General features: G+C 44.5%; 1 protein-coding gene and 1 non-coding gene across 2 annotated transcripts; both read left to right on the top strand.

The window, feature by feature from the left end:
- The first annotated feature begins 64233 nt into the window (after positions 1 to 64233).
- Positions 64234 to 217938, top strand: LOC124613673 (nucleolin-like). Its single transcript, XM_047142390.1, has 3 exons — positions 64234 to 64548; positions 119938 to 120232; positions 217793 to 217938. Exons 1-3 carry the CDS (start codon positions 64234 to 64236, stop codon positions 217936 to 217938), a joined length of 756 nt encoding a protein of 251 aa, XP_046998346.1.
- A 51150-nt stretch (positions 217939 to 269088) lies between these two features.
- On the top strand, positions 269089 to 269163 carry Trnas-cga. Its single transcript has one exon. It is a non-coding gene; the product is annotated as a tRNA-Ser (tRNA).
- Positions 269164 to 277184: the final 8021 nt, after the last annotated feature.

Raw genomic sequence — 277184 nt, 5'->3', positions numbered from 1 at the left:
TGGAAGACGGCCAAGGTCCTGATGTTCAGGAAGCCGGGGAAAGACCACAGCCTCCCACAAAATTACCTACCCATCAGCCTTCTGAGCTCGCTCAATAAGATTGTTGAGAAGGTGATTCTCAAACGCATCACTAGGCACTGCATAACAAATGACATCCTGAGACCGGAGCAATTCGGCTTCAGGAATCACCACTCCACAACACAACTCCTACGGGTCGTTGAACATATAACACATGGCTTCAACATAAACAAAGCTACAGGGGCAGTGTTCCTGGACATCGAAAAGGCTTTCGACCGTCTATGGCACAACGGCCTCATCCGCAAACTCAGCGACGCGGGATTCCCCGACGGGCTGCTGCGTCTAATACACTCATACCTCACAGACAGGAGTTTCAACACTGACGTGCAGGGAAAACAATCAACACGACAAGGTATACACGCGCGAGTACCCCAGGGAAGCATCCTAGGGCCCCTACTGTTTAACCTCTACATAAACGATCTCCCAACCACACACAACACAATGATGGCAATCTACGCGGATGACACAGCCATCCTCGCGCAAGATTGGAAACAATCAAACATTACGTCACGCCTACAGACTGCACTCAGAGTGGCCGAGCCTTGGTTGGAGAAATGGCGTGTTAGAGTAAACGTCGACAAGTGCGAAGCCGTTCTGTTCACTAGAAGACCGAAGCAACTGCGCAAACACCGCTACTGCAGACCAATAACTCTACATGCACGTCCAATACGTTTCCGCGAGAAAGTCAAATACCTCGGTGTCTGGCTGGACCGGAAATTACTCTGGGGAGACCACATACAACACATGACCAACCGAGCTAGCGCGAGGCTCGAACAGCTCTATCCTATGCTCAACAGGCGTAGCACACTGAACAGAAGGGTGTCGAGGTCCATGTACATGACACTTATCCGACCCCTGATGACGTACGCAGCTCCTGTCTGGGGATACGCTGCGCCTACACGCCTGCGCCGTCTGCAGCTCATACAAAACAAAGTACTCAAAATCATAAGCAATGCTCCACGATACACACGCATCGCGGACCTTCGCCGGGAATACCGACTTGAGACTCTCACGGAGGTAATCCACAAACTCACCACAAGACTATACAGAAACTCCAGACATTCGCAGAACCCGTTTATTCTGAATCTGGGGAACTACGACCACAACCATAGATGGAAACATAAAAGACCAAAAGACATACTTGTAAGGACATAACATCTATGGCCAAGCATACGCAAACATAACGGCACAGGCAAGCCCCTGTTAATCAGACGCCATTACTGGATATCCAACTGAAATACACTGTCGAATAACTGGCAGCACACAGGGAAGCCGTACCGTAAACTGCATGCAAACAAGCTCCACACATCCCCCACACAGTGAGATGATCTATGGCCGATCTCCCACTACTGATAACGATCTTGATTGTTCCAGGAATGTAGCAGCAGCAGCAACTGGGACACATCGCCATCGCTTGTCACGGTAATGATGCATGATGCCTGTACTAACAAATCCAACCTTGCATGAGCTATCGCAGTTAGTAAGCCACTACTGCTCTTACTACCCATCCCACTGTCGCAGAGGTTTTTTTCCCACGGCACGAGCCATGGCACTTTTTTTCCTCTGCTCTTCAAATCGCTACCCTCACTCGCGTTTCGTCCACTATCTATCACCTGATGGACCGTGTTAATGCGTAGCCTTACCCAGACGCACGGACAACATCACAGCCCAGCATCCTGTGATCCACTTACTAAACAACTAATATGTTTACGGAGGTGACAGGAGAACTTTTGGTTTGGTCACCACGTTGGTGCGGGCGTGGAGGGGCCCCATCTCTTATTATACCAACATCTACAATTCAAGCAGCAGCTGACGACATGTAAACTGCACTTTAACCTTCCGAATACAAATAAATTGAATGACTATGGAACAATGAAATAAAACCATGACAGTTAATCTGTCGAGTTATTTCTTAATCAGCTCCACATATCTTACATTCCGCTTCAAATTCATTTCTCCCTTTCTTAAAGCCGGATATTTGCAGGAAAGGACATCAGAAAATTTACACTTTCGTTTAGGCATAGACAAATATTTTACGTAACTCACTAGGTTAAAAATTACACTCTTCAAATCACACGTGCACTACAGGAAGCCAAGCCAATACAAAGTGAAGATACGAAACGAAAATTTTAAATAATCGATATTTGCATTCGCTTGTAAGTAGATCAACAATGACATCGACAATCCTGGTGCCATCTACTAACACCGCCTTCGTGCGTGTTTATCACGAAGGCTGTGACAATAGTTAAAGTAATTAAGAAATGAGCAGTAGAACGGGACGAATTGTAAATTTAACTGTATTACGCTCAACTTTGCGAAAAAGCCGGACACTGTGAAAATCCGCCCGGACCCCGCACAAAGAGCTAAAGGAGGACATGTCCGGATTAATCCGGACGTCTGCTCACCCTATCTATACCCTACACTTCGTCTAAACTAAGTATGTACGTACAGCGAGGGCAAAAAGTTCTCAGCACCAGGAATGAGCCGTACGACACAAACTAAAATTGGAAAGCGTGTTTCTACATCTGAAAGATGATGTCTATTCATGTTTTGCAGCAGCTGCATAAGAATAAGGCTAGTAGCGCCACTATGAGGATACAAATAAAATTTGCTTTAATTACACGCTGCAACGGTCTTGAGCGTTAGTTGCCTTTGAGATTGGACTCAGTGAGTCGATGCTAGTTAAGAACGCCTCCCAGGCGACGAAGACGTTATTACCCTCACTGTGTTTGAACGAGGTTGTGTAAGAGGGCTACGAGGAACTGAACGTCCCTTCTGTGATTTTGCAGGCAGACATAGCAGGAGTGCAGCCACTGCACATGATAGCTGGCAGCGATCGTCATAAGAATGTATGGTGACTAGGTGACCGGACTCTACGGCCACGTGGCATTACCGAGAAGGAGCATATCGTGTTCGGAGTACGGCGATGGCACGTCGTACTGCATCTGTAGCAGCAATTCGGGAAGCATTTGGCAACACAGTGACACAATGGCTGTTACAGAATTGGTTACTTCAATGACAGCTCCGAGCCAGATGCCCTGTAGCGAGCATTCCACTGACCGCAAACCATCGCCATTTGCGACTTCAGTCGTGTCAAACGAGAGCTCATTGCAGGACAGAGTGGAGGCCTGTTTTTTTTTTTTTTTTTTTTTTTTTTTTTTTTTTTTTTTTTTTTTTTTCTAAGGGAAGCAGTTTCTGCCCAGGTGCCAGTGATGGCTGTGTGTTGATTAGAGGGAGGCCAGTTGAGGACCTGCAATCAACCTGTCTCCGTGCTAGACACAATGGACCTACACTTGGGGTTACGGTCTCGGAATGCGATTCTTTAGGACAGAAGCAGCACTCTCGTGATTATCTCACGCACCCTGACTGTAAAGTTTTGTGTCAGTCTGGTGATCCGACCTGTTGTGCTGCCATTCGCGAATAGCATTCCATGAGGTGTTTTCCAACAGGATAACGCACTCCCACATACCGCTCTTGCAACGATCAACAGATGTATCTCCAGTTGAGCACATATGGGACATCATCGGACGACAACTCCAGAGTCATCCACAACAAGCATTAACCGTCCCTGTTGTGACCGAGCAACCGCAACAGGCATCCCACAAACTGACGTCTAGCACCTGTACAACACTGTGCAGACACGTTTGCATGCTTGTGTTCAACTTTCTGGCGGTTGCACTGGTTATTAATGTACCAGCATTTCATATTTGTAATGACTTATCTCACGCTTACATTAACCTGTGACATTCCTTTGTTAATCACTTACATATGTTACCTAGACATATATTCCTGAAATTTCATTATTCTACATTAATTACTTTTTTGTGTTTCGATTTTTTTCCGTCAGCGTATGTAACGTTGTACACTATTGTATTTCCGTTTGATATTTTTTTCTCAGTAACATACTGTACTGTGATTTCATAACAACGGTCTGATCGCTTGCTTGCTGCTAACGCGTCACTTCCTCGGTATATGAAGCTAGGGCGGACGAAGAAAAGGACTTGTCAGCAGACCGCACAATGCGAGCCCCACAACCCAGAGAGCTCTTTCTTTATTAACAGTGAATGTACCGGGTGATCAAAAAGTCAGTATAAATTTGAAAACCGAATAAATCACGGTTTAATGCAGATAGAGAGGTACAAATTGACACACATGCTTGAAATGACATGGGGTTTTATTAGAACCAAAAAAATACAAAAGTCCAAAAAATGTCCTACAGATGGCGCTTCATCTGATCAGAATAGCAATAATTAGCGTAACAAAGTAAGACAAAGCAAAGATCATGTTCTTTACAGGAAATGCTCAACATGCCCACCATAATTCCTCAACAATAGCTGTAGTCGAGGAATAATGTTGTGAACAGCACTGTAAAGCATGTCCGGAGTTATGGTGAGGCATTGGTGGTGGATGTTGTCTTTCAGCATCCCTAGAGATGTCGGTCGATCACGATACACTTGCGACTTCAAGTAACCCCAAAGCCAATAATCACACGGACTGAGGTCTGGGGACCTGGGAGGCCAAGCATGACGAAAGTGGCGGCTGAGCACACGATCATCACCAAACGACGCGCGCAAGAGATCTTTCGCGCGTCTAGCAATATGGGGTGGAGCGCCATCCTGAATTTTAGTTCTAATAATGTCATTCCAAGCATGTGTGTCAATTTTTACCTCTCTACCTACATTATTCCGTGGTTTATTAAGTTTTCAAATTTATGCTGACTTTTTGATCACCCGGTATTTTTTCTTTGTTTTTTTTTCCTTTCACTCCGTCATTTGCAATATGCCGCCGAAACGGAAACGAGCTCATAACGCTCTAACGCCAAAACAAAAGCAGCAAATTCTACGCACGGTCAACAGTGGAGAGCAAGCTAAAACACAGCTTGCAGAAAACTTTCAAATCCTGAAGCCTACTATCTCATCGATAATAAGCTGAGATATAAAGTAGAGATAACTCTGCCAAACTGTTCATTTAGTGTCAGCTGCAAGCCCATGAGGCCAGCCAAGGAGGATTCGCTGTTTTAATGGTTCCAACACATGTGCTTACAGCAAATTACGTTGTTCGACGCCACGCTTCAGGAAAAGGCCCGTGAAATCGCCCAGGGTTTGTGTGGCCTGAGGGTTAGAGTTTTCGAAAGAGACATAAAATAAGTGCTGTCTGTGTTTGTGGGGAGGCACATAGAAAAAGGGAAGATGCAAGTGAGTGGGAATTTCAGTCCCGGCTCTCTCATTTGTATCAGTCAAGAGAGGTGTTTAATATGGATAAAGCCGGCATTTTCTATAACTCTGTACCCGACGAAACACAATATATCAGGGGTGAAAAATGTTATGGAGGATAACGCCACGAGGAGAGGCTGACGGAGGTCTGTTCTAATCCAAATGGTTCTGGGAAGCTCAGATTATTAGTGACTGGAAAATATAAAATTCCATTTGTTTTAAAAATGTCAGCCTGTTCACTTTTCCATGCTACTACGAGAATAACAGTAAAGGTTGGGTGGCCATATCTCTCTTCTGTCACTAGCTCTTGAAAGTTCGACAATAAATGGCTGCGAAGAAGGTGAATAATTTGCACCTCAGTTCGATGACCTGAAACTTACGAACATCGACGATGTGTTCTTACCAGCTAACACCACGTGCCGTCTGCAACCATTGGATCAAGGAATAATAACCTCAATAAAGTGTTCATTACAGACGCCGACTTGTTAACGTTGACATCAGTGCAGTCGAAGCACAAAAAGCAGTCCCACAATGGAATGTACTGCAAACTATCCCCAATATACTGCTTGGGATTAAGTTAGAACAGACTCAGTAACAAAGTGTTGTAAGAAGGCCTGGACATCAACTGATAACCCCGCTGAAACTGAAGAGGAAACCGATGATCCAAAATCTGACACTCACAATGTGGATGCAACTTTAACTGATGCTGCTCCCCTACAGGCTTGCGCCTGGACGCATACAGAGAACATCTGTGCTACTGGAGAATCAATCATCAGTGCTGCCGATGATGCGGTAGAGAGTGAACGTACTTTAATGTCATCTTTTGAGGAGAAACATGAAGATATGACGCCGCCACTTCGCATTGTTTCTGCAGTCGCATTTGATGTTCTCGTGGGATTTGCTGCCGCTTCTGATGTCTCCATGGCATTTCAGGCTGCACTAGATGTTATATCTCCAGAGAGTGCCATAATGTTACCACCGAGACCGAAAATTAACCTTGATTTTTTTTTAATTTAATGTGTAGAAATAAGACGTGCAATCGATAAGAATTGTTGTAAACTAAAACAAGTGTTTTGATAATTTGTGCTGCAGTAAAGAAAATATTTCTTAAGATTATCGTTTGTTCTGTTACATGATGCCACTAATTCAATGGGTACAATATTGTTCCACAATATACATGTGACTGTATTGTTTGAAAAAAAAATGATGTAAGCATTTTGCTGTCTGTACATATACAGTACTTTCCCAATTAAGCAAATGCAAGAAATACTGTTTGTTGTACATATACAGGGTAGCTATTTTTTATTTTTTATTGATATCCATAACAACGGAAAAAGTGAACTCAAAAGTCGTATATTTTACAAAAACAACTCATTCATTCAAACATCGTTAAACCGATTTGGCATTTTTTGGATCCCTTGAAATTCGGCTAAACGAGTGTACACCGTCATTTTTCTGTCTAATGTAACATAAACGTGTTTCTTATCGTAATATGAAAGACCGCCGCGCGAAGTGATCACGTAAACAATGAAACTGGTTTGTGCGCTTTCTTTTCGTACCCTGCGAACACTAACATGGTATCAATAATTACATTCCAGAGGGCGACGACTTTAAATGCCACCACGTTCATGTTAGCCCGCGCTTTTCTGTAGGAAAACGATTTGTTGCTCTTCTACGTATAATACGTCGTTATCACAGTAGTGTACGCAGTACACTAGATATGAACATTTTAACACAGAAACGCAGTTAAAATAAATGTGAAACGGGCTTGTATTCGCGTACACTCAGTGATTTTGACGCTCAATAGTTGGTAGCGGCGGAGACGGCCGAAAACGGCCGACGTTGAACGAGCGCTCGGGCTGGGAAATGAAGCTCAGTCAGTCGTCCTGTGATCGCGGCGGAGTATTCCAGGCGGAACGGCGTTGTGGAGTGAGCGTAGAGCGTAGTGCGCGTCCCCGCGGTTGGCCAGTGGTGACTCGAGTGTTTGTGGTTGTGCTGATAGGGGTCCGCCGATTCGCCGGGCGGCTTCTGCACCGTCTGCCCTCCATCCGACGTCTCACCCGCGGTCTGCAGCAGCCACAGCGACGGCGCAGACGCCACACCTGCTGTCCCCTTAAGGTGAGTACGCTCAGCGTTGCTGTGCATCGCCTCAGGCGAATAAAACTGCCTCTCTTTTGTAGTCTGCAGGCGTGCCGCCGTGGGAACACTGTCCGAGGGATGTTGCGTACTCGCCGCAGGCTATTGATTCAACAGTGACCCTGCAACGAGGGAAAGCTCGTTTCAAAGTCGTCGACCTCGCGTTTAAAGCTAAACACCCATCATGCTCGTGCAGTTTTATGTATTTCGGTGCTGCTTTATCTTCACACGTGCTAGATAACATTTAATTAGCCACCGTAGTAGTTGACAGTTAATTTTTTCGTTTGTAAGACTAGTGTTCTTATAATGTAATGCATGCAGAATTCCACAGTCCGTCTGTCTATTTGTTTGTACACATTGGAGACAACTAAAAGCACCCCTTTCTGTGAAAATATCTTATATTTCTAATTTAAAACTATTTTGTGCTTTGGTGCAGGGCATCGGTACGTGTAGACACCGGACTTTGTTCAGGCGTCCAGATCAGTTTGTAAATACAGTGCCACAAGAAAAACCCGTGTAAAAAAGCTCACAGTAAAAGCTGAGAAGCGAAATATACCATAAGCAAGCAATAACGAGATCTGAAAAATCTACCCTTGGGTCGCGCAATGTTTTTGTTTACTTTTTGGTTGGAGCTGCTAGCTAGCTACTGGCCTTGCTATTTCAAGTGGTTTCGTGAAGAATCATTACAAATATGATTTAAGTTCGTCGTATAGAAGCTTTCCATAAATACCAATGAATAAAAATTAGTCATTTTTGCTAATGACGTAAATCTTATCATCGGTCTTAATAAGTATAGAGCAACACTAGTTGTAAAGGTATCACAAATTTAAAGAAGAAAATATTGAGTTAACTGTTGTCGATGTTATTATGAACTGTTACTGGTGTAATGAGCTACATAGAAAGGAAGGGACAAATATTTTTAGTTTCGCAGAGGAAGGTTACAGTTCTATTTAGAACTGCAGCACCTGGTTATTAGCACTATTTTACGGTTTTCTGTGGTCACTTAAGGTGGAAGGTAACATTTTTGTATTACAGTATTTTGTACTTAGGTACTAATATACACTATCAATTACAAGATGTTCAGTGACAAACCATTATCGGCTCTTAAGCGCAGCATTAAAGAGCTAACACATTTTCAGCTGCAGACACGAAGCAAAACGTAACCATTGATGATATTCGTTGCAAGAAATCTCTTGCATTTCAGGTAAAGAAACTGTACCGAAATTCGCTGTATTAGAAGTAAAGTAAAAAAATCAACATTAAATGTAAGAATTAGCGTTAAAAAGACATATAATCAGGTGTCTTAGACTATTCTTTTCTATTCGATTTTCTACAAGCTTGTCGCATACATAGAAAACGGCGTAAAAAGCAGCGCTATTATTATCTTTCACTGTCGTACATATTCATATGTATGTGGATAACATATACTAATATAGATAAAACGGGATTATGTTGAATAGCTTGTAAAATGGTTGTATCCGTAGCATTACCACATTTCGTACAAGGATTGTGTAACCAAGTCAACTGTCTTCACAATCGTCAGTCGTATGAAAGAACAGTTATTGTGAGTTTTGTGAAATGTATTTGGATGATGACAATTTTATCCAGGAAGTGTGGCTTGATCCCAAACGTGTCTGCTTTTAAAACCTAAAACATTACTGAAGCTCGTTCATCTTCCTAATTTCTGACCGCTGAAAGCTTCAGAGAGTTCAAAGTTTCCTTCTTTAGTACTGTATTTAACTGTCAAATTACGATTAGAGTACCAGAAGGAGTTGCGTTGGGATATAGAAACTGACAAGCAATAGCAAGCGTCTAGACTTCCAGTACTACTCTCTGTAATAACAGCCGCAGCGATTCCTCCGATAACTGATTTAACTAAAATGTAAGATGAATATATTACACGACTTTATTTTACACAGTTACTTCATACGTACAGATTATTAAATTGTCTCGTAAAGAGTAATGTCTCATCAAAAGAAAAGTACTATGAGTGACAAAACAGACAACTGCAGCCTAATCATACCTGGATATGAAAGGTTTTCAGAGAAACGTATTCTTCTTACGATTCGTTTCTCGGGGCTGGGCGTTACATTGATTACTCAGAGGAGCTATGAATTCTATTAAATGGTTGCTATTAAACCACAAACAATGTTGCCTGCAGGAACACAGTCATTAATTAAATTCTCAGAACCGTGGTTAAAGAAAACACGAGCTTGATATAAAGCACTGTGCGTATATTCTGCCGAGCAACGATGAAAAACGTTAAATACGTATTCAGGCGCATAAGGCGGCAAATCTTCGATGCAAAGAAATGTACTGAAAATTATAGGTGTGTGCTTCGCTAAGTATCGCTTACATCGATGGGAATGTTTTTCAGTATTACGTATGTAAATGTATATTCCACGTGACACTTCTTTCTGTGGAACGTCAGTGTTCTAATTCTTTTTTTCTTTTTTTTTTTTTTTTTTGCCGAGGTAGTCCTTCAAAAGCACATTTTGAAGTTTTCCATCTTTGATCATTTTCAAAGATATTCAGTTTATCAAATCTTGGACGACTGGCAAATTTTGGCCGTATGCGGATCATTCTCAAGCGCAGTATACAAAGAAACAAATCAAAGATACAAGTATAAGTTTGGCTTTTTGCATACAAGAATAATATTTTACAACGAACAGCCTAAAACTTAAAACTTTTCTTACAGGTGTTGATATGTTGTACAATTATCCTGTTAATAAACGGCACATAGACTATCCGAAAGCGAGCACACAACGCTTAAGCGTCAGAATTAAAACTAGAAAGCTTATTGCATGCAGTAATAGTCATCTTTATTACCAATTCCATGTCATAGGATACTATATGTGCTCGCTTTCGATGTCGACCACCAACTGTCACTCCTGTCTACGCGGGAAACAGTTACAGCAAAGGTACAGCAATTTGAACGTGTGTCCACAGACCGATACATGAGTAAGATACGTAACATAATGTATGTTATTATACGCATACGTTAATAATTTGCAAAGGCGTCAAATACATCTGCAATGTACGGTGAAATCCAGGAAAAGGGGGCAAGGAAGTCCTTATTAAATTTTGGACGTAAAAAACCTAGGAATACACTTCTCCAGACAGGACATCATTAGAAACATAACCTATGAGAACATAACTACATATATGTAACAAATAATGTGTACTTTAGCCGGAAAGCAACTTTCGTGACTGACGGTACCTTACATTCAGAGCTAAAATAGTTACTGTAGTACATGACTCGCCAGGTGACATATAAAGCCTTTTTTACGTAACAAAATACAAACGTAAACATATAAAACGCGAAAAGACTTAGCACAACAATGACAAGTTGAAAAGAAAAAAAAATGGTTTATTACAATTTCGACCATTTAATACGTGCCTATTGTAGCATACAATGTGCCAACAGCCTTGCTGCAGTGGTAACACCGATTCCCGTCACATAACCGAAATTAAGCGCTGTCGAGCTTGGCTGGCATTGGATGGGTCACCGTCCAGGTCTGCCGAGTGCTGTTGGGAAGCGGGATGCACTCAGCCCTTGTGAGGGCAATCTAGGAGCTAGTTGATTAAGAAGTAGCGGCACAGGTGGCGTAAACCGACAACAATTGGGATAGCAGTGTGCTGACTACGCGCTCCTCCAATCCGCATCCTGTGACGCCTACGGCCTGAGGATGATACGGCGGCCGGTCGGCATCGTTGGGCTTTAAGACCTGTTCGGACGCATATGTTCATTGTGTTACGTCTCTGACTCATGTATCGATCTATGGACCCATCCAAATTGCTGTATCTTTGTTGTAACCATTTCCCACGTTGACGGAAGTGACAGCTGGTGTTCGACAACGAAAGCGAGTGCATATAGTGTCCTATAACGCTGCATTAGTTATAAGGAAAAACAGCCACTCCACACAGTGAGCTTTCTGGTTTTAATTCTGAAGCCTGCACGTTATGTGCTGGCTTTCAGATCGGATATATCACCGTTTATTAACATGATACGATTTTGGACTGTTCGTTGTAAAATATTACTATTACTGGCACCACAGAGTAGAAAAAAATGTTAATTTTACTAAAAGATTGCAGGATTCTTTTCGAAAACATATTATCAAAATGTTCTGATCAGAGAATAAAATCGTAGGGTGCTGAACATAAGAATCAGAAAATCTTTAGGCGTAAAGTGGCATATCGTCCCATATTAAAAAAAAAAAAATTATGGAATGCTGCATGTTGTGGTAGGAAAAAAAGGAAGACAAAAGTACTTGAAATATGCCACGTTTTCCTTGCAGGACCCACTAGCAAGTAATAGATTGATTGTGATGATCCTGTGATCCTGCGCCCCTTGGAGAACTGCCGACAATATGCTACTCTACTCATATAAAATTGTATTTCTGCAGTTTTTTCTATGCAATTTCAGCAATTTTATAATCTTGTCAACAATTTTGACAAAAATGAAGCATTATCGAAAAATGTTACTTTAACGAACAAAATTTCTGAAAAAGTTGAAAGTAAAACTAGAATATATATTTTTGTTCACAAAAACGTATGTACGTTGGTTTAAAAGTATACCATAATAAAGAACAGAATAGGTGTTATTTGCTGCTCATAAATTATTAATTACATATGAAAGAAAAACGGTACTGATTAAGAGTTGAGAAAATATAATTTTCCTGGAATTGTGTTCTATTACAATTTTACCTTGCATTTCCTTGGTGTGAAGCAAACTCACTGATTGTATCAAGTTCAGCAACTGTGTCGGAAAGATAGCTAAATTTGACTGACTGCTTCACGAGTTCTTAACTTCAGTAGTTTTTTGTCATCTTCAGTTTGCTGAAACTGCTTACATAGGATGCTGCAATCACTAGCATTGTCATAAATATTCTAAAAGCTATTTCAGTGTTTTGGATCACAATATCTAAATGAGAATGTATGTCAGTGTCCATTTGCCCCTTCACCTGTAACTTAAAAATCAGCTTATTAGCTCCGCTGCATCACCATTTATTTTATATTTGGCACCAAAATTAGCTGCACGACTTCTTGCTCCTATTTCTCGTTTGCAACCATTATTGACGATGACAGTAACAAAATGATCTGACCGATGTAAGCAATAGCTTTATCAACACAAGACTGTATAACAAATCACCTCACCCTCTTCTAATTATACTCGATTAACACTAAAAAGCAGTATGAAACAGAAAGAGTACACAAGGGTGGTAGTAGGGTAGACGAATGATCGATTTCAGTTTATTGGGAGAATTCTAGGAAAGTGTAGCTCGTCTGTACAGGAGACCGCGTGTAGAACACTAGTGCAACCCATTCTTGACCACTGTTCGAATTTTTGGGATCCCCTCCAGGTCAGATTGAACGCAGACGTCCAAAACATCGAGAGGCGTGGTGCTAGATATGTTACAGGTAGATTACATTAGGACGCGAGTATTAGGAAGACACTTCGTGCCCTCAGATGAGACTCCTTGGAGACAGACAACGCTCTTTTCGCGAAACACTGTTGAGAAAATTTAGAGAACTGCCATTTGCAGCAGACTGCAGAACAGGTGTGCTGCTGCCAACATAAGTTTCGCGTAAGAACCAAGAAGATAGAGAAATATGGGCTCCTATCGAGGCACATACATAGTCGTTTTTCCCTCGATTCATTTGCAAGTAGAACGGGGAACGACAAGTAGTGGTGCAAGAAGTACATATGTAGATATAGAACAAATACGACGTCTATTCAAAATATTCCGGAACATTCGTAATTTTGCACCAGTGATGTGTTGGAGCGAAATGCGGTTGGCATCCCTGCAGACGCCTGTGTTTGCTGTGTAACTGCCAGAAGTTTCATTGTTGTATATCTGTTAGTTCCTGTTCCGTGTTGTATTGAGTAGAACGTTGTGTCGCACAGTTCGCGAATTTCGAGATGGCAGAGTTAAGAGGAGTAACGTGTCTGCATTTAATTTTGCATGAAACGCAAGAAGACCTTTACAGAGACACACCAAATGATGCAGAATGCCCACGGTGATGACTGCTTAAGCCGTACTCGGTGTTAAGAATAGTTCCCACGGTTTAAAAACGGCCGGTCGGGTGTTCAAGATGACCCTCGTTCAAGACGCCTTTCGACGTTTACCGACGACGCTAAATAGTGCGTGCCAGTCGAAGGCTGACTGTCCGAGAGATTGCAGAAGAATGTTACATTTCAGTTGGATCATGTCATGAAATCGTGATACAGCATCTTGGAATGCATCGTGTTGCTGCCAAGTTCATCCCACGGCTCACGAGCCAAGACAGAAAGACCTTCGCCTCGCAGTCTGTGAAGAGCGTTCGGATCACGCAAGTGGGATCGAGATTCCTTAAGAAAATCATAACTGGTGAGACGTGGGTCTACGGTTATGATGTTGAAACCAAAGTTCAGTCTTCACAATTGATCGGAAAAGTTTATGCAAGAAAAGCTCGTCAGGTCAGGTCAAATGTGAAAGCCATGCTGGTAGTTTTCTTTGACTTTGAAGGATTACTTCGTTATGAATTCGTGGCATATGTACAACCTCTTAACCGGTGATAACAATCAGGGCGTGTTGCGTCGCCTGCGAGAAAACCTGAGAAGGAAACGACCGGAAATGTTATTTCCAAAGTTGAAATCACCGTTAAAAGGAAGAAAATGTGCAACGATCGACGAGATAAAAGAAAATTTGCAGATAACGCTTCGCGCGATCCAGCAAGAGGCGTACCAAAACTGCTTCCGGAAGTGGAAACGGCGTCGGGAGCAGTATATCAATTGTCGAGGAGAGTATTTCGAAGGAGATGATGCACAATAAGTAAAAGATTAGCTTAGAAAGATTTTGTGGACAAAGTCCTGAAATTTTTTGAGCACACTTCGTATATTGTTTTAAAGATCGCCCGACCGTAGCCAGAATAAAATATTCGCACTGGCTGTTAAAATACTTCTATTAAAAAGTCACTACAAGTTTCTGACCAACAGATGCATCTTCAGGTTACTTGTACAAGAAATCAAACATTACAGAATTATAATGGATTGATAATGGATGTGTACTGCCATAAAGCGCCATATATCAGTGAGAACTGTGTACTCACACGTTTATCAAACAGGCAAGGCACGGCAAAATGATTGATTAGTGCCAAGCCCCATCGTTCATCGTCAAAATACACTCCTGGAAATTGAAATAAGAACACCGTGAATTCATTGTCCCAGGAAGGGGAAACTTTATTGACACATTCCTGGGGTCAGATACATTGCATGATCACACTGACAGAACCACAGGCACATAGACACAGGCAACAGAGCATGCACAATGTCGGCACTAGTACAGTGTATATCCACCTTTCGCAGCAATGCAGGCTGCTATTCTCCCATGGAGACGATCGTAGAGATGCTGGATGTAGTCCTGTGGAACGGCTTGCCATGCCATTTCCACCTGGCGCCTCAGTTGGACCAGCGTTCGTGCTGGACGTGCAGACCGCGTGAGACGACGCTTCATCCAGTCCCAAACATGCTCAATGGGGGACAGATCCGGAGATCTTGCTGGCCAGGGTAGTTGACTTACACCTTCTAGAGCACGTTGGGTGGCACGGGATACATGCGGACGTGCATTGTCCTGTTGGAACAGCAAGTTCCCTTGCCGGTCTAGGAATGGTAGAACGATGGGTTCGATGACGGTTTGGATGTACCGTGCACTATTCAGTGTCCCCTCGACGATCACCAGTGGTGTACGGCCAGTGTAGGAGATCGCTCCCCACACCATGATGCCGGGTGTTGGCCCTGTGTGCCTCGGTCGTATGCAGTCCTGATTGTGGCGCTCGCCTGCACGGCGCCAAACACGCATACGACCATCATTGGCACCAAGGCAGAAGCGACTCTCATCGCTGAAGACGACACGTCTCCATTCGTCCCTCCATTCACGCCTGTCGCGACACCACTGGAGGCGGGCTGCACGATGTTGGGGCGTGAGCGGAAGACGGCCTAACGGTGTGCGGGACCGTAGCCCAGCTTCATGGAGACGGTTGCGAATGGTCCTCGCCGATACCCCAGGAGCAACAGTGTTCCTAATTTGCTGGGAAGTGGCGGTGCGGTCCCCTACGGCACTGCGTAGGATCCTACGGTCTTGGCGTGCATCCGTGCGTCGCTGCGGTCCGGTCCCAGGTCGACGGGCACGTGCACCTTCCGCCGACCACTGGCGACAACATCGATGTACTGTGGAGACCTCACGCCCCACGTGTTGAGCAATTCGGCGGTACGTCCACCCGGCCTCCCGCATGCCCACTATACGCCCTCGCTCAAAGTCCGTCAACTGCACATCCGGTTCACGTCCACGCTGTCGCGGCATGCTACCAGTGTTAAAGACTGCGATGGAGCTCCGTATGCCACGGCAAACTGGCTGACACTGACGGCGGCGGTGCACAAATGCTGCGCAGCTAGCGCCATTCGACGGCCAACACCGCGGTTCCTGGTGTGTCCGCTGTGCCGTGCGTGTGATCATTGCTTGTACAGCCCTCTCGCAGTGTCCGGAGCAAGTATGGTGGGTCTGACACACCGGTGTCAATGTGTTCTTTTTTCCATTTCCAGGAGTGTAGATACAGTTAGCACACTAAAAGCGGTAGTCCACGATTATACTGATAGGGACCGTGGTGCACCAGTAAGTGACAGGAAACCGAATAAAGTTATTTAAATTTCTGTCTACCATATAATTATGCGAACCAGCAAAAAACTCAACTACGTCAGACTGGTACAACAGAGCTTGAATGTCATACCACGCCGTAGACAGTGCAAAATGTTCCAATGAGTCGGTGTTAGGAGGCATGCGTACATGGTGGCGCTAGCGCGAGTCTCGGACCGAAAAGACGCTGTCTGTGACGAGGAAGGTGGCGGTTGGCTTTACACTGCGTTTAACTCACGTACTAATATGCGTTACGTGGTCATTCCTTTTTAAAGACATTCGTAGTTCACAACGATAGAAACCTTTAAAATACAAGATAACATTTCCTTGAAAAGCCAATCCCCACCTCCCTTGTCACAGCGCCAGTTCGGTGCGAGACTCGCACCAGCGCGTCATCGCACACGTGTCTCCTTAGACCGACTCAGCAGCACAGTAGAAGCTGGTGCCGTACGTACTTCAATGCTCTCTAGGGCATGGTAAGACTTTCACATTGTGTTGTACGTATCAGACGAAGTTAAAACCCGTTAATGCGGTGTTTTTAGTTAGTTCGCATAATTATACGGCAGACAAATTTAAATAGGTTATCCAGCATCCTATCACGTATATGTGTTCCGCGGGCCCAATCAGTTTAAACATTGACTACCGCTTTTAGCGTGCTGTCGGTAGCTATCTTGACGTTGACCGATGGGGACTGGCTCTAAGCAATCACTTTGCCTCGCAATTACTGTTTAAAACCAGTCCTGTGAGTACACAGCTGTCACTAATATAGGGCACTTTATGGTAGTACATACTTATTCCCAAGCCACTGTAATTGGGTAATGTTTTAATTTCTAATACAGATCGTCTGAATATGCATCCCTATTGATGCGGACCTATAGTGACTTCTCCTAATAAAAGCATTTTAACAGTGCGGAAGACATTATTCAGCATGTAGAACAAGTGGACTTACACACATTCTAGGCATTCATCTTTTTTGACTGGGACATATTCTGCCAGAATTAAATTAAAGACAGTCTCACAATGTTCAAATGTGTGTGAAATCTTACGGGACTTAACTGCTAAGGTTATCAGTCCCTAAGCTTACACACTACTTAACCTAAATTACCCTAGCGACAAACACATACACCCATGCCCGAGGGAGGACTCGAACCTTGAAACGTCCCCTTTGAACAGTTATACATGACTGTGCTTAACCTGACACACAATATTTTGTTAGCGCAACGCAATCTGACTTTCAATAATCCCTACAAAAGAATGGCCCTGACTAACATTAAACTATACCTTTCACAAATCACTTACCTCACAAAAATCTTCGCTGCTCAAGCTACTGCAATACAGCGAGCGCCACTACTGCCAGCTAAATAAAAGATTCAAACTATGGAAGGAACTAACTACTGATAGGGATAGTTAGCAAATGAAAGTTGCAGATGTAAGAATATTTCCGAGGATAATGGCCTCCCCTTTTTTTTTGTTCTACCTGTGCCGCTGAAAAGGGCTCGCAATAATGGCTTTTTCTCCAGGCGTCTGACACAGCTGGGTGCCCGCGACGCATTACGTGCAGGTGGTCACTTAACTTTCGTACGGAAATATTTACGACAGCAGTTTCTGCTACCGTTGCAGTCTCATATAAAAATATTTCACAGGTCAAGAATTAGCGTTGCAAATCTGTAGAAACAAAATCCTATAAATATAAGTGTCCAAAAAAAATATTCGTCAGCATTGTCATACAGTCACACATTTCATAACTCTTAAAGTACGTTTCTTGGTTTCCAACATTCTTTTCATAAATCAGAGTCCCTAAACACTACTCATTATTCCTTACCTCATTATACATATACATATTCGTCGACACTTCTTCAATATTTCATCGTGAGAAATACGTAGCATAATAAACATTCCTCAACAACATAATACACATCGTCGTCGTAATAATAACATCATAAAACTTCAGTCAAATCTCAAAATCGTCGTAACTTCCTCCAATAATTTCTAAGCCTAAAAAGAATTCTCTGCTCATTTAAATAGTGTCATCTACCTCAAACGTACTTTAAAAATCATGATCTCATACCAAATACATCATTCAAAGCTCTCATAGTATCACAATGGTTCCGAAAAATATGAACAGTTTACAAAGTACAGACAAAATACAGTTTCATAAGTGTGAAGTTATCCAACTGTGTAATTGCGTAAACATGTGTCACTGACTAAGTAAAATAAATGTTTGTCTCTCTCAGTTAAATGATCAGATAGCTGTGTAATTTTGTGTTAGAGAAATACGGTACCGATGTGTAAAGTTGTATAAGCAAATACCATATTAGCTAGGGTTCCTTGTGGTTGCCAAACACATGGTACACAAAGTAGGCGTGTACCCCCCTGAGGATTAATGTAATTATACCCTCAGGTGTTACAGATTACACCAATGGAATGAAATATATCACGGAAAACTTTCTTTGTAATTCAAAAATCTTTAAAAATAAATGTTTTAAGTACAAAATTAATCACTCAAATACGTGTACTGTAGCGCTAAATGTGCGTCTTGTTGCAACATAATCTGTGTGGAAGTGTCGTAGTTATCGTCCTCCGAAAGCTAAGTTCTGCAGAAGTCAATGTACTTACCTCATAATACACAAAAGTGAAATGCTTTGCGTATAGATATCGTAGTTATTACGCTTATTGTTGTGATGAAGAAAGTACTGTACAGTAACGTATTGTTATGCCACGAAAAAGGCTGTCTCATTGTTGCTATACCACAAAAGTTACTACTAAAACATGTTTTTCTTCCTAGAAGAATTCAGAAAACTGTGCAGATATAAAACAGAAACACTGCAAAAGCAACATTGTAAATTTTCACTCATTAGTAGCGTCGTGATAAAACCGTGTAGTTGTCACATAAACTAACCACTGTGCCATCTGGTATCTCACTGAAAGTACTTTAAATCCAGAATATATTTTCAAGTAAACCAAAATGTTGCATTAAAATCTCATTAGCAGTACTGGTAAATGTTCTAAGTATGTAAGCCTTATAGTCGTTCCATAATCGTGCAACTAACAAGCAAGAATGTACACACACAATACCACTGTTACGTCTGTTCACAATAACAATGCATTCGTAATTTCTGTTTAAATAAGTTCTCTTGGTTCTGACTGGATATTTAACTTCAAACATTGTTGCATGTTAACAGATTCTAAGTCTGACAAGCATACTAGTAATGTAAAGTGAAAAGTTTTATGGCAATGACAAAGTTAAAAGGCAGATTATCTTTCAATAAACGGTTCTACATGTGAAATGTGGTGTAAACCTTTACTCTTCCTAGTACACAGAGTTTGAACTTGAATGCAATTATCATGCGATATACGTCGGTAAAGAATACTAAAATTTTTCTCCAGCCTAGCGTCTTACGTTATTTTTCGCTGAGCCAGCCGGCGCAGGTGGCTGCCTGCGGTGCGAGTCATTGTCTGCCTCTTTGTTGGCGCGCGCCGTTATTGGGATTAGGAGACCTAACTTCTACAAATTCGCCTTGCCGAGAGGGCCCAGCTCTGTTAGAATCCCGCCAGTTCTGATGAAATTCAGGTCTGTCGTTATAATTATATCGTCTGTCGTCATGTCGGTAGATACCATAATTTCTTTCTTGTTGGTCATGTGGTGGAGAATTTCTCCTGGAATCGTAACTGCGCGCTGAACTGTTGCGTCTGAAGTTATTCTGTCTCCCTTGATAATAATAGTTCTGATTACCATATTGTCTGTTTCTCTGATTGTCTCTGTGATAGTCATTACTACGGAAATGCGATCTTTCTCTGTAACTATTATTACTCTGCCAGTGGTTCTCATATAGGTGGTGTCTGTTTTGGTCACGATTTGCGTTGTAAGAATAGGCTTGTCGTGTCCAGTTATTGCTTCTGTCGTCACGAAATTGTGACGGATGTGACTTGTAGTGACTGTTTTCCTGTTTTCGCATCCTGCGACGGTCTGTGTCAATTTCCAGTTCTTGTAACAGTCCCTGAAATGCTTCAATGTCGTCTTTGCAACGTCCTGCTAAAATAATATGTCGTAAATGTTCAGGCAATTTGAGTAAGCAAATGCGGATGAGTTCTGAGGGGTTGTATGGGTTTGAAAGATATTGATTCTTATGCAACATGTCTTCAAAATATTTGACAAGACTGGAAAATTCAGATTGTTCAAAGTGTTTCATCATCATGATGCTATGTTTTACACGGTCTTGTGTAGCTTGAGACCAATATGCTGAGAGGAAGGCATGGTAAAACTCTCCTTCACTGTGACAATCGTGAATTACCGATCGCATTCTTACAGCTGGTTCATTCTCCAAGTAGCCACACATAAATTCTAACCTGTGCTCCAATGACCAGTTGGGAGGAAAACAATGAGAGAATTGATGGAGCCATGCTTGTGGATGAATGTCGTTGCCAGAATTCTTAAATGTTTTGAATTTACGTGTAGTAATGAACAGCTTATAGTCAAAATCGTCATGTCGGCGAGTCGCATATCGGTCATTGTTAGGTCGTGTCGGCCGTTCCATCTCAAAATTCGGTGCACATTGCCAATTTCTTTCATAACTTCCGAAATGCCCTGTGTTATTATTTTGCGGCTTTTCCGTGTTTCTAAGTCCCTCTTCCCGTGTTGGAGCGCGAGTGTCCTCTGAAATACGTAATTCTTGTTTTACCTGTGTCAGCTGATCTTGTACTTCCCGGATTTCTCTTTGGTGTTGTGTATTAATTTGATTCTGATTTTGTTTGAATTTTCTGATTTGTTCATACTCTTCTGTGTCATTAAAGACTATCGGTCTTGCGTCAATCAGATTATCATCTACCTTTGTAGATAAGTTAGTGACCTGATCCGAAAGTTCGGCTACTTTCTCCGATAGTGTACTTATTTCTTCAGTGTGTTTTTCTGAACCAAGTTTCAGAATATCTACTGTGTCCTTAAAGTTTTCCTGAGTTTTTGCAAGTTGCGTAACCGAATCGGTAGATGCAACTGAGTCAATTTTAGCCCACAAGGTCTCATGATTTTCATGAACAATGGTTTGCAGTTCTTTTATGGCTGCTTCGTGATTCTGTAATGCATTTTCATGCCGCGAAAAAATAGGTTGAAAACGCTCACAAATTTGTGTTTTTACGTCATTACAGACTTTTTGACATTTCGATTCAATGTTATGTAACTCAGTAGTTAAATCTTCACGTGTTTGTTCAAGCGTGGTGTGAAGATTTTGTTCCATTGCGTCTAACTGTTGCTGTGTTTGTCTCTGGTGTTGTTCCATTGTGTCTAACTTTTTAAGATTTTGTTCCACTGTGTCTAACTTTTTAAGATTTTGTCCCATTTGTCTCTGATTTTGTTCCATTTGTTGCATTAATTGCAATAATAATGTATTAGTGTCTGGAATCTGTTTCTCTACGCTTTTCGGCAGTGCATTTGCACCGGCAACATTCACATTTTGACAAGCAGAAAATGTGTCTTGACTTATTTGAGAAAACGGTGATGACCCAAAACCTGAATCTACAGTATTTGCGAAATTGTGTCCTGTCATTTCGGATTTCTGAGGCGAGCTGTTGCCGGCCGATCGATCGATAATGCTTCCCTGTTCACTACCTGTTTCACTGTCTACACCATTGTTTGCAGCCCGCTCCATTTCCCTATGCACAATTACCAAATTACTACTTTGAACATCAGTTAATTCATTACTCGGTGGCGCTAACACACTGCTTTCATTTTCACTGTCATTTCTCAGTTTACATTGGAGCCTAGTATTACGTTTTTCACACGCCATTATTGTCACAGTATTTCACACGACAACACAGAAACACACAATTTGAAGATCAAAAATAAGAGAACACATTAACATAGCACTGAAAATAATATCTAGTTAATTGCAGCTGCGAAATACTTGGTGCAAATCTACATGCATGCCACAACTGTTTTACTGTACAACAATGAAAGTCTGCAACTACAAAGGAGATTTTCTCTACAATTACGCGCTAGCAATAAACAAAATCTACACTAATTACACAAACTACAAGAAAAAATCAGAAGATTCCAGTGAGGTATCCTAGGCTAAGGGTCGACATATGAAACGTCCCCTTTGAACAGTTATACATGACTGTGCTTAACCTGACACACAATATTTTGTTAGCGCAACGCAATCTGACTTTCAATAATCCCTACAAAAGAATGGCCCTGACTAACATTAAACTATACCTTTCACAAATCACTTACCTCACAAAAATCTTCGCTGCTCAAGCTACTGCAATACAGCGAGCGCCCCTACTGCCAGCTAAATAAAAGATTCAAACTATGGAAGGCACTAACTACTGATAGGGATAGTTAGCAAATGAAAGATATTAATAGAGAACAAACAATGTATTTACCTTGATATCATCATATATAAATATAGCAGTTCATGACAAATTACAAATCTCCGCCATCTCTCTCCCCACATCCACCACTGCTGGCGGCTCACCTCCAACTGCGCAACGCTACGCGCTGTTCACATCCAGCTGCCTAACACTACAATGGCGAGAATTACAACAATGCAAAGCAGCCACAGACTGCACACAGCACAGCCAGTGATTTTCATATTGAGCGCTACGTAACGTTGCCAATAAGAAAACATAAACAGCCTACTTACAACCTCCGCCGGGACCAGCCGCACAGTCCATGACTGCAGCGCCTAAGACCGCTGGGCTAATCCCGCGCGGCAAAAACAGTTTCCATTCTCCTCTTCTGGCTACGGTTTTCGGACGTTTCCTTGGTTGTAAGGTAAATGAGGGGACTGAAAATCCCTTCTAAATGTTCCCAAATAGGACTCGCTGTGTCTCGCTGCCAGCTCGCATGGTATCTGGAGTAAAAGTACCGGATCCCATCACGCAAACAATTCGTTGTACTTAAAGAAGGAAAAAAAGGAGACCAATTTTCCAAACATATGTCTGTTGCTGGATTCTAAACGATCTCCTGATTTGGAACACTGTGGTGGCCGCAGCTGCGAAAAACAATACTCAGAGAATGATTTCAGTTTCATGGGAAACCACACGTGGAAAGAACAGTTCGCATCTACTTTACAAAAACTAGATGCAGTTGAGCATGTAGATGGAGTCTTCTTATAATTTCAAAAGCCGTTCGACATGCACATCATCGGACGATAACCAAAGTACGATCGTATGGAGTAAAGCAGTTATTAATAGAATTAACTGAATTGCGTTGGACATTGAATTTCCGACGGAAATGAAAATAATATCGGATATCGCCTAAGGATGCGTGGTAGGACTCCTAGAGTTCTCGCTTTACATAAACGATTTATTTGATAGGCTTGGCAGCACTTTGAGACTGCACGCTAATGATGCTGTTTTCTGCAGGAAGTTAGTCTTCGAAAGAGAGGTTAAACTTGTTAAGCAGTCGTAACATGGGTCGCGGCATTCGCCGTGCAGCGCGCTAACGTGAACTCCACCGTGCTGCTGGATGCTCAGAAAAGCCCCGGCTTGTGCATGCGATACGTGGGCCTCATCGTGGCATATGCGATCGCAGCGCGCTCCAACGGCAATTGTCGGCCATATCTGGCTCGCAGATCAGAGAATGTTTACCTCTGTTCGTAGTATACATAAATAAAAACTTCTATATTCATCAGCATGTTATAAGGCATAAAGGGAAGTTCCATATACAGTCAGTAAGAACGTTAGTTTGTTGACTGATAAGCCAAAACATTATGGCTACTGCCCACCGCGACGTTGGATGCAGCCTGGTGAGGTTGCAGGCACGTGACGGGGTAACAAAAGTATGTAAACGGAGCAGACACGGACGGGAGATCGCCCTAGCGAAGATATGGGCCGAAAAACCGGCCGGAGTGGTCGAGCAGTTCTAGGCGCTGCAGTCTGGAACCGCGCAACCGCTACGGTCGCAGGTTCGAATCTTGCCTCCGGCATGGATGTGTGTGATGTCCTTAGGTTAGTTAGGTTTAACTAGTTCTAAGTTCTAGGGGACTGACGACCTCAGAAGTCAAGTCCTATAGTGCTCAGAGCCATTTGAGGCAGAGGAATGCGTGTAGAGGAATTTGTTGTTGGCAGCTCTCTTTAAACGTGCACTAACGAAGCATAATATCCACAACAAAGAGTGAATCCGATTACAAAACCAGCCGTAAATTTCTGGATAATGTAGGGGCGATAGTGGAAAACAATATGAAATGAGAACACACAGTCTGTAGTGTGAAAGGGAAATTGAAGACAGATTTGTTGGAAGGGTTCTGGAAATGTACTGTGCAACTTTGAAGAAAATGCATACAACGCTGTAGAATGTCAATTCTGGCATTTTTCTCCAATGTATTGACTTATTGAGTAGACGTGGCAGCGTCACACAAATACAGATTCGCGGTGCTGGGATCGTTAACACGTCCGCACAACTTCTACGAAAGGGAAAAGGGGGTTCTGGGGAAACTTGAATGAGAATCGCTGAAAGCAAGGCGGCGTTCTTCTCACAAAATCCTGTTGGATAAATTTGAAGAATCGGTTTCGAGGAAGAATGTGCGACATTTATACACTACTGGCCATTAAAATTGCTACACCAAGAGTAAATGCAGATGAGAAACGGGTATTCATTGGAGAAATATATTATACTAGAACTGACATGTGATACATTTTCACGCAATTTTGGGTGCATAGATCCTGAGAAATCTGTACCCAGAACAACCACCTCTGGCCGTAATGACGGCCTTGATACGCCTGGGCATTGAGTCAAACAGAGCTTGCCCCCAGGGGCTCAGCATTCATTTGCTGGGTACGGGCTTGGCGACCCCGGGGTTCCTGAGCTGGGGACTGGTAAGCGCCACCTGTCCCCCGTCACCGTAAGCTCTGAGTACACTTCAGCGACCACCGTGCGGCGCGGCGGTGGAATGTTGTGTGTCTCAGGGAATGGGGATCTTGGCTTGGCTGCCCGGATCGCGAGGATGGAACAAACCTCTATAAAAAACCCCTCAATCTTCCGGTGTGCTCCGCGCCTATGAGATGCATGGCTGTTGAGGTGGAACAGTCGCAAGCGGGCAACCTCTGGGGCACCTGCCACACCCCAGTTGTATCGGGCTTACTCAGGCATGCGGGGCTCTGTCTGAGCGGACCTTTAGTTCCCTAGCTGCTCGTGGGATCGAGATGGAACCCTCGAACTTTTCTTTTCCTCCCGGCGGAAAGGGTGGGCCGCTGGTAGGTTCTAACACCCAATCTAACAAGAGGGCTCGTGTAGCCAGTCCTCCTGATTCAGGTACTAGTAACAGAATGCATTCTGCTTCTCAGAATGTGTTTCTCATAATTAAAAGAAAAGATGGGAGTTTTGAAAAGGTTTCGCCATTTTACATACAGAAGGGCTTAGAGGGTATTGCTGGCACGTTAAAGTCTGTAAAGCGCCTGCGCAATGGCACCTTGCTGGTTGAAACATCTAGCTTCCAGCAAGTCCAGAACCTTCAGAAGGCACACTTTCTTGGGGAGTTTGCGATAGAGACTGACTATCACAACACCTTGAACTACAGCAAGGGTGTTGTGACTTGCAGAGATCTCGTCGACATTCCCCAAGACGAACTGAAGTCTGAATGGTCCCGGGAAGGCATTGTGGACGTGCAACACGTTATGAAACGGGTGGATGGTGCTCTCATAAAAACTGACTCATTTATTCTTACATTTAACAGCACCAAATTGCCAGAGCATGTGAAGGCGGGTTTCCTACGTCTCAGTGTACGGCCTTATTACCCCAACCCCATGCGGTGTTTTAAATGCCAACACTTTGGCCACACTACTCTCGGCTGTAAAGGGGCAGCCACTTGTGGGAAATGTGGTAAAGCCGCTCATGAGGGAGTTGATTGCTCCTCTCCTCCCAAGTGTGTGAACTGCTCTGGGGATCACCCTGTGTGGAGTAGGGAATGCAGAGTTTTCCTTGAGGAACGGAAGATCCAGGAACTTAAAACCACTAAACGCATCCCGTATGGTGAGGCAAAGAAAATCTACAAGTCCATGCAGCCGCCCACGTTCGCTGCCTCCTTTTCTTCCGTTCTGAAACAGCCTGTCTTGAAAACCGATGCCGCTACCCAAACGGAGGTTGCTACTGTCAGCACTAGCACCTGCGTTTGTCAGTGTACATGTGCTGCTGCCATTCCTGTGAAGCCTGCTGCTCCCTCCCGGCCTTCTGACCAGGCTGTGGTAGCTGACATCATGGAACTTCCTGCCCCTTCCCGGGTCCAGTCTTGTGTACTGCCTAGTGCTGGTACACCCCCTACTGCTTCTGAGGCTTTGGCTCCACTGCCACCTCAGGCCAGAAAATCGAAGCCAAAGACAAAGGTGAAGACTCGCCCACTAAAGGAGACTGAAGTTCTACAGTCTGCTGATGTGGATGTCATTGTCTCTGACGTCTCTCTCGACTCCTCTTCTGAGGCGATGGAGGTAGATGTCAGACTGGGGCAATCGTCTCGCCCCAAAACTGAGCCTCCACCTGTTGTGGGCTCTCCTCCCCGACAGAAAGTGCGACTGAAGGTACTCCCGCCCTGATAGATGGCTCCCATTATTCAGTGGAACATGAATGGATTCCGGGCACATGTGGAGGAACTGCACCTCCTAGCGCAGCAACGCCCCCTGTGCTTGTGTTTACAGGAAACACATCTCAAACAATCTGATGCTCCTGTACTCAGGGGCTATAGGTTGTATCGCAAAGATGACCTGACTGGTGACAGGGCCAAAGGCGGAGTCGCCGTGTTTGTCGATAATGACCACCACTCCTCTGCTCTCCCCCTGGATACTGACCTGCAAGCAGTTGCAGTTGCAATTTATTCACCTCGGAGGCTTACCGTTTGCTCCCTTTATTTACCCCCTCTGGATGCAGTGAACTTAGAGGCTCTCACAAACCTTATCGACCAACTCCCCCGCCCCTTTCTCCTCCTGGGAGACTTCAATGCCCATCATGTCCTGTGGGGCTCCACTTCTCTTTGCGCTCGAGGTCGAATTTTGGAGGGCCTCCTAACATCTCAAGTGTTGTGCATCCTCAACACAGGTACTCCGACTCATTTCTCTACTGCTACAGGGTCATTCTCAGCCATTGACCTATCTTTCTGCTCTCCAACCCTCACTGACTCCGTTCACTGGGAGGTCATTGACGACCTACATTCCAGCGATCACTTCCCTATCCGCATTCATCTCCTGGATGGTGTATTGCTGGAGCAGCGGCCACCATCGTGGATGATTGGCAGGGCTAACTGGCCACTGTTCACTCGGTTGGCTGTCTTTGACCGCCACACCAGCGTACAGAAATGGGTGGATCACATCACGCTTGTGGTCCACCATGCTGCTGACCTGTCCATACCACAGTCTTCTGGCACTCTTAAGCGGCGCCTTGTGCCTTGGTGGACAGAAGAGTGCCGTTCAGCCATCCGTGACAGGCGTGCGGCTCTTCGCCGATTTAAATGCCGCCCCACAACGGTCAATCTTACCGCCTTTCGTATCGCGAGAGCCAGGGCACGCCGTGTCATTAAAGAGAGCAAGAAAAGGTCATGGCAGGAGTTTCTGGACTCCATCAACCGTTCCACTTGTTCCACAAAGGTATGGGAAGCCATCCGGAGGATTTCCGGTAAACGCAGCCGTTTACCAATAGCTGCAGTCCTGAACCAGGGATGCCTCCAAACGACACCCAGCGCCATAGCTCAGTCGCTGGCAGAGCATTTTGCACAAAGTACTGCCACTGCAACCCAGGATCCAGCGTTTCGTCGCTACCGTGCGACTGTCGAAAGAGCGACTTTGAACTTTCGGTCGAACGGTTCTGAGGCCTACAACTCCCCTTTCTCCCTGTGGGAACTTGAGTCGGCTCTTACTGAGACTTCTGACACTGCACCAGGTTACGACCGCATCCGGTACTCCATGCTTAGACATCTTCCAGCGGCGTCAAAGGAAATCCTCCTTGAATGTTTTAATCTCATATGGCACACGGGAGTGTTCCCAACCTCGTGGAGGGAGGCAATCCTCATCCCTCTCCTCAAACCAGGAAAGGACCGCACATGTCCCAGTAGTTATCGTAGTATCGCCTTGACAAGCTGTGTCGGAAAGACCCTGGAACGGATGGTTAACCGTCGTCTGGTCTGGCTGCTAGAGACCAGACAGCTCCTTAGCCGCTTTCAGTGTGGATTCCGAAAATTTCGATCCACAGTCGACAACCTGACCCTCCTCGAGGCGGCTATTCAGCAGGCTTTCCTCCGTCAGCATCACTGTATCGGTATCTTCTTTGATATCAGTAAGGCATATGATACTACTTGGAGACACTGTATTCTTGCACAACTGCATCAATGGGGCTTTCGTGGCCGCCTCCCTATTTTCATTCGGTCTTTCCTGTCTCAGCGGTTTTTTCGGACCCGCGTTGGTAACACACTGTCTGATCGCTTTGAGCAAGAGAACGGTGTCCCCCAGGGCAGTGTTTTAAGCGTTACCCTCTTTGCCATAGCCATCAACAGTATAACGTCTACAGTGCGGAGTCCTGTACAGTGCTCCTTGTTTGTGGACGACTTTGCTGTTTTCTGTTCCTCCTCTAGTGTTGCATCCGCGAGCCGTCAATTGCAACTAACGGTGCGGCGGTTAGAGGAGTGGGCTGCAAAGACGGGTTTTAGGTTTTCTGCCGATAAGTGTGTTTGTGTTCATTTTAATCGTTCTCGTCGTCTTTTTACGTTGCCTGCCTTGCATATGGGGGATACTGTCCTACAGTTTGGAGACACGGTGCGGTTTCTAGGCCTAATTTTTGACTCCAGGTTGTCATGGTTGCCACACCTACGTGACTTGAAAGCCAGAACGCTGAAGGCACTGAACATACTCAAGTGCCTCAGCCACAGGTCTTGGGGAGCGGACAGGGCGCGTCTCCTTCAGTTTTATCGAGCTTTCGTGCGCTCACGGCTGGACTATGGCTGCACAGTATATGGGTCAGCGAGGCCGTCTTATTTGCGGATCCTTGACGCTGTTCACCATGCTGGGATTCGACTGGCTACGGGTGCTTATCGGACCAGTCCCGTACCCAGCCTCTGTGCTGAGGCTGGCGAACCGCCACTTACCATCCGGCGGCAGCTCCTGCTGGTGCGCCAAGCTTGTAAGTTTCTTGCAGCTCCCAGCTCGCCTGCTCACCATCTTGTTGCCCATCCACCTCTGGATCGCCTTTTTTCCCGCCGTCCCCGGGCTACGTTGCCGTTTGGGATCAGAGTGCACCGTGTGCTTGAGTCCCTCGGTGTGGAGTCTGTACAACCCCAAATCCTGGGTTTTAACCGCCTGCCACCCTGGTTACTGAAGAGGCCACGTGTGATTTTAGATTTATTGCAGTACAAGAGAGATTGCACTCCTGCCACCGTTTTTAATGCAGCGTTTTCTGCTATTTTATCTGAGCACCACGACTATGTAGCTGTTTTTACGGATGGGTCGAAACAAGGGGATTCCGTGGGTTGCTCAGTTGTTTTTCCGGATCGTGTCCTCAAGGTCCGCCTGCCTCAGACTTTTACTGTCTTTGATGCAGAATTGTCTGCGATCTTGCGGGCACTGGAGCCGATGAGACTTTCTTCCTCTCTTAAATTTCTTGTCTGTTCCGATTCACTCAGTGCCCTTCAATCCTTGCACCGTTTGTATCCGGCGGATAAAGTAGTCCAGACCATCCAGGATGCCCTCCTCCGACTACAGCGACTAGGGAAGGTTGTAGCTTTCTGCTGGGTTCCGGGGCATGTCGGCATTGCTGGGAATGAACGGGCGGATCTCGCAGCCAAGGAGGCGTGTCTTGATCCACACGTATCTCAGTGTGCTATCCCGTTGCACGCACTCACCTCGCTGTTGAGCTCCAGAGTCATGTGTCGGTGGGAGGATGAGTGGCTGGAAGTGACTGACAATAAGCTCCGTCTAGTCAAGCCCACAACGCGTGTGTGGTGTACTTCCTTTCAGCCCCATCGACGGGACGAGGTTCTCCTCACTCGGCTTCGAATAGGCCACAGCCCTATGACGCATGGCTTCCTGCTCCGGCGAGAAGACCCTCCATTGTGTGGTGCTTGCGGCGTCCAGGTCACTGTGAGCCACATTTTACTGGATTGTGTTTTATTTTCTGACCAGCGGGCCTCGGCTGATTTGCCAGCGGACCTGCCAACTCTTTTAGGCAACACTCGGACGAATGTGGTTAAAGTTTTAAAGTTCTGTGCCTTGTCAAATGTTTTTACAAAGATTTTAGGGAGCGGATTTTAATTTTCTCACTGTGTGACAAGCTCGCCCATCTTTTCTGTAAGTGGCCAGCCAATGACACATTCCTGTGTCATTCTTGTTGCTCTGTTTTCCCTTCCCTTCGGTTATACTTTCTTATGTAGTCATTTCCCTCTCTTCCTGTTTTCTTTGCATGTGTTTTTCAGTTTTATTAGGTCTCTCCACATTCGTTCCTTTTAATGTGTGTCAGGGCGCTGATGACCTCGATGTTGAGCGCCCATAAACCCCAACACACACACACAAACAGAGCTTGGATGGCGTGTACAGGTACAGCTGCCCATGCAGCTTCAACACGATACCACAGTTCATCAAGAGTACTGACTGTCGTATTGTGACGAGCCAGTTGAATGAAGGGTAGAGCCACGGGTCGTAACACATCTGAAACGTAACGTCCACTGTTCGAAGTGCCGTCAATGCGAACAAGAGGTGACTGAGACGTGTAACAATGGCACCCCATACCATCACGCCAGGTGATAGCCACTATGGCGATGACGAATACACGCTTCCAATGTGCGTTCACCGCGATGTCGTCAAACACGGATGCGACCATCATGATGCTGTAAACAGAACCTGGATTCATCCGAAAAAATGACTTCTGCCATTCGTGCACCCAGGTTCGTCGTTGAGTGCATCATCGCAGGCGCTCCTGTCTGTGATGCAGCGTCAAGGGTAACCGCAGCCATGGTCTCCGAGCTGATAATCCACGCTACTGCAAACGTCGTCGAACTGTTCGTGCAGATGGTTGTTGTCTTGCAAACGTCCCCATCTGTTGACTCAGGGATCGAGACGTGGCTGCACGATCTGTTGCAACCATGCGGATAAGATGCCTGTCATCTCGACTGCTAGTGATAAGAGGCCGTTGGGATCCAGCAGGGTTCCGTATTACCCTTCTGAACCCACAGATTCCATGTTCTGCTAACAATCATTGGATCTCGACCAACGCGCGCAGCAATATCGCGATACGATAATCCGCAATCGCGATAGGCTACAATCCGACCTTTATGAAAGTCGCAAACGTGATGGTACGCATTTCTCCTCCTTACACGAGGCATCACAACAACGTTTCACCAGGGAATACCGGTCAACTGCTGTTTGTGTATGAGGAATCTGTTGGAAACTTTCCTCATGTTAGCACGTTGTAGGTGTCGCCACCGGCGCCAACCTTGTGTGAATGCTCTGAAAAGCTAATAATTTGCATATCACAGCATCTTCTTCCTGTCGATTAAATTTCGCGTCTGTAGCACGTCATCTTCGTGGTGTAGAAATTTTAATGGCCAGTAGTGTACTTACACTATCGTATATCTCACCGAGGATTATGAGAATAAGATACGAGATAGCAAGCGGCGAACCGAGCTGTTAGTCATTTTTGTATCACCTCATCCTCGATTGGAATATGACATGAAATCACTGACATCGGTAGCAATGCATGATGAAGGGTAAGAGGTGGAATCCACATTCCTACGAGGAGCGTTCAATAAGTAATACAACGCATTGTTCTATCGCCCAGTTTCTATTGTAAAAATGCGATGTTTGTTGTGGGACATTGTAGAATATTTCCGTTTCGGCCAGTGTAGTTTCAATGGCGTTCCCATAGCTGGCGGCGCCATACGTAACCTTCAAAATGGCGTCTTTAACGAAGGTGCTTTCCAAGCAGACACCCGTCATTTAGTTTCTCTTGGCGGAAAACCAGAACATTCCAGATATTCATAGGCGCCTGCAGAATGTCTAAGGAGACCTGGCAGTGAACTAACTGACGGTGAGTTGTTGGGCGAGGCGTCTGTAGTCATCGCAAGAAGGTCGCACAAACACGTCCGATCTCCCGTATTCCTGCCGCCTGTACACAGTTGTGACTCCTGTAACGTTGGAACGTGCGGACACTCTCATTCTATTTGAAGGAACTTCTCCTTCTCCATGACAACGAAAGGCCTCACACAATTCTGCGCAACTGAGCAGGTTACAAAACTTCATTGGACTGTTCTTCCTCATCCACCCTACAGCCCTGATCTCGCACCTTGTGGCTTCAAGCTGTCTGGCTCAATGAAGGATTCACTTTGCGGGAAGCAATACGTGGATGATTGGGAAGTTATTAATGGGGCAAGACGTAGGCTCCGACGTCGACCAGTAGAGTGGTACCATGGTGGCATACAGGCCCTCCCAGTAAGGATACTTAAGGCCATCGCCTTGAACGGAAATTATGTTGAAAAAAAGGGTTTTGTAGCCAAAAGAGTGGGGAATGGTACTGAGTACTGGAATCCTGAATGAAACGAACCTGTTTTCAGAATCTTATTGAACGTTCCTCGTAGAACCGGAAAGCTTTTGTCGCGGTGGCACACTTCAGAATCTACATCTACATGTATACTCTACTAGCCACCAAGCGGTGTGTGGCGGAGGGCACAATTCGCGCCAAAATCATATTTCACCCCCTCTGTTCCACTCGCGGATAGCGCGAGGGAAAAACGACCGTCTGAACGCCTCAGCACGAGCTCTAATTTCCCTTACCTTTGAATGGTGATCATTACGCGATTTGAAGCTTGGTGGTAATAATATATGCTCTATATCCTCAGTAAAGATCGGATTTCGGAATTTAGTGAGCTGCCCCTTCTGTTTAGCGCGCCGTCTATCTGCAAGTGTGTCCCACTTCAAACTTTCTATGAGATTTGTAACGCTCTCACGATGGCTAAATGTACCAGTCACGAATCTTGCCGCTATTCTTTGGAGCTTCTCAATCTCTTGAATCAGACCCAACTGGTTGGTTGGTTGGTTTTGGGGAAGGAGACCAGACAGCGTGGTCATCGGTCTCATCGGATTAGGGAAGGATTGGGAAGGAAGTCGGCCGTGCCCTTTCAGAGGAACCATCCCGGCATTTGCCTGGAGTGATTTAGGGAAATCACGGAAAACCTAAATCAGGATGGCCGGACGCGGGATTGAACCGTCGTCCTCCCGAATGCGAGTCCAGTGTCTAACCACTGCGCCACCCCGCTCGGTAGACCCAACTGGTAAGGGTCCCATACAGACGAATAATACTCAAAGACTGGACGAACTAACGCATTGAAAGCTCTTTCCTTTGCTGAAGGACTGCATCGCTTCAGGATTCTACCAATGAACTGCAATCTAGATTTCGCTTTAACCGTTACTTGTGTAATCTGATCATTCCATTTGAGATCATTTCGAATAGTCACATCCAGATACTTGACAGACATTTCCGCTTCCAAAGACTGGGCATTTATTTTGTACTCGTACATTAATGGAGACTTTCGCCTTGTTATACGCAGTAGGCTACACTTACTAATGTTGAGAGATAACTGCCAATCATTACACAACGTATTTATTTTCTGCAAATCCTCATTGATTCAGAATGTTAACGAAAGTCCGAGGATAAGCAATAGTGTCTCAGATTACTTTTTAACTAATAAAAACCTGTTTGTTGTCCTAGGCGGACAGTGTTCGTCGGAGACAAAGCTGTACTAAGGAGTGCTCAGGAAAGTGTGATATGCCCACTCTTGTTCTGTATACAGGGTGTCGCAGGAGGAGTGGTTAGTATTCAGGGATACGACAGGGACAATTGTTTGAAGTAAAACACTTCAAATGGACGTATGGTCTGTTCCGAATGGTTTCCGAGATAGAACACTCTTAAAATACACTGTTATTTGTTTTCTGTATTATTCAATGTATATATTCAAGTTTACACATGTGCAGCAGCTACATTACAACACGCGTACTACAGCGATGCGATTGAAGAAAAAAAAATATTTTCAACTCGCTGACATGTTCGTCGGGGATTAACACGCGCGGAGTGTCGCTGTGTGCTGGTAGTAGCAGTACTGCGCTGCAGTAACGTACAGGGTTGTTGAACATTAAGTTCAGAAAGAAAAATGATAACGTGGAAAAATACCTATTTCATTCAGTGTCCTGAAAACTGTGGTAAACTTTCTACGGTCAGCAATTCGAAGTGTCGGAAAGCGCCGACGATTCTCTTCGGCAGCAACAGGAGCACTGTCATCGCAGAAGCCGTAAACATACACCCATATCTGAATATTCATCATTGGTGTAGAAGTGAGGAATTTTAGCGAGCGCTTGTACAAACACACTTAAACGAAACTTCTCTCTGATATACTCTGAATCCTTCACACCCCTTTTCACTCACAGCTCTCCACAGACACAAAGCGACATGAAATGGAAGAACCTCAAAAGGTCTGTTATAAGGAAGGCGAATGGTCGTATTCTATTTATTCGGAGAATTCTAGGAAAGTATGGCTTATTTTTAAAGAAGATCGCGCATAGAATTCTAGTGTGACCCAGTCTTGAATACAGTTGGAGTGTCGGATTAAGGAAAGACATCAAAGCGATGCAGAGGCGTGCTGTTAGATATATTACCAGTAGGCTTTATCAGTTCTCGCGTGTTGAGGAAATGTTCCGTGAATCCCTGTAGGGAAGATGACGTTCTTTTCGCGAACAGTTTTGAGAAAGTTTATGCAAACATTTGTGTGGACTGCAAAACTGTTCCACTGCCATCAGCACACGTCTCGTGTCAGGACTGCGAAGAAAAAAATAAATAATTTCTCATATGGAACCGTACAGGCAGTTTTTTTCGTTCCATTTGTGAATGGAATAAGAAAGGGAATTACTAGCAGTGGTACAAGTTACTCTCAGAAATGCAGCATTTGTTGGTTTGCGAATTATATGGATGTAGATACAGGTTTTACATCTGCTTCCGGAGTGCACATGCAGAAGTAAATAACTTTCGACACCTGTTATTTCAGACCGAGGTTAGAACAATACTGATGGTCGCGCCGTTACGTATTGTGTGAGAACAATAATCAGACGATGAGAAGAGATAAGGACGCATGCGGGTAATTTTCTCTTACATCCGCAGTTGAATGGGAAAGGGGGCCATTAATAGTGGAACAAAGTACCCTGCCGTTAAACGTGCAATGGCTTGCGGATTATGTATGTAGACAGAAATCTATAAATTGCATTCTCTCCTAAGCTGTTTGTTCATTTAAACGACATGTTTAATTACATACGTGTTACGAAGCTTTTACGGAAATGTGAACAATATTCTCAACCAATTCACGACCACTGTTCCGCCACTGCGCCAAGCTTCCCGATTGCGTCTATCTCAGTAAGAACGCGCGCAACCTATTGCCATTCCTTGCAGCTGAATGTTATCGGAAGAGTGGTCATTATACAGTAAATCCACTACTGCAGCGTAATTCCTCATATCTACACTAGTGAAAAATATGTAGATATGGTTGTATGTTTATGGCATCTGCAGCGACATTGCTCCTGATCCTGTCAAAGAATATCGTAGGTGCTTTCCGACACGTCGAATTCCTCATCGTAGGGAGTTTACCAGAGTTTTCAGTACACTGAGTGAAAGAGGTATCCTCCAAGTTCCCATTTTTCCTTCTGGTCGTTTAGTTCACCAATCTGTGCAGGAGCGGCAACACACCGTTAGTGCAGCGTAGTAGTACCACAACCAGCACACAGCGACAGTCTGCTAGTATCATTGTGCCATTAACATGTCAATGAGTTAACAATACGTATTTTTCAATAAATACATTGTAATGTTTACTAACTGTTGCACATGTATAAAGTTGAATATACATTGAATAATATAGAAAATAGTGCCTTTTTTTAAAAAGTGATTTAACTAAACGGTGGATCATTGGCTCCATAGAAAAATCAGACACAAACCAAAGGCTCGGAGCTCAACTCGCGGCTTGCCCTAAGACTTGTTCTGTCATTTATCGCTCCTTTCATCTCTGATAATGATATGTCTATATGGACCATACCGAATTGCACCGTGGCTCCGAGTCCATGTTAAACAAGTGTAGGTCAAAAAGGGCAAAAGGCAGGCAAAAACATAGTGCCTTCATTAGGATTGTGGTTAGTAAAGTACTGTGACACTCACACCTACCTTTGGTGGTGTAAAAGAGACAAGAATTAAACACCAAATGCTTAAGGTGTTTTTGATTATTACTATACATTATCACGACTAGAATTTTATTATTATTATTATTATTATTTCTTTCCTTTCTCAGACGTCATGTCTGGTTAAAAATGGAAAGTGATGCGGACCTTGATCAAGCGTGACTTACTTTTAACTGTACGGTATATGTTACATTGCATTTAGGAACTTCCAGGTAATTGAACATGTATCAATAATTACAGATTTCTGTAGTTGTATAAATACGTTTGGATGTAACTGTATTGCGTTGATGTACTAGTGGATATTGCGTGGTATGACTCCTGTAGTTGATAGTGTAATTGGTATAATGTCAACTTTATCCTGATGCCACATGTCCTTGACTTCCTCAGACGTTGGATGTATTTTTCAGTTTTTTCTCCAGTTATCTTCTGGATATTTGTTGTATTGGGTATGGATATTTCGACTAGTTGTGTTAATTTCTTCTTTTTATTGGTGAGTATGATGTCAGGTTTGTTATGTGGCGTTGTTTTATCTGTTATAATGGTTCTGTTCCAGTATAATTTGTATTCATCATTCTCCAGTACCTTTTGTGGTGCATACTTGTATGTGGGAACGTGTTGTATTAGTTTATGTTGTATGGCAAGTTGTTGATGTATTAATTTTGGTACATTGTCATGTCTTCTGGTGTATTCTGTATTTGCTGGTATTGTACATCCGCTTGTGATGTGTCTACTGTTCTGTTTGTTGTTTGCAAAGTCTGCATTTATCTGTTGTGGTATTGGGATCTTTAATAATGTGCTTGCTGTAATATCTGGTGTTTATTGTTTGATCCTGTATTGCAATCATGAATCCTTCCGTCTCACTGTATATATTGCCTTTTCTTAGCCATGTGTTGGATGCGTCTTGATCGATGTGTGGCTGTGTTAGATGATACGGGCGCTTGCCATGTAGTGTTTTCTTTTTCCAATTTACTTTCTTCGTAGTTATATTATTATTATTATTATTATTATTTATCTTTCACTCTCGGTATCGTATAACCTGCCCGAGGCAGGATTCGAACCTGCAACCGTAGCGGTCGCGCGGTTCCAGACTGAAGCGCCTAGAACTACTCGGCCACACCGGCCAGCAGAAAGATAAGTGAATTTCGGAGAAACTTACTTCACCCAGTACATATGGACTTAAATGCCCGCCCCGGTAGCTGAGTAGCTTGCTGGCGCGGTAGCTTAGCGTGTTCGGGCGGAGGGTTAGCTGCCCTCTGTAATAAAAAAAAATGAGGTAATCGATCAACAACGAACTAAGGATGTCTTGCGACGTCCGCCCCGAGCAGATGCAACGAGCAAAAGCGAACAACACGAAAAAAAAAAGTGGTCAGCGTGACTGCCGTCCTACGGGCCCGGATTAGATTCCCGGCTGGGTCAGCGATTTTCTCCGCTCGGGAACTGGGTGTTGTGTTGTCTTCATCATTTCATCCCCATCCGGCGCGCAGTCGCCCAATTTGCCGCCGAATGTAATAGGACCTGCACCAAGGCGGCCGGACCTGCCCCGTAAGGGGCCTCCCGGCCAATGACGCCAAACGCTCATTTCTATTTCCATATGGACTTAAATAAAAGTTAATGATGATGCAGTCCTTTCCGCGAAAAACAGCATAACCATGCTGGCTTGGAACAAAGCAATCTTGAGAACTATAAAAAAAATGTATGACCAAACCAAGTGTGTCTCAAAAAGGATTAACTCAGCGTCGTCTAGAGATACATTGGAAACGGAAGCATCAGATTATCAAAACGAAATGCAACATGATTTAGACAGGAGGGTGGGAAACTTGGTAAATTGATCCTAAACAACAGAAAGTGTAAGTTCCTCTGTTACAAAAAAATTTCGTTAAACTTCGGTTACACGATGACACAAGTTTAAAGGTTGTAGGTTTCAGTTGAATCTACATCTGAAAACTTAGAGATCACAATGACAAATAAACGGGAACCGTCATGTAGAAAATGTTGTGCAGAAGGCGGACAAAAGACAGCGTTATCTGGCTACACTTCGCATGTAAAATGAGGTAATCGATCAACAACGAACTAAGGCTGTCTTGCGACGTCCGCCCCGAGCAGATGCAACGAGCAAAAGCGAACAACACGAAAAAAAAAAGTGGTCAGCGTGACTGCCGTCCTACGGGCCCGGATTAGATTCCCGGCTGGGTCAGCGATTTTCTCCGCTCGGGAACTGGGTGTTGTGTTGTCTTCATCATTTCATCCCCATCCGGCGCGCAGTCGCCCAATTTGCCGCCGAATGTAATAGGACCTGCACCAAGGCGGCCGGACCTGCCCCGTAAGGGGCCTCCCGGCCAATGACGCCAAACGCTCATTTCTATTTCCATATGGACTTAAATAAAAGTTAATGATGATGCAGTCCTTTCCGCGAAAAACAGCATAACCATGCTGGCTTGGAACAAAGCAATCTTGAGAACTATAAAAAAAATGTATGACCAAACCAAGTGTGTCTCAAAAAGGATTAACTCAGCGTCGTCTAGAGATACATTGGAAACGGAAGCATCAGATTATCAAAACGAAATGCAACATGATTTAGACAGGAGGGTGGGAAACTTGGTAAATTGATCCTAAACAACAGAAAGTGTAAGTTCCTCTGTTACAAAAAAATTTCGTTAAACTTCGGTTACACGATGACACAAGTTTAAAGGTTGTAGGTTTCAGTTGAATCTACATCTGAAAACTTAGAGATCACAATGACAAATAAACGGGAACCGTCATGTAGAAAATGTTGTGCAGAAGGCGGACAAAAGACAGCGTTATCTGGCTACACTTCGCATGTCCGCTCTCTTCTGCAATATTGCTGAGCTTTATGGGCTCCTTACCAGGTGTGACCGATAGAGGAAATCGGAAAAGTTTAGCTTGTTTTGTATTATGGCGAAATAGCGGGAGGGTGTCGCCGATGTGATAAGCGAGTTGTGTTGTCGATCATCAAAATAAATGACTGCAGTGGCTGTTTGGTTCAGAAATACTGTGTAATGTTCCTTCGGATACGCGTGCATGTCCGAAGGAACAAGCGCTGCGGCGACTACAGCTGTTGTGAAATATATGAAACGTATTCACAATTGTTAATATGGATATCCATCAGCTGTTTAATGCAATGACGTCAATGGAAATTTGTGCCGGATCGGGACTCGAAATCGGATTTCCCGTTTATCGCTAGCGCTCTCCTTACCACTAGGCTACCTGTGCAGGACTCAGAGCCAGAGCCAAACCTCCATATGTCGTCGAGTTGCAGACACGTGGTTGGTCCTATCACGCACAGCCTGAAATAAAAATACCAAAGAAGCGTCTACAAAATGTTAGTAACGAAATTTACGCTTGCTGTTACGCTGTGAAATAAGCATACGTGAAGATCGCGTTTAAAAGGGCATGTACATATACAATAATGAATAATAAGAAAATCTTTAAAAATAAAGTGATAGTGCGGCAGCAGATGAAAAATGAGAAATGCAAACATTATCTTCGATACACACTTGACGGCAGGCGCGGCAATGCAACGATAGGACCACACATCGAGAATTGCAGACATGTGGCTTCATTTAAACACACTGCAGTGAAATTGACCCCAGGGCTAAAGACGTGAAGCATTTGAAGCACTGGACTCGTCTCGTGGAACTCAGTTGCGTGCATGAATACGAGGGGCGTTTGAAAAGTTCGTGCAAAAATAAAAACTCCTTACGCGTTTGTGGTAAACCTTTTTATTTTTCGACATAGTCTCCTTTTAGACTTATACACTTTGTCCAACGCTGTTCTAATTTGTTGATCCCTTCCGAATAATATGGATTGTCCAAGTCTGCAAAATAGCTATTAGTTGCTGCAGTCACCTCCTCGTTTGAATAAAATCTTTGTCCCGCCAGCTATTTCGTCAAATTGGGGAACAAATGGTAGTCCGAGGGAGCCAAGTCTGGAGAATAGGAGGGATGTGAAACGAGTTGGAATTTTGTTTCCGTTAATTTTGCGACCACAACTGCTGAGGTGTGTGCTGGTGCATTGTCGTGATTTTTATTTTTTATTTTTTTTTCGCTGTGGGACTTAATTTCTGAGGTCATCAGTCCCCTAGAACTTAGAACTACTTAAACCTAACTAACCTAAGGACATCACACATATCCATGCCCGAGGCAGGATTCGAACCTGCGACCGTAGCAGTCGCGCGGTTCCAGACTGAAGCGCCTAGAACCACTCGGCCACCTCGGCCGGCTTGTCGTGATAGAAAAGGACTTTTTTGCGGTCCAGTCGCCGGCATTTTTCTTGCATCTCGGTTTTCAAACGGTCCAATAACGATGAATAATATTCACCTGTAATGGTTTTACCCTTTTTTCAGATAGTCGATGAGGATTATCCCTTGCGAATCCCAGAAGAGTCGCCATAACCTTTCCGGCCGAAGGAATGGTCTTCGCCTTTTTTGGTGCAGATTCCCCATTGGTAACCCATTGTTTAGATTGTTGTTTGGTCTCAGGAGTATAGTAATGTATCCATGTTTCAATCACAGTGACGAAACGACGCTTAAAGTCCTGCGGATTCTTCCTGAATAGCTGCAAACCATCCTTACAACACTTCACACGATTCCGCTTTTGGTCAAGCGTGAGCAAGCGCGGAACCCATCTTGCGGATAGCTTTCTCATATCCAAATGGTTATGCAAAATATTATGTACCCGTTCATTCGAGATTCCCACAGCACTAGCAATCTCACGCACCTTAACTCGTCTGTCATCCATCACCATATTATGGATTTTATCAACGATTTCTGGAGTCATAACCTCCACAGGGCGTCCAGAACGTTCAGCATATGGCCACTCCGAAATTTTTGGAACCAAGTATGAACTGTTGTAATCGAAGGAGCAGAGTCAACGCAATGTTTATCAAGCTTCTTTTTAGTCTCCTGAGGCGTTTTGTCTTTCATAAAGTATTGTTTAATCACCACACGAAATTCTTTTTCGTCTATTTTTGGACAATCACTCGACTTCCTTGATTCACACGAAAGCCAGACACAAAGAAATAGACCAATATGGCTGAAACCACGTGTGCGTTCTTTCCAAAGATGCTGCTAACCAAACATGACCTCGATACGCGCCGGTGGTGCCATCTCTCGGACTTTGCACAGACTTTTCAAACGCCCCTCATAATTATAAAATACAAATTTAAATAAAAGCTTTTGGTAGAAATTAAAAAGTAGCCTACTGAACTAGACATTCTGTGGAACAAATATATTAAAATACTAAAACATGATGGGGATATGCTATATAAAAATTAAAGAACAGCATTTCCATAGATCACCAATAGGATGCCCGCGTAGTAGCGCTTAATGGCCAGTGGTTCGGGCCTCAATAAAAATACAGTAAAAAGTAGGTAGCATAAACTATGTGAATCTAAATGCGTACAATAACTATATCAAATAAAATATAAATCTTTTTATGCAGCCAAAGACCAATTACGTAAACATATTAAAAATTTACATCATAGAGTCGAAATGATTCTGATATTTACCAGTCAGTTGATCATAAGAAGTTGATTTTTGGTCTTGCATTGTGTTTCAGAATTTCCAATTCTTCGAGAAGTTTAGCTTCTTACCTTTTTGAGCGTAATGTAAAATCTAAAGGTTGTCCACCGTAGGTGAATGGTACCCCATTGCTTTCAAATGATCAGCAAAAAACAGAATGCCGCTTTAACTGAAATTTTTTTGTTAGCAAGTATCGATTAAATGTAGGCTTGAAAATCCTGCCAGTTTGATTATTTAAAACATTTGACAAACGTTACACTGTAAATTATACATTCCGGAAGTGACATATTTATCCTTACGAAGCCACTCGTTGTCAATATAATAGCGAAAGTTATTCGTGTACTGAATTTTTTGAATAATTTAGCCTTTTCGTATGATACTCTTCCCAAAAACGGCGATCTAGCATAATTAAGATTAGGAGACGTAACATTTGTTAGCAAGTTGTTGTTGGTGTCTGGCAATTTCTTTTTATGTAGCTTATCCACAGTCAGTGGACTATATTCGTTACTGGCTGGAGGAATATCGTGAAAACGGTCGTACATCGGTGCGGATGACAGGACAACGCCTGGATGGTGGTATCACTGGTTATGGGCTTAGGAAAAATATCGAATAGAATTACGTTATGCACAAGTTGTTAGTGCAAGTCAAGATAATTGAGAATTTCCTCTCGATTCATAATTTCTTGCGTTAAACACATTATGGGCCGCAAAGTGTTGAATGCAGCAGTTAACATTGGAATGTCGGTGACAGGACCATTAAGACTATGAAAATATCGTCAACATAACAACGACAAAAAATGTATTTTCTTACATAGGCTAGAGTTTCCATTAAAATATTTGCAGTCTAAAAAGTTGACAAAGGTATCTGCAAGGCAAACTGTTAAGCAGTTTCTCAAACGAAATCGTCTTCTTGTGTATAAAATTGGTTATTGGAAGTGTAATAGTCAGTTGAAGTGAGCAATACAAGCAAAGTGACAGCATCTGTAATTTCATGTGTCATCAGGTGAGCGTAATTAAAGAAATTATCTGGATTGATTACAATAGTCTCTTTTAACGGAACTTTTGTGTAAAGATTTCCGATTCTGAGCGACAATAGGCAACAACGGGGTGGGAATACCTTGTCATTCAGAAATCGGGGAAGGTCGTTTCCTTTTGGAATGGAAAAGTTTTTTTCTTATACGTATGATTTGCGTAAAAGTTATTGTAGAAACTTGGAATATGGTTCGTCATGATTACCAATAATGTTGACTATTGGATGCATCGGCAGGATAACCCATAACACTGATTATTGGAAGGACAGAAAGTTCTTCTTTTTTGTGAGTCCTAAGACTTACGTTTTTAGGAAAGTATCATACAAATGGTCTAACTTCATCAAAAATTTGGGTACTCGAATAGTTTTCGCGACCGGAAAAAGAACTCAACACAATTATGTTCATAATGAGCAGCCTTATAAGGAAAAATACACCACTTCTAGAGTGTATGAATTAAAATGTAATTTTTGCAAATTCTTCAGTATTAATTTGCAGTTCATACCCTATAAATTGTGGCCAGAATCCACACCTGGCCGTGAAATGTCTTATAATTTAAAATCTGCTTCCAGGATCTCTGTCTTACCATTATACAATCAAACTAAAACCTTCCAATGTCTCCAGATCTCTTCCAGGATCTCTGTCTTACTATTATACAATCAAACTAAAACCTTCCAATGTCTCTAGATCTCTTCCACATATACAACCTTCTTTCATAATTCTCAAACCAAGTTGCGTTGATTATTATTATGCTCTGCCCAACATTCTATCAGGTAGCTTTCTGTTCCATTCCTTCCTTCAGCACATAACCTCAATCTGATCATCGTTGTGGTGCTGGTTAGCATAATAGCTTGAAACTATTGTGGATATTTGCTTTGTGTTTCCTATGCTGCTCACTAGAGCTTACCCGAAATCTTGTTTTCTTATACATTATGTGTTCCTGCTTTACCTGTATTTGATGTTATACTTACAACATTGCACTCACCTGATCCCCCTGTGTCTAACTTCAACCTTTCCCTTTTTAGATTTTGCAATTTATCTACTTCATTAAGAGATCCAGCTTACCGAGCACCGATTCGTAAAATGTCAATTTTGTTTCGGCTGATGACGAAATCTTCTGAGTAGTCTTCGCCCAAAGATCCGAATGGGAAACTATTTTACCTCCGAAATGTTTGATCAAAAGAGGATGCCGTCGTCATTTAACGAACAATAAAGTAGAGATTCATGTCTTTGGGCAAGTCCTCTGATGTCCAGTGAGGGTTTACCCTCTATACGTTACCTTGATAAACAAATAGACGACATAAACAACTTTCCACTAAGGTGACTAAAGTCATGGGATACCTCCCAACACCGTGTCGGACCTCCATTTTACCGGTGAAGTGCAGCAACTCGACAGGGCATTGACTCAACAAGTCGTTGCAGTATCCTGCTGAAATATTGAGCCATACTGCGTCTGTAGCCGTCCGTAACTGCGAAAGTGTTGTCGGTACAAGATTTTGTACATGTACTGCCTCTCGATTTTGGCCCATAGCTGTTAGATGGCATTCATATCAGGTGATCTGAGTGGCCAAATCTTTCGCTCGAATTGTCCAGACTCTTTTTCAAACCAACTGCTAACAACTGTGGCCCTGTGACACGGCGCATTGTCATCCATAAAAAACTCTATTGTTGTTTGGGCTGCAAATGACATCCATGTAGCCGAACAAAGCCACTTCCAGTCAGTGACCGATTCAGTTGGATCAGAGGACTCAGTCCAGTCCACGTAAACATTGCGCACACCATTACCAGCTTTCACAGTACCTTGTTCACAACTTGTGTCCATAGGTTCGTGGGGTCAGCGTCACACTCGAACCCTATCATTGGCTGTTACTAACTGAAATCGGGACTCAGATGACCTGGCCACAGTTATTTCAGTTAGGAGCCCACACAGAGGCATACCGACAATCTTTCTTTCCACCAACAATACGAGATTGGAATAGAAGGGAGAACCGATGGAGGTACTCAAGGTATCCTCCGCCACACACAGTCAGGTGGCTTGCGAGTATGGATGTAGATGTGGATGTCTAAGTGCCACCGGATACGGTCACGAGCCCGCCCAAGAGAGGCGCTGCAGGCGATGTCGTGATGTCAGCAAAGGTATTCGCCTCGGTCGTCTGCTGCCATAGCCCATGGGCGCCAGATTTCGCCGCACTGTCCTTTCGTCGAACGTACCACATTGATTTCTGCTGTTACTTCACGCAGTGTTGCTTGTCTGTTAGCACTGACAAATCTGCGCAAGCGCTGCTGATCTCAGTTGTTAAGTGGAGGCGTTGTTCGTGGTGAGAGGTAATCCGTGAAATTTGGTACTCTCGGCGCACTCTTGACGCCTTGGATCTCGAAATACTGAATCCTCTAACGATTTCCGAAATCGAGGGTCCCATACGTCTACCTTCAACTACCATCTCGCGTTCAAAGTCTGTTAATTCCCGTCGTCCGGCCATAATGACGTCATAAACCTTTTCCTCCATGAATCATCTGAGTACAAAGGACAGCACCACCAATGCACTGCTCTTTTATACCTTATGTACACTATTAAAATTGCTACACCACGAAGATGACGTGCTACAGACGCGAAATTTAACCAACAGATATGCAAATGATTAGCTTTTCAGAGCATTCACACAAGGTTGGCGCCGGTGGCGACACCTACAACGTGCTGACACGAGGAAAGTTTCCAACCGATTTCTCATACACAGGCAACAGCTGACAGGCGTTGCCTGGTGAAACATTGTTCTGATGCCTCGTGTGAGAAGGAGAAATGCGTACCATCACGTTTCCGACTTTCATAAAGGTCGAATTGTAGCCTATCGTGATTGCGGTTTATCCTATCGCGTTGGTCGAGATTCAATAACTGTTAGCAGAATATGGAATCGGTCGATTCAGGAGGGTAATATGGAACGCCGTGCTGGATCCCAACGGCCTCGTATCACTAGCAGTCGAGATGATAGGCATCTTATCCGCGTGGCTGTAACGGACCGTGCAGCCACGTCTCGATCGCTGAGTCAACAGATGGGGACATGACAATAACCATCTTCACGAACATTTCGACGACGTTTGCAGCAGTATGGACTATCAGCTCGGAGACCATGGCTGCGGTTACCCTTGACGCTGCATCACAGACAAGAGCGCCTGCGATGGTGTACTTAACGACGAACCTGGGTGCACGAATGGCAGAAGTCATTTTTTCGGATGAATTCAGGTTCTATTTAGAGCATCATGATGGTCGCATCCGTGTTTGGCGACATCGCGTAGAACGCACATTGGAAGCGTGTATTCGTCATCGCCATACTGGCGTATCACCCGGCGTGATGGTATGGGGTGCCATTGGTTACACGTCTCGGTCACCTCTTGTTCGCATTGACGGCACTTTGAACAGTGGACGTTATATTTCAAATCTGTTACGACCCGTGGCTCTACCCTTCATTCGATCCCTGCGAAACCCTTCATTTCAGCAGGATAATGCACGACCGCATGTTGCAGGTCCTGTACGGGCCTTTCTGGATACAGAAAATGTTCGACTGATGCTCTGGGCAGCACATTTTCCAGATCTCTCACCAATTAAAAACGTCTGCTCAGTGGTGGCCGAGCAACTGGCTCGTCACGATACGCCAGTCACTACTCTTGTTTAACTGTGGTATCGTGTTGAGGCTGCATGGGCAGCTGTGCCTGTAGACGCCATCCAAGCTCTGTTTGACTCGATGCCCAGGGGTATCAAGGCCGTTATTACGGCCAGAGGTGGTTGCACTGGGTACCGATTTCTCAGGACCTATGCACCCAAATTGCGTGTAAGTGTTTTCATATGTCAGTTCTAGTATAATATATTTCCCCAATGAATACCTGTTTATCATCTGTATTTCTTCTTGGTGTAGCAATTTTAATGGCCAGTAGTGTACGTGATACTGGCACCATCTTTATATCCGCATATCGCTGCCCCATGCAGTTTGTTGCCTCAGTATAAACGACCAGTGACCTTAGTCGCTCGAGAGCAGCACTACCGGATGCTAACTTCACTCTCGCAACAGAGACGGCAAACCCAACAAGTCTCGACCATCACGCACAGAATAGTGGAAACAGCAGCGAGTACACGAAGGTAAGAAATACCCCTCAGAACACAAAAAGGGAGAATGCTCAGAGGCCCGTGTTCGCGGTATAGTGATGGGGTGTATGTCGAATGTCCGAGGGCAAAGTCGGCGTTCCAGGACCGCAAAAATAATACGGCCAGGGCAGGGCGGCGCGGCTAACTCGATTCCTGGCAAGGGAGAGCTGCGTAGTGCGGCGTGGGCTACCATTTAACTCGATTTAAACCGATTAGGGGCCCGCGCGTCCAAGCGGTGGGGTTCCAGACCCACTATTGACAGAGGTGGGGCAGCCGACGCTGCGCGGCGTAACCCTTTTAGCGTGGGAGAACTCGCCCCAGGGGCCAGCGACAGCCGCAAAGTGTGCGGGCGGCGGCGACCTTGATCTCCAAGCTCTCTCTCTCTCTCTCTCTCTCTCTCTCTCTCTCTCTCTCTCTCTCTGCCTGCCTGTGTCTAATACGCAAACGGCTCGCTGATTTCTGCTACATGAGTAACTTCCGAGAAAACAAGGCCTCTTAGCCTATGTCAATCGGCCTAGGGAAGAGGAGATGGCACCTTCTTTTCCCCTACTCTCAAAAATAAACGATCTATCAGTATTAGTAATTGATCGCGCCTCTATTTCTTCGCGTTCACGACGGTAGGCAAAAGGATTGATGTATGGCCCGACGAAAAAATTACATATTTTCTGAAGGACAGTGCCTTAGCTAAGACATTAGTTTTGCACATTTAAATTCTGTATTCTTTTGATGTGACAACCTCCGTTCGCTCACCGCTCGTTTGACAAAATACTGTCACATTTTCTAACATTCTGCGTGGTGTCTGTTTGTTCTATATCGTGTCTCCCTACCACTTTCACGCAACGACGCTCTGAGCGTGTTTTTTAGGGAATTGACTAGTTTGAACCTGGGACCTGCTGCTGGTAAGGAGACGCCAGACCACACATGACATGTAGAATTCAGAAGAGTTCAGTGAGACTAGCGATGATAAAACCAAATACTTAATGATTTCAGCGTCAGCTCCACTGCATTCCCTGTAAAAGAATCTTAATACTAACTAAATTTAGTGGAAGGGGTTCAGTGCTTTCCTATTTTTAGTTAGCTGGTAAAATAACGTCGAAAAAGCAGTTAAGTTTACCATTGGAAATTTTATTCTACTCACAAAACATTGTTTATAAATTGCACTATTGATATGTTTTAATACAGGATGGTAAAAACCAACTGCGTTCAACAAAAATGTGAAAGAATATTCCCTGAATGGGTTTCCAAGTTCTACAATGGATCGAAGGATGACCTATGCCATATCACATCTATAATCTAGGTTTAAACTAAGTTTCACAAAAGAGAAAACTATCAAAATGGTCTACAGGGACCCTCAATTATCTTTAATTACTTATCTAACTTGTCGTAAATTACAGTGGCTGATGTGACTTCTCAATAACCATATAACAGAAAAATCATCGCGTTTCAGATTTTTACTTCAAGTGGCAAATGTGAACACCATGAGCTTTAATTGACGATCGACACTAGTGTTACGCAAAAAGGGGGTGTAACAGATGACACTTCCGCAGTTCTGAGTGAAGCTTTATGCGCTGTTATGCGGCATCGCATGCGTTCATTACCTTGTCGGTGTTCGTCAGGAGGCAGCGGGCAGCACAGCTCCGCTCACCTCGCCGTCTCGGAAGCAACTCTCTCCTAACTTCTCCTTACTACAATTTACCGAAATTGGTTTAAAAAAACTATCTGGCTGTGTTTTCATCTGACCAATGAGGGTCTCAGTGTTAACCTTAAGCTCCGCCTACAAAAATTCTGTCTATCCAATGAGAAACGTTATACTTTTCGTGGTGGGGCAATGTTTTTAAAGTTTGCAACGTAACAGAGACGCGAAAAAGTCTCACGCTAAAACTTGCAGCTGGTGTGGTCCTTTTAGTGTTATCGTAAGATCTATACTGTTCTTCCGGAGGGCTCTATCTTTTAACATGGGCTGGGGGGGGGGGGGGGGGGGTGGTCCTGACGTAACAGAGACGCGAAAAAGTCTCACGCTAAAACTTGCCGCTGGTGTGGTCCTTTTAGTGTTATCGTAAGATCTATACTGTTCTTCTGGAGGGCTCTATCTTTTAACATGGGCTGGGGGGGTGGTCCTGACGTAACAGAGACGCGAAAAAGTCTCACGCTAAAACTTGCCGCTGGTGTGGTCCTTTTAGTGTTATCGTAAGATCTATACTGTTCTTCTGGAGGGCACTAGCTTTTAACGTGTGGTCCTAGCGGTTAGCTGGAGACGTGGGTGTCCGTCCCTTATCGTAGGGCCTTCCAGCTTAACACGGTTCTGCTCTCGGCTTCTGTTCTCGTTTCTCCCCTCGGAACTGCGTCTGTCTCACGGTGGGAAGGTATGACATGCATTTAGGCATTCTTGTGTTAGTCTGTGGTATTCCATTTGTCTCACTCGTTACTCGTATTACTTTGGTTAATTTAATGTCACGATTTATTCGGAGCTATGTGACATACTACTGGATTTGCTTATCATGTCAGGGTTTTCATGGAAGGTGTTGGATTTGCCTGACACCTTACAATTTGAATAGCTGATAACGAGAAACTAATAATGCGTAAACAGCGCTTGAATCCAAACAGGATAGATCACGTTTGTATTTGTCGCGCAATATTTGTTTTACCTGTGGCATTATCGTACCTATGTACACGCACGCGCACTGCTGTTACGAATTAGCTTTGCGTAAACATCTAAATTGGTGTACTGTGGAAACGTGTTGAAGGGCTTGCAGATCGGTACTAGAACGGAAAGTGCGTCCACAATAATGTCCAGCAGTATGTAAGTTAAAACCGGTACAGAACTGATTAATGCAAATATGTCTCCTCATATTGTCTCGTGAAGTTGCTCGAAATTATAGAAAACGCAAGTTAGAAGAAAGCTTGCTTCTATAGCAATCCAAAAGCCTAAAACGTCCAGTTCCGGAGAGAATGCGACGGCTGCAGTAGCGTTCAAAAGGAAATGAAAACACGTTCCAAAGCGATTACGGCGCTGGTCCATCGGGGATCCAGCGGCCAACTTGAGATTTATCCATTCTGTAACCATCAGTAAACCCCCCCCATTCTTTAAAGAATCGATCTCCCATTTATAACAAGTTAAAGTGTCTCATTACGTTACAGATGAGTTAATATGCTACCGAAAAACGAGGCTGTTTCCACACCGGGTTGTTACGTGGACAAGCTACCCCGTAGTAACTTTATTTATATTACTTTGCCTCCATTAATTTTTTTTTTTGGTTTGAGTAAATTATTGTTTCAACTGTTACAGGTCATTAATAATCAAAAATGGTAAGAAGATACGAAAAAACCCCTGGGTCAAGACTATATGTCAACTTTAAAAAGTACCATATAGAAATGGCCACAGACGCCGTTAAGGAGGTGATATCAAGGAGGGCGCCTGCATAAAAAAAATCAATGTTCTCAGGCAAACGCTTGTAAGGAGGTTGTTTGGAAAGAATCATGGACCTGTCAGAGATAAGACGGTTTTGAGCAGAAATGAAGAAGCCATTATTGCAGAAACTCTTGGCACGGTGGCAAATTGGGCGGAAAGTAGTACCTGTCTTCAAAGAGAGTACCCTCAGTCCGGATTTCCTTGATTGATTCACAGCTCGAAACGACCCGTCCATTAGAACTGCTTCGATAATAAAGTAGTCCAGATAATCTGTCAGTTGTAATGACATTTCGAACTTCTTCAATAATGCTGAACTTGCTCTTCAGGAAGTGGAAACCACAAATCTCTACAATTATGATCAGACCAAAGTTACAGACGACACTGGACCCAGAAAGATTGTGGTTCCCAGGAACACGAAAAGGGTAGACAGGGTACAAGAGAGCTCTCTCCTCGCACTCCCCTCACAACTCTGCCAGTTAACACACTGTACATCTGCCTCCGATATGAGGATTCAGATGATGAAATTGTGGATGACAGTGATAAGGGCAAAGACTACATACCAGAGCTAAAATCAAGGAAAGAGATTCAATGTAGCTTGGAATTGCGAATAATGTTTCGTAGATATTAGTGCTTTGAGGATTTCTTAATATTATTATAAGTTTATGGAATTTTGTTCTAGTTTCAGTAATTTAATTATTTCGCATTAATGTTTTGTTTTTCAGTTAGTGTAACATTTGTGTATTATCACTTTCTTCTGATTTATTTCCAGTGTATTTTGTCGTTTTGTTATTTTTGTTTTTTCAGTACATGCAATGCTTAAAAAGTTGATTAAACAATTTCTGAGAATAATTAAAATAAGCCAAGGAGCATTTTTTTACATGCTTACGGGAGAACATGATCAGCCTCTTTTTCATGTGAAATAAAGCAAGGTGTTCAAGCAGCCCAAAACACAGGATTACTTGAAGTTACTTTAAGGAAGAAAAAGATCGCTTTTGTTCGATTCTTTGTTTCAATATTTTCAACTTTTGATACGAGCTAAGTCAGCGTAACAGTTAGGTCGGTACACAACATTAAAAAAAAATCTTCATGAAAGGAATCCTCAATAAAAAGAATTTAACGAGCCAGGTCAAAAAGCACACTTAAAAGGAGCCCAAGTAACCTCGTTTTACGGTAAATATTTTATTTTAAGAATGTAAGGGAGAGAAAGTTTAGAAAAGCTATGAAGTTATTTAGCTAGAAGTCACTAAATGCTATCATTTTCAAACACTCGATCAGTAAAGTCTGGGTAATTGGACACAGTCACTTACGCTGCCACAAGACAAACAAACAGTTTCTAACTGTAACACTTCTTTAATGTGTTAAACTTGTAACATAAGATTAGACATCATAGTAAATTTTTAAATTCGATCATTAATAACGCAAAATGGATATTTTTGTTGTCTCTGGAAGCCATTAGACAGTCAACCTAGAGCTGGTACCGTGTTCCAGGATACTCACTTAGTAAAAGAGATTACACTACTGTGTAACCATTGTATTACAGAAATTAACTATTAAATTACGTATTAATGCTAAACACTTGTTACGTCGTTCAAACAAGGTTTCGGACTTGCAGCCGGTCGTCGTTTGTTTCATGCCACGATATTTGGACTGGGCACCTGCCAGGCATCATTAGGGAGCCCTCATACAGTGGAATTCAACTGTTTAGCCATCCAGGAACAGAGCGGAATGCTGAAGAAGATCCCAGCAGAGCGATCTAAACATCGAGCACTGGAGAACTGTGAAGAGAAGTAAGATGTAGCCTAACAAGTCAAGAGTGACAACGCCTACGAAAACCCGTAGACACATTTTCTGAACAGTTCATATATCGTCCCAATTCCTGACTAGAACAGAGCTTTTTTCTTTACCAATTGACAATTGTCTGATTACGATGAAGATAGGATATCTTTTCGCCTGGCGTAGTCGAAGAATTTCATTTTTTTTACTTTACTACACACATTAACTTAATTTGAATATCAAGCTGACATGCAGTATTCGGCTTCAAAGAAGTCTTTACACTTGCGGAATACTGTGCCGTCACAAAATCCTTTCGACTGGGCCTTTTATCGCCAACAAATTCGTCAAAAGTGTATCAGGATTTATTAGGAGACTGCTGCTTGTATTTGACAGTTAATAAATGGACTGCTGAATTCAGACGTGATCCAGGTGAAGGTCGCCGCAAGCCTACAAGCACAGATGGAAACACCTGTGAAGTGGACAGCGTGGCACTGAACGATCGCCTTTAGACGCCTGTCTAACAGCTGTCGGCTTTGATGTGAGATGGAAGCGTTCGCTGTACACGGAAATTCAAGCATGAGACAGCCTTTGGTAACGTTCGAATTTCATAAGATATACATTATTAAAAAGGAACAAAATACTAGCTTACCGAGGATAGGGCCAGATTTATGATTGCATTCAAGACTCCATTCCGGAGCTTGTCATTCTTACCGGAACAAAATCGATAGATTTAAAGGTAATTTCTGGACTACTCCAAGGGAGTGTTCTAGTGCATTTGCAATATATACGAATGTAAAGGATAACGTCGGACGGTGTTCACAGACAATGCTATTATTTGCAGGCAGATTGCAACGATAGAAGACTGCAGCGAAGTATAGGAAGACGTGTTTGGGATCGATGATCGATACAGGTCTGGCAGATGATGCTGACCGTAAATAAATGTAACTCGTCCAATAAATCCACTGTTGTACGATTAAGCTATTGGCGATAAAAATCACTGTAAACATTAACTGCTGTAAGTTATCTTGGAGTAACCGTATTAACTCTAGTAAAAGCAGGTGGCAGCCAGAAATTCTTTGGATGAATCTTGCAGAAATGTAATTCATCCGTGAAACAAAGTAGAGCGAATCAGTCGTGGATCCTTACCACATTGGAGTAAGAGATAGAGGAGATCCAACCAAGAGCGGCACGATTCTTGGCGTGATCGTTTGATCGACGCGAGAGCGTTACGTATATATGCTCAACAAACTCCAGTGGCAGAATCTTCTTCAAGAGTGAGTGTGCATCACGGAGTGGTTTACTGTCGACATTGGAATAGAGTTCGTTTCAAGAAGACTCTAGTAGCATAGTATTTCCTCCCAAAAGAGACCGAGCGACGTGGCGCAGCAGTCAGCACACAAGACTCGCATTCGGGAGGACGGCGACGATTCAAACCCGCGTCCGGCCATCCTGATTTAGGTTTTCCGTGATTTCCCTAAATCTCTTCTGGCGAATGCCGGGATGGTTCCTTTCAAAGGGCGCGGCCGACTTCCTTACCCATCCTTCGCTAATACGATGGGAGCGATGACCTCGCTGTTTGATCCCCTCCCCCCAAATCAACCTCCCAGAAGACAGGGTGTTGAGAAATATGCATTGCGAGAAAATGAGAGAAGAGCTCAGGTGGAGGGCTACCCACAGTTTGTCTTCCCCCGCGCCGTTCGCGATTGGAGCAAGAGGGAATGGGGGGGGGGGGGGGGGGAGATAGTGTCAGTGGAAGTACTCACCGCCTCACACCGCCTCACACCGTAAGGTGACCCGCGGAATATGGGTACAGACATATAAAAAGGGGCAGTCAAACGAAAGCGAGGTAGATGTCTACGGAACTGTGGTTGTACGCAGGGCGCGCCCGTATGTAGCCAAGGTTGTTTCTAGTACCCTGCAGAAGTTCTAAGCCCTTACTCACCCTCCATACAGTCCTGACCTCTCCCCATGAGATTCTCGTACTTTTGGTACCATGAAGGAGGGAGGACGTCCGGAGTGGTCTATCTGTTTCGGCCGAAGAGACGCATGCCACGGTACATTCATGGTTCCGTAGGCAACAGCAGAAATTTTCCCATGAAGGCAATGACCATCTTGTCTCACTGTTGGATGTTGTCGTTGTGGTCTTCAGTCCAGAGACTGGTTTGAGGCAGCTCTCCATGCTACTCTATCCTGTGCAAGCTTCTTCATCCTCAGTACCTACTGCAGCCTACATCCTTCTGAATCTCCTTAGTGTATTCATCTCTTGGTCTCCCTCTACGATTTTTACCCTCCACGCTGCCCTCCAATACTAAACTGGTGATCCCTTGATGCCTCAGAACATGTCCTACCAACCGATCCCTTCTTCTAGTCAAGTTGTGCCACAAACTTCTCCCCAATCCTATTCAATACTTCCTCATTAGTTATGTGATCTACCCATCTAATCTTCACCATTCTTCTGTAGCACCACATTTCAAAAGCTTCTATTCTCTTCTTGTCCAAACTATTTATCGTCCATGTTTCACTTCCATACGTGGCTACACTCCATACAAATACTTTCAAAAATGACTTCCTGACACATCTATACTCGATGTTAACAAAGTTCCCTTCTTCAGAAACGCTTTCCTCGCCATTGCCACTCTACATTTTATATCCTCCCTACTTCGACCATCATCAGTTATTTTGCTCCCCAAATAGCAAAACTCCTTTACTACTTTAAGTGTCTCATTTCCTAATCTAATTCCCTCAGCATCACCCGACTTAATTCGACTACATTCCGTTATCCTCGTTTTGCGTTTGTTGATGTTCATCTTATATCCTCCTTTCAAGACACTGTCCATTCCGTTCAACTGCTCTTCCAAGTCCTTCGCTGTCTCTGACAGAATTACAATGTCATCGGCGAACCTCAAAGTTTTTATCTCGTCTCCATGGATTTTAATACCTACTCCGAAATTTTCTTTTGTTTCCTTTACTGCTTGCTCAAAATACAGATTGAGTAACATCGGGGATCGGCTACAACCCTGTCTCACTCCCTTCCCAACCACTGCTTCCCTTTCATGCCCCTCGACTCTTATAACTGCCACTGTGGGGTAAATGTATTAAAATTATGGCGATTACTTATGACATAATAAACATTTTACTTACTTCTTCCATCTGTCTCGTTTTCATTTGACTGCCCTTCATACCGGGTCTCTCTCCTGTGGTTCGTCAGGCGCATTTTCTCTGGTGTTGCGGCAGACGTTTGCAATTTCGTTTTTGCAACGTGTTACTGGAGTCAGCCGAAACAAATACCGCTCGTCACGTCTTTCAAGCGACGCCCAGCGTCTACGAAAAGCGTCGGGTTGTATCCCATTACAAACAAAACGATGTTTGAATCGGAATTGTACGTCCCTATTCGGCAGTACGCTACCACATTAGTCCAGTCCGTTATTCGTTTTATCGGTATGTATGAACAGGAACTGTGAGACACCAGTACTGCAGTAGCAACTGCGCAGCGTGTCTGCAGCTCGTGGTCTTGCGGTAGCGTTCTCGCTTCCCGCGCACGGGGTCCCGGGTTCGATTCCCGGAAGGGTCAGGGATTTTCTCTACCTCGAGATGACTGGGTGTTGTCTGTGTCTTTCATCATCATTAACTCGCAAGTCGCCGAAGGGGCGTCAGTTAAAAAGGACTTGCAATTTCGGCGGCCGAACACCCTGCATGGGGTCTCCCGGCCAATAATGCCGTACGATCATTTCATTTCTGCATGGCGGGAGCAGTCAGCGCCGGCCAGAGCGGTCCTGTCGCTGCTGGAGCTAATGGCTATTCCTCGTGTTTTACCATTCCTGTTAATATGCACTGATAAAACTATCGCACTAGATTAACTTGGGAGCGCTCTGTCGAATGGGGACGTACAGTTCCAAAAAATCGTTCATATGGCTCTGAGCACTATGGGACATAACATCTGGGGTCATCAGTCCCCTAGGCTTAGAACTACTGAAATCTAACTAACCTAAGGACATCACACACATTCATGACCGAGGCAGGATTCGAACCTGCGACCGCAGCAGCAGCGCGGTTCCAGACTGAAGCGCCTAGAACCGCACGGCCAATGCGGCCGGCCGTACAGTTCCACTCTCAATTTTGTTCGTACCTAGAAATAAACAAACGCTCTCCATCGAAGCTGGGCGTCGGATGAAAGACGTGAGAGCAGCATTTGTTTCGGCTGACTCTTGCTACTCTTTGCAATAACAAAATTGCAAACATCTGCCGAATCACCAGAGAATATACGCCTGACAACTCTTAGAACGCACACCCTGTATTTGTAGGTTTCCACCTAGGCGAGTGTCCTGAAACGAAAATGTAATCAAATTAGAGGCTGGAAACGGGTGGTATCGCAGCCAGAATGCGAGATCGACTTTCGCAGAATTTACGGCGCTACTGGACACCTGACCGCAAACGCCCTGTCTCTCTCTCTACCTCAGTACACAAATAACTGAAGATTTGGGGGATCAACCAACAAAAGACAGAGTAATAAAGGTCTAGTTTCCTGTGCATCTTGCATACTTTTTAATATTCTTCTGGGCGAAGCTCTGGTAGGGTTAAATTTCACAGGGGTCTGTGTTTCTTCCTTAGCTCCATCTTGTAAAACGAGCCAGTCTCAGAATTTGTTACACTTGGAGTCATCTGTTCACTCAAGAACGTAAAGCAAGCGATACTTTCAAGCCTTGCAGGGACTACGATCCATGAATCTACTACACGTGCAATATTTGTGATTTTTTTTTTTCTACACTTATGCTCATAAAATAAGGATAATTGCAGAATGTGGTGCCACACAACGTGATACTACACAAACCTGGCGCTAATAGCATATGCTCATAGGGTACACACACTACACAGATCTGAAAGTCCACGGTATTGGTGATAAGTTGAGAAAACCGTCCCGAAGCACATGTGCTAAAAAACGCAACTGTTTCCTGCGCGTGTACCCTGACATAAATGTGGGATATGATCACCATGCGCCGGCCGGAGTGGCCGTGCGGTTCTAGGCGCTACAGTCTGGAACCGCGAGACCGCTACGGTCGCAGGTTCGAATCCTGCCTCGGTCATGGATGTGTGTGTTGTCCTTAGGTTAGTTAGGTTTAAGTAGTTCTAAGTTCTAGGGGACTGATGACCTCAGAAGTTGAGTCCCATAGTTCTCAGAGCCATTTGAACCATTTTTTGATCACCATGCACACGTACACAGGCCGCACAACGGTTTGGCATTCTCTGGATCACGTTGTCGAGCAGCTGCTAGGGCATAGCCTCCCATTCTTGCACCAGTGCCTGTCGGAGCTCCTGAAGTGTCGTAGGGGTTTGAAGACGTGCAGCGATACGTCAACCGAGAGCATCCCAGACGTGCTCGATGGGGTTTAGATCTGGAGAACAGGCAGGCCACTCCACTCTCCTGATGTCTTCTTTTTCAAGGTATTCCTCTACGATGGCAGTTCGGTGGCGCCGTGCGCTATCATCCACCAGGAGGAAGGTGGGACCCATTGCACCCCTGAAAAGGCGGACATACTGGTGCAAAATGACGTACCGATACGCCTGACCTGTTACAGTTCCTCTGTCAAAGACATGCAAGGGTGTATGTGCACCAGTCATAATACCACCCCGCACCATCAAAACACGACATCCCTACAGGTCCCTTTCAAGGACATGAAGGGGTTGGTATCTGGTTCCGGTTCACGCCAGATGAAAACCCGGCGAGAATCACTGTTCAGACTATACCTGGACTCGTCCGTGAACATAACCTGGGACTACTCTTCCAATGACCATGTACTGTGTTCTTGACACCAGGTTTTATGGGCTCTCCTGTGCCTAGGTGTCAGTGTAATTTATTTTATTTTATTTATTGCCAAATTATAGACCTGTTACCTAATGTTTAAAACAGGTCGTACATCTCACAATTTTCGTTTTTCATCTTTTTACAGTTTTCTTTCCTTTTGTTTTATATACAACATTTACAAAGAATGATTCAAAATAACAATAATTTGAGGTTGAAACATAAATAAAATTTTGTTGTTTTTAAGAAGAATATAAAAAGGAGATAGGATAGATTAGATATTTGTTAGTACCATCACCGAGTGTAACTGACGGTGAATACCTCGGAATGGTTTCATCGAGCCGTTGACCGCCAGTCACACACACACACACACACACACACACACACACACACACACACACACACACACACACACACACACAAATGGTTATTAGTAGAGAAATGATGTTGCTTATCCTATTTATTACTAATCCTATGTATTAACTACTTTAGGTGCCCATCCATGTACAGCATTTGGTGTTTTCTTGGCTAGATTGCCAGTACTTTTGCTCATTTACTGTCACATCTCAGCTTCCTCCTCCTGTTCCTCCTCATTGTCACTATTTTCGTTGTCACTGTGGGTACCGCTGTTCATCCTCTGGAGATTGCTGTTACGCTGCACATAGGCATGTCTATAATGTCGTGTCCGCATATACTCTTCATGTGTTGTTTTTGAAATACTGTTTGTCAGTGCGTTTAATTGTGACCATTGTTCTTCGTCTCTTATTGCTGTGTATATATCTATGTCTGTATCTGTGTAATCTAAGAGTAGTGTATGTCTATTGTTCGCGTATTGCCCGCAGAAAAAGACAGTGTGTTCTGGGGAACCTTCTTCCCCGCATGTGCATGTAGGTGTCTGCCTCAGACTCATGCGGTTTAAGTGCGTGGGATAAGGTCCGTGTCCGGTTAAGAAATGTACCATACCGCGGCTGGGATCGATATCTCATTCTCAACCGCTCCCTTATGTCAGGAAGGAAGTCGTGCAGTCTACGTCCCTTGTCACTTACATCCCACTCACCTTGCCATGTGTCCAAACGCCAACTTTTAAGGTGACGTGTCGTCTCTATGGGCACACCGGTTATTGTGTGTACATTATCTAGTCTCCCCACCTTTAACCAGTACCTTGCAGCTCTATATTTGATCGTGATATCTATGGGGCATGTTCCGAGCACCACACACAGTGCATCCCCTGAGGTGGTACCGAAGGCTCCAGATAGCCTAAGTAGGACACTTCTCTGCCCTCGTCTGACGGATGCTTTGTTGGTGACCACGTTCAGTCTATGTGCCCACGTGCTAGCTGCAAAGCTGAGTACTGATTCGAAGAGCGCACAGTTGTATGTACGTATGACTGGTAGAGGTAGTCTGTACTGTTTTGAATTTAGCCTCAACAGTTTGTGGAGTATTTTTTCTGCTTTGTCTGTTGTTAGCCTTATGCGTTCGTGGAAATTCAATTTTTCATCTATGTGTACCCCAAGATAGCACGTAATGCGTGGTCGTTTGATGCTCGTGTCCCCAATTTTAACCGACGGATTCCTTTCGAGTGATCCTTCCAGTGAAGTGTATGTTGTTTTGTTTTCGGCTATCCTGAGTTTGTTGTTGTGACTCCACTGAGTAATTGTTTGTAGTATTCCACTGGCTTTCTCTTCGAACTGGGCTCTGTTGTTTGCAGTGACTACAACTAATAGGTCATCTGCGTATGCGACAATTCCGTCTGACCTGTCATCCCCATACAGAAGTTGTAGGAGGGGTTCGATTGTTATGTCCCAGAAGATGGGGCCGCAGATCGACCATTGAGGACAGCCTTTGGTAATTCTTTTAATTACTTTCCTGCTGTCCATCTGCCATTCGACTACTCGGTCTTTACAGTAGTCCAGAAAACTGTTGTACAGTGATTGCGGTACCTCCAGATGTCTTAGCCTCTGAAACAGTGCTGGCCACCAAAGATTATCAAATGCTCCGGCAATGTCAATCATTATTGCTATGACGTATTTCTGTTTTGTGGTGTTGACTATGTGCAGGGCCTGGTTGATGGCATCATCTATTGATCTGCCAGTACTGAAGCCGAACTGGTGTTGGCTCATACCCCTGAGAGCTCTGTGTGTTTGCAGGCGCTTACACAGTAGCTTCTCCTGAATCTTTGCTAGGGTGTTTATTAGGCATATTGGCCTGTAAGTCTTTGGATCTGAAGGATCCCTGTCCGCTGATTCCTTAATAATGACTGCTTTGGAGGTTTTCCATACTGTAGGTACCCTGCCTAACCGTAAGGCATCGTTCAGTAACGTTGTTAGGAACGGGGTGATCTGCGGTGCTAGTTTTTTCAGTGTTTCCGAGTGGATACCATCTGGTCCAGGTGCTTTTTTGTTTTTGAGCTCTGAGATTGCTAGCGCAACCTCTTCTTGCGCAAAAGGACAGGTGACAGTTGCAGTGTTGTATGGTGTGTGTAGGTTTTCTCTTAGTGTTGCATGATATTGTGTGTCTGTATCGATAACGTCGTCAGGGAGCAGTTTATACAGCAGAAACTCCGCTGTGTTCCTCCATCCCCTCGTCATCATGCCGTCATCCTGCCTTAGCGTTCCCAGAACTAGTGGGGTTTTTATCTTCTCTGTCAGTATTTTGTATGGTTCCCCCCATATATTTTGTTCTGTTTGTGTTGTTACAAATAGCTCCCATTGTTGTCTACGCGTGTTGTATAGGGTCCGTCTGTATAAGTCTTGTGCATGCCTATATGCTTCAAATCTTATTCGTCGGTCCCTATCTGCTATCGCTCTTTGATATAATTTTCGTTTGCGTCTTGTTTGAGTCTCGTAAGTTCGTTGGTCCATGGTACTGGTGAGCAATTTGTGTTCTTTGCTGTCGGTACTGAAGTGTTTTGTGCATGTTGTATTACCTGTATCGTTGGATAATTTCCGTTAATTTGTTCCAGTCCGCTTTGTGCAACAGCAAGTGTCTGGTGTGTGATTTGGTCATTGTGTTCTGAGTGTGAGTTAGTGTGTATGTTATGACATTATGATCACTACTGGTTATGTTGTCGTGTACAGTCCAGTTTGTTACGTATGCCATTGCTGTGTTATTTGCTAGCGTGAAGTCGATATTACTGCTCGTACCATCGAACCCTGCATATGTTGGTATAGGTCCTTCCGTATTCATTACATGTAATTGTGTTTCTTGTATTAGATGGGTGATTATGCGTCCTCTGTCATCTGTTCTGTCTGAGTTCCAGAGGGTCGATTAATGTCAGCACTTATCATTAATTTTTTGCCTCTGGCATACATTTCTAGGTCTCTGATGTAGTCTGCATACGGCTGTATTTGATGGCTGTATTGGGCGTACATGGATGCAATAACCCATGTGACGTTCCCGTTAGTTATCTCTATGGTAACCAAGTGTTGATTGCATAACTGTGTTACCTTAACTATGTTATAAGTTCTATTTAGAATTACTATTGCAGCCTTACAGTCATTGCTGCCTGTTATTGTGGTAGAGTGTTTTGGTAGACATATCAGTTGCCCGTTTCTATTATAAGGTTCTTGTAGGCACATGATGTCTGCCTGCAAGTCTTGTGCTATTTTAGGAATTTCCGCTCTGACTGTCGTACTGTTTTTTTTTTAATGTTGTAAGATATTCATTTTTTGTCAATGTGTTCTGGGTGTTTTACGTGTACAAAACATTTACTGCCAGTCTGTGAGTAATCGAAATATGTTCGTCCGTATGCTCTTACATGATCTAAATATATTTTGTCCAAGTCGAATGATTCTGACCTGCGCAGGCAGACCTGGAGCATGAGATCGAGCAGCGGCTCTGCTGATGTAGGAATATTTTCTGTCTTTAGGATGATTCTGTCTGTTTGCTCAGTTACTGGAAAACAAAGAGAATCTCCCTTTGGATGGTACAATCTAAGTAGCATCCGCTGTGCTGTCTGCAGTATCTCTTTTTTCTCTAGCCTACTTAAAAGTAAGTTAAGTTCTTAATTATCATAATTAGGTGCAGCTGGCTTGCTGTTGGTGCTGGTTTCTGTTGCGGTCTCTGAGGTGGTACTAGACTGATTGTGACTTGGTGTTGGTCGCTGATTGGGGGACATTTTAAGACCTCTTTGGGATGTCACACGGTTACTTTTCGTTTTGTCACATGCTTCTTCAATGCTGTTGGCCTTCACACGTTTTTCACTGACGTTGGTGGTGCTTGCTGGCGTAGTGTCGGCGATGGTGGTGATTTGTATGGGACTGACTGTATGTGTTATATTGTCTTTGTTTATGTTTGGAGTGGAGGTTGTTGCCAGACGCACGTTGACATCGTTGCAAATGTCACATGTCTCTCCCTCAGATTTGTCCTCATCTAATTGGTCTACTTTTATAAGTCTGGGTCCGGTAGTTTGAATTTTGTAATGGTTTGTGGCCTGAATGTTTCGATGTGTTTTGATTCAGGGACTGCGTGCCTGTCTGTTCCTTGTTCCTTTTTCCCGGGGTGAAGAGTGCCTTCCGAGACAAATTTGACTGGTTTCATGTACTGTTCACATTTACGTGTGTCGTAGGGTTTTCCATGTGATGATGATTCTGGTTTGTGTTCATCCTGTGTATGTGTGGTGTGATGTACTTCGGCTGGGAGAAATTGTGAGGGAGTATGTCGGTTTTGTTTGCACATTTTCTTGTGCACAATATATGTAAGCTCATCTTCCAACTCATCTATCCTCTGCATTAATGTTATTTGGAAGTTTATCCAGTGGTGTAATTGTCTTTTAATTTGCTTTGCCACCTCGTAGTGGATGGAACCACAGATTGTCATGTCATCTATATATTCTATCGTATTGATGCAGCTATCCTGTAACGTCGTTGAGTGTGTTAGGGGCGGATGGGTTCATTATCGACGTAATTCTCCGGCAGAAGATTCATTTGTCTTCTCCAGGAAATTGCTCTTTGGTAGCTTCTCTGTAATGTTGACGGTGATTTGTATTTGTGTGTTTTGGGTGATTGGCTTTGGGCGTTCGTGTTTCTTGCGTGTGTGCTGATTTTACCTGCCATAGTCAATACTGTCCAGGAGCCGGTCATGCAGCTCTTTATAGGTCTGACAATCACCTCCTTTTGTTTTATTGCAGACGCGGCCTCTGTATTTGCAGGGGATACAGACGCAAACCGCGGACCTGCACTCACTGCGCTTGTGTCCTTGGTTGCCGCACTTGGCACACGTGACGTCGGCTTTTCTGCAGGTTTTAGCCGTATGTCCTAGGTCGCAACACTTAAAACACTGGTTTACTACTGTATAGTGTTTCACAGAAAGTGATTCGAAGTCTATGTAGACTCTCTGTCTTCTTGTAAGGACTCTGTACAGGTGTGGGCTGACCTCCAGTATCTGGTGACTGAAACCCCTTCCCTTAGGCCCTGTTTTGAATCTTCTTTTGACCTCTCTGTCGAAGTCTTCTTTCGTGGTGTCACCGCTTAGATTCTGCTCGTAAAGGCTTTCTAGAAACTCTTCGTCGGTAAGTGTATCTGGCACGTGATATACTGCCACGAGTGGCTTGCGTTTTCGCGGTCCTTCACAGACAATGGTGTGCAGGTCTTTAGTCTTTTCTATTATTTTTCGACAGTCCTCCTGTGTTTCCGTTTCTACTATAACTGCAGTCTGTGTGGTTCTGATTGATTTTATATGTATATTCTCTTTCCTGGGATTTATATTCTTGGTGATGGTCTGTCGGACAGCTTTGGCGTCTTGATTTTCTGTCCATTTGATATAGAGGGTTGTGGCCTGTTTTGTTTTAGCCTGTTCTATTCTTCGAGCCTCTTTGGTTTTGGGCTCTATAGTTAAAGCGGCAGCATATGTCAGTGTCTGTGCTTGTTGTGTGACTTTATTAGTTTGTTCTCTAATTTGTTGCTGCAAGTCTTGGTTCGCTACACTCAATTCCCTATTTTCGTTCTCTAATTTCTTAACCTTCTCTTGCAAAGTTTGCATTTGTAAGTCTTTGACTGGATTCGAGGCTCTCTGTAGTTCTAGTCTTAGTCGCCTATTTTCATCGTTTAGGCAGGACAGTTTAGCTTCAAGGCTAGTTATTTCGAAAGCCAAGGGAAACACTTTGTCTCTAATGACGGTTAACAGAGCAGATGAAACATGCTTAGCTTTTAATTCTGCTCCTATTTAGCCCAATATTTTGTCTATGGCTGCTTTTTTTTTTTTGACTGGGGGACATAGGCACAAGTTCTTCCTCCTTGTGTTCCATACCGGGTGTGACGTTGATGGCTCTAGCTAGCGTCTTACCCCATGCTTTCCTTCTTCTTCCGTCGGCCTCTGGTGTGGTGGTGTCGCTGCTTCGTCGGCTGGAATCCAGGGCCAAAGGTAGGCAGGCGGTTGTTTACCAACAGCAGGGAGCACAGCTGGTGGCTGCTACTGCTGACGTCGACGGCGGGGCAGCCGATGGCCGCTGCCGACGCGTCGGATTCCGCTGCGGCTGGTGAGGTGTCGCAGTGCTGCCACGCGAGAACCGGCGCGGCTGACTGGCGAAACCGACACGCGCTCGGCCAGCGGGAGGGCGACGGCCTCTCCGTTGGCGCGTTGCACACGGCGAACGCACTAGAAGTACTTTAATCACTCTCTCTCTCTTTTATTTACAGTATTTAATAAGCAAACGATAACGGACTGTGTAAGATAACACTCCCGGTACACGATAATTAAAAATCAGTGTCCACAATCAAATTTTTAGCGAGAAAATCTGCATCTGAATGCGGTGCCACATCACACTGCAACCTACTCGGCCGCCATTATGTTGAGAAAAAGAAAAGTGTAATGCACCTTGCAGGTCTCCGGGCGAATAAACCATGTCTGTTTAGTCGTCTGTAGACTGTGTGCCTGGAGACAACTGTTCCAGTGACTGCCGTTATGTCCCAAGCAAGGCTACTGGCAATACTCCGTGGCCGTCTGCGGGCACTATTGGTGAGATATCGGTCTTCTTGTGGTGTTGTGCACTGTGGACATCCCGTGCTGTAGCTCCTGGACACGTTCACTGCCTGCTGCAATCGTTGCCATAATCTTGAGAGCACACTTCGTGGCACACGGAGGGCCCGTGCTACGACCTGCTGTGTTTGACCAGCCTCCAGTCGCCCTAGTATTCTACCCCTCATAACGTCATCAATATATGTTCTTTGAGCCAACACACAGTCACCATTAGCACGTCTGAGAATGTCTGCACACTTACTCGCTGCACCGTACTCTGACATGCACCAACACATCTGTGCGTACGTGGACTGCTGCCAGCGCCACCGTGCGACAACTGCAGGTCAAATGCACCGCTTGATCATACCCCGAGGTGATTTAAACCCGCAAACCGCCCACCAGAGCGTTGTTTCACCATGTATCACCATTATCCTTAATTTATGGGCATGAGTATAGATTAGTCTGATGAGGGACTAATAAAGCTGGACACTCGTTAACTAAGTAAATTAGTACTGCAGAACAACCACATTTCTGTGCATTTCATGTATAATTCGATGCTAGTTCGAAATATCAGTATATTTGCGAAGTACACTGATTAAAATGAATCGGCTTATTGCGGTTTGTGTCGCAAAATGTTACGTAAGCTTAAGTAGTAGGCGCTGAGAAGCATGAGTATCACAGTAAAAGGCTCTGCTGTACACGAAGGGGAGAGCTATGTAATACTTGTCACACAGTGCCAAGTAGAAAGTAACTTTGTGCCAATGAAACTGCCCATAAATGGACAACGTCACAGCATTAACTCTCGCATTACAGTAAAGATATTAATATCTGCACGGCCCTCGATGAAACGAAAATATAATGCAGTTGGTGTTGTACATGAGAGCTCAAAAATGTTCAAATATGTCTGAAATCTTATGGGACTCAACTGCTAGGGTCATCAGTCCCTAAGCTTACACACTACGTAACCTAAATTATCCTAAGGACAAACACACACATCCATGCCCGAGGCAGGATTCGAACCTGCGATCGTAGCGGTCACGCGGTTCCAGACTGAAGCGCCTAGAACCGCATGGCCACACCGGCCGGCTACATGTTTCATTGATCAATCTCACGGTGACCGTTATGAGATGAAACATAATCAAGCTTCTTTTTTTCCTAAGTTCAAGTCTGTTCATTGTCAGCCAGTATTCACAAAAAATTTAAGCGACGAAAGTATGGCTTATACAATAGGAAGGTAACGCGAAAGAATGCGTTTTATAGGCAGAACAGAAGATGCAACGGAACTAGTAGAGAGACTGCCCACACTACGATAATCCGTCTTTTGCTGGAGCGGGATGTTTACCATGTACGATGAAAGGCGCACATCAGAAAATTTAAAAGAAATACGGGAGAGAATGTTACGAATTTGATACGCGAGTTGGGGTGGCTGTCATTAAAACAAAAGCATTCTGCGTTGCGGCGAGATCGTTTCTCTAAATTTCAGTCACCAACTTTCTCATCCGAATGCGAGAATATTTTTTCGGCGTCCACCTACTCAGGGAGAAATCACCATCCTAATAAAATAAGAGAAATCGGAACTCGCACGAGGGTTGAACGGTGAAGAAAAAGCCAGAAAGAAGTTCCACGTACCCTTTGCCAAACACTTTAGTATGTATTCCAACAGTAGTCATGTAAATGCACACGTAGACCAGTCCTGGTGGTAACGTGAAATGTATTAGTATTACGGCTCAACTTCTCGTTTTAATGGCAAAACTGTAGACCAATCGCTCAAAAATGACGCACCACAAAGAATATATCCGAATGGGACGGAAATCGGCAGGTGCGATGTACATGTACAGACAAACAAATGATTACAGTTTCAGAAAATTTGGGCAAGAGGAAGAGCTACACAAGTTGATAACGCTTTGGTCACCACCTCTGGCCCGTACAAGCAGTTGTTCGGCTTGGCGTTAATTGATAGTTACGGGACGTCCTTCTGAGAGATGTGCCAAATTCTGTCCAACTGGCGAGTTAGATCGTCAAAATTCCAAGCTGTTTGGAGGGCTCTGCCCACGAACCTCCAAATGGTCTCAATTGGGCAGAGATCCGTTGCCGTTTCTGGGCAACGTAGGGTTTGACAAGCACCAAGACCTCCAGTAAAAACTCTTGCCGTGTGCTGAAACGTTAAGTCCGGGATGGCTTGCTATCAAGGGCAAAGAAACGGGGCGTTAGAATATCGTCGAAGTACCGCTCTGCAGTGAGGGTACCGCGTACAACAGCCAGATGGGCCCTCCTATCAAAAGAATGCTGTAGATAGCGGACGTTGCGACTACAGGTAACTTAATCAGTACCGATGAACTAACCAGAATCATCTTAAACAGTAACAAGCAATCAAAAAAAAAGCTCCAAATTAAAACCCAGGACCAAATTTGAGGTAACATTTGTGTTTGACAATCAGCACATGGGGGCTTCAGTAACAATATATGAACTGCCATATGTTTATCTCTTGTAGAGAACCAACGGCAATCCCCCATGCCCCCCCCCTCTCTCTCTCTCTCTCTCTCTCTCTCTCTCTCTCTCTCTCTCTCTCTCTCTCTCTCTCTCCCCCTCTCCCCTCTCCCCTCCCCCCTTCCCCCCCCCCCTTGTGTTTCCATCTCGGTGGTTTAATAAATCATTGGAACTTAAACTAGATACCGAAGTAAGAAAAAAAGAAAAGTCACATATAAAATTTCCTAAATACGCTGAGGCTACTACAGCTACTAGTTCTTGCAGAGGGGCTCACTGATCAAGGCTGAGCTAGGTTTAAAGTGCCATCGTAGCCAAGTGACAGGACTCTACAAAAACCACCCATTTTCTGTGCGACCTCACCTTTGTGAATCCTGCTTATCGGAGATCACGTCTGTCGGTATATTAACACTTTCAGAGCCTCTGGCTACAACAGAAATATGTTCTCTTAGTGTAAACCATAAGTACACATTTGAAAATGTTTAGTCTTTTCACCGTGCACAAATGCTGCCAGTTGTTGGGCATAACTATAAAAATATTAAAAAGTCAATGTTGCGTTGCGCAGCAGCTTATGACCGCCAGAATACAAGAAAGTGGTTTGTTAATTTAATTCCTCTCTGTTACTGAATATTATTATTCGTTGGTATGGACTCAACGGGTTGTTGGAAGTCTCCTGCAGAAATATTGAGCCACGGTCCCTCAGTAGCTGTTCATAATTGCGGAAGTGTTGCCGGTGCAGGATTTTGTGCGTGAACTGATGATCTCTTGATTATGTCCCATAAATGTTCGATGTGATTCACGTCGGACGATTTTGGTGGCCACATCATTCGTTCAAACTGTGCGGAATATTGTTCAAACCAGTCGTGAACCACTATGGCCCGGGGACATGGCACGTTGTCATCCATAAAAATACCATCAATGTTTGGCAGCATGAAGTCCATGAATGCCTGCAAATGGTCTCCAAGTAGCCGAACATAGTCAGTTCCAGTCAACGATCAGCTCAGATGAACCAGAGGACCAGTCCATTACCATTATGGAGCCGCCACCAAGTTGGACAGTGCCTTGTTAACAACTGGGATTTATGGCTTCGTGGGGCCTGCGCTATCATCAGCTCTTACCAACTGAAACCGGGACTCATCTGAGGTGGCCACGGTTATCCAGCCGTCTAGGGTCCAACCGATATGATCACGAGCCCAAGAGACGCGTTGCATAGGTATTCGCGTGAGTAGTCTGCTGCCGTTGCCCATTACCGCCAGGTTTCGGCGCGCTGCCCTAACGCATACGTTCGTCGTACGACCCACATTGATTCCTGCGGTAATTTCATGTAGTGTTGCTTGTCTTTTTAGCACTGACAACTCTACGCAAACGCTGCTGCTCTCTGTCAAGTAAAGGTCGTCGGCCACTACGTTGTCCGTGGTGAGAGGTATTGCCCGAAATTTGGTATTCTCATCACACTCCTGGCTCGAAATGCTGAATTCCGAAACGGAATGTCCGTTGCGTTTATCTTCAACTACCATATCGCGTTCAAAGTCTGATAATCCCTGTCGTGCAGCAACAGTGGCGTGAGTACAAATGACTGCTTCTCCAACGCACTGCCCTTTTACACCTTGTGTACGCAATAGCATCACCATCTGTATATGAGCATCTCACTATCACATAATTCATCAGCTCAGAGTAAGTACCCGTGTATTTTCTCATACACCCCCTCCCCCCCTCACCCTACAGCGACTTGTAAGAAAGAAACGTAGACGTCCCTCAGCTGCCACGCAACGTATAAAACTTGCCATTAATTAGCCCATGGATTAGCCAAAAAAGTCTAAGACCTTGACTTGGCATTAGCTTACAGCGAATGCTTTGCTCGCGTCTTTATTACGAAGCAACCTCCATGTGTTTTGAAAGCATTTCGACTATACAAATGTCGAAACTACCCACATTCGTAGAATGAGTGTGGACGTGAATCTCTCTGATCTCTGCTTGTGGCTCGGTAAACAGTGAAGCCTATCCTGTCAAATGCGTTTCTAAGAAAGTCCTGCAGGCAGTACACCATTGTGGAAGAGCTTGAGTCCCAGTACTTGGCACAAGACTTACGTCCTTGAATTAATTGAATGGGCGCAATTAGCTCCCATTAAACGAGAGTTAATAAGGGAAGGCATCCAAGAACGGCGACAGTCTGCGAAGATAATCGGCGAGTAACTGCGCGAATGTTGCGTAAGTGGCCCATTGAGTGCCATCAGAGGTAGTGAAACTCGCTCTCCTCGTGAAATTGGTTTAGTAGGTGAGTAGAAAAGTCCACATTAGACGTAAGGGAAGGAAGTGGACGTTTATTTCTTCGTCAAACTGGCAAAATGCAAGAGGCTAATTGTGCAGCATTTGCGACAGTGTAACCTATGAAATTTGAAAAAACCTGCACTTGAAGCGCTAAGAAAAATGTACACGCACGATTTGTTTTGCGTAAGGTGTTAAAGTACCGGCGCCCAGAAATGAAACATTAATGACCATGTAGATGGTTCTCATAAAATAACCAGATGGCAGTTATAAGAGTCAAAGGGCACGAAAGGGAAGGAGTGGTTGGGAAGGGAGTGAGACAGGGTTGTAGCCTCTCCCCGATGTTATTCAATCTGTATATTGAGCAAGCAGTAAAGGAAACAATGAATCGAAAGGTATTAAAATCCATGGAGAAGAAACAAAAACTTTGAGGTTCGCCGATGACATTGTAATTCTGTCAGAGACAGCAAAGGACTTGGAAGAGCAGTTGAACAGAATGGACAGTGTCTTGGAAGGAGGATATAACCAAAACGAGGATAATGGAGTGTAGTCGAATTAAGTCGGTTGCTGCTGAGGGAATTAGATTAGGAAATGAGACACTTAAAGTAGTAAAGGAGTTTTGCTATTTGGGGAGCAAAATAACTGATGATGGTCGAAGTAGAGAGGTTATGAAATGTAGACTGGCAATGGCAGGGAAAGCGTTTCTGAAGAGGAGAAATTTGTTAACATCGAGTATTGATTTAAGTGTCAGGAAGTCGTTTCTGAAAGTATTTGTATGGAAGTGAAACGTGGACGATAAATATTTTGGACAAAAAGAGAATAGAAGCCTTCGAAATGTGGTGCTACAGAAGAATGGTGAAGATTAGATGGGTAGATCACATATGTAATGAGGAGCTATTGAATAAAATTGGGGAGGAGTTTGTGGCACAACTTGACAAGAAGAAGGGACCGGTTGGTAGGGCATGTTCTGAGGCATCAGGGGATCACAAATTTAGTGTCGGAGGGCAGCGTGGAGGGTAAAAATCAAATCAGTCTCAGGACTGAAGACCACTACTACAACAACAACAAAATAAAACATGAAAATAAATGAGACCAATAAGATTTTTTTTAAGCAGATGGGTACTTTACCGGAAGGTATAAATTACAAATACGTTTTTACTAACTGGGACAATACTTAAAGCCGGCCGGAGTGGCCGAGCGGTTCTAGGCGCTTCAGTCTGGAACCACGCGTCCGATACGGTCGCAGGTTCGAATCCTGCCTCGGGCATGGATGCGTGTGATGTCCTTAGGTTAGTTAGGTTTAAGTAGTTCTAAGTTCTAGGGGACTGATGACCTCAGATGTTGAGTCCCATAGTGCTCAGAGCCATTTCAACAATACTTCAGACTCAATTCAGTGGTAGCTCGTAATTATGCAACCGCAACGGCTTGTTTTCAGGTGCCGGTTAATCGAAACTTTTCGCATCCACTGTAGTGTACGTTTGCTCGTTAAGTTTTCGCTGTTAAAAATGACAAATCTGTGTACAGGCAGTGAGAACCGCATTCGACGTGGCGTGGACTCAACAAGTCGTTGGAAGTCCGATGCAGAAATATTGAGCGAAGCCATAACTGCGAAATTGATGCCGATGCATGATTCAGTGCACAAAGTGAACTCCCTATTACGTCCTATGAATGTTCCACGGGATTCATATCGGACGATTTGGGTGGCCATATCATTCGCTCGAATTGTGCAGAAAGTTCTTGAAACCAATAGGGAACAGTTGTGGCCGACTGAAATGGCGCTTTACATCTATAAATATTCCATCGTTGTTTGGGAACATGAAGTCAATGATCTCCAAGAAGCCGAACGTAACCATTTACAGCCAATGATCCATGTTAACACAGCCCACACTATTATGGAGCCACCACCAATCTGCACAGCGCCTTTTTGACAACTGGGGTCCGTGGTTTCGTGGGGTCTGCGCCACACTCGATCAGTACCATCAGTTCTTACCAATTAAAATCGGGACTCATCTGACCAGGCCACGGTTTTTATTTGTCTGAGGTCTAACCGATGTGGTCACGAGCGCAGGAGACCAGCTGCAGGCGATATCGTGCCTTTAGCAAAGGCACTCGCGCCGGTCGTCTGCTGCCACAGCCTATGAATGCCATTTGCCTGCGTTGTCCTAACGGATACGTTCGTCTTACGTTCCTCATTGATTCGTGCTGTTATTTCACGCCGTGCTGCCTGTATGCTGATAACTCTACGCAAACGCCGCTGCTCTCAGTCGTTCAGGGAAGGACATCGGCTACTGTGTCGTCCATGGTGAGAGGTAATGCCTGAAATCTGGTATTCTTGGCACACCTTATACAGTGATGTCGTTATACTGAATTCCCTCACTATTTCTGGAATGGAATTCCCCATGCGTATAGCTCCAACTGACATTCCGCCTTCAGAGTTTGTTAATTCCTGTCGCGTTTCCGTAATCATAGTGGAAAACTTTCCACATGAATCACCCCAATACAGATGACAGCTCCGCCGATGCTGTTGTTTACTATCTTGCGTACACGATACTATTGCCGTCAGTATATTTGCATATCGCCAACCCATAACTTTTGTCAGCACAGTGTTACTTCTCTGGGATGAAGTTACAAGGCGATATGTTCACTGAAGTGAAAGAAATTTCTAAGTCAGTTTCATAAAGGACGCGTGGGACATCTGGTTTTCACGCCAGCCTTCACCTCTCCATGATGTGAAGATTCGCCAGGCATGTCACGTCATTCACACTGCACGCTGGACTGTGGGTCTCTTGTCCCAGTTAGATAACGACTTACACTAGGCCGTTGAACCAGACGAAATTATTATTTATGCTCAAATGGTTATGCCTGAGGACACCGCGGTCAGACAATAAAATGCACAAAATCAGACAGCACATCTCATTGTCAAGTGGAGTAACAATTGTCTCCTACACATATTTCACTGCTACACTCTACCAATGCTCAAAATTTAGTATTTATATTAAATAAGATCAACACCTACGTGATTACTCTGCTATTCACAATAAAGTACCTGGCAGAGGGTTCAATGAACCACCTTCAAGCTGTCTCTCTACCGTTCCACTCTCGAACGGCACGCGGGAAAAACGAGCACTTAAATTTTTCTCTGCGAGCCCTGATTTCTCTCTCTCTCTCTCTCTCTCTCTTTTTTATTTATTTATTATGATCATTTCTCCTTATGTAGCTGGGTGCCAACAGAATGTTTTCGCAATCGGAGGAGAAAACTGGTGATTGAAATTTCATGAGAAGATGGCGTCGCAGCGAAAAACACCATTGTTTTAATGATTGCCACTCCAATTCACGTATCATGTCTGTAACACTGTCTCCCCTATTTCGCAACAATACAAAACGAGCTGCCCTTCTTTGTAGTTTTTCGATGTCATTCGTCAGTCCCACCCGATGGGGATCCCGCACAGCAATACTCCAGAATAGGGCGGAAAAGCGTGGTGTAAGCAGTCACTCTAGTAGACCTGTTGCACCTTCAGAGTGTTTTGCCAATATTTAGCTGAATTTACAGCCTTCAGATTTGTGTGACTTACAGCGTAATCGAAATTTAGCTGATTTCTTTTAGTACTCGTGTGAATAACTTCGCACTTTTCTTTATTCAGGGACAAATGCCACTTTTCGCACCATACAGATATCTTATCTAAATCATTTTGCAAGTCGTTTTGATCATCTGATGACTTTACAAGACGGTAAATGACAGCATCATCTGCAAACAATCTAAGGCGGCTACTCAGATTGCCTCCTATTTCGTTAATATACATCAGGAACAATAGTGGGCCTGTAACACTTCCTTGGGGAACACCGGATATTACTTCTGTTTTGCTCGATGACTTTCCGTCTATTACTACGAACTGTGACCTTTCTGACAGAAATCACGAATCCAGTCGCACAACTGAGGCGATACTCCGTAGGCACGCAGTTTGGTTGCAAGACGCTTGTGACGAACGGTGTCGAAAGCGTTCTTGTTGTTAATGGCAATAAATCGATCTAATACGCATTTGTGTGCTAAATAAAGAATTGTGGAAGATTCCAGAGTTGTTCCTGGGGCGATGCATTTCCTACCCTGTGACAGCATCAAGATGCAAGGAATATAGTGATACACGAGTAGTCATCTCTACCCCAGATTCTTTGCAGAATTGAACTTCCATGTACAAAACAGCTTCAAACGGCTGACTACTTTACAAATGAGTTAATGTATTAAATATTGGACATCAAGCATGTAAGGGAGAAGGAGTTCAGAACAAGTTTACAATTATGTATGTAGTTCGGAAGTAACTAAGTGCTGTCATTCTCAAATACTGGGTTAATATAGCCTGGGTAATTCACGCGTCCTGAGTTGCGCTGCCTTAAGGGACACGCCATACACAGTTTCTAACTGTAATTAAATTACATGGAATATTGAAAATAAAGTTGTTGTTGACCCTGCAAGTGATTAGTTAGGCAAACTTCTGCTGGGGCCTAGCGCTACAAACCGGGTTCGCCGTTTAGTATCATAGTGAGACGGGGCAGTCAGCTGCCTTCTTTAATTAACTATAGCTCAGTTCCAGCGAAACCTCTGACTCAGCAGCGGACGTTGTACCAACAAACAGCGTGGGCGTTTGTACACAGTAAACGCTTTGTGCTTGCGTTCACAAATATCCTGAACAGTCTAACGTTTATATCCCGGTCGACAAGCGGTGTTTCATTTTTTATGCATTTCCTAAATTTCTGTAGACGATAACTGTTTATTACCGTAACGATATGTACATGTAAGTGTACTCAGTAAAGAGCTCCCTGTTCGATAAAGCTTTAAACAGAAACGCAATTCGTTACGTGAGCGAACCATCCTTTCTAAACCAACATGAAATCTATAAACACATGACTATTTTGCAATTCACACTTAAGTGTCTGGCAGAGGTTACTTCGAACCATCAGACTATTTCTCCATCGTCCAAATCTATAACAGCGAATGGGAAAAATAATACTTAAATCTCTCTGTGCGAGCTCTTGTATAACTTACTTTATTACAATGATGATTTCTTCCTGTGTAAGCTGGCGCCAATGAAATATTTTCGCATTCATTGGAGCTAGTTGGTGATCTAAATTTCGTGAAAGGATCTCGTCGTAACGAAAAGCGCCTTTGTTTTAATGACTGACACCCCAACTCGCTTATCATATCCGTAACACTCGCTCTCCTATTTCGCGTTTATACAAAAAGGGATACCCTTCTTTGCACTTTTCCGATGTCTTACGTTAGTCCTATGTGGTAAGGATCCCATACGGCACAGCAGTACTCCGGGAGAGAACAGACAAGCATGGTGTGGGCAGTCTCTTTAGTAGTTCTGTTGCAAGTTTTCTGACAGCAAAATGCACTTTAGTACGTCTTTTCCACAACATTATCTGTGTGATTGTTACAATTTAAGTTGTTCGAAATTGCAGTTCCAAGGTATTTACCTGAATTGAAGGTCTTTAGATTTATGTGAGTTATCGTGTAAATGAAAGTTAACCGATTTCTTTTAGTACTGATACGCATGACCTCACATTTCTCCTTCTTCAGAGACAACTGCCATTTTTTGATCCAATTACAAGTGTAATGTGCTGCGAATACATAGAAAGAAAGATCGTTTATCATTTAGCTACAATATACCAGGTCAGCAAATGGAAGCAGTTAATTCCATAAATTATCTGGCAGTAGGCATTAGGAGTGATTTAAAGTGGAATGATCATATAAAGTTGATCGTCGGTAAAGCGGATGCTAGACTGAGATTCATTGGAAGAATCCTATGGAAATGCAATCCGAAAACAAAGGAAGTAGGTTACAGTACACTTGTTCGCCAACTGCTTGAATATTGCTCATCAGTATGGGATCCGTACCAGATGGGGTTGATAGAAGAGATAGAGAAGATCCTTCGGAGAGCAGCGCGCTTCGTTACAGGATCATTTAGTAATCGCGAAAGCGTTACGGAGATGATAGATAAACTCCAGTGGAAGACTTTTCAGGAGAGACGCTCAGTAGCTCGGTACGGGCTTTTGTTGAAGTTTCGAGAAAATACCTTCAAAGAGGAGTCTAGCAGTATATTGCTCCCTCCTACGTATATCTCGCGTAGAGACCATGAGGATAAAACCAGAGAGATTAGAGCCCACACAGAGGCATACCGACAATCTTTCTTTCCACTAACAATACGAGACTGGAATAGAAGGGAGAGCCGATAGAGGTGCTCAAAGTACCCTCCGCCACACACCGTCAGGTGGCTTGCGAAGTATGGATGTAGATGTAGATCCAGATATCTTGTCTAAATCGTTTTTCAATTGGTTTTGATCATCTCAGTACTTTACGAGACAGTAAATGACAACAGTCATCTGCAAACAATGTATGAGGGCCACTTAGATTGTCTCCTAAATAGTTCATATAGATTAGGAACGTCAGTGGGGCTGTAACACTTCCTTGGGGAATGCCAGATAACCCATTTGTTTTACTTCATGACTTCCAGTCTTAAATCTGGATGTCTGTATGGCGGTCTGAAGCTCTGTACAGTCGACTGCGAGTCGAAGGCTTTAACGTCAACCAAAGCGCCACCTGGTCCCGCAAGTACGAGATGAAAGCTCTGCAACAATTTAACTCTGTGTTAAATATAAAAGTAGGCTTCCGCGGACATTGTCATAGTCAATAAAATTTTCTGGGTTTGCGACCGCATTGTCAATATGTAAAGCTACCGACGTTTCGGTCACTGTTGCAAGTGACCTCCTTCAGAGTGTTTCTGTTTACCCTGAGGAAGGTCACTTGCAACAGTGATCGAAGCGTCGGTAGTTTTACATATTGACAATGCGGTCACAAACCTAGGAAAATTTTATTGACTGTTAACCACGTGTCGTTTAAACATGTCTGTCCATTACTTTATGCAATTTCTCGGAACTTCTGCCTCCCTCTCCCCCCAAAACACACATACCTCTTCTAACACCTTCTAACCTCTGACATAATTCGGGCGAAATGGTCCGCGCCTGTCAAGGAGACTACCTGCAGCAGGAGCTCCCAAACTTAACTGACGAAACACGTTGAAAACCCTATTACTTTCATGGAAGACCTTGTTTACTTTGAAGGTTAATAAAATTTTTAGAAAATAAGAGAAACTTGTTTTAGACAGTGATTAATTTTAAATCATAACTAATAACACAGAAATCATAATATCAGGTTAAAAAACCGTGTCGTCAAAATATTTAACAAAACTCTGTGTTGTTAATAGTGTTCCGTGGAGCACTTACTGATTTCCCACGGGACATTATTTTCCTGCAGAACAGTTTGGTAAACACTGACCTACAGTACCACTTGTTTCTCGTTATTGTTCCAGAGGCAAAGTTTTCCGAGAAGTACTACGGAACCAACAGCTCAAAGGAATTCGTACGGTTGCTGAACGAGCTATCACTGGTCAGTGCAGTTCTTATAAAAGTTTGATATGGAGGCTCACAGAATATAATAGTGTTCTTGGAAAATGTTCACATAAAACATTAAAATCAGAGAACATTTCAGACAGACCGTATTATCAGATATCTCGGATAAAGACCGTAAGACAAAATAAGAGTGATAAGACTACATTTGAGGGGACAGTATATTCTTCCGTAGTCGCTCCATTTGCTAATTCAACAGGGCAGGAGGTTGGCTTTAAGAATCGGCCGCCTCGTAAAGTGTAGGTGTACAAAACTGCCGTGGAATCGCAAGATTGAGGTAGCAAAAAAAAAAAAATTGGTCACCTTCACCTCCAGAGCAGCGGTGAGAGCTACTGTTGCTTTGCCACTGCTGGACTGCTCTCTCGAGAGCTAAATTAACGTGCCCGCTGCAGGCCTCTAAATTTGTGTTTTCATCTCTTACCTGAAGTATACAACTGGAATTATGTCGTGATGCTCGCCAGATATTTCTCTCCTCCTTTTGCTCCCGAGATAATGGCTTTTTTCCCCTTGTAACAACTTCCACGTCGGAGTAAACAACATCGTACCTGCGACCGCAGGGCCGCAGAGGCTTAATAAACTTGGCGGTAACTTCGATGAGGTTCTCGGAAAGAATGCGTACTACAAGATAACGTGCCAACGTATTCTTGCAGAAACTAGAAGTTTTGTAGAATTCACTGATCACTCCGTCACTGTTTTGTAGAAGAAATTCATATTTATAAATGAAAAGTACAAAAATAAGACAATAACCGACTATCGGGGTAAGAATATATAGTATCACTGAACAACTTCCAGAGGAATATTACACACGGAGAGTGGGATGAGAAAACAATAATACATGCTAAAACAAGAAAATCGACGCATCATGAAGGAATTATCCGAATGGGATGGAAATCGGTAGACGTGACATACGCGTACAAGCAAACAAATGATAATTTCAGAAAAAAATTAGCAAGTCAATAATGCATTTGTTCACCTTTGGCCCTTCTGCAAGGAGTTATTCGGCTTGGCACTGTTTGATAGAACTGTTGGTTGTTCTCTTGAGGGACGTCGTGCCAAATTCTGTACGACTGGAGGCGATTGTCAAAATTACGAGCAGATTCGAGGGCACTGCCCATAATACTCCGAACGTTCTCAATTGGGGAGGGATCCCGCGACCTTGCTGGTCAACGGTTGGCAAGTTCGAAAACAAGCAGTAGAAACGATCGCTGTGCGTATGCGCGCACTGTCTTTCTGAAATGAAATGCAGCCCAGAGTCGTCTTCAGTGACGAGTTCTGCTTCTACACTACTGGCCATTAAAATTGCTACACCACGAAGATGATGTGCTATAGACGCGACATTTAACCACAGGAAGAAGATGCTGTGATATGCAAATGATTATCTTTCCAGAGAATTCACACAAGGTTGGCGCCTGTGGCGACACCTACAACGTGCTGACATGAGGAAAGTTTCCAACCGATTTCTCATACACACACAGCAGTTGACCGGCGTTGCCTGGTGAAACGATGCTGAGATGCCTCGTGTAAGGAGGAGAAATGCGTACCATCACGTTTCCAACTTTGGTAAAGGTCGGATTGTAGCCTATCGCGATTGCGGTTTATCGTATCGCGACATTGCTGCTCGCGTTGGTCGAGATCCAATGACTGTTACCAGAATATTGAATCGGTGGATTCAGGAGGGTAATACGGAGCGCCGTGCGGGATCCCAACGGCCTCGTATCACTAGCAGTCGAGATGACAGGCATCTTATCCGCATGGCTGTAACGGATCGTGCAGACACGTCTGGATCCCTGACTCAACAGATGGGGACGTTTGCAAGACAGCAACCATCTGCAGGAACAGTTCGACGACGTTTGCAGAAGCATGGGCTATCAGCTTGGAGACCATGGCTGCGGTTACCCTTGACGCTGCATCACAGACAGAACCGCCTGCGATGGTGTACTCAGCGACGAACCTGGGTGCACGAATAGCAAAAAGTCATTTTTTTCGAATGAATCCAGGTTCTGCTTACAGCATCATGATGGTCGCATGCGTGTTTGGCCACATCGCGGTGAACGCACATTGGAAGAATGTATTCGTGATCGCCATACTGGCGTATCACCCGGCGTGATGGTATGGGGTGCTATTGGTTTCACGTCTCGGTCACCTCTTGTTCGCATTGACGGCACTTTGAACAGTGGACGTTACATTTCAGTCGTGTTACGACCCGTGACTCTATCCTTCATTCGATCCCAGCAGAACCCTGCATTTCAGCAGGATAATGCACGACCGTAAGGCAGGTCCTGCACGGGCCTTTCTGGATACAGAAAATGTTCGACTGCTGCCCTGGCAAGCACATTCACCAGATCTCTCACCAATTGAAAACGTCTGGTCAATGGTGGCCAAGCAACTGGCTCGTCACAATACGCCAGTCACTACTCTTGATGAACTGTTTTATCGAGTTGATGCTGCATGGGCAGCTGTACATGTACACGCCATCAAAGCTCTGTTTGACTCAATGCCCAAGCGTATCAAGACCGTTATTACGGCTAGATGTGGTTGTTCTGGGTACTGCTTCCTCAGGATCTATGCACCCAAATTGCGTGAAAATGTAGTCACATGTCAGTTCTAATATATATTTATCCAATGAATACCCCTTATCATCTGCATTTCTTCTTGGTGTAGCAATTTTAATGGCCAGTAGTGTAAATGAGCCCCAATGGCGAGCGAAGACATCTCTGGAGACGACCCGGACGGCAGTGGGATACCAGCTTGACTGTCGCTCTCCATATGGCCGGACAGCTTAGGTGGTGGTCTGGGGTGCCATTTCTTTTCATAGAAGGACCCCGTCAGTTGTCATCCGCTGCACTCTTACAGCACAACGGTACGTGACGATATGCCACGTTCCGTTTTGTTGCTGTTCATGGCAGAGCCACCCTGAGCTTACATGTCAACAAGATGAATGCCCACCCGCACACTTCGAGAGTTTCTACTGCTTGTCTTGATGCTCGTGAAATCCTACCTTGGCCAGCAAGGTCGCCGAATCTCTCCCCAGTTTAGAACGTTTGGAGTATTATGGGCAGGGTCCTCCGATCATCTTGGGATTTTGACTTTCTAATGACAATCTAAGGCGCCAACTGGGCATAATTTGGCGCTGTATCCCTCTGGAAGTCATTCAACAACTCTAGTCAGTACCAAGCCGAATAACCGCTTGCATTGTGAAGCTCTTTCCCTTGAATAAATCATCGAATTTTTGTGAAATTGTAATCATGTGAAACTTCCTGGCAGATTAAAGCTGTGTGCCGAACCGAGACTCGAACTCGGGACCTTTGCCTTTGCGGGCAGGGTATGCAGGAGAGCTTCCGCGAAGTTTGGAAGGTAGGAGATGAGGTACTGGCGGAATTGAAGGTGTGAAGGCGGGGCATGAGTCGTGCTCAGTCGGTAGAGCTCTTGCCCGCGAAAGGCAAAGATCCAGAGTTCGAGTCTCGGTCCAGCACAGAGTTTTAATCCACCAGGAAGTTTCATATCAGCGCACACTCCGCTGCAGAGTGAAAATTTCGTTATTGTAATCATTTGTTTGTCTGTATATGTACATCACGTGTACCGATTTCCGTCAGATTCGGGTAATTCCTTCCTGGTGCGGCGTTTCCTTGTTGTCTTACTGTTAGTGTATATCGTACTCGCATTCAACCAAAAATGTTTTGTGTTCACATCGGATTATTGAAAGGTGTCAGTGTTTATGCTAATTTCCGTGCTTGATGTAGTACTTATTTTAAATCTTGGTGGACAGTCCTTTTCCAGTCTTGGGCTGCGATCGCAGTGGCACTGACATGGGCGCTTTTTCGACGGCAGACATCGACCGATCTTTCCTAATCAATACGTGCGTAGTCACACTGTAACCGTCCGAACGTACAGACTTCGGTCGACCGGTGAAATTCACATCAGTTTGGTTTCTTCGGTCAAATTGATCGACGCCCTTGTCACGCAAGAAATACTGACTGTCAGAAATTGATAAGCTTAGTCCTAGAGTGCATAATTTGTTCATGTGAGAAGGGTGACGTGTCATATGCTTGTAGTTACTGTAGTGGATAATTTTTGGGTTGTAGTACGTGAGTATTATGTGTCTACAAATTTTTGTCACTGTCGAAGGGTTGTTTTGTGCCTGTAGGCTGGTAGTTCTGTTACATGAGGTGGTTTGCGAATGAAGTGTGTTATATTTTCCTCATTTCACTGCTTTAGATGTTCATAGTATCTTATTCTAAACTTTATGCTTGTCTTTCGCACGTATGCTGAGTGACCTTCATTGAAGGGTAATTAACGTATGCCTGCACATTTTCATCTAAATACAGAAGAACTGAGTGTTTATATTCTTCCTTTTCGTGGTCGACACGAATCATGTCGAGTATATTCGTAAAATTTATCTGATTTAAAGCACTTGCCACTTTCCTTTCGAGACAGGTACAGGCCATTCACCTGCATCCGCTGTCTTTTTAATACCAAAATCCGGACTGCAGTATTATTCTCAAAGCTCAGTGCGTTGTGGTATCCATCCCACGCTAGGCGGTTAAAATCTATCGATTGTAACCAAACCACCTTGACGCCGCCAAAAACTGTCGCAGATGTTTCACACTGTCACCAGGCTGACGGCCGATAGAGAGCCTTTATAGGGAGAGAGTGGCCAATCGGCCCGTGGCCGCCATGTTTTTGCCAGATTGCGCGTGCGACGTGCAATTAGGTAGCAAGGCAAGCATAAAGCTAGCCACTTCACGAGAAAATTAAGGCATGACGCATGAGGCCAAAGCAGATCTTCTAGCTTAATACTCGGTACATGATAAAAACAAATGCCGTTCGTCTATGTTTATATAGGCCTAATAAATCTGTGAGCAAATGGAAGTAACGTGAAGCAGTGTGTATGTCTGCCGAATTTCAACAGCTGTAGTTTTTGATGCTGTATAAACATTGACAACTGATTAATAAGAAAAAGAAGTTTCATTTAATGTATCTCAGAGTACATGATATTATTTCAGACTTTTCCGTGCGGATATTTCTCGCTGAAATTGTAAACCCTTGTCTCTTTCTGCCCCAACATAATGCATTTTAAGTGTGTGTCGATCTTATAGCATTTTCTTATGCTAGCAAAACACGTTATTCTGTACACACTTTTAGGAACTCTGTACCACAGAAAATTGGAAAAATATCAATACTTAGGTACTCTACTGAAACAGCAGAAAGTAATTCAAAATATGTAACTGAATATCCACACGATAATTATAATTTACAGGAATGTGAGTAGCCAAGACTACAGAGCCAAGTGCGAGTCGCCAGTCGGAAGTACCTTAGACTTAGGGTTCCGTATACATGTTAAAACGCATCGTGTTACTGAGGAACCATTAAAAATCTAGAAAATAACGTTTAAACAAAACCTGGATTTAGCAGGATTCCAACTCACGACCTTCGGATTACAACGACCATCATACATCCATCTTCACTTCGGTTTTTGCACCCAACAGCGGAGCAACCAGGCATTCCTCTTGACTGTCCTTAATGATTTTGTAATTCATATTATTAGTGACACTCAGTAAATCACTTTAAATAAAAATTTTGCCTCTAAAATTGCTGTGAAGTTCTAAAAGTATCGTCATAGATCCGAGCAACAGAGTGACTGTATGGTAATTTACGTAAATAGAATCGACAGAGAACATGCAAAAGTCCTTCAATACCCACCGTATAACAACCTCTACATAATTGTACAATGGAATTGGCGTTCGAAGCTTCGAAGAGTACCAATAGTACAGAATCACACACAGTACATATCTATTTATACTCGTACCAAGTCAGCGTCAGTTTGGTAAAAACATGGCGTCCTCGGCTCCCAGCCAATCAGCGACGCTATCACCATTGGCCACACTCTCCCTCCATATAGGCTCTCAAACGGCCGATGTTACAGGGTGACCTCTGGCGGCGGCGTCTGACGACCGTTGTCAGTGCGACTGCGAACGCCAATGTCTATGTACACGTGGGTCGTAAAAACAATTAACAGCCGTTAACTGATGTGAAGCCACCATAAAACTGTTATTCAAGCAATATTGAGATCATTCAGCCCACATGTCAATCGTGCGATTATTGCCACAACATGTTTCGGGACAACATTATCCCATTTTCAAGTACTAAAAACAAGAAAACCACATAAAACATTCCTCCTCATACCAACAGACATACGAGGATTACAGACGTCCTGCGCTACAGCCTACCATAAAAAGTGTCATAGTTGTATAACAAGAAAGGGGTTGAATTGCTTTCAAGACGGACAACAAATTAGGACTGAGTCTGAGGCAGAAGATCGACACAGATGAGAACTGGATGAGGAAATGTGGAGTGTATGAAGTAAAATGTCAGAATTGTGAAGCGAGATATGTGGGACAGACGGGACGAATTTTAAAGTTAGATTTAAAGAGATAGAACGGCTCGTAAGCTGTCGAAAAGCGTCTCAAGAATGAGCAGCATTCGTTGGTGAATATAACGGAAAGCATGAGGGTGTTGCACGTTGAAGAAAAAGGTTGGTTGCTATCAAATATAGAGGAGGTAGAGATTTATTGTGCCTTGAAAGAAGAGTGCGTCAGCATTTTAAATGAGAGAACTGGAGTGTATAAGGGCACTTCTGATATTCTCCTTAAGAAGCAGCCACCAACATACGAGGTGTATGAAAAAAGAATCTTCCGATTTAAAAAAAAATCATAACTGTTATGTTATTTGAGACATGTGCGTGAACAACGCACCGCTGGAAAGAGCAAACTTTCGAGTTTTACGTGGTCCCCGCTATGTAGCAACAATGTCCGCCCACCTTAGTTCTAGCAACAATCGTGTCGGGACAACAGAAAGTGTTTTGTATTGTATTGCGCAGTGCTGGTCAGTATTAACTGTTCAGCGTGACTTTCGTACTAGGTGTGGTGTGGATCATCTTACAACACAGAGCATTACACAATGGCATGAACAGTTCCGAGAATCAGGTTGTTTGCGTAAAGGCAAATCGCTGGGCCGTCCCTGAGTTTGTGGCACAGACGTCCAACGCATTCTCAATTTTTTCACAGAGAGTCCGCAGAAATCCGTTCGCCGTGCAGCTCGACAGCTCAGCATGCCCCCGATGTCCATCTGGCGTGTGTTGCGTCGACGTTTACACAGGAAACCATACAAAATTCAGCTATTGCAAACTCTTCGTGAACGTGACAAACAACAAGGTGTGGAGTTCTGTAATTTCGTTCTTGACAAGATGGGAGGATCACAGTTTTCTTCCACGCTTAGTGTTTAGTGACCAGGCCACACTCCGTTTAAATGGATACATGGACCGTCATAACGTGAGAATATAGGATACGGAAAAATCACATGAAGTTGTACGACATGAGAGCCACTCTCCAAAATTTAGTGTGTTTTGTGCAGTTTCACGGGAAAAACTGTCCGGCCCACTTTTCTTGGCCGAGAACACTGTTACAAAAAATGGTTCAAATGGCTCTGAGCACTATGGGACTTAACATTTGTGGTCATCAGTCCCCTAGAACTTAGAACTACTTAAACCTAACTAACCTAAGGACATCACACACATCCATGCCCGAGGCAGGATTCGAACCTGCAACCGTAGTAGTCGCGCGGTTCCGGACTGAGCGCCTGAACCGCTAGACCACCGCGGCCGGCACACTGTTACAAGAAGCACATATTGATATGCTTGAGAACTTTCTTGTCCCACTGTTCGAGACTGATTAACGACTTCATTTACCAGCAGGATGGGATACCGCCATACTGGCATCTCGAAGTGCGGGAATTTTTAAATCGAAGGATTACTGAATGGTGGATTGCTTGCACTGGACCAAATGATTCAACCTTGCATTACTGGCCTCCAAGGTCACTGGACCCGACTATGTGATTATTTCTTGTGGGGTTTAAAAAAGAGTCTGTTTATGTGCTTCCGTTATCAACTACAATGAATGAACTCATACATCGTAAAACAGCAGCTGTGGAAGCTGTAACTCAAGACATGCTCGCTGCAGTGTGGGAACAATTTCAATACCGCAACGACATACGTCGTGCATCTCAAGGGGAGCATTTTGAATACCTTTGTAATTTTTTTAAATCAAGAACAAAATTCATTGTATGAGTTTATTGGTTTCAGAAATATAGACGTGCCAAATAGGAATATTGTTTCTGATACAACCTGTATTTACCTGCTGACACAGGGCTTACGCATGCCATTTACGTTCAGATTGCAGCGTAGAGGTAGTTTTAAGTTCGAATAGGCTCTCAAAGAATTTATGACAGACAGTAGTATGGACGGTGCTGGGCGTTAGGCTTTAAGTAAATATCAACATTGGCAACTGATGGCAGCGGCTTTCAGTTTGCAGTTGTACCTCGGGAACGGTGTACGCATCGGTTTGTGATGTTTTATGGTCAGAGTTGACAATGCACGTGTGCAGCTTGTTTCTAAGTTGTGACAACGCCTAAAGGCGTAACACATTTTTTAAAGTAGGTTATAGCTCAGGACCTCTGTAATCCTTATATGTCTGTTCGTATAAGGATTGTTTTATCTGGTTGTCTTGTTTTTAGCACTCGAAAACGGAATAATGTTGTCTCGAAACATGTTGTGACACTAATCACACGATTGACAAGTGCTTGAATAACAGTTTTATGGTGGCTTCACATCAGTTAATTACTGTTAATTGTTTTTACGACCCACGTGTACATAGACATTGACGTTAAATTGAGCGGCCGCCAGGTTGATGCTGCAGTTACAGCCTAAATGCCAGGCGCAAATTTAGACGCGCATAGCGTGTTTGGCGCGGCATACGACAGCGCGCATTTTCGTAAATTAACACTCACAAGTGGGAGCGCGCAAATGGGGACGCGACGCGATGGTGACGCGACACGCGTCTGCGCCGGGTCGCGTGGCGGTTTGGTTGCGACATAATTTCACGCGCGGGAGAAGTGAGACAGGGAGCGGGAGAAAAGTCATGCCATATGCTCCCTGCGGCCCCTCACAAATGGACTGTGGTAATATAGTCCCTCCGAAAACTATTGCCTTGCTGCTGAGCTTTGTCACCGAGTAGTAATTCGTTTTGCCCCAGTAAAGCTTCGATCTTTTTTCATAAGTGCGTTGTATTTTTCAGTTATTTATATCTGTATAGTTTTGCTGTATCGTTTCGTTGTTATTTTACTTTTGTCAGAGAAACGCACAGTTCAATGACTGGTGAGCCGTAAGCCACTAGGATTATATCTTCTGCCATGACAATGTCTTTAGATCGCAGAAAAGGGCAGACAGTGCATTGTGAGGACAGTGAAATAGAAAGGAATATTATAAAATAATGTGAACAGGAAGGAAGACTAAAAAAGTGAAGAATGTGGTCGGGGTCATTCCGAAAGTTTCAGTAGCCTGAAAAAGTGCGGTGATTTTATAGATTTCATTGGCCTTTCTGTATGGCTGACAAAGACAGGCCTACGTTCCTGACAATGGTTTTCGAACGACGTGAATTCTTACCCTCACAAGGCACTCCTGGCTAGCTTCCGCATCACTCAAATGGTTCAAATAGTTACAAGCACTTTGGGACTTAACATCTAAGGTCATCAGTCCCCTAGACTTAGAACTACTTAAACCTAACTAACCTAAGGACATCACACACATCCATGCCCGAGGCAAGATTCCAACCTGCCGACCGTAGCAGCAGCGCGGTTCCGGACTGAAGCGCCTAGAACCGCTCGTTCACAACGTCCGGCTCCCGCATCGCTATCACGCGTATTATTGTCAGCTGGTGTCCGTACTCCGACCATGGTGTTGTACTGTGGATCATTTCTTTACTTTTCTAAATAGTAACTTTTATTCGTGAATCGCTCATTGTAAGTCTGGCAAGCTGTAGGTGAATAACCGTCATTGTTATGTGCGCGTCACTCCGCTTGAATGGCATGCTCCTTATTTTTTCCATATGTTTCCACTCCAGTTGTTCAATGTTCACGATAGGTTACTGGGACTCTACCTAAACTGCAGCAAAATTGGCGATTTATTTTCGTGCCAGTTGTTTGTATTTCCTCAGTTGAAGAAGCATCATCGTTCATGAGTAACGTCTACAATTCTCTTGTTGACAGGTTTAAATGCTTCTTTTGGCAAAAAAACAGTATAATCTGCAAAAATTCACCTTGCAGTAGCTATTTCGGCAGAATCCTTTAAACAAGCAAATGGTGAGCAGAGAGGTCAATAACTTATGGGTCAGTTTTCAGTAAATTTCATGTTTATTTTCACTGCAGAAAATTCGCTTTTCACTAACTGTCGCTGACTCTTAAAAAATACAGTTCCGGATTCAATAAAACAAAATCAAAACTACAGCTTCTGGTATACCGTCGTAGATGAGGAAGTTCTATGTATTAACAATTTGGCAAAATACTCTCCACTTTGTGTGCTATCATTCGCTAAAATCCCGTTTCGATATCTCGACCGGTTTAGGAAATATGATCGATGTTACGAAAATTTCATTCTTTCGCGCATGCGATCGGGAATGAACGCGCTACCTACGATTCATTTTCTCGAGACTGAGGCAGATAGACCTCCTCCAGGGCCTAAAGAAAAATTCAGTTTGTTAGCTAGATTTCCTATGCAGCAACATACAGTGTATCCACAAACACAACATTATAGCGACCACTATTAGCGAGATGATGGACACATCACCATGAAGCTGACATATAAAGCAACAAGTAACATAAAAATAAAATTTTTTACCCAATAGTTTCTGTGAAATCGTTTGAGAAAGACAGCAGGATGCGAGCCTTATTCTTTCAGCACAGCGCACCATCAACCGCCACAGGCAAAGCATGACCCCTGCGGGCCAGCCTGTCGTAAGAGGCGACTAAAAGCTCACACGTTTCAGCCTTTATGTGATGGTCCCATGTAGGGTTTGACCTTCATTTTCCAAAAATTTCCCGAAGAGCGAGCCAATTGGAGAAGGGCGCCTTACATGGTACATCATGTTCATCATGTGCTGAGACCTATTGCATCCTTTGTCGAAGTGGATCTGCACTTCTGCTCATTCTCCAACTGTTGGGCGAGGTCACCCTCCTGGGTGAGTATTTTTCCATCAACTGTTAAATATCGTTTTCTGACTATGATAATGGACTTGTTTGCTTGGTTGCACCCTGTTGGTTGTAGGCCCCTGACCACACAGGGATCGCTCTGCTGATGCCTGCGTTAACTCCCTACGTATGCTGAGGAGTAGATGCCCGTCACCCTGGGGCATTGGGACTCCTGGCAATTGCCGTCCTGCCAGGTGGCCTCTGCTGCGGCTGGGTGGCGCCAGTGGGGAGGGCCCCTGGTCGGAGGGGGTGGCATCAGCGGATGACAAGCGATGAAGCGTAGTACATCATCTCTTGCTGGTGGTCAAACAGCAGCAGTTTCTAAGCGTTCAGTCTCAATTAAAAGCACAGAAGTACAACCCCAAAGTGTTCCCCTCCCTGGCCAACCCTGGGAGGAACGTCAGGCTAAGGATGGCAGCGGCTCTTATTCACCCCGGTACCTTGTATGTTCGAGAGCTGATAGGGAATATTTCGTGACGATGATGCTTCAGTTTTTTGTTGAGCATTTAGAGGACCAGTTCGAAGAGGTGGAGGGCTTGTCCAAAATGAGATCTGGGTCAGTCTTGATCAAAACAGCATCTTCTGCCCAGTCATGGGCGTTACTCGCTTGTGACAAGCTGGGGGTGTTTCTGTAGCCATCACGCCCCATAAGATCTTAAATATGGTCCAGGGTATCATATTTCAAGGGACCTTCTTTTGCAGTCTGACGATGAGCTACGCACCAGTTTAGAGCGGTGAGGTGTACATTTCGTTTGGCGTGTCCACTGGGGTCCGAGGGATAGTCAAGTTGCCACCGGTGCCTTCATCTTGGCTTTCGAGAGTGATACATACCCGAGAAGGTATGCTGCGATGTAAAGCCCTATATCCCTCGCCCAATGCGGTGCTTTATTTGCTGGATGTTCAGGCATATGTATTCCCGCTGTACTTCCAGCGTAACATATCGAGATCGCGGATGCTCATCACATCCCAATACTCCATGTGCCCCACCTCCTATGTGTGTCAACTGTGGAGAGCACAATTCGCCTTGCTCGCCTGACTACAGGATTCTCCAGAAAGAGAGGAAGATCATGGAGTACAATACCCTGGACAGACTGACCTACACTGAGGCTAAGAGAAAATTTGAACACCTGCATCCTGTGCATATGACATCGTCTTACGCCGCCGCTACAACAGTTCCGGCATGATCAGCTCTGCCAACCCAGGTCACCTCTCAGAGCCGGAAGACTACACCTGCCCCTTTGATGGTGGGGAAATTGCTCCTGCACGACCTACTTGGGGAGCAACACGCCCCCCCCCCCCCCAACCATTGGGGACATCCGTCCCCACTTCTAAGCCGGAGAAGTGTAAGCCTTCTTTGGCTTCTCTTACTAGGAAGTGGTCCCTTAGGTCACTCCCTTCCCAGGTTTCTTCTAGTGGGAAAGACGACACCCACCAGTGGCTGAAGAGCCCAAAAGCAGCTGGTCGTAGGGTTTCACGCTCATCCTGTCCTGGAGACTGAATCAGTGAAGTCCTCCCAGCCCCAGGAAAACACAAGAAGCAGGGAGAGAAATCCAAAAAGAAGATCCCCAAGACCAAGGGAATTGCGGAGGCACCCCCACAATCTCTACCTACAAGCTCTGCGTTTGCAGATGAGGTGGAGATTCTGGCATCTGCTGAGGACCTAGATCTCGCCAGACCCTCAGACACAGTGGATATAGCCTGCTCAGGCAATAAGTTGGTGGCAGCAAGTGACCCTGAGGCGCAAACTGCCTCACTTAATGTTCCATGGCTTCCAAGTCTCATGATGACGTCATCCTCCAGTGAAATTGCGGAGGTTTTTTCCACTGCCTGGCTGAGCTACGGCAACTGTTAAGCTTTACACCTGCTTTCTGCATTGCACTCCAGGAAACCTGGTTCCCAGCAATGCAGACCCCTGCCCTCCTCCGCTATAAAGGATATTAGAGGAACTGTAGCGACTATGATCCAGTGCCAGCTGGAGTTTGCGTTTATTTCCTAAACTCAGTCTGTAGTGAAACTGTGCCACTTCAAACCCCTCTTGAAGCTATGGCTCTCAGTATAAGGACGACACAGGAAATAACTGTTTGCAATGTATATCTTCCTCCAGATGGCGCAGTACTCCCGAATGTATTAGCTGCACTGATTGATCAACTCGCTAAACGTTTCCTGCTTTTGGGAGATTTTAACGCCCATAGCCCCCTGTGGAGTGGCACCGTGCTTACTGGCTGAGGCAGAGATGTCGATACTTTACTGTCTCAGTTCGATCTCTGCCTCCTAAATACTGAGGCCGCCTAACATTTCAGTGTGGCTCATAGTAGTTGTCGGCCATTGATTTATCAATTTGCAGCCCAGGACTTCTCCCATCTGTCCACTGGAGAGCTTATGACGACTTGTGTGGTAGTGACCACTTCCCCATCTTCCTGCCACTGCCTCGGCGTCAGGCACACTGACGCCTAGATGGGCTTTAAACAAGGTGGACTGGGAAACTTTCACTTTTGCTGTCACCGTTGAATCTCCCCCACACGGGAACATCGATGTGATAGTTGAGCAGGTGACTACAGCAATCCTTTCTGCGGCAGAAAACGCGATCCCTTGCTATTTAGGGTGCCCCAGGCGAAAGTCAGTACCTTGATGGTCTCCGGAAATCGCTGAAGCAATTAAGGAGCGTCGGCGAGCTCTGCAGCGGCATAAGCGTCACCCTTCCCTGGAGCACCTCATAGCCTTTAAACGGCTCCATGCCCGCGTCCGCCAACTTATCAAACGACGGAAGCTGGAGTGTTCGGAGAGATACGTCTCGACCATTGGGTGCCATACATCACCTTCCCAAACCAGGGCAAAGATCAAATGTGTTTTCGGGTACCAGACCCCAACAGGTGTTCCCGATGTTAACATAAATGGCGTGATATCTGTCGACGCAACCGCGATTGCCGAGCACTTTTCTGAGCACTATGCTCGAGCCTCTGCGTCGGAGAATTACCCCCCAGCCTTTCACACTCACGAACGGTGGCTGGAAGTAAAGTCCTCGCGTTCACTACACGCCATAGTGAATCTTATAACGCCCAGTTTACAGAGTGGGAGCTTCTCAGTGCCCTAGCACATTGCCCCACCACTGCTCCGGGGCCAGAGTGGATCCACATTCAGATGATTAAATATATCTCATCTGACTAAAAGTGATATCTCATCATCTTCAACCGGATCTGGTGCGATGGCATCTTTGCATCGCAATGGTGGGAGAGCACCATCATTCCGGTGCTCAAACCCGGTAAAAAGTCACTTGATGTGGATAGATATCGGCCCTTCAGCCTCACCAAGTTTTCTGTAAGCTGCTGGAATTTATGGTGTGTCGGCTGTTGGGTTGGGTCCTGGAGTTATGAGGCCTACAGGCTCCATGTCAGGGCGGCTTCCGCCAAGGGTCTCTCTACCACTGATAACCTTGTGTCCCTTGAGTCTGCCACATGAACAGCCTTTTCCAGACGCCAACACCCGGTTGCCGTCTTTTTTGATTTACGAAAAGTGTGTGACACGACCTGACGACATCATATCCTTGTCACATTATACGAGTGGGGTCTCAGAGGTCCGCTCCCGATTTTTATCCAAAATTTCCTGTCGCTTTGTACTTTTCGTATCAAAGTTGGTGCCTCCCATAGTTCCCCCCATATCCAGGAGGTTGGCGTCCCTTAGGACTCTGTTCTTAGGGGCCATTAATGGTCTAGCAGCAGCCGTAGGGCTGTCCATCTCACCATCTCTGTATGCAGACGACTTCTGCATTTCTTACTGCTCCACCAGTACTGGTATTGCTGAGCGGCACCTACAGGGAGCCATCCACAAGGCGCAGTCAAGGGCTCTAGCCCACGGTTTCCAGTTTTTGGCCTCAAAGTCTTGTGTTATGCACTTCTGTCGGCGTCGTACTGTTCATCTGGAACCACAACTTTACCTTAATGACTTTCTCACTAGTGGTGACATATCTATTCTTAGGACTGGTTTTCGACGCCCGATTGACTTGGCTTCATCACCTTCGTCAGCTTAACCGAAAGTTCTGGCAGCACCTCAATGCCGTCCGCTGCCTGAGCAACATCAACTGGGGTGCAGATTGCTGTACGCTGCTGCAACTCTACAGAGCCCTTGTTCAATCCCGCCTTGACTATGGGAGTCTGGTTTATGGTTCGGCGGCGCCCTCAGCGTTTCTTTTACTCGACCCAGAGCACTACTGTGGCGTTCGCCTAGCGACAGGAGCTTTTAGGACGAGTCCGGTGACCAGCGTCCCGGTGGAGGCCGGAGTCCCTCCATTGCAGGTTAGCGAGCGTTACGTTGCGCACGTTCGTAGTTCTCCTGCGCATCCGAAATACCGTCTCCTTTTCCCACCCACGGCAGTTCATCTGCCACATCGGCGGCCAAGATCAGGGCTTCCAATTGCAGTTCATGCCCGATCTTTCTGAACTGGACCCCTAGCCATTAACACCTTTACTTTAGGTCCATTCACGTACACCTCCATGGTGTACACCTAGGCCGCAGTTTCGCCTGGACCTTTCACATGGCCCTAAGGACTCTCCACTGCCACTTCCTGTAGATTCTTGACATGTATCGAGACTATGAAGTGGTTTACACCGATGGCTCGATGATCACGTTGCGTTCGCGGATGTCCATGAAGGACATTTTGAACAGCATTCCTTGCCTGATGGCTGCAGTGTTTTCACTGCCGAGCTGGTGGCTGTATCTCGTGCTCTTGAGAACATCCCGTCATGCTCTGGGGAATCGTTTCATCTGTGGACTGACTCCTTGAGCAGCATACAAGCTATCGACCTGTGCTACTCTCGTCATCCTTTGGTAGCGACCATCCAGGAATGCATCTATACCCTGCAACGGTCGAGTCGTTCAATGGTTCCAGAATGAGATTTTCACTCTGCAGCGGAGTGTGCGCTGATATGAAACTTCCTGGCAGATTAAAACTGTGTGCCCGACCGAGACTCGAACTCGGGACCTTTGCCTTTCGCGGGCAACTGCTCTTGCCCGCGAAAGGCAAAGGTCCCGAGTTGGAGTCTCGGTCGGGCACACAGTTTTAATCTGCCAGCAAGTTTCGTTCAATGGTGTTTGTCTGGACCCCAGGTCGGGTCGGACTTCCAGGCAACGAACTTGCCGACAGGCTGGCTAAACAGGCTACGCGGAAACCGCTTATGGAGATCGGCTTCTCTGCAACTGACCTGCGTTAAGTACTACACCGCAAGGTTTTGCGGCTTTGGGAGACGGAATGGCATAGCCTCAGTACGCACAACAAACTGCGTGCCATTAAGGAGACTACGAATGGGTGGAAAACCTCCACGGGGGCCTCTCGCAGTGACTCTGTAGTTCTGTGTCGGCTCCGCATTGGCCACGCTTGGGTGACATGCGGCTATCTCCTGCGCCGTTATGACCCACCTCAGTGTCAGCCCGGCTGACGGTGGCCCATATCTTGGTGAGCTGTCCTTCTTTGGCTGTCCTACGACGTAGTCTTCAGTTATCAGACTCGTTGCCATTTATTTTAGCTGACAACGCCTCCTTGGCTAATTCAGTTTTACGTTTTATACGTGACAGGGGTTTTTATCATTCTATATAAGTTTTAACGCATGTCCTTTGTCGCTTTGTGTTCTCCACTCTGATGCTTTTAGGCTGGATGTTTTAATGTTTCGCAGAGTGGTTGACTTTTCCTTTTTATTCTCGGCCAGTCACGGTCATCTGCTCTCTAGTTTTTATCCTTTGTACCTGTTTCTTGCTTCTCTCTGTGGTTTTCTTTTCCTGTTTTGTCCATAGTAGTGTTGGTTGCCCTTCTGTCGTTCTTCTGTTTCTTCCATTCTCCTGTTGTTGTACTTTACGTCTCCTTTCTCTTCTTCTTTCCCTTGTGTAATTATTTTACCGGGAACAAGGGACCGATGACCTCGCAGTTTGGTCCCTTCTCCCCTTCCTTTAAACGAATCAACCCAAGAATGTGTACGCATCTCAATATGAGCAGGACCAGCGCAGATCGTACGCGTCCCTCTGTTTTGTCACTTCACGCGTCTCAGTTGTGCCTAGCGTAATGCTCCAGTGGCATGGATCCCACTGACGGTCGAAGAGGACAGCGCAGCTGCAAGTTAAATGCCCCAGCAAGGCGATGTCGGAACCGCGATGCTGCAGTATATACGAAGCCCATGTGATTGTAGGTGAGTATACTCCATGGGGCGTAGTTCACGTCACACGGAAAGGAGTTCCTAATTCCAACGAGAAGGTGTATATAATGCAGTGCTCCGTTCCGATGTTAAACTTATTTTGAACAGAATCTAATCCCCTCTAGACTACCACAGCAGTCTCTTGCCCTCTCTCCAGATTCCAATCTGGATCGATGAATGTTCCGTCCGCAAACTGGCGTTTGCCCTTTCACTTCCCGCCAACAGGACATAAGACGTTCCGTTCCCGTTCAGTAACGTTTACGCCACTCGGGCGGCAGAAAGCGAGAGAGCTGCGACATCGTGTGGCGTCCCCCAGCTGATGTCGTGCGTGCCTCTCACTTCACCTCATTGCGCTCGCGAGCCGCCGGGCCCTCGAGCGTGAGTCGTACAACTCGGCGTGTAGTGGCCGCTGCAGCGCGGCAGGAAAACGGTGAGCTGCACGGAGAGGAGAATAGAACAGGGGGAGGAGAGGACAAGAGAACAGCGGAGCGGGACAAATGAAGGGGGCCCAGGGTCGGGCGGGTCCCATTTAACGAGGCGGGGCACGGCCGGCCCCTCAGGAGCGTTTCGCTAGGGAACACACAGCAGCAGCAGCAGCAGCAGCAGCAGACCGGGGCACACAAGAGACCGCAGTGTCTGGCAACAGCTGCACACAGGTTAGCGGCACCCGTTCTTTGTTTCCAGTCGGGAACCACCCTTAAGGCGCGAACACTCTAGGTCAACAAAGGCCAAAGAACGACAGCCAAATCGGAACCAGTGAAGCGGAAGGCCTTGGTTGTGGTTCGGTCTGCTGGCGGTAACATCAAAGCATTCGGGGTTGACTGGCCTTGGGACACCTCTGGTAGTGTGAACTCCGGGGCGAATGTTCGTTGTCTTCACCCGTAACTGGTGATGCTGGGTGTCAGATACCCAGCTAAATCTTTGAAGCCCCATTATTACCAGATTGTCGTGAGTACATCATTGTTAGTTCCTATACCTTCAAGTCAGTTTGTTGCAAGTCGGCCTGAAGCGCGGTACTCAACAGAGCGGTGAGTTGTTTGATTTTATACGCGATTTTTTAAAGTTACTGGGTATTTTTAACCCAACCTCACCAATTGCGGAACTTTTTTTGTAATATTCCCGTATTCTATTTTATAGGTAGTATGGCATCTAGCAGGTTTCCTGTGATAACTAATAACCCTGGATGCCGTTCTCATCAAAGCAGTGAGTTTATTTGATTCCTTATTACTAGAAACTGTGCTTATTGATAACCACGTTAGTCAGTGTGCTCCCTGCCGCCGTTGGATAAGCAGCTGAGCAGCAAGTCGTATACTCCTAGCTCACTCGTTTGTTACATAGTTCAATTCTTAATTTCTTTGCGTGTTTTTGGTACTTGCATTGTTTAATTCATAAATTTCGGGCGTATTATAGTATTTGAGAGTTGTAGCATCGCGTTTTAGTACCTGAATAGTGTAAATTCGCGTAGTCGTTTGTCTACTGTTTGTGTTTTGAACGGCCAGTGTCGGTTGGTCACAGTCAGTGTGCTCCCTGCCGCCGTTGGATAAGCAGCTGAGCAGCAAGTCGTATACTCCTAGCTCACTCATTTGTTACATAGTTTAATTCTTAATTTCTTTGCGTGTTTTTGGTACTTGCATTGTTTAATTCATAAATTTCGGGCGTATTATAGTATTTGAGAGTGTAGCATCGCGTTTTAGTACCAGAATAGTGTAATTTCGCTTAGTCTCCTTCCGCCGCCGAGCAGTGTCAGCAGTGCGCAAGTAGCAGCATTACTGCATTTACTAGGCAATCTTGTATTTTAATAACCGTTTAAATTTTGTCGATTTGTTTGCGCTTTCTGTAGATTAGTTCAGACGTTCTTTGCAAAACAGTTTTAGCATGAATAGGGACTGCAACTGCTGTGTTCGGATGCAGGCTGAGTTGGCATCCCTTCGCTCCCAGCTTCAGGCAGTGTTGGCTTCGGTCACACAGCTTGAGGCTGTCGCCAATGGGCATCACTGTGGGGGTCCGGATGGGGGTTTGTCGGGGACGGCCAGCTCGTCCCACGCATCCCCTGATCGGACTACGACTGTGGTTGCCCGGGATACTGCCCGCATTGAGGCTGATCCCTCACCTGTGGTAGAGTGGGAGGTCGTTTCAAGGTGTGGCAGGGGGCGAAAGACATTCCGGAGGGCTGAACGGAAAGCCTCTCCAGTTTGTCCGACGAACCGGTTTCAGGCTCTGTCTCAGGCTGATACTGATCTTCGGCCTGACATGGCTGCTTGTCCTGTTCCAGAGGTTGCCCCTCAGTCTGCAAGATCCGGGCAGTTGCAGAGGGTGGGCTTACTGGTAGTTGGGAGCTCCAACGTCAGGCGCGTAATGGGGCCCCTTAGGGAAATGGCAGCAAGAGAGGGGAAGAAAACCAATGTGCACTCCGTGTGCATACCGGGGGGAGTCATTCCAGATGTGGAAAGGGTCCTTCCGGATGCCATGAAGGGTACAGGGTGCACCCATCTGCAGGTGGTCGCTCATGTCGGCACCAATGATGTGTGTCGCTATGGATCGGAGGAAATCCTCTCTGGCTTCCGGCGGCTATCTGATTTGGTGAAGACTGCCAGTGTCGCTACCGGGATGAAAGCAGAGCTCACCATCTGCAGCATCGTCGACAGGACTGACTGCGGACCTTTGGTACAGAGCCGAGTGGAGGGTCTGAATCAGAGGCTGAGACGGTTCTGCGACCGTGTGGGCTGCAGATTCCTCGACTTGCGCCATAGGGTGGTGGGGTTTCGGGTTCCGCTGGGTAGGTCAGGAGTCCACTTCACGCAACATGCGGCTACACGGGTAGCAGGGGTTGTGTGGCGTGGGCTGGGCGGTTTTTTAGGTTAGATGGCCTTGGGCAAGTACAGAAAGGGCAACAGCCTCAACAGGTGCGGGGCAAATTCAGGACATGCGGGGACCAAGCAGCAATCGGTATTGTAATTGTCAACTGTCGAAGCTGCGTTGGTAAAGTACCGGAACTTCAAGCGCTGATAGAAAACACCGAAGCTGAAATCGTTATAGGTACAGAAAGCTTGCTTAAGCCAGAGATAAATTCTGCCGAAATTTTTACAAAGGTACAGACGGTGTTTAGAAAGGATAGATTGCATGCAACCGGTGGTGGAGTGTTCGTCGCTGTTAGTAGTAGTTTATCCTGTAGTGAAGTAGAAGTGGATAGTTCCTGTGAATTATTATGGGTGGAGGTTTCACTAAACAACCGAACTAGGTTAATAATTGGCTCCTTTTACCGACCTCCCGACTCAGCAGCATTAGTGGCAGAACAACTGAGAGAAAATTTGGAATACATTTCACATAAATTTTCTCAGTATGTTATAGTCTTAGGTGGAGATTTCAATTTACCAGATATAGACTGGGACACTCAGATGTTTAGGACGGGTGGTAGGGACAGAGCATCGAGTGACATTATACTGAGTGCACTATCCGAAAATTACCTCGAGCAATTAAACAGAGAACCGACTCGTGGAGATAACATCTTGGACCTACTGATAACAAACAGACCCGAACTTTTCGACTCTGTATGTACAGAACAGGGAATCAGTGATCATAAGGCCGTTGCAGCATCCCTGAATATGGAAGTTAATAGGAATATAAAAAAAGGGAGGAAGGTTTATCTGTTTAGCAAGAGTAATAGAAGGCAGATTTCAGACTACCTAACAGATCAAAACGAAAATTTCTGTTCCGACACTGACAATGTTGAGTGTTTATGGAAAAAGTTCAAGGCAATCGTAAAATGCGTTTTAGACAGGTACGTGCCGAGTAAAACTGTGAGGGACGGGAAAAACCCACCGCGGTACAACAACAAAGTTAGGAAACTACTGCGAAAGCAAAGAGAGCTCCACTCCAAGTTTAAACGCAGCCAAAACCTCTCAGACAAACAGAAGCTAAACGATGTCAGAGTTAGCGTAAGGAGGGCTATGCGTGAAGCGTTCATTGAATTCGAAAGTGAAATTCTATGTACCGACTTGACAGAAAATCCTAGGAAGTTCTGGTCTTACGTTAAATCAGTAAGTGGCTCGAAACAGCATATCCAGACACTACGGGATGATGATGGCATTGAAACAGAGGATGACACGCGTAAAGCTGAAATACTAAACACCTTTTTCCAAAGCTGTTTCACAGAGGAAGACCGCACTGCAGTTCCTTCTCTAAATCCTCGCACAAACGAAAAAATGGCTGACATCGAAATAAGTGTCCAAGGAATAGAAAAGCAACTCGAATCACTCAATAGAGGAAAGTCCACTGGACCTGACGGGATACCAATTCGATTCTACACAGAGTACGCGAAAGAACTTGCCCCTCTTCTAACAGCCGTGTACCGCAAGTCTCTAGAGGAACGGAGGGTTCCAAATGATTGGAAAAGAGCACAGATAGTCCCAGTCTTCAAGAAGGGTCGTCGAGCAGATGCGCAAAACTATAGACCTATATCTCTTACGTCGATCTCTTGTAGAATTTTAGAACATGTTTTTTGCTCGCGTATCATGTCATTTCTGGAAACCCAGAATCTACTATGTAGGAATCAACATGGATTCCGGAAACAGCGATCGTGTGAGACCCAACTCGCCTTATTTGTTCATGAGACCCAGAAAATATTAGATACAGGCTCCCAGGTAGATGCTATTTTTCTTGACTTCCGGAAGGCGTTCGCTACAGTTCCGCACTGTCGCCTGATAAAGTCAGAGCCTACGGAATATCAGACCAGCTGTGTGGCTGGATTGAAGAGTTCTTAGCAAACAGAACACAGCATGTTGTGATCAATGGAGAGACCTCTACAGACGTTAAAGTAACCTCTGGCGTGCCACAGGGGAGTGTTATGGGACAATTGCTTTTCACAATATATATAAATGACTTAGTAGATAGTGTCGGAAGTAGAAAATTGTAGCGAAATGCAGGAAGATCTGCAGCGGATAGGCACTTGGTGCAGGGAGTGGCAACTGACCCTTAACATAGACAAATGTAATGTATTGCGAATACATAGAAAGAAGGATCCTTTATTGTATGATTATATGATAGCGGAACAAACACTGGTAGCAGTTACTTCTGTAAAATATCTGGGAGTATGCGTGCGGAACGATTTGAAGTGGAATGATCATATAAAATTAATTGTTGGTAAGGCGGGTACCAGGTTGAGATTCATTGGGAGAATCCTTAGAAAATGTAGTCCATCAACAAAGGAGGTGGCTTACAAAACACTCGTTCGACCTATACTTGAGTATTGCTCATCAGTGTGGGATCCGTACCAGATCGGTCTGACGGAGGAGATAGAGAAGATCCAAAGAAGAGCGGCGCGTTTCGTCATAGGGTTATTTGGTAACCGTGATAGCGTTACGGAGATGTTTAATAAACTCAAGTGGCAGACTCTGCAAGAGAGGCGCTCTGCATCGCGGTGTAGCTTGCTCGCCAGGTTTCGAGAGGGTGCGTTTCTGGATGAGGTATCGAATATATTGCTTCCCCCTACTTATACCTCCCGAGGAGATCACGAATGTAAAATTAGAGAGATTAGAGCGCGCACGGAGGCTTTCAGACAGTCGTTCTTCCCGCGAACCATACGCGACTGGAACAGGAAAGGGAGGTAATGACAGTGGCACGTAAAGTGCCCTCCGCCACACACCGTTGGGTAGCTTGCGGAGTATCAATGTAGATGTAGATGTAGATGTAGATGTACCCTGTCTGGCCATTAGCCATATTTTTCACTCTAATGAACATCAGCCTAGTGAATGCCTATGTTATCTACCATGGATTCCCAGGGAATCCAGAGCTAACCAGATTGGAATACATAAAAAATCTTGCCGAGGAACTCGTAGACCCTCATCTCAATCGTCGACTTCAAAACGACCGTTTGCCCCTTGAATTGCAGCTAAACATCAGCAGAATTCACAAGATACCAGTTCCATGTGAAGCCAGGCGAGACTTGGGCAAACAAGTGAGGTATAAGAAGTGCCCACCAGGCTCTGACAGAAAAACGAAAAAGGTCTGTAACAGCTGCAACGTACCGCTTTGCGGAGCCTGCACGATTCCTGTATGCCGAGATTGCGTAGAGTAATGGCTTGCCAATTCTTCTGTGTGTAATAACTTGTCAAAAAATAATGTGCTTTTATAAAGGTTCATTGTTGTTTTATATTGTGATATTCATATTTGGTTTATTTGTTTATAAAAAATCTGCAGATATGTGTATTTCGTGACATGTAGCAAAATTTATTATGGATACTCTGAAATTTACTGTTTAAAGTACAATACTTGGCTGTTAAATTAAAAAGCGAAACCAGTCAGTAAAACGTACCGAGAGCGACTTGCGGCTGTGCGGAAAATTTCAACAATAGTTGTTTCCTTTGCCAACAATATGGAGAGAGCAATGAAGTTGATAGAGCTTTATCGTGAAGGGGAACATTTCTGGCCCCTTACGAACTGCGATTATAAAAACACAAATGGAAATGGTTAGAGCAGTTAGACAAAAATGTACTTGTCGTAAAAAAGAAAAAGGAGCCTGTACTCACATCTTTTCGCCGTGAACTACAAAACTAAACAGACGGATCTCGGGGTGATCATTATTCGTTCTGCTCCTCTTAAGAGGTGTCGTCTTTGGAAATTTTAGGGTCTACAAAATTCGATAACAATTTTAAATCAGTAGCACTCATTCGCGAAAAGAAGTATGAACATTCCAATTCAGCTACAAGACAGACATTAAGGGGCTCCGGAACGCCCTGTAGTTGCAATGTTAAAATAACGCTTATAAATTACATCTTTCCTCACAAAGTATTTGAGGTAGGAAGTTGAACTTTTTACAGATTATTTATTGGAATATGGGCTACAACTTAACACAGGGATTTTACAAAATTTTAGTTTAGTTATTAAAGATGATTTTTTTTCAATTGCAATGAAAATTCACAACATTTTTTTGCAATTTTTTATTTATATATTCAAAAATATACAGTTTTTTGGAAAAAGGCTGTGTTAAATTATGCAGAAGGTACTGTGTAACATTTTCTGAAAGTTTGAAACAAATATGTTTGGAAGATTCTTAGAAAACATGTAATTAGTATGAGAAAATAAAAGTTTTGGGAATCGAGCGACAAAGATTGGATTAACTTTTTAGTGCATTCCAGTCCATAGGATGGATTATCTTCATCCTCTGCAAACTCCTCCTCCAGCTTCCTCTTCTTCCTCCTCCTGTTTACTTTTGCTTGTATTTCTAGACTCTTCACAGCCCTGTCTGCAGCCCGAAGGCGTTCCTTGTCCAAAGCAAGCATCGCTCGTTGTCGTGTTCGTAGATTTTGCTACCATTTTCTTCAGTTGCAGTTACTGCAACACTGTTCCAAAAGGTGGTCATGTATGAACACTTATCACATTTCAGTTGTATTTCACTAGCGAGTCCTACGTGCTTTATTATGGAGAGTTCCAGACCAACTTCACTACAATGAATACATCTTACAAAGTTTGAAAAAAATCCTTTGAGAACCGACATATCAAATATTTCATTCACATCCGATTCGCCCATAAAACATTCATAGTTTTCACTCATTGAACTAAGCTTCTTATGTGAAGTATTTTCTTTCCCAATTTGACTGCTATGGGCAGGTGTACTTGAGAGGGTAGGTTCACTCACTTGGTTATCGTCTTTATTGTTTACAGTAATAACACATACCTTTGGCTTTCCAACATTTCTCCTTTTCTTAAAAGCCTTCAGAGGATTTTTAATAACTTTACTTTTACTCATTATTATACTTCAACAAAACAGAGACTCAAGAAACAGAATTAATTACGAATATTTTCGAGATAACGACAGAGTAAATAAACATGAAACAATCGACAATCACACCAGCGATATATATTGAACCATCACAGGTTAGCCACAACACATACTTTATCTCACATCACTAAAATGTACCTGATGAACACGGACGTTAATAATAACACCATTTGACAGCAGTTTAACAGCGCCACAGTGGGTCACGCCCATGTAGAACACATTTCAAAAAAAATGTAAAAATAGTTGTAGTCTTCGGAATTGAATAAATTATATGTCTATTTAAAGGTAATAGTCTGCAGATTCAGAAAACGCAAAAAAGTAAAAATTGAACTTTTCATGATTTTGAGCCTTTCCGGAGCCCCTTAATCTGGTCCCCCCACACTGCTCCTTAATTTCTGAGAGGGAGGTTGTCCTCCAGCGTCGTTCCTTCATCTTCTGTTGGTAATGATCAGCGTTTTTCACTAAAATGCAGCACAAGCAGTGACTGCTAACTCCACTGCTACCCTCATTATATCGGCCGATGAAGTAGTAATGAAAACTCTACATTACAACAATAACAAAACGGGAGCAACGTTGGCAAGTTATCAGAGCCAGCTCCGATTGCGCATTGGCGAATCCCTTGGCCCCAAGCTCTTCATTAGGTAAGCATGAGAAGCCGAACACCAATGCACTGGCGACAAATGTTCGGCCAAATCTAGTGTCTGTCATTCATTGGCCTTCCTTGGTCTAGTGTGTACGCGCCTTTAGCTGAACTGAGCTGTAGGTGGGCAGCCGAGCAGTAAGATCCGGGGGCGGAGCTTACCCGTGTCTACACGAGAGCAACTTGGATGAGCTACTCGTACTATTCATATAAGAAAGAAGTATTGTGTCTGTCGGTTAACAAGGTGGCCGAACTCTCTAGAACACATGAAACTCTATAGAAGGATTAAAACTTAAATTTATTTATTTACAATATATTCGACGTTAAGAATACGTTAACTGTCTATCCTTGAGTCTCTCTCCAATCTCTGTTCCACAAATACAGGATTACAATACTGCCAGCAGCGCGGAGTGGTCGCGTGGTTTGAGGCGCAATGTAACGGATTGCGCGGCCCCTCCCGCCGGAGGTTCGAGTCCTCCCTCGGGCATGGGTGTATGTGTGTGTTGTTCGTAGCATAAGTTAAAGTAGTGTGTAAGTTTAAGAACTGATGACCTCAGCAGCTTGGTCCCTTAGGAATTCACACACATTTGAAGATTTTGAACAATACTGGCTAGCAGTAAGAGTAGCAAGAGCGTCGCGGTAAGTTCGTAAAGGTCTTATTACGCTGCTTCTCGTAAGTTCTATGTGTTAGGACGATAGTCTTATTATAATGTGAAGATAATCTGAGGCGGAACTTTGGGTGTGGCGGCTTAAAAAGGAGCGCAGACCAATCACAATTGCTGGGTGTGGGCTGATGCGAATTCTGCGTCCTCTGTGTGTAGCGCCAGATGGCGGCGTGTAGAGAACCTTCTCTAGCAGCGGATCGCGGCGTCCACTTTAAATGTTTCTTCTGCAGAGATGAGAGCAGATTGTTACGCGCAAAGTGAGGCCGACGAAGACACCGTCGACACCGCAAAAGGTATGAAGCAGCTGAATGTTCACAGAGATAGTGGAATCTTTTAGGCGAAACATTGTCAGTCGATGCGGCGCGAAGTCGAGTAATGGTTGTAGCTTGTGTTTTCCGAGGTTATAGCGGGTGCTCAAATGAAAAGGCACAAAACGTCGTTAACAACCAAACAGGTTGACATTTGCATATGCCGCTTTGGAATAACTTAGTGAGATATCTGGAGACGCTAATGTAGTAACGTCATCTCTCCCCAAAAATTCAAAGCTGTGCCCCCAGCAGGAAAGGTACTTACCGTGTTCTTCGACGTCCGTTACTCATCAAATTTCTCGAGCACTGAAAAACCGTTAACGTTGATGTTTACTGTGAGACTATTAGTCTACGCAAGTCCACCAAGAAGAAAAGGCCTGGGCTTCTCACGGAGGCAGTGATTTTGCTCCGCGGTGACGCTCTTCCACACGTCTTCAAGGACACACAAAGTGTGATGGTAAGGGCCAAGTTGAAGTTGGAACAGCTTCAGCATCCACCCTACAGCTCGGACATGTCCCCCCCCCCCCTCCCCCCCGTCCCCAAGGGAACGCTTCATTTCGGACGATGAACTGAAGGACACAGTGGAGGACTTGCTCCCGTCATATCGACAGAAATTCTGAGAACGGGGAATCCTTCGGCTCGTGAAACATGGGACTGGTTCTGAATAAAGATTTCAATTATACCCACAGTTCAGTTTCGTACCTTTTCTTTCGAACACCCATCATAATAGCAATACGTCTGTCCAGTGTACTGTGATGTGGAAGCCACCACCGCGGAAATAATTCAGTATAAAATCGTAGTCTTGCTCTTCCACTTCATTCAGTGAACCCATACATGAAATGCATAGCGGCCAACTCTTCACCAGTAAACCAACTAGTACTGCTGTGTAAAACCATTAAGGTACAACTAACGTTGGCGTAAAAACATACAGGAGACATAATAGAGTACTGTGCGAGATTGAGGCCGAAGAGAAAAGTGGGCGTTGGTATGGAACATACCTCTCGTCCGTGCGTCAGAGCAAGTAACATTCGAGGCCACGACCCGAATACTCTTGGAGACGTGTGACGCGCTAGGCAAGTTACGCTTTGCAGATGTATGTGGAAACTTTTATTGGCGGACTCAGATTAAATCCATGCCTTGCTGCACTATCAATCAAGCTAAACATGAGTCGCCAGCTTCGCGTTGATGCACGAGACAGAGTTAAAGTTCTAGTATTCCAAAGCCAATATTTATAAACTCTGTAGCAATCGAACCAGTTTCATTAAGATACCGAAACATGACCACTGCACTGGAACACGTTCACCACTTATGATTCGGACATAGTCTCCAACTCTTTCGTAATACCTCCCGTCGATACTTCCCACATAACAAAAAAACAGTTGGTCAATAAGGGAAATGTCATACGAAAACGTCACCCTCAAATTTCGAAGGAAGCAAACATGGTTTATTGGCGTCTGCTAGACCTGACCCTATCTGGTGTGTACTCTAAAACACAGTCGTCAGCTAGCAGTGGTTGACAACATGGGGGAAGTTACCCCTGAGGAGTAATGAAATTTTGTAAGACGTAAAAAAAAGGTTCAGTAGTCTTTGGGTCTCGAAACTGAACTGTTTTCAAAAGATCGGTATTATCATCACTATTTCGTAAAATCGTAATACGATTAAATACTTACCAATATTATATTTTTTTGTTTTAAATACTAGCATTAACGCGTGAGACAATGTGGTGGAAGTTACATTTTGTGAAACGAATGTATAAACAACATCTTGGCTCTGAACACTATGGGACTCAACTGCTGAGGTCATTAGTCCCCTAGAACTTAGAACTAGTTAAACCTAAGAACATCACACACATCCATGCCCGAGGCAGGATTCGAACCTGCGACCGTAGTGGTCTCGCGGTTCCAGACTGCAGCGCCAGAACAGCGCGGCCACTTCGGCCGGCATAAACAACATCTTCCTTGTTCCTTATTTAGTCAACCTAATGCACATATACTTTGTATCAACCAACTGCGACAGTAAAATTAATGCATATATACTTAAATGTCTCCTGAAAATGCCTTCTACGAGTTATATATAGTTCCCACAATGGACGAGAAACTGCTTCATTATTCACTTCGCTACAATGAACGATCTAATTGAGATCACAACACAGTTGCCATTACGTAATGGCTGCTACTTTGTTCTGCGGCAGTCGTCAAACGCGAAGCAAAGGCAGCTTAATGTCTTCCAGTTCCTACCATTTCAGAGGTAAGAAGTTCAGGAATCTAGTGGTACACAAGCGGTGAGTATAATCTATATCCTTCGATTTGGTTTTTCCTAGATGGGTTTCCAAGATGCGAGAAAGCAAATGTCACTAGGGAGAGGAATGGTGCAGAGGAAGCACGTCTTGTAATAAGTATCTTCCATCAACGTGGATAATTAGCTTCCTTTTCTGCATAGGAGTTGTACGTAGCACTCAAGATGCTCCGAGAATTAAGCGGTTAGAATTAAGCGGTACCAATTGCCTCATTGACTCACTATTTTGTGTTTTAACTTGACAAAATTAAATATTATCTATATTCTATCATCAAAAAAACTTAAAGCGTTCAAAGAAAATTGTTTTTAATTCAAAATGGTTCAAATGGCTCTAAGCACTATGGGACTTAACATCTGACGTCATCAGTCCCCTGGAACTTGCATATGGAGGCCACGACGTTTGGAACGCGGATTTACTGTAAACTTCGTACACTCGTAGTACTCCATGAGGACAACAAAATGTGTAAGCAGTAGCGCCTACTTCTCAAGCGTTACTGAGAAAATCGCAAGATAATTTCGGTCATCAAATATATATATCTGTGCGTTGCCATTTTAACCACGAAGCGGCTGCAGTCGAGTGGTCCCGGCACGGTAGCTCAGCGTGTTCGGTCAGAGGGTTAGCTGTCCTCTGTAACAAAAAAAACTGAGTTAATCGATCAACAACGAACTTAAACGGATGTCTTACGACGTCCGCCCCGAGCAGATTCAACAAACAAAAGCGAACAAAATGAGATTTCAAAAAAAAAAAAAAAAAAAAAAAAAAATGCGTGTTCGGTCAGAGCGTTAGTTCCCCTTTCTAATAACAAAAACTGAGCGAACGGATGAACGAACAAACTGAACGGGTGCCATCGAACGTCCGCCCTGAACAAATTCAGCGAACAATACAGAACAATTAAAAAAAAAAAAGTGGTTGGCGTTCAAGCCGCTGGATCGCTGGATCGAGTTCCGTTCGTCAGTTCTTTTTTATTTTCAACACAGTCATTTTCTTTATTATTTATATTACAGTTGATATAGTGGGGAAAATACGTGTAATCGGATGAACTTTCATTAAATTTACAATGCTATTTGGCAGTCTACTAATTTTTATTATCACAAATAATGTAATATTCATAACTGTCGAATAGTAAACGACCAAACGCATAAAGTAATACTGAAAATGTATGCTTGTCCGTGATCTGAGAAATCCCTTATACCTGGAAGGAGCCCGAAACGACTTGTTACCTCCAAGTTTTGACCGGCACAGACGGCTTTCGGAAGATGTACAATTAATCGTCGCTTTCGACATTACAAGTTGCAGGATGGTATTTTTCGTAAAATCATGGAAAACATAAAGTTAAACGGCACCAGCTGCATTGAATAAATGCTATATTTCCGCATTCGCAAGGTCTTTTGACGTTTTCCGTGGAAAAACAAACCTCGTTAACATTTTCCAAAACCTCTCTTTCAAGCGATAGTTTCGAAGCATACCATGCATAACGCAGTATTTCCTTAAAAATCGGCGCTGATAATTGGTTATGCAGTATCGAGTGTATTTTAATAGCGTCTTCCGAGAAGCAATTTCTCGTTCTCTATCGATTAAATACGAACAGTTTTGAAGACACTGACAAACATACATTTTCAGTATCACTTCATGCGTTTGGTCGTTTACTAGTCGGTAGTTATGAATATTATATTATTTGTGATAATAAAAATTAGTAGACTGCCAAATAACTTTGTAAATTTAATAAAATTTCATCCGATTACACGTATTTTTCCCATTATATCAATTGTAATATAAATAATAAAGAAAATGACTGTGTTGAAAATAAAAATGAACTGACGAACGGAACTCGATCCAGCGATCCAGCGGCTTGAACGCCAACCACTTTTTTTTTTTAAATTGTTCTGTATTGTTCGCTGAATTTGTTCAGGGCGGACGTTCGATGGCACCCGTTCAGTTTGTTCGTTCATCCGTTCGCTCAGTTTTTGTTATTAGAAAGGGGAACTAACGCTCTGACCAAACACGAATCTCATTTTGTTCGCTTTTGTTCGTTGAATCTGCTCGGGGCGGACGTCGTAAGACATCCGTTTAAGTTCGTTGTTGATCGATTAACTCAGTTTTTTTTTGTTACAGAGGGCAGCTAACCCTCTGACCGAACACGCTGAGCTACCGTGCCGGGACCACTCGACTGCAGCCGCTTCACGGTTTAAGTGGCCACGCACAGATATATATTTGACGACCGAAATTATCTTGCTATTTTCTCAGTAACGCTTGAGAAGTACGAGCTACTGCTTACACATTTTGTTGTTCTCGTGGAGTACTACGAGTGTACGAAGTTTACAGTAAATCCGCTTTCCAAACGTCGTGGCCTCCCCTTGTTAGAATTACTTAAACCTAACTAACCTAAGAACATAAAACACGTCCATGCCCGAGGCAGGATTCGAACCTGCGACCGTAGCGGTCGCGCTGTTCCAGACTGAAGCGCCTAGAACCGCTCGGCCTGTTTTTAATTCAAAGTTTTAGTTAAGCGCAAAATGTTTTTGATGGGGGGGGGGGGGGGGGGGGGGGGGAGGGGGAGGAGGTGGGTACTAGCCATTTAAATCGACTACCCCCCATTTTTTTGTTTTGTTGATGTTCGTCTTATATACTTCTTTCAAGATAACTTAGTTTTCCTACAGCTACACTTTGCTGTGTCTGTCAGAGTCATGTCATCGACAAACCTCAAAGATTTCATTACTTCTCCCTGAACTTTAATTCCTTCTTCAAATCACTGCTTGCTAAGTGTACAAATTAAATAACGTCAGGGACAGGCTATACCTCTGTCTCACTCCATTCTCAACTACTGCTTCCATTCATGCCCAGTCCACATAGTCAAAAAAATTTCTATAAGTCTACAAAAGCTATTAACGTAGTTTTTCTTTCGTTAACCTATCTTCTAAGAAGATTGGTAAGGTCATTATTGCCTCGCATGTTCCTACTTTCTCCAAGATCCACAATGATCTTCCCTGAGGTCGGCTCGTACCAGTCTTTCCAGTCTCCTGAAAATATTCCGCGTCAGTATTTTTCAGCCGTGACTTATTAAGCTGATAGTTCGCTAATATTCACGTCTGCCAGCACCTGATGACTTGGAAATATTACATTCTCCTCGAAGACCGATGATATTTCTCCTATCTAATACGTATGTTGGACACCAGTTGGAAAATCAGCACATCTAAGGGAATGGTGTCTATTGCTCCACGGGCCTTGTTTCGGTTTAGGTCTTTCAGTGCTCTGTCAGTTTCTGCTCGCTGTCTCACATCTCCCATCTCATCTCTTTCTATCCGTAGCTCGTGGTCTAGTGGCTAACGTTGCTACCTCTGGATCATGGGGCCCGGGTTCGATTCCCGGCCGGGTTGGGGATTTTCTCTGCTCGGGGACTAGGTGTTCGTGTTGTCCTCATCATTCATGGACTGTGTACAGACTAGGAATGTGTACGGGCGCTGATGACCACGCAGTTGAGCGCCCCCACAAACCAAACATAATCATCTCTTTGTATCATATTACCGCTCAAGGTGGGGTGGCTCGCCTCACAAGGTGTCATTTACTGAGACAACGGTGAGATTTTCGTAGCCTATTGAGCCTGAAGGCGGCGCCGTAGAAATCAATGTGGTGGCCTACCAGCCTTTGCGCACTTGCTGTGCGCTAGCCGAAGTCGAGGAGTCGGCCGGTACACCTCAGGCGGTGAAGTCGTGCGCCATCTGGGGCAGAGGTGGCGTTTGGTAGTTTTATCTCAGAGGTCGGGTTGGTGACTCCGAGAGATTAATGAAGTCATTTCTCCGTTGCGAAAAGCCACAAGCTTTCGGGGTGCGTTCCCGTGAGCCTGTGAGGAAATCGGCCTGGGCACGTTCCAGGGTTCTAGACGAGAGTTGCCTGTGAGTGAGTGTTCAAGTTCCCTGTGGGCGGAATCCTTACAGCAGACATAAGGCCCAGAAGCCAGTAACTGGCTGCGTGGTTTCCTGTTACCCTTGAGCGCAATCAGACAATAGAAGTAAATAGATGAGCAAATGAAACACTACAAGTAGTAGGTGAGTTTTGTTCTTTGGGCGATAAAATAACTTATGGTAGCCGAAGCAATGAAACACTACAAGTAGTAGGTGAGTTTTGTTCTTTGGGCGATAAAATAACTTATGGTAGCCGAAGCAGAAAGGACATAAAATGTTGGCGGCAATGGCAAGAAAATCGTTTCTGAAGAAGGAAAATGTGTTAAAATCGAATATAAATTGGAGTGTTCGGAAGTTTTTTCTGAAAGTATTTGTATGGAGTGTTGCCATATATGGAAGTGAAACATGGACTATAAAGTCTAGACAAGCAAGGGTACTGAATAGAGTTGGGCAGTAAAGATCGGTTGATAGGACACGTACTTAGACATGAAGCAATAGGAAATTTGTGGTAAGTGGCAGGGGAGCCGCGCGAACCGTGGCAAGGCGCCTCATACCGCGCAGCTGCCTCGCGCGGCATGAAGGAATAGTATCTTTAGTATGGGGGTGAAGGTTGACGGGAGGGGAGGGGGGGGGGGGGTGTAAGAACTGCAGAGAGAAACAAAGATAGGAAAGGAGTACTGCAGGCAGGGTCAAATGGATTTGGTTTGCAGCGTGCTCGTCGGCAGAAAAACGCAAACGAACTTCTCCTTTTCCTGATAACGTAAGGCCTCACACAAGTCTGCGCACCCAAGAGGAGCTCACAAAACTTCACTGGAGTGTTCTTCCTCATCCATCCTACAGCTCGGATCTCGTACCGTCCGGCTTTCATCTGTTAGGCCCGATGAAGGATGCACCCCGTGGGAAGCAGTATGTGGAGTTTGGAGAGTTTACTGACGCATGAAGACCTTGGCTTCAACGTCGACCACTGACCATGCTGGCATACTGGCCCTTCCAGTAAGGTGGCGTTAGGCCGTCGCACTGAACGGAGATTACGTTGAAAAATGTGGTTTTGTAGTGAAAAGAGTGGGGGACAGTAGGGTGTATTGGAATTGTTTGGACTAAGCGACTCAGCCCAAATGCCATCTAGTGGCAGCTTCCAAACTGGGCAGGTCAGACTGTCCAGTATAGTCTGCTCCCTGTCGGGAGACCTTGCAACCTACGCGTAGAAGTGGATCTACCAGATCCTTTGTGCGCGAGGGGGAGATCAGCGGTTGTAACGGCCGAGCAGGTAGCTTGGAGTCCCCGTAGAAGACAGGCGCGTATATCTCCCAGCTAAGCCAGGAGCCGCAGTTCGCGCTGCCTGTGCAGTTGTAAAGTTCATTCTAATAAACACTAATAACATATAACTTGTTCCTTCCAATTATTGTGAGTGGAAATAAGGGGACGACAGTGAGTCCTCTCGCTCTATACACTCAAACTCCCCAGGGTGGCCGAGCGGTTCTAGGCGCTACAGTCTGGAACCGCGCGACCGCTACGGTCGCAGGTTCGAACCCTGCCTCTGGCATGGATGTGTGTGATGTCCTTAGGTTAGTTAGGTTTAAGTAGTTCTAAGTTCTAGGGTACTAATGACCACTGCAGTTAAGACCCATAGTGCTCAGGGCCAATACACCCAAACTCCAATGTACCACCACGCGAGGACGAGCCCGTGCGTACAGGAATCATGAATACAACCAACCTGCTGTCAGAAAAAAAGTGTTAGTTACTTATTGAACGCCCCTCGTATTTTCAGTATAATACGATTAGGAAGATAAACTGTGGGCAAAAAATGAAACTAAGTGCAATTAGTATGTAACGAGCTACTGGAGACCAATGGTTCCTTTCACCAAAATACACAGAAAATATCCCTGAACAACCTCCAAAATTTTGTCCCCGGAGTTAAGATGTGGCTCAGATATAACGCCGTAAAGCTGTCGAGTAATTAAGATGGACGACATTCAAATGCTCTATGGTTTGTGCAGTGAGTGGAAATTGACCCCGAACATAATAGAATGTAACGTATTGCGTTTTTTTTTTTTGGGGGGGGGGGGGGGGCTAAGACATCTGATCTGTCACATACTCGTTTAAGATCAATCAGTAGCAAGAACAAAAACTGTGAAATGCCAAGAAGTAACAGTTCCGAGCCGCCCAAATTGAAAGTAATCTCTATAAAAATAGTTGTAGGATTTGAAAAATACTCACGAAAAATAGTTCTCCTACAAAACGAGTTTCTTGCGTAACACTTGTTCAACCGGTTCTTGAGAACTGCTCGCTTTTGGACCTTTACTCAGTGCCGTAGGGGGAGTAGATAAGTTGCTAAGAAGAGCAACGCTTTTTGTCAAGGGGTCGCTTAGTAGGTTTAGGGAAATGTTCATCGAATTCCATTGCCTGGCGCTAAGAGACTGGCGTTGCGCATCACAGTCGGGTTCGTCCTGGGAATAACTGGGGGTGAAAGGATTGGAAACGGGGGGGGGGGGGGGGGAGAACAGATACGAAGTAAATATTTACATATGTACTTCTAGTCACACAGGCTATTGTATGCAGCTGCAGCGACGAAAGCTGAAAATTTGTGCCGGGCTGGGATTCAAACCTGGATGCTCCTCTTCCCTAGAACAGTTGCTCTTTATCCGGAAATGCTTTCCGTCACACCCAAATTCCCAAAATCCAGCTCGCCGCACCGCAACGATTCCCGTCCATTAACCCCCGACTTCGAGATTTCTGATATTGATTGTGCACCCGCAATGAAACTATTGCAGCAAACAGCAGCGGCGGCCGTAGAATTATGAGTGTTCTGTAGGACATGACTGACAGAAAAGATACCACTCTTACCTATAATTCTACTGCTATGAACCGTGCACATACAGCATCACACGAATCTTTGTGCAGTTTGGTCCTTCTCAGTTACTGTGTCATCTGAATTCAGGAAATGTTGCGCCTGCTCAACATCTTTTTTTTTTTTTCTCGTTTCTTAAACACTTATTAAGATTCTCAGTTACCAGTCTTTGCCAACGGCCTTGGCACAGTGATAACACCAATTCTCGTCAGATCACCAAAGTTACGCGCTTTCGGACTTCGCTAGCATTTGGATGGGCCGCCGTCTGGGTCTACCGAGTGCTGTTGGCAAGCGGGGTGCACTCTGCCCTTGTCAGGCCAATTGAGGAGCCACCCGGTTGAGAAGTAGCGGCTCTGGTGACGAAAGCTGACAACAGCCAGGAAAGCGGTGTGCTGACCACATGCTCCTCCATATCCACATCCAGTGACGCCTCATGGTTGAGGATGACACGGCGGTCAGCCGGCACTGTAGGCCTCCTAAGGCTTGTTCGGACGGAGTTACCAGTCTTTAATGTGAGTTTCACGTACCTTCTAGACGTTTTCAATGCCGGTTCTATCATGGTTATCTTACCGTTTGCTTGAAACTCTCGCTTTATATTTAACAATTTTGTTTCATTTGAACTTTTCTGTATATTTGCCTCCTTTATACCTGCAGCATCCATTGCCTTTTGCAAAAATATCTTTGTTAAATGATTGACAGTTTAGTCCCGTCTGTCTAAACTCCTGATTCTAAAATGATGGCCGGCCGCTGTGACCGAGCGGTTCTAGGCACTTCAATCTGGAATCGCGAGACCGCCACGGTCGCAGGTTCGAATCCTGCCTCTGGCATGGATGAGTGTAATGTCCTTAGGTTAGTTAGGTTTAAGTAGTTCTAAGTTCTAGGGGACTGATGACCTCATATGTTAAGTCCCATAGTGCTCAGAGCCATTTGAACAAAAATGATGAGCTTGTTGTTTAAATGGCTCTGAGCACTATGGGACTTAACTGCTCAGGTCATCAGTCCCCTAGAACTTAGAACTACTTAAACCTAAGTAACCTAAGGACATCACACACATACATGCCCGAGGCAGGATTCGAACCTGCGACCGCAGCGGTCGCGCGGTTCCAGACTGTAGCGCCTAGAACCGCTCTGCTAGAGCTTGTTGTTTAATTTGTACGTAAATACTTTCATTACAATCTCCTCCTCACACACGCATTGCTGTGAGTTCAACACTTGGCTTTCGACGCTCCAATACAAAACAGCCACCGTCACAACCACTTTGCCGGCCGGGGTGGCCGAGCGGTTCTAGGCGCTACAGTCTGGAACCGCGCGACCGCCACGGTCGCAGGTTCGAATCCTGCCTCGGGCATGGATGTGTGTGATGTCCTTAGGTTAGTTAGGTTTATGTAGTTCTAAGTTCTAGGGGACTGAGGACCGCAGAAGTTAAGTTCATTCCTTCTTATGTACTATGATATGGGACATTGTTATGGCGAATACTGAAAACCAGAGTTAATGAAAATACGTATTTTATACGCTTACAGAGTAGGAATTCGATCTCAGTGTTGAGGGGTAGCTCTGACACTTGTACAATGTTAGAGGCGTGGACTACGGCAGAATTACAGGCCAATACCTGGAGGCAATAGTGTACCGACGAGGAAGAAGCACGAAAACTGAATTGGATGCGCATATCCAGTCCTCCTGCGTCCTTGAAGAAAAACGGAAACCACGATTACATTAATTGCGTCAGCGCCATAAACCACTCTGACTTGCATGACTAGAAATTGCTTCGAATCCCAGCGAGAAGTCGTAATCGAGCCGCATCGCTGATAGGCAGTAATTCGTTCCGCAGCAAGGCGTCTTACCTTCATTACGTAGACTTAGTTTATGACAGCTCTGACGGGTAATGCTAGGAATAATACCCAGGACTGTCTGCAAGGCAAGCGTCTAGAATTTTGATTGCAGCGGATTTTGTTAGGTCATACTTAACAAAACCCCACAGACGTCACGAAACTGGACGCAGATAAAAATGGAACAGGGAATTCGCTGAAAGAGGCGCTTTTTAGCACATTCATTGTGAAAGTGGGTTTGTACAGGTCGGTTTGCATTTATGCCTTTTTCTGGCCTTCACAGCGGGCCCAGACCTGAGTAATTCGTGTTTCATCATTTAGTTGTAATTACATACACTGTTTTCACATTTTTTGCACTTTACCGTCTGGTATTACAAATTTACATAGCCGGAACGAGATTTGGCAGTAAACATAGGTCGCTATATTGATAGATACATGTTGTGTTACTGTCACCTCTCACTTGTTTCGCTTGCAACCCTCTGAAACTGCTGAATCGTCATCATCACCATCATCATCTTTATCATTGTCAACAACAACGTCGTCGTTTGGAAACTCTGGCCTGTTCCATGAAGTCGGCCCATATTCTTTTCGGCCCTTCTTGATTCATCTTGCTGTTAAGGGACAGATAAATTCTTTACCGCGGTTGAAACGTACATGGATGGATCTGAATCAACATCCCAATATGTCGTGTGTTTCACCGCTCTTCTCGGTCAAATTAAACCAAAGTTCCCAGATTTTACTTCGCAATAAAATATCCATGTTTCAGGAAAGTCATTTCATAACGTCGAAGAGCTACCAATTAATTAATTTTTATTAACAACCGGTTTTGATCGTCTTATGGATACTGCATCAGCGGCTCCTCCCATTCTGAAATATGGCTATTTTTTCAATTAACTATGGGGCGTGGGGCACCACTTGCTTAAAAAAAGCTTACGTACATAGGGCAGAAGCTATTCAGAGAGCACTGTAATCAAATATTTCATTAGATTAACGTTGCATTGATAATTGATTCAGTCTTCTTCGTGTTAAAAATTTGGAATAAATATGTAGGGTTAATCAGGAAACGCAGGGTATCCTGTTGGTAAAGAACAAATTCTCAGTACAACTGAACAAAAGTGATGGAAGATGTTGATATTATATAAATTAGCAAAATTAAAAGGTACAATACTGCAGCCGAAGGTCGTTTAGAACACTGAAGTGAAGTGCTTTCTTAAACTTGGTATTGTTAGTGATACACCATTACTTTCTTCCTAGCCTTGACCTGACTGGTAGAAGTGTGCCTACACTTTCAGTATGGATTCCGAACTGTGGTGTAACTTAACCATTTTTTATAGTAACAAATCGCTACCAGAGTGAAAAGAAGTGATTAAAAAACAGAGGAACGGCTTAGTAAAGAACCCAGACATGTGTAGATATGAAGTCAGAAATGAACAAATTTTTTAATTTTAATTTTTGATAAACTATATATTAAGGTCTCTATCGTCCCCTCACAGTCTCTTATTTTCTCTCTCCGATTTGTATCTTCTCGGCCTGGCTTATTTGCCATATCTGATTTACTTGTTAAAGTGGTACTGACTACTTAAATTTTTGTAACTGATACTTTGCTTCTAATCAGCTGAGCTTGTCTAAATGTAGTCACATCTCTATTGTGAGGAACTAGCTACACAACTGATTGGAAGGAAACTACGTAGTCGTGCAAAATCTGGTAATTAGGTATTATTTCTCTCATGTCTAATAAACTCCACAGTTCGGATCTGTTGTTTTATGAAATGTCTTGGCTGTTGAAACTATCCTATGAAGCGAATCTGTTGAAACCGTTATATCTTAGGCACTGAATATTCGTGTAGCGCCGTTGTAAGAACTTCCTGAACTTGACTGACTAGTATAACAAGCTCTGCGACCCTCATCAGGTCGGATTAAAGATTTCAGAGGGAGCTGCAAGATTTGTTAGCGGTAGGTTTGTCCACCACGCGGTTATTTTCCGTGTCCTCAAATGGGAATCCTTGAAGGGAAAATGATGAAATTTTCGCGAAACAGTATTCAGAAAATTAAGAGGACTGGCATCTGAAGCTGACTGCAGAACGATCATATTGCCGCCAACGTACATCTCGCGCAAGGACTACAAACATTAGATTAGAGGCATATAGATAGTCGTTTTTGCATCGTTTTGATTCCGAGTGGGACAGAAAACTGTACCTTCCATCATGCACCATAAGGTGACTTGCGGAATACGTATGTGGACGTAGACATAGATGTAGATGCAGACTAGACCTAGATTTGTCGCTGGAGCACGCGTGCAGTTTTAAGGTCCGTCAAACTGTCTGGTCGATTTGGGTCGGTTCGGAGAAGAGATTTTGAGCCTTTGTGAGTTACGGATGGGAGTGGAGCAGAAGGGTCACGTGGAACAGTAATTGATGTGAAACGTCATGATAATGTCGATACGTGTAAAGCAGAGAAACGTGATGGAAGGAAAGAAATTAATAATATACGAAAAAAGTTAGTGACAGGAACTTAATAAGAAATAATACTAGATAGAGTGCGTTAAGTGATTAAGATTAACAATTGGTGTGATATGTAAGAAAATATAAGTTTTAGTTCGTGACGTTTAAACTACACTGAAGAGCCAAAGAAACTGGTACTCCTGCATAATATCGTGTAGGGTCCTCGCGAGCACGCAGAAGTGCCGCAATACGCCGTGACATTGACTCGACTAATGTCTGAAGTAGTGGTGGAGGAAATTGACTCCATGAATCCTGGAGGGCTGTCCATAAATCCGTAAGAGTGCGAGCGGGTGGAGATCTCTTCTGAACCGCACGTTGCAAGGCATCCCAGGTACGCTCAATATGTTCATGTCTGGAAAGTTTGGTGGCCAGCAGAAGTGTTCATGGAGCCACTCTGTAGCAATTCTGGACATCTGGGGTGTCGCATTGTCCTGCTGGAATTGCCCAAGCCCGTCGGATCCACAATGGACATGAATGGATGCACGTGATCAGAGAGGATGCTTACGTACGTATCAACTGTGAGAGTCGTATCTAGACGCATCAGGGGTCCCATATCACTCCAACTGCACACGTCCCACACAATTAAAGAGACTCCATCAGCTCGAACAGTCCCTTGCTAACATGCAGGGTCCATGGATTCATGAGGATGTATCTATACACGTACACGTCCTTGCGCCGGATGCAATTTGAAACGAGACTCGTCCGACCAGGCAACATTTTTCCAGTCAACAACAATCCGATGTCGGTGTTGACGGGCCCAGGCGAGGCATAAAGTTTTGTGTCGTGCAGTCATCAAAGGTACACGAGTAAACCTTCGGCTCCGAAAGGCCACATCGATGACGTTTCTTGAATAGTTCGTACGCTGACACTTGATGATGGTCCAGCATTGAAATCTGCAGCAGTTTGCGGAAGGGTTGAATTTCCGTCACATTGAACGACTTTTTTCAGTCGTCGTTGGTCCCTTTCTTGCAGGCTCATTTTTCCGGCGGCAGCTATGCTGGAGATTTGATGTTTTACCGGATTTCTGATATTCACAGTAAACTTGTGAAATGGTCGTACGGGAAAATCGCCACTTCATCACTACCTCGGAGACGCTCTTTCCCATCGTTCGTGCACCGAGCATAACACCACGTGCAAACTCAGTTAAATCTTGATAACTTTGCCATTGTAGCAGCAGTAACCGTTGTAACAACTGCGCCAGCGACTTGTTGTCTCACCTAGGCGTTGCCGACCGCAGGACCGTAGTCTGCCTGTTTACGTAGCTCTGTATTTGAATAAGCATGCCTATACCAGTTTCTTTGGCGCTTCTGTGTAAATCACGTTGGTTTTATGTTACATATTTAAATCAAGAAGAAAAATATATCGATTAAGCTTCGACAGAAAATCAGTTGGGAATTATCCAGAACGCACACCCCGTAGAGAAAGTTGTAATGTAATAATTGTGAAAAATACGAGTGCGAACTTGAATTGGTAGCGTTTAGATTTCATGCCTGCCCATGTATAGGGGCTTCATTACTAACTTTACTTGTTCATATTTACAGGATATATACCATTCTCGTTCAACTGATAATTTTGAATTAATTTGACGGATGATAAAAAGCTTTTAGATCGAAAAACTGGTGCGGTAAGATAGTGGACATACATTCGGTTTTTAGCCTTCTTGCGTTTTCCTGTATGAGAGGTCTAGCATTTAAGTACGAATGAATATGATCCAGTTAACGTAATTAAATTTGCTGAGGACGACACCCTAGAGATGTGAACGAGGGCGGAGTTGGGAGAAGGGGGATTGAAACTTGCTTACACACACACACACACACACACACACACACACACACACACACACACACACAGGCGCGCGCTTAGTAAGCAAGTATGTAACGTAGACTTTGACGAAAGTTGGTAGGCGTATTTCCGCATCCGAAACATTGTGTGTTCAAATTTCGCGCTAGTCCCATAAGACTAGCGTTAGCAGCGCCACCATGAGAACAAAAATTAGGCTAGTTTTAAATACCCGCTGTTACGGTCGTGAGCATTAGTCACCCTTGAGATTGAACGTCATCAGATTTGCTGATGACATGATATTAGTGGCAGAAAAAGAGCGGACAGTGAATAACATGCTCGAAGATCTGAATGAAGCTTGTGTGGAATATGGGATGCAAATAAACACAGCAAAAACAAAGAGTATGGTCATCAGTACAAGACGCAGACTGTCCAATATTAATATAGGACAATCTACCGTTACCCAAGTAAGTGAATTTAAATATATTCGAAGCACAATAACTGAAGACTTGAGATGCCACCAGGAGGTGAAAACTCGAATTGGCATAGCGAAGGAGGCATTCAACAGAAAGAGGAGACACTTACGTGGCAAATTAGATAAATGACTAAGGAAAAGGCTTGGCAAATGTTTTGTCTGGAGTGTGGCACTATATGGGGCAGAAACATGGACGCTGAGACGAGTGGATGAAAAAGGGTTAGAAGCATTTGACATGTGGATGTCGAGGAGAATGGAGAGAATAAGCTGGATGGAAAGAGTGAGTAATGAAAGAGTATTGGAAAGGGTTGGTGAGAGAAGATGTCTGCTGAAGGTTGTGAGAGAAAGGAAAAAGAACTGGTTGGGACATTCATTGAGAAGGGAGTGCTTGCTAGTACATGGTTTGGAAGGATTGGTTTGTGGGAGAAGACTGAAAGGAAGAAGAAGATACAAGATGATAGACGACATAAAGGGAAGAGGAAATTATGCAGACCTGAAGAGGATGGCAGAAGATCGGACAGCCTGGAGAACTACCATGTGAGAACCTGCCTTTTGGCAGAACACTGATGAGGATGATGATGATGAGGATGATGATGATGAGGATGATGATGATGATGAGGAGGATGATGAGGATGAGGATGATGAGGATGAGGATGATGAGGATGAGGATGATGAGGATGAGGATGATGAGGATGAGGATGAGGATGATGAGGATGAGGATGATGAGGATGATGATGATGAGGATGATGAGGATGATGATGATGAGGATGATGATGATGAGGATGAGGATGATGAGGATGAGGATGATGAGGATGAGGATGAGGATGATGAGGATGATGATGAGATTGAACATGGTAAACTGATGTTAGTCATTAATGCCTTTAGGGCGACAAAGACGCTATTATCAACACCTCACTGACTTTGAACGAGGTCGTGTAATAGGGCTGCGAGGAGCTGGATGTTTCTTCTGCGATATTGCAGCAAGTCGTGGTAGGTATGTAGCCACTTACACGATTACTGGCAGCAGCAGTCATGAGAAGGTACAGTCGCAAGAAGACCGGGCCCTGGACGGCCACGTCGCATTACCGAGAGGGAAGATCATCGTGTTTGGCACATCGCACTGCATCTGAAGCAGCAATCTGAGCAGCAATCGGCACCACAGTGACACAACGAACTGTTACAAATCGGTTACTTCAAGAACACTACGAGACAGACGCCGTGTAGCGTGCATTCCGCTGAACCAAAGCACCACCATCTACGACTTGAATGGTGTCAAACGAGAACTCATTGGAGAGCTGGGTGGAAGTCTGTTTTCTGATCAAAGGTTGTCCTACCTCGGTGCCAGTGATGGCCGTGTGTTAGGAAAAAGCCAGTTGAGGCCTGTCTGCGTGCTAGACACACTGGACTTACGAGTATACCAGGACTTAAGGTCTTGGTTGTGATTTCGTATGACAGCAGGAGCACTCTCGTGATTGTCCCACGCAGCCTGACTGCAAATTTATAAGTTAGTCTTATGATGTGACATGGGGTGCATGTGGTGCATTTTCGCCCAGGTATCGGTGTTGTAACCCAACAAGCTCTACAGTGTGTCGACATGTTGCCTTGGCCTGCTCGATCACCAGATCTGTCTCCAGTGGCCCACGTATGGGACATCATCAGCCGACGACTTCAGCGTCATCCTGAAAAAGCCTTAACCATCTCTGTATTGTCCGAGCAAGTGCAAAGGCATCGAACACCGTCCCATAACTGGCATCGGGCATCTGTACAACACGTTTGCATTCAACATTCTGGCAGTTAAACCGGTTATACACCGATTGATAATGTACCAGTGTTTGACATTTGCAGTTGCTTTTCTCGCGCTTACATTGAAACGTCCCCTTTGAACAATTATACACGAGACTGTGCTTAAACTGACACACAATATTTTGTTAGCGCAACGCAATCTGACTTTCAAAATTCCCTACAAAAGAATGGCCCTGACTAACATTAAACTATACCTTTCACAAATCACTTACCTCACAAAAATCTTCGCTGCTCAAGCTACTGCAATACAGCGAGCGCCACTACTGCCAGCTAAATAAAAGATTCAAACTATGGAAAGCACTAACTACTGATAGGGATAGTTAGCAAATGAAAGATATTAATAGAGAACAAACAATGTATTTACCTTGATATCATCATGTATAAATATAGCAGTTCATGACAAATTACAAATCTCCGCCATCTCTCTCCCCACATCCACCACTGCTGCCGGCTCACCTCCAACTGCGCAACGCTACGCGCTGTTCACATCCAGCTGCTGCTGCCCAACACTACAATGGCAGACAACAATGCAAACTAGCCACAGACTGCACACAGCACAGCCAGTGATTTTCATATTGAGCGCTACGTAACGTTGCCAATATGAAAACATAAACAGCCTACTTACATAGAGAAAACATAAACAGCCTACTTACAACATTAACCATTGATCTTGCAATGTTAATCACTCAAATATGTTACATATACAAATGTATTTCGGAAGCTTCATTATTCCACATTAATTACTTTTTGATGTTGCGATTTCGTTTCCGTTGGTGTTGGTGAGCCTTACGGGAGGCATGCTTGTGCTTAGCTCTCCGCGCCGCAGCGGCGCGTGTGTGGACAATAGCGTTCCGAGCAGGCCACACGAGGCACGGGAAGGCCGAGCTTCCGGGCCATGGAACAGGGCGACCTCCTTGTCGCAGCACGGCCGCAACCACGTAGTCGACAAAGCGCGCGTAAGCTAATACGTCTACCGGCCACATGCGTAGCTGTCCTCAGCGCGGCTACCCTAGCTCCTCCCTACAGCCACCACACCCCGCTCTCTCATTAGCGTGTTTCCTTATACCCCTTTTTCAGAATTAGCGATCAAACAAGCCAGAATATTATCTTGTCAAATGCTACCCCAAAACAGCAGGAAACCTCCACCTTTGCTGCACTCGCTGGACAGTGCGTCTACGGCGTTCAGCCTGACCAGGTTGCCTCCAAACACGTCTCCGACGATTGTCCGGTTGAAGGCATGTGCGACACTCATTGGTGAAGAGAACGTGATGCCAATGCTGAGCGGTCCATTCGGCATGTTTGTTGGGCCCATCTGCACCGCACTGCATGGTGTCGTGGTTGAAAAGATGGACCTCGCCACGGACGTCGGGAGCGAGGTTGCGCATCATGCAGCCTATTGCGCACAGTTTGAGTCGTAAAACGACGTCCTGTGGCTGCACGAAAAGCATTATTCAACATGGTGGCTTTGCTGTCAGGTCTCGCGTCCGTCGGCCGTCGAAATTTAATTTATTATTTACTACAGAGCCGGCCGGAGTGGCCGAGCGGTTCTAGGCGCTACAGTCTGGAACCGCGCGACCGCTGCGGTCGCAGGTTCGAATCTTGCCTCGGTCATGGATGTGTGCGATGTCCTTAGGTTAGTTAGGTGTAAGTAGTTCTAAGTTCTAGGGGACTGATGACCTCAGATGTTAAGTCCCATAGTGCTCAGAGCCATTTGAACCATTGTTTTTTTATTTACTACAGAAATTGATTGGTAATGGTGACTGTTGCCGACTTACGTGGTGGGCCTTAATCAAAATATTTCATTCAATTTTGATTTACAATTAAATGCTTTTGTGAAGTTCTCTTTTTTTTAACAATATTAATATTCAGTAAAAATTATTTGTTACGTTAATGATATAAGTTGAACAATAGAATAAACTTTTCATATTAATTTCCTCGGCTAGTCAGTTTACTTTAAAGCAAAAAATCTTTAGTTATTAATTACAATTGCGGCCCACACACGCGAGAGTATTTTTTCTTACCTCCGTTAACCATTGCATTGCAGTCGGAGTTCTGGCTCTGGCTCTCGGCTGTTGTACTGAAAATAAGAATCTTAAAGCTACGTATTTTCTGCAACGTCGGACGGCTGTGGAGAAAAATGTATATTATGTCAATAGCGGGCGAGTTTTTTCGCTACCGCTAATTTTATAAGTTAATATCGCCACGTAATGGCGTCGTTGGCAGCATCGGCCGCTGCGGTTGTTGCACTGTAAATTACTGGAATGCAGCTTAATTCAAGGAAGGTGGACATGAAATCGGGATCACCTCTTACAAATTATAAGTGAACAATAATATTAAATCAATATATTATCTGCATAATTAGTACAAATATGCTTATATTTGCCAGCACTCGCAAGATGTCCGTCTACACCAGGGGTCTCCAAACTTTTTAGTCCGCGGGCCACATTGACTCCTCCACGAAGTCATAAGGGCCAAGATGTACCTAGTGGGATTAAAGCACCCTTAGCACTCCATGCTCACCGTAATATAAGGCTAAAGGAAAGATGAAATCGTAAAAATCTAAGGTTGTGGGAATAGCTAGCAGTGAAACGAACTACAATTTTTATTTAATTACATAATTTTGATTGGTGGACGTACCTGACCGAAATTCTGGCGAATTTCACCGACAAAAAAGTATGTCACTGCACATTCTTCAAGAAAGCGTCCTGCAAAGTTAACGAAATCTCAAAATCATTGTTAGCAACACTATTACTGCTAGACGTAACAGGGGTAGAGTATGTCAACGCATTGTTATTTCAAGCGGCGCAACAATAACTTTAGTTATGTAGTCTTGTAGCGAGTAGCAGAGCCAATGTCGCGGTGTATTGGTCGCGATAGGCCTCGAAAATCAATTGTTGGCAGTATAGGCACCACCTCAAATGTTTGGCGGGCCGGATACCGGGGATGTCCGGCCAGCTAACGCGGGCCGGTTTGCCGGATCTCGCGGGCCGGTTTCGGCCCGCGGGCCGTAGTTGGAGACCCCTGGTCTACACGCAACCAAGAGAAGAAGTGAAGACGATTAAAAAATTAGCAAAAGAGCGTATCTTGTAGTCTCTTTAGATCATTTTGTTTTATTTCTTTGCCCTCGAAACTTACACAGAGAAATTATTATAATACGGATACATGAGAAAAATGTATATTATTCAATTTTAAAATGTCTCTTCTTTATAAATGCTATTTTTTAAAGTCTTTTCTTATTATTCGACTGGGGACGTAATACAGGGTTCCTCCGAGCCATAATCCTTAGGTTGCGGTCATCCACTGCAGTAGTAGCCTTTGGGCAGCCTGAGCGAGGCATGTCATCGACAGTTCCTGTCTCTCTGTATCTCCTCCATATCCGAACAATATCGCTTTGGTTCACTCCGAGACGCCTGGCCACTTCCCTCCCTTGTTGAGAGCCCTTTCTGGCACAAACTAACAATGCCGACGCGATCGAACCGCGGTACTGACCGTCTAGGCGTGGTTGAACCACAGACAACACGAGCCGTGTACCTTCTTCCTGGTGGAATGACAAGAACTGATCGGCTGTCGGACCCCCTCCGTCTAATAGGCGCTGCTCATGCAGGCTTGTTTACAACTTCGGACGGGTTTACTGACGTCTCTGAACAGTCAAAGGGACTGTGTCTGTGATACAGTATCCAAAGTCAACGTCTATCTTCAGGACTTCTGGGAACCGAGGTGATGCAAAACTTCTTGATGTGTGTAATATGGACTGATATGAACAGGACGTCAAGTGAAGACAACCACGGAACAGTACGTAGCCTAATTTGCCTCGAGCACCTCTCGCTGGCAACACCTCGACCTGCGTGAACGATATGATGCGAACGCGGCGCGTCGCGGGTCGGCCCGAATATTCAAGCGATCGAACGCGATGTGGCGCGATGCGTTTACTCTGGCGAAGCGTGGCGAAGCGTTCGAGAATGTGGCAAGTGGGGCATACCGCGACGCAACGGAAGCTCCGAAGCACCGACGATAGAAGCGTTTCATTGATATTTACATTTAGTTTTAGTGTTGAAGATGTGGCAACATTTTCACGCCCTTGAATTATTTACTGTGTAAGGGAGGCCACGACATTCGGATCACGAATTTACTTCAAACTTGGTACTCTTTTAGTTGTCCATTAGGACAGCATAATGTGCAAGTAATAATGCGTACTACTTAGGCGATTTCGAGAAAATCCCAAGACAAGTTTTAAGCGTCAGTGATGTATGGATGCGTTTCTACCCTGAGCATCAGATGGCGGCGGTCCTGGGGTTAATGTTAAAGCTCCGTAAGCGGGTCTCTGGATCGAGTTCCGGTCATCTTTCTTTTTAATATACACTTCTTTCAACACTAGTCTTATTATTTCTGCGTTTTACATTTGAAAAGTATGCGTGTATCTGCATGAACTTTCGTTGAATTTCCGATATTATTTCGCTGTTTACTGATTTTTTTATTATTATAACAAATATTATGCAATTTTTATTTCTACAGGCAAGTTAAAATCTCTGTTAAGTACATTCCATCTTGTTCATATTTGATTGACAATGAACGAGAAATTTCTTCTCGTGAAGATGCTGTTAAAGTACATTCAGCCGTACATCAATTTCCTGCACAAATATTTACGAAGATACTGCGTTACGCATAGTTTGCATCCAAACTGTCGGTAGAAGGAGAGAGAAATTTTTGAAAATGTAAACGACTTTTGTTTTTACTTAGAAACCATGAAGATTCCTTGTATTTGCGGGAAAGTTGCATTCATTCGATGTAGGATATGCCGTTTTAATTTATGTTTCCCTTTTCTGTACGAAAAATACCATCCTGCAACTTGTAATGCTGAAAGCACAACCGACGATTAAGCTATATTACCCTCATATTCTAGCATACTGCTACTCATTGCAGAGTTGGACAAAGTTGTTTGCATCTTCATTTATCGATGCTTGACTTGAGCTTTCCAAGCCTGTTCCTCGGGCTTGAAACCTGTGTCTGAAGATGGTTCAAATGGCTCTGAGCACTATGGGACTTAACTTCTGAGGTCATCAGTCCCCTAGAACTTACAACTACTTAAACCTAACTAACGTAAGGACATCACACACATCCATGCCCCAGGCAGGATTCGAACCTGCGACCGTAGCAGTCACGCGGTTCCAAACTGAAGCGCTTAGAACCGCACGGCCACACCGGCCGGCCGTGTCTGAAGATGGAAGCGTCTACGTGCAGAGGAATTCCCGAGACCTTACCAATTTCAGGTATACAAGGTTTCGGAAATAACGACAGGCATACATTTTCAGCAAAACTTTATGGCTTTTGTCGTTTATTTGTCGATGGTTGTAAATGTAATATTTGTTGTGATAGTAAAAATATAGCAAACAGCCAAATAGCGTTGGAAACTCACAAGAAGTTTATGCAAATTTACGTGTGTTTTCATTATATAACCTTTCAGAAGCAATGTGTATGTAACAATATGACAAGTGTTGAAAAAAGTACAAATTAGAAAAAAGAAACATGAGCGGCATTCGATCTAGCGATCCACCGATTACGGAGCGTGAACGCTAGCTACATAACGGCCACCATTTCGTGCTCAGCGTTACAACGCTCCGGTACATCACGGACGCGTAAAGTTTCCCTTGTGATTTTCTGGAAGTAGTCTAAGCAGTACGCCTTTACTACTACTACTACTACTACTACTACTACATTATGATGTCGTAATAGACTACTGAATGTGTGACGTTAGTCACAACATCGGATCACATTGCACTTAAATCGGGAAGACATGTGGTATGTGCAGGTACATTTCAGGAAGATGAAAGATTTGCTGTTTAAAGGGGACATTTTCCTATATTTGGTCTTCCTGGGTAAAGTTGTTGCGAACTTTCTCACTTCGATACTTTTCGTAGGAAATATTACTCACCTGATTGTTTTGCTCACTGTGGCAGAAAACAGTAACAATTTCTGAAACTTCCTGGTAGATTAGAACTGTGTACCGGACTGAGACTCGAACTCCGGACCTTTGCCTTCCGCAGGCAATTGCTCTACCAACTGAGTTACCCAAGCACGACTCACACCCCGTCCTCACAGCTTTAATTCTGCCAGGTCCCGCAAAGGTCCCGAGTTAGAGTCTCGGTCCGGCACACAGTTTAAATCTGCCCAGGAAGTTTCATGTCAGCGCACACTACGCTGTAGAGTGAAAATTTCATTCTAATAACAATTTCTATTTATTTCATCTCTACGGAAAGATTTATATGTTAATTTTTTCCCGTGTGGTATTCGAGAGTGGAATGACAGAGAAATAATTCTGTGAACCCTGTGCCAAACCGTATAAATGTGAACTGCAGTGTACTCATGTAGTTGTCAGGAGCCACTGAAAATGATAAATTCAAAGAAAATGTCAGCGTTCATTGCATTGTCGTATTTACATTGGGATCCTGCAAAATGGATGTTGTTATATCATATGCCAATTGCATGGATGCGACAGAGTTTAAAAGATATTAGAAAGGGCCAGTGATATTACAAGAGCGAAAAATGAATAATAGGGAGAGGGGTAGACGCTAGTTACAAGAGAGCTATAGACAGATGGCAGTAGAGCTAGAGGCAGACATCCCAAAGTCGTGCTTATAGAAGGCGGAAGAAAGAGATGGAGAGAGAGGAAGGAAAGGGTACATGAACACACATATGAGGGAGAAGGAGATGGACAGAGGTAGGGGAGAGGAAAAGGGGCAAAGAGAAGAGATGGGCAAGAGGAGACGGACAGAGAATGGGTGTGTGTGTGTGTGGCGGGGGGGGGGGGGGGGGGGGGTGAAGAGATGAACTGGAATAAATACTTATTATTTATTATCTAACCCCCTTCTTACTTTATTTAGGAGAGTCCTTGTGCTGTTAGTAACTGAAACTTTTTAAAGTTTTAAAGGCAGAGTAGACGAATTAAACAAATTCTGCTGCCTTAGAAGCAACATAACGCATGGTGGACAATGCAAGGAGGGAATAAGTAGCAGGGTAGCATAAGCCAAGGGAGCATTCCTCATGAAAAGAAGTCCACTGGTGCTGGGGAGAGAGAGAGAGAGAGAGAGAGAGAGAGAGAGAGAGAGAGAGAGAGAGAGAGAGAGAGAACGCCTTTCGCCAGGGCGTGTGGAATATTTCAGCGTGTCGGGTGAGTGGTAGTCGCCGTGATAGTGGGACGCAAGATCGTGGTGCTCCATCTCCGAACTTGTGTGGACTCTGGGCTTTTTATGTCCCCGTGTCGAGAGCGTATCGTAAGTACCTATATCTGACGAAAGCGGCAGCCTCCTGAGTCTGCTGCCAGTTGATAGCAACAGCAGTAAGAGCGATATGACTGATGGTGAGTCAGCTGCCATGGGCAGCAGCGTCATAACGACGGCGGCATCTGTCGCATGTCGCGGGTTATATCTGCCTACAGAACGTACCACAAGTAAAACTCCAGTTTATTTCTGGGTACCAGCCTCCCTTGTCATACACAACTACCACTTCGCCGCTGAGTAAAACCGCTACCGTCCTACACGCATTCCTCTGGCTCAAATGGCTCTGAGCACTATGGGCCTCAACTTCTGAGGTCACCAGTCCCCTAGAACTTAGAACTACTTAAACCTAACTAACCTAAGCACATCACACACATCCATGCCCGAGGCAGGATTCGAACCTGCGACCGTAGCAGCAGCGCGGTTCCAGACTGAAGCGCCTAGAACCGCTCGGTCACAACGGCCGGTCATTCCTCTGGTCACGAACCAAAGGACACTGAGCTTAGAGATACGTGTAGGATTAACAGCTGCGTCTTCGGAAGCACAAAATACAGATAAGCCTCACCACAACTGATGAAGCGCGATAGCAGGTAAGCCTACGTTTTCTGTCACATTAATTGATAAGTTCCGCTTATCATCAGGACTCCACTCAGACAGTAGGTATTTTTATGTGCGTCACATTTACTCGCGATGAACTTGGACAGTTGATTAAGTCTTTAATCGTCTCTGACAAGAGAACACTACGGGAATCTGCTGCCGCTCACGTGCACCCGTTCGTTCGCCTACAGCAGCTGTCAGAAATTTCACTTTACTCTAAAGGTCGACTCGCTTTGTGGCATAATGATTTGAGGATGCTTGTGTAACGCGGCCACTCCACTCCCCATAATCTGACATGAAATCAGTCACATCGAGCACATCTGGTGCCTCTTTGATCACAATGAGCTCGCCTTAGGCTCAGTTGCGGCCAATGTTCGTGTGAGTTACGGGCGGCATGCTGAGCAATCATGTTTCAGAAAGCTTTGGGAGTCTCGTGGAGACCATGCCACGGTTCATCACCGCCTTCATCGTGATGAAAGTGGAGGCTACAGCTATTAATATACACGGTGATCCGGCTTCCCCTACCGATGTCGTTTTAAGCAAACATCAGTACGCCTGGCCCTCGAAAACAACGTTCGACATTTTCGTGTTATCTCGCTCGCTACGCGTGAACTATTAAGGCCAACAGAGAAAATAAAAAAGTTCTTTTTGTAGGTAATTTAATGTGGTTCAGTTTTGTACTGGCACACGTTTTCGCAGCAGGCCACGGCTTTCGAGTTATTCAATAAAAACGTATAGCAGTGACCTTCAAACGCACCTCCAACACTTGCTCTCATTCCTCACTAGGCAGGATTTCTAATATGTTGTTCGTGGCACTCCCTCTTAACACCGCACAATAATTTCCCACTGTTCCCGATATTCGACCTTTTTTGGTGTCCATTGCTTGGGCTATTACGCCACCAGCATAGTCGGCTGTTTCGTTAACATTATTGATTTAAACGAGCTTGTCAGGGTAAACGTAAGCTAAAACAAATTACGTTGACACTTCGATCCAAACTTAACACTTTCAAGCACAGTAGTTTCGTAGTCACATAGCCTGACGAATAGAGTAATGTATTTTTTTATTTTATGTTACTAGCATTCACAAAATTGTTAGAGATAATTCACACAAACCTGAGTTCTACCATTTGTAAGCGCTCGACTAAGCTGGTGGCGTAATAATGCCAGTCAGTGATGAATAAAATTGGCCGAATATGGGAAATAATTTCTGCAGTCGCAAATTTTTGTACAGTAGTAGGAGGGAGTACCGTGAACATCGCACTAGATATTCTGACCAGTTGGAGCTGAGTGTAGGAGTGGGTGTGCATTTGAAGGTCACTTTGGTACATTTTCCTAGAATAACTCGAAAATAAAGGCCCCTAGCGAAAAAGTAGCCCTGTACAAAATTTAACTAATTTTAATTTCCTACACAAAAGTCATCTTCATTTCTTCTGTAGGACTAATAGTTTATGCGTAGCGAGCTAGAGAATATGAATATCTCGAGAGTGGTTTTTGAAAGCTAGGTATAGAATTGCAGGTTGCATAGAACGAGGTCGGTAGGAGCAATCACTCTGTATGGTTAGTGCAAATTTTTTCATATAAGATTTTCAAAAAAATGGTTCAAATGGCTCTCAGCACTATGGGACTTAACACTTGACGTCATCAGTCCCCTAGACTTAGAACTACGTAAACCTAACTAACCTAAGGACATCACACACATCCATGCCCGAGGCAGGATTCGTACCTGCGACCGTAGCAGTCGCGCGGTTCCGGATTGAAGCGCCTAGAACCGCTCGGCCACCAAAGCCGGAGAAAATTTTCACCTCAAACAAATTGGATTTAAACAAGTTTCAGTTTAACTTCAACTTACCATGACCATCAGTGTCTTGAATCCTCATAACAGAGGAACCATAAACTCTGTACGAAACGTTTCTGTGGGTAGTTATCAGAATGGTGAAACATATCAGTGAAATTGACAAGGACATTGCGAAGCTGTCTTCAGCACGGAGTATGCATCTCAACTCGAAATGCGGGACTGAACTTCGTTGTTTGTGTGGAGACACAGCTTATATCGTTCATTATTCGCTCCGGTAAGGAAAGGGAAGAATATCAGTCAAATATTCTTCGGACTATCTACCTCAGGATGTTGACGCTACATTACAATATCATAGAGAAGACATTGATGTTTACAATTCCACCTCATTCGATTTAAACTACACGACAGCATTGCCCTAGTGAGGGCACGTAAACACCATTCACCGATTAGGCCTGTTCCGACTGGCCGAACGCTGTCTGCAAGGCTGTATGAGGAGCGATCTGTGATCAGCCTGTCGCCAATTCCTCCAGACTTTATTGCCAACAGATGACTCTTGATGAAATCGCTGCTTTTTCATTCAAGCAACTCCTAATTTAGCCTCAGCAAGAATCTGAGGTGATACTAGGAATCGAATGCGGATTCTTCCGCAACGAAGGCAACAACACTGACGTTTCTTTCTCTTTTCCGATTGTTTCTTCGTCGCTTGTCGTGAACGATTGCGTGCAATTGTAGCTTGACGTCTTTCAAATTTCATCCGTTCACAGCGCCAGATTTGCACCTGGTGACCAAAATTGGAACTAACTTTTTTCCAGCGCAGATCGGTTCCACATTAATGCATTAGCATATCTACCAAGTTTCGCCACCATACGATAATCACAGCTAACACTGGACCTCTGTGAATAGGTGAACTTTAAATATAACCACCCCGTACTTATTCTATGAGCCCAAAACAGAGCGTATTTCACAGCTTCAAACATCTTAATACCTTTCAACAATCACTGTCGTCATAATATAGTCTGTTCTCCTTGTTAAACATCTTAACACTTCTCCGCACGATGGGGAGTGTTTTTCCACTCGACGAAGCCACACCTTCCAAAGTCTTTAATATTCAGTGAACTCTGTTCACACAGTGACCTCCCATCATTTAAAAGAAACTAAATTTTTTCAGAATTCCCTCTCTCCATTCCAGTTTTTACAAGTGTTTTCTCATCAGTGACAGTCTTTGCAAACATACATGTTATAAAATTAACACCATAGATTTCGGAAGGTGTATACATATTGATTTTAAAATGTCACTCTGTAATTGCTAGCACTGCCTGGCAATGGCCAGTGAGTCAATTGCATTAGTATGCTAGTTGCGCTACATGCCTCAGGTATTCGCGCACCTGACGATATTATTCGCAACCATTATTGTCGATTCATACACGACTCATTACCTCAGCCGCTGACGGCTTGAGCATCACTTCATTCTTTCGAATGCGATGTGATCCACTGATACATTTCAAACAACACTGAGTCCAAAGCCGCATTCCTTTCAAAAACATTTCGATTACTTTTTTTTGTTGATCAACGAAAACAAAACAAGCAAATGCAAAATACACTTAAATTCGAATGCCCTTCAGTTGCTCTTGCGCACTTGCGTAACGAGAGTGGCTTCGTCTACCATCTAAAAACAAGAAACAAACGTCTCGGTAAAAGTAGGTCGTACATGGAATTGTTGCTTCTACCAGCGCCCCTTTGCCATTCCACTCCGAATCACGTGAATTCCATTCAAATTTCTCCTCCCTGGTCCCATTTTCTTTCCCATAACATCATGATTATCATGTTTTTCTTCTCCGTCTTCTTCTCCCTCCTACATCTCCCTTCCTCGTCCCTCTCCTTACTTGTCTCAACAGCCACAGAATTGCGCCGCCACGGAAATGACGCTTGGGGCTGTCGTACGCTGATTACGCATCTGGTTTTTACTGCACAGTGAATAGTATCACTGTATAGTTTATTGATGTGAAAATTTCTGAATATGCGCACGCGAACGCGAAGCACGCAATAATAAGGAAACGTTACGCAGATCGTGTAATCGGTTTTCATGAGTAGACAGTGACACACGCCAGGGAGAAGGGATCAAGCGTGAAAAAGGAAACAGACCTGCTGGAAGGCTGTTTACAAGCTTACTGGGCAAATTACACGTACGCAATGGCCCCTACGTCGACAGGTATATTCATCACTTGACGAGACGACTCTGTCGTTTTTTTCTCGTGTCTGTCTGCGGTACGCTAGCTGTTGACAGCATTATCTCGGAGATTAGCGCACTAGGCGGAGAAACTCCTGTTGCTTCTTTAATGTACTACGTTGAGGCACCTTTTTATGTGCTGTTCTTTTCTGCCATAAACATTGATTCTCTACGCCTAAAACTAATTTTAGTTGTCCAAGGAAACTGAAAATTTGCCACCTCTTTCCTTCTGTCCTGTTCTGTAACGAGAGAATGAAGCGTAAAATCAATACTGAAAGATAATCGTTCATTTTCCAGCTTTACTGTTCCGCCCCCACTGAAACACATTTTCACACAGAATCCACGTGTCTGTTTCAAATATTTATTGCAAAATTGTTGAGATAATCATTTATCGGCAGTGCACATTAAACAAGCGATGGAGAAGAAATCTGTCACAGAGAGATCATTCCTTTACATTTAGTACAGAATCAGTCAATACCGATGTAATGAATTATTTGAAAATTTGGGCTTCAGATTGAGCTCTATTACTTTCATTGATATCAGAAGAACCGACAAGAAAGTCAGCTGAGTAAATGGTCGTAGTAATGTGCAACTACAAAATTTTCTAAATTCTGGTTAGTCCTAATCTTAACGGAACGGAAGTTATCAAGGACAGGTACTTTAACATACTGCTTTGAGCACATATTGGTTAAAAGTGCTCTAGGCAGTTCTATTTCATACAAAATGAAGCAAAGATTTTTTACTCTCAGCTAGTCTTACTGATATTTCTTCCTTCAGTGGCTTTGTAATAGACACCTGTTCCACTGTAATGAGGAACAGATTGCAGGCTGTAAAATTATATGCAGCTACGCGGTATGGGACAAATAAATACAGCACGTGTTTTTAATATAGAGAAGCGGCAGAAATGAAGACTCTTCCATGAGTGCCAGTGAAATCTGACCTTAATTAAAGGTTCACGGAAAGAAATTTTCTGGTCCCTACTGAGCAACTGTCAGATTTAAAATTTCGCAAATATTCTTTCGTCTTGCCCCTTTACAAACTAGGCCACATAGATGTTGCTTCGCCCGATCATTTTCATCCCATGGTGTGTGTGTGTGTGTGTGTGTGTGTGTGTGTGTGTGTGTGTGTGTGTGCGCGCGCGCGCGTGCGTGCGTCGATCAATCAGGTTTCACACTTACGGCCTGCACCCCTCCCCCCCCCCCCCTCCCTCCCCCACCACGTCCACCACACACTCGCACAAACACACACAGTCGTGGGATCATTGCCTTGCCTCCAACAGAATAAGCAATGCACTCTATATAGGCTGTTGTGGCACCATTGTTAACTGTGAATGTAAATATTATCGAGAAAATATTTGAACGCAGTGTCGAAGACGATCTCTGGATGCGCAAAAGTTAAGAATTGTTTCCCCTGAGGGAACGATTTAGTTTCATGGCACGGAAAAGACGATTAAAATTACAGCACATTCCATGAACGGACGCGTCACGATTAATAAAGAAAATCTTCAACGTCCTAAACGGGACCCGTTAGTCGACACCCGAAGGCATTCACTGTTGACCTGCTGACAACTACGGGAACATCTTAGAGCTAGAAATCGACTCTCGTAACTTCTGGGCTATAAAACTAACAGAATGTGAAACTAAATAATGGCCAAATGCGAGCAGGACTCGCGTGCTGAGGCATCTATACAAACTTCATTATATATTTCATCCAGGGAATCAAAATTCTCAACAATTTTTGCCTGATTTTGATAGCGCTACTGGCAAGGTATTGGTTCCGATAATTTCAGGACTGCGTCAGAATCTCTAAAGCAGTTCCTCAGACTAGCCCGGACATACAAAAAGAAGCGAGGAGGCGACTTCAGTTTATATATGTAGAGAGAGAAGATTTAATAGAACATCTTTTACTTACTTACTAAGACTTGACTACAATTATTACACTTTGTGTTTATATGCAGTAACGTTCGTCTGTTTTGCTTTTGAAGGACGATGAATGCAATATATGTTCAAATGGAGAAACATATTTTTATGTGAGATAATTACAGTTTAACAAGTTTCAGATTTGTTACTTTAGCTGTTCTGTGAAACCTTGCTTCTTTCCGAATTTCATGATTCTAAGTCAACGGGAAGTGTAGCCTGTAGATTTTGGTGAGTGAGTTTGCGAGTATCAAAATGTGTGACATAAATGACAGTACATTTTGATTGCATTGACTTTAAGCTCAAAATTTAATACCGGCAAGGGACCATAGACCTTAGTATGTAACAAGTTTGAACACGATACGCCAAACTGTTCCGCAGAAAGAAGGTCTTAATAGATGGACAGAAAGTGAAAAAAAAAAATTATTTGTTCGTGTTATGTAATTACAAATTAACAGTTTTAGGATTTTTTTTCCTTTACTTGCGCTGTGAAACCTTGCTTTTTGCCAAATTTAATGATTCCAGGTCAACGAGAAGCTTCCTACAGGTTTTATGAGTGAGTTTTCTCCACAATATGTGACATTCATGAGCGTATCTTTTTATTAAATTGACTAGAAATTTAAAACTTTTACACCACCAAAAGACCGTAGACCTTAACGTGTAATATAAATCTGAACGTGGTACGTCTAACCGTTCGTGAAAAAAGAGGTTCCTAACAGACAGACGTACAGACAATAAAAGTGACCTATAAGGGTTCCGTTTTTACATATTGAGGCAAGGGGCTCTAAAAACGCATGGACACTAGAACGACCGACCTGTAGTGACTATGAATTAATTTTGGGAAGAGAAGAAGAAAAAATCTCCCTCTCCCTCTCCACCTCTCCCTCTCCACCTCTCCCTCTCCACCTCTCCCTCTCCACCTCTCCATCTCCACCTCTCCATCTCCACCTCTCCATCTCCACCTCTCCATCTCCACCTCTCCATCTCCACCTCTCCATCTCTCCCTCTCTCTCTCTCCCTCTCTCTCTCTCTCTCTCTCTCTCTCTCTCTCTCTCTCTCTCTGTGCCGGGCTCTGGTGGCCGAGCGGTTCTAGGTGCTTCAGTCTGGAACCGTGCGACCGCTACGGTCGCAGGTTCGAATTCTGCCTTGGGCGTGGATGTGTGTGATGTCCTTAGGTTAGTTAGGTTTAAGTAGTTCTAAGTTCTAGGGGACTGATGACCTGAGATGTTAAGTCCCATAGTGCTCAGAGCCATTCTCTCTCTCTCTCTCTCTCTGTGTGTGTGTGTGTGTGTGTGTGTGTGCGCGCGCGCGCGCGCGCTCGCTGAGAGCATGAAATGTTTAGAATAATTGCATTTACACATTTTTTTGGCCTTCCGCAGTCGATATTTACATGCATCCTTACCATCCGGTCCTCAGTTATTCTTTCTTGATTTCATTCTCAGTTCTCACTAACGTGTGTTTAAATTTGCAGGTATGGAACGCGAGCTACGTCACTGCTTCTCAACTCTCAAAGGGACAACGCGAACCCCGTTACTACTGCCGTCTGTGAGTATGCGACATTTAAGAAGTCTTGTGTTGCGAACATGCCTTCCTTTTGATGAATTGTATTATACATATGGCCTGAATCAAGCCTTACAGCAGGCTTCAGTGGGTATCACGGCGTTGTTTTTACCGTTAGATAGTGTAACGCTCGTTCATTCTGACGATTAGGAATCACTTAGAAACGTTACATAACGCCGATTTTGTACTCGGCTGGTAAACCGAGAAGATTCAATATGCAAATTTCACCGAAAAAGAAAGGCAGGGAAATTCTGTTCTCGTTAAAATAGAACTTGTTGTTTTGTTAAAATTTGGAACAGCTAGAGGAAGAGAAGAAAATATTTACCATTTTCGTGTGAAAAATGAGGAAAGAAATAAATGCCTGTTTCAAATCGTCGCTTGTAGTTCCTCACTCTGGTTATTTCATCTATAGGATGCTGGAAAAGTGCGATCAATCAAAAAAGGAGATTCGTTACCAAAGATCAGTCAGTCCCATTCTAGAACACTGCTGTAGTGTGTGGGATCCGTACCATAAAAGACTACCGGCGGATACTGAGCGCGTGCAAAGAAGGGTTACATGAACAGCCACAGGTTTTTCTCACCTGCGGGAGTGCATCATGGAGATACTGAAAGACCTGAATTGGCAGACACTTGAAGATAGACGCAAATTATATTACACTTCGTACTTGAACGGAATCCTCGTACGCCCTCCGATGGCAAAGTACCCTCCGCCATGCACTTCACAGGAGTTTGCGGATATAGATGGTGCCCGAGAAAAAGTGCCAACGAGGAACAGCTCTTTAAGCTACGACACCGCTAGGCGGCTAGAGTGACGCCCGAAGCAACCAATCACAGCTCGAGTTTCAGGATGGCTGGCAATGGTCGCAACTCGAAAACGAAATACAAACCAATTGATATCTACTCGCCTCGCGAGGATCGTAGCTGGCGGCAACGGTGCAGGCTAAAAGTGCCAGTAAACAGACTCGGCGAGCTTGTTTCATCGACGGCAGGCCACGCCGGCGATGTCAGAGTGCAGCACAAAAGCACACTAGAAGGGCAGACGACCCTCTGTGCTAAATCAGCTATGTTTATCTTAAAATTAAGAGATACTATTTCGCTTCAGTAAGGCATTCAGTGTTCCTGCCGTATTACTTAGTGTGAGTAGGAAAAAGCAGCAGCCAACAACCATGCAGTTCGAGCAAGGTGCGTTGCAGGCAGTGTAGACAGGCCGGTGCTCGGAAAGCAGTGTGCCTCGTAATTCGCCCTGCTCCCTCAGCTCCCCCCACCCCCTCCCCAATCTGCCGCCCTTTCCGTCGTGTTTCCGATAACCAAGTATTGACAGTAGGAGATAGTGACACCGACACCCGTCACGGCGGCATTGGCAGCTGTCAGCCTGATGCGCCGCATGTCGCGAACAAGGAACGTTCGATAAGAGCCTCGCGTAAACATACACAGCTAAAGTCGTCGACACACGGACCGTCGTTTCGAATGTCAACTTTTGAGCGTGCCGAGTTCAACTCGCTGCTGAACGCTCAGAAACGATGCGACTTGGACATACGGTACGTGTGCCTCACCGTGGTAAATGCGATCGCAGCGCGCTCCAGTGGCAATTGTCAACTGTATCTGGCTTGCAGATCACACTGTTTACGAAATGGACGGGCATAAAATTTCTACGCTGGCCATATTAAAACGCACTTCTGATCGCTTGTCCATATGCTAGTGATGTTGTTCTGTCTGAAGTATACATAAATAAAAACTTCAGTATCCATGAACGTGTTAAAAGGCAAAAACGGAAGTACCATATCCAGTTAATGATATCGCCTTACAAAAGTTCCATTACAAGTAGTGCGATACAAATTCACATTAGTACTCCACATAAGATAAAAGTTATTTCATAATTCTCACTTTTTAGTAAAAAAAGGTCATTGTTACTTGGTAAGTGTTACTGATCTGTAGCAGAATCTTAATATGTGAAATACAAAACTTAAAACAAGAATGTGCAAAATACCTTACAGCAAATAGTACGGAGGTTGACTGAAAACTAATGCTTCCACCTTCGCAACTCTTCAGCAGTTTGCAGCATTGGTAAGCGGCGGGTACTGGCTTGTTCCGTAGCACCGGCCGCAGTGGCCGAGCGGTTCTAGGCGCTTCAGTCCGGAACCGCGCGACTGCTACGGTCGCAGGTTCGAATCCTGCCTCGAGCATGGATGTGTGTGATGTCCTTAGGTTAGTTAGGTTTAAGTAGTTCTAAGTTCTAGGGACTGATGATCTCAGATGTTGTTAAGTCCCATAGTGCTCAGAGCCATTTGAACCATATTTTGTTCCGTAGCCTCTTCTCTAAAGCTCCAGTTGGCGGGAAGCCTTAGCACTGAACGGTTGTATTGTTACAGTGTAAAGTGTGGAACCCTGCGCAGACGGTCGGTCAATGCGATTTAAGCAACGTGCAGTCATTGAATTCTTGACAGCAGAGGATTCACCCCAAAGGAGATTCATCAGAGAATGAAAGCAGTTTATGGTGATTCTTCATTCAAACGCGAGTTCAGCTCATTGGGAAAGACCCGAGCGTGCTTTTCCCACGGTATGCTCAACGTTCCAATACACAGTCTGTGTGCCGACGGATTAGATCAGTAACTGCATAAGACTCGTTTCTTAAGAGACCAGATTTTCCAAAATCCATGACGTAATGAGTAGTACAGACCCATCAGTTTAATAACTTTTGGTTGCAAAATATGACAAAAGGTATTTACAGAACACGGGAAAAACTGGTAGAAACAGATTTCGGAGAAAATCAGTTTGGGTATGAGAGAAATGCAGGAATACCCGAGGCACTAGTGACCCTCCTATTGAATGCAGAATAGAGGCTGATGAAAGGCAAACCTCCATTTATTACGTTTGTTCGTTTAGAGAAAGCTTTTGACTGTTAACAGGAATATGCTCTTCAAAATCCTGGAGGTAACAGGGATGAAATCAGGAAAGCGATGCAGTAATTGAGAAGAAAATGAAGTTCTTTGCCTACCCCGTGCTATAGTCTCTACACTGAGCACGAAGAAAAATGAATTTAGCTGTACATCAAAGGTCCTCTGAACGTCAGTTGAACAGAATGACTAATTTTGAAAAGTGATTGTAAGATGAGTATCAACAAATATAACAAGAATAATGGAATGTAGTCGAATAAAATGCATCTAAGATGAGATATTTAGTTTAGTGTGTAAAACACTGAAAGTAGCAGACGAGTTCTACTAGGCAGCAAAGTAACCGATGACTACCGAACTAGAGGACATAAAATGCAGATTGGCAATACCAAGAAAAAGCTTTTCAGAAAGAGAATATTAACATCAAATACAAAATTTTAGTGTTCGGAAGTATTTTCTGAAGGTATTGCACGGAAGATAAAGGTGAACGATAAATATTTCAGATAAGAAAATATAAGCATTCAAAGTGTGGGTCTTCAGAATAATGCTGACCGTCGGCCGGTTAAGTAATCAGGTGGTACTGAATAGAATTGGAGAGAGGGGGGGGGGGGGGTAGATAAATAAATAAATTACCACTGAAAATATTTGTTGTCGACTGCTAGAAAGTCGTAGTGTTTAATGACAACTAGGAATGTTATGTGTGAGGATTCCCAGGCTAGTCATATTCCTTCCCCAAAACTAAACTTATTGCATATATTTTTTTGTTTCATTTTCTGTCTGTGAGGTTCATGAAGTCTGTGGAAGAATCTCAGGTCTCAAAGTGTTGGGAATAGTACTTGCGGGAGCACATCTCTATGCAACTGAATCGTTACTGGCGCATGAGTGGTACTAAATCACTGTTACACATTACAATCAGACTTGTCCGTAGCCATGCATCGGAGGATTTCCGAATCCACAGTGTTGAAGAGTTTCGTGCTCACTGCCACATGAGTGAAAGCACCCAAACAAAGAACATTTCGATATAGTTTTGAAGTGGATTCTGACGATAGTTATGCAGCCACATTTTTCAGTGATTCTCTAAAAACGTAACCTTTCAATCCACAGGCTTGTCTGTTCAGCACAGTAGATGTTATGATGCTATTGCCCCTGACCTCCTCCGAGCGTTATACTGAAGTAACCAGTTGGTTACAGGTTGATCTACAAGTTAACATTCACAAATCTCTGCCAGAGGTAAACGTCACTAAGGCTGTTGTACTGTTATCGGTTGTACTTTACAAGGCCTAGGTGAGTTCGGGAGTGGAGCATGCGGTCTCGTAATCGAGAATATGTTGGCATACTTTCAAAGACAGAAAAAAACACGCCTAATATACAGCTTAATGCTTTCCTCATTGAAAAATGACTCTCTGTATATATTTTTCCTCACTACTGTACTTAATATCGCGGGGACTCCAGCTTGTATAGCGCAACGGGCGACGCGCTAGCTTGAGAGACGGGAAGATGACCGAATAATGCACGCAGAAGATTAACGACCATGGGCTGGTACACCGGCCAGGTTAACAGTGGTTTTTAGGTAGTTTTGCACACGTGTTTAGCCAAATGCTTCACTGCTCCCCAACTTCCACCTCAGAGAACAAAATTCACGAACAGATAAAATACGGTAACACACAGAACAAGGTTTACATTAGTCACTAATAGATGGTGCAGGTGCTTCCTTTATCTTACTTCCAAGACTGTTACATTAGGCAGACGCGACGCACCTCGAAGGAATAACCCGAATGGAACCTAAATCGGCAGATGTGATGCACACGTAGATTTATACAAATTGAGCAAGTCAGTAAAGTGTTGATCCACCCATGGCCCTTAGGCAAGCAGTTATCCGGCTTGGAACTGACTGATAGTCGTTCGAGGTCCTTCTGATGGACTATATTGTAAGCTCTGTTTTGTTGTCCACCATGGCAGGTCATCTAGGGCTTACATTTCAGCAAGATAATGCCTGCCTGCACACTGTGAGAGTTTCTACTGCTTGTCTTCGAGCTTTCCAAACACTGCCTTAGCCGGCAAGGTCGCCAGATCTCTCACAAATTGGGAACGTTTTGAGCATTGTGGGTAGAGCCCTCTAACTTTCTCCAGATTTTTACAATGTAATGCGCCAGTTGGACAGAATTTGGGATATTGAAACACGTATGTTGTGCGGCGGCGATGGCGAGGCATTGCAGAGTCTCTGACCAGAGAGCCATTTATCGTGGCTAGTCTGCGCTTGACCGCGCGAGAGTTGCGAGCGGTGCTCTGTCAGTAGTAGTCGTGCAGTACAGTTGCGAGCAGTAGTCAGTGGGCAGTCTGTGAGCAGTGCAGTATGTCGGTAGTAGCAGTCGAATACAGTTGTGTGTGAGGAGTCGGCGGGCGTCGACATGGCACTCTGGTCAAGACTCAGGATGAGGTATATTATTTTTAAATGCGCTCAGCTAATAATGTAAATTAACTGTAACTAATTTGTGCAATAATCGCCCCAATAATAATTTTGGTTTTCAAAGCAATATTTTTAACAAAAGAACTATTTAATTGAACGAACGATTTCCTTCCATTTCCTTTAAAGAAAAGTTTCAGTTAAATTTAAAAAAAAAAAAAAAAATTACTTGCGATGCAGTTCCTCCAAGCCGTGGCCAACAATAAGAGCAGAAATTTGACATGCAGTTTCAATGAGGTAAGAAATTAATTATGATTTTTTTTTTTTTTTTTGCACAGGGCCAAAGACCGATATTTCGGTCTAATTGAGTTATCATTATCACTGAGATTTTATTATCACTGAATTGACTTTCATTTTTTTTGTGAGGAACTTATACTTGGGTCAGATTGCTAATTTTTATTTAATTGTCATTGTCATTAAATTTATTTGCTGGGAGGTTACACTAGGTTGTATTCTTGTTAACATTCAACTATTGTGTTTCAAAATTTCTCTGGGGAGCTTACACTTAGCTCAATGTGCATTAGCATTCTAAAATAATATCATTTTAAATTTTTGTGGGGAGGTTACAATATCTCCCACCAGGAACAACGCTGTCAGTAAGTATCAAGCCAAATGGTTGCTTACATAAGGGCCAGAGGGAGGCCAACATGTTATTGACTTAATTCGTGAAGCTCTTTCTCCTGCATTAATCATCCAACTTTTCTGAAATTATAATCATTTGTTTGTCTGTGCATGTACATCACATCTACCGTTCATCATCCCGTTCGGATAATGCCTTCATGGTGCCTCCTTTGTGTGTGTGTGTGTGTGTGTGTGTGTGTGTGTGTGTGTGTGTGTGTGTGTTCTCCACATCTCGTAAACCACTAGATGGATTTTAATAAAATTTGGAAGATACACTACTTACTGTCTGGACAGAAGTACTATGGGAGTCAGAACCACGCTAGATTCCATAAGGGTGGGAGTGGAGGTAAGAAGGTTTGGTCAAACCAGACATATTGGCTGCACGACTGGTATGTTGTGTGGGGTTGTATCGGAATGCATTCTGGGCGATGGATGTGCACGCCGGCCCGGCAAAGCAGAGACAGGTGGTAGTAAGTGATGGGCAGAAGGGGAGGAGGAAGTGCCCAGGTGGGGAGAGGAGGATATAGACAGAGAGAGGGAAGAGGAGGAGATGGACAGTGAAAGGGAGCGGAAGGAATGGTGAGAGAGGGGAGAGTGCAGTATGTGTGTCGTACGCATACTCGGGCGAGGCCGTGGGTAAAAGGCTAGAAATAAAATATAATCTGCAAAATCCTGAAAAAGCGGACACCGTACTACACAGGATAAACACTAGGTAAATGAATCATATCGCGGGATATGTATGGTAACAACGGAAGTGCTGCCGAGTCCTTGTAATTACGTATCGGTATTTCTGGAGTAGTCGCATTCACTAGAATACATGTTCGCAAAATAAATCGACATAAACGCAGTAGACGGTTAGTTACCAACTACGAAGTCTGTGCGCAATAATCGGAGAATCATTAGTCGGATCCAAATTTTGTTTGTCTTAAAACTTACATCATCAGAACAACTATAACAAAAATTATCTCAGTGATATTAGGGCCCCACAGGAATACAGTTAATGTCACGTTAAAGCACACGGCGGCGATATCAAACAAAACGTGTGCTATGATCTCTCAGTCTTTGTTGTGTGGAGGATTTACTTCGTTAGAGTACTTGACCATCAGTCATTTCAGCTGTCATCTGTCATATTCTGCGATAATACTGCACTATCTACTGGCGAGACACATATATACAGCAGTGTTATTGGTCGTCGTAATTCTAGTTATGGATAAACCAAGTGATGTGTGCTTCGGAACTGACAGCTAAAGCAGTGATCAGCGTGACTGATTTTAGCATCACAGTGACGTACCCCCTATTCTAATGTGCCTCTAAAGTCATTCGGGTAGTTATGGGAGGACTGACGTCGTCAACACGATGCGAATCAGCAAGAAGAGTAGCAAGTCCAAGCTAGTGACGTTCATCTTATTGAAGTGCAATTGCTGCGGACAGTCTGTAACAAATGTGACATAAGAGTGAGAAACACAGCATTTTTGAAGAATTCAAACGATAACTTATTTGTGCCAATAGCCATGCGGAAGTTAGAAACTGCTAATTTCTTTTCTTAAATAATTAGCATCGGTTGTTCCAAGGCTCATTGAGGAATTGTGCCAGCATCGCTAACATATCACTCTATAGCTATGACCCGTACAATTGTCACGTATGTTAATACACTCTCAATGCGAATAATCATTTTAAATTGGCGTCACATCCGTTTATCTTCAGACTTCTATTCTTTTTCCTGGGATAACGGGACTCTTTCCTATCAGAGATTAAACAGCTTAAAAAATATTCTGTTTTCAAAGCTTAGTGAAAACTTCCGTGTTAATATTTGAAGAAAGTATTACCTACACAAGTGTGAAACAGATGTGCGAAAGTTTTGAAGTTTAATTTAACTTTATTATTGTTGTTGTTACCTTATTATTATTATTATTATTATTATTATTATTATTAAATGTTATCTTTTTATTAATTATTATTGTTATTGTTACCCAGAAAATGTGAACGTAACAAAATAAATACACAACCACTGGCGAGTGGTGTAAGCCTTCGAGTAAGCTAAAGTGTGATTATAAAACCTTCATTGACTGATCAGTTCACCTGTCAAAATCACACAGATTTCGAATGAAACGTAGCTCTCTGTCATTACACCAGGAGTTTGGTGGATGTCGGATTTTTTGTCCGTCCAGTGCTCTTGTTAGGTTCATCCTTCTCGGTTAATCAATAGGGTACGTGGTTAGAGAATATCCGATGAGGCTTGCTACTCGGTCGAGGACCTATTATGGGATACCAATCAATACGTAGTTTTGGGCGGAGAGCCATCACCAGACAGAAACGTGGCAGCGCCCAGTCCGTATCCACGGTGCGCACTAACGTCTTAACCTGCAGTGTCTTTAGCTGTCTAAGATGGCTTGCTCATGATCGTATCATTTGTAGAGAGGGGTTCAGTCGTTTGAACAGTTGCGACATTCAGGGCGATGTGGCGAATAGGGCTCTGTCACCAACAACACCATCCCCCATTCGACGTCTGTAGCCGGATAGAGGCCCCCCCCCCCTCTAGACGTTACCTGACACAACGGTATTCATGTATATGAGTCTGCATATTTTGTAATCGTCACTTTGTTCTATGCCTATCTATTAGAATGCAATACATCAATATGAGTACGCTCCCATTCACGTTTAAGTGCCTGGCAGAGGGTGCAGAGAACAGATTTCACACTATTTCCTTACTCTTACACTCTCGAGTAGGAGAGAGGTGGTCATTGTAATTTGGTGAAAGGATCTCGCTGCGCCGCAACGAACAAGTATTCTCTCAACGGCAGCCAACCCAACTCCTGTAGCACTGTCTCCGCTGTTTCGCGATAATACGAGGGTTGGAATTTAAATAGTGGCAACTATTTATTCACAACCGATACAAAAGAGTTTCGTGTGTTACTGTCCTTCAAAGTAGTCACCAGTGTTGTGAGAACACATTGCCAGCGATGTGGAAGATGTAGTATACCGTTAGCAGAGCCTGTTCTGTTGATGGTGCGAATGGAGCGGGCTACTGCCTGTCGAATCTCTGGAACAGTTCTGAATCGAATGCCACGAAGTGGTTCCTTCATCTTCGGAATCAAATCAAAGTCACAATGACTTAAGTCCGGGGAGTACGGTGGATGGTACAGTAATTCCGAGTCTCATCGACCGAACAGAGCAGCCACAGCTTGCGCTGTATGCGCCCGCGCATTGTCGTGCAAAACGATGGGTAGGTTGCGGAGAAAGTGTCGCCACTTCTTTCGCAAAGCTGGACGCAGGTGATGCTCCAAGAACGAACAGTAATACGACTTAACTCCTTCCGACTTCGATTTGATTCCAAAGATGAAGGAACCACTTCGTGGCATTCGCTTCAGAACTGTTCCAGAGTTTCGACAGGCAGTAGACCGCTCCATTGGCACCCTCAACAGTACAGGCTCTGCTAACGGTATACTACGTCTTCCACATCGCTGGAAATGGGTTCTACGCAACACTGGTGACTACTTTGAAGGACAATAACAGGTGAAAACATCTAAGTCTTTTGTATCGTTTGTGAATAAATAGTTGCCACTATTTAAGTTCCAACCCTCGTACATAGCGAGCTGCGCGTCTTTGAACTTTTTCGATGTCCTCTATCAGTCATATCTGTAAAAGGATTTCATAATGCGTAGCAGTACTCCCAGAACAATACAGACAAGCGTAGTTTAGGCGATCTCTTGAGTAGATTTGTTGCACCTACTAAGAGTTCTCGTACTAAAATGTTTTATTTGGTACGCCTCCCCGTATAATTTTCTGTGTGATGGATCCAGTTTAAATAGTTCGTAATGGTAATCCTTAGCATTTTTGTTCATTCAAAAACCTTTAAAATTTGTGTTTTATAGTGTACCAGAAATTTTTGTTTTAGTGCTTGTGTGGAGGATCTCACACTTTTAAATTAGTATGAACAGCAGTCATTTTGCGCACCATCCGGATTTCTTGTCTAAACCATGTCATTATTCGTTTTGATCTCTTAATGACTGTACTAATCATCATCTGCAAACAGTCTCAGGAGGGCTGCTCAGATCGTCTCCTAAATCGTTCATGTACAGGGTGTAAACGATAACTCTTTACTACATGCACAGTGGTGTTGGTAAGTCGAGATGAGCAAACTGTAAAAGGAGATTTGTGATAAATCTGTGGTCCAGAGATGGCAGTGCCATATCGAAGTCGGCATCGCGAATCGATAGCACAGTCATTAGCGAGGGCTCGCTACAGTCCGCATCGGCGTATGCTAGGTGCTGCCGGCTGCGGTGGCCGAGCGCTTCTAGGTGCTCCAGCGGCTGCTACGGTCGCAGGTTCGAATCGTGCCTCTGTCATGGATGTGTGTGGTGTCCTTAGGTTAGTCAGGTGTAAGTAGTTCTAAGTTTAGGGGACTGATGACCTCAGCTGTTAAGTCCCATAGTGCTCAGAGCCATTTGAACCATTTTATGCTAGGTGCTCCGGAAGACCACAGGCTTCCTCTCAGCACAGCAACGCCCTTAGGTCAATATAGCCTCGGGCTAGCAACAGCTCTGCCGCAGTTCGAGACCCCAGGTACCACAGTCAACATCATAGTGCAGGACCAACGAGTTTCAGATAAACTTGTATTGTTGGTAATGTTGAACATTGTACCTCAGGTGAACTGTTTGTTAATTAGTACATCAATTTGATCATTTGCTACTCCATTACAGTTGCAGAGTATCCAGTAATCCTGTGGAAAAGAATTGTATCAAAGTTATGTAAGCCTTTCATTCATTTATATAATATAGTGAACTAATATTTGTACCTACCTCAAAGAACCATGGACCTTTCCTTTGGTGAGGAGGCTTGCGTGCCTCAGCGATACAGATGGCCGTACCGTAGGTGCAACCACAACGGAGGGGTATCTGTTGAGAGGCCAGGCAAACGTGTGGTTCCTGAAGAGGGGCAGCAGCATTTTCAGTAGTTGCAGGGGCAACAGTCTGGATGATTGACTGATCTGGCCTTGCAACACTAACCAAAACGGCCTTGCAACACTAACCAAAACGGTCTTGCTGTGCTGGTACTGCGAACGGCTGAAAGCAAGGGGAAACTACGGCCGTAATTTTTCCCGAGGGCATGCAGCATTACTGTATGGTTAAATGATGATGGCGTCCTCTTGGGTAAAATATTCCGGAGGTAAAACAGTCCCCCATTCGGATCTCCGGGCGGGGACTACTCAAGAGGACGTCGTTATCAGGAGAAAGAAAACTGGCGCTCTACGGATCGGAGCGTGGAATGTCAGATCCCTTAACCAGGCAGGTAGGTTAGAAAATTTAAAAAGGGAAATGTATAGGTTGAAGTTAGATATAGTGGGAATTAGTGAAGTTCGGTGGCAGGAGGAACAAGACTTTTGGTCAGGCGAATACAGGGTTATAAAAACCAAATAGGGGTAATGGTGGCCAAGATAGACACGAAGCCCATGCCTACTACAGTAGTACAAGTTTATATGCCAACTAGCTTTGCAGATGATGAAGAAATTGATGAAATGTATGATAAGATAAAAGAAATTATTCAGGTAGTGAAGGGAGACGAAAATTTAATAGTCATGTGTGACTGGAATTCGAGAGTAGGAAAAATGAGAGAAGGAAACATTGGGTGAATTGCAAACTAAATATGGAATAATTAAGAGAGTTCATAAATTTAAGTATCTAGGGGAATGGATTACACCGACAGGGTTACCAAATGTTTCACTACAGGAAAGAGCAATAAAGATGGAAACGGCATACCAGCTATGCCGAAATGTATACAATAAAAAGTCGATCTCCATCAATGCCAAGCTCAGGCACTACAATGCGGTAATAAAACCAGAAAGTTTGTATGCGATTGAATGCATCCCACTGAACAGAAAACGTCTGTTGGAGAAATTGGAAATAAAAGAGAGAAAAATACTGAGAAAGATCTTAGGACCTAAAAAGGATGGACAGGATTATAAATTGCGATCCAATAAAGAGTTATACGAGAAAATTGAAAAACTGACAACATCCTTTAAAAAGAGAAGACTGAGTTTCTATGGGCATGTCAAAAGAATGGCACCAGAAAGAACGGCAAAGAAAATCCTGGAATACATGGAAAGCAGAAAGACACAAATTAACTGGCTGAAAGAAGTAAAAGAAGACATTGCAGAAATGAACATTATACCAGAGACAGTTTACAACAGAATGGAATATAGGAATGCCATCAACAAAATACAGGGATTCAAAGACCGAACGCAATCAAAGAAGACGGGAACAACCTGGTCGCAAGAACGTAAAGAAGCCCACTCAGAAAAAATGAAGAAGTACTGGGAAGAACGCAAGAAAAAGCACAAGAAATGACTGATGCTTAGCGTAGTCCAAAGTTGACTGTAACGAATAATAATAAAAATAATAAAAGAAGGTTGTATACACGGAAGAAGCCTGGAGATACTGACAGGCTTAAGATACATTATATAATGGTAAGACAGAGATTTAGGAACCAGGTTTTAAATTGTAAGACATTTCCAGGGGCAGAAGTGGACTCTGACCACAATCTATTGGTTATGAACTGTACATTAAAACTGAAGAAACTGCAAAAAGGTGGGAATTTATGGACATGGGACCTGTATAAACTAACTAAACCAGAGGTAGTACAGAGTTTCAGGGAGAGCGTAAGGGAACAATTGACAGGAATTGGGGAAAGAAGTACAGTAGAAGAAGAATTGGTAGCTCTGAGGGATGAAGTAGTGAAGGCAGCAGAGGATCAAGTAGGTAAAAAGACGAGGACTAGTAGAAATCCTTCGGTAACAGAAGAAATATTGAATTTAATTGATGAAAGGAGAAAATATAAAAACGCAGTAAATGAAGCAGGCAGAAGGGAATACAAACGTTTCAAAAATGAGATCGACAGGAAGTGCAAAGTGTCTAAGCAGGGATGGCTAAAGGACAAATGTAAGGGTGTAGAGGCTTATCTCACTAGGGGTAAGATAGATACTGCCTACAGGAAAATTAAAGAGACCTTTGGAGAAAAGAGAACCACTTGTATGAATATCAAGAGCTCAGATGAAAACCCAGTTCTAAGCAAAGAAGGGAAAGTAGAAAGGTGGAAGGAGTATATAGAGGGTCTATACAATGGCGATGTACTTGAGGACAATATTATGGAAATGGAAGAGCATGTAGATGAAGATGAAATGGGAGATACGATACTGCGTGAAGAGTTTGACAGTTGAAAGACCTGAGTCTTAACAAGACCCCGGGAGTAGACAACATTCCATTGGAACTACTGACGGCCTTGGGAGAGCCAGTCCTGACAAAACTCTACCATCTGGTGAGCAAGATGTATGAGACAGGCGAAACACCCTCAGACTTCAAGAAGAATATAATAATTCCAATCCCATAGAAAGCAGGTGTTGACAGATGTGAAAATTACCGAACTATCAGTTTAATAAGTCACAGCTGCAAAATACTAACGCGAATTCTTTACAGACGAATGGAAAAACTGGTAGAAACGGACCTCGGCGAAGATCAGTTTGGATTCCGCAGAAATGTTGGAACACGTGAGGCGGTACTGATCCTTCGACTTATCTTAGAAAATAGATTAAGGAAAGGCAAACCTACATTTCTAGCATTTGTAGACTTAGAGAAAGCTTTTGACAATGTTGACTGGAGTACTCTCTTTCAAATTCTAAAGGTGGCAGGGGTAAAATACAGGGAGCGAAAGGCTATTTACAATTTGTACAGAAACCAGATGGCTGATATAAGAGTCGAGGGGCATGAAAGGGAAGCAGCGGTTGGGAAGGGAGTGAGACAGGGTTGTAGCCTGTCCCCAGTGTTATTCAATCTGTATATTGAGCAAGCAGTAAAAGATACAAAAGAAAAATTCGGAGTAGGTATTAAAGTCAATGGAGAAGAAATAAAAACGTTGAGGTTCGTCGATAACATTGTAATTCTGTCAGAGACAGCAAAGGACTTGGAAGAGCAGTTGAATGGAATGGACAGTGTCTTGAAAGGAGGATATAAGATGAACATAAACAAAAGCAAAACGTTGATAATGGAATGTAGTCGAATTAAGTCGGGTGATGCTGAGGGAATTAGATTAGGAAATGAGAAACTTAAAGTAGTAAAGGAGTTTTGCTATTTGGGGAGCAAAATAACTGATGATGTTCGAAGTAGAGAGGATACAAAATGTAGACTGGCAATGGCAATGCAAGAGATTCTGAAGAAGAGAAATTTGTTAACATCGAGTATAGATTTAAGTGTCAGGAAGTCGTTTCTGAAAGTGTTTGTATGGAGTGTAGCCATGTATGGAAGTGAAACATGGACGATAAATAGTTTGGACAGGAAGAGAATAGAAGCTTTCGAAATGTGGTGCTACAGAAGAATGCTCTAGATTAGATGGGTAGATCACATAACTAATGAGGAGGTATTGAATAGAATTGGGGAGAAGAGTAGTTTGTGGCACAACTTGACAAGAAGGAGGGACCGGTTGGTAGAACATGTTCTGAGGCATCAAGGGATCACAAATTTAGCATTGGAGGGCAGCGTGAAGGGTAAAAGTCGTAGAGGGAGACCTAGAGATGAATACACTAAGCAGATTCAGAAGGATGTAGGTTGCAGTAAGTACTGGGAGATGAAAAAGCTTGCACAGGATAGAGTAGCATAGAGAGCTGCATCAAACCAGTCTCAGGACTGAAGACAACAACAATATTTCTTGTGTTCTAGTTTAATGTACCACCTCAACAAGCGATCAAAGAACGCACAGCTATGGCCAGATGATTGTATGAGGTTCATTCAAATGAAACCTGGTCAGTGCTGCGCGTATGGTGGCGCTATCTATTGGTGAAGAGACTGACGCGTGCGCACCGTTTGGTGTTGCATAGCGCCGATGTGGTTTCACGCCGAATAGAAGGAGGTCACACTAGTTATCGTCCACTATCGAACATGCAGGCGAGTAAGCAGGAATAACGAGGAGTGATTAGATTTTCGGCGGCGGAGGGAGTTGGAAATGTGTCGACGGATGAAGGCTGCGTACGGTGAGTACAGTCTGAGTCGTTAAAGTGTTGTGGAATGGCGCAAACGATTCCTTGAGGGGCGCGAGTCACTGAAAGACGATGCTAGTCCTGGACAGGCTCATCGTGTGACCACAACGAAAATGATTGCGGAAGTGAATGCTTTAATCTTGCACAACCGCAGAATCACCGTGGGCAAGATCCATCGGTTACTGGGTATTAGCACGGGCACCGCCCACGACGAAGTGTGCCGGCCGGAGTGGCCGAGCGGTTCTAGGCGCTACAGTCTGGAACCGCGCGACCGCTACGGTCGCAGGTTCGAATCCTGCCTCGGGCAGTAGAGTACAGTACGCTTGTTCGCCCACTGCTTGAATACTGCTCAGCAGTGTGGGATCCGTACCAGATAGGGTTGATAGAAGAGATAGAGAAGATCCAACGGAGAGCAGCGCGCTTCGTTACAGGATCATTTAGTAATCGCGAAAGCGTTACGGAGATGATAGATAAACTCCAGTGGAAGACTCTGCAGGAGAGATGCTCAGTAGCGCGATACGGGCTTTTGTTAAAGTTTCGAGAACATACCTTCACCGAAGAGTCAAGCAGTATATTGCTCCCTCCTACGTATATCTCGCGAAGAGACCATGAGGATAAAATCAGAGAGATTAGAGCCCACACGGAAGCATACCGACAATCCTTCTTTTCACGAACAATACGAGACTGGAATAGAAGGGAGAACCGATAGAGGTACTCAGGGTACCCTCCGCCACACACCGTCAGGAGGCTTGCGGAGTATGGATGAAGATGTAGATGTAGATGTGTGTGATGTCCTTAGGTTAGTTAGGTTTAAGTAGTTCTAAGTTCTAGGGGACTGATGACCTCAGCAGTTAAGTCTCATAGTGCTCGGAGCCATTTTATTTGAACCAAAAGTAAGGTCTCCTATTTTTTTTATAAGTACAGAACTCTGTTTGTGTGGCATCTGTGTAAACATGCACACGCCGCGCTGCGGCGCTGTTTTGGCATGGCAGCCGTTGAGAATGGAGCTCCCGTTGGATGTTACCGCCAAGTGCGAATTGCGCGCTTGTTATTCGGTTTTTGAACGCAAAGGGCACTGCGCTGATTGAAATCCATCGCCAATTGACGGAAGGATATGGTAAATCGTGCATGGATATCAAAAATGTTCGTAAGTGGTGTAGAATGTTTGCAGCTGGTCGGACCTAAATTCACGACGAACAAAGGAGCGGGAGACCGTCTATTTCTGAGGAGACAGAGTTGAAGGTTGAGCAAAGCGTGCGTGAAGATCGGTGTATCACTGTGTATGATCTCGGCAAGTTGGTTCCTGAGAGGCAATTCAGAACCGGACAGGAGGAATGTTGAGCGAGAGCGTACACATTCTCCGTGATAACGCTCGCCCACACATCGCTCGGCAAACCGTTGCTCGCCGGCAACAGTTCCATTGGGACATAATCACCCACCCACCCTATATTCCTGACTTGGCGCCCAGTGACTATCGCCTGTTCCCTAGATTAAAAGAACATTTGGCCGGAAAGCGATTCAGCTTCGACGACGAGGTGAAAGATGTTCATAGCTTTTTGAACAGCGTGGCGGCGAGCTGGTATGAAATGGGCGTACAGAAAACTGCTACAGCGTCTACAAAAATGCATCGACAGAAATGATTATGTCGAAAATAGCTAAATGTTCAAGCTGTAAACTGATGTAAACCATTGTAGAAATAAACAGGTGTACGTTCTTATAAAAAAAAATTGGAGACCTTACTTTTGGGATTACCCTCGTAGTTCCATCCGGTCACAACACTGCCAAGCCGGGAAACAGCTTCAAAGAGGCCTATGAAAACCACCTAAGCCACAGTTCACACCAGTGCCTCGCGCGAGACTTTGGCTAAAATCTTCCATGAATATTAAAAATTCCTCGCACTTGCAAAACGTAAAAGTAACATTTGTGTAAATTTTATGTCAAAATATTGAATACAACAGCATAAAATTATATCGTTTAGTTTCTCTGACCTTCTTATTAAGAGACTACTGTGCCTGTAAGAACTAAGTTTAGATCTAATTGTCAGTGTAATTAGTTTTTGCATAACGTTTACAAAATATCATCTGTCTTTCCTTACCCTCGCGCTAAATTTTAAATGAGTAATGTCAAGGAAATAACTGATTAAGCGAGAGGCGTAATAGAGCGAGAGGATATTGAAAATCTTGCGAGACGAGCATGCGCTGCAGCCCAGGTGGCCTTTGTTGGCCAGTTTGAGGCTGTTTCCCGACTTGATTGGTCGCTGGTGACCTGCATGAATTTTTTCGCCTCGACTTCCACTACACTACTACACTACTGTAGTATGTTGTAAGCAGTTACCGTTTACACCCTGTAGATCGATAACACCGGAGGGTCTTAGTAGGCTTCCTTAGGGCTTCGGTTCCACTAGAAGACTTCCTGCAAAATTCTATGAACTGTGGACTTACCGTTAGCTATGAATCGAGTGACATAGTTGAAACTATACTCCACAGGCACGTAATATGATTAGAAGTTGCTTGTGAGAAACAGTGTCAAGAGCCTTCTGGAAATCTAGCAATGCGGTATCAACTTGAGATTCCGATTTCACAGGAACGGTATATTCTGAATTCGTGCTGGTTAGGTGACAGTGGATCGTTTTCTTCAAGGTAATTCTTGAAGTTGGAATACAGTTCGTGTTCCAGAGTTCTACTACAAATTGAGTCAATCATATATGTCTAAAATTCATTGGATTAATTATTTCTATGCCCTTTCTTCTCGACTGGTTGGTCTCTGCAACTTTTCAGTCTTTAGGTACGCACTTGCCGAGCGAGCGGTTGTATATGATTGCTAAACATGAAGGACTTCCATCGGGACGCTCTGGCAGGAAGCTAATTTGTAGGCAGTGTAGACCAGAAGAGATTTCTTACTGAGTGAGTTAAGTTCCTTCACTACGCGAAAGGCACGTACTTCCAGATTACCCATGTTGGCAGTAGTTATTCATTCTAAGTCTTTCTTGTTCAATCTTCCAACTCATTTGCCTGAGTGTGCGTCTTTGCTATCTCCATTTCATTTTCGTTGCCATCAAAATTACGTTTTCACACCATTCTATTCCCTGATAGATTTGTTTGTTTTCCGGTCTCCGCTTGTAGCTCGCAACATGCTTAACACCATTATCTGCAGAAGAACCCTTTGTTACCAAATGGTTTTTGCATTGTATGTCCGTGTCACTGCCACGGATCAGAACTTCAAAATGGAATCACAGCGGCCAGCCGAACTCCGTTGTTCATTGGCGCGTTTCCATTAGATTTCCAGCTTTCGTACGGGAAATGTAGCGTACAAGGCAACAGCGCGGCACTCGGATTTTTGTAACTTTTTATATTTGTGGTACGTGAAGTTCAGAACTCAAATGTGAATTCCTCAAAGCAGGTCGATGCAACTCTGAAAAATTCCTTAGAAAATCAACTCTGAAGTTCTCCTACTGCTTTCATATCCTAAAGTAAGGCCTAATTTCTGGAGAGACAGCGTTGCTCTGTGGTAGAATGCTCACCTTCCACGGAGAGATACCGTTTCGATTCTAGGCTGATGCAAATTTTTGAAAGAGGTGGATGTTCTATTAGCATTTTCGCCAAGCCTAAAATTCATAAACATGGAAAAAGTCAGCACTCGAGACTGGTAATCACTGGTTCGAGTCTCGTTTCGGTCATTACTTTTTCCGTTTTCTCCCATTCAGGTCGAATACATACATCATTTAGAAATAAAATCCATCAGTACGTACGTGATAATTAACACACATGTATTGTTATGTTTATGAAAAACGCACGTCACATACAAAAATACAGTCTAAATTGCCAATAAAAATTCTTAATTATTGATGTTCAAATTTTTAAAAAATTACAATTTTTTCATCTTGGTGTATTTTACTCTTCACGAAAATGCTCATGGGACATGCACCAATGTTTAAAATTTTACCACGGCCAAGAATCGAACCCAGAACCTCACCGTCGCATGCGAGCATTCTGCAACATAGCAACGCTGCCTGTCGAGAACACTGACCTTACTTTGGGATATTAAAGGCAGTTGGAAAACCTAAAAATCGATTTTGTTGAGAATTTTTGAGAGTTTCATCGAACGGTTTCGTTGGACTGATATCTGTGTACTGAACTTCAGTTACCATACATATAAAATTTTTTAAAAATTCCATTACTGTGTGATCTTATTAGAGAAGTTCGTGTAAGACATTATCGAGACCTCGTCTGTCAAGGATTTGGATATGATAGCGATTAAAAAAGCTGGAAAGAATTGTGAATAAGGACTGCATTGTTTTGGACAGGATTTCCGAGGGCTGGTCACAAAGTCTTAGTTGTCACCTTAAAAAAGAAGTCATTTGGACTGGTCTAACACAGCTGCAACCTTCCACTTTTGCCGAAAAAGAATGACCGCACGATGCCCCACTTCATCTGTGGACTGTGCCTTTTTATTTTGGCTCCCTTAGTGGTGTCCTACGATGGTGCTGTGGCGCGGTGATTTCAATTTTTACCAGGACTGAAGTCATTATCTGCGAACAAACAAAAATTTAACCATTTAACTCTGTTTCGTTGCCATACTGAAAACGTGGTGAGGACTCGCGCACCGAGGGTCCGTACAAACTTGATCTGTACCCATATGTAAAAAGCTTATGTGTGAGTGGATACTGACGGACTTTTGTCCTTGACCATCCACTCGTAGTTGTGATGGTAGATAGTCCTTGGTCTCATGCTGTTAGTGAGGGAATTTGGTTGCATGGTGGTGGGTGAGTGAGGCGAACAAAAATCGCGAAACATGGAGCAATGAATACTCTTAGGAAAAGCTATATTCTCTGTGAACTACGAACTCCATAGTGCATGAGAAAATGCGTTTATTGTTTGATTCGACCGGCATAATATTATGCTTGCGCAGTTTCATCACTCGGATTTTAATAACGACATGTAATATGAAATAGTTTAGTATTTTTCAGTAATTTTTCGTCAACAACACTTTACCGACAATCAACAGACATACAAAGAAAAAATCCGAATAGAGACAAAGATAAAAATACTCATCAGTAACAAATGAATAATCGAACGGTATACTACAGTGATTTCGAACAAATGTTACGCTTATTCTTCGTGAGTATAATCATTTTCATAATTTAGCGCGTTTTCATCAATTACTTCACTTATTCTTTCTTTGCATTATTCTACGTGAGTAGAATACTTATCATAACGATTTTAGCTACTGTGGGTGAATTAATATTACTTGCACTCCTTTCTAGCGTCATTTAAATACTATTGTATTAAAACACTGTTACTGAACTAGCATTGGCCTCGTGGTGTTGCCATCGTAACGTAATGTTAATGCCAGTACGGATGGAACAGGGTGGGGATTGTGTAAGATATTATATTCACTAATACGATGAAGTTCAAAGTCAGAAAGAATATAACTTTTCTAAGAGAACTAAGGGTTACACATCATATATTGTATTGAGTTATCCGCCAATCACCATCATCCAGTTCCACCCACCACAGTACGGATGAAACACGTTGACGACTCTGTCACCATTACACTGCATCATTAATCAAAAAATAAAAATAAAAAATTCACACATACGGTAAAGTTAGTTAGTCATATATTGTTTAGCTTTGTCTATCAGTATTTATTGCTCCACATTTCCCTGATTTTTGCCCACGACATTCACCCACTGCCACGCACTACGACCGAACTACCTTACTAACTGCATTCATAATATCCTTAATGAGGTATATGTCTGTTTGCATCTCGTATCCAGAATGATACTCATGCCTTCTCCAGTGCCATTTTCTGACCCGGGCAACGCCGGGTTTCTCAGTCACTTACATATATAGACATTTCACCATTCCGGGATTCGAGTATATCGACCATTTTTGCGTGTAATCGACACTGATACTGGCAAGGTATCGGTCCTAGGGATTCCAACACTTTCGAGAATGTTTCAGTCACAAGTTGGAAGTCGGATAACAAATGACAAAAGAAATATTTTTTCTTGTGATATAATTACGTCCTAAAAATTCTCTGATTGTTTTCCGTTACTTCTATCATGAAACCTTTTTTCTTCTCTTATTTCACGATTCTGTGTCAACTGGAAATGCCCAGTAGGTTTTAAAGAGTGATTTTGCGAGTATGGAAGTATGTGACAGAAATGGCCGTATCTTTTGATTTAATAGATTTAGAATAGTGACATTTTTACACCACCAAAGGACTATGGACCTCAGTATTTCAACATGATACGTGCAACCATTCCTGAGAAAAAGGGGGTCTTAACGGACGGACAAAAAGACAGTCTGATAACAAATGAGAGAAAAATTTTTGGGCATAACTACAGGTTAACAGTTTTATGATTTTTCATTTAGTTGTACTGTGGAACCTTGCTACTTGGGAAATTTCATGATTCTAGGTCAGCGGGAAGTGTATGTTTTGATCAGTAAGTTTGCGAGTACGAAAATATCTGACATAAATGGCCGTAACTTTGATGCGCATAGAGTTGAGAATGTTCATCTGTTTACACCGCTAAGAGACTGTAGACCTTAATCTGTGACACAAATTTCATCTTGGTTCGTCTGCCTGTTGCTGAGAAAAAGGCGATTGAACAGGACAGACAAACAGACAGACGGACAACAAATTGATCCTACAAGGGTTCTGTTTTTACCGACTGAGCTACAGACCCTAAAAATAGGAACTGTACAGTAGCCGAAGGCTTTTTTTAACTTCTGAGGTGTTCTGAGTTGTTGTCGTTGCTGAAAATTATTGGGAATTTTCCATAATCGTTGTTACGTAAATATTGACAATGATATCATCGGAGATGTAGAAACGTATAGCCAACGTTTTTCCCACTCGGCTGACGCAAACGGAATACGAAAAGGCGACCTGTGACTGAGGGGTTACAACTCGCGCCCCTACTACAGCACGCGGAGAAAACGTGTAATAAGCAATATGGCACACAGGAGCTGGCGCGGAGAGTGGATCGGCAGGTACCGGCGCCAGCTCCCCTCGGTTGCTAGGCGACAGAGGAACAAGTTGCGGAGACAGGTGAACTACCTGTTCGCGTGGCTGTGCCTTGTCCTCCGCGGTGGCGATGACCAGCTACCCTGACCTTGCGCTCCGCCGAGGCCTACGTGAAAGGGCTCCGCCCGTCTGCAGGCGACGCTCCGGCGCTGCGCTGGACAACCGAGACACAATGCACGAGGACCGCGCCAGCTGTACGCGGTCTCCAGCAGCAGCAGCAGCAGCAGAAGGTCTTCTGTATTTATTTGGAAACTGTCATTTCGACTGTTGTTGGCCGCCACAAATGTTCCAGTATGTACAATGGTTTGTTGTTGGAGGAATAATACACTGCCGGAAAAAAGCAGCAATATCAAAAACAAATTAATTATGCTAGATTTATGAAATTTCAAAAATACATTTGTCTAGCTGACGTATTTAAGTGATTAGCAATGCAAGATCACTGGTTATAAGCGCGAGATAAACAATTGCAAATGTGAAATGCTGGTACATTAACAGAGGGAGTAACGGCCAGAATGTTGAATGCAAGAAATCAAAAGAGCATGCATTGTGTTGTAAAGATGCCGGATGTCAATTTGTGGGGCGGAGTTCCATGCTTGTTGCGCTTCATCGGTACATACAGGGCCAATATTGCTGCTTGTGTTCCTACATTTCTGCGAACCTAAACTGATCTTCCATAAGATCGGCCTCTACCAGATTTTCCATTGTTGTATAAATAATTCGTGTCATTATTTTGCAACCATGACTCATTGCGCTAACAGTTCGGTAAAGTTCATACCTGTAGTTATCTGTTTTCTTTGCAATAGGAATAACTAGACTGCCTGTTTCATGCATTCTGTGTGCCATTTGGAATAGTTTTGTCGTGATATTTTCTCTCAAAGATCTTAATACTTCTGAGGGTATGTCTTCTAGTGCAGTGTCTTGTGTCTTCACTGCTCAGTCAGTTTTTTGTCGGATACATACGAAACATAAAACCGTACAGTGTACTACACATAAAAAGAATGTAATAAAACAAAACTTCTTTTAACCTTCTTCTCTCTGCTGTGGGGGAGTTAAAACCGTTGGAGATCTACTTCCTCCACCGCAAGGAACTCAGCAATAATTCGAAAACATACATATCCGCGATTGAAAAAATCGTTTCCCGCTGAATCGACGTAAGTCACATGCTCCTCAATGCCTCGCTTGTTTTCATCGTCGATAGCCAAGTATCATACACTCCTGGAAATGGAAAAAAGAACACATTGACACCGGTGTGTCAGACCCACCATACTTGCTCCGGACACTGCGAGAGGGCTGTACAAGCAATGATCACACGCACGGGACAGCGGACACACCAGGAACCGCGGTGTTGGCCGTCGAATGGCGCTAGCTGCGCAGCATTTGTGCACCGCCGCCGTCAGTGTCAGCCAGTTTGCCGTGGCATACGAAGCTCCATCGCAGTCTTTAACACTGGTAGCATGCCGCGACAGCGTGGATGTGCACCGTATGTGCAGTTGACGGACTTTAAGCGAGGGCGTATAGTGGGCATGCGGGAGGCCGGGTGGACGTACCGCCGAATTGCTCAACACGTGGGGCGTGAGGTCTCCACAGTACATCGATGTTGTCGCCAGTGGTCGGCGGAAGGTGCACGTGCCCGTCGACCTGGGACCGGACCGCAGCGACGCACGGATGCACGCCAAGACCGTAGGATCCTACGCAGTGCCGTAGGGGACCGCACCGCCACTTCCCAGCAAATTAGGGACACTGTTGCTCCTGGGGTATCGGCGAGGACCATTCGCAACCGTCTCCATGAAGCTGGGCTACAGTCCCGCACACCGTTAGGCCGTCTTCCGCTCACGCCCCAACATCGTGCAGCCCGCCTCCAGTGGTGTCGCGACAGGCGTGAATGGAGGGACGAATGGAGACGTGTCGTCTTCAGCGATGAGAGTCGCTTCTGCCTTGGTGCCAATGATGGTCGTATGCGTGTTTGGCGCCGTGCAGGTGAGCGCCACAATCAGGACTGCATACGACCGAGGCACACAGGGCCAACACCCGGCATCATGGTGTGGGGAGCGATCTCCTACACTGGCTGTACACCACTGGTGATCGTCGAGGGGACACTGAATAGTGCACGGTACATCCAAACCGTCATCGAACCCATCGTTCTACCATTCCTAGACCGGCAAGGGAACTTGCTGTTCCAACAGGACAATGCGCGTCTGCATGTATCCCGTGCCACCCAACGTGCTCTAGAAGGTGTAAGTCAACTACCCTGGCCAGCAAGATCTCCGGATCTGTCCCCCATTGAGCATGTATGGGACTGGATGAAGCGTCGTCTCACGCGGTCTGCACGTCCAGCACGAACGCTGGTCCAACTGAGGCGCCAGGTGGAAATGGCATGGCAAGCCGTTCCACAGGACTACATCCAGCATCTCTACGATCGTCTCCATGGGAGAATAGCAGCCTGCATTGCTGCGAAAGGTGGATACACACTGTACTAGTGCCGACATTGTGCGTGCTCTGTTGCCTGTGTCTATGTGCCTGTGTTTCTGTCAGTGTGATCATGTGATGTATCTGACCCCAGGAATGTGTCAATAAAGTTTCCCCTTCCTGGGACAATGAATTCACGGTGTTCTTATTTCAATTTCCAGGAGTGTATGAGTAAGGTCTTCATCACCTCCATATTTATAATTGGATATTAAAAAACTATCCACAGCTATATTTAAGATGTATCACTGTCACGTGGAATTCACGTGAAATGGTTAGCTTCATGTGCCAGAGCGACCGAAGTTTGTCTCGTGTACGGAAGGCTTTGACTGGTTGTCGGGAGACATAAGTTTTCTGCAGGATTCTAGAACATACTCTGAGTTACAATATGATAACTATCCTAGAGACCGTAAAGCTTATGTCCACAAAACTGTACGGTTTTCGTAAACATCGCTCACATGCTGTACTTCAATTTGTGGATGAAGGGCAACAGGCAGATTCCATATTTATAGATTTCTGAAAATCGTTTGACACGGTACCTTACCGCAGACTGTTAACTAAGGTACGAGCATACGGAACAGGTTCCCAGGCTCGTAAGTGGTTTGAAGACTTCTTAAGTGACAGAATTCAGTACGTTTTCCTTTATGGCGTGTGTTCATCGGAGACAAGTATATCGTTAGAAAGGCCGATGGAACTGTGATAGGACCGCTACTGTTTTCTATGTACAGGTTAGGTTAGGTTAGTGGTGTTTAACGTCCCGTCGACAACGAGGTCATTAGAGACGGAGCGCAAGCTCGGGTTAGGGAAGGATGGGGAAGGAAATCGGCCGTGCCCTTTCAAAGGAACCATCCCGGCATTTGCCTGAAACGATTTAGGGAAATCACGGAAAACCTAAATCAGGATGGCCGGAGACGGGATTGAACCGTCGTCCTCCCGAACGCGAGTCCAGTGTGCTAATCACTGCGCCACCTCGCTCGGTTTCTATGTACATTAATGATGTGGCGGGAGGGCAGTGCAGCAATCTGTGGTTGTTTGTTGATGACGCTGTGGTGTAGGGAAAGGTGTGGAAGATGAGTGACTGTAGGATGATAGGTTTCTTAGACAAATTTTCTATTTGGTAATGTAGAAAAATATAAGTTATGCGGATGAGTAGGGAAAACAAACCCGCTATGTTCGGATACAGCATTAGTAGAGTCCTACGTGACAGTCACGTCATTTAAATACCTGGTCGTAACGTTGCAAAGAGATATGAAATGCAACCAGCATGTGAGGATTGTGGTAAAGAAGGCGAATGGTCGACTTTGGTTGATTGGGAAAATTTGAGGAAAGTATGCTTCATCTGTGAAGGAGACCATATGTGGGTCTGGTACGACATATTCTTGAGTAATGCTCGTGTGTTTGGGATTCTCACAAGGTCGAATTAAATGCAGACATAGGAGCAAATCAAGGCGAGCTGCTAGGTTTGTTACCAGTAGGTTTGAACAACACGCCAATGTTAACGGGATCTCAGATGGAAATCCATGGAGGGAAGGCGACGTTCTTTTCGAGGAACACTATTCAGAAAATTTATAGAACAGTCATCTGAACTTGACCGCAGAATAGTCGTACTAACGCCAACATACATATCGCGTAAGAACCACGCAGGTATACGAGAAACGGAGACAAACAGTCTATTTTTTTTTTCTCACTCTTCTTGCAAGTGGAACAGGAAAGGAAACGATTAGTAGTGATGCAGGGTACCCGCCGCCACGTACCATACTGTGGCTTACGGAGTGTAGATGTAGATGTCGACGCAGTACTTGCTGGGTATTTTGAAACATCAGAATCTGACATGATTTCTTCCGATTCTCACTGAGCGTTGCCAGTACAGGGGCTAGATAAAAATTTCCTTGCGTGGCATCGAAGGAAATTTTGTTATAAAACTACGTATTGAGGCAGGCCCACTCGTCGCTTATAGGGTGTCTAAAGGATACTGCTTTCCCAGTTAGCTACACAACAATTCAAGCAAATCACATTAATGCTATTTATTACAATAAAGTTGATAGACAACACTTAAATTGGTTTACGATAATGTGTCGTAAGCGATTGGCGACATGTAAACAGTCAGTGTCCTTCGCTGTATGCAGTGTCCATACAAGCAATTAATATAAGGCACAAGTCTCAGTGTAACAGTTAGGATGACGGCTCTTCTAATGCTCTCTTCTGGCCTGGGTCTAGCAGTGTGCGTCTCTTGCTGTCCGACGGAGGCTGGCAGGAGGGGCGGTCATATGAGATTCTCATACTATAGAGGCCGTTCCTGTCGTGGTGCGATCCTAGTCAGCATGCTATTGGCTAACGTCGTCTCACAGCCTTCTCTGCTCTTGCTTTCTTCATCTTCGGCCCGGCGCTAATTGTTACGCCGGAACACGTATGAAAGAATTGGACTTGAACATGAATTAGCTGTTTTTCCTGGGGAGTGGCCCTTTCCATTACAGGTGCCGTAGTGCACCATTAAAGGTTTCTGATCTCGAGTTCAAGCTCACCAGTGCCTTACTTACCGCGAACATAACAAGTGTTAATAATAAAGAAAGAGTTTTCCCGTAAGAAGAGGGACAAAACGATTTCGAAACTGCCTGTAATAAAGACGCGTCTAATAATCAATAGCAGATGGCAGTTATTTGGAACATTACGCCACCTTTAGTGTAGATGAGAAATTTTGCTCTCTTGTTCCTTGTACGAGCGCAAACGAAGCGGCTTTTAGGATCGATAGCTTCAACTAACGGCTGGAACAATTACCTCCCGTCCGAAAACAATGGACTGCTATTAACTGTAGTAAAGTTTGTTGTCGTGACCTCGCATAGCGCCATTGATGGAGGAAACTTCTACGTATTTGAGTAGTTGGCGGTAGGCTGAATGTGCGAAGTATTGGCGCAAACTTCACAGCGCGTTACTTTGACTGTTAGGATAAGAAATTAAATTGCTGTATGTTTCACTGCATAACATTTTAAGAAATAATTAAGAGAAGTCATAGTTTCACTGCCTGTGTCATTTCTATAAGGTCCTTTTTTAAATTACTATCAGTTAATTTCAACAAAACAATTATTTACAATTGTAGTTACTAACATTACAAGGGACAGATATAAAGAGATGAGGAAGGAGAAAATTCCACATAGAAAGTGATAACCAATACGATTGTACAGTGTCGATTAGCGTACGAGAGATAAAATAATCAAAGTAATAAATCCATATTACTTAAATGTACTATTAGCAGTTTATGTATTTGTTCTATGTGGCGCCTTGAGTGTTTTTTTATTATGTAAGCAGTTACCTGGTATTATGTTCCGCTGTGCGATATATTTTCATTTGATAGGGCTATGGTGCTGTAGATTAGATAGATTTCTTGGAGTATTATTTACATCCATCTTCATATTGAGCTGTTCTGTGTTGTACACATGGGCGACACTGTATTGGGGATATCTCTGGGTATTTTCTTTTCATTTCTGGTTTATCCGAGTTCGGCTTGCTCGAGACTGGTTTTCGCACAATCGCGTGAAAGTGATTGATTCAGCAAAACGCAATTTACCATTACGAGTCGCGAGAATACTGTTGATTTATTTAAGAATGTAATAATTTTGTATACAGAATATTCTGTAAGGCAAAATTGATTTTTGAAGATCATTAGCTACGGTACTTTAAAAACTATACGCTTTGAATTACTGTCAAGTGCGTGGCAGGGGATACTTTTTATTGTATCCTATGTTAACCCTCTAGTGCACTATTTTCACTGCTGTGGATAGCTTTTAGTGGTCACATCTCCGGTGTTTCCAGTCGTCCTGAGGCCGTAAGTGCATGCAGAGCACACCACCAGTAGGAAGTGCCCACTGCACTGTGCATTCGTAGCCCCAGGACTGATTGAAAACGCTAAAGAAGCGACCACTTGCAGCTGTCACAAGTTATTCGCTTAATTTTATCTGCACGATTTCCACAAGGTAAGTACGTAGGGATCACAAGAGAAACTTCTGTGATGTTTATTTTTTAGATAAGAATAACTTTTATTCCTTTTTGAAATTAAATTGTTAGTATCGTTCATCACCCAGACGCGTTTCACGTAATTATATCAGGCATCTTGAATTGATTTATTTAGCTGCTGTGCTTTAAACGGGAAGAATAACCAGTACTGCGGCGACTGAGTAGCATTGCTGCATGGCTGTCGCTTACGCCACGAACTAGGGTGGCGCGCGAGTTGCCCTTGTGTAGTGGATGACTGGAAACTAGCGATTTGCAGTAATAAATCACGCTACACCGTGTGACAGTTCGAGGGAAGGGTCTGAGTTCGGCGAATGCCTAAAGAAAGCTGCCTGCCACCATCGTCATGTGTAGTGCCGACAGTGAAATACGAAGGAGGTGGTGTTGCGGTGTCTCTCGTGTATAATGTGTGGTATCCTTATTGATCTTAAGAAAGCCAAAAGCTGAAAGCCACGAGTACATTTTACAGCTTGGCGTATTCCTAACAATAGAACAAGTAGGAGACGATGGTTGCTTTTATCAGCATGACATTGCACCCTGCCGTAGAACAGAGTCTGTGAGGCAACGGTTTGTGGACGTAAAATTCCTGAGATGGACTGATCCGCCCAGGGACCCAACCTGGACCCAACGGAGCACCTTTGGGGTGAATGAGACGCAGACCTCGCTCCAAACTGGTTTCTTGAGGAAGAATGGGTAGCCATTCCTGCACTGAAATTCAAATATCTCGTTGAAAGTGTGCCCGTAGAGGTCAAGCAGTCATAAATGCGAAGGCTGGGCGCACCCCATATTAATGCCCACTGATAGCTGTCCGGATACTTTTGACCAGATAGTGTATGGACAAAAATAAGTGCGCGCTGAACGGAATGTACTATTAGACCGAAGACGTTACATAAAGAAAGGCTTGTTGAGTCCTGTTCGATTGAAATGCATCGGCGTAAGCGAGTGTAGCGTTCGGCGTACCGAAGGCAGTGTGACAGGGCCGCTACTGTTCACAGTACTTGTAAAGCAAGGAGAGGTGGGGGGGGGGGGGGGGTGATGTCTGTAGCGCCAGGAGGCTGTTCCCACACGACGCTGTTCTGTTCAGAAAGGTGACGTAGTTACTTATTGCGAAAAGATAAAGAAAGAAACCAGCAAATGATTAGAAGCTAGGAAAAACTTGTTTGTTGAGCTTAGACACGGGTAAACAGAACACAGTGCACGTAAATAGAATAAAAGAGGCGGTATCCTTCCGCTGCGCGATGGGTGAACAGTCACAGGAATTAGTCATAATTTTGAAGTGTCTGAAAATTTCAATCTGCAGCGATATTAGGTTGATCGTCCACTTAATATTGCCATGTGGAAAGAAGACACTAGACCAGGAATTATTGGAAGAAACCTATAGTGTGTTATTCAGGCAGAAAGATCTTTCTTTCCTTGACTGGGTTCAAATGCTTCAAATGGCTCTGAGCACTATGGGACTTAACTTCTGAGGTCATCAGTCCCCTAGAACTTAGAACTACTTAAACCTAGCTAACCTAAGGACATCACACACATCCATGCCCAAGGTAGGATTCGAACCTGCGACCGTAGCAGTCGCGCGGCTCCAGACTGAAGCGCCTAGAACCGCTCGGCCACACCGGCCGGACCTTGACTAAGGGCCACAGTAACTTCTATTTGAATGAAATCACTGACATATTTGATTGTAAGTTCTTATTACTTACTTATTTCGCTATCGCGATGTTTGCTATTGAGATTTTTCCATGTGCAAAGGTGGAAACAATCAGTAAATATCTTATATCTCTGAATTACACGACGTCGTCGATATATTACCATTCCGGCCTGTTGGATATTTACTGAGTTTTCTTTCTCTTTTGCGCTTGAAAATGACTGTACATCCAAAATTGCGGTAGCGAAATAAATAATAAAAATTTAACGTGAAATGGCGGCAAAAGAGGTCGCTTACATAATCCTCACACAATATTTCCTGAGTATTTTTCGTCAGTCTGTGGTCCTTACCGAGTTAGATGAACGAGAGAGATAGATGAACTATCCGATCCGTCAGGGTTTGCTTAGCCAGTGGCAGTGTGCCAAAGAATGCTCCAGCCGCAGTGACGGACTTCTTGTAATTAATTTATTGGTTTTGCTTTTTGCATTCTTACACACTGATAGCATCACGTATTCAAGCCAGATACGGCAATCCATTCGCATATTCGCTTGACGAGTCTGCCGCGGCGTACTTGAATGTCAATGGTTTGGTTCAGCGTTGTTTTAGTCCAAAAACGATAATCCACATATATAAAGTATAAAAATATTCGAAGTCGTATACGTAAGCAATAATTCCTTTAATGTCCCATCACTGTGATCTGTAACGGCTAAGCGCAGTCACAGTTTCACTTCCAGCGCCCCAAAGGAAATTCGACAATAATCTGAAAATCTTGATGTCCGTTGCTGAGAGAAGCGTTTTCCTCTGAATGGGCCGCTGTGTGGATTACGCTATTCATAAAATTCTAAGAAATAAAAGTTCCAGAGTGAGTCAAATTACGTGCTATTTCCAAAACGTCATCTTTCGGCCATCAGTCTTTGGACTGGTTTGAGGTACGAAAACGAAGGCGAAAGAGAATTCGGGGTTGCAGACAAATTTTTGTATTCTCCCCAGGTAACTTTCCAAGAAAGGGTGAGAGTTTAAGCGTACAGGACTTCGTATTCCGTTGGTTTCATTTTGGCCTTAGAGTAACCCTCGGAAGATGCAGGCGAACAACAGGTTCCCAATGCACGTAAAATCGGCTCATCGGGAAAAAAATAAAGAAATCGCAGCCTGGCAAGACTGCATCAAAATACATTCGATTGTACATCACCGGTTATCCTCGCCAATATGTGGCGGAATGATTCGCTAGGCGTGGTTTGCTGCCAAACCGTGCAATGAGAGAGAACCTTTTAGGAATATAAACCACCTTCGTTTTTCTACAGAAAACTTTAAATACCCGCGTAATTGTAAAAATGTGGCGTTCATAACGTGTGCAGGATACCGAGAAAAATTACTGGTTCCTCTGTTTCTACGATGAACATCACCCCATCACGTGTAAATAATCTACTGTAAACTAATAAAAGCATCTAATTTTATGTATGAAGTTCTCATGTGCTCCAGAGCCTCTTGGAAAATTGTTTGCAATCCTAACTTTTCGTTTGCCTTCCCTTTTCATGTCTTGTATCACAATATTATCATTGCATTAATTTTGGGATAGGGACTCTACCCCACTACCCTCGAATTACCGTTCTGTACTCTTTCCTGAACGCCAAACGCCGTGTTACAGCCGCTCCAATGAAGTGTATTCGTAGCTGCGAACAACCATCAGCTGTATAAAGGAACGACGACAGTGAAAATCTGTGCCGCACCGTAACCCGAATCCGTTTTCCCGCTTCACGCGAGCGGTCGTCTTAAACACTTTGGCTATCTGTGCACGACTCACGACCATACCCAAACTTTCATACGTCGTCGTTCCTGTGCAACTATGTAATTCCTGTCCGGAGGGAGGGGGGGGGGGGGGGGGGGAATTTTAATTGAAGGTTGCTGCCTGGTATCGACCGACGGATATGTAAGATACTGCAGTGTTCGAACTGTACAATATAAACTTTAATTACAGCCTGAATTGTCACAACTGATGAAATATTCCGGGCTATTATGCCGTGATCGAAGGCATTTCACTTTAAAGCCCAACGTTTGCATGGGGGCTTAATTATTTAAAATGAAAATACTTTTTAAATTTTTAGTAGCTGTATGTCCGATTACGCTGTTTCGTAAACGGTTGGCCCTGACTAGTTTTTGTACGCAATCTGACTGCATAGAACAACAACAAAGAATGAAATGAAAACTTCCGTTAATACAATTAATTAATTAAGTCCCCAGCAACTATAAAACGTACGAAACCAAAGCACAAGTGTAACTGTTCTGTGTGTGGGAGTGTGACTCAACGTACACATCTGGCACGGTTCTTCTTCAACAAGACAAGAAATTTTAAATACCATTTATACTGAAGTAATTAAAAAATAGAAATACTATAATTGCGTAAGAAAACCAGAATTACACTCTAATACAAGAACACACGCCAGATGCTTTGTTGACTGAACCTGTAATGACGCATTATTCAGGACACTGAAATAATGAGAGAGAAAAGAAAATTTTTTTTACCTTCATTTATATTGACGAAAAGCACTCTAATCATTACAATATATCCACACCGACTCGCTACTACCACATCTCAACAAGAACTCTCCACCACGACCTCTCGACAAGCATTCTTCACTACCACATCTCAGCAAGCACTTTTCACTAGCACATCTCAACAAGCACTCACTACTACGAGTTCTCCCCAAGCACTTACTACTACGAGTTCTCCCCAAGCACTGCCAGTGGAGGCGGCTGAATAATACTCTTTGGCGCAATCTCTGGCGCTGTGGCTCAGTGTAGCCACCTTTCACGTTTCGTCCCCATCTGCGGATGACATTTTCAAGGGGTACTGTAGCTTTCATCACTTAACACTTCCGAGCTGAGATGCCGTGGTCCATACATAAGACTCTCCCCTGACGTTTCGCTTTCGACTGCGTAAGGCAGTCTCCGAGGACAATCGGTGAACTGCAACGAGAGCGCGAGTGAGCGCCGTATATATAAGCCATCCAGCGGGCGCCGCTGTCAATCACGTGACGTCGGCTGTGCTATGATCTTTGATATTGCCAACTTTCTCAGTTGAAATTAATCGATTGTCACGCTGTTGCTGCAATGTTGACATCCGTATCTTACCCAGCTTAATGCCTTCATCTTTTCTATTAAAATTATTGCAGTGTTTGGCAATCTCAATGACATCTCTGTACATTCGCGCAAAATAATGCGACGTCTTTGTTATGACGGTCGTCTCACTAAACTTTAGTTCATGATCACATTCCTGAAACACATCTTTCGCTACAGCCGATTTATCAATATGACCGAGACGGCAGTTCCTTTTATGTTCACCCAGACGTGTGTTAACGCTTCTTTTTGTTGTGCCTATATACACATTTCCACAACTACACGGAATTTTATAGACACCTGGTATAGCTAGAGGATGTCGTTTATCTTTTTCGGATCTTAAACATTCTGTCTCGGACATATTGATAAATCGGCTGTAGCGGAACATGTGTTTCAGGTAGATGATCATGAAATAAAGTTTAATTAGACAACCGTCATAGCAAAAAAATGGCTCTGAGCACTATGGGACTTAACGGCTATGGTCATCAGTCCCCTAGAACTTAGAACTACTTAAACCTAACTAACCTAAGGGCATCACCGTCATAGCGCGAATGTACAGAGAGGCCATTGAGATAGCCAAACACTGCAATAATTTTAATAGAAAAGATAAAGGCATTAAGCTGGATGAGATGTGGATGTCAACACTGCAGCAACAGCGTGACAATCGATTAATTTCAATTGAGAAAGTTGGCAATATCAGAGATCATAGCACAGCCGACGTCACGTGATTGACAGCGGCGCCCGCTGGATGGCTTATATACAGGGTGTTACAAAAACGTACGGCCAAACTTTCAGGAAACATTCCTCACAAACAAATAAAGAAAATACGTTATGTGGACATACGTCCGGAAACGCTTAATTTCCATTTCATTTTAGTTTCGTCAGTATGTTCTTCCACCTACGCTCCATGGAGCACGTTATCATGATTTCATACGGGATACTCTACCTGTGCTGCTAGAGCATGTGCCTTTACAAGTACGACTCAACATGTGGTTCATGCACGATGGAGCTCCTGCACATTTCAGTCGAAGTGTTCGTACGCTTCTCAACAACAGATTCGATGACCGATAGATTGGTAGAGGCGGACCAATTCCATGGCCTCCACGCTCTCCTCACCTCAACCCTCTTGACTTTCATTTATGGGGGCATTTGAAAGCTCTTGTCTACGCAACCCCGGTACCAAATGTAGAGACTCTTCGTGCTCGTATTGTGGACGGCTGTGATACAATACGCCATTCTCCAGGGCTGCATCAGCGCATCAGGGATTCCATGCGACGGAGGGTGGATGCCCGCATCTCGTGGTCGTGCGGTAGCGTTCTCGCTTCCCACGCCCGGGTTCCCGGGTTCGCTTCCCGGCGGGGTGAGGGATTTTCTCTGCCTCGTGATGGCTGGGTGTTGTGTGATGTCCTTAGGTTAGTTAGGTTTAAGTAGTTCTAAGTTCTAGGGGACTGATGTCCATAGATGTTAAGTCCCATAGTGCTCAGAGCCATTGAACTCGCTAACGGAGGACATTTTGAACATTTCCTGTAACGAAGTGTTTGAAGTCACGCTGGTACGTTCTGTTGCTGTGTGTTTCCATTCCATGATTAATGTGATTTGAAGAGAAGTAATAAAATGAGCTCTAACATGGAAAGTAAGCGTTTCCGGACACATGTCCACATAACATATTTTCTTCCTTTGTATGTGAGGAATGTTTCCTGAAAGTTTGGCCGTACCTTTTTGTAACACCCTGTATACGGCGCTCACTCGTGCTCTCGTTGCAGTTCGCCGATTGTCCTTGGAGGATGCCTTCCGCAGTCGAAGGCGAAACGTCAGGGGAGAGTCTTATGTATGGGCCACGGCATCTCAGCCCGGAAGTGTTAAGTGACGACAACACCAGTCGTGAAAGACTTCATTCTAGGTACTGTAGCTTTGTTAAATGTCAGATTGACATCCTGTCTAGGTACTGACTGATCCCCCTTGAAAATTTCGTACGCAGATGGGGACAAAAAGTCTGGTTTTAAAATTAATTCCCTTCGATCACGGCATAATAGCCCGGAATATATTACTACATTACTGGCCATTAAAACTCCTACACCACGAAGATGATGTGCTACAGCCGTGAAATTTAACCGACAGGAAGAAGATGCTGTGATGTGCAAATTATTAGCTTTTCAGAGCATTCACACAAAGTTGGCGCCGGTGGCGACTCCTGCAACGTGCTGATATGAGGAAAGTTTCCAACCGATTTCTCATACACAAACAGCAGTTGACCGGCGTTGCCTGGTGAAATGTCGTTGTGATGACTCGTGTAAGGAGGAGAAATGCGTACCATCACGTTTCCGATTTTGATAAAGGTCGGATTGTAGCCTATCGCGATTGCGGTTTATCGTATCGCGACATTGCTGCTCGCGTTGGTCAAGATCCAATGACTGTTGGCAGAATATGGAATCGGTGGGTTCGGAGGGTAATACGGAACGCCGTGCTGGATCCCAACGGCCTCGTAGCAGTCGAGATGACAGGCATCATATCCGCATGGCTGTAAAGGATCGTGCAGCCACGTCTCGATCCCTGAGTCAACAGATGGGGACGTTTGCAAGACAACAACCATCTGCACGAACAGTTCAACGACGTATGCAGCAGTATGGACTATCAGCTCGGAGACCGTGGCTGCGGTTACCCTTGACTCTGCATCACAGACAGGAGCGCCTGCGATGCTGTACTCAACGACGAACGTGGGTGCGCAAATGGCAAAACGTCATTTTTTCGGATGAACCCAAGTTCTGTTTACAGCATCATGATGGTCACATCCGTGTTTGGCGACATCGCCGTGAACGCACATTGGAAGCGTATATTCGTCATCACTATACTGGCGATTCACCCGGCGTGATGGTATGGGGTGCCATTGGTTACACGTCTCGGTCACCTCTTGTTCGCATTGACGGCACTTTGAACAGTGGACGTTACATATCAGATATGTTACGACCCGTGGCCCTACCCTTCATTCGATCCCTGCGAAACCCTACATTTCAGCAGGATAATGCACGACCACATGTTGCAGGTCCTGTACGGGCCTTTCTGCATACAGAAAATGTTCGATTGCTGCCCTGGCCAGCACATTCTCCAGATGTCTCACCAATTGAAAACGTCTGGTCAATGGTGGCCGAGCAACTGGCTCGTCACAATACGCCAGTGGCTACTCTTGATGAATTGTGATATCGTGTTGAAGCCGCATGGGCAGCTGTACCTGTACACGCCATCCAAGCTCTGTATGACTCAATGCCCAGGCGTATCAAGACCGTTATTACGGCCAGAGTGTTTGGTCTGGGTTCTGATTTCTCAGGATCTATGCACCCAAATTGCGTGAAAATGTAATCACATGTCATTTCTAGTATAGTATATTTTTCCAATAATACCCGTTTATCATCTGCATCTCTTCTTGGTGTAGCAATATTCATGGCCAGTAGAGTAATTGTGAGTGCCTGCACTGCTAAGGAGAACGATGCAATGCCCCTTCGGACATGCTTGTATGTCCGAAGGAACGATGTGTTGTTCTTCTTAACAACACACTCTTCCCAACATCTTAACTACGCTGGCATAAATAGCTCATATATCGCCCTTTCTCGCTAGTAACGCTAATTTTTTGTCACTTTAATTTCTGACTAACCCCAGCATATATCATAACTTTGGACGGAATCGGTGATGGGTAGGCGCAGTCCGCTTGAGACGGTAGTACATCTACACTCCTGGAAATTGAAATAAGAACACCGTGAATTCCTTGTCCCAGGAAGGGGAAACTTTATTGACACATTCCTGGGGTCAGATACATCACATGATCACACTGACAGAACCACAGGCACATAGACACAGGCAACAGAGCATGCACAATGTCGGCACTAGTACAGTGTATATCCACCTTTCGCAGCAATGCAGGCTGCTATTCTCCCATGGAGACGATCGTAGAGATGCTGGATGTAGTCCTGTGGAACGGCTTGCCATGCCATTTCCACCTGGCGCCTCAGTTGGACCAGCGTTCGTGCTGGACGTGCAGACCGCGTGAGACGACGCTTCATCCAGTCCCAAACATGCTCAATGGGGGACAGATCCGGAGATCTTGCTGGCCAGGGTAGTTGACTTACACCTTCTAGAGCACGTTGGGTGGCACGGGATACATGCGGACGTGCATTGTCCTGTTGGAACAGCAAGTTCCCTTGCCGGTCTAGGAATGGTAGAGCGATGGGTTCGATGACGGTTTGGATGTACCGTGCACTATTCAGTGTCCCCTCGACGATCACCAGTGGTGTACGGCCAGTGTAGGAGATCGCTCCCCACACCATGATGCCGGGTGTTGGCCCTGTGTGCCTCGGTCGTATGCAGTCCTGATTGTGGCGCTCACCTGCACGGTGCCAAACACGCATACGACCATCATTGGCACCAAGGCAGAAGCGACTCTCATCGCTGAAGACGACACGTCTCCATTCGTCCCTCCATTCACGCCTGTCGCGACACCACTGGAGGCGGGCTGCACGATGTTGGGGCGTGAGCGGAAGACGGCCTAACGGTGTGCGGGACCGTAGCCCAGCTTCATGGAGACGGTTGCGAATGGTCCTCGCCGATACCCCAGGAGCAACAGTGTCCCTAATTTGCTGGGCAGTGGCGGTGCGGTCCCCTACGGCACTGCGTAGGATCCTACGGTCTTGGCGTGCATCCGTGCGTCGCTGCGGTCCGGTCCCAGGTCGACGGGCACGTGCACCTTCCGCCGACCACTGGCGACAACATCGATGTACTGTGGAGACCTCACGCCCCACGTGTTGAGCAATTCGGCGGTACGTCCACCCGGCCTCCCGCATGCCCACTATACGCCCTCGCTCAAAGTCCGTCAACTGCACATACGGTTCACGTCCACGCTGTCGCGGCATGCTACCAGTGTTAAAGACTGCGATGGAGCTCCGTATGCCACGGCAAACTGGCTGACACTGACGGCGGCGGTGCACAAATGCTGCGCAGCTAGCGCCATTCGACGGCCAACACCGCGGTTCCTGGTGTGTCCGCTGTGCCGTGCGTGTGATCATTGCTTGTGCAGCCCTCTCGCAGTGTCCGGAGCAAGTATGGTGGGTCTGACACACCGGTGTCAATGTGTTCTTTTTTCCATTTCCAGGAGTGTACATCTACACCAGTATACCGCAATCCATCTTACGGCGCATGGCAGAGGGAGTCCCGCACCACTTTTAACTTTCTTTCAAAAAAATAATCTTTACGATTACGTTGAATGAATGTCTGATCTGTGGACTGGGTGCTGAAGTCGAATTGTCGTGTTGCGTGTTGTAAGTGCAAGTGGTGTGCTTACTCTGTGTTATTGTTAGCAAAACTTTACTCAATTGATTGGGCAATGCAACACTCAATATTAGTAAAGAAATACAGTCACTGCAAAATACATTCAGCTCCTTAGACACTGAATCATCTGGCCCAGTTCAGAACTGATAACTTTGGTCCTTGTGCACATAACAAACAAATTATCTTACCTCTAGAGCAGCAACGATGGAACGCAATATATTGTGGTCTCTCAGAAAAATATAAATATGCTAGCTACGGGCTCAGCAGTGTGCACTGCTGGCCATAATAGTTTGAAATGCATATGAAATTCTTTTGGCTGATAAACGAGACCATTGAAGAAAATCCGACTTCCTTAAAAAATATATGACCTGGACAGGGAGGCGTTACTGATTGTGGCAAAAATTATATTTGCAAGTTAAGTTTGTCTTTTCAAAGACATCTGACAATTGAAGTTACATTACTCACAATTGATTCAGAGACAATGAGATTTAAACATCAAGTAAACTTCATTAATCCAACATACACTCCCGGAAATGGAAAAAAGAACACATTGACACCGGTGTGTCAGACCCACCATACTTGCTCCGGACACTGCGAGAGGGCTGTACAAGCAATGATCACACGCACGGCACAGCGGACACACCAGGAACCGCGGTGTTGGCCGTCGAATGGCGCTAGCTGCGCAGCATTTGTGCACCGCCGCCGTCAGTGTCAGCCAGTTTGCCGTGGCATACGGAGCTCCATCGCAGTCTTTAACACTGGTAGCATGCCGCGGCAGCGTGAACGTGAACCGTATGTGCAGTTGACGGACTTTGAGCGAGGGCGTATAGTGGGCATGCGGGAGGCCGGGTGGACGTACCGCCGAATTGCTCAACACGTGGGGCGTGAGGTCTCCACAGTACATCGATGTTGTCGCCAGTGGTCGGCGGAAGGTGCACGTGCCCGTCGACCTGGGACCGGACCGCAGCGACGCACGGATGCACGCCAAGACCGTAGGATCCTACGCAGTGCCGTAGGGGACCGCACCGCCACTTCCCAGCAAATTAGGGACACTGTTGCTCCTGGGGTATCGGCGAGGACCATTCGCAACCGTCTCCATGAAGCTGGGCTACGGTCCCGCACACCGTTAGGCCGTCTTCCGCTCACGCCCCAACATCGTGCAGCCCGCCTCCAGTGGTGTCGCGACAGGCGTGAATGGAGGGACGAATGGAGACGTGTCGTCTTCAGCGATGAGAGTCGCCTCTGCCTTGGTGCCAATGATGGTCGTATGCGTGTTTGGCGCCGTACAGGTGAGCGCCACAATCAGGACTGCATACGACCGAGGCACACAGGGCCAACACCCGGCATCATGGTGTGGGGAGCGATCTCCTACACTGGCCGTACACCACTGGTGATCGTCGAGGGGACACTGAATAGTGCACGGTACATCCAAACCGTCATCGAACCCATCGTTCTACCATTCTTAGACCGGCAAGGGAACTTGCTGTTCCAACAGGACAATGCACGTCCGCATGTATCCCGTGCCACCCAACGTGCTCTAGAAGGTGTAAGTCAACTACCCTGGCCAGCAAGATCTCCGGATCTGTCCCCCATTGAGCATGTTTGGGACTGGATGAAGCGTCGTCTCACGCGGTCTGCACGTCCAGCACGAACGCTGGTCCAACTGAGGCGCCAGGTGGAAATGGCATGGCAAGCCGTTCCACAGGACTACATCCAGCATCTCTACGATCGTCTCCATGGGAGAATAGCAGCCTGCATTGCTGCGAAAGGTGGATATACACTGTACTAGTGCCGACATTGTGCATGCTCTGTTGCCTGTGGCTATGTGCCTGTGGTTCTGTCAGTGTGATCATGTGATGTATCTGACCCCAGGAATGTGTCAATAAAGTTTTCCCTTCCTGGGACAATGAATTCACGGTGTTCTTATTTCAATTTCCAGGAGTGTATATGCAAATCATGAAATAAAATATAGCTCTGTTAACAAATCTTAGAAACATTACAAAGTGAAACATCTAAGTAGCCTTTTTAACAAAACGGTTTACGTACATTCTGGGGTTACTCAGCAATTACAAATTATTAGGCAACTCAGCTACACTAACGCGCTGGCAAAATCTGAAATCATAATTACTTAAAATCTTTACTTTGCTTGCATGAAGATTCTGCTTCCATGTTTAACGATACTGACATACCTAAATTAATATAACTCTTGGTGGCTTCACGCGGCACACCACAAAAACTGCCTCCTCCACCGTCTTTCGCTCACCGACAGCTACCTACAACTGTGCGCCCAGCGCTCTCTTACTCCAACACTAGCAGTATCTCTGGGTCTGCGGTTGTACACAGTCAGCGATATAAAGCCTATCGAAGACATAGATCGTTTATAAAATAATATTCGGGTGCCACGTACAAATGTGCCCCAGTATACTCCTTTCACACTACCAGTTGTTTTCTTTCCTGTTCCATTCGTAAATAGAGCGAGGGAAACACAATTGTCTATATGCCTTTGTAAGAGCCATAATTTCTCTGATCTTATCTTCGTGGTCCTTACGCGCAATGTACGAGGGAGAGTCAAATGAAAACCTTAAATATTTTTAAGTACTATTTATTGTGCAGAAGTGGTACAAAGCTGTATCGCTTTTCAACATAATCTCCTCCACGCTCAATGCAAGTCCTCCAGCGCTTACAAAGTGCATAAACTCCTTTAGAAAAAAATTCTTTTGGTAGTCCGCGCAACCACTCGTGCACCGCGTGGCGTACCTCTTCATCAGAACGGAACTTCTTTCCTCCCATTGCGTCTTTGAGTGGTCCTAACATACGGAAATCACTTGGGGCAAGGTCTGGTGAGTATGGTGGATGAGGAAGAAACTCAGAATGCAGGTCTGTGATTGTTGCTACTGTTGTACAGGCAGTGTGGGGCCTTGCATTGTCATGTTGCAAAAGGACACCTGCTGACAGTAATCCACGTCGCTTTGATTTGATTGCAGGCGACAGATGATTTTTTAGGAGATCTGTATATGATGCACTGGTGATAGTGGTCCCTCTAGGCATGTAATGCTCCATAATGACGCCTTTTCGTCCCAAAAGAGTGTCAGCATAACCTTCCCTGCTGATGGTTCTGTTCGAAACTTCTTTGGTTTTGGTGATGAGGAAAGGCGCCATTCCTTGAACGCTCTCTTCGTTTCCGGTTGGTGGAAGTGAACCCTGGTTTCGTCCCCAGTAACGATTTTTGCTAGGAAGCCATCACTTTCTCGTTCAAAGCGCCGAAGAAGTTCTTCACAAGCATCAACACGTCGTTCTCTCATTTCAGGACTCAACTGCCGTGGCACCCATCTTGCAGACGCTTTGTGAAACTGGAGCACATCATGCACAGTGTGGTGTGCTGACACATGACTAATCTGTAAACATGCTGCAGTGTCATTCAGTGTCATTCGACGGTTTTCCTTCTCTGTGGCTTCAACTGCTGCAATGTTCTGTGGAGTCACAACTCGTTGTGCCTGACCTGGACGAGGAGCACCTTCCACTGAAGTCACACCAGTTGCGAACTTCCTACTCCGTTCGGAGACTTACTGCTGTGACAAACATACATCACGGTACTGAACCTTCAATCGTCGATGAATTTCAATAGGTTTCACACCTTCACTACGCAAAAATATAATAACAGAATGCTGTTCTTCCCTGGTGCAAGTCGCAAGTGGGGCGGCCATCTTTATACTGATACTGCAACGGTATGTGTGCATCTGCCCTATGCTGCCACCTACATGGCGTTCTACACGCTTTTTGTAGCACGCTTACCAACTTACAGGATAACGGCGCGAAATTTCGATTTGTTATTACAAATTTAAGGATTTCATTTGACTCACTCCCGTATGTTGATAGAAGTAGAATCATTCGGCAGTCAGCTTCACATGACGGTTCTCTAAATTTTCTCAGTAGTTTGTCTAAACGAAGTCGACTTACATCCGTGGTTTCCCATTTGAGTTCCCGAAGCATCTCCGTAACACTTACGTGTTGTTCGGACCTATCGGTAAAAAAGCTAGCAGCCGGCCTCTTGAAGTGCTTCGATATCTTCCTTCAGTCCGACGTGGTTCACATCCCGAACACTCTAGCAGTACTCAGTAGTACGTCGCACCAGCGTTCTACATGCTATCATCTTAACAGGTGAACCACTTTCGTAAAATTCTCCCACTAAACCGAAGTCGTCGATTCGCCTTCCCTACCACAATTCTCACATGCTCGTTTCATGTCATATAGCTTTGCGATATTACGCCCAGATATTTAAACGACTTTTGAAGCAGGACACAAGTAACATTACAGGCTTGTTCTTCCTGTTCATTCGTATTAACTTACATTTTTCCACATTAACTGCCATTCATCACACCAACTAGAAATTTTGTCTAAGTCGTCTTGTGTCTTCCTACTGTCACTCAACTTCGACACCTTACCATACATCACAGCATCATCAGCAAACAGCTGCAGATTGCTGCCCACCCAGTCCGCCAAATCATTTATATGTGTACAGAATAATAGCGGTCCTGCCACAGTTCCCTGGAGCATTCCTGATGATACCCTTGTCCCTGATGAAAACTTGCCATCGAGGACAATATACTGGGTTCTGCAACTTAAGAAGCCTTCGAGCCATTCACGTACCTGTGAACAGTCTGCACTGGAGCACCGTGTGAAATGTTAACTGGAAATCTAGAAATATGAAATCTGCCTATTGTCCTTCATCTATAGTTTGCAGTATATCGTATGAGAAAATGGTAAAGTGAGTTTCGCGCGAGCGATGCGTTCTAAAACCATGGTGTTTCGTGGACATTAGCTTCTCAGTCTTAGGAAAATTTATTATATTCGAACTGAGAAATGTTCAAGGGAGTCACCTGCGCTTTTTTCCAGTCGCTTGAGACTGCGCTGGGAGGGAGATTCACGATAAATACAAGCTTAATATGAGGCTAATGCCGTAAAGTACTCTTTAAAAACAGAATTTGGGTTCTATTCGGATCTGGCTCTTCACTTGTTTTCAACTCTTTCAGATGTTTCTCTACTCCAAGGATGCTTATCACTGTGACGTCCAGAAGGGTGTCTGTTCGATGGTTAAATGACGGTAATTTTTGTCCGATTCTCCTGCGTTAACGATTTCTTGAACGTGAAATTTAGAATTTCTGCTTTGCGTTTTACTATCTTCAACTATCACATCGGATTGGTCAACAAGAAACTGGATGGAAGCCTTAGACCCGCTTAGTGATTTTACATGGGAACAGAATTTTCGCGGTTTTTTTCCAGATCGTTCGCTAAGGCAAGACGATGGCAGATACTTTATGGTTCGCGCATAAATCTTTTCACACACGCACGAATCTCTGCTCTCCTTTGCTTGTCGTCATTTGCGTGCTTCTTGTGAACCGAGAGTGCAACACCAATACGTTAGTGTGTCTACAAGAAACGTCTCGCATAGTTATTACGAAGCTACTACGACTGGAATATGGAGGTAGGAATAGGGAGGTAAACGCTAGTACTACAATAGACTCTGCGCCACACACTTCACGGTGGCTTGCTGGGATTAGGTGTAGGTAGACGTACGTGGACGAGGCTTAATTATCTGAAACGTTCTGGCATGCCACAAGGACCAGCACAAAGTTTCTTCCCAACCAAATCTCTTCTAGCCATAGAGGAAAGTACAGGGTGTATCGTAATCAATAGCAAAAACTGACAAGAGTGACAGTACAAGATAGTATGTGCAAAAACGTTACAGTAAGGATTTGTCCGCAGAAGAGGCGTTTGCTCGATAATCTCCAATTTGTGGTTATGAGCCACCACTAACTATGCATTAAGTCCCCATATAATTTGGCTCAAAATTCACTCGTGGCGTATTTTAACAAGCAGTAAAACGAATGTCTTGTCCAGTTTATGGAGAATTGTGGAGCAGGTTCCACAACTGATCTGCAATCTAGTAAAAGCACCAGTTCCACTTTCATTTTTAATTGCCACGACCGGCCCCTACGCCATTTTTCCAGTGTCTTTATGTCTAGCGTCGTGAGAGTACAGTCTGTACACTGCTGCGATAGATGTAAAGCTACTGGATATTGGACTTGGGCACCGAAACCGGTCATGGCAATTACAATGCAACTGTTGTTTTAATTTGATTGCAAAAGGGCTCGTTACATGTTACGATTTACAGTACGCTCGTATGTGTTAAAGGAGACTTCGTCTTTGGATTTGAATACAGTATTGTACTCCTCTCTGGAATAGTTACGAATTCATTCCAACACTGGCGAATGATCCGTAATGCATTGAAAAGACTGAAATTTGCTACGCCATTCGTGCAAACGTATCAGTGAAACTGCCGGGCATTTCACTTTCCCGTTGACACAAGACCGAAAAATCCAGAAGATTGATATCAGGTGATTTCGAGTGCCTCTGCATAACTTAGCCACCTTCATCCATATTGGCACGCTAGAGGCCTTACATTAGCAGCAAAATATGTCCATGACCCTATCATGCGAGTGCCACATTGCCCAACCACTGGCCACGGGTGAAATTTCAACCAAATAGCCGCGCGGTTTTAGCCGAGTGGTCTTCAAAATCCTCCATAAAAAGGTTGGCCACCAAAGGAGACAGGGGACTACCCATGGCGACACTGTCAGTCTGTTCAAAATATTCTTGATTAAACATAAAATAAGTTGAGGAAAGAGCGTGCCTGAACAAAGCAGTGATATCAAGAGAGAGCGCTTGAATCAGCTGCCCTGAAGCCAACAGTTTTTTGGCGGTATGTGTATGACACTTTCATAGTGTGGCCTCATGGAGAAGATAAATTAATGGAGTTTCTACATCACCTCAACTCCATTCATAGCAACATCCTGTTCACCATGGAAATAGAGAAAGATGGTTGTTTGCCTTTCTTGGATGTCCTGGTTCGAAGGAAGAATGATGGTTCTCTAGGCCATTCAGTTTACCGGAAACCCACTCATACTGATTTGTACCTGCAAGCATCGAGTTGCCATCACCCATCGCAAACCATGAGTCTGCTTAAAACACTTGTTCATAGAGCTCATACTGTCTCAGATCTAGATAGCTTACCTCAAGAACTCGCCCAACTAAAGACAGTATTCAGCGAAAATGGGTATTCCATCCGGCAGATTAACAGGGCACTAACAGTTAAAACTAAGAAGCAGGAAGTGAATAAAGAGGAGAACATGCCGGAACAATCTTTAGCTTTTCTTCCTTTCGTTGGCAACACTTCGTTTAAAATAGCAAGAATCCTCCGAAAATTTCAGGTAAAAGTGGTTTTCCGCCCACCATCGAAGATTGCGGACCTTGTGGGATCAGTTAAGGACAATCTGTTACTACGAAAGGCCGGAATTTACAAGATACCGTGCCAATGTGGTATGGCTTACATAGGTCAAACCACACGCACCGTGAAAGAACGCTGCACTGAACATCAACGTTACACCCGCCTTTTGCAGCCAAGCAAGTCCGCTATTGCTGAACATTGCATTTCTACTGGACATTCAATGGGGTATGAGAAAACAATGATTTTGTCCACAGCAACGTCTTTCTGGGACTCCATTATTAAAGAATCCGTAGAAATACGACTGGCGGAAAATCTGTTAAACCGTGACAGCGGCTACCAGCTGGACAGTGCATGGAATCCCATCATCTCCACGATTTGCTCAAATCGAAGACGACAGAGTGCGTCGACGGCCGTGGCAAACAGCAACGCAGAGGGCGACTGAGTTCCGCTATTTCACCAGCGAGGGCGCTGCCGGCGGGCAGTGTGGTTCAACTATCAAGTTTTCGACGCATGCGCAGAATACTTACAGTACGCTATATACTGCGGAACGGAGGGCGTTTTCGCCAGTCTGCGACGGCTCACCAGAAGATGACTGGCAGGTGCCCAGTTGAAATATCGTGCGAAGTATTGAGCGACGACCGGCTGCAAGCCCGAAATTTGAAATGATCTTACTTACCGTCAAGCCGCGTATACACTGACGGAAAAAAAAATCGCAACAGAAAGGAGGAGTTGCACGACATAAACGAAAGTTGGTAGGCGTGTTTCTACATTTGAAACATTTTGTACCTTCAAATTTCGCACCAGACGCATAAGTAGTGCCCCTATGAGGATGCAAATCAGAATTGCTTTAAATACACGCTCTAATGGTTGTGAGCGTTGGTTACCTTTGAGACTGGACATGATGAGTTGATATAAGACAAGAACGCCATTAAGGCGAGAAAGACATATGAACACGTCACTTGAGTTTGAAAGAGGTCGTAAAAAAGGGCTACGAGAAGCTGTATGTTCTTTCTGCGATTTTACTGACAGGATAGGCAGGAATGTAACCACTGTACATGACCGCTAGCAGCGGTGGACAGGAGAATTTGCGGTAGCAAGAAGACCGGGCTCTGATAGGGAAGACCACCGTGCTCGGCGTATGGCTCTAGCGCATCGTACTGTATCTACAGCAGCAATTTGAGCAGCAGTTTGTACCACAGTGACACAACGAATTGCTGCAAATTGGTGACTTCAAGAAAACCTGCGAGGTAGACGCACTCTAGCGTGCATTCTACTGACCCCAAACCTTCGGCATTGGCGATTTCAGTGGTGTCAAGCGAGAGCTCATTGGAGGGCAGGGAGGAGGTCTGTTGTGGTTTCTGATGAAAGATGGTTCTGCCTCAGTGCCAGTGATGGCCGCGTTTCGGTTAAAAGGAAGCCGTTTGAGGGCCTACTACCAACGTGTTTGCGTGCTAGACACAGTGGACCTGTCTGCTGGTAAACCTTTCGGGATGTAAAGTCGTAGTCCAAGAAACTCTTCTGTTCCTTACGTTTCGTCCAGGTCTGCACTGGACGTCCTCAGAGGCGCTGCTCCGCTGAGTCTTGTATGTCAGTCGGGTGCCTCGACCCGTCGTGCTGCCATTCATGAACACCACTCCAAATGGGCGTTTAGCAACAGGATAACGCTCGCCCACATACCACTCTTACAACCCAACGTGTTCTGTAGAGTGTCTACATGTTGCCTTGGCTTGCTCGATCACCAAATCTGTCTCTTGTTGACCACATATGGGACATCATCGGACGACAACTTCAGCATTATACACAAGCAGCATTAGCCGTCCCTGTATTGCTGGCCAACTGCAATAGGCATATAGCTCCATCGCGCAAACTGACATACGCCACCTATACAACAGAATGCATGCATGTTTTCACGCTTGCATCCAACAGTCTGGTTGTTACACTGGTTATTAATGTGCCAGTATTTTACATTTGCAATAGCGTATCTCGCGCTTACATTAACGTGTTATTTTGCAATGTCAATCAATGTTAAATAGACAAATGTGCTCCCAACATTTCGTTACTCTACATTAATTATTCCTCGGACGTGTCCAAAACAACAGACACCACAGAATTATCAGATACCTTTGTTTAACTCGAACAGTGTTTCATACTAAAATCAGCGGTAGCTTGTGTAACCACGGATTCGCAGCCATCTCGCAATCGGCTCCTCTGCGGATCCCTGTTTATTGGGACGTTTTTGCTTCTGTTACCATATAGGTCTACTTTGCTATGATACACCCCGTAGAACTAGTCTGATAATCATGCAAGTCAGAAAAAGGCAAACTTAAATGGAAGCTCCCTTGTAACACTTCGTCAGCTACGTAGTGAGATCTCACACATGATTTGTTATCGCCTCATGTATACAACGAATGTATCGTGTTGAGCAAACTGTGATAGCAGCGAGCGACAAGGCCGATTACAACATGTAGGCTACTGCACGCTCTTCACGGTCGGTGGCAATGAATGTGAGGGGGGAAGATACGGATGTTGGAGCTATGTACGCATCACTGCGCTCGCAACGGCTGATAGGAGGGGAGACAGAGCGCGGGCTCTGTGTGGGGGCGGTTGCACTGCAGTTCGGGACTTCGCCTGCAAGCCCACACCGGTCATGTTCTGCCCTACCGGAGACACAATCACCGAACAAATTGATTTTGCCCTATGTATTAACATGGACGTGACAGTAGCGAACATGAAACCAAAATTACTGTGCGGCCGAGTCTTCAGAACACGACTTACACCGATCATTACATTCTGCGAATAACTGCCATATGAATAGTTTGGAGGGTTAATGTACAGATTTACCGTTTCTTCCCGACGAGACTTAAAAGTGCCGTTCACTTTTATAAAACAACATGGAATTCATTTCAGGACTGGCTTCCTTTCAGGGTGTCTGTGTACCCCCGCTGTAGCACTCGAAACTTTTTGGCTGTGACAGTTCAATATCTCTCGGCACAGATGACCGAAAAAAAAAAGACTGTCACACCATTGAGCTCTTAATTTCGTCATAGGAGTTTACTGGCCCTGTTGGAGGGAAAGGACATTACTGTGAATGAGTGTTAAAAATGTTTGCAGTGTGGTTTCCTACCGCCTTAGTTAACGTAAACTTATCGTACTAACCGGATCAGATACGATGACTGTATCTCGAGTGAAGTCAGAAGTCTTACTTGGGTTTCGTACATAAATCAAAGAAATATATGTATACCGATGCACAGCTGTTTTATTAGCTTTGGTAATATTATCTCCAAATATTAAATCAGGGGTGTCCAAGCCAAGGTCCTTGGGCCGCATGCGGCCCAAAGCAAGTATCAATGCGGCCCAAAAATTGAGCAACTATCACACGATCGCTAATAAAAAATTCCATTAAATTCCGTTAGTGTAAAGTTATGATCAACTGAAAATTTCAATTTGAAAGCATTTCCAAACGATGCTGTTCTCTCATTGGTCCATATCTTCTTCTATTCCTTCTTAATTTTTTTCCCTCAGCGGTTATTGTTGTTGTCACTTATATTATGTGCAGCCCAAAAATACTGGTCTCCTTCTAATGTGGTCCAGGTAAGCTAAAAGGTTGCGCACTCCTGTGTTAAATTCGTTGTTAGCCTTTTTACATATTTTGGACAGGAACGGGATTAAACTTCTATCCCGTTCCATTCACCAATTCAGCTTATGAAGAGCGACTGCTTCTTCGTCTCTATGGCAGCTGTTTCTTGCCTAATTTCACCTGTACGAATTCTACCGGAGCCGGCCGCGGTAGCCGAGCGGTTCTAGGCACGTCAGTCCGGAACTACGCGGCTGTTACGCTCGCAGGTTCGAATCCTGCCTCGGGCATGGATGTGTGTGATGTCCTTAGATTAGTTAGGTTTAAGTAGTTCTAAGTTTAGGGGACTGATGACCTCAGCTGTTAAGTCCCATAGTGCTTAGAGCCATTTGAACCAACTCTACCGGATAAATGTTTATACGAAGAGTACTCATAGTATGTGCCCCAAAGGAGTGTTCTTTTGGGCCACTGAACAGTAATGATTAAATTTTCAAAATTTGTTACTCATTTTCACCATTCACATAAGCCTGTGACCCTGCCTGACCTAATAAAGTTTTCCACCGTGCTCAGCTGCAGTGATACAGTATTTTTTAAAGAATACACTGCCACTTCACTGTGTCTTACTGTACTTTTGTACAATCTAGATTTCGAATTTTACGCCATTATCGAGTAAAGTGTTCTTTATCTGCTTCGGTCTGACCTTACCAGATATGGCGTGTTCATGGCCTAAGAACATTGTACTCAATAATGGCGTAAAAGCCCAAATCTGGATTTTACAGAAGAAAAATACAGTAAGGTACAATCAAATGGCGGTGTACACCTTCGAAAAATTCTTGAACTTCTTAGTACACAGTCAGTGTCCCTCGTTAGTAAGAGCTGATACGGGTCTGATACACATGAAGAGCATTCTAGTATAAGCCCAACAAGTATTTTATGCTAATATTTCTGTAGGCTAACTGCACTTCCCCAACATCCTACCAATGAATCGTAGTTGACCATTTGATGTATCTGCAACTGAGTCTATAAGGTCGTCCCAGTTCATATTTCTACATATTGTTACTCTTGAGTACGAGGGACTTTCCGAAGATAAGGTTCGTCACTTGTTTTGAAAAAGAAGAGGAGGCAAACGAACGCCTTATCAATCCTCACTCGTTGCTGGTTCAAAGACGGATGGGGCGTCAGTGGAGGAGGAATGACGCATACGCAAACTGCCGAAGAAGAGCGAGTAGCAGTGGACCCACGTGCCCAGAGTTATTAGACTACAAATCACGTTGCTGAGACGTGTACTGACTACATGGTCGCCGATGGCAGCAAGTGCTGTTATCTGGTATGAATGGCGACGTGGGACTAGGGTGTCCGTCATCCGTGAACGCCTAAGGATCGTGTATGGTAAAAGGGGTCGTGTCTCGCCAAGTAGTTGGTCGCAGGTGTTGTATATTCAGAAAAGGAAGGCGGAGTGTGGAAGATGAAGGTCGATGTGGGAGTCCTTCTTACATCCACGAATGAAACAACATGGCTAGAGTACAGAACATGGCGTTAGCGGATAGGCCACCGAGTTTTACCAGAGTTGTTTCTTCAAGCTGATCGCACGCTACGACAGATGTCTCGAGGTCAAGTGCATAGTTCATGATGCCACGGTGTGTTTGTTTACGACAGTAAAGTTTCCGTGTGAAAGATAATGACGAAACTTACTTTCGGAATGTCCTGTGTACTTGTCAGAGATGGCTGAATCTACCTGCGAGTCATTAATCCAGTTGTCAAACTTGGTAAGTCTACGTCCATCTGCATTAAGAGCAAATGGCGAGTTTTTACCTCAGGCTGATATTTTCTCAAGATCTGAGTATCACAGCACTTCAGCGTATGTTCCTGTAGATAATTGTGTCATTTGCGAAAAAGTCTGAGATGGGAACTCATTTCATCTACTAAGTTATTAATTTATAACGTGTTCAGAAACGATACTATCACACTCTCCAAGAACATGAACATCACTTGAGAAGGTGACTCTCATTCCGGAGTTGGCCGTTGTGGCCGACGGGTTCTACGCGCTTCAGTCGGGGATCACGCGACTGCTACGGTCGCAGGTTCGAATCCTGCCTCGGGCATGAATATGTGTGACGTCCTTAAGTTAGTTAGGTTTAAGTAGTTCTAAGTCTAGGGGACTGATGACCTCAGATGTTAGGTCCCATAGTGCTCAGAGCCATTTGAACTATCCTTCCGGGATAGTGTGGTACGTCCTCCACGTCAGCAAGTTTGCGATTCATTCGCCAACCTGGTAGCTGCCCGCCACGAGATTGAATGCCTACGTAAGAAGTGTGAACAAAAAGTAAAAGGAATTTTAATGTTTCTTAAAGAATCTTTATGTACTCATCAAGATCACCTTTGTCCCCTCAGAGTAATCCTCAGACGTAACACGCTTATGCCTGCTCTTTTTTCAATCATGCAAGCACTTCTAGAACTCACTTATGGTTATGATATTCAGCTCTTTCAGCAATTCCGTTTTTATCTTATTAATGGTGTCAAAACGACATACTTTCTTGGTTGTCTTCAGCCGCGGGAATAGAAAAAAATCGCAGGGGCCATGTCCGAAGAATAGGATGGCTGAGACATTATAACGGCTTGGTTTCTTGGCAAAAAGTATCATGAACAAGTATTCAGAGTGAGCATCACCGTGATGCAATTTCCACTAATGGTTCTGCAGTTCTCGTCGTTTCCTTCAGATTTCTTCACGTAGACGGCACATAACTTCCCAGTAGTATCCCTTGTTGACTGTACGATCATAAGGCAGGAATTCATGTGGCACTATCCCATTCTAATCGAAGAAAACAGTGAGAAGAACCTTCGTATCTGTTCTAACTTTGCGAATTTTTTTTCGGTCGTGGCTCTTCAGGTAGTTTCCATTTGGAAGATCGAGCCTTGGTTTCGTCATACCCGTGTACCCACCTGTTGTAACTCGCCTGTATCTTCTTAAAAATTGTGGATCGTTGTCGACTTCATTCAGCAGTTTCTGAGGAATATCTACGCGACGTCGTTTTTGATAAAATAATTCAACAATTTCACAACAAATTCTGCTGCTACACTTTTCTGGAATGGGCAAATTACGCCCCACGGGAAATCTAGGAAAAACACTTAGACGGTAGGACTTGACCCCAAGGTTGTTCAACACCATTCACTATTTAACACCACACACGAGGTGTATTTATCATAACCATTCAGAAAACAACCAGTTTAATTACAAATTAATCAATTAAGGAAGATTGCTTTAAGCCATCAGTTGATCCAGGATTTGTTTTATCAGTCTCAAAACGATGTGATGTGACTAATTTATAGAATCCGAATCAAGATTCACAAGTTGGTTGATACTCAGAATAAAACTATATATTAAAATTTATTTCTAAAAAAAAAAAAAATTCTCTTATCAGCCCCTGAGGCACAACTAGAGAAATGAAAATTGCTTTAATAATTTACAAGAATAATTAACATTTGACCAACAATACTTCCTTAGAGAAATATGGGCCAGAACAATATACCATCAAGGAATTAGTGGGCGCATAAAACTATTAGTGAACACAGTAACATACGAAATACAAGAAAGTGAAACGTCACAGCAAGCAACTTCATGGAACGTGAAAACTGAAATTTTAGTTACTAAATGAAATATGTAATATCCCTGGGCAGTTTCAAACGGCAATCAAGAAAAACATAACTTTGCCCGTTAGGTGGGTGGACTAGTTGCAGTAGGCACAATATACAGACGGGGCCTATGGTATGATCACACACATTGATGTGTTCCGTATGTTCAAGTGTCCCTCGCAGATCGCAGGTGTGCGGACTGCGTAGCGCGATCGTCTCAGCGACACAATCGTGGACGATTAACGCAAACAAAGTGGCCCCACACAAGCAGGTACATAGAACTAGGATTGGGGGCAGACAAGAGGCTTACTATCTTGAAGTCTCAGTAACATGAATGAGCTCATAAATGCTATAAAATGCAATTAATTTGCTGATTTGACAGCACAAGAAAGTTATAGAAATCTTAAAAATATAATTTGCAACAACATACTAACTAGGTTACGAACGTACATTCACCAAGGTCGGCAATTTTGCACAGTATGCTACCGTCAAATTCCTTAACTTAAAACAAGGCAAAGTAAGCTTCAGTATATTACAGTTTTCCACAATTCCAGCAGTGAGCCCACTAGTAAATAATAGACCAGATACGTCCAGTAGAACAACCGTCCACTGACGTAACTGTAGTTCAAACTTAGCATTCCACGTGGGCAGTACTAGAACACACGAAGTTTTCCATCAATTTTCAATACAAATAAAAAGATTAATTTAAAACAAATTGCTGACATGCAAACTTAACCATGTCACATAGCGCATAGCAGGAGCCAAGTAGGGGGAGGCAGTCTTTTAAAATACTCAGCCAGACCTCAGCCACGCTGGCAACAAATACGCAGCACGAAGCAATTTCAATGATTGGATACGGAGTTCGGGACAGTAATACTTTCGTTCCCAGAAGAATGGTTTCGTTATCCTCATAAATGGCTTTAATGGACAAACGGTTCTTTCTTTTGCCACTGCCTTTATCCCGCATTGTGCGCAGGGTCGGCATGGTTAAGTTTAAGGGTGGCTGGATGCCCTTCCTGCCGCCACCCCATAACCCCCCCCCCAGGATGGAATGAGAGTACCCCAGCTGTCTATGTCTAGTGTAAATCGTGAGATAGTGTTAAAGTGTTTCAAATGTCTGCGAGTCGTGTAAATGAGGCGGGACGTGGGGACCAGACCGGTATTCACCTAGTAGGATGTGGAAAACCGCCTAAAAATCACATCCAGGGCCGTCGTCGTTAATCCGCCGGGCGGATTCGATCCGGGGCCGGCGGGCCTACCCGAGTCCAGGAAGCAGCGCGTTAGCGCTCTCGGCTACCCTGGCGGGTACTTTAATGGACGAACGGTATGCCTGCAAAATCAGTTCTGCCCTTCGACCAACTTGCGAAAAAAACACGGCAGGAGCACAGGAATAGCGGCCTCTGCAAAACGCTGCAAGGCCCCACGGCCCGCGGAGCTACCCCCGGTGTGCAACACGCCCAACAGCACACGCTTCCTCGTAAACTTTCCTGCCAAAGTCTGTGCACGCCCCTCACTGCCCCGCTGCACACTCTCCCTCGCTTCGCGTACCTCCCGGCCCCGAAGGGCCACCTAGCCACACCGCCTGACACCGAACCAGAGATACGCAAGCCGCGATGGATCGACTTAAGTCGAGACGCTAGGACATTTTCCCGAAACATTTTCTTTATTTCTTCCACATTGTCGTCAGTAATTAACATGCTAGGGCGTTCAGGGCGGTCGTCGTCTTCAACATTTTCTGGACCCTTTTCATTACGATTATGTTGCTAGTGAACTCTTGCTTTACTCATGGTAGATTCGCCAAAAGCCACTGTCAACTTTTCGAATGCGGTGCTGCGCTTAGTTCCATTAAAAAAAAAAAAGTTTAGGCATGCCACCTTTTTCTCAAATTAAAATTCGCGGAGCATTCATAAACAAACACAGCATTTTCGATCGTTAACAATGAACTAAATACTCAAAAGATGCAAACATATATCAGAAATATAAATACCAAGAGGATAAAAAAGAACTGAAGATCTTACGTATAAAGCTCGCGAAATCAACACAGTCCCGTTACTTTTTGATCACACTTCGAAAGCAGAGCAGATATTAATGGACCGCGAATGGCGGAATATACTCCTGTAAGCGACTTAGACAATGGAAAAATTGTAATCGCCCAGCGTCTGGAAACGATCATCTCGAAAACGGCGAAACTGGTCGGATGTTCCCGTCCTATTTCTATGAGCATCTGTGAATTTTGGTTGAAAGACGGAGACACCATGAGCATGCGACAAGGAGTGGATATCCACTCATCACAGAATGTGAAGGAGATGCTACGACGTAAAATAACGTATTATGGGAAAACAGGAAAAGAGGAGAATCGAAGCGTGTGAGATGTGTTGTTACGGAAGGATGTTGAAAATTATGTGCACTGATAGGAAATCAAAATGTTCTCTGAAGAATAGGTATAGAAAGCAAACATACGGAACCACGACAAGAAGAAGGGGCAGGATAAAACTTCCTGGCAGATTAAAACTGTGTGCCGGACCGAGACTCGAACTCGGGACCTTTGCCTTTCGCGGGCAAGTGCTCTACCAACTGAACTACCCAGTTTTAATCTGCCAGGAAGTTTCATATCAGCGCACACTCCCTGCAGAGTGAAAATCTCATTCTGGAAACATCCCCCAGGCTGTAGCTAAGCCATGTCTCCGCAATATCCTTTCTTTCAGGAGTGCTAGTTCTGCAAGTTTCGCAGGAGAGCTTCTGTAAAGTTTGGAAGGTAGGAGACGAGATACTGGCAGAAGTAAAGCTGTGAGGACGGGGCGTGAGTCGTGCTTGGGTAGCTCTGCTGGTAGAGCACTTGCCCGCGAAATGCAAAGGTCCCGAGTTCGAGTCTCGGTCCGGCACCCAGTTTTAATCTGCCAGGAAGATAAATATCAGCGCACACTCCGCTGCAGAGTGAAAATCTCATTCTGGAAGGGCAGGGTGTTAGAACAGGGTAAAGTTGTCAGGATATAACCTCCATGAGAGCTGTAGGGGATGACAACTGTATACCAAAACAGAGATTGGAAGACATCCGGCGTAGGGTGCAAGTGCGACTTTAATGGGAGAGTTTGGGACAACAGAAGAATTCGTGACGGGCCGCATCAAACTAATCATACGACTGGTGACAAAGAAAAGTTCCCCTTGCCGGTGTCAAAGCAATTTCTCGGTAACAATGCCATCTTCCAGGTGAGCTTATCCGGCAAGGTGTGCAGGGGACAACTGTGAAGTTTGCAAAGAGTCACAGCGCCATGGACGCACGCCTTTACGTCGCGCCCAGCCACGCCTCCGCTGGTATAGTGAAGTGCGTGCAGGCGCCGGTCACGCACAGTCACTGACCCGGCCTAGGCGTAGGCCGCCGCCTACTTTCACCCTGCCGACAGGCGCCGTTCTCCAGATCGCTGGGAACAGCCGCTCCACACCCAGGCAGCGTTCTGTGGCGAAACACCGCTGAGGTAGCGCTGGCCACTCTAAATGGCGATGGAGGTCATCCACAGATGTTCCTCATAGACTGAAGGTGTCGGCTGTTCCTTCAGGGGCACATTACACGGAGCACGAAAGTAATGGGATAGCGATATGGACATATACAAATGGCGGTAGCATCGCGTACGGAAGTTATTAAAGGGCAGTGTGAGAGGTGGCATGAGCCCCCTCTCATATTTCTATCTGACTCTGAGTAATTCGATTTTCCTCTCTAATTGCATGCGGTGAAAAGTTGCTATTCCTTCACACGCGGACTTCCCACGCCGCGTCTCTCGTCACCCGGGTGGTCCGGCGACAGCCGAGTTATGCTGAGCTTAGAAGGGTTAAGCCGACGGGTGTGAGGGAGTCGAGTGGATGCTTTCCAGACGCCGACATTGTCATAAGAGCGGGAGCGACACGCCCAGAGGGGCCAGAAGGGGCGGCTGGGCTAGAGATTTCGTTACTTCGCAGAAACTTTGTGAAAACACTTTCTGGCGGGCTACCAGCGAAGCGTGGTAATGACTTGTATTCCCAGGCAGTCTTGGCGGGCAAATTCCCGCGTTTTCTGCAAAATCGTAACTGTGATTGGCTTGCTCAGGGCATAGCTCCGTGACGTAGCAAAATCGGCGCAGAAATTGGCGCCAAGAATCTCCATGGGTGGAATGGTAGTACTTCGGCAATAGAGTGGCATTTTCCGCCGCTTTTCGAGTTGTTGATTGGAACGTTTAACCACGGTCACTGTCGTGGGGGCGGGAATGTTCTGTGTTCGGCTTGTACTGGTGCTCTTGAGTGAGTCGGCTCTCGCCTTTCGGTCGGAGTAGGTTACAAGACTGAGCTCTCGCTGCTCTGGACAGCCTGCCTTCCGTTGGCTTTCTAATATACTTTAATTTAATTGTAATTGTTTCACGAAGTTGCTGAAGTTTAGACTTCAACGTAACTTTCCGAGTACAGTTGGCAACTGAGTGTTCTGCGTAGAAGCGGCCTATGTTGTCCGTCTGGAGCAGTTTTGGCTAAAGTTGACTGTAGCGGAGTTACTGTGTGACCTCGCTTGTTAAAATCAATCACTGTACCGTCAGTGATTGTGTGGCGAGCCTTCTTCGTCTCCCTCAGAGGCGCATTTGTATTGATAGGAAGTCTTTAGTCTGGAACAACCAGACCAGGATAATTTGTTTCGGGCTATACTCGCGACATTATCATCACCATGACTGGACGTCAAAGCAACCAGCCATCGCTTCCGGTACGCCAGATCGTGTCCTTGCAGTTAAGAAGACAGCTTGGTAATGTGTGTCCGCAGCACCGGCAGATTAGGGAATTTTGCTCTGTGATAAGCAGACCTCAGCAGAGCGCGCATGTTCCCGTCTTTTCTTACGTGGTTCTGTCTTGGGTGTTCATTGTCTGAGTTCTCACTACTGTAACAGCAATTAATGTTGGGTTGGCTGGGTGTTTCTCTTCAGATTTGAGTTGCAAGGAATTGGCTCCACATACCACTTCATCATAAACGTCATAAGCTAGTTTACGGACAACTTCACCTTCACAGCATTTATTTGAGTATTCAATTCGACGTGTTGTAAATGTTTCATGTATTGTGTTTATTATTTTGAGTTTAGTCATCATAAATCAAATTGTTATTTTGGACAGAACTTTCATTCTGTAGATCGGTAGAGCAACCCTTTCATTTCCCACCACGTTAATGAAACTTATTTATCAATTTAAATTATTGCAGGTGCCAAACTCTTTTCTACTCCACTTGCAGGGTCGATTACAGTCAGTTCGCGTTTCTTCTTAATCCGTGTGGAACAGCAAAAGTCGGAGTTAGAAAGGGGGGGAGGTGGCTTAGAGCATCATTTCCTTATGAATATTCTAGAAGAATTTAGTATTAGATACACTGCTAACCCCGGCACCTCGCAAGTGGATTGTCAGAGCTGCCATTTGTACTTGGTGATTCGTGTGAAAAGGTTTCTGAAGTGATTATGACCGCACCACGGGAGTTAACATAATGGTAGGAGCTAGAAGCGTCGTTAGAAATTCAGTACTCAGAGACCCACAGGGTCAACGAGAGTTTGCCGAGAATAACAAATTTCAGGCATTACCTCTCACCACGGACAACGCAGCGGCGTTAATGTAGAACTGTCAGTGATAAAAGACAAGCAACACAATCAATGTGGAACGTACGACGCACGTATCTGTTATGGTAACGCACCGAAATGTGGCGTTCATAGGCTATGACAGCAGACGACATTAGCCTTTGCTAACAGCACGAAATCGCTTGCAGTACTTCTGCTGGGTTCCTGACCGTATCGGTTGGACACTATATCGGTTGGATCGTATACAACAGGGAAACAATGGCGTTGTCAAATGAGTTCCGGCTACAGTTAGAAGACCTGGTGATAGGTTTCGAGTGTGGCGTAGACCCCACGACGGCATGGACCCAAGTTCTCCACAAGGTACTGTGCAAGCTTGTGGTGGCTCCATAGTGATGTGGGCTGGTTTTACTTAGAGTAGACTGGTTCCTCTGTCCAACTGAACCGGTCATTGATTGGAAATGGTTATGTTCGGCTACTTCACCATTCTCAGCCATTCGAGGACTCCACGTTCCAAAATAACGATGGGATTGTTGTGAATGACAGTGCCCGAGTCAATGGGTTAGAATTGTTCGCGATTAGTTTGAAGAGCATTCTGGAGAATTCGAGAGAAAGATTTCACTACTCAGATCGCCTAACAAGCATGCCATCGAACATTTATCGGACGTAACCGAGAGGTCACTTGGTGCACAAACTCCCGCACCGGCGATACCTTCCCAATTATGGACGGCAGTAGAGGCAGCATCTCTCAGTATTTCTGCAGGATGCTTTCGACTACTGGTTATGCCAATTGCAATAGCTACACTACATGAGGCAAAGAGGATCCGACACGATATCAGCAGATGACCCGTAACCTTATTTACCTTAGTGTATAATTGTCCTTATCCCTCACTCTGTTCTTACACGGGGTCCTTAAGAGCTGCCCTTTTCAGTCTTCTTCGTACTTACAGAATTATTGATGACAAATTGCTGGAGACACTATCTTCCGTAAAATATGTAGGAGTAATTATCCAGAGCTACCTACAGTGGAATGACCACATACGCTAGGCGATGAAAAGTATCCGGACACTTGGTTGAAAATGACTTAAAAGTTAGTGGCGACCTCCATCGGTAATGCTGGAATTCAATATGGTGTTGGCCAACCCTTAGCCATGATGACAGCTTCCACTCTCGCAGGCATACGTTCAATCAGGTGCTGGAAGGTTTCTTGGGGAATGGTAGCCTGTTCTTCACGGAGCGCTGCACTAAAGAGCGGCATCGATGTCGGTGGGTGAGGCCTGGCACGAAGTCGCCGTTCCAAAACATCCCAAAGGTGTTGTATACGATTCAGGTCAGGACTCTGAGCAGGCGAATCCATTACAGGGATGTTATTGTCGTGTAACCACTCCGCCACAGGCCGTGCATTATGAGCACGTGCTCAATCCTTGTGGAAGATGCAATCGCCATCCCCGATGTGCTCTTCAACAGTGGGAAGCAAAAAATGGTTCAAATGGCTCTGAGCACTATGGGACTTAACAGCTGAGGTCATCAGTCCCCTAGAACTTAGAACTACTTAAACCTAACTAACCTAAGGACGTCACACACATCCGTGCCCGAGGCAGGATTCGAACCTGCGACCGTAGCGGTCTCGCGGTTCCAGACTGAAGCGCCTAGAACCGCTCGGCCACCATGGCCGGCAGTGGGAAGCAAGAAGGTGCTTAAAACATCAACTATGCTGTGATAGTGCCAGGCAAAACAACAAAAACACGAACACACCATAACACCACCTCCTCCGAATTTTGCTATTGGCACCACACACGCTGGCGGATGACTTTCACCGGGCATTCGGCATACCCACACCCTGCCATAGGATCGCCACGTTGTGTACAGTGATTCGTCTCTCCACACAACGTTTTTCCACTGTTCAGTCGTCCAATATTTACGCTCCTTACGCCAAGCTAGGCGTCGTTTGGCATTTACCGGCGTGATGTGTGGCTTATGAGCAGTCCCTCGACCATGAAATCCATGTTTTCTCACCTCCCGCCTAACTGTCAAAGTACTAGCAGTGGATCCTGATGCAGTATGGAATTTTTGTGTCATGGTCTGTATAGATGTCTGCCTATTAGCCGCGCGGGGTAACCGAGCGGTCTCAGGCGCCTTGCACGGTCCGCGCGGCTCCCCCCGTCGGAGGTTCGAGTCCTCACTCGGGCATGGGTGTGTGTGTTGTCCTTTAAGTAGTGTGTAAGCTTAGGGACCGATGACCTCAGCAATTTGGTCGCGTAAGCCTTACCACAAAATTCCAATTTGTCTGCCTTTTACACACTACGACCCTCTTCAACTATCGACGGTCTCTGTCAGTCAGCCGACGAGGTCGGCCTGTACGCTTTTGTGCTGCAGGTGTCCTTTCACGTTTCCACTTCACTATCACATCGGAAACAGTGGACTTAGGGATGTTTAGGAGTGTTGAGATCTCGCGTACAGACATATGACACAAGTGACACCCAATCACCTGACCACGTTCGAAGTCCGTGAGTTCCGCGGAGCGCCCCATTCTGCTCTCTCACGATGTCTAATGACTACCGAGGTCGCTGATATGGAGTACCTAACAGTAGGTGGCAGCACAATGCACCTAACATGAAAAACGTATCTTTTGGGGGGAGTCCGGATACTTTTGCTCACATAGTGTATAACAAACAGTAGGAAAAGCAGCTGCCAATTTTCATAGGAAGAACCTTAAGGAAGTACAACTCATCCACGGAGCAAGGGCTGACAAGGCGCTTGTTCGACCGATTCTTGAGTAATGTCATCAATCCTGGGATCCTTATCAGGCAAGACTGACAGAAGAGACAGAGACGATCCAACGAAGAGCGGCGCATTTCGCCACGGGATCCTTTAATCGGTGCGAGAGCCTTACATAGATGCTCCACAAATTCCAGTGGCAGACGTTACAATAAAGACGTTGCGCATTAGCGACAGTGTGCACTTTCTGGGAAGCGTCGGACAACACATTACTTCATCCCACTTCTCACGAATTGAGCACGATGAGGAAATTGGAGAAATTAGAACTAATATGGAGGCTTACCAACAATAATTCTCCCCACGTGCCATTCGTGAGTGGAATAAGGAAGGTGAATCATAGGCTAGTGGTACCTGAAGTACCCTCCGCCTTACATCCTTGGGTGGCTTGCGGAATATAATGTTGATGAACATGTGTAATTAGGTTAGTGCCTTAGTCATCAAATTCCTAAAGCTGTATGATGACACACTTCTCAGAAAGCTCGAAAAAATTTCGTCTTCCAAAATCTTAAGATTTGAGTGCTGTTAACTACGAAAAATGTTAAGACTTTAACTGGGCCGGTGGTAGATGGGTGTATATCGTGTAAGTCTTGCAATCGCGAAGGACTTGGTTCGACTCTCGCTAGTAACATCCATTTTGTTTTTATTTGAATTGCGTGTTGATCACCAAATAAAATTTGAATATTGAGTCATATTTTTGAGCAAATACTTTTCCATCTTTAATTCGTAATTACATCAAAGAGAGTATAAAAAATAACAAATATAACTTACTTAGCGGTTGACGACCCTTCTTCTTCCAGCACGACGGAAGCAACGAAACACGAGAGTGTATGTCTAACGCTTCCAACTGTGTGCTATTGTGCTCCAGATGCAGCTCGTTGAGTTTTTTTTAGATTAATTCACTGTCTACGATTTCTTTGACACCGCCTGTGTTACCTAAAGAAGTACTACTCTGTTAGCGAGAAATGAAAATTTGTGCCAGACCGGGACTCGAACCAGGTTTACCAGAGGTCCGAACCAGTTACAAATACTTACTATCAAAAACAGTGTTGATCACAAATTATTTATTCTGATGACCGGTCTCGACCACAACTGTGGTCACCTTTAGACCATTGAGTAAGAACCTCCTTCTGTTGGTAAATCACACGACCATCAGTAGGAGGTTCTTAATCATTGGTCTGACGATGACCACAGTTGCAGTCGAAACTGGTCACAGGAATAAATAATTTTCGATCAAGACTGTTTTTGATAGTAAGTATTTGTAACAACATTGAACCCTGTTCACTCCCACGATGTATTCGAAAGTAGTCGAAAGGATTTGCCTTAACTACCTCGTAGTCTCGTTCTGCCGGGCTCGGGATTCGAATTCATAGTGATTGCGAGCTTTAGCTGATGACTGATGATGGCATAGCGATATAGACAATGTGATGTGGAGATTTGGGTCGGTCTTGGATAGCCGAATTGGTTAAAGCGACCGCTTGCGATAAGCTGGAAGTCTCTGATTGGATCCCTGTCAGCGAGAAATTTTTGTATGTCAATAATAAACTGAAGAGCCAAAGAAGATGATACACCTGTCTAATATCGTATAGGGGCCCCGCGAAAACGCGAGCACACGACGTGGCATGGACTCGACTAATGTCTGAAGTAGTGCTGGAGAAAACTGACGCCATGAATCCTGCAGATCTGTCCATAAATCCATAAGAGCATAAGTGTACGCCGGCCGGAGTGGCCATGCGGTTCTGGGCGCTACAATCTGGAACCGAGCGACCGCTGCGGTCGCAGGTTCGAATCCTGCCTCGGGCATGGATGTGTGTGATGTCCTTAGGTTAGTTAGGTTTAATTAGTTGTAAGTTCTAGGCGACTGATGACCTCAGATGTTACGTCGCATAGTGCTCAGAGCCATTTGAACCATAAGAGTACGAGGAGGTGGAGATCTCTTCTGAACAGCAAGTTGCAAGGCATCCCAGATATGCTCAGTAATGTTAATTTCTGGGGAGTTTGGTGGCCAGCGGAAGCGTTTAAACTGAGAAGAGTGCTCCTGGAGCTATTCTGAAGCAATTTTGGACGTTTGGGGTGTCACATTGTCCTGCTGGAATTGCCCCAATCCGTCGGAATGCGCAGTGGACATGAATGGATGAAGGAGATCGGACAGGATGCTTACGTACGTATCACCTGTCAGAGTCGTATCTAGACATATTAGGGGTCCCATGTCACTCCAACTGCACCCTCCCACACCATTACAGAGCCTCTATGAGCTAGAACAGTCCCCTGCTGACATGCGGGGTCCATGGATTCATGAGGTTTTCTCCTCACCCGAACATGTCCATCTGCTCGATACAATTTGAAACGATACTCGTCCGACCAGGCAACACGTTTCCAGTCAATCAACAGTCCAACGTCGGTGTTGACGGGCCCAGGCGAGGAGTAAAGCTTTGTTTCGTGCAGTCATCAATGGTACACGAGTGGGCCTTCGGCTCCGAAAGCCCATATCGATGATGTTTCGTTGAATGGTTCGCACGCTGACGCTTGTTGATGGCTCAGCATTGAAATCTGCAGCAATTTGCGGAAGGTTTGCACGTCTGTTGCGTTGAACTATTCTCTTCATTCGTCGTTGGTCCCGTTCGTGTATGATATTTTTCCGGCCGCAGCGATGTGGGATGTGTGATGTTTTACCAGGTTCCCGATATTCAAGATACACTCGTGAAATGGTCGTACGGGAAAATCCCCACTTCATCGCTACCTCGGAAATGCTGTGTGCCATTGCTCGTCCGCCGACTATAACACCACATTCACACTCACTTAAATCTTCGTAACCTGTAATTGTAGCGGTAGTAATTGATCTAGCAGCTGCACCTTACACGTGTAGTCTTACATAGGCGTTGCTGGTGGCAGCACCGTTTTGTGCCTGTTCACATATCTCTTATTGAATGCGCATGCCTATAGCAGTTTCTCCGGCGCCTCAGTCTACATGTGTCACCGCGCCAAATATAGCTGATGCCTAAGAATTCGAAGTCACCAATAAATTTCGAATATATCGGATAGTCAACAACTTCTAATGATTCAGACGTGCAAGTAAGTCGCTGAGAATTGACTGAAAACAATTGAAAGTTTTGTGCGCTTAGGCAGAGAATGGAAAAAGCGATACTGTCAGGGGACCTTTGAAGTTTCTCTTTTCACTTTCAACAACATTGATTTTAGGATGTAAGGCTCAACGAGTTGGCTGGTATGATAGAGGTTCTTCCTGTGGCGGAGGAAGTAGTGAGAGAAGCACTTGATGAAAACCTTACGAAACCTCGTTGTCGTATAATTTTTAAAAAAAATTTCAGATCTCATTTAAATAAGAGTGAAGTAAAGTGGACATTAGAAATTAGAAAAGCGTAATATATTTACACCCGATCAAACCAAATTTTTTGTATAAAATGATGACTTCGTTTTTCCGTTTTTGTATGTTTCATTAACTTGGTGATTATTTCCGTGACATCTTGATACTTATTACTGATTTCTCAAACACAGATTTGCGCCCTAGTAGACACAACCAGTCACTATCTGGAGGTGTTTGCCTCCAGACCCAGAACTGCTGCGTCCGCTGGTGTCAGCGCTTCTGGGCTTCAGCAGAATGGAAAGTGCCATGCGGGCACAACACGTGGCTGGCAGAACGCGTCTTCAGCCGGGGTGTGCCAGTGTAAGAACGTCAGCTTGTCGAATACCACGGATCAGCAGCGTCCATAATAGCAAGTAAGAGATGTGTAGACAGGACAAGCATCGAGGAGCTGCTTGCTATCAGGGAGAATGATTTTAAACGACGAAAGAAAAGTCCTGGATGAATACACTCGTGTGACTGGTTTAACACTTACTAGATAAGAAGCCATATCTGCGTCAGGTAATCTGACGTCTGCTAAGAGAGGTGGTGGCAAGCAAAATGAAGTAGCAAATCCGTGAGCCATTCGATTTCTGGCATGTAGCCGCAGAAACACACTTTCTCAAACTGATTTCGGCCACATGCCTTCGACCATCTTCCAAATGATCCTACAGGCAATTGCCTTCGGTCGTTATGCGTTTGTTGACACTGCATCTTCCGTCAGTTTCGTGGGAACATCGATTGGTGACGCTAAGTTTTACCTCTACACGCTGTAAAGGCAATTTCCTCAATCTATTAAAGTCATTCTCTAGTTGAGGAACGTACTTCAGATGGTTCAAATGGCTCTGAGCACTATGGGACTTAACTGCTGAGGTCATCAGTCCCCTAGAACTTAGAAATACTTAAACATAACTAACCTAATGACATCACACACATCCATGCCCGAGGCAGGATTCGAACCTGCGACCGTAGCGGTCGCGCGGTTCCAGACTGTAGCGCCTAGAACCGCTCGGCCACCCCGGCCGGAGGAGGAAAGTACTGCGCACGTTTACCAATGGAATCCTGGGTTTGTGTCATTGCTGGACACGCCTCGGTTGAAAGGACATCGGTTGAAAGGACGATGTTAATACCGATGGGTGTGCTCGCTCGATATCGTATCGTCATATTTGCCCTACTCTTTATCAGGACTGATTAAATAGAGAATTATTCCACATTTACTTAACGAATCGCGGACTAACGTAACACCCCTTTTGTGAAGCGATGGTCAATACACAGGCCCCAGTTCGGCGTGAAATGCCAGGTAACACGTTAGTCTTTGAAATATCCTAGTGAAAACACATCACGCAGTTCAAATCACTGTTTGAAAGAGCTATTTGTTCATAAACAGTATTACGAGCTACGCTGAAAATGTCACGGAGTATCAGTTAACATTTTGATGTCACCAGCCATGCATGTAGGGCTTTGTGGCATTAAAATAGTTCAAACACTACGTAAATGACGTCAATGCTACGCCGCTCTTCAGAGTGATGTCCGTCTACATACACTCTGATCATACCTCTGGGTTTGATTTTTTAGCGAATGAATGCGCCGTCCATAGCTGCGGCTAGTTACCAATATTACTCTGCGCATACACCTTCATCTTTACGCTAACAGCAAGATTATGTTTTATGGAGATGAACTTAATTCCACACGTTAGGTACAGTAGAATATGAATACGAATAGGATTACAACAGATACGAAATCCTGATTTCTGTCCTCAAATGTCCCTTCACAAAGGAAAAATTAAATGTTGCTGTCAGTCAGTAGCACTGTACACACGCGGATGAGTAACACACTCATTCTTACCACTCATATCTCTAAAAAGAAAGAAGATCATATAAACAGAACTATCGTCCTGTATATCTCACACCTATTCGCAGCAGAATTATATAACACACTCTGAGTTAAAACATTGTGATTTACGAGGAACAAAATAGGTTTCTCCATTATAATCAGCACGAATTCTGAAAACGTCTTTCACCTGCAACTCATTCGGTACTAAGGAGAGAGAAAACCAGGTTTACACCGGATTCCTATGGTTTCGAACTGTTTCCACTTCAGTGTCACATCTATGTCTGTTACAGAAATCTTGTTTCTATGGTATATCAAACCAGGTTTAAGATTCGAACGAAAATTTCCTCACAGGACGCAGTATTTTATCCTGAATGGAGTTTCATCTACAGAAACTGAAGTAACATCTCAGATGCCGCAGATAATCAGAGCCATTGCACTTCAGATTTTACGTTCACGACTTAGCGGAGATAGTTTCAGTCGTAGGTGATGTAGTCCAGAATAAAATTCTGTCCGCTAAAAAACTTGATGTGTTACACGTTCTCTGCGTATTCACCGTTCACTGCAACACGTTTTCCCCATTGTGAATAGCTTGGTGGACACCATTCTGAAAGTCTGAATTTTGGTTGTTAAGAAAACTTTACCGAAAACCACCTCGTCGTCGTTCTCAAAATGTCGCCTACACAATGGTTTATTCATCCTAAGAAAAGAGGAAGAAGCCCCCGGGTGCAGTGTCAGAAGAGTACGGAGGGGGGAGGCGATAAAACTTAACAAGCCATAGAAACATCATGTGTGTCCATCCCGTGCAGAACCACTATGGCGTTTTGGTGGAGCAGAAACACACCAGTTTTACAAGTTACTGCAATATTTCGTCTTGACAGCATCCCTTAACCACGTCAGTAGAAATGTTGGTAATATGCTCCTGTGACAATATGAACCTTCCGAGCGTAATCTGTTAGCACTACAATTAAAGCTACGGTCACTTCCTGACACATCTGCCAATTTTTTGGCGGCTACTATCCAACGGATCTTAGGCAAACAAATTTCGAATCGCGCAACAGGAGACGCTGTAAGTGAATGTATTTTTTTTCTCCTAGTTTGAATTCATTTCCTTCATTCTTCCTAGAAGCTACGATATTCATCGGCTTACTTTGGTGCGATGCGACCTGTTCAAGGTTACCAATATTGACAAACTGCCTACTGGCTTCTGTCTCGAGTCCTTCGGCCGACGTTAATCAAATGATTTTACTGGCGTTTCGCCAGCATGAGTGTCTGGCATTGTCAAAGCTTCACCGTCCATTGCCGGTGGTGAACTGGAGCCGACTCGCGGCCGCAGACTGTATGTACCTGGCGCGCCAACGTCCGGGGGCTTCTCCGAGGTCATTTCCGGTGCGGTTCTCCTCTTGCTACCTGCGACGGTCGTTCGCTGCAGTACGGGAGTAGATGAACGTCGGCCGAAGAACCCGAGACAGAAGCCAATAGGCAATTCGTCAACAAGTGGCCACGAAAGCCTTAACAATTTTGTATTACCAACGTTCTTAGCAAACGTAAATACAAAAAGACTGTCGACAATGTTGGCTGGAATAAGCTCACAGACATTGTGATATCAGTATAACAGAGAGCAAAAATTATCGAAAACTTTCCAGAAACAAACTTACATTCTGCAGCAGTGTGTGCGCTGATACGAAACCTCCTGGCAGATTACAACGGTGTGCCGGACCGAAACTCGATCTCGGGACATTTGTCTTTTGGGGGCAAGTGCTCTACCAACCGAGCTACCCAAGCATGACTCACAACCCTTCCTCACGGCTTTATTCCCGCCAGTACCTCGTCTCCTACCTTCTAGACTTCACCGAAGCTCTCCAGCGAAACTTGCAGAACTGGCACTCCTGGATGAAAGGGTATTGTGAAGACATAGCTTTGCCTCAGCCCGTGGAATGTTGCCACGACGTGTAAATTTAGTTTGGGTGCGGAGAAGGAAGCTAACAATTCCCTTTCACGTTTAGTGTTCAGTGACGAGGCTGAATTCCATTTAAGTGGAAGAGTGGACCGCTACAGAATAAGAATGCTGCGAACACAGCAGAAATATACCACAGTAGAGAGCGAAAGATACGCTCGAAAACTCAATGCAGTTACCCGAGAAATGATTAGGGGCCCATCGTTGCTTGCAGTGAGGTAGTTACAGCACTCATGTACCTGGAAACGTTTGATATGTTTCTTTTTCCGGAATTGCGAGAACATAACCAAAAGTTTCAGTTTTCAACGGTTGGGAGGTCAGTTGTTTTTTGTGAAGGACGCAGTCCTCGTCCCTCTTCTTTGGACAACACTGGTTGAAGTTCGACGCTACAGAGCTGCAGAAATTAAAGTAAATCCAGACATCTTCGTATAAGTAAAGGAGGAGTCTGACTATCGTGTGTATCTTTGTAGTGCGTACGGTATTGTTGTTGTTGTTGTTGTTGTTGGGGTCTTCAGTCCAGAGACTGGTTTGATGCAGCTCTCCATGCTACCCTATCCTGTGCAAGCTTCTTCATCTCCCAGTACCTATTGCAGCCTACATCCTTCTGAATCTGCTTAGTGTATTCATCTCTTGGTCTCCCTCTACGATTTTTACCCTCCACGCTGCCCTCCAATGCTAAATTTGTGATCCCTTGATGCGTCAGAACATGTCCTACCAACCGGTCCCTTCTTCTAGTCAAGTTGTGCCACAGACTCCTCTTCTCCCCTATTCTATTTAATACCTCCTTATTAGTCACGTGATCTACCCATTTAATCTTCAGCATTCTTCTGTAGCACCACATTTCGAAAGCTGCTATTCTCTTCTTGTCCAAACTATTTATCATCCATGTTTCACTTCCATACATGGCTACTCTCCATACAAATACTTCCAGAAACGACTTCCTGACACTTAAATCTATACTCGATGTTAACAAATTTCTCTTCTTCAGAAACGCTTTCCCTGCCATTGCCAGTCTACATTTTATATCTTCTCTACTTCGACCAGCATCAGTTATTTTGCTCCCCAAATAGCAAAACTCACTACTTCAAGCGTCTCATTTCCTAATCTAATTCCCGCAGCATCACTTGACTTAATTAGACTACATTCCATTATCCTCGTTTTGCTTTTGTTGATGTTCATCTTATATCCTCCTTTCAAGACACTGTCCATTCCGTTCAACTGCTCTTCAAAGTCCTTTGCTGTCTCTGACAGAATTAATATGTCATCGGCGAACCTCAAAGTTTTCTTTTCTTCTCCATGGATTTTAATACCAACTCCGAATTTTTCTTTTGTTTCCTTTACTGCTTGCTCAATATACAGATTGAATAACATCGGGGGTAGGCTACAACCCTGTCTCACTCCCTTCCCAACCACTGCTTCCGTTTCATGCCCCTTCGGTATAACACACAAGAAAAGTACGTGAAAGGTGAATGAAAACTTTGATCCTAAACGTAAGTGTTGAAAGTACCCCCACGGCTGTATGTGCATGCTTGTAAAATCGGTGGTTCTTTTGTAAAAGACATCAGCGAAGAAATAACACAGCCAACCGGTTGCAGATAATAGTTAATCTATTGACATAGGTTTCGGCGCCTCTAAGGATGTAGTCCTCAGAATGAAATTTTAGTAGCCGTAAAGTAAAACTGCGAGTAGGCAACAGTAAGAGTATGGAACAGACATGCTAAAGACAAAAATTAAATTAATTCTTTACTTGACCATGTCTTCCCTATACTTCGACTGTTGCATTCTCGCAATGTAACATTGCAGCTTAAAAATTTCATTTTGACTAAAACATCCTTAGAGTGTCGAAACCAAGGTCAATGTATTTAACAGTTATTTGCTACCGGTTGGCTGAGTAGTTTCACCGTTGATACATACACTACTGACCGTTAAAATTGCTACATCAAGAAGAAATGCAGATAATAAACGGGTATTATTGGAAAAATATACTATACTAGAACTGACATGTGATTACATTTTCACGCAATTTGGGTGCATAGATCCTGAGAAATCAGTACCCAGAACAACCACCTCTGGCCGTAATAACGGCCTTGATACGCCAGGGCATTGAGTCAAACAGAGCTGGGATGGCGTGTACAGGTACAGCTGCCCATGCAGCTTCGACACGATACCACGGTTCCTCAAGAGTAGTGACTGGCGCATTGTCACGAGCCAGTTGCTCGGCCACCATTGATCAGACGTTTTCAATTGCTGAGAGATCTGGAGAATGTGCTGGCTACGGCAGCAGTCGAACATTTTCTGTATCCAGGAAGGCCCGTACAGGACCTGCAACATGCTGTCGTGCATTATCCTGCTGAAATGTAGGGTTTCACAGGGATCGAATGAAGGGTAGAGCCACGGGTCGTAACATATCTGATATGTAACGTCCACTGTTCAAAGTGCCGTCAATGCGAACAAGAGGTGACCGAGACGTGTAACCAATGGCACCCCATACAATCACGCCGGGTGATACGCCAGTATGGCGATGACGAATACACGCTTCCAATGTGCGTTCACCGCGATGCCGCCAAACACGAATGCGACCATCATGATGGTGTAAACAGAACCTGGATTCATCCGAAAAAATGACGTTTTGCCATTCGTGCACCCAGGTTCATCGTTGAGTACACCATCGCAGGCGCTCCTGTCTGTGATTAAGCGTCAAGGGTAAACGCAGCCATCGTCTCCGAGCTGATGGTCCATGCTGCTGCAAACATCGTCCAACTGTTCGTGCAGATGGTTGTTGTCTTGCAAACGTCCCCATCTGTTGACTCAGGGATCGAGACGTGGCTGCACGATCCGTTACAGCCATGCGGATAAGATGCCTGTCATCTCGACTGCTTGTGATACGAGGCAGTTGTTATCCTGCACGGCGTTCCGTATTACCCTCCTGGACCTACCGATTCAATTTTCTGCCAACAGTCATTGGATCTCTACCAATGCGAGCAGCAATGTCGCGATACGATAAACAGCAATCGCGACAGGCTACAATCCGACCTTTATCAAAGTCGGAAACGTGACGGTACGCATTTCTCCTCCTTACACGAGGCGTTACAACAACGTTTCACCAGGCAACGCCGGTCAACTGCTGTTCGTGTATGAGAAATCGGTTGGAAACTTTCCTCATATCAGCACGTTGTAGGTGTCGATACCGGCGCCAGCTTTGTGTGAATGCTCTGAAAAGCTAATCATTTGCATATGACTGCATCTTCTTCCTGTCGGTTAAATGTCGCCTCTGTAGCACGTCTTCTTCGTGGTGTAGCAATTTTAATGGCCAGTAGTGTGTATACGGTTGCTGAAAATCTACCATGTTTAGAACTGGTAAATAACAATGTCCTAGTCCCATGCGTTAGTTAAAATTTGCACGAATTTTGTGTCCTCACTCATGTAGAAGAGACAATCTTAGGAATCGGATGGATTTTGTGTGTAACGTGCTATGTATGAGACGCAGTACCGTGTCATATAAAATAATCTGTACGCTGTCAGAACTTTCGTTTGCAGCTATTTCTCGCACTCAACATTTGCCTTTCGTGAATGTTAGCGTAACGCGTATCATTTTCGCTCAACGAGTGGTGTGTGACATTTGACATTCGTGAACGGCACCATCGCCGTAGCTAATAGACGGGAACATCTGCTCAGCGTTCGTAATTTCCGATGCAGTAAGGAATGTAGACGCTGAAATCGGGCGTGCATTCTCAGTTAGTAGAACACTTTCTTGTGTGAAAGGACGTCAGTATGTCCCAGGGTTCCATTAACTCCCCTGTGATAGAATTTCTTGTGCCGTTTAAATAAAGTGATCCGCTGCGTAATAATGAGCGTCGCTCGGTTGAACGCTGAGTCTGCAGGTCGGGGACAGCTCCAGGGGCCATCCAATTAGCTGGAGTACCCTTCACTGCCGACGTGCCCACTAAATGTGGCGAAACATCAGCAGATATTACAGATATAACGACCAAGGCTGCGTCTGCCAGGCTCATTCCGGTCTTCTCAACGCAACGACATCGTTCATCGTAACACAGACGCCTCGGTGTTTCACGTAATCAGTTGTGCAGCGAAGTCAACAAAGCTGTCTGTGCGCAGTTCATTTTACGACCTAATGTGTCAGGTGTTACTTGCTAATTCATGGAGGTTACATACATGATGTAGTCAAAAGTAACGGGACATTTGTCAGTAGACATTACTGTGCGGCGTGTCCACCTTTTCTCTTTATGACCGCTTGAACTCAGCTGGGAGCCCTTTCAGTGAGGTGTGTGAATGTCTCTGGAGGAATGGCAGCATATTCTTCCTCAAAAGCTGAAGTCAGAGAAGGCAGTTCTCCGGGATCTGAAGTCAGCCTTCTAACTCAACCCAATGTTTTTCCATTCAGCTCCGAACGGGACTCTTAGGAGACCAGTAGTTTTCAAGGATGTTACCGTTCACTTATCTTAGAAAAAAGATTAAGAAAAGGCAAACCTACGTTTCTAGCATTTGTAGACTTAGAGAAAGTTTTTGACAATGTTGACTGGAATACTCTCATTCAAATTCTGAAGGTGGCAGGGGTAAAATACAGGGAGCGAAAGGCTATTTACAATTTGTACAGAAATCAGATGGCAGTTTTAAGAATCGAGGGACATGAAAGGGAAGTAGTGGTTGGGAAGGGAGTGAGACAGGGTTGTAGCCTCTCCCCGATGTTATTCAATCTGTATATTGAGCAAGCAGTAAAGGAAACAAAAGAGAAATTAGGAATAGGAATTAAAATCCATGGAGAAGAAATAAAAACTTTGAGGTTCGCCGATGACATTGTAATTCTGTCAGAGACATCGAAGTACTTGGAAGAGCAGCTGAGCGGAATGGACCGGGTCTTCAAAGGAGGATATAAGATGAACATCAACAAAAGCAAGACGAGGATAATGGAATGTAGTCGAATTAAGTCGGGTGATTCTGCGGGAATTAGATTAGGAAATGAGAACCTTAAAGTAGTAAAGGAGTTTTGCTATTTGGGGAGCAAAATAACTGATGACGGTCGAAGTTGAGAGGATATAAATTGTAGACTGGCAATGGAAAGGAAAACGTTTCTGAAGAAGAGAAATTTGTTGACATCGCGTGTAGATTTAAGTGTCAGGAAGTCGTTTCTGAAAGTATTTGTGTGGGGTGTAGCCATGAATGGAAGTGAAACGTGGACGATAAATAGTTTAGACAAAAGAGAATAGAAGCTTTAGAAATGTGGTGCTACAGAAGGATGCTGAAGATTAGATGGGTAGATCACATATCTAATGAGGAGGTATTGAATAGAATTGGAGAGAAGAGGAATTTGTGGCACAACTTGACTAGAGGAAGGGATCGGTTGGTAGGACATGTTCTGAGGCATCAACGGATCACCAATTTAGTATTTGAGGGCAGCGTGGAGGGTAAAAATCGTAGACGGAGACCAAGAGATGAATACACTAAGCAGATTTTGAAGGATGTAGGTTGCAGTAGGTACTGGGAGATGAAGCAGCTTGCACAGGATAGAGTAGCATGGAGAGCTGCATCAAACCAGTCTCTGGACTGAAGACCACAACAACAACAACCGTCCATAGACCATTGCCACACAGATGTTATTTCGTGAAGGGTGCATCGTTATTCGGCTGATATCAGTCTCGTCTCTAATTTGTTCCGCTACTGTGCACGGTACACAATGCCGTAAATGTGTTTGTATCTTTCCTCAGTATTTTCTTAAGTGCAGAAAACCAGATGACTTTTATGGTCTAAAGTTCGTGATTAATACTAAAAAAGGACGGTGTATCGTCAGAAACCAGACGACGTTTACGATTTAAAGTTTGTGATAAATACTCATTCTGGAACAATTCCTAAGCTGTGACTAAGTCATTTCTTTGCGCAATTCATTCGCACTATTGTACTAGTTTAAGAGTGTGTGCAGGATTGTTTCGAAAGTAGGAGGTAGGTCCTGGCAGAAGTGAAACTGTGAGGGGAAGACGTGAGTGGCGCCTGCTTAGCTCAATCGGTAAGAGCATTTCCCTTGAGAGGCTAGGTTCTGGGTTCCATTCCCTCTCCAGCACACAGAGGGATGTTCCGAAAGAGTGCACAGACCACCCTGTGAGCTATTCACTCTTGATAAGATATTCGTTCTTGACGACATTTGTTTCCTATTTGGTGGGATATCCGTTCTTGATAACTGTATTTGGAAGTATTTCACGAGTAGCCTTTTTTCCGCTCCTGTTGCACATAGGCAGCCGAATATTTGCAGACCTAGCGTCGTTTGCCTGTCAACAGTGTGATTACTATCATTTTTTTTGCTTCTGACACTCTGCTGTGTGAAAGTAAAGAAAGTACATTGCCCATGCAGGAAAAAATGTCGCCGTAGCTTATACTTTTATTGCGGAGGTATTACAGGGTCTGCTTCAATGGCCGTACCCCTTAAAGCTGTTTATAGCCGCTTCTTAAAAGCTGCACGGACCATGGAACAGTTTTTCCATTACTTGCTTTAAAAGCAGGGGAGGAGTAAAGAGGTACAATAAACAACAGGACGTTTCCTCATTACAGAGAAAATGGGGACGATTTGTTCAGCGTTGCCGTGAGACTCTATGCTGTGCATATTACAGTGCACCGTGGCAACCATATACATGAATGTACTCACCACCGAGTGATGTAGCGCAGTGGTCCGCACACCATACTCGGAAGGACGACGTTCATCCAGATTTAGGTTTTCCATGGTTTCTCTAATTCTCTTGAGTCAAATACCGGGATGGTTCCTTTGAAAGGGTAAGACCGATTTCCTTCCCTATCCTTGCCTAATCCGAGCTAGTGCTCCATCTTTAGACCCTCGATGTCGAAGGTACGTGAAACTCTTATCTCCTCCTCCTCCTCCTCCTCCTCCTCAAGCAGTTTCCGAAACTACGACCCGGTTTATCTACAGGCTTTCTGCACTACATTTAATTCTCATTTTGTGTAACAACCCAAGACACTGCCACGAAGCCCTATGTACGGAATTTTGTGCTAAATATTTTCGGCTTCAGTGATCTGCTATGACTTAGGCATAGTAAACAATGAACATTCGCAACTCAATATTTCCAAGTGGGAGGGCAGAGAAAACTCTTTACGGGGTTAACACAGAAACTACATAACATTCTGAATGACATGTTACAGCCGTCAACTCGGATCTGAACAAGACAGTGCTGATGCCTTCTTTAGATTGCTCAGATGTCTGGTAATTTGCACAAAGGATAAAGTAGCAGGTGGGAGACACTGGAGGAGTCCTGATGCTTGGCAGAGGAGGGCAGGAAAAGTTAGGCCTAATGGAACATCTAAATATTAGGGCACTGTTCATTGTCTTCTGGAAGAGGGACTGTCTGCAGTTTTATTGGGAGAAGACATGTAGCGCGCGCGCGCGCGCGCGCGCGCGCGCGCATGTGTGTGTGTGTGTGTGTGTGTGTGTGTGTGTGTGTGTGTGTGTAGTTCTGGTTTTGCATGGCTGTCGGTACAGCCACTGCAGCGTACCAAGCGAACTAGTTACAGGGGAAAGAGCGGAGTTGTTGGAATCGACAGAATGGGATATACAAAGGTGTTTAATGTGACTTCCACGTGATAATACACTAGTATGGAAAGACATGAACGAATGCAGAAGATGAGACAGATCCGGAAGAAGTGACAGAAATTGACTCATTTGGATCATTACCGTACCAACGTTTATCACTGAAGGTTCTGTCATGTGTGATACCAAATGAAATTTGTGACTGGACAGAGAACTTTTTGGTAGGGAGGATGAAGCACATTTATCTTTTATGGACAAACATCAACTGATTTACAAGTAACTTCAAGCGTGCTCCAGGGAAGTGTTTTAGGACACTTTCTGATAGTGCTGTACATTAATGATCTGACAGACGATATTAATTGTAATATCAGAAATTCTACAGATGACGCAGTTACGTCTAGTCAAGTACTATGCGATAAAAGCTGACTAAATATTCATACAGATTTCAGAGTGGTGCGAAGATTGGCAACTTGATTTAAATGTTCTAAAATGTAAAACTAGACTTCACAGAATGAAAAAGTAGTATCCTATGACTATAATATCTGCACTCATAACTGGACTCATTCAACTGTTACGGATACCTGTGTTTCGCGATTTGTGGGGATATCAAATAGAATGATAGCATACCGGGGGTACATAAAAATACGATAAAATCGGAAACAAAACACATTACCATGCCTAATACGGTGCAAAAAACTATTGGCATTCCAAACAACTTTGTCATCTCGGAATGGATAGATGTAAGTCTTCTGCGGTTTTCAAGGGAATTTTATACCATTCTTTCTATAAGATTGTTGAAAGTTCAGACAACGGTGATCAAGATGGGTAGCGATAATGCACCCTTCTCTCCATAGTAGACCACAAAACCTCAGTAATATGGTAACTGTGGTCACAAAACAGTCCTGGGTCCTGGACATGTGAACTGTGTGTACAGGGGCCCTGGACCGCCATAGGGGAACAAATATTGTACTACTGGATGTACCTGATGAGCCAAAACGGTCACATAATTGATGACAGTAATGTGACCTTGCAGAGTAACCTTCGGGGCCCATTGAATACCACGACATGAAAGCACAAACAATCACCAAACCCCCACCATGTTTCACTCTTGGGACATAAACTCGACCAGAAGTTGGAAACATTCTGAAACAAGACACATCCGACCAAATGACGTTGTTCCGTTGCTGCAGAGACCAGGTTTTATGGCTTCGACCCCACGTTTTCCTGTAGTAGCCATTCGCAACATTAATGTGTAGTCCTGGAATTCCAGCTCACCCTGCAGTTATCTGCTTAAGGAGCTCTCTTCGTGTTGTTTTGGTGCTGACAGCGTTCGCGAGTGAGACATTCACTTCTGCAATGACTTTGCAGCTGTCGTCGTCTTAATTTTCGTCACAATCCTCTTCAGTGACCGTCTTTCGATCATAGAACGCACACTTACGTACGTGCTGTGATTTAGGGGATGGTGTTTTTCTCCACTTCCCCATACGCGGTATAAATCTCGATACAATGCCTCTTGTAACACAAGCACTTCGACTAGCTTGTTTCCAGAAGCACCCACCAAACAAGTACCACGTTCGAATGCACTTAGCTCCGACATAATGGGCTCACAGTTACACGGAATACTGTTCTGACAATGACTGACACTTGCATTGTATTGGGATCATTGCGGAGGTGCCGTTCTTGGTCCAGTACCACAGCGCAGTCTGCAGGCCTGGCTGGCATCTGAATTTATTTTCAAGCATGCATTTTCCGCGATGTTTGATTAGTTTTGTCCAACCCGTTTCGTTCGTAGGTAAAGAAGGTGACATTACAATGAAATGAACACCCTTAGCTGCTTACAGGCGTTGACATACGTGAACGGGGACAGATGAAAATGTGTGCCCCGACCCGGACTCGAACCCGGGATCTCCTGCTTACATGGCAGACGCTCTATCCATCTGAGCGACCGAGGACACAGAGGATAGCGCGACTGCAGGGATTTATCTCTGGCACGCCTCCCGCGAAACCGACATTCTCAACGTATTGTCCCGCACTACATTCGCAGTGCCCCCGCCCATTATACTCATTACTCGCGGCGCGTTGCCGATTCCCGTAAGAGTTCGGGCACTGTTTGTGCATTCGCACAGAAGATGGTCAAGTGGCCGGTTAGCCTTAACTAGTATACTAATTTGGTATGTGTTCTTTCGGACATGTCCGAAAGAACAGATACCATCTTAGTACATAAAGAAGGTGACAGGCTTCGAATCGTTGGTAGCACATTGAGAGGGTGCATTCTGTCTACATAGAAGATACCTTCCAAGACACCAGTGGCACACATTTCCGAGCATTGCTCCCGTACCATGTTGCACTAACGGGAGATACTGAACAATCGCAGGAAAGGCCAGCCGGAATGGTGCCACGTGTGTTTCACTCCTGGGAGAGAGTCACGGAAATGCTGAAAAGCCTAACCTGGCAGAGTTTTTTAGATCAGGACCTTCTATTCAGCGAAAGCCACTTGCAATGTTTCAAGAACCAATTACAAGTGAGTAGTGTAGGAACGTACACATCTCCTGTTAATCGTCTCCTTAGGTACAGTGAAGCGAAACTCAGGCTTTTTGCTTCTGCTAACTTATATTTTTTGTTATTACATGCCACATAAATTTTATCTTGAGCACCTATGAGTTCAGTGGAATTTAAGCGGCAGTGGTACGTGGCTATCTGCAGTGCCTATACACAGGGTGGACCATTTTAATCCATAATAGAGAGTAAATCGGAATGGAGATGAGATACAGCAACATGTTTTAGATTACTGTTGTAGATGGCAAAGAGGGCCGTGCCTTGCTACCAATGGCCGTGACCTTGAACGTGATTTTTAAGTTGATCTGGAGGTTAAAGGGATTTTTTAATGGGAACTTTAATATTTGATTCAAGATTTCAAAAGAGCGGCAAATTTTAGGTTTATTGTGATACATTATTCAAGGTCATGGAAAGGTTCAGTTAAGGTCTAATTAAAAAAATCAGTTTTTAGTTCTAGTAGGGATTAAGTCGGAATAGAGGTGGGATACAGCAAAATACAATGTTAGATACAAATCTGAAGAGGCATCCGGAGGAATGAGAGGCGAGAAGGCTCATCCAGCGACTTGTAAATCAACGATCTAAGCTTCATTTGTGTTTGTTCTGTCTTGCAAATGCCACAGAAACGTATATACACTGATACATTTATTTTTGCCAATAAACACGTTAATTAAAACTTAAAGTACAAATCTGTTTTCCCTTTCCAAATCCGACGTCACAAACAGGGATTGCCGTGAAACAAAGCTCAACCTTCGAATGACCTTCAATAATTACCTTTAAAATCATGGTTGTTGGTAATGATTCGTGACCCCTTACGCCTCTTCCAATCTGCGTCTGACATTGTATTTTGCTGTATCCCTGCTCTCAAAAATGGCTCTGACCACTATGGGACTTAACATCTGAGGTCAACAGTCCCCTATGCCGAAGTCGAGCATCAAGTCGAACCTGCGACTTTAGGTATCCCTGCTCGATTCCGAACTAATCCCTACTAGAACCAAAAACAAATTTACTTATTTGAACTCGACTGAAACTTGCCATGACGTTAAATAATGCACCATTTCATTTGTAAAATTAATTGGCCACTCTTTTCAAATCTTGAATAAAAAATTAGGGTTCCCATTTTTACAAAAAATCACTCTAACCTCCAAATCACCTTGAAAATCACGTTCAAGATGAGGCCATTAGTAGCAATGTGTGACCCTCTTCGCCCCCTACAACTTTTATCTAAAACGTTTTGCTGCATCTTACCTCCATCCCGATTTATTCCTCATTATTTAACTTATCCACTCTTATATATCCAGTTAATCTACAACATTTAGAGGTCTCGGAACTAACGGGATCCAGAAATTCGCCCTTTCTACAGTCGTCTGGTATGGGAATACTCTTAGTTGTAGCCAGGAGATAACGTCTTATTTCTGGAAGCTACTGTTACGTGCCGTACCAAGGAAGCCGAATCATACGAAACGTTATCCATAACTATTATTCAAATGGTTCAAATGGCTCTGAGCACTATGGGACTTAACATCTGAGGTCATCAGTCCCCTAGAACTTAGAACTACTTAAACCTAACTAACCTAAGGACATCACACACATCCATGCCCGAGGCAGGATTCGAACCTGCGACCGTAGCGGTCGCGCGGTTCCAGACTGAAGCGCCTTGAACTATTATTAAAGGCTTGCTCAAGTTGATCAAAAGCGAGTCCTTAAACTATCGTTAAAATGTCTGTTTTCTTCGTTCTAGACAACATACAGTTTTCGATGATGGCTACATTTCGTAAACAATAAGATACGATATTAAGTCCAGTAAAAGTATCAAGCGACCACAATTTTCACTGCAAGCTCCCCGAATGAACTGCTGTGTTTCTTAATTTCAAAACACCGTAATAACTGTGACCACAAAAGGCAAGCTACGATGTGAGACTATAAGACACGAAAGAAAGTGAATCACCAAATAGTTGATTTAGGACCTCTTGACAAAGATTGGGGATCTGAAATTGTTCTTTTTAATATTTTTATTCCGTATAACATCAACCATTGTACTACCTTAAGCTGTAGATACAGTTCTGCTTTACTGGTATGAAAATATTTTCGTAGTGACGCAACCAGAACATCCAAAAATCACAGCGTACTTGGCGGTTCGTTCCCTCACTTGCCATCCTTGCGTCCTGACCCCTTTCATTCTCTGCAGGCTGCTTCACTAGGCAAGTAAGGTGCGGGCAGAGCAGGCAACACAGCGAGATTGTAGAGCCCGAGAAAAAGCTGCGATTGACTGACGACCGTACACTACCACTCAACTAGCCGAAACGTCAGTCACAAAGCAGTTTTAATCAGTGTATAACGACAGAATACAGGGGCAATTAAGAAGTCACTATCGCTTGCTCCGTACGCGAAATGCCTACAAGAAACCAATACGCGGTACAATGAGAAATACCCTCAGTCATGCACTTCGAAGTATTATTGGAGAGTATTGTTGTAGTTGCAGAAGTTCGGTGTAGCTGATATCCAGGCAGCGTCCTTGTCGTAACGCAAACAGTAACAGATCTTGGACCTAGCGGTGAGCGGCGCCGCGCCGTTAGCTGTGAGACGGCCTTGCCCGGCTCCTCTTTTAACAGCCCGCCTCCCTGCGCCACGGGCACTGGCAGTGAAGGCCACGCCGACCTCATCCGGAAGCGCGCCGCCAGCGCCATCTGGTCGCGTGCTGCGCCTGCCCCTGGCGGCGCTCCAGCCACTCAGCACTGGGTCGCCGCACCCAGCCTAGCGGTTCCCTCACCTGCTCTGCAGCGGCGACAGACTCAAAGCTCGCTGCAACTTCGCAGCAGATCCAAACTGTGCCTCGGGCCAGGACTCAGCTATCCGTGCACGACTGACGGCTCGTCCTCACATCTTTACTTCCGCCAGCACCCCCCACGGTGCTTTCCAAACTTCACTTCGCCATACACCTTACTTGAAATATTATGACGATATTCTTATCATATACGCAAATTCCGCCCCCCCCCCCCCCCCCACGAACCATGGACCTTGTCGTTGGTGCGGAGGCTTGCGTGCCTCAGCGATACAGATAGCCGTACCGTAGGTGCATCCACAACGGAGGGGTATCTGTTGAGAACCCAGACAAACGTGTGATTCCTGAAAAGGGTTAGCAGCCTTTTCAGTAGTTGCAGTCTGGATGATTGACTGATCTGGCCATGTAACACTAATTAAAACGGCCTTGCTGTGCTGGTACTGCGAACGGCTGAAAGCAAGGGGACACTACAGCCGTAAGTTTTCCCGAGGGCATGCATCTTTATCCCAAAGAAAGCAGGTCTAGACAGATGTGAAAATTACCGAATTATCAGTTTAATAACTCACAGCTGCAAAATACTAACGCGAATTCTTTACAGACGAATGGAAAAACTGGTAGAAGCCGACCTCGGGGAAGAGCAGTTTGGATTCCGTAGGAATGTTGCAACACGTGAGGCAACAGCGACCCTACGACTTATCTTAGAAAATAGATTAAGGCAAGGCAAACCTACGTTTCTAACTTTTGTAGACTTAGAGAAAGGTTTTGGCCATGTTGACTGGAATACACTCTTTCAAATTCTGAAGGTGGCAGGGGTAAACTATAGGGGGCAAAAGGCTATTTACATTTTGTACAGAAACCAAATGCCATTTATAAGAGTCGAGGGGCATGAAAGGGAAGCAGTGGTTGGGAAGGGAGTGAAACAGGGTTGTAGTCTATCCCCGATGTTATTCAATCTGTATATTGAGCAAGCAGTAAAGGAAACAAAAGAAAAATTCGGAGCAGGTATTAACCAATCTCTGGACTGAAGACCACCACAACAACAACAACAACAACATACGCAAATTTTATGGTTTTTAAGGAATTTCTTTTGACGTCGACCAGATGATAGCTCTGACTTTCGAGTATGTTACACTCTACTACAGTAGGTCCAAGTTTTGCTGTGTGGCTCCAGACCCCTGGAAAATGTATTCTAGTGCTACTACATTGGTTGTTTTATTCAGTTGGTGTTCCTCATTATTTAGAAGGCTTTGATTTAGTATTGCCCCACTCTGTGATTGTGTGTAGTGTTAGGTCGCTTACCAAACTCTCTTTGCGCTCGCAAATATTGCCACTTTTCGCGCCAGTATATTCCGTAACTAGTGTGCTTATACTTTGTATTCTTGTGAGTTTCCGCATACTCGCCCTAGTTTTAGCTTGGTCCATCCGCACGCTGCCTTTTGCGAAACTGCTTACTGTGTGTAAGTTCATATTTCGATGGGTTCCGTCAGTCTGTAAATAGGCCGACAGTATGACACATTATATTTCCCAGGGAATAGTAATTACATAGTCAATTGAGATTTTTGGGGACTCTTCTTGGTTTGGCATTTGGGGATCCTCACTTGTTCTGCCCCGGTATTTGCCCGCCGATTAATTGTTGTTTAACGGACTCGATGTCTATCTCTTTATTTTTTATTTGACATATAGCATTAGGCCCTATAGGTATTTCAAGACTATTCCTCTCAGTTTCTTTTGTTTTGCGTTATTCAATTGGTAATTTGTCAGCTGTAGAGTTTGGCCTCTGGTTGCACTTTATGATATTGTGACAACTAATCCTGATACATAACTAGTGGTGATATTACTTGGGCGATAGATGTGCACACTGTTGGTTACCTTAGAGGTCAAATCGTGACTTTTAATTTTGAGTGAGTAGAGCGTTTCCTGAGAACTATGGTGATTCTCGTCTATACGAGTTATGAAACTTTTTACAAGAATAAAAGGACTAGGAAAACTTTATTCGTGTATGCGTTCGATTTAGTATATTTTCTGTTTTTGGTAATGTTCCATTGTGACTCCGTTAAGTCAAACTAGTTAGTACCGACGTTGACTGTTCGATGGGGATATTCTGCTTTGTTGTGCTTTGCGTACACAGGTGCTCCTTATAACGCTGCTTGGTGGATTTTGTAGGTTTTAAGAACTTTTATTATTACGCTTCATTGTCTGTAATGTCAACTTGTGGTAGACCTTGACGTATACAGAATGTATACTTAGTGTTTTCAACATGCAGGTGCCTGAAGATCGCAGTAACAAGATGCTGAAACTTGTCGTGTAAATAAAATAACAACTTCTGAAAGCATAAGGAAAATTCACAGAAGTTCTCTTGCATACCTTGCGGGATCAGCACACGTGGAGAGAGGATATCGCGGAGAAATGGATAAAGCACAGTGTGGGGAATTGTCTGCACTCCCTGCAGCGGAGTCTGCGCTGAAATGAAGCTTCCTAACACAGAATTACTCGAATCTGTGACCTTCACTAGTTCCGTAAGGTATGCAGGAGGAGGACTCTGGAGCTTGGAGCCGGCCGAAGTGGCCGTGCGGTTAAAGGCGCTGCAGTCTGGAACCGCAAGGCCGCTGCGGTCGCAGGTTCGAATCCTGCCTCGGGCATGGATGTTTGTGATGTCCTTAGGTTAGTTAGGTTTAACTAGTTCTAAGTTCTAGGGGACTGATGACCTCAGCAGTTGAGTCCCATAGTGCTCAGAGCCATTTGGAGCTTGGAAGGTAGGAGGTGATGTACCGGCAGAAGCAAAGCTGTGAGGGCGAGCTGCGAGTCGTGCTTGAATAAGTCAGCGAATAGACTGATTGCTCGCGAAAGGCAAAGGTCACAGCTGCGACTTCTCTTACGGCACACATCTTTAATCTGGCATGAAGTTTCACATGAGCAAACACTCCACTAAGACTGGAAATTCATTCTTGAAAGATACCACTGCTAAACGTCTCAAAAAGTAACAGGATTCGGAATGACGACTGCAATCGCAAGGAAAACAAGCTTCTGTCAAAATTTCTGTATTGAGTGTACTGCAACCTGAAAGAAGCTGATCAGTGACGCTCATTTTGACGTGCAGCAATACTTCTCCCCAAAGCATCCCACACGTTCTCGATGGGATTTAAGTCGGAAGGGGGGAGGGTGGGGGGGGGGGAGTGATGGGCAGGCCAGTCCATTCACCGTATATCTTCTCGTTCCACGAGATACTCCACTTGCACTGTTCGGTGCGATCGCGCATTGTCATCCGTAGAAAAGAAATCAGGGCCGAATGCACCCCTGGAAAGCCGCACATGGGAAGCGCTACAGTTTCACAATAATGTTGAAGCGTGAGTGTACCGTTCTCAAAAATTTGAAGGCCAATATGCACATACAATATTGTTTCCCCAGACCGTAACACCTGGACGACCAAAACGAACATGTTCGATAATACTGGACTTGACCTCATTTTGCTACTGCATTGTGGTGGGTTCCCAAACTACATACGGGTAGTGCAGTCCGAAGCAGATCTGCGTCCCTCAGGGCCCATTTACGTCTAACACTCCAACATGATATCATCGTTATTCTGTACATAATACACCCAAAAACATTGTCGAAAACGATAGTTTTGGTGGTCTAGGTGTTACGGTGTCGGAAGGCATAATGCTGTTTGAATGTACTGACGTCTAAATTATTGATCACGGTTCACTCAGTGGTCAACAATGACGAGTTGACATTGACACAGCAAGTACAGATAGGTTTACAGATGGAGAGCAGGCCGAAATACCCATCGTGTATGAGTTCAGTGAATGCATTGGAAGATTTGGACAACGCCATTATACCCTGGGCGTAGTTTTGTGTGGTCGAACTACAGACTTTTTTGATGTTGCGAAGGTGTTTTCCTATAAATAAAGGTAAATGGTGTGTCAAACCGAATAAATCATAACTATATTATTACTCTGTAATAAGCCATCGGGAACCACATGCCCCTTTTACCGAAATACTCTTGAAATAACCCATGAACAACCTTCGAAATTAGGTCGGTGGGGTTGTGTTCCACACTTGATACACTAATAGACTACGTTCTGTGGTACTACACTGTCTTAAATTTTCCACACAAGCATTACTTGTATAAATACACACATTCACACAGTCAAACCATGCGTACAAAAATAAAGTAAACACAATATCTGTGGAATGTAGTGAACATTATTTATTCAATGGCTGCGCGTTTTATAACCTTCATTTATTATTCAGGCTCATGTGAAATACCAAGAAGATTGCCTAATATTTAAATGTACAGTTTACTCTGTAGTTAATATGTAAATGAATATGTCGTTATCGTATCCTGATTCCGAAACGTTAAGACGTCGATGATTACTGTATAAAAAGTACACGGCGTATGAGTGTGAGGTAGAATTTATCGAGTAATAACAATCAACGTTGACACAGTTGACTAGATTCATGTGTAGTAAAACGGTACTAGGGCAACTGCGGCTGTAATTACGTGATGTCCTGAAAATAATGTACTATAACAAATGAAAGCTTTTAAAATTCTTTTTTTGAGTTATCAATCTTCTGACTGAAATGATGGTGCTCGTCACGAGTTTTTCTTGTGTCATCTTCGTCATCTCAGAGTAGCACTAGCGCCCAACGTCCTCGATAGTTCATCGGATGTATTCCACTCTCTGTCTTCCCCTACAGCTGCCGTATGTACCATGGAATTTATTTCCTGGTGTATTAACACATGTCCTATCACTCTGTTCCTTCCTCTTGTCAGTGTTATTCATATACAATGAAGAGCAAAAGAAAGTGGTACAACTGCCTAATGTCGCGTAGGACCCCGCGAGCAGAGAGAATTGCCGCAACACGATTTGGTGTGGACTCGACTAATGTCTGAAGTAGTGCAGCAGGGAAATGACACGATGAATCCTGCAGGAATCCATAAGAATACGAGAGGATGTAGATCTTTTCAGAACGGCACGTTGCAAGGCATTCTAGATATTCCCAGCAATGTTCATGTCAGGGTAATTTGGCGGCCAGCGGAAGTGTTCAAACCCAGAAGAGTGTTCCTGAAACCACTCTGTGATAATTTTGGACATGTTTGGTGTCACATTGTCCTGCTGGAATTGGCCAAGTCCGTCAAAATGCACAATGGACATAATGGATGCAGGTGATCAGACAGGATGCATACGAACGTGTCATCTGTCAGAGTCTATCTACATGTATCAGGGGTCCCATATCACTCCAACTGCACACCCCCTCCACCACCTTGAACAGTCCCCTGCTGATATGCAGGGTCCTTGGGTTCATGAGGTTGTCTCCATACTAGTACACGTCCATTCGCTCGGTACAATTTGAAACGAGTCTCGGCCGACCAAGCAACATATTTCCGGTCATCAACAGCCCAATGTCGGTGTTGACGGTCTCAGCGAGGCGTAAAGGTTTGCCTAGTGCAGTCATCAAGGGTACACGAGTGGGCCTTCGATGATGTTTCCTTGAATGTTTCGCACGCTGACACTTGTCGATGGCTCAGCACTGAAATCTGCACCAGTTTGCGGAAGGGTTGCAGTTCTGTCACGTTGAACGATTCTCTTCAATCGTCGTTGGTCCCTTTCTTGCAAGATCTTTTTCCGGCCATAACGATGTCGGCGATTTGATGTTTTACCGGGAAAATCCCCACTTCATCGCTACCTCGGAGATGCTGTATCCGATCGTTCGTGCACCGACTATAACATCACGTTCAAACTCACTTAAATGTTGATAGCCTGCCATTGTAGCAACAGTAGCCGATCTAACAACTGCGCCAGACACTTGTTGCCTTATATAGGCGTTGCCGACTGCTGGAGCCGTATTCCGCCTGTTTACATATCTCGGTGTTTGAATATGCATGCCTTTACAAGTTACTTTGGTGCTTCAGTGTATTTGTTTCTTCACCGGTTCGCTGAGAACCTGCTCATTCCTTACCTTACAAGTCCACCTAATTTTAAACATAGTTCTGTAGCGCCACATCTCAAATGCCTCGATTCTCTCCTGTTCAATGTTTCACTAACATTGAGTGCTGTGCTCCAAACGGACATTCCTAGAATTTTTTTCCTCGAGTTAAGGCCTGTGTTTGACACCAGTTGTCTCCTCTTGGCCAAGAATGATATTTTTGCATGTATTTGTTTTCCTTTTTATGTCCTCCTTGCTTCGTCCGTCGTGTGATGTTTTGTTTCCGAGGTTGCAGAATCCGTTAACTTCATTTAGTTCCTTCTCAACAATTTTCATGGTTAAGTTTATCGCTAATTTCATGTCTGTTACTACTCATTTTTGCTACTCCCCGTGGCTCTCGTCTTTCTTCGGTTTACTGTCATCGATATTCTACACTCATTAATCTGTTCATTCCACTCAACACATCCTGTAGTTGTTTTTCACGTTCACTGACGATAGCAATGTCATCTCCGAATCTTACCATTGCTATCCTTTCACCCTGTATTTTAATCCCACTCTTGAATCCAGCTTTGGTTTCCGGCTTTGCTTCAGCGATATAAAGATTGAACATTACGGGTGAAAGAATACTCGAGCATACACCCTTTTTAACCCGAATTCTCCGTTCTTGAAATTCCTGAAAGTGATGTAAAAGATTTGGGAAAATACTCTACATAGTACAAGTAACATCAATTAAAACTCTAACTTGTAAGTAATTAAGCATTTACTATTTAAATGTTGTTTTCAAATAGAATTCGAGAGTCAGATTGTCTGATTAAATTACCTCTCTGTCAGAAAAGCCGGTTCGTCATCCCATATTGGCCGCCCAGAAACCATACTGAACTGGAGTGGTCCATATTAAAAGCTGGGACCGTAATTACCCTCTCGAACGATCGTTTGTATCACGAAGCTGAACGAACAGTAGACGTTGTTTACAACCTCCTTGCGAATTTCACTGCGCTTTGTAAACCTTTCTCTCCACTGCATTGATTTTTGAGACCTTGCTCTATGATGAAAAGCGCTTATATATACACTTACTTTTGGTCGTAACAGTCTTCATGTACTATGTGATCAAAGGTACCCGGACACCTGGCTTAAAATGACTTAAAAGTTCTTGGCGCCGTCCATCGGCAATGCTGGAATTAAATATGGTGTTGGCCCACCCTTAGCCTTCATCAGTAAATTAGAGGTGCGCTAAGAACTTGAATCTTAAATACAGTTTTACTAAAATGGACGAAAATGTGTGTGTTGTATCGCGTATTGTCAGTAGATATGTTTGTATGAAGAACCTTTTTCTCCATTCTGAATGTTCCTCATATGTATTCCTCCAGCGGGGAACAGCAACGTGACGTCCAATATTCGTATAGGAAAGCCGTCTTCAGAAGTTTTGGGTGGCATCCATTCCCGTCACGACTCGCGCAAAACTGTTTGGCGGCTCTCGGGCCACTGGAGACGGACCGTCGTTGTTTTTTCGTCCCTGGCATATGCGACCGGAGGCGAACTAGCACAAGAGTTACACTTCGTAAGTTACCGACTTCACCGAGTTATTATCCTGCGCTGCAAATGGATCATTAACGCAAACCGACTTCTAACATCTCTCCCAAAACTGCAGAATTTATTTTTAAACAGAATATACGTATTGTATGTAGCCAAACGACTTTCAATCAATCGATATTAGTTCATTCATTCTAGATACTTCATACAGCCTCTCTCTACGGGTTCGTCTGGGCATTGAGATACTATCGTTTTTCACTTAAAAGTTGAATGTGTCTTCTTGCTTCCCAGATTGGCTCTAAGTACTTTTAAACTTGTTTAGGTAACACCATGATAGTTTTTAAGTTAAATCTCTATATGTTAAATAATAAGTTTTAGGCTGTGTTTTCCATAACTTTTCGGCATACCTTTGGTTCTGAAATTACACGCCGTACTACGCCCTTGAGCTCTGGATGTGATCGTTGTTGGCTGGCATACACAAACACTTCCGCAGAAAGAAATCACATGGTGTCAGCTCGTAAGATATGGATGGCCAATTGAAGTCACCGTTGCAAGAAATCACCCGGCTGGGCTCTGTCGTAAGAAGTCCATTGTCGCAATACGTGTGTGACAGGCCGAGCCATCTTGTTGAGACCAAACCTCTTCAGCGTTCGCGCGATCCAGATGAGACTACGAAAGCACTGTTAAGATACTACCCTAGCGTTCGCTGTACACTGTGAATGCGTTTCCGGCGCCATCTTCGAAGTAGTACGGCCAATTACTCGACGTTTCTCTGTGCCCCAAATCCAGCAATTTTGCTCGTTCACGATGCTGTTGCGCCTCATCTGTGAAAATTATGTTGTTGATTGAATTCTTGTCGGCTCTTTGTTTCACAAGCATAATGGCCAAATGCTCCGCCGTTTTCATACTGTAATCGTCTGGTTTCAGTTCTTGTGTCAGTTGAATCTTACAGGCCCAAACGGGCAGATGTTCTCTCAAAATTCGTTGCAAGCTGGTGCTGAGAATATCCAGTTATTGTGAACAATACATTTCACCTGACTAATGGCAAGATTACCACTCACGACGCCGAAGTTTCCCGCAGTAGGACTAATACGAGGACGCCCTCAGGGTTTAATGTCCAGAACCAAAGACGTTTCCTCAAATTTAGCGATCAGTCTCATCACAGTGAACTTACCCGGTACATTACGTTGACCACACATTCCACGGAGCTTGCCAACAGTCTCAGCACAACATTTATCATATTTGTAACAAACTTTCACTATTACAACTCGTTGTTCTGTCGTGAAACACCCGATTACTACTCACAAAGAAAACGGATGAAACACGTATAATTGATGAAAACTTATTAGAACAGAAACGGCGTTCACTTCAAAACATGCTTTGTTTATGGTATGATTTTAGTATAGGCCTAAACAATTTTGTAGCATACAGAAATTGTTTCGTAAATCTTTAAATCCTGTGTTAAGTGACCTATTGTATATCACTTTGTGGTAACTGTACCGAATATAAATTCAGCTTCTGCGTAGGCACTTTGTGTTATTAACACTATAAGAATCATTTTTAGTGTGTGCCTTAATTATTAATTGAAAATAATTTTGTAAACAGGTTATAAAACTTATTTTCCTCCACAAAATGTGTAGCACACTGTAATTTAATCACACAAATGATTTTAAGTAAGAAATACACGTTACAATAGCGGCGTTTCCAGTTATCAACGCATATACGTAACTGGTCATCGATTCCAATGATATACTCTGTTGTGAGTGACGTAAGACAGAAGTACGTGGTGAAAAACTTTGTACATGGTAGTTTTAATTTTGGGTTGCCGATGCATCAGTCTTCTGGTCTGTTACATACCTGCCAATTCACGAGAAAGAGCACTTTTACTGCTATTTTAAGACATAATTATTCAATAGCCTATCTGTCGAGGTATGTTGTTATTCTGGTTTCTTCTTTTATATTGTACCTGATACTGTACATTACAACTGTTTTGAAGATAGTTACACTGTGTAAATGATTTCCAGATGTGAGTGAAGATGGTAACACTGATTACCGAAACCGGTTATCGAGAATAAAGAGTAGTATTACCGATCTTGGCAAATAAACTTATCTTCTCTAATGTATTACCGCAGAGCGTCCTTGCTTCTCAAAATAAGTAAACTAAAACAAAAATATGGTTACTTTTAATTTCATTCACATCCTTATACGTTGTGCTAAATATAATGTTACGTAATATTAGGTACTTTAACTGAAAGATTATTAGCTTTGTGTAAAATAAAAGCAAACTATAGTTCCTTTACGCACGGATTTGCAGCCACATTAAATATCTTGGAAGTAGTCATTTTTCTGCACGAAGCCGTGTATTTCGGTGATTAGTCAATTCCACCCACTTGGAAATATAAAAAATTACAGGTTCCGTCCATCAGCGTGTCATCATTCACACAGCAGTGTAATGGTTTTCTATATTCCCGTCGAATACTCAGTGTAGAAACACAGATGGGAGGTTCCGTATCTAGAACGAAAAATTTGCAGTTTGAGCCACCGTAACATTAAAACACTCTCATACAGGGAAATTTCTTTTGAGATACAAGGCAATGAAAGACATTAGTTGCCAGTGGACATTGATTTAAATCAATGAGGAAAGTTGAAAATTTGCCCTGAACTGGGATTCGAACCCAGTTCTCCTGCTTACTTAGATGCACAGACAAGTAGGCCATCCGGACACAGTGGTCGTCGCAACGGCACGAAGTACCGTAGCACACCTCCTGTCAAACCCAAATTCTCAACTTATCCACACACTACTGACGTAGTGCCCTTTGATCATTGTCCGTATTAGTCCCAGGTCTGAATCCTGATCCGGCACAAATATTCAGCTTTCCCCATTGATTTAAATCAATACCCACTGGCAGATAATGCCTTTCATTCTTTGGTGGCTTTATTCACAGTGCATTATCAAAATGTTTCCCACATATATACACTACTGGCCATTAAAACTGCTACACCACGAAGATGTGCTACAGACGCGAAATTTAACCGACAGGAAGAAGATGCTGTGATATGCAAATGATTAGCTTTTCAGAGCATTCACACAACTTTGGCGCCGGTGGCGACACCTACAACGTTCTGACATGAGGAAAGTTTCCAACCGATTTCTCATACACAAACAGCAGTTGACCGGCGTTGCCCCCAACGGCCTCGTATCACTAGCAGTCGAGATGACAGGCATCTTATCCGCATGGCTGTAACGGATTGTGCAGCCACGTCTCGATCCCTGAGTCAGCACATGGGGACGTTTGCAAGACAACAACCATCTGCACGAACAGTTGGACGATGTTTGCAGCAGCATGGACTATCAGCTCGGAGACCATGGCAGCGGTTACCCTTGACGCTGCATAACAGACAAGAGCGCCTACGATGGTGTACTCAACGACGAACCTGGGTGCACGAATGGCAAAACGTCTTTTTTTCGGATGAATCCAGGTTCTGTTTACAGCATCATGATGGTCGGATCTGTGTGTGGCGACATCGCGGTGAACGCACATTGGAAGCGTGTACTCATCATCGCCATACTGGCGTATCACCCGGCGTGATGGTATGGGGTGCCATTGGTTACACGTCTCTGTCACCTCTTGATCGCATTGACGGCACTTTGAACAGTGTACGTTACATTTCATATGTGGTACGACCCGTGGCTCTACCCTTCACTCGATCCCTGCGAAACCCTACATTTCAGCAGAATAATGTCCGATCGCATGTTGCAGGTCCTGTACGGGCCTTTCTGGATACAGAAAATGTTTGACTGCTGTCGTGACCAGCACATTCTCCAGATCTTTCACCAATTGAAAACGTCCGGTCAATGGTGGCCGAGCAACTGGCTCGTCACAATACGCCAGTCACTACTCTTGATGAACTGTGGTGTCGTGTTGAAGCTGCATGGGCAGCTGTACCTGTACACGCCATCCAAGCTCTGTTTGACTCAATGCCCAGGCATATCAAGGCCATTATTACGGCCTTAGGTGGTTGTTCTGGGTACTGATTTTTCAGGATCTATGCACCCAAATTGCGTGAAAATGTAATCACATGTCATTTCTGGTATAATATATTTGTCCAGTGAATACCCGTTTATCATCTGCATTTCTTCTTGGGGGTGCAATTTTAATGGCCAGTAGTGTAGATTTCTTTCAAGTCAAAGCGAAGTGATAAGAATATTCGCAGAAACGTATTTGTAAATAGATAACCAGAAGCAGCCATGAGCGTAGCTCCAAGAGGAAAAAGGGATAAAAGGAGGACATGGAAGAAATGGCACTGGAACAGGCTCCGTCCTAATCACTGAAGACGAACAACAATACTTATAAGGAGCGATGCGCTCTGTGTGGAGTAGTTTCGCTCGGCATAAACTTGGAGATGGCAGGCTTTTGAGACTGGATGTTGGAGTGAGTGTTACGAAGGCGTGGGAGGGGGTTGGGGCCAGGGGAGTGCGTGACTAATGGACGCGCCAAGGTGCAGCTGGAGGAATTGTCGCCGCTGAGGAAGATGTACGTAGGAAGGAGCGGCGGCGCACAAAGCCAGCAGCCGGCAACAATCAGGCGGACAATGCGGCAGAGTAGCAAGTTGCAGAACAATGCCAGCCAGGCGCGCCATTAGCGGAGCTCAGCTCTGCGTCTGCCACAGTTGGTGGGGGACATAGCTTCGCCAGGGTCCCCTCTCTATGGGCGGTGGGCAGGTATGCGTTAGGGGAGGGAAGCAAGAGAGCGCTGGCGTAGTGGGCACGGGTAGCCTAGTCTGTGTGGGCCACAGTCTCATATAGAGGGTGCTCCACTGATCGTGACCGGCCCAAATATCTCACGAAATAAGCGTCAAACGAAAAAACTACAAAGAACGAAACTTCTCTAGCTTGAAGGCGGAAACCAGATGGCGCTAAGTTGGCCCGCTAGATGGCGCTGGCATAGGTCAAACGGATATCAACTGCGTTCTTTTAAATAGGAACTTTACATGTTCAAAAATGGTTCAGGATTCGAACCTGCGACCGTAGCAGCAGCGCGGCTCCGGACTGGAGCTCTTAGAACCGCACGGCCACCACGGCCGGCTTTACATGTTCGTTTAGTACGTAAATAAATATCAATGTTTTAGTTGGACCACTTTTTTCGCTTTGTGATAGATGGCGCTGTAATAGTCTCAAACATATGGCTCACAGTTTTAGACGAACAGTTGGTAACAGGTAGGTTTTTTAAATTAAAATACAGACGTAGGTACGTTTGAACTTTTTCTTTTGGTTGTTCCAATGTGATACATGCACCTTTGTAAACTCATCATTTCTGAGAACGCATACTGTTACAGCGTGATTACCTGTAAATACCACATTAATGCAATAAATGCTGAAAATGATGTCCGTCAACCTCAATGCATTTGGCAATACGTGTAACGGCATTCCTCTCAACAGCGAGTTGGTCGCCTTCCGTAATGTTCGCACATGCACTGACAATGCGCTGACGCATCTTGTCAGGCGTTGTCGGCGGATCACGATAGCAAATATCCTTCAACCTTCCCCACAGAAAGAAATCAGGGGACGTCTGATCCGGTGAACGTGCGGGCCATGGTATGGTGCGTCGACGACCAATCCACTTGTCATGAAATATGCTATTCAGTACCGCTTCAACCGCACACGAGCTATGTGTCGGACATCTATCATGTTGAAAGTACATCGCCATTCTGACATACATTGAAACGTAGTAACATCGCTAGAACATTACGCAGGAAACCAGCATACATTGCACCATTTAGATTACCATCGATAAATGGGGGCCCATTATCCTTCCTCCCATAATGCCGCACCATACATTAACCCGCCAAGGTCGCTGATGTTCCACTTGCCGCAGCCATCGTGGATTTTCCGTTGCCCAGTAGTGCACAATATGCCGGTTTACGTTACCGCTGTTGGTTAATGACCCTTCGTCGCTAAATAGAACGCGTGCAAAAAATCTGTCATCGTCCTGTAATTTCTCTTGTGCCCAGTGGCAGAACTGTACACGACGCTCAAAGTCGTCGCCATGCTATTCCTGGTGCATAGAAATATGGCACGGGTGCAGTCGATGTTGATGTAGCATTCTCAACACCTACGTTTTTGTGATACCCGATTCTCGCGCAATTTGTCTGCTACTGATGTGCGGATTAGCCGCGACAGCAGCTAAAACACCTACTTGGGGATCATCATTTGTTGCAGGTCGTGGTTGACGTTTACATGTGGCTGAACACTTTCTGTTTCCTTAAATAACGTAACTATCCGGCGAACGGTCCGGACACTTGGATGATGTCGTCCGGGATAGCGAGCAGCATGCATAGCGCACACCCGTTGGGCATTTTGATCGCAATAGCCATACACCAACAAGATTTCGACCTTTTCCGCAATTGGTAAACGGTCCATTTTAACAGGGGTAATGTATCACGAAGCAAATACCGTCCGCACTGGCGGAATGTTACGTGATGCTACGTACCTACGCGTTTGTGACTATTACAGCGCTATCTATCAGAAAGCGCAAAAACTGGTCCAGCTAAAACATTCATACTTCTTTACGTACTACACCAATATGTAATAAAAAACGGGGGTTCCTATTTAAAAAAACGCAGTTGATATCCGTTTGACCTATGGCAGCGCCATCTAGCGGGCCAACCATAGCGCCATCTGGTTTCCCCCTTCAAGCTAGGCAAGTTTCGTTCTTTGTAGTTTTTTCGTCTAACGCTTATTTCGTGAGATATTTGGCCCGGTCACGATCAATGGACCACCCTGTATACTGCCGCAACCAGTGATCTCTGTGCAACCTTGATGTAGAAGTATTGTCCCATAGTATAGAACTGCAGAGTGTCTGCAGAGTCATGCACTTTGCATCGTACGCCATGTTGTAGTTTGGCAAAGAAATGTCCATCTTTCTGTACTTAACTAAGAATTGCAGATTGATTCTTGTTTGAACTTTGTCAGCATGTGATGTAATAGGCTGATGTGGGAGCAGAATTGAAAAGTATTTACTTTGCGTGTTCTAGTGGCATTTACTAGCAACCATGTTGTACTTAGGCAAGAAGCGAGATATGAGCATCTATGGCTGGCACCATCAGACAGCTGAAGTTCAACATTCAGGTAGTGTAGAGTTCACTGTCTGCAGCACTCACTGCTGTCAAAGGTGTTACTGTCTGACGGAGCGACACTAGCGCCCCAGGCGGCAAGAAAGTCAGCCAGCTTATAACGTCGTATGCACCGTACGAATAACTTTAACAATTGATAGTTTTTTTTTTGTAATTCACGATTTAACTAAACGGGGTGATGCAGTAAGAGAGAACAGATTTCAGTTGTTTATTACAGACAAACAGTGGAAGATAGGAACACATTGCGCGTATAGGGAAAGGTTGAGTTTTGACACAGCTGCGATGTTCTTTGTTTGTAGCAACGTGGCGAGTACCCTACAAGAGAAATCATATTGTGTGGTGGAATTTGCACGAAATCAATGCATTGTTCAAGCGCAAAGTGCACTCTTGTCATCGATTTAGTAAGGAACTGCCTCTGCACAAGCAGATTTATAACTGGCATACAAAAGTTCTTGGGAGCTGGTTGCATATGCAAAGGGAAGAGCACTGGTCGCCCACAAACATATGGTGGAATGTCGAGCGTATCCGAGATGCGTTCACACGGAGCCCACGATATCCACAACACGGGCAGGTCAGGAGCTTCAACTTCCTCATGCAACGGTGTGGCGTGTTCTGAAACGACGCCTGCCTTACTAGTTGCAGTTACTGCAGCGGTTGCGTCCCGGCGACCGTAACAGAAGATACAGATTCTATATTTCACTTCTACACAATACGGCATAGGACACTTTTTCCGAACGACTCATCTTTTCGGACGAATCGGTTGTCCCCCCCTGCGGGTCCGGGGATTAGAATAGGCCCGAGGTATTCCTGCCTGTCGTAAGAGGCGACTAAAAGGAGTCCCACCCCCTCAAGGGGGTCGTTAGCGCCTGCGTCCGGAGACGGACGGTTCCACGACCTCTATTTGCGGTCATTTTGCTTTTTCACTTCTCGTTTCTTCCTTCCTTTGGTTGGTTCCTTTCTTTGCTCTTTTCCACCTCACTGTCTTCCTTACTCTTTCCCTTGTCCTCTTCTCCTTGTCTTCTCATTGCCTTCTTCTCCTTGCCTTCTCATTGCCTTCTTCTCGTTGCCTTCTTCTCCTTGCCTTCTCTGGTCTCCGCCTCAGCGTTTGAGACAGTCTGTCCTCTCTCTCCCTCTCTCTCTTCTTTTTCCTCTTCTTCCTTCCTCCCTGTGCGTGCCTGAAGGCCGACCCACGCGTTCGCACGCGTAGCCGGTGACGGGGTAACGCGTAATTCCCCGCCTTGGGTAGACATGTAAGGCACGCACGTACCCCCTGGTAAAGGCCAGGCCCAGGGAGGGGTGATTGCCTGAGCTGATACCTTCTGACCATGCCGATTGGTCCCTCCGTCTGTTTCTCGGGAGGTGTGACCTGAGGTGTAAACATTCACCTAAGGCGGGAGTGCCCTCTGAGAGGGTCCCCACAAGGAAGGAGCGCGCCATCGGAGACGCTGGCAATCATGGGGGATTCCTCCGCAATGGATTTCACTCCATCTGTCTCGACTTCTGCCCAAAAACGGAAACGTGACCAGCCACCAGTGACAAAAGTACTACCGCCTGCCCCACAGTTCCTCGTCGTTTCTCGATCTGAGGACGGAAAGGATTTTTCCTCTGTCAACCCTTTCGTTATCCAGAAGGGTGTAGATGCCATAGCCGGATCTGTCAAATCTTGTACCAGGTTGCGTAACGGTACCTTATTACTAGAAACTGAGAGCGCCTTTCAGGCACAAAAACTGCTTCGGGCCACACTCCTGTACACGTTCCCTGTGCGGGTGGAGGCTCACCGAACTTTGAATTCGTCTCGTGGTGTGGTCTATACTAGCTCCCTCGACGGATTGACTGACGAGGAGATTCAATCATTCCTCGCTGAGCAGGGCGTGACGGCTGTCCATAGGGTCATGAAAAAGGTCAACAATGACCTTGTACCGACCCGGACACTTTTCTTGACCTTCGATAGTGTTAAGCTGCCATCGCGCATCAAGGCGGTCTACGAGGTTATTTCTGTTCGCCCCTATGTCCCGACACCTACGCGCTGCTACCAGTGTCAGCGTTTCAGTCACACTCGACAGTCTTGTTCCAATGCGGCTAAATGTGTCACTTGTGGCAGGGATGCCCATGAGGGTGACTGTCCACCTCCGTCTCCTCGTTGTGTGAACTGTCAGGGTGACCATGCCGCATCCTCCCGCGACTGTCCTGTCTATAAGGAAGAACGCTGTATCCAAGAAATTCGGGTCAAAGAGAAAGTGTCCACCTCGGCTGCTCGCAAGCTATTGGCTAGTAGGAAGCCCACGCTGCTCCCAGCGGGGAAATACAGTACTGTCCTCGCCTCTCCTCGGACTACCAGGGAGGTGGCAACCCAGACATGCGATCTGACCTTCAGCACCACGGTCGTCCGTTCGGCCAGTGCTAAGATCGCCCGGTCGACGTCTCCTCTTCCTCCCGTCACCCCTCAGACACAAGCACCTTCATCAGCTTCTGCCAAGACGAAGACCCAGAAGTCAGATGCACGGGCCTTCAAGAAGGAACCGTCCCGTGCAGCCTTCCTACGTACCTCGACCTCCCAGCCTTCGACCGGTACTTCCACCAAACGTCCTTCCAAGAAGGCTCATAGGAAGCACAGTTCTCCTTCTCCGCCACGGCGCATTTCTTCTCCTGCGCCACCCAGCGGTTGCCGCCCCAGGCCGTCATCCGTTTCGCCTGGCCGCACCGCTGGTAGCCGAACATCTGGCCGTTCACCGGCGGAGGAAGCTCCTCCTCCCGGCCATCTTCCCAAGATGGCCAATGAACCTATAGACCCAATGGACGATGACTGTCCGCCTACTGATAGCGGCGGCAGTGCTCGCTCGAAGCCAGGCCCTCAGCGGCCTTCGAGGTGACCCCTTCTTTCATCTTCCTTTTCTTCTTACGATGGCACTTATTCACTGGAATATTGGCAGCATTCGCTCCAACCGCGAAGACTTGAAGTTGCTGCTCCGCTTTCACCGTCCGCTCGTCGTAGCCCTCCAGGAAACGAAGCTACGCCCATGCGATCAAATTGCCTTGGCACACTACACCTCTGTGCGTTTTGACCTACCCCCTGTGGTAGGTATCCCGGCTCATGGAGGGGTTATGTTGCTGGTCCGGGATGATATTTACTACGATCCCATCACATTGCACACCGGCCTGCAGGCAGTTGCCATCCGCATTACTCTCCCCACTTTTACATTTTCCATTTGTACCGTTTACACTCCATCGTCATCTGCCGTTACCAGGGCAGACATGATGCAACTTATTGCTCAGCTACCTGCACCATTTTTGTTAACTGGAGACTTCAATGCCCACCATCCCCTTTGGGGCTCTCCAGCATCCTGCCCGAGGGGCTCCCTGTTAGCAGACCTTTTCAACCAGCTCAATCTTGTCTGCCTCAATACTGGCGCCCCTACTTTTCTTTCGGACACATCTCACACCTATTCCCATTTAGACCTCTCTATATGTACTCCCCAACTTGCACGCCAGTTTGAGTGGTATGCACTTTCTGACACATATTCGAGCGACCACTTCCCGTGTGTTATCCATCTCCTGCAGCATACCCCCTCTCCGTGCTCCTCTAGTTGGACCATCTCCAAGGCAGACTGGGGGCTCTTCTCTTCCAGGGCGACCTTTCAGGATCAAACCTTCACAAGCTGCGATCGTCAGGTCGCACACCTCACGGAAGTCATTCTCGCTGCTGCTGAATATTTCATCCCTCACCCTACTTCTTCTCCACGTCGCGTACCGGTCCCCTGGTGGACTGCAGCATGTAGAGACGCTTTACGTGCTCGTCGACGTGCTTTACGCACCTTTAAACGCCACCCTACAGTGGCGAATTGTATCAATTATAAACGATTACGTGCTCAGAATCGTCGTATTATTAAAGAAAGCAAGAAAGCCAGCTGGGCTGCTTTCACAAGCACCTTCAACAATTTTACTCCTCCTTCTGTTGTCTGGGGTAACCTGCGCCGGCTATCTGGCACTAAGGTCCACTCACCAGTTTCTGGCTTGACGGTCGCGAATGACGTCCTTGTGGCCCCTGAGGATGTCTCCAATGCCTTCGGCCGCTTTTTCGCCGAGGTTTCGAGCTCCGCTCATTACCACCCTGCCTTCCTCCCCTGCAAACAGGCAGAGGAGGCTAGGGCACCTAACTTCCGCTCCTCGAATCGTGAAAGTTATAATGCCCCATTCACCATGCGGGAACTCGAAAACGCACTTGGCCGATCACGGTCCTCCGCTCCAGGGCCTGATTCTATTCATATTCAGATGCTGAAGAACCTTTCTCCTGCGGGTAAAGGTTTTCTTCTTCGTACTTACAATCGCATCTGGATTGAGGGACATGTTCCCGCATGCTGGCGCGAGTCTATTGTTGTCCCGATTCCTAAGCCGGGGAAGGACAAGCACTTGCCTTCCAGTTATCGACCCATCTCGCTTACCAGCTGTGTCTGTAAAGTGATGGAGCGAATGGTTAACTCTCGATTGGTTTGGCTGCTCGAGTCTCGACGCCTACTTACCAATGTACAATGTGGATTTCGTAGGCGCCGCTCTGCTGTTGACCATCTGGTTACCTTGTCGACCTTCATTATGAGTAACTTCTTGCGGAAGCGCCCGACCGCGGCTGTGTTCTTTGATTTGGAGAAGGCTTACGACACCTGTTGGAGGGCGGGCATTCTCCACACCATGCATACATGGGGCCTTCGCGGTCGCCTCCCTCTTTTTATTCGTTCTTTTTTAATGGATCGACAGTTCAGGGTACATGTGGGTTCTGTTCTGTCAGACACCTTTCGCCAGGAGAATGGGGTGCCACAGGGCTCAGTTTTGAGCGTCGCTCTCTTCGCCATCGCGATCAATCCAATAATGGATTGCCTCCCAGCTGATGTATCAGGCTCCCTTTTCGTGGACGATTTTACCATCTATTGCAGCGCGCAGTGTACACGTGTCCTGGAGCGCTGTTTTCAGCGTTCTCTTGACCGTCTTTACTCCTGGAGTGTCGCCAATGGCTTCCGTTTTTCTGCCGAGAAGACGGTCTGTATTAACTTCTGGCGCTACAAAGAGTTTCTCCCACCGTCGTTAAGACTCGGTCCCGTTGCTCTCCCAGTCGTGGAGACAACAAAATTTTTAGGTCTTACATTTGACAGGAAACTTAGCTGGTCTCCACATGTGTCATATTTGGCTGCCCGTTGTACCCGTTCTTTAAATGTCCTCCGTGTTCTCAGTGGTATGTCGTGGGGAGCGGATCGAATCGTCCTGCTTCGTCTATATCGGTCGATCGTCCGCTCCAAGCTGGATTATGGGAGCTTCGTATACTCCTCTGCACGGCCATCCATCTTACGCCGCCTCAACTCCATACAACATCGGGGTTTACGACTTGCGATCGGAGCGTTTTATACTAGTCCCGTAGAGAGTCTTCATGCTGACGCTGGCGAATTGCCACTCACCTACCGGCGCGATATACTGCTTTGTCGATATGCCTGTCGGCTACTGTCAATGCCCGGCCACCCGTCTTATCGTTCCTTTTTTGACGACTCTCTCGACCGTCAATATGGGTTGTATGTCTCTGCCCTGCTACCCCCTGGGGTTCGCTTTCGTCGCCTCCTTCAACTCCTTAATTTTTCACTCCCTGCAACCTTTCGAGTGGGCGAGAGCCACACGCCACCTTGGCTCCAGGCTCAGGTCCGCGTTCACCTTGACCTCAGCTCGCTCCCAAAAGAGGTTACCCCCGGTTCGGTCTACCACTCCCGTTTTGTTGAACTTCGTTCGAAGTTCATCAATATGACCTTCATTTATACAGATGGCTCAAAGACCAATGACGGGGTCGGGTGTTCTTTTATTGTCGGGGCACAAAGTTTCAAATACCGGCTCCATGGCCATTGTTCGGTCTTCACAGCTGAGCTCTTTTCCCTCTACCAGGCTGTTCTTTACATCTGCCGCCACCGACATTCTGCTTATGTCATCTGCTCCGATTCCCTGAGCGCCATCCAGAGCCTCAGTGACCCGTATCCGGTTCACCCTTTCGTGCACCGGATCCAACGCTCTCTTCAGCGGCTGGTGGACGTCGGTTCTCCGGTTAGCTTTATGTGGGTCCCTGGCCATGTCGGTATCCCTGGGAACGAAGCTGCAGATGCCGCGGCCAAGGCTGCGGTCCTCCAGCCTCGGACAGCTTCTTGTTGTGTCCCTTCATCAGATTATAGCAGGGTCATTTGTCGGCACATTTTATCGCTGTGGCATGCTGATTGGGCTGCACTTACAGACAAAAAGCTTCGGGCCTTGAAACCTCTTCCCGCGGCTTGGACGTCCTCCTCCCGCCCTTCTCGGCGGGAGGAGGTCGTTTTGGCCCGGTTACGCATTGGACACTGCCGGTTCAGCCATCGCCATCTGCTGACGGCTGCGCCGGCGCCGTTCTGCCCATGTGGGCAATTGCTGACGGTCCGCCACATTTTAATGCCATGTCCTGATTTTAACACACTGCGTCAAGATCTTAACCTGCCATGTACTTTAGATGCCATTTTAGCGGATGACCCACGAGCAGCTGCTCGTGTTCTTCGTTTCATCAATTTGACAAACCTCTCTAAGGACATTTGATGATGCTGTTTTTTAATCCTATGCCTGTCAGTCTGTCTTTTATCGTGTTTTCCCTTTTAGTTGTTGTTTTAAACTTGTGCCTCGCGATGCATTCTTAACGTAGTCAGGGCGCTAATGACCATTGAAGTTGTGCGCCCTAAAACCAAAAAAAAAAAGACTTACCGAAAATGAAAGTGTTTTTTTGCCATTTCTGTTCACAAAGTGTATGGACATTATTTTATTGCAGACGAAACTGAGACAGGAATGTCATACCTGGACATCTTGCAAAATTGTTTTCTCAACTTCATGAAGGTTCATATGATTTCATTTTTATGCATAACGGCGCCCCGCTTCACATTCACGAATGGAAGACGTGGACAACAAGATCTTTTCCATTGTTTTTGGCCTCCCAGATTCAGAAACCCGGGTTCCCAGGTTCGATTCCCGGCGGGGTCAGGGATTTTCTCCACCTCGTGATGACTGGGTGTTGGGGCTGTCCTTAGGTTAGTTAGGTTTAAGTAGTTCTAAGTTCTAGGGGACTGATGACCTCAGATGTTAAGTTCCATAGAGGTCAGAGCCAGCCAGCCAGAAACCTCATACATTGAAAACTGTCATTCTGCCCGTATACAGCGACATGCCAACTGTGTTTCTATCTTTCATAGTTCGTGTGTAATAAACAATTGAAACTGTTCTTTATTTTTGAATCGCTCTGTATTACAGAGTACCAAACGTTATTAAAACACAAATAAACGTATAGGGTCACAAGAATGTAGAAAGTCATAATTCGTAAATAAAATGACATAAGCTATAAGCAGCAGTCAAATGAAAACGAGACACGGCGGAAAAAAGTAAAGTGCTTAATATATCAAAAGTGATCGCCATAACTATAATCCATTTATCCCACTGTTTTTTAAGACGAGACAGTAAAGGCTTTGTGGATAAATGTTTGCAGTTGCCTATGGAACCATGATTGTACCCAGGCGTACACCTCTTTTACCGAAGGAAATCGACGACCACGGAGGTCTTTCTTCGGGGCTCGAAAAATGTGGCTCGCACGGGCAGAGATGGGGACTGTACGGATAATGCGGTTGATCACAGCCAGTGTGCTCCCTGCCGCCGTTGGATAAGCAGCTGCAGCAGCAAGTCGTATACTCTTAGCTCACTTATTTGTTTCGTAGTTTACTTCCTAATTTCTTTGCGTGTTTTTGGTATTTGCGTTGTTTAATTCATAAATTTCGGGCGTATTGTAGTATTTGAGAGTTGTAGCATCGCGTTTTAGTACCTGAATAGTGTAAAATCACGTAGTCTCCTTCCGCCGCAGAGCAGTGTGTCACAGTGCGCAAGTAGCAGCATTACTACATCTACTAGGCAATATTGTATTTTAATAACCGTTTAAATTTTGTGTCGAATTGTTTGTGCTCTCTGTAGATTAGTTCAGACGTTCTTTGCACAACAGTTTTTAGCATGGATAGGGACTGCAACTGCTGTGTTCGGATGCTGGCTGAGTTGGCATCCCTTCGCTCCCAGCTTCAGGCAGTGTTTGCGTCGGTCACACAGCTTGAGGCTGTTGTTAATGGGCATCACTGTGGGGGTCCGGATGGGGGTTTGTCGGGGACGGCCAGCTCGTCCCACGCATCCCTCGATCGGACTACGACTGTGGCTGCCCGGGATACTGCCCACATTGAGGCTGATCTCTCACCTGTGGTAGAGTGGGAGGTCGTCTCGAGGTGTGGCAGGGGGCGAAAGACATTCCAGAGGGCTGAACGGAAGGCCTCTCCAGTTTGTCTGACGAACCGGTTTCAGGCTCTGTCTCAGGCTGATTCTGATCTTCGGCCGGACATGGCTGCTTGTCCTGTTCCAGAGGCTGCCCCTCAGTCTGCAAGATCCGGGCGGTCGCAGAGGGTGGGCTTACTGGTAGTTGGGAGCTCCAATGTCAGGCGCGTAATGGGGCCCCTTAGGGATATGGCAGCAAGAGAGGGGAAGAAAACCAATGTGCACTCCGTGTGCATACCGGGGGGAGTCATTCCAGATGTGGAAAGGGTCCTTCCGGATGCCATGAAGGGTACAGGGTGCACCCATCTGCAGGTGGTCGCTCATGTCGGCACCAATGATGTGTGTCGCTATGGATCGGAGGAAATCCTCTCTGGCTTCCGGCAGCTATCTGATTTGGTGAAGACTGCCAGTGTCGCTAGTGGGATGAAAGCAGAGCTCACCATCTGCAGCATCGTCGACAGGACTGACTGCGAACCTTTGGTACAGAGCCGAGTGGAGGGTCTGAATGAGAGGCTGAGACGGTTCTGCGACCGTGTGGGCTGCACATTTCTCGACTTGCCCCATAGGGTGGTGGGGTTTTGGGTTCCTCTGGATAGGTCAGGAGTCCACTACACGCAGCAAGCGGCTACACGGGTAGCAGGGGTTGTGTGGCGTGGACTGGGCGGTTTTTTGGGTTAGATGGCCTCGGGCAGGTACAGAAAGGGCAGCAGCCTCAAAGGGTGCAGGGCAAAGTCAGGACATGCGGGGACCAAGCAGCAATCGGTATTGTAATTGTAAACTGTCGAAGCTGCATTGGTAAAGTACCGGAACTTCAAGCGCTGACAGAAAGCACCGAAGCTGAAATCGTTATCGGTACAGAAAGCTGGCTGAAGCCAGAGATAAATTCTGCTGAAATTTTTACAAAGGCACAGACGGTGTTTAGAAAGGATAGATTGCATGCAACCGGTGGTGGAGTGTTCGTCGCTGTTAGTAGTAGTTTATCCTGTAGTGAAGTAGAAGTGGATAGTTCCTGTGAATAATTATGGGTGGAGGTTACACTCAACAACCGAGCTACGTTAATAGTTGGCTCCTTTTACCGACTTCCCGACTCAGCAGGGCAGCATTAGTGGCAGAACAACTGAGAGAAAATTTGGAATACATTTCACATAAATTTGCTCAGCATGTTATAGTTTTAGGTGGAGATTTCAATTTACCAGATATAGACTGGGACACTCAGATGTTTAGGACGGGTGGTAGGGACAGAGCATCGAATGACATTATACTGAGTGCACTATCCGAAAATTACCTCCAGCAATTAAACAGAGAACCGACTCGTGGAGATAACATTTTGGACCTACTGATAACAAACAGTCTCCAACTTTTCGACTCTGTAAGTGCAGAACAGGGAATCAGTGATCATAAGGCCGTTACAGCATCCCTGAATATGGAAGTTAACAGGAATATAAAAAAAGGGAGGAAGGTTTATCTGTTTGGCAAGAGTAATAGAAGGCAGATTTCAGACTACCTAACAGATCAAAAAGAAAATTTCTGTTCCGACACTGACAATGTTGAGTGTTTATGGAAAAAGTTCAAGGCAATCGTGAAATGCGTTTTAGACAGGTACGTGCCGAGTAAAACTGTGAGGGACGGGGAAAACCCACCGTGGTTCAACAACAAAGTTAGGAAACTACTGCGAAAGCAAAGAGAGCTTCACTCCAAGTGTAAACGCAGCAAAACCTCTCAGACAAACAGAAGCTGAACGATGTCAAAGTTAGCGTAAGGAGGGCTATGCGTGAAGCTTTCAGTGAATTCGAAAGTAAAATTCTATGTACCGACTTGACAGAAAATCCTAGGGAGTTCTGGTCTTACGTTAAATCAGTAAGTGGCTTGACACAGCATATCCAGACACTCCGGGATGATGATGATGGCATTGAAACAGAGGATGACACGCGTAAAGCTGAAATACTAAACACCTTTTTCCAAAGCTGTTTCACAGAGGAAGACCGCACTGCAGTTCCTTCTCTAAATCCTCGCACAAACGAAAAAATGGCCGACATCGAAATAAGTGTCCAAGGAATAAAAAAGCAACTCGAATCACTCAACAGAGGAAAGTCCACTGGACCTGACGGGATGCCAATTCGATTCTACACAGAGTACGCGAAGGAACTTGCCCCCCTTCTAACTGCAGTGTACCGCAAGTCTCTAGAGGAACGGAAGATTCCAAATGATTGGAAAAGAGCACAGGTAGTCCCAGTCTTCAAGAAGGGTCGTCGAGCAGATGCGCAAAACTATAGACCTATATCTCTGACGTCGATCTGTTGTAGAATTTTAGAACATGTTTTTTGCTCGAGTATCATGTCGTTTTTGGAAACCCAGAATCTACTCTGTAGGAATCAACATGGATTCCGGAAACAGCGATCGTGTGAGACCCAACTCGCTTTATTTGTTCATGAGACCCAGAAAATATTAGCTACAGGCTCCCAGGTAGATGCTATTTTCCTTGACTTCCGGAAGGCGTTAGATACAGTTCCGCACTGTCGCCTGATAAGCAAAGCAAGAGCCTACGGAATATCAGACCAGCTGTGTGGCTGGATTGAAGAGTTTTCAGCAAACGGAACACAGCATGTTGTTCTCAATGGAGAGACGTCTACAGACGTTAAATTAACCTCTGGCGTGCCACAGGGGAGTGCTATGGGACCATTACTTTTCGCAATATATATAAATGACATAGTAGATAGTGTCGGAAGTTCCATGCGGCTTTTCGCGGATGATGCTGTAGTATACAGCGAAGTTGCAGCATTAGAAAATTGTAGCGAAATGCAGGAAAATCTGCAGTGGATAGGCACTTGGTGCAGGGAGTGGCAACTGACCCTTAACATAGACAAATGTAATGTATTGCTGATACATAGAAAGAAGGATCCTTTAAAGTATGATTATATGATAGCGGAACAAACACTGGTAGCAGTTACTTCTGTAAAATATCTGGGAGTATGCGTGCGGAACGATTTGAAGTGGAATGATCATATAAAATTAATTGTTCGTAAGGCGGGTGCCAGGTTGAGATTCATTGGGAGAGTCCTTAGAAAATGTAGTCCATCAACAAAGAAGGTGGCTTACAAAACACTCGTTCGACCTATACTTGAGTATTGCTCATCAGTGTGGGATCCGCACCAGATCGGGTTGACGGAGGAGATAGAGAAGATCCAAAGAAGAGCGGCGCGTTTCGTCACAGGGTTATTTGGTAAGCGTGATAGCGTTACGGAGATGTTTAACAAACTCAAGTGGCAGACTCTGCAAGAGAGGCGCTCTGCATCGCGGTGTAGCTTGCTCGCCAGGTTTCGAGAGGGTGCGTTTCTGGATGAGGTATCGAATATATTGCTTCCCCCTACTTATAGCTCCCGAGGAGATCACGAATGTAAAATTAGAGAGATTCGAGCGCGTAAGGAGGCTTTCAGACAGTCGTTCTCCCGCGAACCATACGCGACTGGAACAGAAAAGGGAGGTAATGACCGTGGCACGTAAAGTGCCCTCTGCCACACACCGTTGGGTGGCTTGCGGAGTATAAATGTAGATGTAGATGAACTTCTGCGTCCTGGTCGCAACAACCATGACAACATATGGGGCCCACCGTCTATTGCATTCCTGTCCCCTGTTTCCGTCGTTCGTTCCTAATTTTCGCTGTGAAATTCTCAACTTCCGATCCTTTTGACTCTTCAAGGACCTGTTCTCTTTATTTTCTACCTATCTGTAATTTCTTCAACTTGTAGTTGTTGTTGTTGTGGTCTTCAGTCGTGAAACTGGTTTGATGCAGCTCTCCATGCTACTCTATCCTGTTCTAGCTTCTGCATCTCCCAATACTTACTACAACATACATCCTTCTGAACCTGCATAGTCTATTCATCTCTTGGTCTCTCTCTACGATTTTTACCCTCCACGCTGCCCTCCAATATCAAATTGGTGATCCCTTGATGCCTCAGAACATTTCATACCAACCAATCCCCTCTTCTAGTCAAGTTGTGCCACAAACTCCTCTTCTCCCCAGTTCTATTCTATACCTCATCATTAGTTATATGATCTACCCATCTAATCTTCAGCATTCTTCTGTAGCACCACATTTCGAAAGCTTCTATTCTCTTCTTGTCCAAACTAGTTATCGTCGATGTTTCACTTCCATACATGGCTACACACCATACAAATACTTTCAGAAGCGACTTCCTGACACTCAAATCTGTACTCGACGTTAACAAATTTCTCTTCTTCAGAAACGCTTTCCTTGCAATTGTCAGTCTACATTTTATATCCTCTCTACTTCGACCATCATCAGTTATTTTGCTCCCCAAATAGCAAAACTCCTTTATTACGTTAAGTGTCTCATTTCCTAATCTGATTCCCTCAGCATCACGCGACTTAATTCGACTACATTCCATTATCCTCGTTTTGCTTTTGTTGATGTTCATCTTATAATCTCCTTTCAAGACACTGTCCATTCCGTTCAACTGCTCTTCCAAGTCCATTGCTGTCTCTGATAGAATTACAATGTCATCGGCGAACCTCAAAGTTTTTATTTCTTTTCCATGCATTTTAATACCTACTCCGAACATTTCTTTCGTTTCCTTTACTGCTTGCTCAATATACAGATCGAATAACATCGGGGAGAGGCTACAACGCTGTCTCATTCCCTTCCCAACCACTGCTTCCCTTTCATGTCCCACGACTCTTATTACTGCCATCTGGTTTCTGTACAAATGGTACATAGCCTTTCGCTCCCTGTATTTTACCCCTGACACCTTTAGAATTTGAAAGATAGTACTCCAGTCAACATTGTCAAAAGCTTTCTCTAATATGAAACTTCCTGGCAGATTAAAACTGTGTGCCGGACCGAGACTTGAACTCGGGACCTTTGCCTTTCGTGGGCACGTGCTCTACCAACAGGCTGTGGCTAAGCCCGCGAAATGCTAAGGTCCCGAGTTCGAGTCTCGATCCGGAACACAGTTTTAATCCGCCAGGAAGTTTCATATCAGCGCCCATTCGGCTGTAGAGTGAAAATTTGATTCTAGCTTTCTCTAAGTCTACAAATGCTAGAAACGTAGGTTTGCCTTTTCTTAATCTAGTTTCTAAGATAAGTCGTAGGGTCAGTATTGCCCCACGTGTTCCAACATTTCTACGGATTCCAAACTGATCTTCCCCGAGGTCGGCTTCTATCAGTTTTTCCATTCGTCTGTAAAGAATTCGCGTTAGTATTTTGCAGCTGTGACTTATTAAACTGGTAGTTCGGTAATTTTCACATCTGTCAACACCTGCTTTCTTTGGGATTGGAATTATTATATTCTTCTTGAAGTGTGAGGGTATTTCGCCTGTCTCATACATCCTGCTCGCCAGATGGTAGAGTTTTGTCATGACTGGCTCTCCCAAGGCCATCAGTAGTTCTAATGGAATGTTGTCTACTCCCGGGGCCTTGTTTCGACTCAGGTCTTTCAGTGCTCTGTCAAACTCTACACGCAGTATCGTATCTCCCATTTCATCTTCATCTACATCCTCTTGCATTTCCATTATATTGTCCTCAAGTACATCGCCCTTGTATAAACCCTCTACATACTCCTTCCACCTTTCTGCTTTCCCTTCTTTGCTTAGAACTGGGTTTCCATCTGAGCTCTTGATATTCATACAAGTGGCTCTCTCTTCTCCAAAGGTCTCTTTAAATTTCCTGTAGGCAGTATCTATCTTATCCCTAGTGAGCTAAGCCTCTACATCCTTACATTTGTCCTCTAGCCATCCCTGCTTAGACATTTTGCACTTCCTGTCGATCTCATTTTTCAGACGTTTGTATTCCTTTTTGGCTGCTTCATTTACTGCATTTTTATATTTTCTCCTTTCATCAATTCAATATTTTTTCTGTTACTCCAGGATTTCTACTAGCCCTCGTCTTTTTACCTACTTGTTCCTCTGCTGGCTTCACTACTTCACCCCTCAGAGCTACCCGTTCTTCTTCTACTGTATTTCTTTCCCCCATTCCTGTCAATTGTTCCCTTATGCTCTCCCTGAAACTCTGTACAACCTCTGGTTTAGTCAGCTTAGTTTTACGATTTTCAATTTCGTTTCTAAATCTCTGACAATTATGTAATCTGCCTGAAACCTTTCTATATCTCCAGATTTCTTACAGATACACAACATTCTTTCGTGTTTCTTAAACCTAATTTCTGCAATGATTAAATTGTGCTCTGTACAAAATTCTACGAAGATCCTTTCTCCTAGTGCGTTTTAAACTATTTTTCTTGATATTCAGCAAAGTGATACGGAATGCCAGTTCCACAACACAACTCACGTCATTATCTGTAGAGATAGTAGCCATACACATGGTGTTCAAAAATAAATTCTCTGAGTGATATTACGAAGGAACCAATAACAAAGATGTTTCTTTAAGCAACCAGGTATAGAAAACGCATATTCAGTATGCTCTAAGCATGCGTAAGTAAGCCCGTTGCGAAGAAGATAATATGTACCTTCTTTTTTCTTGTGCCTTTATCCCACATGGCTCAGGATCGGCATACTTGTGAACAGATTTGGCGTGGATAGTTTAAGGGTAGCCGAATGCCTTTCCTATCGCCATCCCAGTACACCGCGGGACGGAATATGTGTACTCTGTCTGCGTGTAGTAGTGTTGGTCATTTGAAATTGTACCGAATTTTCTAAATGTTTGCGATCGTGGAAGTGTGGCGGGAATTGGGTACCAGCCCGGTACTCACGTATCGCGACGTGGGAAACCTCATAAGAAACACATCCAGGTTGAGCCCTCCCTCCCTCCCTCCCTCCCTCCCACACAGACCCTCATCGTTGTGTAGCCGGGCGGATTAAATCCGGTGCCGGCGCAGCTCGCCGGCCAGGAAGCGGGCTTTAATACACACGACTATACTCTGTTCATCGTAAGAATAAACTTGTATTAAACAAAACAAACATGATGACTGGTCAGAAGCCGTTCATCATAAAGAATAAACCTGATTTAAACAAAAACAAACACGACGATTGGTCCGAAGCCGTAGCGCACGTACACTTGTGTTGTCACGCTCTTGGAAGTAGGATCTACTTATCTGTTAGATAGCTCATTACTAAGTTATATTAAAAGAAACTTAAGATATTCTAATGTTTTAACAGCCGTCAACATTTTTCTTAGTGATGCTTTAGCTGTGTAGCTTTTATCTCAAAAATCGTGCACTGTTGGGCTGTGATTGTAGCGCTGTTAATACGCCATATGAAAATGGCTGAGGTTCAAATGGTTCTGAGCACTATGAGACTTAACATCTGAGGTCATCAGTCCCCTAGAACTTAGAACTACTTAAACGTAACTAACCTAGGGACATCACACATATCCATGCCCGAAGCAGGATTCGAACCTGCGACCTTAGCGGTCGCGCGGTTCCGGACTGAAGCCCCTACCCCTAGAACCGCGTGGCCACCGCGGCCGGCAAAATGGCTGAGACTGCCTCTTGCTCCGTAGTGAAACATGCCTGTGGAAGACGGTTAAAAAGTACCGAGAAATAGGTTGTTCTTAATGTTTCTCATAAAGTTACAGAAAACAATCGGCTTTGTAGTTTTCCTAGGGACTGTATTTGATACAGCTGATACACAATTATACACCGGATGTATAGCGCAATCGGTAGCGTGGTGGATGAATAGTCTGGTGCAATTCATCGATCGATGATTCTAGTATCGCCGTAGTAGTCGTTTTTTTTTTCGTTCAGTTTGAAATACCTACACCCCGTAATTGTAAAATTCATCATCATTTTTTATTAATAATGCACTCTTCAAGTTTCTGATAACTTACGCCAAGTTCCTGTTTTCTTTTAAAACGTAAATTCTTAACGATATTTTATGAAAGGTTGTCAATGAAGGTAGCTTAAATTAAGAAAACATAACGATTTACTTTCTTGAAGCAAAAATGAAAAACCAAGTACATTTCATTAGGACTATGTTCATCCCTTTATGCGACAGATGTAGTGAAATATGAACCAGAGTAATAAGTTTCGTAGACACATGAAAAACAATCATTTTCACAGCATCGAGCACAGCATGCAAATGGTGCATTTTTACGTTTTCCACTGTCCAAATTAAGGGACCTGTCGCGAGAAATGACAAAACTGTTAAGATGCTAGACGTGCAGGAACTAACGGTCGCAGCTTTTTCACATCTCACTGGTAAGCGCTGGCGGCATGTCACAAAATGCGGCGCCTGGGTGGCTTTGTGGATTCCGTTGCTGATCGACTCGTTATGAACGTTGCAGGTGACAGTTACAGAACTGAAATTTATTTCTCGGATTCGGATAAGGAGCGAGCTAAGAAAGTACCAGACGGCTGACTGTACTGAATACCTCCAATGGTGTCCGTATTCAACAATACTGTGAAATCCTTGCAATACGCTTTTGCATCACACATAGCTCGCTCAGAAAAATTACCCAGTGTTTAAATTAGGAATTTTTATCACTCATATTTGCAATTAGAATACTATCTTAGGTGGGAACGAGAGCATTTTATGCTTTCTGTATTGTCACCTAAAAAGTGTGCGGTAGTGCTGAAGTTTTGTCGAATATTATTTCATTCTCTTTAAAAACTAAATGATATTCGAAGCTATTTTGTTTCTCTTCTTGTCTCTAAGTCTGAACCGCATCTGCTCACTTCCTTTTAGCTTAGTTGGGCCAGCTGGCTGTCCAGTGCTGTAAGAGTTCAGTGCGCTTTTAAAGCTGTTGTCCCTCATTGTCAGTCAGTCTACGTGCCTGTAACACAGCATAAAAAATCATGTTCTTACGGTCGTATTCGACTGTACTGGACACAGCTTGGCTTCCGCTTCACGCGAAACGAAATCCAATGAGACTCAAGCAAACGCGGAAGAATATATGGCCCACTGTTTACATCATGTTTATTCTTATGATGAACAGAGCGTATTATGGAGGGTTGCATAAAAAATATCTTCCACAAATATGACAGCAAAGATGATTTGAGGTACTGTAACTGCCCTGTTAAATTGTTAGAAACTTAGCCGGTGTCGTAATTTTGAAATGAGAGTTAGTATGACTATCACGTAATAAATATTTCGCCTGAAGCGCCGTTAGACACAGGGAAAGGTCAATTGTGGAGACTAAACCACTGAATATTAAAAGTAATGTTATTAAGGAATACACCCGACTGACTACACAAAATAAGAGAGCACATACAATCGCGAGTAAGTGGTTCAAAGTAAGAATTAATACTGTAAAGGAAATGGTCGTAAGTATAGTTACGACGGTACACACTCAGTTGTATGCGAACATACGATCGGGATAGAGGCACGTACGTTCTGTAATTCCGCGTGGCCTGGGTAAAAGGAATTGTGGTTATAATGCATTTATTCATGAAAGAAAGAAAATAACAGTACTTCGTAATTAAATGAAAAGAAAGACTGCAGGTTCTGAATGTCTCGGCAAATACGACCTAAATATTGAAATTTACATTGGCGGCCACGAAGGGAAAGAGACAAACACATCCACATACCTATATTGTTGAGCAGCGCTGTCGTGAATATCGTCGCCTCCATCTAAATTCTCCATAGGAAATAATAATAATAATAATAATAATAATAATAATAACCTTCCAGAGTTACAGGACCTGCGATCCACGGCATCGTAAATGAGAAAATCGTATTGTTTCAGAAGTTGCTTTCATTATATATCACAATTTCATTCGAATTTGACGAACGCTTCCTTTATGCGTCTAGTCACCAGGACATAATAACAACGAAAGGTATCTGTACTAAAACTAATAAACGAAGAGCGTAAATCTATTTTGTGCATCAGTGCTAAATACTTTTCAAATTAATCTTTGGCGTTGAGAGTCGAATAATAATCTACAAATTTATCAATTAGCAAAAATTAATAAGTTCCTTTATATCACGTTGCGTTGCTATGTCCTGACGCTCACATTGAGCCAGTAGACAACATGCAGCGCGTGGTGAGTGCGTGACGATCACAGAATATAACATGGAGCGCTACACATGGAGGGAACTGCGAGACGTTCTCTTCGTTCACTGTTTAGCACGTAGATGTCCGCGTTATCTCACCATCTACCAGGCAATACTGTCACATTGACGGTAAGTTGGCCCAGAGCAGGTAGACTGCTGAGGACCGTTCAGGATGACGTTAGTATTTCAGAAAATGCCCGAGGCAAATACAAGAGCAATTTCCGCCGAGTTCGGTTTTCACCATACTTTAGTACGGAATGTGTTGCGCTAACAGATGTTTCGTTCTACTAGAGTACAGGTTCTGACACCAGATGATTTTTCATCTCGGTTTCAGTTTGTACGTTGGTTTTTGCAACAGATGTCGGAGACCGATGGTTTCCTCAAGTTGTTCTGATTACAGATGACGCTCAATTTACCTGGGAAGGCATGTGCAATCGTCACAACTCGCTTGTGTGTGCGGCTGAAAATTCACGGACAACTGCTATGCGATACATGTCCTCCAACCAACACGGGACGCTCTGCAACGTCACTCCGGCCCTGCAGTGATGTTAGAGGTGCTCATTCGGAAGATACTGATAAGAACGACGAACACATATCACAGTGTTTTCTTCCCAGTCACACTCGAAGACCTAATGGATAGTCCCACTCACTCCATATGCATTTCCGAACCTGGTTATTTACCGAAATATTTTTGTTGTCTCCGTCATCGTATCTGTCAGTTTGGCCCCTGAATTTTTGAACACTCTCGATAGTTGTACTACTGTATATGTAGACCTAGGTATATATGTATGTCACATTTCATTCCTAAAGGCCCGCTACTCAGTAACGACGGGACTGCGACCAGTCGTACAAGAACCGAACGTGAGCATAACCAGAAACCTTACGTTCCAATGAAGTTAAAAAAGCTACACTAATTAAAACACAAAAGCGGTGAAGAGAAGTATATGAATGATTTCTTGCGTTGGTAGAAAAAAAATATCAGTAGGAATCAGAAGTTAGTTAAACAGTTTGAATTTTGAACTAACAATATTAATGAAGGACACTACTGATTCTAAAACACGGAAAAGTTTATCATAATTACAGTCTTTTAAGCAACGCTGATTTTAAGTTGTTTTCCTGAAAGTTAAAAATTCACGATCTCCGTCCGCCTGTATTATTCATGACTAAATTTTGATTGTAGACCCATTTCATTGTCCTAAGCGGTGCTACAATCGCGTATTAGCTAACAATTGGCTCAAGCAGCGTTTATAAACGGTGTGTAGTTTTCAACATATAATTTCTGCTGTGTGATAAGTCCCAGAGTTTTGTATGGGAAGAAAAACCAACCGTTAACAGATATATAGCTACAGTCCTGGAAATTGAAATAAGAACACCGTGAATTCATTGTCCCAGGAAGGGGAAACTTTATTGACACATTCCTGGGGTCAGATACATCACATGATCACACTGACAGAACCACAGGCACATAGACACAGGCAACAGAGCATGCACAATGTCGGCAGTAGTACAGTGTATATCCACCTTTCGCAGCAATGCAGGCTGCTATTCTCCCATGGAGACGATCGTAGAGATGCTGGATGTAGTCCTGTGGAACGGCTTGCCATGCCATTTCCACCTGGCGCCTCAATTGGACCAGCGTTCGTGCTGGACGTTCAGACCGCGTGCGACGACGCTTCATCCAGTCCCAAACATGCTCAATGGGGGACAGATCCGGAGATCTTACTGGCCAGGGTAGTTGACTTACACCTTCTAGAGCACGTTGGGTGGCACGGGATACATGCGGACGTGCATTGTCCTGTTGGAACAGCAAGTTCCCTTGCCGGTCTAGGAATGGTAGAACGATGGGTTCGATGACGGTTTGGATGTACCGTGCACTATTCAGTGTCCCCTCGACGATCACCAGTGGTGTACGGCCAGTGTAGGAGATCGCTCCCCACACCATGATGCCGGGTGTTGGCCCTGTGTGCCTCGGTCGTATGCAGTCCTGATTGTGGCGCTCACCTGCACGGCGCCAAACACGCATACGACCATCATTGGACCCAGAGGCAGAAGCGATTCTCATCGCTGAAGACGACACGTCTCCATTCGTCCCTCCATTCACGCCTGTCGCGACACCACTGGAGGCGGGCTGCACGATGTTGGGGCGTGAGCGGAAGACGGCCTAACGGTGTGCGGGACCGTAGCCCAGCTTCATGGAGACGGTTGCGAATGGTCCTCGCCGATACCCCAGGAGCAACAGTGTCCCTAATTTGCTGGGAAGTGGCGGTGCGGCACTGCGTAGGATCCTACGGTCTTGGCGTGCATCCGTGCGTCGCTGCGGTCCGGTCCCAGGTCGACGGGCACGTGCACCTTCCGCCGACCACTGGCGACAACATCGATGTACTGTGGAGACCTCACGCCCCACGTGTTGAGCAATTCGGCGGTACGTCCACCCGGCCTCCCGCGTGCCCACTATACGCCCTCGCTCAAAGTCCGTCAACTGCACATACGGTTCACGTCCACGCTGTCGCGGCATGCTACCAGTGTTAAAGACTGCGATGGAGCTCCGTATGCCACGGCAAACTGGCTGACACTGACGGCGGCGGTGCACAAATGCTGCGCAGCTAGCGCCATTCGACGGCCAACACCGCGGTTCCTGGTGTTTCCGCTGTGCCGTGCGTGTGATCATTGCTTGTATAGCCCTCTCGCAGTGTCCGGAGCAAGTATGGTGGGTCTGACACACCGGTGTCAATGTGTTATTTTTTCCATTTCCAGGAGTGTATTCAAGTCGGATAATTGGTATGGGGATTGGTATGGATTTTTTGACCAGTACGGTAAGTGTTAAAAGATTTCCATGAAATATGCGTTGAAACTGCATCTTGGCGACATTTGTTATTGGAATTTAGACATCTTGGGGTTTGCCAGAAACAACTGTTGCATGAAGACCTCTAACATAAAAGGAAGAGGAAGATGTATATCAAATATGTAAGCATGTAACAAATGATAGTTTTTAATCTGGGCCACTTAATTAGCATGCATCGTGTAGTGAGTGACTTTGCGCTTTGGTCTTTGAATGAAAATGACTTACAACGTACGAGAACTGTGTATAAGTACTGGAAGGTAGAAGCGAGACGACTGGTTGATTCGGTTAAGGAAAGGCGTGGATAATAGAGATGATACCTCGCTCATTACTGGGGGCTTTAAACTTTACGGCTACCGTTATTTCTGGGCTTTGCTCGTGAACTGCTATACTGAACAAAAGGTCATTTTCCTTCTCCAAGTGGGCCATTTCCCTGTCGTCTCATTATTTCTGATATTGCGCCATTTCCGAGCGCTGGCAATAGAAAACTGCTCATGACTCCAGTCTATTTCATAAAGAAGAAAGCATTCTAAGAGCAGTAATTTTGTGAATGGCGGTTTGGCCAGTATTTCTTTTTACTGGAGTAGTGCTAGTACCGGCGCAACAAAAATTGTACCGTTTGCGTACTCCAGAGTAATTACGCAATGAAGACGGTCTACTATACTAAAAGCTTATCACAGGGCGATTGTTCCGGAGATGGTAATTTAACACGATTTAACGCCTACACGAGGCAACTGTCATATAATGGGGATGTGGGAGTGTGTTTTTGCTATTAATTTCCTCTCAAGCTTTCTACAAGTCGACCACTTTGTTTCTTGACTCTGCCACCTGATGGGAGACGAATAGTTACCAGTGAATAATCTACTGAATTCTTGGTATGTGTTGAATGTAAACTTAAGACAGGCTGAAGTATTTAGTAGTACCAGAATGAGATTAACGACAATCATAGCATTAACATTGGGGACAACGGAGTGTACGAAGTGAAGAGGTGCTGCTATCTTCGAAGAAGAATAACGCATTACGGACGAAGAAAGGATGACATAACGAGCAGAAGAACACATGGGAGAGAGCAATCGTCGCCGAAAGAAATCTGCTGTTATCAACTTTATGCATTAATGGCAGAAAAATTTGTTTGCCTATGGAGCAGAGCATTGTGTGTAAATGCGTCATGGGTTGTGAGAAGAACAGAAACAAAGAGAATCGAAGCTTATGAGGCCTTGTTTTACAGATGGAAGCTGAAAATTAAGTGTGTGGGTGAGAAATTGGGATGTCGTCCGTATAACCCGTGAGGAAAAGGAATATCTGGAAAACACTATCTAGAAGACGGGAGAGTACGAGAGTCGTTCAATAAGCAATGCAAAACATTTTTTCTCACCCATTTTCGGTTGAAAAAAAAATGCGGTATTTTGTGTGGGACACCGTGGAGTATTCCCTCTTCGGCTCCTAAGTTTGATGGGTGGCAGCGCTGAACGTAGCCTCCAAAATTACGTCTGTAACGAAGGTGCGTTCCAAGCAGAGAGCAGTCATTGAGTTCCTTTTGAAGCAAAACCCATAAAATTGTAGATATTCATAGGTGGTTGCAGAGCGGCTACGGAGATCTGGCAGTGAACAAAAGCATGGCGAGTCTGTAAACTTATTTGCCCGTCGCTGACATAGAAAACCGCAAGCCTCCTTTCCTGCCCGTCTGGGGAAGCTGTGCAGTGACTAGAGTACATGTAAAGCTTACTGAGACAGGGTAAATGCTAGCTACAGCGAAGTCGATAATTTGATTGTAATATTGGCATTTTAATTTGATATCCCCAACAACTGACAAAATTTACAAGTGAATTTCTTTGTCCACCCCCACACTCTTGAGAATGGCACATTAACAATTTGCAATTACGCGCCCCCCCCCCCTTTTACCGGCAGCTACGTCGATAAATACTCAGCACCTCGCAAGGATAACTATCAGATCAATAATATTAGGTAAGTTGTTGGAAGTGGTTAAGCATTGGTGAAAATCTCGCTTTTGAGCACACAAAGAGCTCTAACCGCAGAACTCTGCACGGAACACGCGTTGGTGCAGTGCTGCGATACAGACCGTAGAAGACGATGCGGCGGGAGAATACTCTGTTTCGGCCAATGTCGAACGCTCTATCATCACCGAAATCCCTCCACCGGCATTTCTGAGATCCACCCAATGATCGAGTAGGTCATAACGCCCCTAGGCAAACGAAATTGCCGTCTTCGCCACGTGTTGCCCAGCACAGGTGGCTCCGGATGCCGGGCTACCCCCAAAAGCGCCGTATTGTCCCACGTTTCCGGTGACCGCTACCTGCCGCCTACGGCGGCCCGGCGAGCTACGACCATCTGCAGACTTTACATTCCGCAATTCTCAACTTCCGACGCTTTCACCAACGCTTTAAGTTAGTGGCTCAATCATGCAGACATGCAGGGAGTACTGCTCGAGAGTGCCTCATATTTATCATAATTCAATAGTGTCATGATCTGATGCCCTTGCCAGTCCCTTTATTATTAATACTGATGTTGCTAATGTTGGTAAGCTAACGTGATCTTAAAAGTCGTTGGGTGAGGCGTCTATCATTATCGCTACAAGGTCGCATAGAGCTATCCGAGCCCGCATCTCGTGGTCGTGCGGTAGCGTTCTCGCTTCCCACGCCCGGGTTCCCGGGTTCGATTCCCGGCGGGGTCAGGGATTTTCTCTGCCTCGTGATGGCTGGGTGTTGTGTGATGTCCTTAGGGTTAAGTAGTTCTAAGTTCTAGGGGACAGATGACCATAGATGTTAAGTCCCATACTGCTCAGAGCCATTTGAGAGCTATCCGATCTCCCGCATGTCGGTCGTCCGCACACAGCTGAGAGTCCTGCGATGTCGGAACGTGCGGACACTCTCATTCGAGCTGATCGACGGATCACAATCAGACACCTTGCTACACAACTGGAGTCTCTTTTGGTAATGCTGACATACTCATTCACCGGTTGGGGTAATCAAAGGTGTGTGCCCGCTGGGTTCTCGCACCTTCCGACTTCCATCTTGTAACCTCCCAACAGAATTTATATAAATATTATTTGGTTAATGATTCTAATTTTAGTGTAACCTCACAACAAAATTGGTTCCCATTTAATGTACCCACAAAATTCTTTTCTCATTTAATGTAAGCTCGAAACAGAAAAATTGCTAAACCTCGTAATAAAAAAAATATATTCAGTAACCTGGTAAATTTTGGACGACAGCAGTGCTGCGTCATGGCCCTGTAAGATCATTCTGAATAAAAAAGCAAAAATTCTTACCTCAATAAAGTCGCCAACTATCTGCTCTTAAAATAACCTTTTTCCGGCACAGCTCTGTGCAATGCTGGCCGATAGATTTGTCATTTATGAAAGGAAGCAACTGATTTTTCTTTTGCAACAATCGGAATGATCATGGATTGGAGAAATTAGTAAATTCTTTAAATTGAAATGAATACTTGTAAAAAAATTACTTTATATCACAAAGATTATTATTAGGACATTTTAAAACATTTACATCGGAGTCCACATAACATTACTAGATATGCGCGAGGCTGCTTTTTATCTTATACAATAATACTCAGGCTCCGGCATCGCTGTACCGCGACCGGCCAGCCAACACGATACACCAGACCAGAGCAGAGCAGACTCCACACAAGCGGAGACTAGCAACAACTTACTGCTACAGCTACACAGTTCCTACTGAGTCAACACTGCTCTCTGGTCAGCGATTCTCTTATACCTTGCATATCGCAGGCAGCGCATGAGCAATACATCGAAATTACATCTGCTCGGACCTATTACAATCTGTTTGATCAATTATTCAAAAAACAGTCTTAATCGCATTTATTATTATTATACCGTCAACCGGTTTCAACCGGACGTAGGGGTCATCTTCTGGGCGTGTACACTGGGCTCGTGGTGTCACTCCTGTCTACATAACGGCAGGAACTATGTAGACAGGAGGGACACCACCAGCAGTCGACCAATAGTGTAAACGCCCAGAAGATGACCTCTACGTCGGGTTGAAACCGGTTGGCGGTATTATAATAATAAATGCGATTAAGACTGTTTTTTGAATAATTGATTAATCATACTAATCGCTGCTTCATCTCCACAACCATGTTCAAAAATACATCTGTTTGGCCCAATGAAGGATGCGCTCTGTGGGAAGCAGTACCTGGATGATGTAAAGGCCATTGAAGCAAGAAGACGTTGGCTCTGATGTCGACCAGTAGAGTGGTACCACGCGGGCATTCAAGCCCTTCCAGTAATGTGGCGTAAGGCCGTCGCCTTGAACGGACATTTGTTGAGAAATAAGATTTTGTAGCCAAACGCGGGAGGAATAATAAGGTGTATTGGAATCGTGAATAAAACCAATTTGCTTTCAGAAATATGTGTGTATCGTTAGTTATTGAATGTCCCTCGTTCATCTGTTAAGACATGAGGAAAAGTTTCGAACGTAAAAAAAATCTCATATGAGTTTGTTGGGACCACGGTCGATGGGGAAGAGGGCAAGAATTTGTATGCAGAAACAGTTGTCACAGGATGGTGTCTGGCAGCTGGATAGTAGAGAGAAAGGAAAAGGATGTGTGCAATCGTGCAAACTGAGTGTAATAGTTTCTTCTTAAGACAACAGAATGTTCGTCGGTCACATCTCTGATAAAGTTTAGAGTAACTGATATTATGCACTGCACAAACGAAATGCTATAAAAACATGTCTGTTCAACTAAGTCAGGGCGACGTGGGTGCTAAAATTAAGAGATGATTCCCAGATCCAAGCGTGAGTAATGAGAGTCCTACTGTTCAATGCTGTTCGAAAAAAACATCACACAAGAAATTAGAACATCATAAAAGAACTAGACAAATTAACAATCTAAATTGCTATTGATCATTAGTTGACTCCCACATTATTTAATGAAGCACCATTTTGCGATGCATAAAGGCGATTCTTAGGATACAATAGCAATACAAAAAAATTTAACAAACGTATGCACAGGTATTAAAGTTGTTTTGTATGTTCTTGGCGTATGTTGTGACCATCTCTTTCTCCACTGGATGACGACTGCGCATACCAAGTCCCCACGAAACAACTTTTATACAAATGTCTAATTGTGTTACATGTTTCTGTATTGCCATTGTACCTTGATGACGAGGTTTATACCTCGAAATATGTTGCTTCATTAAATACACGGTGAGTCGCAGTTCCGTCTTAACCGTGGCTATGAAAAATAAAAGCTATGGATCGTGTTCATAAAATCAGTGTAGGGCCGGCCATTCCATGCCAATTGGTCTAAAAAGTTCTCGCATCAACATTACAGATTTTGATGAAATTTCGTGGGAAGATTTGCACATGTTCTGAATGAACACTGATAAAATTTTACTTTTACAAGTTTAATACTTGCAGAGATACTCATTTGAGCCCATAGCGCATGAATGTACCAGTGAGTTTTCGGCTACTTTGAGACATAGTGTCCCCGGCAACAATTCCTTGAAAGAAACAGAACTAGGCCATCTTGTACAACTTTTTGCGCCTTTTTAAGCGAAAGAGTGAAAAAGATTTGTCAGTTTTCGTATGGATAATTAGAAGCAAAGTCGGTCGAAAACAGAGCCGCTCGAAAAAAAATTAAGTTTAGCTTTCCCTATCCCCCAGTAGCTGCAGGACGAACCTGAAACTTTGCGCGTGATATCTTACCAATACAAAGTCTTAGAATATAAAATTTCATTCACCTACTACTTTCCAATAGCTTGTAAATGTAGGGCAAATTGACGATTTTTCTAAAACTGCCAAATATGGCTATTTTGGCCCACTTTTACAAAAAAAAGTCTCACGCAAAGTCTTTGAAATCATTTTAGCGAGAAAGAACATGTTCTAACTAACACAATAATAGATTAGGTTTTGCAATGAGAGCATATAAAAAAAAGACTGCAGAGTGATGGTGTACTGAAAATGGGCCTATATTCAGCTGGTACTCAAATCTGGCATCTTTTATTATGTTCTGAAATTGTGTAGTACTCTCTGATGAAGGAAATACCGCAAGTCTTGATGACTAGGAAACGATGCTCAGGCACAAAAACTGGAAATAATTAGTTTTTTTTAGACATTTCTACAGCATTCGGCTCAACAATATTCTTTTGATAAATGTTCAGTGGAATAAGGAATCCAATGAAAAGAAATATTTTCTCTGGCTCTAATAATTTGAGACATTCACATTCGTAAGTTTTTGGTTCTGTCTTATCAAAATGTCTTCCCAAACAGTCCCATCAGTGACATCACATGCCCAGCAGTGTAGTTTTCCTCATGACATTCCATAGCAAATTAATGAAGTCTGTAAAAAAATTCAAGTTGCTTGAAGTAAACATAAGCGTAGGGTCCTTAAAGAGACCTCTTGTAGCGTTGTCCTCTGACACATACACAAGTGTATCATCAGGCTTAGCAGGCTTGGGAACTTGAGATAAAGAAACCCACTCACGGCTGCTGTTGCAGAGCTATCGGGCGTGGCCCCTATCTCGATGGAAATAGTGGTTTTCTCAAGTTAGAAGGAAACAGCTGTACTTAAGCCACCATCCACCATAGCAACACATTTACACAATTTTTCGTCTGTATACTATAGTGTTATACATAAATTGCAAACTATATGAACTTAAACTATTCCTTAAACGGGAATTAAGCTAGTAAATCAGTAGCATTACACAGTAAAAAGACAACCTAATGATTGTGTATAACATGAATCCATCCCAAGACATATCAGGAAGACTCTATGAATTTCACCAAAATTCCCACAATGTGACAATGGTGTAAAGCCTGAAGACTGTTTATATGCTGTGTGCCGCAGCTGTTACGCAACGGTCTTACTGCCAAGATCTCCACTGCCTTAGTAACGCACAGTTAATTTGTAAAGTTTGTAACTAGTTTGATTTCGTAGGTATATCAGAATAACAGACTGAAATACGTCACGATAAACTGTGACAAAAGACACCGCTTATCCTGATTATTATTGATTTAATAGGTTTAGTTATTAGTGGAAATGAGGGTGTGAATGCAAAATAACGTAGTAAATGAATATTGTTACGTGTTTTATGTGAGTTAGTTGTAGAGTGGAAATTGTCTTAGTACAGGGAGAGTGAATCATACTCTCAGGGGAAAATTGTAAGGTACAACTAGCCAGTTGATGGTACTGGGAAAACAAGAAACATGTTATGTTATTAAAAGGGGGAGTTACTTTGACATTTGTGCATTATCTAAATTTGTTCGTTTAATAAAGTGTTCCTAACAGCTATTAGATTGCGATTGGTCGAATGTAAACGACGTACATTTGCGTCGTTTAACTGTAATATCGGATTGGCCATGATGGGTATCAGCCAGAGTACGGTACCTTCGTGTCCCTTTTGTGGACTGAGAGAACTGATTCCAAAAATATAAGGGCAGTTCGGAGTTAAGCGATCATTATGTTCGGACGTATTCTTTAAGAGCTCTAAATAAATGTGATAATCTTGCGGAATTGTGAGTTGAACTTTACCGTTGCGTGCCGCAAAACTGACGCGATCGGTTGCTAAATATGAATGTACGAAATTCCGATTTTTCTGTGTAAACTGTGACTTCTGGACTAACCAAAAACACCATGGCGTGCTACACAAGTCGCGTCCGCAAAATGAACCTTCGTAGTGGTCAATTTGCGTAATATTTGAGTGAGCACTCTGTCACAGACAGTCCGTTTTATAGTCTTATTAGTAATTGGTTTGGTTTGATACCGCAACCTGGTTATTACTAGTGAATGTGATAGCGTGTGGGTGAGGAAACTGTCACTTAAGTGGGGAATCCACATTAGGAGGTTCAAAAAAATCCGATTGCTTTTTATTGCATAAATCGTTAGCTTAACTATCCAAGAATACGCTGTCAAAATTTCAAAGAGAAATTCGCATCCGCTTAGATTTTATATATACACGTAGATAGTGTTCAAGGCATGAAAAAAGCAATTATGGCGACATACTATCATATGATTTCCACAAATGAAAATCCTCTATAAGAGTATTGCCCAGAGGGAGAAGACAGCTGGTGCGAGTGGCAGAAACGAATAGCCCCTGGAATGGAGCATGAACCGCACCCCGACGTACAGAGGGAAATTCTTCCAAATACGAAGATTTATCAAGGGATGAATTACTGGAGAGATGTTTAGGTGGCCACACACAAAATGTGAATGAAAGTTTTAATTCCACTACTTGGCGATTAGCTCCTAAACACTTGCACTCCGGACTAAAAGTCGTTGAATTTGCATCGTATTTAGCAACGGACTTACTCAGTGAAGGAAATTCATACCTTCTGATGGTCATGAACTAGGCAGGAACTGTAGCAGGCACGCAAAGCTTCAGTTATGTCGAACAAATGGGTAACCATCCCGTGAGCCGACAGAATCGACGTAGTTCATTGAAATCGAAGGAAGGTCGGAAAGCTCGGAAAGCACTGCTGCAAGCGCAAAACGAAGCCTGTGAGGAAGAAGGATTACTATATGGTGCTGGAATCAATTAATCGTTTTGCATTTTGTTCTATTATTAACCTCCTTGAATTTCTAGTTGCCGAGAATTTATTTTTCAAACGCGTTTATCTCGAAATGATTTTTTTTTCACATCTGCGTGCAGTCTAACTCGAAGTATTGGACCGATCATTATGAAAATTGATAGTATGATTCTTTATAATATTAAGAATTATATGAACCAACTTGTGGGATGATATCATGATTTTAAGGGTATTTTGCTTTGCATAATTAGAGAAAAACAGCGTGAAAATCGAAGTAAATTGTTCCAACGCCTGCAAAATTTTTAATTTTCATTATATTCACCTGCATTGAGGTTCATATTCTAAGAAAATAAGTTATTAATGTAAAATCAAAACCTTTTTGATCTCAGATGAAAATCGGAATGGCTACACTGCACGCAGTGGGAGAACTATACTCACAACCTTTAGCGGACATCACAGCGTAACTTTGTTATTTTTGGCAGAAATGATTTAAAAAATTCACAAAAACTGTTAGAAATATGAATGAAATGTCAGAATTTGATTAAATTCTAATTAATTCTTCCCATGCAAAAATACCAAAAAATCAGTGTCAAACAGCCTCCTAATATAGTTTTCCCCCTTAAGGTGTTTCTGCACCAAAGAAGTACAGTATATCGAAGTTATCACTCACAAACTACTTTCAGTTAGTAGTTCAGTTAACCTGACAGGAAGAAAACGCTTCACGAAACTTTTAGAGATGTGTTGTGCAGCTAGTTTACACTGCAGCCTTGTCCAGCCGACGAACATTATTCATTTTCTAGCAGATCGGTGTTTGGACAATACTGCAGAAGAAGGAATCACCGCAGGGAGAGTGGACTGTTATCTGAAGGACGAACAACAATTAAAATCGCGCCAAGCGGTTGTCATAGTACAGAGATCGTCGTGACTACGTGCTACAACTGCCAACCGACGAATACTGAATGTCAGTCTGGCAATTAAATATGTTACAGCGTGATGTCTGAGTGGCATCCTACCCGCGGCCCCAGCGGACACGCGCGCTTGCTCTCCTTTTATTGCCGGACGGTAATTGCGAAATAATGGCCGAGTTGTCGCAGCGGCCGGGGTCAGGAGGGGGCCACACACGCCGCGACTGCCGGGCAAAGCGGCGCCTCTCCGTCTATGTGTGGCTGTCCCCGGGATGAATCAGCTGGCCTGGAGACGGGAAATGCTGAGAGGCGGAGCGCAATAGCCCGCCAGGATTGGTCGTTCGCTTTCACGATCCGACGTTACGTCGTAAACACTGCTTACCTACTCCGCCTTCCCGGACAAAGTCAAACTCGGCGAGGTTTCTAGGCCGGATATCCGTTCCTACCGACTTCGCTTCATTACGTAGTAGCCCGTAGCAGCATGATTTTCCCCTTGAACATTAATTTCTTGCATCATGTTGAAATGAGGTAGTGTGGCGTTCGCTGTGTTATTCGGTGGTTTGGTATTTTATTAATTTCTAAATGAAAATGATAATCTTATTTTATTACATTGAGTAATTACTAAATAATTTTTCTCCCGGCTAAAGATTTGGTCAAGTTGCTACAGATCTCCAAGTTAACGTCGTGTTAAAGTGTTGTCTGTAAGTTGTGTAAGTGTCACTAAATCACAGTTCATACAACAGATTCTATACAACTATTAATTGTGATGGAAACAGTTATCTTCAGCAAAATGATCATTAAAACCACCGAATATCAGCCGCGCACAACACTGACGTATGTTACCTGAAACAATATTCTTCACAACTCGTGCTTAATTAATTTCGGCTCCATACATCAGCTAGAAAAGTTTGTTATAAGGATCGTGCTATGAGCATTGTTTTTAAAGAACCAATCTGATTCGAATTATTTTCATTAAAATGAGTTCGAGACCACCGGTGCACATTTATTTTTACACATTTTTATTACCTTCGCCGGCCGGGGTGGCCAAGCGGTTAAAGGCGCTACAGTCTGGAACCGCGCGACCGCTGCGGTCGCAGGTTCGAATCCTGCCTCGGGCATGGATGTGTGTGATGTCCTTAGGTTAGTTAGGCTAAAGTAGTTCTAAGTTCTAGGGGACTGATGACCATAGAAGTTAAGTCCCATAGTGCTCAGAGCCATTTATTACCTTCGGCATTTAAGTCTGCAGAGTTGCGAAATTTGAATTTGCCTCTGAGATAATTGTTAAGATGGCGGCAGACAATTGATAGAGACTTTCTATTGTTAAAGCAAATAGGATAAGTATTTGAAATGCTTATTAAACTGTATAAACTCTACTTTCGTATTGTGCGCTATTTAGACATCATCAAGCAAACATTTGATTTTTTTTCTAAGGAAAACACAGACAAAAAAACCGCGATACAAATCGCTATCATCAATGGCTGCGCTCCTTGCAGCGGAAAGAAATAATTAACACAGATAATGCTTACTGAGAGAGGAATTAAAGTTACAAATAATTATTCACTCATATTTATAATAATAATGAACACTATTCTCAAGTAATAATTAACAAATAATTAAAATTTCTTAACAGCCCTCAGTTTGATATGTGTCTTGCGTCCTGAACCTACAGAAGTCAACCAACAAAAGGTAAAAACAAAGGAAGACAAACGCAGATCATAAAAGGAATTTACAATTATCATTGTCTTTGTATGATACACATCGATATGTCCAATTCCATCATAAAATATTATGTAAATAATTAATATTTATCATCGTTTTCACTGTTTTTTCATATGTCGAATAGATAATGTTTATAACTGTTAGAAGCATAATTTCCTCTCGTCGCACTGTAGCTAGAATTTATCTCGTGGATGTTACAGTACGTAATGCGAATCTCGACCAGATTTCCTTCTCTTATCCGCCAGTTGTATGAGTACCATATCCGCTGGGAATAATCTTGATTATGCTGAGCACCGTAGCTCATTTACACTGATGTAAGTCACTGCTGGAAACCGCAACAGCTGTATAATTTAATGTAGTTTCGTCCTGAGAACATCATGAGGTTGCTGAGTTGCGCCAATACGATGATGTAAATAGTCTTTTTCTCACATGAAACGTTAGAGAGCAATCAAAAAACTGATCACGAATATTCTGCCGACGACCAGGTGTAAGCATGGGGAGTAGACTCTAGTCCGGTGTACACAGCGCATCTCGTCTGTCGGCGCAAACTGACACTTCCCAAGCTATCGCCAGGCGCTATGCGAAATATTTGTGATTATTTTTTTCCAGTTACTTGGTGCGCGTGCGTTTTCAAGTACTTAATTGTGAGTCGAGACTCCAGTAGGCTACTGGAGGTTGGCAGAATCAGGAAGTCAACAGAGTTATATTGAATATCAGTGAAATATTTACGATACGTAAGAAGTAGAAATGTTACGAGAGGAAGAACTTTGATAAGAACGATAAAAAATCTGAATAAGAAGTTGCGGAAGAAGTAGCGTTCGATTTTAAGTAGGTTCAGTGTTAAAAGTTAATCAATGCGGCTGCTTGATAAGAAATAGCAGTTGTATTTTATGAAGTTTTATTTAAGCTGTAGTAATATCTTGGCACTAACCAGAGTGAATAATATCCTAATGTAGGAAGCAGGGGAGACTGATTCTTGCTTGGCTTACCAGTTTTGTGTAACGAACAAAATGGTTCAAAAGGCTCTGAGCACTATGGGACTCAACATCTTAGGTCATAAGTCCCCTAGAACTTAGAACTACTTAAACCTAACTAACCTAAGGACATCACACACATCCATGCCCGAGGCAGGATTCGAACCTGCGACCGTAGCGGTCACGCGGTTCCAGACTGACGCGCCTAGAACCGCACGGCCACACCGGCCGGCTGTGTAACGAACAATGACTATAAGTTTCTTTTTTATTACTAAATATAATCTACCTAGTAAAATGGTCAATTCATCAAGCTTTATTAAAAGTTAAAAACACGGACATAGGATTGATGATAGACATGTCTCAGAGCTCTTAACATTCTCTTATTCACCCATTTGCGACCGTATTTAGTTAACTTTGCGACCTCTAATAATTCGAAATATAGCGAAAAGGGGATGCAAGCGCACACAATCCACTGCAGGTCAACTTCGAGTATGTAAGTCAGTCTCATGTTTAGTGTCAGAGACAGTATATTGAACTGCAACAACCAGATTCATACTGTTTTCAGAACAAACTATCACTACTGTAGTTATTTATTTACAGAAATACTACGGAAAAAGTCTTGCTCCACAGGGTCGATTTTGTACACTTTTAAATTTATTTCAACCAGGGCTGACCCTACCGTTGGGGTGAGGGGGACTGCTAAATTTTGCAGTACAGCTATCACGTTGCAACACTTTTGCTTATGTTATTGTGGTTCACAATTTGAAAGTAGTAATATTGAATTTTTTCCTCAAATCAAAAACCTGTTGCAATGATTGAAAAGCTATGCCACACCGGGACTCGAATCCATCTGCATGTATACAGGTGGCGGTAGTCTTGTCTACACAAGATATAAAAGGGGAATGCATTGACGGAGATGTCATTTGTACTCCGGTGAAAAGGTTTCCGATGTGATTATAGGGACACAGCGGGAGTTAATGGACTTTGAACGTGGAATGATAGCTGGAGTTAGTCTCATGGGACGTTCCATTTCGGAAACCGTTAGGGAACTTAATATCCCGAAATCCACAGTTTCAAGAGTATGCCGACAATACCAAATTTCAGGCTTTGCCTCTCTCTACGGACAGCGTAGTGCCCGATAGCCTTCATGTAACGACCGAAAACAGTGGCGTTTGCGTCGAGTTGTCAGCGCTAACATGCAAGTCGACAGTTATTGAAGTACTCGTATATGAAATAAAATCTTCATAATTTTTGAGCGGTTTGCGTTAGGCAGTTCAAACAGCGTGGTTGGGCGCGGGAAATGATGGGAATTACGATATGGACATTTTTGGTTTAGTGACAAAGTCCACTTCCACGTGGATAGGTTCGTCAGTAGGCAAAATATGCGCGTTTGGGGGGCCGAGAAACCGTATTTCGCGATCGAGAAGTCCCTTCACTCTCAACATGTGACTGTGTGGTGTGCTTTGCGATGCCAAGTTCCATTGGACATGCATGTCCAAAGAACAGCCACTGCGGCGACTACAGCCGTTATTAAATACATTAAATGTATTCGCAGTCACGGAATAATCGGTGCGCTATTCCTTCATGGCAAGGTGATGGTTTTGGAAGATGATTTCATCCCCATTTTCCGAAGTGACCCTGATTTCGACAAGACGTGGTTCATGCAAGACGGAGCTCGCCCCATCGAAGCAAGAAAGTGTCTGATGTCCTGGAGGAGCACTTTGGGATCACATTCTGGCTCTGGGGTACCCAGAGGCCACTGGTATTGGCCTCTACTGGCCGCCATGTTCTCCGTATCTAACCTGCGACTCGTTTTTGTGAGGCTATATTAAAGACAAGATAACCCCAAAACCATTTCCGAACGGAAAAGAGCCATTGGAGGTCATCGACAGCCACGATGTTCCGACACTTCAGCGGATCGTGCAGTATTTCGCTGTTCGTCTGCGCCACATCATCGCCAATCATATCAAACATGTCATAACCTAAATCCGAATATGTACAGCGACGTTTACATGTTGAATAAATTGTGTGTAAGCCGTAGTTAACTAATTTACTTATTTTCATGTAGTTCAATAACTGTCGCCCTGTACAAGCGACTCTGCGTGCAATAACCGCAGAAATGAATGTAGGACGTACGGCGAACGGTATCCGCTAGGACAGTGCCGCGAAGTTTGGTGTTCATGGTCTGTGGCAGCAGACGACCGACGCGAATGCCTTTGCCAATAGCACATTGCCTGCAGCGTCTCTCCTGGACTCGTGACCTTATCGGCTGGAACCTAGACGACTAGAAAACCATCATCTGGTTAGATGAGTCACGATTTCAGTTGGTAAGAGCCAATGTTAGGGTTCGAATGTGACGCAGACCCCACGAAGCCGCGGATCCGTCAATAAGGCACTGTGCAATCTAATGGTGGTCCATAATGCTGTGAGCTATGTTCACGTGGAACAGATGGGTCCTCTGGTCCAACCGAACCGATCATTTACTGGAAATGGTTATCGTTATTTTTAGCCATTTGGTGACCATTTATAGACGTTCATGGACTTCATGTCCTCAAACAACGATAGAATCTTTATGGATGGCAATGAGCCATATCGAAGATGTGGCCACTCTTCGAACCCCCGTGGAACATCATCGAGAGGTCAGTTAGTGCACCAAATCCTGCACCAGCAACACTTTCGCAGTTGTGGACGGCTGTAGAGGCACGATGGCTCAGTGTTTGTGCAGGGGACTTCCAACGACTTGTTGGGTCCATGCCCTGCATTATGCTCGGAAAAGTAGGTAGGAGACGATATTATGACATATCCCATGTGTTTCCTCACCTACTGACGTAACGAAAGCCATGGAATATCTCCTAATATACATCAGTATATATTTAAAATGTATGTTATGAATCAAAGTCAACGAAAATTGACAAAATTTATATCTTTTACATTTTTTTGCGGTGATCGCGAAGTATTGCCCCTTGAAACTTCCTGGCAGATTAAAACTGTGTGCCGGACCGAGATTCGAACTCGGGACCTTTGCCTTTCGCGGGCAAGTGCTCTACCAACTGAGCTACCCAAGCACGACTCACGCCCCGTCCTCACAGCTTTAGGAGGAAACTTCCTGGCATATTAAAACTGTGTGCCGGACCGAGATTCGAACTCAGGACCTTTGCCTTTCGCGGGCAAGTGCTCTACCAACTGAGCTACCCAAGCACGACTCACGCCCCGTCCTCACAGCTTTAGGAGACCAGGTACTGGCGGAATTAAAGCTGTGAGGACGGCGTGAGTCGTGCGTGGGTAGCTCAGTTGGTAGAGCACTTGCCCGCGAAAGGCAAAGGTCCCGAGTTCGAGTCTCGGTCCGGCAGACAGTTTTAATATGCCAGGAAGTTTCATATCAGCGCACACTCCGCTGTAAAGTGAAAATTTCATTCTATCGCCCCGTGGTTACTGAAATACGCGATGCATTTCTAACATAGTTCTGAAATAAATTTTCACGTTCTCGACCCTGCTTACACATCATTACCTATTTAAAAAAGTATGTTGTCAGTGGTAGTTAACGACAGTTGACAAATTTTACTAAAACTTTTTTGTGGCACCCCTTCCCTTGCTAATACGCGTTATGGAAAATACTTTGGTACTGCTAGGGTTAAGATAGTGTGTGGCTTAGTAGTAAGTTCCCCACATGTAAACAATTTACCGTGGGCTTCATACCCGTCATCTTTTACTGTCAAGTTGCACCAAAGTAATACAACACTGAATTATTTTAATTAACTTCACTTCTAAAAACTTTACAACAATAGTAAATAACTAGACGTTCACCAATGCACCCCTTCGTGTTGGGCGTAAATTGTCGGTGCTGGTAACTGAACTTTGTCATTAAATAGTTTCCAGTAACACAGTCAACAAGACGGCAAGGACGGAGCGCGCCAGCTCTTGCCTGCCGCCGGTGTGTGTCTGTCTGTTTGGTCGCCGTCGTTATCGCTCGCTCGGCGTCCCTTCCTCCCTGTAGGGTGTTTATTTGTCGTTGTGCTCAGGACATCAGGCTGAATTGGAGCGGTGGAGCGAGGAACGACGTGTTTGCTGGGTGGGTTGAAGGGGCGAGAGGGGGAGGGGGTGTTGGAGAAGGCGGCGACCGATGGCGAGAGCCCTTAGACCACAGAACAGCACAGCGGCGGGTCGATAGTCGCCGTGGAGACGGCGAGATAAACACGACAGCGCCCTACCCCCCTGGGGACACGCGTAGCCTTGAGGTAGAGACACGGTGACGCGGCAGCGCCCACCCAATTCCTTTCGTGGTGGTGGGAACCTACCTACCACCTACTAGGTGTTGCTGCAGGATCAGTGTGGTTGAGGTGAACCTACCCGTCATAGCCACGAACAGGCCTCGCATGACCGTTTCGCTGCTAAAGACGTGCTCTTTGCATTCTATGCTGAGGCGGCTTTTGTTGTGGTTACGATATTGTAGTACCTGTTGAACAGTCAATTAGGGCGATTCACAAACAATTTAAGGACACACGTTATTCCAAAAACGTTATCGTGAAACTAGGGGCCACGAGGTGCTGGTGAAAAAATACGCATTGATAAGCTTGTCTTTTTGTTTTAAAAGGCTTTCTCAGTAGTAAATTTTTAAGTCTGGCATTTCTTAAAAAAAATAATAATAATATCAAAACAATTTCAAATAGCTTGACAATTTTCATTATGAAAAGGAGATTACCAGGTATGAGATTAACAACTTGCCAATAATGAGATTTTAACTTGAGAGAGACACACACACACACATATATATATATATATATATATATATATATATCTGTGTGTGTGTGTGTGTGTGTGTGTGTGTGTGTCAACAGTTAAAGAACTCTTAAAAACAGCTCTATGTAAAGGATATTACAAGGTTTCACGTTAACAATAAGAATTATTTAAACTTGCTACATCAATGAGGGAACAATTAAAAAAGAACAACTTAAGTAGCTAGCTTGTACTAAGCAAAAATAGTTGTCTCTCGCCAGTTACTTAACTTGAATCAGTTACAATATAAATGTGAATAAGCCAGCACACAAACCTCCACATTAAAGGCAGTTCCCCAAAAAAAAATTTCCTTAGCTCGGTGAGGAAGTGACACGCATAATGGGGCCCAAATCACAATAGGCGGAATAGTTATTGGTGGTCTACAGGGCCACAGCAGATCAGCCCAAAAACTTCCATTATAAGCCACCACCTCCCATAGTTACCCAAAACTAGAAGATGTAGCAAGGGCGGTGCCTGTACAGACTCCGAACCATAGACACACGCGACACCGACCCTAAATCAGCCAATCGAGGTGTGAATGAAACGGTCCGACCAAGAAGCAATTACCACATTCCCGCGGACGGGCAAACGTAAACCGTAGTGGGAAGACCCCAACGAACCACTGGTGAAGAAACTCCTACACTTCACTAGAACTTGAAAAACTCTGTTACATAAAAACAGTACTCAACTTCTCACACTGCACTACAGCGCCGGTAACACGTTACACTTCCTTATGATCGTCAGAGCCAACAGCTGCCAGTGGTTTCAACGGCCGATAAGAAGACATACGGTCCCACGCGCTGATCTCCTGCACCACGGCTTCTAAGCTTCATAAGCCACGTACATGCGGGTAAGGCAGACTTAGCCCCTGATAGCCAAGAGGTCGGCCAAAGCCCGTGGCGACCAGTTGACGACCCCAACAACAGGGTCCCGCTCGCGCCACCACCTCTCTCGGTCACAGCCCAGTACGTACTCCTCGCTCGTCGCGTGACTGTACACTTGCTCCACCTCCCGCCAGATGGCGGTAGCGATCCAAACAGCGCGCCAAACCGAAAGCGCCACCGCAAACACAAGACGCGAAGCGAAAGTACTCCGCCTGGCGCGCTTTTCGAAGAGCCGGACACAACTACGGCTCACCTGTGTTATTCTGGATTGCGATGCGAAGTTCCACTGGACATGCATGTCCAAAGAAACAGGCACTGCGGCGACTGCAGCCGTTATGAAATACATTAAATGTATTCGCAGTTGCGAATATGGATAACCATCAACTGTACAATGGAATGACGACAGCGAAAATTTGTGCCGTACCGGGAATCGAACACGAATTTCCCGCTTATCAGGAGAACGCATGGCCAGAGGAACTTTGCATCGTAATTCAGAATAGCAAAGGCACTGGAACATCGTGTTTATCCACTAATGTCGGGCAAGCGACTTTCAAGTCAAATTTCTCATTTGTACGGGAATACACATAATGGATGTACGCGTACTGGTACTAGACGCTTGGTTGACGACATGTAATGTATTAGTTACGGCCGTACCACTCGCCAATAAGACACACTTGCCATCTGATTTTACGAAAACTGTTTTGTGAAACAATTTGATTTTGCCACATATTACAGTCTGATATTTTCACTCGATAAAGAACATAATTCGCGAAATTTTAAAGAGCTTTGCATACGTAAAAACGCATTAGGTTAACTTTACGAATGTTTGATTTTAGGTCATACATTGTAATGAATGAGATATAGATAAGATTTACAATTGAGAGCAGAAAGTTGTCTCTTTTCGTTCTCGAGTTATTGGGTTTTACATTCGAAGAACACTCGCGCTCAGCGCGCCCATTCACGGCCTTCCACATCGGGAAAAACTTGGTGATAACAATCGTCATAGCTTACAGAACATTCAAGATACTAACACGAGGTTTTTTTTGCAAGTCAGAGAACGCAATGATGCACATATGTCGTATGACAAATATTCGAAACTTTTTATATACCGAGGTGTAGAAGCAACTCGTCTGCACTAGTGAGATGCGAGCGGCTCTGGCCGCCTTCAGACGTCCACAGCACTGTAGGAAAACCCAAGCGGCGCGCGTATACACATCCACAGTACCTGGGGAACAGCGTAGCGGAACGTGTGCACACGCCCACGGTAGTGAAACGGCTAATGGGACGATCTGCCTTGGTGGCACAACCCACCGCTGATTGTTGATGTACATGCAGCTTTCTGTTCTCACATATAACTCCATAGTAAAAACGCACTTGATCCATCGAACGTAAGGGTGGCTGCGACCAGAGGACTAACGATGTTATTGATTAGGAGGAGGGCAGCACTCCCTGAAGCGTTCTTCCTCCTGTCTCTAAAGACTAAGACACTTCAATATCAAAATTCTCACTTAGTAACAACACGAATAGACTATGAACAGTAAGAAGTTCTGCATAACTTTAATATCGCGACAAGTAAGAAAGATTCCGAATGACGGTGAATGAGTTAGTCTCTTTTTAGATGAAAGGCTGCAAAATCTTAAATGGTGGTAAGCTACAATAAATAATTCATCGTCAAAAGTAAATCGTGAGGCGGGATACATCAGAACATAGAGGTGATTGACAGCGTCATTGTTCGGTGGTAGATGACCAATCAATTTAACAAAATTCGAACGTAATAAAGAATAAATAACGAAATAACACGTTAAGTTTCGCGTCGTATATACCACTTAACAATCCGCCTTCAATCTTTTCGGTGTGGTCACTGAGGCATAGAGAAATACATATACAATTAAATTTGCAGAGTGCAGACTTTTCGTTGGGTTGGGTTGTTTTGGGGAAGGAGAACAGACAGCGAGGTCATCGGTCTCATCGGATTAGGGAAGGACGGGGAAGGAAGTCGGCCGTGCCCTTTGCAAGGAACCATCCCGGCATTTGCCTGGAGCGAATTAGGGAAATCACGGAAAACCTAAATCTGGATGGCCGGACGCGGGATTGAACCGTCGTCCTCCCATTTGCGAGTCCAGTGTCTAACCACTGCGCCACCTCGCTCGGTGGACTTTTCGTGGGCTGGTCTCAAGGCCTGTCATCTACCTGTACTGCTGCATGGTCCAGCTCAGTCACGAAGGGGAGTGTGCTCAGATTAAATTAAATCAGTAGTTTTGACTTCAGATTCGGGTTGAGCGTGAAATTAACTTTAATTTGAAATACCGCTCGAGCTGATAAAACAATTATCCCAAAAATCGTTGTAATCAATCTTTAATTATACGATCTCAAATTAATTTCCCACGACGATTTGAGACCACCATCAGCTTGCCTAACCAGCCGACTATGGACTCGTGGGAGCGGACGAATTTTCAGGGTGCAAATTTAATTAATTCTAAAATACCACAAGATGGCGAATATCGGCAGAGCCTAGCTAGTCGTTAGTTTCACATTCATGCCATGGCTACGCGCCACGGAAGAACACAGGAGGTTTCCGCGTAATTCTCTCCGCAGTAAGGGCACCAACCTCTGAGCCCGTGTCTCGGACCACTACACAAGGGTGCTAACGGTAACAGCCACGGTGGTTGGGTTGGTTGTATGCCCTCTTCTTGTCGGCGGAAGCATGCAGTGCTGAGGGCTCCTTGATCAACAAAAGTGACAAGAGATGGCGAGAAAAGGCCGTTGTTACCAGTGGACTGAGTGGAACGGGTGTGAACAGCTACGACGGTCGTTGGTTCAGAGCCAGCCGCCATCTTGGCATCGGTGATCAATTTTAATACCTCATTTTCCTCCGCAGTCGTTCCACTCGCAAGATGGTGAAAAAAAAGGGTTCAAATGGCTTAGAACTTAGAACTACTTAAACCTAACTAACCTAAGGACATCACATACATCCATAGGTAGGATTGGAACCTGCGACCGTAGCGGTCGCGCGTTTCCAGACTGAAGCGCCTAGAACCGTTCGACCACTTCGTCCGACGTAAGATGATAGGAAGTTGTATCAGTACCTACATTCGGCGGCGTTCGCGGTTGTACTGGTTATGGTTCGGCACACCATGGGCTGGGCGCTGTTTAAGATTATTACTTGATAATTGTATGAAGTGCCCTGTCCGGGTTCCCTTATCTTCCTGGCTGATAATCAATGTTTTCCGTAGTTCCTCTCCTCGCACTCTCGCATAGTTCAGGAGCTGGACCAAGCTAATTCAAGGTTTTACCGCCGATTGAAAGTTTTCTGTGTAATATTCTTCACCTGCAGCAAGAAGAGACAGGAACAACTTTTTATAAATGCACCGTCATAATTGTAAATCAGACTACCTCTCCTGTCTTTATTGTGCTGCTGGAAGTACAATATACTATTATCGGAACGAATTTTCTTTGGGCTGTAGCCTCCCTGTTGCCCCGTTCATTATTTCAGTTAACGATCAACTGAAGTTTGGTGCCAGCCACGGTCGGGACAGCAGCCGACGGGTAGGTGGATGATAGATCTCACCGCCTGCAGGGAACAGAGAATTCGTCTACTCCGGTAATAACCTTACGTAAAGTTCATTAGGTATCATGCCATCGTCTCTAGCGGACCTCTAACAGCTAGGCGTTTTTAAATAAATCCAGTTTTTATCCAAATTAAAATACACGGTCATTCTTTTTAGAGTTCAAAAACCCCCGAAGCGACGTACATGACGCTGAGACAAGAAATTTAATATAAGACACAAGAAGCCGCAAATGTTGGGAAATACCCAAAAAGTGGATGACAAATTTTGAACATGTGACCTCGCCAGGTGTGAAACAGTAGGCATCGTCGATCCTGCTCTCGCTGGTAGGGAGCAGTCCTACACATCGCTCCACTAGGGTACTTCTTTTGCTTTATCCGCTGTGCTCGCGATAGTGGTAATACAAGACTACGATGAGTCTGTTTTACATTTACGAAAGCAGAGTTTTCTAGCGGATTGGTCCCTACCAGGGAGAGTAGGATCGACAAGCCCAACCGGTTGGGTTCGGGGGTTTTTAAACGCCAGTAAGACTTGCCCTGTATAATCTGTCTCGACCCAGAACAGGACAGTGGCACTTACGTGTTCGCAGCTTGACATCAGATAGAGAAAAGGGCGCAGTTATGCGGAAGTAAAAATTGAAGAGATCTATTTTCGTACATCAAAAAAATTGATCGTACGACTTCTCGATGCTTGTAATGGCGTGGCTCGTTAATTATAGTCCTGGCACTATATAAAACAGTTACTACTCTGACAATTAATGTTTTTCACAAGATAAAAAAGTACAATGTATTGAAGTAGATGCACAGTCACATACACATATTAGAGTGCTCGATACGTATATATCCCATATCAACGTACGTACAAAAACATTTATGATCTTCTCAAACGAAATTCGCATCTTGGCTCTTCACACTGACAGAAGTGTCAGTTCAGTGTAACTCTGAAGAAAGCCAGAGAAAATAATGGGCACTGAGTGGTTGCAGCTGTACAGTCAGTAGTTTTCCGTGAAATCTCGAACTATTTCGCCAATATTCTCTTTCAAATTCAGAATGCCAGATGACAACTTCCAACTGGGTTATGCTTCTTATTTTCCCAGGCTATGTCAAAGATACTAAAAAGTATAATAGAAACTATGGCGAATATCTCAACGCTACCTTCCTCATCCAGAAAAATATCTGAAGTATCGTGCAACCTCTGCTTTTTTAGTTAAATGCATGGTTGACAGATAAAGGGAACAGTCACCTAGGCTGTGACTAAGCCGCTTTTCCGCAATATCCTTTCTTCCAGGGATGTCGCTTCCACAAGGCACGCAGGATTATTTCTTGAAGTTTGAAAAGTAGGAAAAAGGTGCTGGTGGTAAGAAAGCTGTGAGAGTGTCACAGGTCGTGCCTGGATAGCTCAGTCGTTAGAACATTTGCTTCCAAAAGGCATAGGTTCCAGGTTCGAGCCCTACAGGAAGTTCCGACTACGGCTCTTTTTCCCATATGAATCAGTTGTAATGGGATTTGAAAAATTAGACTTCACAAAGTCTTACTTTTTGAGCAGTAAATTATATGCTCTTAGTATATTCGTAGCAGTCCGTAGTTGAAACGGTAAATTGTAAGTCTCGTACATAGACAGGGAATGTAATGTGTCCCTACTCACCGTGTAATAGGCTGCATACACGTCTCTACTTAAAACTAAACAAAAATCTGAAGCTATTGTCCAAGCCGCCGCACCATTTTAACAAAATCCAACAACTTCTTGCAGTCTGAGATTCAGTGACAATAATAATAATAATAATAATAATAATGTGAAGTTTCCCCCATCTCATCCTACGGTCGTCTCTTCATTTTTTATCGATATTGTGACCATATTTTTCCACCCAAGAAGTAGATTGATGGTCTGTCCTGTGGTACCCTGTTTCTCTTCCCTTTTTCAGTCATTCGACGTATTTTACTTTTCTCTTTTCCCAACTTCTTTTGTGACACAGTCTAACACCATCTACCTTTATCAGCATCTGTCGTATTTCACTCTTGACACCCAATATTAAACTGTTATTATTTCCATTGTAGCTGTTACTCTAGTTTCTGCTAGTATCACTAAACATTGTATTGCACACTAAATATATACTCATGAGACACTAAATTAGACTTACGTAGCCAACGG

Source organism: Schistocerca americana, chromosome 4, assembly GCF_021461395.2.
Source record: "Schistocerca americana isolate TAMUIC-IGC-003095 chromosome 4, iqSchAmer2.1, whole genome shotgun sequence".
Taxonomy (NCBI): Eukaryota; Metazoa; Arthropoda; class Insecta; order Orthoptera; family Acrididae; genus Schistocerca; species Schistocerca americana.
This window is presented reverse-complemented; position numbering and strand designations above follow the sequence as displayed.

Coding starts and splice junctions, on each gene's coding strand:
- LOC124613673 (XM_047142390.1), top strand. CDS start 64,234: ATGCTTTCCTTCTTCTTCCGTCGGCCTCTGGTGTGGTGGTGTCGCTGC. Junction 64,549..119,937: donor ACACGGCGAACGCACTAGAA/GTACTTTAATCA, acceptor GCCTTTTGGCAG/AACACTGATGAGGATGATGA. Junction 120,233..217,792: donor TGATGATGAGATTGAACATG/GTAAACTGATGT, acceptor CTCTTTTAACAG/CCCGCCTCCCTGCGCCACGG.